The sequence below is a fragment of the Schistocerca cancellata genome, chromosome 3 (assembly GCF_023864275.1).
Source record: "Schistocerca cancellata isolate TAMUIC-IGC-003103 chromosome 3, iqSchCanc2.1, whole genome shotgun sequence".
Classification (NCBI taxonomy): domain Eukaryota; kingdom Metazoa; phylum Arthropoda; class Insecta; order Orthoptera; family Acrididae; genus Schistocerca; species Schistocerca cancellata.
The window spans coordinates 914020212-914264004 of NC_064628.1; the positions used below are offsets into that span (position 1 = coordinate 914020212).

The window sequence follows — 243793 nt, forward strand, 5'->3', positions numbered from 1 at the left end:
TCGATATTCTAACTCACCCAAAGGTATTCCATTGGCTGCAGGTTGGGACTCTGAGCAGGTTCATTTCAGGACTATTGTCGTCTCCAACTACGTCTCACAGACACTGCTTTCACACAGGGTGCATTGTCATGCTGATACACCAGCAATGTCTGCATGCAGTTCCTCCACTGCATGCAGACAGTGCTGTAAAACGTGTTCACGTACTTCCGCATTTAGCGTTTTCTTGAGCACAATAAAGAGACCATACCCTAATCACAAAAAATATCTCCGCATCGTAACACCATCTCTTCCGTATTTCACTGTTGCCACTACACATGATGACAGGTAACGTCCTCCAGGCAGTTGGCAAACTCAAACCCTTGCATCGGATTGCCACAGTGTACAGCGCGACTCATAACTCCAAATCAGTCGATTCCAGTGATGCCCTGTCTAGTGGTCCTCTCTTTCCACTTCTTCAAGGCTCACTAAGCACTGATTTGGCTCATGAGGAGTTGCCCCACCAGTGTTCCCCCATTCACTTTAACTCCCTACGCACAGTCGTTCTGTAGCTTGACTGTTGCTAGCACTTTGGATCTCAAGAATGACTCCTTCCGCTGATGTCATGTGGTTTTTTTTTACAGTCAACTTCCACATTGCTGAATGGGTCCTCTCTGTCAGTATATGACGTGTGCCTGCTTTTGTTTCAGCTGTGGTTGTTCCTTCGCGTTTCCATTTCACAGTCAAAGAAATGGTTCAAATGGCTCCAAGCACCATGGGACTTAACATCTGAGGTCATCAGTCCCCTAGATTTAGAACTTCTTAAACCTAACTAACCTAAAGACATCACATACATCCATGCCCGAGGCAGGATTCTAACCTGCAACCGTAGCAGCAGTGCGGTTCCGCACTGAATATTTCGCAATCACATCACCGACATTCGACTTAGGAAACTTTAAAACAGTTAAAATGACGCTGATGGGTTTGTTGCTCAGGTGACATCCAATGACTATACCGTGTTCTTGATACGAATAAACCTGATGCAAGCATTACACCGTGTATTCTTCCGCGTTTGCTTGCATCGCGTTGGATTTCGTTTCGCATGCAGCGGAAACCAAGCTGTATCCAGTACAGTCAAGTACGATCATAAGGATACGTATCATGCTCTCTTACACGCACATAGACCGAGCGATAATGCGGGACAACAGCTTTACAGGTGCATTTAACTTGGACAGCACCGGCCAGGCAGCCGGTCCAACTAAGCTGTAATAATGTCAGCAGTTCAGGGGTAAGACAAGACGAGCAGAGAAACTATGTAACTTCGAATGTTATTTAATTTTTAAAGAGAATGAGATAATAATCGACGAAACTCCAGCACTACCGCACGCTCCTTAGGTGACCAGAAACAAAGCATAAAATACTTGTTTCGCAATTACAAACAAGAGTAATGAAAATTCCTAACTTAAACACAGAGTAATTTTTCCGAACGAGCTATATGTGACGTAAAAGCAACTGCAGGGATTTCACCATATTGTTGAATACTGAAGCCATTGAAGGTATTAATTACAGTCAGTCGTCTAGTAATCCCTTAACTCCTTCCTTATCCGAATGCGAGAAACACATTTCAGTTCTGGAACTGTCATCTGCTACATTATAATGACTCGATCAACAACAATGTCCACGAACTCACCAAGGAGCCGCATTTTCTCCTCTTCTTCTGTGGCGTGTCCACCAGCGTTCGGTAGTGACACGTGGAAAAGCTGCGTGAGTTGGTTCCAGTACGGTTGGCAGCTTAGCACTCTTGTTATTTCTCGCTACAAATCCCTTAACTTGGCTCCAGATCAGTTCTGTTGGGTTGATGTTGTATTGGTACAGAGAAAAATGTAAAAATGCAGCATTTGCATGGTGTTCTCGATACTGTGAAAATGATCGTTTCTCATGTTTTTACGGCACTTATCAATCTGGTTCGTGTAAGCCTATATCTGTGGTATAAAATAATGTACAATAGTCCAAATAAAGAGTATTTGGTTTTTCATTTTTGTCCTCAAATCATACTTACGTTTTCTTAATTTAAGCAACCTTTATTAACATTCTTTCATAAAATATCTATAATTAAGAATTTATATTTTAAATGACAACAGGAATTTCGAGTGCAATATGTTATTAGAAACAAAAAGGCGTGCATTATTCATAAAAATGATGATGACTTCTACAATTACGAGATGTAGGTATTTCTAACAGAACGAAAAAAGGACGAACAAGGTGAACCTTGAACCAGCAATCCATGAACTACACCCAGTTATCAGTCTACCGCGCTACTGATTCTGTTATACATTCAATGTCTATTTGTATCGGAACTCTATCAAATATGGTCCCTCGGAAAACTTCTAAGCCGATGTTTTTCTGTAAACTTATAAAAAACATCAAGATCAATCTATTTTTCGGCACTTTTTAACCGTGTTCCATACACATGTTTCACTACGGAACGGGAAGCAGCCTCAGCCATTTTCATACTGCGTATTAACAGCGCGACAGTCACAGCACAACAGTACAGAGACCGTGGCTGTAGACGATTTTTGAAATAAAAACTACAAAGTTAAAGCACGATTAAGAGAACTTTGATGGTTGTTAATGCAATAGAATATCTTAAAGTCTCATTTAACACAAATTTGTAGTAAGATATCTAATAAATAAGTAGGACCTACGTCCAAGAGCGTAACGATACCAGTGTACGTGTCCTATGGCTTCTGACCAATCATCGAGTTTGTTGACAACACAATACTCCGCGCCCCCTTTCATGTTGGTGGGTCCACCTCTCGTGACATCTAGAGGTCAGTTCTGCATTACGACGGGGAATCCCGATACTTTTGTTCGGATAGTGTGTGTTCTTGACAATAGGACAGTGCTGCAATCCGTCGCTAGTGACAGTTCTCTAAAATTTGCCACTATTATTTCGCGAAAGAAGCGTCATATCCCCTCAACCGATTCTCATTTGAGTTCTCAGAGTATTTCCGTAATGCTCACGTTTTGATTGAACCTTCCGGTAACAAGTCTTAGTTACACGCATTTGAATTACTTCGATATCTCCCTTTAACCCGAACTGATGGAGAGCCGAATCACTTAAACAGTACTCAGGAATGGGTGACAAGTGTTCTGCACACGGTCTCCTTTACTGATCAGCTGCACAGTCCCAAAATTCTCCTTCCCTAAAACCGACGTTACGTGGTCGTTCCATATTATGTCGCTAGGCAACGTTAGGACTAGATATTTCCTCGATATTACTGTGTCAAGCAGTACACCTCTAATACTGTATTCGAACATCACAGGAATTATTTTCCTTCCCATCTGCTCACCGGCATAAACAACAAAAGCAATTATAAATATAAGACTAGGGAGAAAATAATTTGATGAAGAAGTATTCAGCAATGAAAATGTATAAGATGGTGAGTGTTCTCTTGCTTCCTATGATTACAGAATTAGACTAATTGAAGCTCAGAACGATACACGAGATTTCATTGTTAAACAAGTATTCAACGATCTTTTAGATGAACAATCAAATTTAACAGTTGTTTACATAGTGTTCTATACGATTTCGTACGCGCCATGTACATAACTCTGTTTTCCTTGTGTTGTAGCAAAGTGGCCGATCAGCGCGACCTGCTTTCGTAATTTGTAAATCCACGCGGTCTCCTGTAGGAGGCCGACCTCGATTAATGTGCTGAATCAGAGGCTTTAATACACAGAAGCAGAGTACGATTCTTTTATTACTTTCAATCATTAAAGTTTTTGTTGTGTTTGTTAAGCTTGCAAATGGTAAAGTAACCCTAACTTTTAGTTAAACATTTTTTTAAAAACCTTGACTGCTTTCGTAACTGTGAATAGTTTAGTTGAAAACTGCATATTTCAACTATTGTAAATTTTCTCTGAAGCGTGTTTTAACCGTTATAAGTGTAATTGATTCTTGGTTGCAATTTTTTAACCCGTATTAAGGCTTATTTCATGGTTGTCTTTTTAAATTGTGACAGATTTACTTTGTGGACACCTCCGGTAAATAAAACTAAATTTGATCTGTAAGAAGTTTACTTTCTGAAACCCAGTACCTTACCACTCCCTGCTCCACGCATAGCTACATCTTCTCATTAGGATTCTGTTCGCTGTGTTTATGACATTTATAAGGCTGGTGTCGTGCTCGGTACAGAACTACCGACGAGACAGCAAACTTGAAGTTCAATCTAAATGATGTTAGAACAGTTACGTTCAATAGAGACTCACAAGAAAAATGCATTCAATGTTTCATGGAGCTGTAGCGCTAACAAATGTGGCTTGGTGTGCCTGTGTCAGACTACTGATCCAGACGTCTGGAGTTCGCTCTTCCACTCAGCACCAAGAATTTTTATTTTGCCACCTACCACCTTCTTTCACCTCAGGCAGGGATTGTAGGTGTGAAAAATCCCGAGCTGCACCGTGGTTCGCAGTCCGCATTAAACTGTGGGTCCTCCTGTATCTGGCTGGGTGAGTCAGGTCAAAGGTCAGCAGAAGGCAACAGCATATCGCCTCCAAAAGGACCATGCCTAGTAAAGCACTGTGATGTTCAAACCAGCCGTTGGGTTGATGACAGCTTTTTTTAGCATTAACAACTACCTCGAAAGCTACAGCGGGAGCAGTGACTCGTGCAGCGGAATCAACAGCAGCTGATGTCACTGCTGCCAAATCAATGGGAACAGCTTCAGCTATTAATACCATAAGTCATTAATGAAGCGTCTTTTCTGTCGCTATTAACGTGGTGCACGTTTCAAAATTGGTTCAAATGGCTCTGAGCACTATGGGACTTAACATCTATGGTCATCAGTCCCCTAGAACTTAGAACTACTTGAACCTAACTAACCTAGGGACAGCACACAACACCCAGCCATCACGAGGCAGAGAAAATCCCTGACCCCGCCGGGAAGCGAACCCGGGAACCCGGGCGTGGGAAGCGAGAACGCTACCGCACGACCACGAGATGCGGGCGTGGTGCACGTTTCCTCTACTCAGTGTGCAGTCATGATAGTAACGCGTTTACCAGCGCCTGCTTCGCATAAAATGCCAAGTACATCGTATTTCTGACGCTAAAGGTCAAAGTGATTTCGAGTTGGTATTAAGTCGCCATATTGTCAGACATATCTATAAAACGAGGCTAGGCGAAATACAGCCAAATGTAATGCACATTCCTAAAAATGCCCCATAAAGAAAGTTGACCACTGATGGGGAGAATGGAGAACCCATGAACATTTTGTCGGTCATTTCATGCAGTTTACCGCTGTACAAAAAATAGTTGGTCTACCAAAAGGACCAACATGCCCTCTACAGGAATTTTTTAAACAGAAAGACCACATCCAGGCTAACAAATTATCGTTTGGGCCAACTCAGATTTGCCTGATTATTAGTAGCCTGACTTGCTGTAGAAATTAGAATTTGAGAGAAAAGCAACTGGGACAGCAGATATAATCTTAGTGGTGCACAGAAGTATGCTGTCGACATTGAGGACACACACAAATACCCTGAATTTTTTACGTTTGTACGAGAGCGGTGGTGCCAGCACTACTGAGGTGGGCAGAGTTTAGCATTATGACGCAATGATGACTCACGCTGACCAATCACAAATCGTCATATCAAAAGCAGGCACGGCAGTCAGTTGTTCGTGACGGAGTCGATGGTGTGTTTCGCCAATCTCTCGGGATTTCACCCAGATTTCATGCAGCAAGCAAACTGAGAATGTTTCATACAATATATCTATTATTGGGGACTGTTGGCAACAAATTCCATAAGTGAATAAATGTACTGCAACTCTGTCTTTAACATTCGCAATTGTTTGAACAGATGCCAGCGTGTGATGACACAGTCCACTTTACTCCACTTTCTACGGGCTCAATCATTCAAAATGTAGTCACTGCAGAAGGGTATAAAATCTCACAAGATACTCAAAAGTTAAAGAGGCAATACATCGCTGTAAAGAAAAGTACACGGGGTGTAACTAGTCTAAGTACAGATATTTCTAATAGCAATAACGGCAGTGTACTGAACAACATTTCATCAGTATTTACGTCTTTTGCAGACTAATAGTTATAGCTATTAAAGTCGTGTTTTTTTAGGTTGGTAGTACCTCCAAGTACATGTGACAAGAGCAAGCCGTTGATGTTTATATTCCCGTGCACGGCATGTGATCTGTTGAAGTGTAGACACATGGACGCAAAATGGGTAGTCTATAGTGACAAGTGTAGTCCTCTTAGTGGCGCAGTTACAATCATGCAGAAAACATAAGGTCGTAAAGTGTGTGACATGTTCGTAGGAAGACAGTCAGACAAAGAGAAAAAACAACCAATACATTGACGTGTGTATATATTAAGGAACCACACATAAAAGTACCTTCACTCATACCCATTACATCCTGTATAATAAATAGACATCACCCCAAGTCACCACCTCCACAAATTGATAGAAACTGAGTACAGTAGCAGAACATCTGCATCGTCCCTTCAGTTTGTCCAGCTCCGTAGCTGAGTGGTCAGTGCAGCTGCCTGCCATACAGAGCACTTGGGCTCGATTCCAGGTACTGCCAGGAATTTTTCCTTGGTGGGAGGACTGGTACGAGATGCATTCAACCTCATGAGGCGAACTGAGTAGCTCCTCGACCATTAGCAGGGGCTCCAAGGCCAAGAAACACCAGAACGAATTAGAGTGCAAAGAGCTGACAAAACGCACCTCTACATCTCATCCGACGACGCCACTGCCAGACGATGACATGGCGGTCAGTCGGGCCCTACTGGACCGCCTAGAGCTAGCACTTACCTCACTTTTATTCTCAGTTTCGCTGCATACTATTGCTACTTTTCATCACCATCAGTGTAGTCGAATTTTGGCAAGTGTAAACACATAGGCAGGATAGTCCAATAAGTTCAGCGTGTCCAGGCTATTTTAGTGAACATTAACATCAGTCTTCTAGAGGTGGGTCGTTTGTGAGTGAGCAGTTACAAAGGAATGGCCTACTAAACTAAAGGGAAGGCTCGAGGAACGACTTCTAATGAACATACACTCAGTGCTTCCCCCTTTGGCTCGATTGTTTAGACTGTTCTTTTTTGGGTAGTCACTCATTCCTCATTGCTGTTCAATCATTCCTCATTTAGTACTGTTCACTGTACTCAGGCATTCTCGTTCAGTTTCAAAATGTTCTCCAACTCCTGTTTTCTTAGTGTTCGCTATTCAATGTTTACCACCAGTAATTTGTAAGTTTGTTATAATTATGTGAGTTATATAAAACTACTTTCTTTGTAATATTTACATTTCTCCTGTAACGAGCGAGTGACTAGGTTGCAAAGAAAAATATGTTTACCTTCTCGTCACTATATTTACCGCACGACAAATTTGTTTTATTTTTACTAGTAGATATTGTTCGGTTTTATCTTCTTCATATCTTTATTAGTTTTTAAGACAACTATTAACAGTTTTTTATTTCTCGTTTTTTTAAGTGTGGCGCTTCTTAACACAATTGCCCCACTAAAAAAAAATTGCGGCTTTCATACCAGTGTTAAATGCTCTTGTTTGGAACTTAAAAGTTCAGCTGTATTATTAACGGTAGTATGCCTCTATTTGGCTTCAGTTATGATAGAATAAGAATAATTATGTTTACCAAACTTCCAGGCCAAAACTAACTGAAACAATTCATCATATTGGGTTGAATGATTAATATCAATAGTTTTGTAATGAAATCCAAACGTTATAGTTAACTACAGCCCTTTATTCTGCTCATTGAAGAGCTCCTTGATTTCATAAATGTTAAAATCCTCCTAAAAAACTAAGATAAATATACTGTTGATATTGTTCAATATGGTGTATGATGTTTTTATAATAGCTACAATTGGTAAAATTAACGCAATTTCTGCACTAAAAATTAGGAAAACTACAGCAATTTAGAATAATCAATGGGAGAACAGTGTTCGAGCTGAGATTTTCGAATTAGATCCAAATTTGAATTGTGATCTTTTTCCTGATCATTCATTATTTTTCATAGTATAGTTGGAAGTACTATAACAATTATTTATACAAAATATCCAATGAAAATTCTTGTGGATAAACTGAAATTTTTCCTTGAATAGTAGTCAGGCTTTTTATTGTAAGTCGGATGTACTATTTACACAAGAAAGACATATATGTACCTCACCAGTAAATTGAAATGAAGTGCCAGTGTCATACAGCAGCTTCAAATCACAAGTAGTGTCTTATAAGAATTAATTTATTGAATGTCAAAGTAAACATATTGATTAGAAGATTGTTTCAATAGTGAGAGGTAGTCCACAGAATACTATGACAATGAAATATGTTGATCTGTATACTGTAGCAGTTATAGTGAAAGATGCTTAACAGTATTCATATGCTTGTAGTGTAATGAAACCTAATCCAAGTAATACAGGGAAAAATAGGCCTTGTAATGCTGTGTTTGGTTAGATTCTATAGTGCTCAGAAGTATTCATATTCAGTTAATCCTAATGCAAGAATGATGGCTATATTAAATAATGGAATGTGTAAAGAGCTGAAAGTGTGTATTCCTATTGGTGGTTATAATATTCCTAATTCAATAGTTGATGCTAGTTTTCTTCTGGACACAACTGAAAGAGTTCATTTTTCTAGCACACTGTTAGAGAGTGGAAGGGTAGAGAAATCGTCTGAAGCTGGATTGATGAACCTTTTAACAAGTACTTACATATGGATTGCAGAATAGTCTTGTAGATATACATGTATATGAAAAGAACGATACAAAGAAAAGAGCTTCAGCTGTAATAAGTGAGATTATTTCTCATTGTAATCCAACTGAAACAAAACCTGTGTCTAATCCTTGATATGTACCTTCTCATACTACACCTTGACATTATTAGATTATCGTAAATTATGCAATTATGAATCCAACTATAAGTAGGCTACTACTAAATACCAGTAAACAAAGTCATTTAACAAGTGCAGATACTAAAACTATTTGTCAAATTCCTCCTCTTAATTGTCAATATCTCTAATCTACTAGGTGAAATGGTGATTTAAGTGAGTTGTTTTCATGAATAGAAAATGAATAAGCTTCAATTATTACAGTTGCTGATCCCATAAGCAGTAACAACAACTGTCCAATAATTAATAATGAGGTGAAGGTTCATTGCTATTGATGGCCCTCTATTTCCCAGTAGTGTTAATAACAAATTCCTTGCAATTATATTTATCACTGCGATATGATCACATATTTGTGTTCTCGCCTTCCACACACTGTTCACCATGCTTGTCACTCTTTTCTGTGGTGTACTATTGATCTTTTGTCACTCGATACAATATTTCGTCGTACACTGTTTTTCACAAGGTAAATATTGCGACTCCATTACCTGTTTCATCTTCTTTGGTGTGTTTACCTATTTGTTGCCAACCTAACGAAGTATATGTTTGAGACTAGCTTCTGTTTATGATGTTTATACCATGTGTGTGTATGAGTGAGAGAGAGGAGGATAAAGGCGACGAATATTTTTTTTTTTGGGGGGGGGGGTGTACTAGCTGTTAGCGAGTGGTTGAAAACTTTGGTGACAGCAGACTTAACTTTTCGTTTCAGTATTCTGTGGAGGGGTTCATGGATGATTGAGTGTAAAGATGTTGGGTTCTATTATTATTATACTGGATAGTATTATTATATTAATACTTTTTGCAAATGTTATTCTATTATTTTATCTATTATTGTAATTAATGGATTGCTTGGCATGTGTACTTCGTCATTAACAGGAGTTTCCCCTCTGCTTTGGTTTTCTGTATGTGGTAATTTTTTTGCACGGTTAGGAAGTTTTTTTATTGTTGATTCTAATTATTTTCATGTCATCTTCTGTAGTGGTTGGTTTGTGGTCATTTTCTCTTAGTTATTCTGCAAATGTGGAGTGGTCTGTCCCATATATCCAGGCTCTCATGTGTTCTTTGTATCCTGACATCAAATGTTCTACCTGTTTGTCCTATGTATGTGCCTTCATAAGTGTTACACTGTAGCTGATATACACCTGCTTTCTGGTATATGTCTCTGTTTTTTGTCAGTTTTGGGGTGTATTTTTGTATAGAACTGTCTGTTGTGCATACTATGTTTATTCCCTGTCTTTTGAAAATGTTGGTGATTTTATGGGTGAGTTTGTGCTTTATGTCATTGTGAACCATCTTGTGTTTACTTTCTTTTTCTGACTATCCTGTGTAGTTGTTATGAGACTGTGTGTTTGTGTTTGGGTTGTTGTGTTGTTGTCTGTGGTTTGGAGCTTTTTGCTTTCATTTTAATTTTAATTTTCTTGTTTAGCTTGGTGACTGTATTATTATTTTAACCATTATTTTGTCCTATCTGCATTATTATGTCCAGTACTTTTCAGTAGCTTTCTTTGGTGAGTGGTATTGTGTTGAGTCTATGGAGCATGTGTCGAAGTGCTGCTTGCTTTTGTGTGTGTGTGGGTGGTTTGAAGATTGATTCGGGAATGATAATGTCCATTGCTGTGGGCTTACGGTAAATTTCAGATATATGCTTATTGTTTTGTTCTTTTTATTTTTGTATCCAGTATGTTAATTTGGTTGTTCTCTTTCAATTGTGAATTTCATATTTTTATGTATCTTGTTGTCAGTATGTAGGTTTTCAATTTTTGTTTGTGGTTCATCTATTAAGCAAAGGATGTCATCCATATACCGGAATCAATATAATATGTTGTATTCTTTTGCTACTATTTTTGTGAAAATGATCTGTTCAATGTGGTTAACAAAAATATTTGCTAAGGCTCCTGAAACTGGGGACCCCATTAGCAATCCATCTTCTTGTAAATAAAATTCATTATTGAATTGGAAGTAATTTTGTTCCATTATGAGCTTTATCAGTGTGCATATTTCCTTAATCTGTTCATCAGGGAGTTGACTATAGGTTTTCAGGTTCTTATCTATAATTTCTATAGTTTCTGGTACTGGTATGTTGGAATACATGTTTTCTATATCAATGGTTTTTCTACAAAAAAATTGTGAAGTGAACTGTTTAATAATCTAAAACTAACAAAACTGTATCGATATAGATTCCACTGATGATGTCTTAGAACAGGAGAAGGTGAAATGCATATGGGATAAATAAAGTAACTAGCAGCAAGAAACAACTAGCAAACAAAACAACTATTAATATTTATTTCATACAATATAATTTATGAAATTGTTAATCAAAGAAAGGATTAAAAATAACCTTAAGAACAGAACCCAGTGTATTTTCCTCGATGGTAAGAGTTCATCAGAGACTAGAATACCGCTAAAGATGCCTCCTAGAAGCGTGATAGGACTGTTGTTATTTTCTGTATGCATAAATAATCTGGCAGCCAGGGTGGGTTGCAGTTTGCGATTGTTTCCTGATGATGTGGTATACAGGAAGTTGTCGAAGTTAAGTGACTATAGAAGAATACCAAATTACTTAGACAAAATTTCTACTTGGTGTAATGAATGGCAGCTATCTCTAAATGTAGAAAAATGTAAGATAATGTGGGTGAGTAGGAAAAACATATCTGAAATGTTCGGTTACAGCATTACTAGTGTCCTGACAGACACAGCTACGTCGTTTTAATGCTGCAAAGCGATATAAAATGGAATGAGAAGGTAAGGAGTGTACCGGGTAATGTGAATGGTCTACTTCCGTGAGAGTTCTAGGTAGTATGGTTCATCTGCAAAGTAGATTGCATTAGAACATTAGTGCGACCTTTCTTGAGTATACTCAAGTGCTTGGGATCTGCATGACATTGGATTAAAGGAAGACACTGAAGCAATTCAGGGGCAGCCATTCAAACAACACATAAATGTTATGGAGATGTTTTGGAAACACAAATGGGAATTGCTAGAGGAAAGGCAGCGTTCTTTTCAAGTAACACCATTGGGAACGTTAGAGAACCAGCATTTGAAGCTGACTGGAGAACGATTTTACTGCTGCCAAGATACGTTTCGCATGAGGACTATGAAGACAAGACATGAGAAATTAGGCCTCATGTGTAGGCATACAGACATCGTTTTTCCCTCACTCTGTTTGGGTGTGGAACAGGAAAGGAAATGACTAGTACTGGTACAAGGTGCCCTTCGCCATAAGCCATACAGTGGCGTGCAGAGTATACATGCAGAAGTAGATGCAGAATGTTTTAATTCAATTTAGTGATGAACTGAAGATATTAGCTGATAGATCAAATGCTAAAAACAGATTTATTATCATTTTCAGATTCAATTCTTTTTTTCAATTACTCCTTTTTCTGCTCTTTCAATAAGATTTGGTTTGGATGAGGATAATGTATATCTAACAGAAGAAAATTAAGACTATGTAAAATATAATAAATGAATAATACTATTTGAGTGGTGATATTTGAGGGATTTTTAGTTTATAGCTCTCTATCAGGAGCAGGTGGTAATTTACTATTTTTTGGTTAAGAGACCCTCATTTACTTAATCTTCACTAAATCTTTAAAAATATCTTAAATAATCACTTAATGAATAAAAGTAGTGAAGGTTGAATTACAATTTGTATGTATACAGGGTGTTACAAAAAGGTACAGCCAAACTTTCAGGAAACACTCCTCACACACAAATAAAGAAAAGATGTTATGTGGACATGTGTCCGGAAACGCTTAATTTCCATGTCAGAGTTCATTTTAGTTTCGTCAGTATGTACTGTACTTCCTCGATTCACCGCCAGTTGGCCCTATTGAAGGAAGGTAATGTTGACTTCAGGGCTTGTGTTGACATACGACTCATTGCTCTACAGTACTAGCATCAAGTACATCAGTAGTACATAGCATCAACAGGTTAGTGTTCATCACGAACGTGGTTTTGCAGTCAGTGCAATGTTTACAAATGCGCAGTTGGCAGATGCCCATTTGATGTATGGATTAGCACGGGACAATAGCCGTGGCGTGGTACGTTTGTATCGAGACAGATTTCCAGAACGAAGGTGTCCCGACAGGAAGATATTCGAAGCAATTGATCGGTGTCTTAGGGAGCACGGAACATTCCAGCCTATGACTCGCGACTGGGGAAGACCTAGAACGACGAGGACACCTGCAATGGACGAGGCAATTCTTCGTGCAGTTGACGATAACCCTAATATCAGCGTCAGAGAAGTTGCTGCTGTACAAGGTAACGTTGACCTCGTCACTGTATTGAGAGTGCTGCGGGAGAACCAGTTGTTTCCATACCATGTACAGCGTGTGCAGGCACTATCAGCAGCTGATTGGCCTCCACGGGTACACTTCTTCGAATGGTTCATCCAACAATGTGTCAATCCTCATTTTAGTGCAAATGATCTCTTTACGGATGAGGTTTCATTCCAACGTTATCAAATTGTAAATTTTCACAATCAACATGTGTGGGCTGACGAGAATCCGCACGCAATTGTGCAATCACGTCATCAACACAGATTTTCTGTGTACGTTTAGGCAGGCATTGTTGGCGATGTCTTGACTGGGCCCCATGTTCTTCCACCTACACTCAATGGAGCACGTTATCATGATTTCATACGGGATACTCTACCTGTGCTGCTAGAACATGTGCCTTTACAAGTACGACGCAACATGGAGGCGGACCAATTCCATGGCCTCCACGCTCTCCTGACCTCAACCCTCTTGGCTTTCATTTATGGGGGCATTTGAAAGCTCTTGTCTACGCAACCCCGGTACCAAATGTATTGTGGACGGCTGTGATACAATACGCCATTCTCCAGGGCTGCATCAGCGCATCAGGGATTCCATGTGATGGAGGGTGGATGCATGTATCCTCGCTAACGGAGGACATTTTGAACGTTTCCTGTAACAAAGTGTTTGAAGTCACGGTGGTACGTTCTGTTGCTGTGTGTTTCCATTCCATGATTAATGTGATTTGAAGAGAAGTAATAAAATGAGCTCTAACATGAAAAGTAAGCGTTTCCGGACACATGTCCACATAACATATTTCCTTTCTTTGTGTATGAGGAATGTTTCCTGAAAGTTTGGCCGTACCTTTTTGTAACACCCTGTATGTGAGTTGGTCCAAAAATTTTCTTAGCATTCACCACAGATCAATCTGTGGCAGTTTACTATAAATGTTCCTTGATATAATTATCCAGGTGTAGCCTCTAATTTAACTCCTAGTGCATGTACCCATCATGAATGTAAAACATCTGATGCTCTTCTTAAGATTCAAACTTCTGTATTTATAGGTAGAATTGTTTAATTATGTACAAACAATAATCAGAGTCCGACAACATCTGTAGCTCTAGAAATCAAATTAAGCTTCTACAAAGTCTAAAATTAGTAACATATGTCTCACTGTTGTTCAATGATCTTAACTGAGATTACTTTGAGCACTGAATAGTCATAGTGATACTACTGCATTAAAAATTAAAGTAATAGCAGGGAGGGCTGTTCAAACAGTTTCAGTTAAGAGGCTGTGAAGTATATATCGTTCCATACAAGGAACAAACTAACTTATAGCTAAGGACATAACTTACAATTACAATAATTAATAATACAACTACTACAGGATTGCCTGATTGTCATACAGATTCTGGAGTGTACAGCCCTCGAATTGAGATATTTTGTTGCCTCTTGTAATACAATTACCACACAATTTCTTTGCTGTCATTATTTCCGAAACTTTTTGTGATGTATCATATATTAGAGGCACATCTCAGACTACATAATTTTTTTATCTTATTTGCACTTCTGCCTCTAAAAATAAGCAATCTCAGATAGTTACATTTATTCAGTACAAAATAATTATTTAACAAAAGGATTTGTTGTGTATATCATGCAATAGAATTTCATAAGATGGAACATTGAAGGTTTAGCAGAAAAGGTCACGTCATATTAGGGAAGCAGGAAACAAAATGCTGTGCTATTAAGTCACGAAACACGAAGGAGATTTAAATCTGACTGGGGCCATGTAAGGTGGGTGGGGATTCCATAGGGGTTTGTTCTGTATCCACTGCTTTTGTATCTGCCACCAACATGGTGGATGATTCAAAAGGTATTCTCTTTGCAAATGACACAAGTGTTACTGTGAAAGACGTAGGGTAGTCAAAAACATCAGTGCCTGACCTTCAGAGAACAGATTAACATTTTATTGCAACAAAACGGAATGCACACAGTTTCTGACATGGAACTCTTAAAAAAGCGAGATTTTACTGTTCAAAGGTGGTCAAACAATCAGTAACCATGGCATCTTTAAATTATTATGACAGTGGGTAGGTGAAAAGCTTTCTTGTATCACATTCAAGACCTTGTGCAGAAACTTGTTGCTGCAATCTTAACTATGATAATAACATCCACTGTGGCACTGAAACACGAAGGTTCGCTTACTTTACTTGCTTTCAACCTGTTGAGAAGCTCTTTGCACTCACCAAGAATATTACAGAAAATCACAGACTGATATGTGGTGTCAGTTCACATTCTGGAGGCTGTTGTTCAGGTGTCTTGGAATTCTAACTCTGCCATCGCTATAAATATATTCCATCATAAGATGTTGACAATTTAACTCATTCAGAAGAAAATGCAGTTTTCATTCGGTGACCACTAGACGGGGAATGTCAAACAGTAGGAAAACACTTCCTTAACAAATGTACAAAAAGTTGTGCACTATTCAGCAGTTTTCCTCTTCAATACACTTCCTGCAAAACTGAACAAAATTGAGTGTTAAAGCCCACACTTTCAAGTATAAGTGGTAAGATTTCCTTCAGGCACACTCCATTCTGTACAGAAGTTGCTCACAGTACTTTTCTCTGCAATGTGTTACGTTGCAGTACCTATGCAAAAATGAAGTGGCTTGCACATAGGTAGGCTAGCATAGAGAGCTGCATCCACTCAGTCTTCAGGCTGAAGTTCACAACACAATTTTTTTCATGGCCCATTAACATTTTAGTTTCTTTTTCACATACATTTTATAACTAATGTTCTGCAAACTATGTACTGTTTTGTTCTATGACCCAGTAGCTGTAGCTCATACAGTTCCAAAGAACCTGATAAATAAATCGGAATAAATAAACTACACTCCTGGAAATTGAAATAAGAACACCGTGAATTCATTGTCCCAGGAAGGGGAAACTTTATTGACACATTCCTGGGGTCAGATACATCACATGACCACACTGACAGAACCACAGGCACATAGACACAGGCAACAGAGCATGCACAATGTCGGCACTAGTACAGTGTATATCCACCTTTCGCAGCAATGCAGGCTGCTATTCGCCCATGGAGACGATCGTAGAGATGCTGGATGTAATCCTGTGGAACGGCTTCCCATGCCATTTCCACCTGGCGCCTCAGTTGGACCAGCGTTCGTGCTGGACGTGCAGACCGCGTGAGACGACGCTTCATCCAGTCCCAAACATGCTCAATGGGGGACAGATCCGGAGATCTTGCTGGCCAGGGTAGTTGCCTTACACCCTCTAGAGCACGTTGGGTGGCACGGGATACATGCGGACGTGCATATTCCTGTTGGAACAGCAAGTTCCCTTGCCGGTCTAGGAATGGTAGAACGATGGGTTCGATGACGGTTTGGATGCACCGTGCACTATTCAGTGTCCCCTCGACGATCACCAGTGGTGTACGGCCAGTGTAGGAGATCGCTCCCCACACCATGATGCCGGGTGTTGGCCCTGTGTGCCTCGGTCGTATGCAGTCCTGATTGTGGCGCTCACCTGCACGGCGCCAAACACGCATACGACCATCATTGGCACCAAGGCAGAAGCGACTCTCATCGCTGAAGACGACACGTCTCCATTCGTCCCTCCATTCACGCCTGTCGCGACACCACTGGAGGCGGGCTGCACGATGTTGGGGCGTGAGCGGAAGACGGCCTAACGGTGTGCGGGACCGTAGCCCAGCTGCATGGAGACGGTTGCGAATGGTCCTCGCCGATACCCCAGGAGCAACAGTGTCCCTAATTTGCTGGGAAGTGGCGGTGCGGTCCCCTACGGCACTGCGTAGGATCCTACGGTCTTGGTGTGCATCCGTGCGTCGCTGCGGTCCGGTCCCAGGTCGACGGGCACGTGCACCTTCCGCCGACCACTGGCGACAACATCGATGTACTGTGGAGACCTCACGCCCCACGTGTTGAGCAATTCGGCGGTACGTCCACCCGGCCTCCCGCATGCCCACTATACGCCCTCGCTCAAAGTCCGTCAACTGCACATACGCTTCACGTCCACGCTGTCGCGGCATGCTACCAGTGTTAAAGACTGCGATGGAGCTCCGTATGCCACGGCAAACTGGCTGACACTGACGGCGGCGGTGCACAAATGCTGCGCAGCTAGCGCCATTCGACGGCCAACACCGCGGTTGCTGGTGTGTCCGCTGTGCCGTGCGTGTGATCATTGCTTGTACAGCCCTCTCGCAGTGTCCGGAGCAAGTATGGTGGGTCTGACACACCGGTGTCAATGTGTTCTTTTTTCCATTTCCAGGAGTGTAGGAAAAGAACAGAGAAATAAAATGATCTTAGGGCATTATTGACTGTGGAACCCTTCTGGGGTTGTTCAGCTACCTGTTGTGAGTCTTTCTATTAAACGCCACTTCCGTGACTAGCACGTCTTTGTGATGACATTGAGATGAAATGATAAGGACAGCATAAACGCCCAGTCCCTGAGCGAAGAAAATCTCCAAGCTAGCTTAGAATCGAATCTAGAGGAATCAGCTCTAACCACTATTCCACAAGCTAAGGACTGAAAAAGTGGTAGGTGTATATGGACCAGGGGAAAAGAACGAAAGAGGAAGGCATCCAGTAGAATTTTAAGCAGCATACTATTTAATCAGCATGGATAACTTGTAACCTGTAAACTTTTCAAGGACAGACAAAACACGTGGTAAAGCCATCTGAGCTATGTGTGGCCCATGTTGGTGCCGTTGGTAAGTTGGCATCGTGTAATAGGGATAGTGGCGTCTCGTTTTCTTCTTCTGTTTACTAGTGCCACTTTGTTTGCTAGCATTGTCTGTCCCCGTATGGCAGCAGCAACGTTTATCGATATCTAGTACCCATACTATCTTTGGAAGGACGTAAAGTGTTTTCCAGGTCGGGTGTGTCGGTAGTTCGGTTCGGACGGACCAGGAGATAGATCTGGCAGTGTGAGGACATGCTGGGACGGCTGGAGGCACACAGGCATTGCCAGATCGAGGGGCTGTAGTTGCGAGGGCCACAACCTCGTTTTCCACTGGACCCAGGACGTTAAGTTGAGTGAACATTAATCCAGTAGTGAAACCTCCACTATTTGGTGATCACATTGTTTGTTCGCACATTGCTGCTCGCAGGGTCGCCATGAGACGAACATCAACAAGTGGAGCATGTTGAGTTGGTGGAATCTATTAGCCATCTTCTACTGCCTGTTATTAGTTTTGAATTTTGTGTTAATATTGGTGAAGTGCAACAAGCGGTATTTTACTGCGTAGGGGCTGCTAACGCCCCAGTTACCTGCTCTGGAGGTTAGCGTATTTCTGCAGCTGTGTGCTTTTCGTCATCTTGCCGATGCTGTCCAGCATGACGTGTAGTTCGACAGCCTCCTTGTTGCAGTGTCGATTGTGGTTTCTTTTGTCTACCTTGGTTGTAGTGGTTCCTTCTACCTTTTGATGTTTTGAACGCCGGATTCTGAAGAAGCAGTGCTGTCTGTCACTTCGTCCTTGCTTGACTTATTCTATTGTTGTACTGCATATCGCACGTTAGGTGGATTTGGTAAGAGCATTGATAGGCGTTTAAACTGTCCTTAGTTTGAGTTGCCATCCTGTTAGGTGAACATAACTCTTGGCTGTGTGTCTCACCGCTTACACAGCAGTAGGGGTTTTTCTCTGGTCGATCCTTGGAGCACTGTCTGTGGATCACTCCCTTCTTTATTTGGTCTGATTGTGTCAATTGTTTAAAAATAATATTTTGTTTAAATTATTTCTATTGCTTGTGGCCTTCAGCCGGTAATAACTTGAATTCTTCTTAATAAGGCCTTCAGCCATCATTGTAGCTTGTGTTACAGTCAGTTTTTTAATGATTGTTTAAAAAGTTATTTTGATATTTTTTAATGTGTAATTATCTTCCTCATTTGTAATTCAGGCCTTCAGCCATTAATTATTCTGTAGTATTGCTCGTGGCCTTCAGCCGACAAATAATTAGAATTCTTTCTTAATCAGGCCCTCAGCTGTCGGTGTAGCTTGTGTTACAGCCCCTCGATCCAGCAATGCCTGCTGGCCGCCAACCGTCCCGACATGTCCTCATGCTGACGGACCTCCCTGCTGGTCCGTCCCAACCGAACTACCGACACATCCGACCCAGAAAACACTTTATATCCTTCCAAAGATAGTACGGGTACTAGATACTGATAAACGCTGCTGCTGCTGCTGCCACTCATGAGACAGACAACGCTAGCAAACGTAGTGGCGCCAGTAAAAAGAAGAAGAAAACGAGACGTTACTATCCCTATTACATGATGCGAACCTACCAACGGCACCAACGCGAGCTGCCATGGCTCACCACCTATCTGGCTTTTGCAGTGGCAGAAAACAAAAAGATAGATCATCATCATCATCATCATCATTTAAGACTGATTATGCCTTTCAGCGTTCAGTCTGGAGCATAGCCCCCCTTATACAGTTCCTCCATGATCCCCTATTCAGTGCTAACTTTGGTGCCTCTTCTGATGTTAAACCTATTACTTCAAAATCATTCTTAACCGAATCCAGGTACCTTCTCCTCGGTCTGCCCCGACTCCTCCTACCCTCTACTGCTGAATCCATGAGTCTCTTGGGTAACCTTGCTTCTCCCATGCGTGTAACATGACCCCACCATCTAAGCCTGTTCGCCCTGACTGCTACATCTATAGAGTTCATTCCCAGTTTTTCTTTGATTTCCTCATTGTGGACACCCTCCTGCCATTGTTCCCATCTACTAGTACCTGCAATCATCCTAGCTACTTTCATATCCGTAACCTCAACCTTGTTGATAAGGTAGCCTGAATCCACCCAGCTTTCGCTCCCATACAACAAAGTTGGTCGAAAGATTGAACGGTGCACAGATAACTTTGTCTTGGTACTGACTTCCTTCTTGCAGAAGAGAGCAGATCGTAGCTGAGCGCTCACTGCATTAGCTTTGCTACACCTCGCTTCCAGTTCTTTGGCTATGTTGCCATCCTGTGAGAATATGCATCCTAAGTACTTGAAACCGTCCACCTGTTCTAACTTTGTTCCTCCTATTTGGCACTCAATCCGTTTATATTTCTTTCCCACTGACATTACTTTCGTTTTGGAGATGCTAATCTTCATACCATAGTCCTTACATTTCTGATCTAGCTCTGAAATATTACTTTGCAAACTTTCAGTCGAATCTGCCATCACAACTAAGTCATCCGCATATGCAAGACTGCTTATTTTGTGTTCACATATCTTAATCTCACACAGCCAGTCTATTGTTTTCAACATATGATCCATAAATAATATGAACAACAGTGGAGACAGGTTGCAGCCTTGTCTTACCCCTGAAACTACTCTGAACCATGAACTCAATTTACCGTCAACTCTAACTGCTGCCTGACTATCCATGTAAAGACCTTTAATTGCTTGCAAAAGTTTGCCTCCTATTCCATAATCTTGTAGAACAGACAATAACTTCCACCTAGGAAACCGGTCATATGCCTTTTCTAGATCTATAAAGCATAGATATAATTCCCTGTTCCATTCATAACACTTCTCCATTATTTGCCGTAAGCTAAAGATCTGGTCCTGACAACCTCTAAGAGGCCTAAACCCACACTGATTTTCATCCAATTGGTCCTCAACTAATACTCGCACTTTCCTTTCAACAATACCTGAGAAGATTTTACCCACAACGCTGATTAAAGAGATACCTCTGTAGTTGTTACAATCTTTTCTGAGATAGAGTGAAATAAAATTAATTCAGCAAATCTCATTAGAGCTTCATGATGCTGGAGAGATGACGAATTTATTGGTATCAAGCATGGACTTGTCAACTGCGTTATTACAAGCTCACTAGTACAATCAATCAATGTGAGGATCAATACTAGTTTTCTCCAGCCAGGAAATACCACCGATCTCGCGCCTGCGTGTTGGACTATCGGCTGAAGGGAGCTAAACGTTGTTTCAGTTCACCACTGAGTTAATATTAAAGTCACGATGGTGAATTTTCTTAAAGTTGGAACCGTTACTTTCAGACCGAGCAGATGCATAAAATGTTCATGTCATTCAAAGAATTCGCGCCCATACAGCCCAGGTAACCTAAACATCAAAGGCCGAGCCGCTCCACCGGTCTGGATTCACAGGCACCATTAGCAAATCCCTCCGCAGTTACGCTGGCTTCGGGCACCTCCTCACCTCTCGCAGAAGAGTACTTTGGAGTAGCGCCCGAAATAACAATGGCTCGAGACCCACTCTCCGGACGTCAGTCGTATGTAGTCGCCTGAAGCTGTAAGACGTATCCCTCCTTGAGTAGCCTCGACGTGGAAGTTACCAAGCGTCTTCATATACGATTGAGTCTCTATCGCCTTGGAGGCAGCCATGTGTATACAGCAGATAGCAGTTGGGTAACATGGAAGATAGGCAGTCGGGAGTATGCAGCAGCTACAGTATCTGCTCGTATTCGGCACCATGAGACCGCCAGCCGTAATGCAGTAGACTTCAATGTGCCGCCCCTGTTACTGCTTACCTCTCTCAATTCCTGTGGCTTGCATTTCTCATTTTCCAGTTTCATCTCTCAACAGTTTCTCGTTCCCTCCCCCCCTCCCTCCCTCTCTCACTCTCTCTCTCTTTGTCTCTCTCTCTCTCTCTCTCTCTCGCTGTCTGTCTGTCTACCTTTCTGGATATTGATTTTCCATGTCGTTGCTTAATTGAACTTTTGATGTGTTTTTTATGTGCAGTACCCGGCCTGCAGCAGAAAGTAATCTCGGCAAATCGTTCTTAATTGCTAGTAGTCAGTTATAATTGTGCAACACGGCCACCTCTATTTGTGTTTCCTTAGGTTACAATATACTTCCACGTTTCACTTCGCATACTGCAGCTTTCCCCTGTCCTTATTTTTTAATTATGTTATCGACTAGACAATCATCTCCTGCAAGTAGTTCGTGAGAGAAGCCTACGCGTTCATGGACAGCAGATCAGCATGGCTTTCTTATGTCAGTCGCCAATGATGTGACGACCACAGCAATCACCGCAACATTTCGTCACTACCAAGTAATAAAAGTCCAGTCGTTACGACTTCGTGAGAGAATCGTCTACATCTATACTCTGTGAACCACAGTTAAGTGCACGGCAGAGAGTGTGTCCCACTTTACCTATTATAAACAATGGAAAAATCCAGGGTATATAATAAGACTGCAGTCGTGTGTGTGTGTGTGTGTGTGTGTGAGAGAGAGAGAGAGTTGCGTTTGAGTGCGTGTGTGTGTGAGGGGGGGGTGCAATGTGTGTCTATTGTTGACGAAGGCCTCAATGGCCGAAAGCTATAATTGTGAGAGTCTTTTTGTTGTGCCTATGTGCAACTTTACCTGTTATTAGGACTTTTCCTAGTTCCATTCACGTTCGAAGCGTGGAAAAAACGATTGCTTAAATTCCTTTGTGCGTGTTGTAAGTAATCTTGTCCTCACGATTCCTATGGCAGCTATATGAAGGGAGTTATAGTACATTCCTAAGGTCATCGTTGAAAGCTGGTTCTTGAAACTTTGTTATTAGACTTTCTCAGGGTAGTTTCCGTCTGTTATGAAGAGTCTGCCAGTTCAGATCTTTCAACATCTCAGTGACACCCTCCCTTGGATCAAAAAAACCTGTGATCATTTGTACTATCCTTACGTTCAATATCCCCTCCTAGGCCTATTTGGTACAGGTCGTACATACTAGAGCAATATTCTAGGATGGATAGAACGAGTTATATGTAAGCAATCTCCTTTGTAGATTAATTGCAAATGCAACAAATGAAACAGGAAAAAGGGAATGCAGAGCCCAGAAACAATGAGATTGTGCGAAAGGGCAAAATGGCAATGCAAGAATGGCAGATGAGAAAATTTAAGAAAAATTTGGAGAAAAGAGAAACAAATGGCTTAGATCAAGAGCTAAGATGAAACTCGAATTCTAGGTAAAGATGAAAGATGGGAGGAATACGCAGATAGAAAACACAAGTGAAACAATCTAGAAGTGTTTGTTATAGAAAGGGAAGAGGAAGTAGATGAAGATGAGATGAGAGACGTGATACTGTGAGAAGAATTTGACAGAGCACTGAGAGACCAAGTCCAAAGAAGTCCACGAAAGTATATTCTCGAAGCTATTGAGGGACTTGGAAGAACCAATCACGACACAACCATTCCGCCTCATACACAAGATTTATGAGACAAGCGACATACCCCTCAGACTTCGATGTAATATAATTCCAGATACGCAGAATGCATTTGCAAACAAATGTGAATATTACAGAACCATCAATTCAGTAAGTCATTGTTGCAAAACACTGACACTAATTATTTACAGAAGAACGGAAAGAGGAAGAGAGCACACCTGACATCAGTAATTACTTTAGAAGGTAGACAGAAAACGTAAGCCTAAACGTGTAACATTTGAATATGTAGAGAAAGATATCGATAATATTAATATAATACACTTTTGCAAATTTGATACCGTAGTGGCAATGATAAAATACAGGGAGCGAAAGTTTCTCAACATCATGATTACTCTTCAAAAAACAGCCAGTCTTAATGTCTTTATAGAAAGGTAAAATGAAAGTTATGTAACAAAATTAATAGTCAACGGCATCTCAGACGACTAATCCTGCTTGATGTTTTCAGCAGAAAAGTATGGAGAATTACACCCTCAATCTTCTAACTAAGGGGCAGGGGATTTACTCACAATGGTGACCCATCATCATGTAGAGAAGATAGCTTTGCAGCAACAAAGTCTGAATAATTAGTAAAAGATATAAGAAGGCTCATAAATAAAGCAATTGAAAATGGACACGTAAAGGCCAACCTACTGCGTTTATACATCGTAACATTTAAATTTCAGCAACGTCCCCAATATGTACAGTGTAAGACGTAATACCTAACCATTGTAAGGCTGCAGCAGAGACTAAGTCGGAGTCACTTACTTACGGCAGCCAATAAAACCGGCCACTTGCATTATGAGGCAACACTGTAAGATGAGGCAGTGTGTAGAGGAAGTGTTGTCCTCTTCTCGAGCTTGTGGTCTAGTGATAAATGTCGTAGAATGTAGACGCAAATCTCGAGTTTGAGTACATTCGTTCCTCTACTTTTTAAACTGCATTTCGGCTGTCTGCTAATGTTATTAGTCCGATAGAAGCTCAAAGGTAATTCGCTTACCTTTCTAGCCCACCAGTAACAGGAAAATCGCCCGGAGATACATCCACAAAACAGCTCATGGGTGCATAAACATCAGAATAGTTCGCGCTCGAGAGTTCCCTCGCTCTAGAGCAGCCACCGGCTACCAGCAACTCACGTCCGACAAAGTGTGACCAAGTGATCGCGGTGCGGCGCTATAGGTGTATTTGTCAACGGTCGTCTTCTTGCTAGAAGTTCTAGTTTTTATCTTGCAGTTGTGTGTTTTCATACTTGAAACTTGTGAACGTTGTTTAAACCATGGAGGTAAGAATAGAGGGAGACGCCGTGACGTCACAGCTGTGAAGCCGAGTGTAGCCATCTCAATCCGACCAAAACATTGCTGCATTGTGTGCATAGGCTTGTCGCTCGCTTTTGGAAGGATTTTGCGCTATTATGGTGACTTGTGTGGTGTTCGGATGTACGAATCGTTCTGATTGTGATGCGAAATCGAAGGGAATAACATTTCATGTGTAAGTTGTGATTTTACAACTTCATTGTGAATGAACGTGTGCTACATCGGTACTTGTACTATAGCGTGTTTTTCTCCTGTATGATTTTAGATTTCTTAAAAATGAAAGTCGGAAAGATCTGTGGGAGAATGCCGTGAGGAGGAAGAATTGCCGTGCGTCTAAATGGAGCACTATATGTTCTCAGCATTTCCGAGAAGGGGACATAGACCGAACTTCCCTTTCAACAGTAAGGCTCCGAGAAAATGCTGTACCATCAGTTTTCCCTACACACCCAAAACATTTGCAAAAGGTATGTTAATTCAAAGAATTAAATTCTTAGTTTTCAAGTTCACGTTTCAGTATAATACGTACGTATCGTCGATAACCGAAGTGTTGAGTAACTCACTTTGTCTTCATCGTGTACCAAATTAAAAGGTAACACTACATTAACTGGCGTAAAGTATAGGCCTAAACAGGACACTGTGTAGATTTGCCATTCTATGTACCGTATTTCAGTGTTTCCCAGTAGTGTAACGTAACTGAAATGTCCCAGTACGTATTACAAACAAGATGTATATATGGGGCTTTGGAGGGAGGGTATAGGTAACTTCGTTTTCAGTTTCTATTATTTAGTTTGTGATACAAGTTTATTACTGAATTAACAAAATTGTATCGTTTACATTGAAGGCTAGCTATTCGTAATATTACATTAAAAACTATTTTTAATCAGAAGAAACGCGGAATTTCGCCTTTACGAGATTTTATTTTAAACAAAAACTTTGAAACAACCAATCTGATGACGTTACATGCGTATATGGTGCAATTAGCGACTGTAATACACGCAGCGCTATAGCACACTGGCAATGTTTTGGTCAGAGTGTCATGGCAGCGAGCCACGCCCCCATGGCTTCAAAACGTAGTGCGGCTGGGATTCTTACCTCCATGGTTTAAACACTGCAAAATAGGGTCTCAAGAGGAAAAAGGTGTAACATCTGCGACACGTTGTTCGCTTTGAGTTGGAGAGAGGGGTGAGGAGAGCCGAGGCAGCTCTAAACCTTTGTGTCTGGGGTGAGCGTTTTTGCGCGAAGCAGAAGAGAAAAGAATTTTCTTGTCTGGAGAAAAATTGTTCTGGGAATAAAAGATTTTTCACATTCAGGAAGTCTCGATAACTGACATATGTGATGAACTCTGACCATTTAACCGTCACGCGATATTTGCTTTCATTAGTCAAGATTCAGAAGTAGGGTGCACGAGTACTGCATGTTCTAATTCAAAACAACAAAAATCAGTGGGGTGACCATCACTGCATTTCTGCTTGAACATCATCAGTTCGCTCGTTGCACATTCCTGTGCAGTATTGTTACCGGTAACAAGTTATAATGCTTTATGTTAACTTCTTAAGATGACATTGGTGCCTAACAAAAGACATATCGAAGTATAAGGAACACAACCAACAAAACTGTACTGCGTGTTGCTACAACGGCGCACTTTGCTGATTTCACAAACAAAACTATACAGGAGTTCGTTTCGGAAGTCATCTCTCACGCACTTATTCTTCTACATCTACATCATATCCCGCAAGCCACCTGACAGAGTGTGGGGGAGGGTATTCCTGGTTACACTAACTGATCCCCCCTTACTGTTCCACTTGTGGATGGTGCGTGGGAATAACAAAATTAGCTCTAATTTCTTGAATTTTCTTATTACGATCATTTCGCGAGATGTATGTGGAAGGGAGTAATAGGCCTATGTTGTCCAAGTCTTCCCAGAAACTACTCTCCCGAAATTCCAGTAGTAAACTTCTCCTTGACACACAACGCCTCTCTTGTAGCGTCTGCCTCTGGACATTGTTGAGGATCTCCGCAAGGCTCTCGTACCGACTAAACGGTCCCGTGACGGAAAGCGCCGATCTTCGTTGGATCTTCTCTACCTCTTATATCAGTCCTAACTCGTAAGGCGTCCCAGACTGATGAACAGTACTCAAAAATCGGTCAAACAAGCACCTTGTAAGACACTTCTTTCGTGGATAAGTTACATTTCCTTGAGATTCTTCCAATGAATCTCAGTGTGGCACCTGCTTTTCCTGCTACTTGTTCTATGTGGCCATACCATTTCAGGTCACTCTGAAAAGTTACTCCTAGATATTCTGTGGTAGACACTGTTAACTCTTGATCGTATGCCCTCACATACAACAGCAATAAGAGTTCCAAAAGTGTTTCACTCACCAGAACTCACTTCTATATAATCAGCTACAGAATATACCTTCCAACAGACTCAAATCTCGAAAACCACCCGTGCCAACGCAAGATGTGCCTCTGTAAGTTTGTTACTTTAATTTGCTATGATGAAACCGGTACTGATGGACAATAAAAGCGGGTTAAAAGCTGTGAGCTGTCTGGGGAAGTTAACCTTGCATTACTGCGCAACTGTTTCACCAGGTATCCAGTCTAGCTTACCAAATTACCAACCAGACTAACATTAATTATAATCTTTTAATAGTCATACGACAACCGGTGATATACACTCCTGGAAATGGAAAAAAGAACACATTGACACCGGTGTGTCAGACCCACCATACTTGCTCCGGACACTGCGAGAGGGCTGTACAAGCAATGATCACACGCACGGCATAGCGGACACACCAGGAACCGCGGTGTTGGCCGTCGAATGGCGCTAGCTGCGCAGCATTTGTGCACCGCCGCCGTCAGTGTCAGCCAGTTTGCCGTGGCATACGGAGCTCCATCGCAGTCTTTAACACTGGTAGCATGCCGCGACAGCGTGGACATGAAGCGTATGTGCAGTTGACGGACTTTGAGCGAGGGCGTATAGTGGGCATGCGGGAGGCCGGGTGGACGTACCGCCGAATTGCTCAACACGTGGGGCGTGAGGTCTCCACAGTACATCGATGTTGTCGCCAGTGGTCGGCGGAAGGTGCACGTGCCCGTCGACCTGGGACCGGACCGCAGCGACGCACGGATGCACACCAAGACCGTAGGATCCTACGCAGTGCCGTAGGGGACCGCACCGCCACTTCCCAGCAAATTAGGGACACTGTTGCTCCTGGGGTATCGGCGAGGACCATTCGCAACCGTCTCCATGAAGCTGCGCTACGGTCCCGCACACCGTTAGGCCGTCTTCCGCTCACGCCCCAACATCGTGCAGCCCGCCTCCAGTGGTGTCGTGACAGGCGTGAATGGAGGGACGAATGGAGACGTGTCGTCTTCAGCGATGAGAGTCGCTTCTGCCTTGGTGCCAATGATGGTCGTATGCGTGTTTGGCGCCGTGCAGGTGAGCGCCACAATCAGGACTGCATACGACCGAGGCACACAGGGCCAACACCCGGCATCATTGTGTGGGGAGCGATCTCCTACACTGGTCGTACACCACTGGTGATCGTCGAGGGGACACTGAATAGTGCACGGTACATCCAAACCGTCATCGAACCCATCGTTCTACCATTCATAGACCGGCAAGGGAACTTGCTGTTCCAACAGGACAATGCACGTCCGCATGTATCCCGTGCCACCCAACGTGCTCTAGAAGGTGTAGGTCAACTACCCTGGCCAGCAAGATCTCCGGATCTGTCCCCCATTGAGCATGTTTGGGACTGGATGAAGCGTCGTCTCACGCGGTCTGCACGTCCAGCACGAACGCTGGTCCAACTGAGGCGCCAGGTGGAAATGGCATGGCAAGCCGTTCCACAGGACTACATCCAGCATCTCTACGATCGTCTCCATGGGAGAATAGCAGCCTGCATTGCTGCGAAAGGTGGATATACACTGTACTAGTGCCGACATTGTGCATGCTCTGTTGCCTGTGTCTATGTGCCTGTGATTCTGTCAGTGTGATCATGTGATGTATCTGACCCCAGGAATGTGTCAATAAAGTTTCCCCTTCCTGGGACAATGAATTCACGGTGTTCTTATTTCAATTTCCAGGAGTGTATATATATAAAAGTGAATTTAAATAAAAAGAAATAAATCAGTTTATATATGGAAATTTATTTTAACATTGATCATTGAAATTTCAGCATATTAAACGTGAGTTATAACTGAGCTGGTGCCTTATTTTGGACTGTGAAAATGTGAGTTTGCAATCTTACGGAACACATCAAATGTGGAGACAAGATCGGGAGACTGCATACAACACTGCATTCATAAAACAACACACAAAGAACGTTGAAACGTATGCAAGAGAAAGTTAACCACTACCAACAGATTCAAATTTTCACCCAAAGAAGATACGTTCGTAGCACAATCCTGTCCGTCATGTAATTACCACACACTGGTATACTAAATTCATATTAACTCTTTGAAATCTTCGCGAAAAGAATAGCTGAGGGCTACTTTGATGATTACACCATTTGCTTCACGTGGTCAACTTGGTTTACACAAAGAGTGTAACTCCACAATAATTTTGATAATTAAAATAAATAAGATCGAAAAGCAATTTACAAAAGAAAAATCTCGAACTGGTTACTAACGTCTTACTGTTAACCTGACGGGTCAAACAGTTATATAAGCACGTGGTACTGGTCTCGCAAAGTACACCCCACGTGGGTTGAACATAAAGAGAAGTTGCTATATTGAAAAATATTGTCAAGACGAGACGTTATAATCACACAAACATTCGCATTTAAGATTGATCTTAGTTAGTGATACTGATCAACACGTGGTTCCACTTTACTCACAAAGTAGTGACAAAGCAACTACCGGAAAATAATCTGAACTTCACACGAGAATTACACTGCGCTGCAATTTGAGATAACATTAGATATTTTAGAGCTAAACCTGAAATAAAGGTGATTAAATTTTCAGTTAGGCTGAACTTGAGAAATCCATTGTCCTACGGACTTAGCAGGGACGCGCTTAGGCAGAGATCTTACCACTTCAGACGCTCGCCACGGACCGACTGACCTGCGCTCCTACCGAGCGTGCTTCCCAAATACAAAACGGAAGTGGCCAGAGGAGCAGCTTCCTATACCAACATGACAACGGACGGACAGAACCATACTAAGGATAGAAACCTCTTTGCTTTTAGAAAGCGTAGCTACCTGTTCTGACGTTGGTCCTACTGTTCTCTAGCAGACAGGCTTGTCTGCTACCCTCAAGCATGCAACTACAAATACATTTGCTCATTCATCCTCTCACACAGAAGGGAAGGGGGATGACAGTATCTTATCATACACAGTGTATGAGACTGTGTGACATGAATTACATATAAACTGTGTTTTAAAGTGTAGTAGTGTGACAGATCGTTCTTGTTTATGTGTAAAAGTAACACGTTCCACTACTCAGTCTCCTCCCAGATAGTCAGAAATGCCACAGTAAATTTAGAAGAGGAATTTATGCCGTAAATGACAATAGATTTAAGAAATTAAACATGAAAGGAATCCAACAGAGACCTTTCACCTCTTGTATATATTGTTGGTCGAGAATTGAAACAAGTTTGGTAGAAATTTCCTCCGACTAATTCTCATCTTATAACTGACCCTAAGAAAAGTGTGAATCGATTTGGTCTTCCCAGAAAACTATGAACATTCCTGAATCGGTTCCATACAGGGCATGGAAGATGTGCTGTTTGTGTGAATGGGAGTTCAAAGATGCCCCATTGTGTGACTGTGGTGATACTGTGCAAACTATGCACCACTTGATTAAAGAGTGTATACTACGAAAATTTCCTGGTGGACTCAGCGAGCCGCATTTGGTGACACAAAGAGTTGTAGAGTGGTTGAGAGAGCTAGATATCCAGTTATAATCTTTCCTCTTGATTGTTTGTTTGCTTGTTTATATTACATATATTTTGGTGTATATTTAACCTTTAATATATGAAGTCTTCAAATAAGACTGTAAAATGACCATGTAAGCCATATGAATAAAAAAAATACGTCACTTTACAGCTCCTCACTGAACACTCATCAAGAAAATTGCCCTCCGACCGAAAGCTCACTTCAAATCCAGTTTGACTATGCTTTTAATTCAGAACCAGTGGCTTCTGCAGGTTTGGAATTGGTAAACTAATTTGTCTTTCTTGTTTGCTGATATGCTCAAAAATAGATGGATCAATGCTATTAAAATATTCCCTGTACCAATATAAATGAAATACCACTTACTGGAATAACCTGATGACATAAGTCTATTTTAATGAAACTACAGTATTTATAACATGAGAGTGCCTATACCGGCACAAATTACAAAGATATTACTCACTTTGAGCTTTGAAATAGTCTGTTTATTTGCTGTCTTGTGTCATACTCAAGTAGTTCGGAAATGTGTCAGTTCATAAATAAAACTGCGTATTCACAAAAATCAAACATTATGTTGGCAAAAGTGAAAAGAGGCATTATCAATTTTGCAGTGGCATTCGCTTTTCCATCTTGCCCTATGAGATACTGGAAGTAGTAAAAGGACTTTCGATGGAGATGTTTTATTAAGATCTTCTTATTGATTTTCGATATGGCCGCTTGCAGCTCTGTAAAAGAACGGCTAAAAATCTGGCCTTCGGCGAGACTGGAACGTGAGCCAAAGCAGCTTTTACTTCACAGGCGACCACATATCCTTAGAGTTAGCGAGCAGCTGCTGCATATGTCTCTCGCTTACTGTCCCAGCTGAAATGACACGAAAATCAGGTGAATTTAGCAAGATAATTCTGTACCATCCACGAAGTAACCTGTCACTCACAGAATTGCCAAGCTTATTCTACGTTGTTGCGAAGATTCAGATATACCACTGACAGTAAGGATAACAGCCATTGTGTTCCTTGAGTGGGCTCAGAAGAGACTACAGCTATCGATGGAAATACCAAAAGTGTATGTACTGTGTTTGATTCCCATTTCTGTAACTAGATCTAGGGACTGGAGCGTAGTTATTAATATATACTCAGATGCATTGACTGCAAACTAAATATAATTAATCAATAATTGAAATAATTATCATTGTTTTCTATCCCGTGTACTTTCAACTGTAAAACTCATTCACATTTTGGAGCGATCAGTGGTTTTATTATTTTTATGAGTAGGCAACACATCTTTTGTTCATTATAGATTTTGAAAAAAAAATTGCTTAAGAAAGCTGTTTGTGGCACTATTCACAAAATAGAGGATCACAAATGAAAAGATAACATAGCACTGATTGTAAACCGTGAGCATCTACAGAGAGATTTTGCAAGTTTCGTAAGCTACGTTAAGTTCCAAATCAAGAAACTGTACTGTGCACAGAAACCATATGCCATGACCGAAAAAGTGGCTCAAATAAAAGTGTTAAAAATGAAAGCAACTAATAGGAAAAGATAAGTTGTTGTCACCAGAGCGTGGAACAAGGACCACAACGCTAACAGTAATGCGAAGAATAAATCATCCTTAACCAAAACTGTCATTCAGTCCATAAACGCTGAAAGAACGACGAAAACTATCTACTTGTAATAATTACAATATTGCTATTTCTGATGCTTTGTTAGCAAAAGCGAAAATCTTTTGTGTTGAACTATTCAACTTTTAGTACAGTTAAGACAGAGAGAACCAAGGGGAGCATGGTGCTAATTTTCTGTGCAGCATTTTTCAGACGGCGAAGGGTGTTGTTCATTTCATCCCTGATGGTTTTTTACAAACTACGCATCTATGCTATCACAGTATTCATATGAGAATTATCGAAGGCTGATGCGATGGCTGTTGCAATAGGTGATTCCCTGTCACGATCTCTGTAGAAACAGGATCGTTTCAGTGAGCGGTGGCCCCACACTGTACAGACAATTGTGCTTCCATATCCTGAGGGCAATATGCCCTAACCCTTATCTATCCAAATCTCTGTTAACTCCTGCACAGTCCTCCACCTCTTCTTAACCCATAATGGACCAGTATGAGAAGATACATTCCCTAAACAAAAAATGTCGAACTTTAGAACAAGCAAAACTCTAGCCAGTAGAGCTGGAGGATCGGAATCTCGCACTGAAATGTCAGTCTGCCCCATAGATTCTGGAGATGGAGAACGGGTTGTCAAAAATCGACTAATCGAATTAAACAACAAATCAAACGGAAAGAAAATAATAACAACTCGAACAAAGCTTTCTATGCTGCAGCATATAAAATTCGCAACACTAGACTTGAAGAACATCTCGGCTGTTTGGAACAACAATTGCAGAGCATGATCTGGAACGTACCCTGAATCAATGAGACGACGCTCAGAGGCGACGTGACTCCTATCGTCAAGTCTGGGCACCTCATGTTTAAGAAAGACTATGACGTAAATTCGCCTATTAGCGGCATAACCTTGCTAATTCACAGCAGGGCGGAACACTTAATCAACAAGACCATATTTCAGGCAGAGTGATCTACGTGTTCGTTGAGTTGAATGCTAAGTTAGCCTCAAGATCATCTGTGTCAACGCACCCACACCCACCTCAACCAGTGAAAAATTAGAGCAGTTCTGTGAAGATCTAACAATAGTTAATTTTTCAGGGACCTGGTTTTTCACCTCCATACTTGTGCATTTAGTACGAAGATAGCAGTGAAATTTTGGACTTTCAAAGCGATACCAGACTGCATGAACAAATTTTACAAGAACAGTGCGAAAAGGAAGTGGACCTCCAAAAGCCCTGATGGCATAGTTAAGAATGAAATAGATTACGTCCTCACATCGAACAACCGAATGTGCTCAACATGTGTCAGTCGTAAATCACTTCAACACAGGTGCCGACTGCAGTCTAATTAGACCGTGGATCCACACTGATACTCAAGAGAAAATGTGTGATGGAAAGAAAGATCCCACCTACAACAAATGATCTGAGGGAGAAAAGAAGTCAGTTCAGCGAATGCACAGACAAGAACCTACCAACAGAAAAATTGAGAGGAATGGAACTGAACGAACTCTGGGCAGGAACTACCAACAGTATTCGAACAGCACTAAAGAAATCAACTGTACTACAAAAACAGAAAAACCTGATATTCATCCTCGAAGCAGAGCAACTTATACAAGAAAGGTGAAACACAGAAAAGCGCCCAAATACAGAAACCTCTTGAATAGTGTATAGAACGCGGTCAGATCGGTGAACCCAAAACACATCAAAATCGATGTGAACATGAGAATTCTTTGTTCCAGTCAATCAAACGGGCATTATCATTCACAACATTCGGAATGGTTGGCAGAAGTTTTTACTGAAAGAGACAAAATTATATAAACTGTCGAGGACTGTCATTGGAAGCTCTGCAGCCTATCACTGACAAGCCAAAGCTTGCACGACGAATCACAAATATTTGGTACGAATGTGATATCGGAAAAACTGGAAGCTGTGGCATCACGTATCAACACCACCCCACAGGCGACGCAAAACTGGCAAGGGAGTGGCAAGTTTCGGTCCGACGCCGATTCGGTCGCACGGGATGTGGTGGACCCAATGGTGCGCACCCGCTGATCCACGCCTTCGTACCACGGGTGCTGCCCTCTGCCGCCGTGACGTAGGACGGCCGGGGGCAGCGGCTCAGCCCACTTGCACGTACGGCGTCTTCGCTACGGCACCATCGTTCGTGCTTATTACAGGGAGCCTCATCGTTCTTGACACTGTTACAGCTGGACCCTGTTTCTTGCTGCATTATTTGTAATGACTCATATTTGTAATATGCTTGGAAAAATACAAGTTACGTATATCTTCTGTTTGTTGTGTCAGCTAATCATTTCTGCTCCTGCCCATCTTTCCTACGATGACAGTTGCCGCACCACTCTGTAGCCCAGCCCTCCTTACCGTCGCACACAACAGAACCTATCGATAAAAAGTGAAGGAAGCTTAGAAACAGTTCGAGAACTGCAAGGTGTCAGGAGAAGAACAGATCACGAGCGAGACGTTTAAAATTGGAGAGACGAAGAAGCATTCCTCATTCTACTGAATAAATGTTTCAAGGAAGAGGAAATACGCTGACAGAGGAATATATGTATAATATTCCATGTCACATGGCCTTCATAGATTACCAGAAGGCGTTCTATGTGATCTAAACCTGAGTAATATTTGTGGCGATGAAAAGAGCCTCTATTGACTACAGATATAAAAAAGAAGAAGGGATCAATTGGTAGGACATGTTCTGAGGGCAGCGTGGAAGGTAAAAATCGTAGGGGGAGACCTAGAGATGAATACACAAAGCAGATTCAGAAGGATGTAGGTTGCAGTAAGTAATGGGAGATGAAGAAGCTTGCACAGGATAGAGTAGCATGGAGAGCTGCATCAAACCAGTCTCAGGACTGAAGGCCACAACAACAACAACAACAATACAAAATTAATGTGCTACATTTACGAGAATGCCACTCTACATGTGAAAATAAACGAAGACTGAATCACTGGAAAGGTTCCCGAGCAACAAACGTCAAATAACGAAACACAATCTCACCTAAGTTATTCATCTTTCCTCTGAAGGACTTGTTAAAGTTTATATCCCGTGGCCAGGAAGGTATCAACACGGAAAACGTCTCAGTCATCTTTTCTTTGCAGATGATGTCATCCTGTTTAGCAGTGACACAAATCAACTGTGAACACTGATCTGAGAACTCAAGAATGCTTCAAAAGCTGTAGGTCTGAAAATTAACCTCCAAACAACCAAAATCACGAGCCCTATCAATATTACGATCTCCATCGAAAACAACTCTCTGGAAGTAATGAATGAATACACTTATCTGAAGCATAAAATTCAACTTGGATAAGACAACCAGACAGTAAATATCATCCAGCGAATGGGCCTTGTCTTGGAGCAACTTGGTTATATTCTCCGTAAACCAACTATTCCTACAAATAAAAAAGGAAGGTTTATGAAGGGTGCATCCCGCCAGTGACAACATATGGCCCGGAACTATAACACCCAAAACAAGCAGCGCAAATCGATGCCGGGTCTGTCAAACAGAAATAAGGAGAGTAATGCTGGGAGTGAGTCTGTGAGAAAGGGTCATGAGCAAAGAGATAACGAGAAGTAGGGAGTCTATGACGTTGTCGAGTGGATACAGAGGCTGAAATGGGATTAGGCAAGACATGTGGCCAGGAAAGAATTCAAATGGACATTTATGCAGTCATGTCAGAGGGAGTGAAAGAAAAGTTTGCCAAACTTCAGTAATTGCTACGGCAATATTATTTTATTTAGTAGGTCAAAGGCACTTGTTTTCAGTATTGTTTCAATGGTGGAGCTGGAAGATTGGAAATCTCTTGCGTATGTGACACAGAAGGCTCACATTTACATTTTAGGAGTCCTTCTTCATCTCTCTTCCAATTTTAAGCACCTCGCTTTTGGTCTGTTAGAGTAACAGCAGAGCACCGTTAGAAAACCTGACAATGGGAAGCTGATGAGTAGTAGAAATCTGTATCCAGTATCCTACTTTCAGACATCAACCATGGGTGTTTGGGTGGGAGGTGTGGGTGGGCATTTACGATGGTGCAGTAGACTGTACCATCTGTTTTCATCTACATCTACATCCATACTCCGCAAGCCACCTGACGGTGTGTGGCGGAGGGTACCTTCAGTACCTCTATCGGTTCTCCCTTCTATTCCAGTCTCGTATTGTTCGTGGAAAGAAGGATTGTCGGTATGCCTCTGTGTGGGCTCTAATCTCTCTGATTTTAAACTCATGGTCTCTTCGCGAGATATACGTAGGAGGGAGCAATATACTGCTTGACTCTTCGGTGAAGGTATGTTCTCGAAACTTTGACAAAAGCCCGTACCGAGCTACTGAGCGTCTCTCCTGCAGAGTCTTCCACTGGAGTTTATCTATCATCTCCGTAACGCTTTCGCGATTACTAAATGATCCTGTAACGAAGCGCGCTGCTCTCCGTTGGATCTTCTCTATGTCTTGTATCAACCCTATCTGGTACGGATCCCACACTGCTGAGCAGTATTCAAGCAGTGGGCGAACAAGTGTACTGTAACCTACTTCCTTTGTTTTCGGATTGCATTTCCTTAGGATTCTTCCAATGAATCTCAGTCTGGCATCTGCTTTACCGACAATCAACTTTATATGATCATTCCATTTTAAATCACTCCTAATACGTACTCCCAGATAATTTATGGTATTAACTGCTTCCAGTTGCTGACCTGCTATTTTGTAGCTAAATGATAAAGGATCTATCTTTCTGTGTATTCGCAGCACATTACACTTGTCTACATTGAGATTCAATTGCCATTCCCTGCACCATGCGTCAATTCGCTGCAGATCCTCCTGCATTTCAGTACAATTTTCCATTGTTACAACCTCTCGATACACCACAGCATTATCTGCAAAAAGCCTCAGTGAACTTCCGATGTCATCCACCAGGTCATTTATGTATATTGTGAATAGCAACGGTCCTATGACACTCCCCTGCGGCACACCTTAAATCACTCTTACTTCGGAAGACTTCTCTCCATTGAGAATAACATGCTGCGTCCTGTTATCTAGGAACTCTTCAATCCAATCACACAATTGGTCTGATAGTCCATATGCTCTTACTTTGTTCATTAAACGACTGTGGGGAACTGTATCGAACGCCTTGCGGAAGTCAAGAAACACGGCATCTACCTGTGAACCAGAGTCTATGGCCCTCTGAGTCTCGTGGACGAATAGCGCGAGCTGGGTTTCACATGACCGTCTTTTTCGAAACCCATGCTGATTCCTACAGAGTAGATTTCTCGTCTCCAGAAAAGTCATTATACTCGAACACAATACGTGTTCCAAAATTCTACAACTGATCGACGTTAGAGATATAGGTCTATAGTTCTGCACATCTATTCGACGTCCCTTCTTGAAAACGGGGATGACCTGTGCCCTTTTCCAATCCTTTGGAACGCTACGCTGTTCTAGAGACCTACGGTACACCGCTGCAAGAAGGGGGGCATGTTCCTTCGCGTACTCTGTGTAAAATTGAACTGGTATCCCATCAGGTCCAGAGGCCTTTCCTCTTTTGAGCGATTTTAATTGTTTCTCTATACCTCTGTCGTCTATTTCGATATCTACCATTTTGTCATTTGTGCGACAATCTAGAGAAGGAACTACAGTGCAATCTTCCTCTGTGAAACAACTTTGGAAAAAGACATTTAGCATTTCGGCCTTTAGTCTGTCATCCTCTGTTTCAGTACCATTTTGGTCACAGAGTGTCTGGACATTTTGTTTTGCTCCACCTACCGCTTTGACATAAGACCAAAATTTCTTAGGATGTTTTTAGCCAGTCTGCTCCGAAAGAACTCAAGTCATGCCAGAAAGATGCAAGCATAGGGTATTTTTCTTCGGTTATCCGGTATATAATGATCTGTGATGTGTGTGGGGTCCTGGTGTGTTGATGCTATTCATACACTGCTGAGTGATTCTTTCATAGGCACAAAATACGTCTAGGTTATAATCTGGTTAACAATGACACTGTTAATATAAAGCAGTAGTATTTGACATCATGGATCAGCACCATACGGATAGTCTTTGCAAGTTCTAGAACCGCCTGCCCATTTGCGCCGTTGCATTCTTCTTTTTCATCTTCTTCAGCTACTAGATGGCCACTCCTGACTCCCTGTGATATCATTGCATCAGTGTTGTGGTCCAGGTGCCCTTCCCAACGCCGCTTCGGTCTTGCTATCTGCATGGCGTTATTGATCCCTCTTCTTCTCCTTATCTCTTCGTTCTTGACCCTGACTCTCAGACTCACACCAAGCAGTGCTCTCTCTATTACCCTTTGATAGATCCATCGAATGTTTCACTGTTTACCGTGTCATATTTTAGAGCTCATATGTTGTTACTGGCTGGATGCACGTTTCACGAACCTCATTTTTAAATTTGTAAGGGCAGTTGGTTTACTGATAATGTAACCAAGTTTCCCAATGCCACCGAGATCAGGCCAATTCGCCGGATGACATCTGCTCTCTTGTTATCTAACTTAGATTTTGATGCCCCAGATAAATGTGTTCATTTATTACCTCCAGCATGTGGTTTTCGATGCTGATCGTAATATAGACAGGGCTCATGGCTTTAGTCTTTAGAAGGTTAATTTTCAGACCTATAGCTTGGTAACTGCCTTTGAGTTCTCAGTTCACTCTTCACCGTTCATTTGTGTCACTGCTAAATAGGATGATACCATCTGCAAAGAAACGATGATTGAGACGTTTCGCGTGTTGATACCTTCCCGTCCCCAGGTAAATGCTTTAGCACGTCCTTAAGAGCAAAGATGAATAACTTAAGTGAGATTGTGTCTCATTATTTGACATCTGTTGCCCAGGAACCTCTCCAGTGATCCAATCTTCGTTTATTTTCACATGTAGAATGATATTGACGTAAATGTAGCAGATTGATTTTGTGTGTGTGTAGTCAATGGGGGTTCTTTTCATCGACATCAGTAGTGTTCAGGTTTCGATGGCATCGAACACCCTGTGGCAGTCTATGAAGGTTATGTGACGTGGGACGCTATACTCAATACATTTCTCTATCAGCGTACTTTCTCTTCCTCTAAACGTTTATTCAACAGAGCTGGGAATGCTTCTTCATCTGTCGTCCAATTTTAAACATCTCGCTCTTGATCTGATCTTCTCCTGGCGCCTTGCAGTTGTTTACAGTTGTTGAATTGTTTCAGAGCTGCTTCCATTTCATTTTTACCGATAAGTTCTGATGTGTACGACTCCATGCACAACGGTAGGGAGAGGTGGGCTACAAGTGTTGCGGCAACTGTCATAGTTGGAAAGATGGATAGGAGCAGAAATGACTAGCTAACACAACAAACAGAAGATTTACCTAACTTGTATTTCTCCAAGCATACGAAGACTCATTACAAAGAATGCAGCAAGAAAAAGGCTCCTGCTGTAACAGTGTCTACAAGGATGGGGCTCCCTGTAGTAATCAGGAACGATGGTGCCATAGCAAATAGGCCGTACGTGCAAGTGAGCTGAGCGGCTGCCTCCAGCCGTCCTACATCACGGCGGCGTGGTACAGAGCCGCTGAAGGCGTGGATGCGCGCCATTGGGTCCACCAGATCCCGTGCGACCGAATAAGCGTCAGACGGACATTTGCGACGCATGTGGGGTGGTACTGATACCTGATACAGAACCTACCAGTAGTCCCGATGTCGCTGACTGACCGGACTGACCGGAGAGCTTCCAATGATAGTCCTCGACAGTTTACGTGAATTTGTCGCTTTCAGTGACAACTTCTGTCAGGCATCCCGGCAGTTGTAGATAATAACCTGCCCTTCTGATTGACTATAACAAAGGACGCTCGTGTTCTCACTGATTTTGATGGTTTCCTCAACCAGTCTTGTGTTTTGGATTCACTAATCTCTTTCCAATTGCTTACTATACGTTACTGTTGTGGTCTCAGTCAGTGTTTCACCAAGTTTTCTGTAAGTTGTTCTGCTTCCAGGCTGAAACGCGTTTTTTATGTTTTGGATTGCGCAGAATTTCTTTACTGCCAGTAATTTCTCGAATCGACTGATAATATCGCTCCTGGCTCATATCAATTGAAGACATAAAGCCTGTATATGAGTCCGTGTTCATTTTATTTTTAGCACTTGCATTTTCACAAGTCCGTCTTGATCACATAAATTTATTTACACTTTATGACCGGTTTCGGCTTATCGCCATCTTCAGATCGTTAAAATATTCTGAAATAAATCATCTTCAAGTTAACATGATTGACTTGACGATGATTTATATCAGAATATTTTAACGATCTGAAGATGTCGATAAGCCGAAACCGGTCATAAAGTGTAAAGAAAGCTATGTGATCAAGACGGACCTGTGAAAATAAAAGTGCTAGCCTATGGTCGCCGCCAGCATTGAAGTGATTTATGACTGACACATCTGGCCACATTCGGTTGTTCGACGTAATGATGTAATCTATTTCATTCTTAACCGCGCTGTCAAGGCGTCTCCAGGTCCACTCCCTTTTTTCATGCAGTATAAACGTTCTTTGTTACGAAAACTCGTCAATTTTTGTCCGCTCTGGTTTCGTGTTGAAAGTCCACGTTTTCCAATGAAGCGACGATCTTCTGTGGAATTCCCTCCTATGTGAGTATTAAAATAACCAAATTCGCTTATTGGGGAAAATAAGGTGGCTTATGAACGTTTTGCTGTTGTTAGATCTGCTCTAGTTCTTCATCCGTTTAGGTGTCCGCCCCCGGTAGCTGAGTCGTCAGCGCGAAAGAATGTCAATCCTAAGGGGCCGGGTTCGATTTCCGGCTGGGTCGGGTATTTTCTCCGCTAAGGGACTGGATGTTGTATTGTCCTAATCATCATCATTACATCCCCATCGACGCGCAAGTCGCCGAAGTGGCGTTAAATCGAAAGACTTGCACCCGGCGAACGGTCTACCCGACGGGAGGCCCTAGTCACACGACATTTACATCCGTTTAGGTGGGAGTAGATGCGTGTGGATAAATGATTTGAATGTTAATCTTAACGTCCTGCTCCTGCTCCAATCAGGGTAGTGAAAAGGAACCATAAACTGCCGTAGCTGTCGCATTACCCTTCGATAATTCTCATATGAATACTGCGGTAGCCTTGAAGCGTTGTTCGAATGAAACCATTAATAACACTCTGCGTCGACTGCGCACCATGCTCAGCTTAGGACTCTGTCTCATTCGTACTGCAGGTCGAAAAAGCTCTTCACCATACACACTTTTCGCTTTCATTAGCAAAATACCAGAAGTTTTAATATTGTAATCATTACGAGTAGATGATTTTTGTCGTTCTTTCAATGTTAATGGACTCAGTGACAGTTTTGGCTGACGATGACATATTCTCCACACTACTGTGGGCCTAAGCTTTCTGTTCCATGTTCTGCTGACAACAACTTCTCCTTCGTATTAGCTGGTTTGATTGTCTCAAATCCCTTTTGAGCCCACTTCTTTGGTCATGGTGTATGGTTTTCATGCACAGTAGATTTTCTTGATTCACAACTTCATGTTGCTTACGAAGCTTATGAAGTCTCTCTGTGGCTGTTCACGTTTTGGAATCAGTGTTTGTTGTTACGTTTTCATTTGTGATTCTCTGTTTTGGGGATAGAGTCAATAACAGCTTTCTTAAGGAAAGTATTTGAAAAGTCTACAATGATCAAAAGACATGTTGCCTGCTCATAATGTTTGCAGTATTACTGCTGAAACGCTCCAAATATGTTAATCTAGTGTGGTGAATCATCTTTTCAGTTTTCACTACGCTTAAGACGGATTAACAGTTATTAATTTATTGTATTAATTTTCTTGTTGGTGCATCTGATTGTTATTACTAAATATCCTCCCGTCTCCAAACCTAGTTACTGAAATGGGAATAAACTCTAGTGACATATACTTTTGATATTCCCACACTCGTCTTTCATTTTGTCTGTCCTGCCACAACTGCGGTAATAAGTGAGAGACAAATATTGCTGCTCTTCGATAGCTCTGAGAAAACGTGAAGGCTGCTTTCGGACACGGTTCCAGTCTCGCCGAAAACCAGACTTGTAGCCCTTCTTTTACAGAGCTAGAAGCTACTACATCGAAAATCGATAAGGAAATCTTAACAAATGTCGTTTTGCTGCTTCCAGTATCCCATGCTGTAAGGACGAAAAAATTATGATACTGTCCAATTGGTGACGCCCCTTTCCACTTCGGCTGACATAATGTATGGTTTCTGTGAATACGTGATTTTATTTATGAACTACCACATAACAATACTAGCTGGACATGCCACAGGACAGCAAATAAACACAGACCGTTCCGAAGTCCAAAGTGAGTAATATCTTGGTACTTCTTGGCGATGTAGCCACATTCGTGTTGCAGATAATGTACAAGGTTCACTCCAAAAGAAATGCGCACTATTTTAAATCCATCTTTTATTCTACATGTTTGAAAGTTTTACAGTATGTAGATACATCCTTTAGGAACAATATTTTCATTTCTCCACATAATTTCCATCCCCCTCAACTGCCTTACGTCATGTAGGAACCTGCGCCTGTATACCAGCACGGTAAAATTCTGGACCAACCTGTTGGAGCCACTGTTTGGCAGAGCGTGCACAAGGGAGTCATCATCTTCAAACCTTGTTCCACGAAGAGTCTTTCAGTTTCCCAAAGAGATGATAGTCGCATGGAGCCAGTTCAGGACTGTAAGGCGGGTGTTTCAGTGTTGTCCATCCGAGTTTTGTGATCGCTTCCATGGTTTTTTGACTGACATGTGGCTGTGCATAGTCGTGCAACAGCAAAACATCCTGCTTTTGCCTATGTGGTCGAACACGACTCAGTCGAGCTTGAAGTTTCTTCAGTGTTGTCACATATGCATCAGAATTTATGGTGGTTCCACTAGGCATGATTTCCACAAGCAAGAGTCCTTCAGAATCGAAAAACACCATAGCAATAACTTTTCTAGCAGAAGGTTTGGTTTTGAATTTTTTTTCTTGGGTGAATTTGCATGATGCCACTCCATTGATTGCCCCTTCGCCTCTGGTGAAAAATGATGGAGCCATGTTTCATCATTTCTCTTCATGTGCATTTCTTTTGGTGTGACCTTTGTATGTTTTATTTAATTACACCTACGTCTTGAGGTTGTCTTGCTAAGTTGTATATCATTTGTATTAATACAGTGTGTATTTCATCAGCGTTTATTATTTATTTATTGAACACACCAGTGAACATAAAACGGAAATTAATCATAAACAATATATTCCCTCTGCTTATCTAAAACAGCCTGACAAGGCTCAAGTGGTTTACGAATTCCACAACTATAGAAACTACTGGTTCAGAGTCGTCAAATCAGATTTGAAGTACGCTTTTGTCCAGAAGGCGATTTTCTTGACAGTTGTTCGGTAAGGAGCAGAAGAAAGAAATATTTGAGGGCACAATATCAGAAGAATAAGTGTATGAGGGATGACATTGCAAACAAACTCCTGGACTGTGTTGTTTGTGAAATCAACAGCCGTTTTTCTTACACTGCGGCCGAAAGGTGTTTCAGTTGCTGGCAACAATAACCAGCTGCGATGGACACATCCCTGGGAGGAGTTCATTGTGCAGAACTTCCTTTTTGAGCCACCAGATGGAAAATACTAACATAAGGCATCATAACTCGCCACCAGTAGCAATACTGCATAGGAAAGCCAACGAGGTAATCCATGACGTTCAAGCAAAATTGCAGTAATAGTGACTTCCTTGATTTTTGTTTCTGTGAATTAGAGTAAGCAGTATTCCTACACCCTACTTCTGAATCTTGACTCTTGAATGAAAAATGACGCATGACGGTTAAATGGTCGAAATTCACCACCTATCTCAGTTATCGAGTATTCCTGAAGGTGGAAAATCATTCATTCCAGAACAATCTTTCTTAAACGAGGAAATGCTTTTCCGTTTTGGTTCAAATGGTTCAAATGGCTCTGAGCACTATGCGACTCAACTGCTGAGGTCATCAGTCGCCTAGAACTTAGAACTAATTAAACTTAACTAACCTAAGGACATCACACACATCCATCCCCGAGGCAGGATTCGAACCTGCGACCGTAGCGGTCGCTCGGCTCCAGACTGTAGCGCCCAGAACCGCACGGCCACTCCGGCCGGCTTCCGTTTTGCAAAAAAGCGAATTATCTTTGAGGTCCCGTTAGACTGATAGCATTAGCAGGCAGTTTTCAAAAACAGAGGAATGGGTGGATTCGAAGTCGCGACGTTCACCACTAGACCACAAGCTGATACAGCACTACAACTATTCGAGAAGAGAACAGCACTTCCTCCAGACACTTCCGTATCCTACAGCCTTGCCACTTCTTACGTATTGCAGGACTTAGAACTCTGAGGGGCAGCCAGTTTTATTGTCCGCCGTAAGTGAAGGACTCGGACGTAGTCCCTGTGGCGGCAGGACAGTGGTCACATTTTATGTCTAACACTGTCGATTTGTATGGTATGCGCTGCTCCATACGCCCATTCAGTTCTGCAATATAGTGATTGTCTCACGTATTATCGTTAAGTTAAGAATGACGTAGCAGTGCTAGTTGCGCCAAATATGCAGGAGAACATGAGGCTTCACAGTGCTCTCGCAGCAGAGACCTCAGAGGTTTTCATTCGAAGCGAAACCATGCCGCTACCTGTAGTGGACTGACAAGACAGCCAGTCCACAGTGACGGGTAACCGAAAGGCACGCGATTACACACGCCGGCTGGCGTTAGGTCTGAAACAGGATACATAATGAATGCTATAAAGAAAAGTACGTAGCTGCTGGAATACTTAACTTTAATCCATCATTTGTATACAGCATTCTTGATGATACAAGTGAGACTCTCTCTAGAAATGGTTAATGGCGCCTTGCTAGGTCGTAGCCATGGACTTAGCTGAAGGCTATTCTAACTATCTCTCGGCTAATGAGAGAAAGGCTTCGTCAGTGTAGTCGCTAGCAGAGACGTCCGTACAACTGGGACGAGTCCTAGTACGTCTCTCTAGACCTGCCGTGTGGTGGCGCTCGGTCTGCAATTACTGACAGTGGCGACACGCGGGTCCGACATGTACTAATGGACCGCGGCCGATTTAAAGCTACCACCTAGCAAGTGTGGTGTCTGGCGGTGACACTACACTACCAATCACAGTTGCCCAATTTATCAGCAGCATGTGGCTGCCAACTGCAGCGAAACCTGCAGCAATTCTTATGCCTATAAATCCCAATTACTTCGAACGTCATTTGCAGGGGTTGCTGCCGATGTTCCTGGAACATAACTGCTCTCTACTTGTGACTGGCCTGAAGTATACAAGAAAACAGTCGGTAGGAATACGACAGAAAAACGTCTGTAGCGGGAATCTAAGCATGCAATTATATCGGCTACAGCTCCCGGATTATACTAAAATAAAACATTCAGTCGCAGTCCGAACAAGCACAGTTATTCAGAGTCGTTATATGAATTTCAAGGTCCAAAGAGTTCTAGATAAAACAATTCATATCCGTCCACTTCACTAGCCACACGTCACCCTGACTGAGGAGCTGGTATTAGAAGCTTTAGTGCATTAATTGCGCAGACGTTTCTTTCTTTCAAAAATCAAACAGATATCCATTCAATACAGGTTCTTACACAGAACGGTGTCGAATATTTCTACAAATCTGACAATGGCCTTCAAAGTCGTCCAGTGGAATGGCATGATAAGCAGTCTCAAATAAAGAAAGTTTTTATATGGAGCTTAAAGTAACCACATATCAGTAGCTTGTATCTGCGAAACTTGGTTTAAGCCATTTAATCTAATACAGTTCAAACGAGCGAACGATATGCAACAATTACCAACAATAGAGCTGATGCAAAAGGAGAGGGATCCATTTTGATTAAAGATACAATTCAATTTAAAAAAATATTACATCATTTATCAAATTCTTGTCGGGTTTCCAGCCAGATCAAACTGTCATCTGAGCACAATATTTCAGCGGTCCACCTGGCCGCCACCATCAGGTGAGAAAAGCTAAGCTGCTCTCGCTGATAACTGATTCCACTCTTTTTTTGTTTATTGTGATATCATTCCCCCGCCCCATATGGGCAGGGGAGGGCTGTCAGCGGCACAATCCGCCGTTCTTCAGCCGAGTGACAGGACAACTAATACGAGAGTAAAATGTTACATATAAGGCGATAAAAAAGGGGGACATAAAACAGAGTGAGGGGAGATAATGGAGGTAAAAATACACTGACACGAAGACTTTCATGGGGGGACTATTAAAAAAGTCGACATAAAGTTAAAAAACACAGTTGGTGATTCTTAAAACACAAAGAAGACACTGAAGGCACATGCACAGGTTAAAAGTCGACCACAGTATTAAAAACACCCAGAACAACACACTTTAAACCCACTTGGAGCACACACGATTAAGAATAAAACTGCCAGGAGGAACCTGCAGAGGGAGAGGCCAGAGAGGATGGAAAAGAAGGTGAGCGCCCTCTAGCGCAAAGAGAGTTGCAGCGCCTCCAGTGGTGAGCTGTTGAAAACGATATATCGTTACAAATGATTATTCATAATCGGCCGATTCAGGTGCCGTTGTTTCTTCATGTCTGATAAAACAGGTTTCCACGTTTTACTTAGCGGGTATCCATTATCACGATTAATGATATTATGTGCTAGTCTGATTTCAACAGATCCTTTTAAAACACAATCCAAATACCTAGAAGCATTTGCAACTACTTGTGTCTCATTGTATAGCATCCTGTGTCCCTCTGAAAGGCAAGTCTCAGCCACCACAGATTTATCTGGTTGTAATAATCGCGTATGGCGATGATGTTCAATACGCCTGTCACTGACGGCTCTAATAATTTGGCTAATGTAAATTTTCCCACACTCACACAGTATTTTGTAAACGCCAGACTTCCTCAAACCTAGATCATCTTTGATAGAGCCAAGAAGTGCTCGAATCTTAGCTGGCGGATCCTGAAAATTTACCACAGCAGCTGCAACATCTTAAGGACTTTTTCAATAATAACGGTTACACGGACTGAGACACTTTGAAATATCAGCTACTGAATTAATAAGGCTTGATGTCACCAAGAAATTAATCACTTTGTGTGTGTGTAGATCTCCCAGTGGTAGTTTGGACACTTTTTTCAATACGTTAACAGAAGTTCTACATAAAGTCTCAAGTACAAAGGTCAACATAACTCTGTGTGGGGACATTAACATCAACACTAACATCATAAATGAATCCAGCAGCACCTTCATAAACATCCTTGTCCGCAGCTCGTGGTCGTGCGGTAGCATTCTCGCTTCCCACGCCCGGGTTCCCGGGTTCGATTCCCGGCGGGGTCAGGGATTTTCTCTGCCTCGTGATGACTGGGTGTTGTGTGACTTCCTTAGGTTAGTTAGGTTTAAGTAGTTCTAAGTTCTAGGGGACTGATGACCATAGATGTTAAGTCCCATAGTGCTCAGAGCCATTTGAACCATTTGAACCATAAACATCCTTCAAAGTTTTGGTATGTCCCTATTGGTCAATAATGCAACAAGGGTTACCACAATGACTTCATCAGTAATTAACCATGTGGTCACAAATGTGGACAGGGAAAAATGTGATGTAGCTGTAAAAGATCTTTGCCTATCAGACCACCTCTGAAAAATAACAACAGTAAAGTCAGGCATCGAATCATTCCCTAAACTACAAGCCTACAAACGACATCTATCAGAAATTAAAATAAAAGATTTTTCAAAAGAATTAGAAAAAACAAAGCTGGGAAGAAGTGTATAAGAAAACCAATGTGAATATGAAATTCTCTAAATTCTCCACATTGTTTAAATTGAACTTTGAAAAGGCATATTCAAAAGTATGCATGTCAGTATCAACATCTCACAAAAACAGACAGATAACAGCAGGTATGAAGAAGTCCTCCCACACTCTTAAACACCTCAGTTCCATGCAAAAGATTAGCAATGATCCAGAATTCTTAAATTTCTATCATAGATATAAAAAGATCTATAGGAAGGTGCTAATTGCTGCAAAAAAGTCATTTAATGACAAAATAATATATAATGCAGAGCATAAAAGCTGAGCAGTCTGGGATGTTATAAAAAAGGAAACGTGGAGAGGCAAACAAATGCAGAATAACATACTGCTAAGGGAGGGGGATACAGTAATAATTGATCCACAGCACTTAGCAAACTATGTAAACGAGCATTTTTCAAGTATTGCAGAAAACTTACAGCAAAAATTCCCCCAAACAATGATAACACCTGTAAATAATGTTGTACTAAATACAATGATGTTACTTCCAACCACAGAGAATGAAGTCAATAAAACAATTTAAAAACTAAAAGATAAGAAGTCAGTGGGTTTAGATGAAGTACCGATGTGTGTACTGAAACAATGCATATGGATTATACAAGGCCCCTTAACAAATACAATAAATGAATCCTTCACATCAGGGACATTTCCAGAGCAGTTAAAACAGACAAGAATTGTACCTTTGCTTAAGAAAGGTAAGAAGATATAGAAAATTACTGGCCCATTTCCCTGCTGTTAGCCATCTCAAAAATAATGGAGGCAATTATGAAAGACAGATTAATGAATTACCTGAATAAGTACACTCTTCTAAGCTAATCATAGTTTGGTTTCCGAAGTGGCAAAAATACACTCAGCTATAGTAGAATTCACAAAAGTTGTACTTGATGCTCCTGATAAAGATGAGTGTGTCACAGGCATATTTCTGGGTCTTTAAAAGGTGTTTGATACAGTCGACCACAAGATTCTATTAAATACATTAGAAGTATTAGGAATAAGAGGGGTACCTAATGACAGCTTTCGATCATACCTAACAGATAGGGTACAAAGAGTAGAGATAACACATTCTTCAAATAGATCCAAACATTTAGTAAAACACTTATCAGAACCAAAATACATTAATATAGGGGTTCCACAAGGTAGCATATTAGGACCAATACTGTTCCTGATATACATCAATGACTTTTCCAGTGGTGTTGCTCAGGGTGAAAAAATCATCTTCGCTGATGACAGCAATATTATAGTCACCGAGAAAACAAGAGAACTCCTTGCCAAGAAAGTAAATGAAACTCTCAAGGAAGTTTATGATTGGTCAATAAGTAATAAAGTGACATTGAACATAAAGAAAACTAATGCCATGAATTTCAGTTTGAAGGGAAAAAATGACAACGCTAAATTAAGTGTAGATGGCACCTCTATAGACTGTGTAACAAATGCAAAATTTCTAGGAATGAATATTGATTCTCAGTTGAAGTGGTGTGAACACACAAAGGTATTTGCAAACAGAATGTCATCAGCATGTTATGCCCTTAGAATCCTATCATCAGTGTGTAACATGCAGTGTCTTTTACTTACATGTTATTCATATGTACACTCAGTTCTTGGCTATGGAATTCTTTTTTTGGGGGAACAAATGCACTAAATATGAACACAACTTTCAAACTCCAGAAAAGAGCCATAAGAATAATAATCAAAATTACTAGTCGAGCTCATTGTAAAGATCTGTTCAGAACACTGGGGATTTTAACTGCTGCATGAGAATACCTTTACCAGTCAGTTGTACACATCAAAAATAACATTGGTAATTACTGCACAATCAGCTCTGTCCATGACCATACAACAAGAGATAGACTCAACTTACATTTACCAAGAAAAAATAAACTCAAAACAGCATTTTCTACCAAGAAAAAAAACTGTATAATAAATTAGCAAAAGAGATGAAAGAAACTGCCAAAATATACTTATTTAAAAAGGCAGCTAAAAAGTACCTGTTATGCAATACATTTTATAAATTGAAGGATTACTTAGCTAAAACAGTAGGGACTTAATAAAGAATGTTATACAAATAAATAATAATAATAATGATTATAAAATATCCAACATTCCACATAAAAACTTCACTTTATGTTTTTCCTTCTTTTTTTTCCTTTCTAGAAATACTTACCCCCAAGCACAATACTAACACCTCTTCCTCTTTCCGAACTCAACAACTCACTCACTATGGAGGGATGCTGAATCTGTCTACCTGAACCTTCTGACGACACCTTTAGGTCTGTGGCTTTTTTTCCATATGCTGGGAATGTGTGCGCCAAGATAGATAGTCTTTTGAAGAAATATGAGATCGGATGTCTTTTTTGTCCGCCAGATAAGATTCGAGCACTTCTTGGCTCTGTCAAAGAGGATCTAGGTTTGAGGAAGTCAGGCGTTTACAAAATACTGTGCGAGTGTGGGAAAATTTACATTGCCCAAATTATTAGAGCCGTCAGTGACAGGTGTATTGAACATCATCGCCATACGCGATTCTTACAACCAGATAAATCTGCGTTCGTTGAATCGGATTGCTCGGGCTGAGGCCAAGTGGAGACATGCGACGACGCCACAACACTGTCTTTGCTTGGGTGGGTGGTCGGCGCTAGATTATGTGCGCCACCATTAACCATGAACCATTAACCATGAAGCATGGACCTTGCCGTTGGTGGGGAGGCTTGCGTGCCTCAGGGATACAGATAGCCGTACCGTAGGTACAACCACAACGGAGGGGTATCTGTTGAGAGGCCAGAAAAACGTGTGGTTCCAGAAGAGGGGCAGCAGCCTTTTCAGTAGTTGCAAGGGCAACATTCTGGATGATTGACTGATCTGGCCTTGTAACAATAACCAAAACGGCCTTGCTGTGCTGGTACTGCGAACGGCTGAAAGCAAGGGGAAACTACGGCCGTAATTTTTCCCGAGGGCATGCAGCTTTACTGTATGATTAAATGTTGATGGCGTCCTCTTGGGTAAAATATTCCGGAGGTAAAATAGTCCCCCATTCAGATCTCCGGGCGGGGACTACTCAAGAGGATGTCGTTATCAGGAGAAAGAAAACAGGCGTTCTACGGATCGGAGTGTGGAATGTCAGATCCCTTAATCGGGCAGGTAGGTTAGAAAATTTAAAAAGGGAAATGGATAGGTTAAAGTTAGATATAGTGGGAATTAGTGAAGTTCGGTGGCAGGAGGAACAATACTTCTGGTCAGGTGACTACAGGGTTATAAACACAAAGTCAAATAGGGGTAATGCAGGAATAGGTTTAATAATGAATAGGAAAATAGGAGTGCGGGTAAGCTACTACATACAGCATAGTGAACGCATTATTGTGGCCAAGATAGATACAAAGCCCACACCTACTACAGTAGTACAAGTTTATATGCCAACTAGCTCTGCAGATGACGAAGAAATTGAAGAAATGTATGATGAAATAAAAGAAATTATTCAGATAGTGAAGGGAGACGAAAATTTAATAGTCATGGGTGACTGGAATTCGAGTGTAGGAAAAGGGAGAGAAGGAAACGTAGTCGGTGAATATGGATTGGGGCTAAGAAATGAAAGAGGGAGCCGCCCGGTAGAATTTTGCACAGAGCACAACTTAATCATAGCTAACACTTGGTTTAAGAATCATAAAAGAAGGTTGTATACATGGAAGAACCCTGGAGATACTAAAAGGTATCAGATAGATTACATAATGGTAAGACAGAGATTTAGGAACCAGGTTTTAAATTGTAAGACATTTCCAGGGGCAGATGTGGACTCTGACCACAATCTATTGGTTATGACATGTAGATTAAAACTGAAGAAACTGCAAAAAGGTGGGAATTTAAGGAGATGGGACCTGGTTAAACTGAAAGAACCAGAGGTTGTACAGAGTTTCAGGGAGAGCATAAGGGAACAATTGGTAGGAATGGGGGAAAGAAATACAGTAGAAGAAGAATGGGTAGCTTTGAGGGATGAAGTAGTGAAGGCAGCAGAGTATCAAGTAGGTAAAAAGACGAGGGCTAGTAGAAATCCTTGGGTAACAGAAGAAATATTGAATTTAATTGATGAAAGGAGAAAATATAAAAATGCAGTAAGTGAAGCAGGCAAAAAGGAATACAAACGTCTCAAAAATGAAATTGACAGGAAGTGCAAAATGGCTAAGCAGGGATGGCTAGAGGACAAATGTAAGGATGTAGAGGCTTATCTCACTAGGGGCAAGATAGATACCGCCTACAGGAAAATTAAAGAGACCTTTGGAGATAAGAGAACCACTTGCATGAACATCAAGAGCTCAGATGGAAACCCAGTTCTAAGCAAAGAAGGGAAAGCAGAAAGGTGGAAGGAGTATATAGAGGGTCTATACAAGGGCGATGTACTTGAGGACAATATTATGGAAATGGAAGAGGATGTAGATGAAGACGAAATGGGAGATACGATACTGCGTGAAGAGTTTGACAGAGCACTGAAAGACCTGAGTCGAAACAAGGCCCCCGGAGTAGACAACATTCCACTGGAACTACTGACGGTCTTGGGAGAGCCAGTCGTGACTACCGTCTGGTGAGCAAGATGTATGAAACAGGCGAAATACCCTCAGACTTCAAGAAGAATATAATAATTCCAATCCCAAAGAAAGCAGGTGTTGACAGATGTGAAAATTATCGAACAATCAGTTTAATAAGCCACAGCTGCAAAATACTAACACGAATTCTTTACAGACGAATGGAAAAACTGGTAGAAGCCGACCTCGGTGAAGATCAGTTTGGATTCCGTAGAAATGTTGGAACACGTGAGGCAATACTGACCTTACGACTTATCTTAGAAGAAAAATTAAGGAAAGGCAAACCTACGTTTCTAGCATTTGTAGACTTAGAGAAAGCTTTTGACAATGTTGACTGGAACACTCTCTTTCAAATTCTAAGGGTGGCAGGGGTAAAATACAGGGAGCGAAAGGCTATTTACAATTTGTACAGAAACCAGATGGCAGTTATAAGAGTCGAGGGACATGAAAGGGAAGCAGTAGTTAAGAAGGGAGTAAGACAGGGTTGTAGCCTCTCCCCGATGTTATTCAATCTGTATATTGAGCAAGCAGTAAAGGAAACAAAAGAAAAATTCGGAGTAGGTATTAAAATCCATGGAGAAGAAATAAAAACGTTGAGGTTCGCCGATGACATTGTAATTCTGTCAGAGACAGCAAAGGACTTGGAAGAGCAGTTGAATGGAATGGATGGTGTCTTGAAGGGAGGATATAAGATGAACATCAACAAAAGCAAAACGAGGATAATGGAATGTAGTCGAATTAAGTCGGGTGATGTTGAGGGTATTAGATTAGGAAATGAGACACTTAAAGTAGTAAAGGAGTTTTGCTATTTGGGGAGTAAAATAACTGATGATGGTCGAAGTAGAGAGGATATAAAATGTAGACTGGCAATGGCAAGGAAAGCGTTTCTGAAGAAGAGAAATTTATTAACATCGAGTATAGATTTAAGTGTCAGGAAGTCATTTCTGAAAGTATTTGTATGGAGTGTAGCCATGTATGGAAGTGAAACATGGACGGTAAATAGTTTGGACAAGAAGAGAATAGAAGCTTTCGAAATGTGGTGCTACAGAAGAATGCTGAAGATTAGATGGGTAGATCACATAACTAATGAGGAAGTATTGAATAGGATTGGGGAGAAGAGAAGTTTGTGGCACAACTTGACCAGAAGAAGGGATCGGTTGGTAGGACATGTTCTGAGGCATCGAGGGATCACCAATTTAGTATTGGAGGGCAGCGTGGAGGGTAAAAATCGTAGGGGGAGACCAAGAGATGAATACACTAAGCAGATTCAGAAGGATGTAGGTTGCAGTAGGTACTGGGAGATGAAGAAGCTTGCACAGGATAGAGCAGCATGGAGAGCTGCATCAAACCAGTCTCAGGACTGAAGACCATAACAACAACACAAATCTGCGGTGGCTGACTATTGCCTTTCAGAGGGACACAGGATGCTATACAATGAGACACAAGTAGTTGCAAATGCTTCCCGGTATTGGGATTGTGTTTTAAAAGAATCTGTTGAAATCAGACTAGCAGATAATATCATTAATCGTGATAATGGATACCTGCTAAGTAAAATGTGGAAACCTGTTTTATCAGACATGAAGAAACAACGGCACTTGAATCGGCCGGCTATGAATAATCATTTGCAACGATATATCGTTTTCAACAGCATTCACCACTGAAGGCGCTGCAACTCTTTTTGCGCCAGGGGGCAGCAGGAATGACTGAGCGCGTGCGCACTGTATCTAGCGCATCCGCTGTTGTACTTTCGATGCATATAAAGGTGCAGTCATTTGCGAGTGGAATCCATCTCCGGCGGTACTCTGCAAGGATACCGCCCTTCGATTGTACCATTCCAGCACTAATCGAAGCGCTAGGTTCCAGGTGCCAGCCAGCCAGCCAGCCAGCCAGCCAGCCAGCCAGCCAGCCAGCTGAGAAGCAGCAGCAGCAGCAGCAGCAGCGGTTCCAGCAGCGGTCCCGGCCAGCAGCAGCGGTCCAGCTGGCAGCAGCCAGCCAGCCCTCCAGCAGCAGCAGCGGTCCAGCCAGCCAGCCCTCCAGCAGCAGCAGCAGCAGCAGCGGCCCCGGCCCCGTCCGCGGCAGCAGCGGAAGTAGCAGCTGCGGCATTCCTGCCACCTGTCGTCGAGTCAGCGCCAGCGCCAGCGCCAGCGCCAGCAGCATGCTACTCTGGTCTTCGTCTTCCTCCGTCTTCGTCTTCATCCGTCTTTGTCTTCGTCTGTCCCCAGTTTTTGTCCTTTCTTTTTCGTTCTGTGCGTTTTTGTTTCTCCTCTGTTGTCATGTCAGCCCCCACCACCGCTACCACCACTACCACCACGGCCATAGTTTATACTTCCCCTCCGCCGCCGCCACCACCACCATCACATGGTGTGCCCAGTCACACCCCCCTCTTTCCATCCCACCTATTCTCACTCTCCCTTCGCCATCGCTCTTTGTCGCCCCCTCTCCAGCTTCTTCCTCCCGCTCGGCTCCCTCTGATCCTTTCCCCCCACTCCCCCGGCCTGTCACTGCAGCTCCAGCTAGGGTAGTGGCCCGTCGGGTCACTGCTCATGCCTAACTCTCCCCATCGCCTTCGCCATCACCGCCGCCACCGTCGTCGTCGCCGTCGCCGTCGCCTTCACTGTCACCATCTCCGGCGCCGACTGCTGCGTCCACGCCGGGACCTGTCCCTTCCCACCACCTCCCTATAGCTGCCCTTCTGCCGCTGTTAAACGCCCTAGTGGCACCACCACCTCCTCCGCTCTCAAAAAGGCCCCACCCCGTCCTCCTTCCCCCCCCCCCAGGATGCCTCTCCGCCTGGCCATGCTCCCTCTGCCTCCTCCTCCTCCTCCTCCCCCCCTCTTTATACAAATACCTCCTCTCCCGTCCCGATCCTTCCTTTCTCGAGGCCTGGAATCTCTCCCTCCTCCTCCGCCAACACTTCTCTGGTGGCACCATTGACCGTCTCCTGAACGAGGGTGTCCTCCTCTTCAACCAGCACTATAAGGTCGACCCCTCCCGTTCCCCTCCTCAATCCCTGCACTGCCAGAGGTGTCTGCACTATAACGCACACTCAACAGCCGAGTGCTGCGAGGCCCCCACCTGCCCGCATTGTAGGCAAGCACACTTCTTCCGGCAGTGCCCTAACCTTCAATCCCCTCCCTCCTGCAATAGCTGCAATCTCCCCCATCCCACCTACTCCCAAAAGTTTAAAGCCCGACCCCCTCCAACCACTCCTGAACTCACTGTCCCTGTCCATCCTCTGGACGCCCCCACCCCTCCTGGCAATTCCCTTCGTCCCCCCCCCCCCCCACCGCTGAGGACATCATCAGGTTCCTCACCATTGTCCTACAAAACGTCCACCCTTTCCAGTGCCCTCACACCCTCCAACAGGTCTCCCTCGCCGCCCATTCCATTTTCTACTTAAAAATGTATGCCACATACTCCAACAACCAGGCCCATTTCACCTTCTCCCGCCTTGACACCCTTGTCTAATTCCCTGTCATGGCGCGACAGCACCGTATACTTTTCAACAACATCCACTCCCTTCCTGCCAACAAGAACCTCTTCCTGCACACCCTTGCCACCCACCTTCCTCCAACCCCACCACACCGTCCACACTTCACCCTACCTCCTTCACTGCAATGATAATCCCCTACCGATTGCGCGTGGTGGAGTTGCCATTGGTCACCACCGCCTGATCCCTGTTCGGCTCCAACCTCTCCTTCCCGACCCCACCGAACACCTGATCCTTAGTCTCTTCTTCCCCGGCCTTACCGTCACCTGCGCTACCATCTATGTCTGCCCTAACGCCCCTATTCCCTTCAACTTCCTCTCCCACATCGACCGTACCTTCTCCTCCTACGTGATCGCCGCCGACCTCAACATCCATAGTCGTTCCGCCGCCCAGTTATGGCGGTGGCATCGGTTCCTCTACTCCCTTCAAGGCGACCTCATCCCCATTCCCCAGCACACCCGTCCCGAATCCAACTCCACTCCCAATGTTATCCTTTCCTCCCCCAACCTCCTTAGCCACATAACGGTGGATGTCCTGGAGCCTATTGGTAGCGACCATCTCCCTGTCCTCCTCACCGTTTCAGACGGCCATCGTCCCCGCCCCGACCCTCGTAATGACCCTCCCCCAAAGTACATCCATGACTATTCCCGAGCCAACTGGAATGCCTACCGGAATACCCTCTCCACCCTGGTCGATAGCCACCCCTTCACCTACCACCACCCTGACGATGTAACCCATGCCGCCTCCTTTCTCCAGCAGACCTTGTCTGAGGCCATGGAGGCCCACGTCCCTACTGTCGCCATCCACCCCCACCGTCCTACCTTACCCCCACAGGTCATCCTCCTCCTCCGTGAATCCTGCCGTCTCTACCGTGCCTTCCTCCACACGCGTGACCCGGACACACTACGACGCCACCGGCAACTCCAGCGACAAATTTGTAATTTTCTCACGGCTAAGAAATGCCGGGACTGGCGACAGATATGCCCCCGTTTAAATGCTACCCTACCTATCAACTCGTCCAAGTTCTGGTCATCCTTCCATTGCCTTACTGGAACTAAACCCTCCCTCTACTATCCTCTTCTCCATGATGATCACCCCTTCCCTGACACACTTAGTAAGGCCAATCACTTTGCATCCGACCTCTCCGATGTGTTTTCCATCCCCGATGATCCCCAGTTCGATTACTCCCTCTTCCCGGATGTCCGCGATCGAACTGACACCTCTGTCCCTCCCCTCGCACCTGGTTTCCAGTACTTGGACAACATTGCACACACGGAACTCAATGCCCCTATCACTACACAGGATCTCATTGCTATACTCTGCACAAAACGCAACACCGCTCCTGGTCACGATCGTGTCACCTACCATCACCTTCGTGAAGTTCCTGTCTCTTTCCTCTCCACCCTGGCCAGGCTCTACAATGTAGTCCTGTCCACCGGTTACTACCCCGGCCTGTGGAAAACCTCCTGTATCCTGATGTCCCTTAAACCTGGCAAACCGCCGTCCACCGTCTCCTCCTACCGTCCCATCAGCCTTACCTCGGTCTTCAGCAAGGTCCTGGAATCTATCCTCACCTGCCGCATCCACAAGGCTCCGTCCTCTCCCCCCTTCTGTACCTTTTGTATACGGCGGACATGCCGCCACCGTCACCCCCCGTCGACCTTCTCCAGTTTGCCGATGACACCGCCTTCCTTACCCTTGCCACCCAACACCTTCTCCAGTCCCATCTTGACCGGTTCACCACTTGGTGCAACCAGTGGTTGCTCAAGGTCAATCCCTCCAAAACCCAGGCGATCATTGTAGGCAAAACCACCCCTTCCTTCCGCCTCCTTGATTTCTATCTCACCGTCTATGGCCATCCTATCACCCTCACTCCCACCCTTAAGTACCTTGGCGTCACCCTCGACCGTCGCCTCTCCTGGACTCCCCATCTCCGGACAATCCAAGCCAAGGCACACTCCCGACTCCGTCTCCTCAAGCTCCTTTCCGGCCGTATGTGGGGTCTGGAGCCCTCCACCATCCTCCACACCTATAAATCCCTCATCCGCCCTATCCTTTGTTACACCCATCCAGCCTGGATCTCCGCCCCCCCCCCTACCTTTTATAAATCCCTACAAATCCTTGAACGCCATGCTCTCTGCCTCGCCTATCGCATCCGTCTCCCCTCCCCCACGCGGATCCTGTATGATCTCATCCCCTTCCCCCAACTCCTTTACCTTGAAAGGATACGGATCCTGTACACCTCCTGCAAACTCGATCTTCCTCATCCGCTTGTCTCACCCATCCTCTCCCACCCCCGCCCGCTGCCGCGCCTGTATTCCCACGTCCCACCCGGTCTCCACCCTCCTTACCCTCTCCCAAGGTGGCTTCCGCCAGCTCCCCCTTCCTGATGATGTCCTCCTCCCCTCCATCTACCCCTCCTTCCTGTGTCTGTTCCTTTGGGCACCCTCCCTCCCTCCTCCCTTTCACCCCACTCCTCCCACGGGCTTCCCCTACCTTGTCCCTCTACTCTTCCTCCCATCTCCTCAGTTATTGGCATCTTTGTTCTCCCCTCTCCACCCTATCCACCCCCCCACCTTTCTTCCCCTCTTGGCAGGTCCTCGGACTCGCACACGCTTCGTGGACTTTCGCACGCCGGAGATCATCGCCATCTGTGTCTCGTGTGTGTGATGTCGTTTTGTGTTTTTTAGTGTCCGCCGTCACGCTTCTACGGTCACTAGTGCCGTCGGATTCACCAGTAATCTGTGCGCCGTGTCAACGTGTTTTCAGTGTCGTTATCGTCGAGTGCGAACGGCTCTGTGTTTTTTGTGTATCTGTGACCACTATTTTGCACGTCACTATGTTCATTCTGATTCTCCATTCTGTGTTCTGTTATTGTCAACACTATGGCTGAAGAGCGGCGTAGCATGCCGCTGACAGCCTACCTGATTGCTTAGGTATTAAAATAACAATAAAGGGAAAAAAACGAGTGGAATCAGTCCCCTCCCCTGTTGCACCATGCTCTCTCCCATCATCAGTCGCTCGGTGCCAGTCGTACTGTGCAGTGATCACGTGCGGAGCTGCGGTAGCGCTTACGATACTACACCCAGCCATAGGGATCCGCTTGCAGGTAACGTCTCGAGGGTGCGTAACGCTTTAAAACTTACGCATACCAAGGACGCAGGAGCGACCAACTGCGTTTTTATTAAAATACAGTTTGGCGCTCAGTATTATCTGAGGGCAAAGCAACCTCAGAAAGTATTTAGAGTGGCATTGTCGTGTCTTTTCGCCGCTGCGGAATGTCTTGTGCAGGTGATGCCTTGGGGTCGAAGCGGTCTTCCGCTGTCGACAAAAGGCGCGTCTTGTTGTTGCCGCGGGCCGCGTCTCCGGCCGTTTCGAGCGCTCCAGCTGCCGCAGAGCCAGGCTCTGCCCCCCCCCCCCCCCCCCCAAGGTTAGGGACAATGTGGGCCAGGACCTGGGAACCGGCCGCGGAACCGCAGAGAAGGTTTCCGCCGCCGCCGATCAGACCACCGCGTCCACCAGGAAAATAGGGCCAGCAATGCAGCCGGGCCACCTAACGGTGTCAATGATGGCTGTAACTGGCACCCCCTTGGCAGCAACTCCACTTTCCGCTCACGACATGGCGAGAAACACAGCAAATAATGCAGTAATACACAATACACCGACAACGAAATACATCCAGGGGCAGATGTGGACTCTGACCACAATTTATTGGTTATGACCTGTAGATTAAAACTGAAGAAACTGCAAAAAGGTGGGAATTTAAGGAGATGGGACCTGGATAAACTGAAAGAACCAGAGGTTGTACAGAGTTTCAGGGAGAGCATAAGGGAACAATTGACAGGAATGGGGGAAAGAAACACAGTAGAAGAAGAATGGGTAGCTTTGAGGGATGAAGTAGTGAAGGCAGCAGAGTATCAAGTAGGTAAAAAGATGAGGGCTAGTAGAAATCCTTGGGTAACAGAAGAAATATTGAATTTAATTGATGAAAGGAGAAAATATAAAAATGCAGTAAATGAAGCAGGCAAAAAGGAATACAAACGTCTCAAAAATGAAATCGACAGGAAGTGCAAAATGGCTAAGCAGGGATGGCTAGAGGACAAATGTAAGGATGTGGAGGCTTATCTCACTAGGGGTAAGATAGATACTGCTTACAGGAAAGTTAAAGAGACCTTTGGAGAAAAGAGAACCACTTGCATGAACATCAAGAGCTCAGATGGAAACCCAGTTCTAAGCAAAGAAGGTAAAGCAGAAAGGTGGAAGGAGTATATAGAGGGTCTATACAAGGGAGATGCACTTGAGGACAATATTATGGAAATGGAAGAGGATGTAGACGAAGATGAAATGGGAGATACGATACTGCGTGAAGAGTTTGACAGAGCACTGAAAGACCTGAGTCGAAACAAGGCCCCCGGAGTAGACAACATTCCATTGGAACTACTGACGGCCTTGGGAGAGCCAGTCCTGACAAAACTCTACCATCTGGTGAGCAAGATGTATGAAACAGGCGAAATACCCTCAGACTTCAAGAAGAATATAATAATTCCAATCCCAAAGAAAGCAGGTGTCGACAGATGTGAAAATTACCGAACAATCAGTTTAATAAGTCACAGCTGCAAAATACTAACACGAATTCTTTACAGACGAATGGAAAAACTAGTAGAAGCCGACCTCGGAGAAGATCAGTTTGGGTTCCGTAGAAATGTTGGAACACGTGAGGCAATACTGACCTTACGACTTATCTTAGAAGAAAGATCAAGAAAAGGCAAACCTAGGTTTCTAGCATTTGTAGACTTAGAGAAAGCTTTTAACAATGTTGACTGGAATACTCTCTTTCAAATTCTAAAGGTGGCAGGGGTAAAATACAGGGAGCGAAAGGCTATTTACAATTTGTATAGAAACCAGATGGCAATTATAAGAGTCGAGGGGCATGAAAGAGAAGCAGTGGTTGGGAAGGGAGTGAGACAGGGTTGTAGCCTCTCCCCGATGCTATTCAATCTGTATATTGAGTAAGCAGTAAAGGAAACAAAAGAAAAATTCGGAGTAGGTATTAAAATCCATGGAGAAGAAATAAAAACGTTGAGGTTCGCCGATGACATTGTAATTCTGTCAGAGACAGCAAAGGACTTGGAAGAGCAGTTGAACGGAATGGATAGTGTCTTGAAGGGAGGATATAAGATGAACATCAACAAAAGCAAAACGAGGATAATGGAATGTAGTCGAATTAAGTCGGGTGATGTTGAGGGTATTAGATTAGGAAATGAGACACTTAAAGTAGTAAAGGAGTTTTGCTATTTAGGGAGCAAAATAACTGATGATGGTCGAAGTAGAGAGGATATAAAATGTAGACTGGCAATGGCAAGGAAAGCGTTTCTCAAGAAGAGGAATTTGTTAACATCGAGTATAGATTTAAGTGTCAGGAAGTCATTTCTGAAAGTATTTGTATGGAGTGTAGCCATGTATGGAAGTGAAACATGGACGGTAAATAGTTTGGACAAGAAGAGAATAGAAGCTTTCGAAATGTGGTGCTGCAGAAGAATGCTGAAGATTAGATGGGTAGATCACATAACTAATGAGGAAGTATTGAATAGGATTGGGGAAAAGAGAAGTTTGTGGCACAACTTGACCAGAAGAAGGGATCGGTTGGTAGGACATGTTCTGAGGCATCAAGGGATCACCAATTTAGTATTGGAGGACAGCGTGGAGGGTAAAAATCGTAGGGGGAGACCAAGAGATGAATACACTAAGCAGATTCAGAAGGATGTAGGTTGCAGTAGGTACTGGGAGATGAAGAAGCTTGCACAGGATAGAGCAGCATGGAGAGCTGCATCAAACCAGTCTCAGGACTGAAGACCACAACAACAACATACTTGCGATACCGCCCCTCCTAACCTCGTCCTAAGTCCGCTCCTGCTTGCCAACGCCACGGGTACACTTCCAGGCTACATTGCATCCACGAAGAATGGCAAGCAGATGACCAGTCTGCCGATAAAAATCCTCCCCAAACCCACCCCGTAGTCTCAGTCTTCCACCCTTTCCAAATACCTTAAATCCCCTCCACACAAGTCCACCACATCCAAACAGCGGCGTGCAAGGAAGGACAGGAAGGAGAAGCACTCCAAGAAGAAGAAGCACTCCACAACCCCCACCCCAACCACTTCCACACCCTCTGAGGAGCCTGCGCGCCCGACAGCACCTGTCGTCGCCCTGGGACGAGACCAGGAAACACCGGCACTGGAAGGGAACCGGGTAACCTGGCAGGATTCGGACGGTTTTGTACTGGCGAAGAAAACCTTTCGCCAGCCGAGGCTTCCGCCGGCCTGGGGAGTGGAACCCATCCCGAACAGATTTCAGGCGGTTGCCGATGAGCCAGAGACAACACAAAACGACACAACAGAAACACAAACACAGAACCAAGTCACCCACCGCCTCCCCCCGATTGTCGCAGAGTTTTCACAAAGCTATGAAGAGCTCTTCGAGCTGTTGAAAGCAGAAATCGGGGGAGCCAGTTTCCAGGCAAAACCTGCTGGTGGAGACAAAATAAAAATCACGCTACATACACTTGAAACCTACACTACAGTCAAGACACTTTTAAATAACAAAAACATACCCCACTACACATTTCCCGCAACAAAAACACGAAACAAAAACATAGTGATAAGAGACCTCCCAGGCAATCTAAACAGAGTTGACTGCCCAGGGGTACGTCGTCAAGGCGGTCCAGCAGATGGGCAACATTAACAGTAAGTGCCCACTATACCAGGCCACACTCCCGGACATCCCCCAAAACAAAAGGGAGGTAAATATGGTCTTGGCTGTGCCTGTCATCACTGAACCGCTGCGCCGTAAAAACAACAGACAGTGGTTTACCAAAGTTGTGAGGTCCACAAACGACACACAGCAGGCAAAGGGCGCAAAGGCCGCCCCCCACACACGCAAACAAAACACCATGAACCCATCCAGAGACACAAGAAAACAAAACATGACAACACACACAGACAAGGCCTGGGTAAAACCAAGGCCGGACACACCGAGGGCGACTTATGTGGAAATGGTTTCCCCTCTGAGGAACCATGAAAGCGTGGCCCAATCACCACAACACCAGACACTAGCACAAGAACAACACCGGGAAACACACAGCAACAATGACCAGGTCCACCATGACAGAGAAAGCTCTAGCGAACCGCACACACACTCCCCCCCCCCCCCGTGGATCAGTTGTTAGGCATGATGGTGCAGACCATGAACCTCATCATGGAAATGATGAAGGAATTCAGGGAAGCCCAGAAGCAGAACACACAGATCCTCGTCGCCCTTCAGGCAACAGTCCAGCAGTCGCTCCCCTCTGCGACTTCCTCAGTAGTATCAAAACCCCATCATGAATAGACGACCAAATATCCAAGGCCTGACAATGTGCCTCTTTAATGCAGATGGCATTGTTAATCAAGAGGTCGAGTTCAGAGAACTCATGAAGGAGTTCTCCATCGACATATGCATGATGGGGGAAACCCACCTAAACCCGGGAATAAAAGCAACAGTTCCCAACTACGTTAGCTACCGTAAAGACAGACCAACCCAAGGTGGAGGAGTGGCCATATATGTAAAAAGAGGGATCCCCCACCACCAGGTATTCTTACCAGCTACCATTGGCGAAGCAGTGGCGGTGGAACTAACCACTGCCACCGGACCTCTAACAATTGTTGCAGGCTACCGACCCCCACATGACCAGATAGATGAGGGAGACATAGCTGCTCTAGGGCAAACTGAAGGCAAACTAATAATAGGGGGAGACTTCAATGCCAAACACCCTGATTGGAGTTCTAGAGTAACCTCCAGAGCAGGCGCCAAACTGCAACAACTAGCGTGCACCCACCACTTCGAAACATGGGGTCCAGTCGAGCCCACACATTTTCCAAAAAATGGAGGCAGGCCCAACGTGTTAGACATAGCTCTCACTAGGAGGATCGCCGGGTTTGTGGCCGCAAGGACAATCAACAGAATGTCCTCCGACCACAACCCAGTGATTCTGGAGGTCGATGTGGGAGAATGGGTAGCACTCCCACGGTACCGTCGTACAAACGTACAGACGGGGAGCGATATCAAGAAACTGTCGCCTCTGATATCGCTCGCGCTCCGCCAACTACTGCCGAAACAATAGAACAAGCGCTACAAGAACTAACAGGCACCAACTTGCAGGCAGCGGAAGAAGCCACCCCTCCACAAAGGGATGGCCCACCGTCGCAAATATAGCTCCCGGAACACTTGCTAGCTCAAATTCGACATAAGAACAGAGTGGCAAAAGAGTGGAAGATCACCAGAAATCAGGCCACCAGGAGGCTGATCAATCGTCTACAGAGAGAACTGAAGGTGGCGCTCAATGAGCACAGAAACCAGCAATGGCAAAACCGCCTCACAGCTCACAAAGTAGACGATCATACACTATGGCAAGCAACCAAACAGTTTACAAACGACGCGCTAGATTGCCGCCACTGCACGGCGAGCGGGGACTGGTTTACAGCCATGCTGGGAAGGCCAACGCCCTCGCCGACTCCTTCGAGAAGTAGTTCCAAGCGGCAGAACCCCAGGATGAAGAGCATGAAGAGGTAGTCAGTCATCAACTGACTGTCTTCCTCAATGCCGAGGAGGACCCAGAGGACGAACCCATATTTTTTGCCCCCAGGGACGTGGCAAGAGTAATTAGGTCCCTCCCTACAAAAAAGGAGCCAGGGCACGACAGTGTCACTAATCAGTTAGTCAAAAATCTCTCACCCACAGCAATCACACACCTCGCGAACGTCCTCAACGAGATTACTCGATCCCGTGAGTTCCCAGCTTGCTGGAAACATGCGGGAGTGGTCGCGATTCACAAACCAGGGAAAGACCTTCTATTCCAGCAGCACTACAGGCCGATTAGTCTCTTGCCAACTCTCAGCAAGATCTATGAGCGCCTCCTGCTAAAACCCATACAGGAACGTATTACCAGAGAGCAGCTCCTGCCAGATTTCCAATTTGGGTTCCGGCAGAACCACTCTGCCCCACAACAGGTCATGAGAGTGGTTGAAGCAGCCACAGAAGACTTCAACCACAGAGGCTACTGCGGGATAGTGCTACTAGATGTAGCCAAAGCCTTTGACTCAGTATGGCATAGAGGGCTACTCTACAAGTTGTACACGGAAGGGTTCCCTGGGAGCATAGTTAAGCTCATCAAAAGCTACCTCACGAATGGGACTTTCTCTGTCAAAGTAGAAACTGCCACCTCCACCAAAAGGCGTATTCGTGCCGGGGTGCCACAGGGATCGGTACTGGGGCCCGTTTTGTACAGTCTGTACACGGCGGACACTCCAATGGGCCCCCTGGTGCACACTGCACAGTACGCTGACGACACAGCCTTCTACACGAGAAATGCGAACAGGGACCTGGTCATCTGTAGGCTACAAAGGGTTTTAGATGACACAGAAACTTGGGACCGTCGCTGGCGCATCACCATCAACTCTGAAAAGACACAGGCAATGCTGATTACCCGCAGGCTCGGAAGGCGCGAACCTCCTCAACGTCCCCCCCCCCCCCCCTCCATCTTCACCTAAATGGAACCCTACTCCCCTGGCACAGAACCGCCTAGTACCTTGGCGTAGCCTTGGATTCTCGTCTCACGTGGAAACCCCACATAGACGAGGTCCACAGGAAGGTCTGTGCCAGAATGTCCATCCTATACCCAATCCTGAACTCAACCAGCTCCATTCCGTGCCCAGTAGCAGTAAACGTGTACCTGGCCCTGATCCGGCCAGTCATGGAATATGCATGCCGTGTCTGGGGATACGCGGCGAAGCAGCACCTGGACAAACTCCAGAGGCTGCAGAACAGCGCCCTCAGGAGGGCATTGCATTTACCCCTTGGATTCCCCATAGATGATCTGCACGCTGCAGCTGAAATCCCACTCCTGAGAGAGCGTTTCCAAGATCTGGCAAGGGCTTTCAACGAAGGTTCTTCCAGATCAGGAAACGCCCTCATAGACTCCCTAGGTCGGTATGATAGGGCCCACAATAAGCACAAATGCCCTATGACGATCTTCGACGATTAAGTCGAAGAGAAAATCCCAACACCCAATCCCTAATCCTGTCCCTTCCTATATAACACCAATCAACTCGCCTACCTCAGGCAAGTACCAGACACAGACAGAACAATCATCAAATATCACAGACACCAAAAAACTATAGAAAAATCACACACACACGTTCACAGGGAAGTAAAAGCCGAAAGGCTACAAACTCCCCCCCTCACACTTCCCCAAAGAGGGGAAGTAAAAGATGACAGCAGCAGCGTCGCTTTTCTCACATGATGGCGCCCAGGTGGACCGCTGAATTATTGTGTTCAGATGACAGTTTGATCTGGCTGGAAACCTGTCAAGAATTTGATATACTAATACGCCGGGAAAATCTACATAACCACATATAACATCGTTCTTAGAACAACAGACTGCCAAGCAGTGGCTGCTTTAATTTACTCTCTTAAAGGTGCAGTTACCATCGTCATCACTTCCAAGCCTCCTAGCACTGGATCATACTATTGCCCAGTTCCAAGCGCCATTTCTTATATGTGCTGGCTTCAATGGTCACCACTCAGGACGGGGTTCTGAAACAGATAGCAAAGATGGAAGAGATTTGACGGAAACTACAGAAAATTTCAATTTAATCATTCTAAATTATGACTCTCTTATCTTGTGAAACCTAACGGATATAGAAGACAATTTGCCATATAACTCACTTAGAGCACTGCTTATTTCCACTTTGTGACGGTTTGAACAATCAAATGTGACTCACGTGACTCAGACCATCTCCCTCGGGAGATCACAACAAATTTAGCTATCAATCCAGTTAAAATAATCTATACAAGCAGCCGGGAGAAATCAAGGAAGCTAACAGGCTGAAAAACATAGCTAGTATCCAAGAGAGGTTTAAATCTTTGAATACCTTTGTTGTGGGGTAAAATAATGTACTTGGATGTTGTTGTTCTTGCTGTTGTGGTCTTCAGTCCTGAGACTGGTTTGATGCAGCTCTCCATGCTACTCTATCCTGTGCAAGCTTCTTCATCTCCCAGTATCTACTGCAACCTACATCCTTCTGAATCTGCTTAGTGTATTCATCTCTTGATCTCCCTCTACGATTTTTACCCTCCACGCTGCCCTCCAATGCTAAATTTGTGATCACTCGATGCCTCAGAACATGTCCTACCAACCGATCCCTTCTTCTGGTCAAGTTGTGCCACAAACTTCTCTTCTCCCCAATCCTATTCAATACCTCCTCATTAGTTACGTGATCTACCCACCTTATCTTCAGCATTCTTCTGTAGCACCACATTTCGAAAGCTTCTATTCTCTTCTTGTCCAAACTAGTTATCGTCCATGTCTCACTTCCATACATGGCTACACTCCATACAAATACTTTCAGAAACGACTTCCTGACACCTAAATCTATATTCGATGTTAACAAATTTCTCTTCATGAGAAACGCTTTCCTTGCCATTGCCAGTCTACATTTTATATCCTCTCTACTTCGACCATCATCAGTTATTTTACTCCCTAAATAGCAAAACTCCTTTACTACTTTAAGTGTCTCATTTCCTAATGTAATTCCCTCAGCATCACCCGACTTAATTTGACTACATTCCATTATCCTCGTTTTGCTTTTGTTGATGTTCATCTTATATCCTCCTTTCAAGACACTGTCCATTCCGTTCAACTGCTCTTCCAAGTCCTTTGCTGTCTCTGACAGAATTACAATGTCATCGGCGAACCTCAAAGTTTTTACTTCTTCTCCATGAATTTTAATACCTACTCCGAATTTTTCTTTTGTTTCCTTTACTGCTTGCTCAATATACAGATTGAATAACATCGGGGAGAGGCTACAACCCTGTCTCACTCCTTTCCCAACCACTGCTTCCCTTTCATGCCCCTCGACTCTTATAACTGCCAACTGGTTTCTGTACAAATTGTAAATAGCCTTTCGCTCCCTGTATTTTACCCCTGCCACCTTCAGAATTTGAAAGAGAGTATTCCAGTCAACATTGTCAAAAGCTTTCTCTAAGTCTACAAATGCTAGAAATGTAGGTTTGCCTTTTCTTAATCTTTCTTCCAAGATAAGTCGTAAGGTCAGTATTGCCTCACGTGTTCCAACATTTCTACGGAATCCAAACTGATCTTCCCCGAGGTCGGCTTCTACCAGTTTTTCCATTCGTCTGTAAAGAATTCGCGTTAGTATTTTGCAGCTGTAACTTATTAAACTGATAGTTCGGTAACTTTCACATCTGTCAACACCTGCTTTCTTTGGGATTGGAATTATTATATTCTTCTTAAAGTCTGAGGGTATTTCGCCTGTCTCATACATCTTGCTCACCAGATGGTAGAGTTTTGTCATGACTGGCTCTCCCGAGGCCATCAGTAGTTCTAATGGAATGTTGTCTACTCCCGGGGCCTTGTTTTGACTCAGGTCTTTCAGTGCTCTGTCAAACTCTTCACGCAGTATCTTATCTCCCATTTCATCTTCATCTACATCCTCTTCCATTTCCATAATATTGTCCTCAAGTACATCGCCCTTGTATAAACCCTCTATATACTCCTTCCACCTTTCTGCTTTCCCTTCTTTGCTTAGAACTGGGTTGCCATCTGAGCTCTTGATATTCATACAAGTGGTTCTCTTCTCTCCAAAGGTCTCTTTAATTTTCCTGTAGGCAGTATCTATCTTACCCCTAGTGAGACAAGCCTCTACATCCTTACATTTGTCCTCTAGCCATCCCTGCTTAGCCAATTTGCACTTCCTGTCGATTTCATTTTTGAGACGTTTGTATTCCTTTTTGCCTGCTTCATTTACTGCATTTTTATATTTTCTCCTTTCATCAATTAAATTCAATATTTCTTCTGTTACCCAAGGATTTCTATTAGCCCGCGTCTTTTTACCTACTTGATCGTCTGCTGCCTTCACCACTTCATCCCTCAGAGCTACCCATTCTTCTTCTACTGTATTTCTTTCCCCCATTCCTACCAATTGTTCCCTAATGCTCTCCCTGAAACTCTGTTCAACCTCTGGTTCTTTCAGTTTATTCAGGTCCCATCTCCTTAAATTCCCACCTTTTTGCAGTTTCTTCAGTTTCAATCTGCAGTTCATAACCAATAGATTGTGGTCAGAATCTACATCTGCCCCAGGAAATGTCTTACAATTTAAAACCTGGTTCCTAAATCTCTGTCTGACCATTATATAATCTATCTGAAACCTGTCAGTATCTCCAGGCTTCTTCCATGTATACAGCCTCCTTTCATGATTCTTGAACCAAGTGTTGGCTATGATTAAGTTATGCTCTGTGCAAAATTCTACAAGGCGGCTTCCTCTTTCATTCCTTCCCCCCAATCCATATTCACCTACTATGTTTCCTTCTCTCCCTTTTCCTACTGACGAATTCCAGTCACCCATGACTATTAAATTTTCGTCTCCCTTCACTACCTGAATAATTTCTTTTATCTCGTCATACATTTCATCTATTTCTTCATCATCTGCAGAGCTAGTTGGCATATAAACTTGTACTACTGTAGTAGGCATGGGCTTTGTGTCTATCTTGGCCACAATAATGCGTTCACTATGCTGTTTGTAGTAGCTAACCCGCACTCCTATTTTTTTATTCATTATTAAACCTACTCCTGCATTACCCCTATTTGATTTTGTATTTATAACTCTGTAATCACCTGACCAGAAGTCTTGTTCCTCCTGCCACCGAACTTCACTAATTCCCACTATATCTAACTTTAACCTATCCATCTCCCTTTTTAAATTTTCTAACCTACCTGCCCGATTAAGGGATCTGACATTCCACACTCCGATCCGTAGAACGCCAGTTTTCTTTCTCCTGATAACGACGTCCTCTTGAGTAGTCCCCGCCCGGAGATCCGAATGGGGGACTATTTTACCTCCAGAATATTTTACCCAAGAGGACGCCATCATCATTTAATCATACAGTAGAGCTGCATGTCCTCGGGAAAAATTACGGCTGTAGTTTCCCCTTGCTTTCAGCCGTTCGCAGTACCAGCACAGCAAGGCCGTTTTGGTTAATGTTACAAGGCCAGATCAGTCAATCATCCAGACTGTTGCCCTTGCAACTACTGAAAAGGCTGCTGCCCCTCTTCAGGAACCACATGTTGGTCTGGCCTCTCAACAGATACCCCTCCGTTGTGGTTGCACCTACGGTACGGCCATCTGTATCGCTGAGGCACGCAAGCCTCCCCACCAACGGCAAGGTCCATGGTTCATGGGGGGTACTTGGATAGCCGGATAAAAGTTAAGATGCCTTCTCTAGTAACGCAAGAAGCCATGGAAAAGAAAGGGATTGAGCAATGCCCTAGTATAGGTCACCGATCTGTCTAGCTCCAATGCAGTAAAACGACGTCGCAAGGAGAGATGTGACATCATTGTGGTGACCATGCACTATGAAGTAAGAAGACTTTTTTGGAGGTCAAGAACGTTCATTCAGGGAGCCGACAAAGCGGAAGATACTAACCAGCGCCTCAGAAGAGTGAAGCTAGCCAGTATTACTGATACGCCCGCTAAATCTGCTGGGCAGAACAGGTAATTAGGATTGTGGAAAGGGCCAAACAAAGTTGCGGTCCAAATAAAGTTGCAATTTAATAACATTTACAACCAAAGCGGCACATAGCCGAACCTTTACCAAATGCAACTCTTTCACGGCTGAAGGCCTCCAAACAATAAATCTTAAAAACAAGATAAAAATCCCATTAAAATAGCAATAAAATAATTATAAAACGTCTGTAACAGGTAGTTGGAAATCCTCAAAGCAAGCAGATAGAGCAAACATATGCAAAGTGCAATACAAATGGCTCAAGGCCACAATTAAGTTTCAAAATTTTAAAATGCTGGGTGATCAAAAAGTCAGTATAAATTTGAAAACTTAATAAACCACGGAATAATGTAGATAGAGACGTAAAAATTGACACACATGCTTGTAATGACCAGGGGTTTTATTAGAACAAAAAAAAACACCCCATATTGCTAGACGCGTGAAAGATCTCTTGCGCGCGTCGTTTGGTGATGATCATGTGCTCAGCCTCCACTTTCGTCATGCTTGGCCTCCCAGGTCTCCAGACTTCAGTCCATGCGATTATTGGCTTTGGGGTTACGTGAAGTCGCAAGTGTATCGTGATCGACCGACATCTCTAGGGATGCTGAAAGACAACGTCCGACGCCAATGCCTCACCATAACTCCGGACATGCTTTACAGTGGTGTTCACAACATTATTCCTCGACTACAGCTATTGTTGAGGAATGATGGACATATTGATCATTTCCTGTAAAGATGATCATCTCTGCTTTGCCTTACTTTGTTATGCTAATTATTGCTATTCTGATCAGATGAAGCGCCATCTGTCTGACATTTTTTGAACGTTTGTATTTTGTGGTTCTAATAAAACCCCATGTCATTCCAAGCATGTGTGTTAATTTGTACCTCTCTATCTACATTATTCCGCGATTTATTCAGTTTTCAAATTTATACTGACTTTTTGATCACCCGGTATATTACCATAGACTTTTAAAGGGAGAAGGCCACAATGCTTAAAAACATGAAATCCCAAAAATCAACCAGATAAAAATGCAATTTACAAAAACAAATAAAATAATAAGAAACAAACATATCACAGCTGAGTGGAAAGCCTCAAGGCAAAGCAGACACAACAAACATATGCAAGGTACAATACCAGTGGCTGGAGGCCACAATTAAGTTTCAAAATTTTAAAATATGCTACATAATCTTTTAAAGACAGAAGGTCGCAATTTTAGGAATGAGGTTACAAGACTGAAAGCCCACAATTAATTTTGCAAAATTTTTAAGGAAAAATAAAAAATAACCGTAACCCTTAAATTTTAAGTAGCTGAAAACAGACAATTAAATACCGATGGGAAAGACAATAAGGACAACAGCACTCAGAAGCCTCCAGGGAAAGCGGGCTGCCCTCTTTCACTTAGGTGAGACAGGTGGTGCGCCCACCTACACTCGATCCGTCGGAAGCCAACCAGGGGGACAGCCACGGACCGACCGACACAACAACTTGCTTCCCATCAATCAGTACATGAGAACTCAAAGGAGACAACGTGATAATCCACAACAGAGTACGCATTAGCTGTCAAAATTACACACCATGTTGGACAGCGACAACAGGTGAGGAACGGACGCTGCCTGAAATTACGTTAGTGGCCAGGGCAGGTAACCGGAACACTAACGGCCACTAGGCAGAAAATTCCGCTGGTACACTTGAATTTGAAACACGGTAATATAGTTAACTTCACCCAAAAGAACACTGCCTAAATTTATGTGAGTGCCCAGGATAGGTAACCAGAACACTAACAGCCACAAGGCAGAAAATTCGACTGGTGCACTCGAATTGTAGTCAACCAAAATAGTTATCTGCACCGCATGGCGGCTAAATTTCAGCAGTAGAAACACTCGGTGTTGCTCACAGTAAAACTTGCAGCTGACTGCCGGGGCCCAACTCACGACCCGAACTGCCGCTGTGAACTCTCTCCTCCTCGCACGTTCCGACTGACTCGCGCAGAAAGCCGACAACATCTAAAATAGTCGTAAGTGGAACTAACGCCAACTACACATACAACCTAGCAAACACTTGCACGAAGTCCAGGACGATACCCAACAGTAACTAAACACACACGAAGACAAATCGGGAGTCGATGCACACGCACACGCGCACACACACACACACACACACACACACACACACACACACACACACACACACAAACCCGCACAGTCGACTCATTAACAATCGGCGAGCCAAAACGCGTCGTCTGGTAGGACGACCGACCGACGATCCACCAAGACCGTGGCCCGGCTCAAGTGATGCGTGGCGGCAATGGTCGGGCGACGCAGACCTCACTGCTGCTCCAACCCGACTGGACGAGTGCCGCATTACAACTCCCCGACTGGCATGTCTGGACTGCGCTCCCGACGCGTTCCAACTAACTGGCAGCCCGAACTCGCGACGCGAACTTCCTATGACAGGCGAGCACAGGGAAGTAATAGCAGTCGAGCAAAGATACTACGAGAGGGGATGTATCGATACGCACTGCTAGCGCCGGTCACGGTGTGGCAAAGCAGCAACTCAGTGACAGTAGTAATTTAAATTAACGTAATGAGGTGGAAGTACGTTAAACAAAAAGGTGTGTAAAGTACATGATGGCGGGAACACGAACCACGCACGGCTCAATTACAGCACCAGCTAGGTTCCTTCAGAAGCTAATGAAACAAAACGACCATAATGAGTGAAGTCATTGCCAAGCAGTGCCGACACCCTGCTACTACGACCTGTCGCCTTTTCCAGAGTGGGGGCGCTGCTGTTGGAGAGATACTGTCCAGCAGACTCTGATAAATATCCCCAAAATCAAAGCCTCCTTCTCAGAAGGGCTCAGTCTTCCGACGTCCAGCTGTGATGAGAAGCCTGTTTCTGTATGCCGTACACAGCAGTCTACAAATTTCTATTAAACTGTAAGTCCCAGTGAGGGGGCATGACAGAGTAATGCAGCAGACGTATGGAGGAACGATCTGCCAACTCAGTGGCTTGCACCGCCTCTGGCGTCAACAGCCATGACAACGCTGGTCACGCACTGACGATAGCATTCCCTGCCTCGCCACGTTTTCCGACCTAAAGACAAATTAGTGATGGCTGCCTGGAGCAACGCTCCGACTACTATTGTGCTCTGAATAATAAAGGTTTACGTTTCTTTGGTTCCTGGGTAGAAATCCACCTCACGCCTGCTCACCCTCGCTCTTCAAATGTTCAAATGTGTGTGAAATCTTATGGGACTTAACTGCTAAGGTCATCAGTCCCTAAGCTTACACACTACTTAACCTAAATTATGCTAAGGACAAACACACACACCTATGCCCGAGGTGACTCGAACCTCCGCCTGGACCAGCCGCGCAGTCCACGACTGCAGTGCCTAAGACCGCTCGGCTAATCCCGCGCGGCACACCCTCGCTCTCTGTGGTGGCACATCGATATCCTAACCTCGATCTACCCATCACCGCTACCCTCTTCAGCAGTCGACTGACCTGGTCATTGCATCTCGTGCCGAAATCAGTCACTGACATCTGTAGCTGTATCGTCCGTAGAGTGCAGTCTCATGGTGCGACTTTGATGAATGGCTTTTTGTTCTGACCTGTTTTGTTTTACTTTTGCTTCTGGCCATGGTAAAGAGGCGAGGCACGCTTGTAGTTCTGCGGGAGCCTGTGGATTTGTCACAATTTAGGAGCCATTATAGAGAATGTTGTTCATGATCGGTAAGTTTCCAGTACTGTAATTTGACTTGGCATTACTTACTGAACCGTTAATTTATTTTCAAAGAATTTTCCTGAGAATTTATTTTATTTACTAGCGATTCATCAAGAACATTAACACATTTAATCACACTATGTGAGAGTGGAAGTAGTTACCAGGGAGTAACTCATGAAATCATAAACAAATGGTAATTTATTCACTTTAATGGTGAATAAAGCATTTTTTAAAAGAAACAGATTTAAAATTATAATCAGAGAGCACCCTCTAAATATCAAGTTGCAATTTATTCAGAGGCAGAAAGAACAAATTTTTGAGTGTATGAACTTTCGGGCTGAGAACCTTGCCGCTCCCTTTTGACACGGCCGTAGTCACGACCGCTCACAGCCACCTCTGAAAGACTACCTACACTGGTGCAAATTTGCAACACACCAGATTACTTTAAACTAAAAGTTTTAACAATTCACACAAGCACATAAACTATGCTCCCCGAAGGAGGGATGGAAATGGTACAAAACACTAAAATTAAAATATTAACTTGCCACCGAAGGTGAAACTTGATTTTAACTTCTAAGGAAGTCTTACGGTGAAAGGGTGGTGACTTTATATACTAAAATGATCATTTATTTAAATGAAATGCAAACTTATATAAAATTCCACACGTTTGGCCAAAACAATTTAAAATGCTCTACAGTACACAGGTACCGCCTCTGAAGATGATAGGCAAGATCAAAACATATTTCAGGAATTAAGCCGTTACACTCCAAGCAATAAATTCGTTAGCACACCAAATACGACAAACATGACAGAGGCAGCTCCGAACGACAGACAGACACTAACTGCCCAACAAATGTGGACAAAAGACCGACGAAGAAGCTGGGGACGAGAGATTAACCAAGAAAACAAGGAGAATTTAACAAGAGTAAATCACACAACATATCACCAATCACTTAACTTGTAATAAATTTGCGATTTCTCGAGAAGACCTGGCGCAGCACTCCCAAAACGCTCTCCCGAACCGTCCGCTGCTAGCTGCTTCAACGAACGCAGGAAGGCGTGCCGGTCTCCCGTCTCACGGCGTCGCAGCTCGAACCGGCCAGACCGATGTCGTGGGTTGGTTCCTGTTGCTCTCGTGTCGGCCGTGAAGCCACTAGCCTTCGCTATACGGCGCAGCCCACTGGACTCACGTGGCGACCTCACATGCGCCGACGCTCAAGGTGGACAAGTCATCTTGTGTCTCAGTGCGCGACCGACCAACCGATCGATCCACCCGCCAATAACCGTTGCCTGAGCAACTCGAGCAGACTGGCGGCCTAACGCGCAGACTCAGATGCAGGAACTAAGACCCCGACTGGGCGACCACTCGTTGAGTTCTCTCACTGCACCACAGACTGACTCCAGACTGACCCCAGACTGACCAACTGACCGACTGGCGAGTTTTATTTATTTTTTCTTTTTTCTTTATTGTATTTCAATTCCCCATCGGGGCAGGCTGGCAGCAGCATATGCGCTGCTCTTCAGCCGAAAGACATAGAACAAACAATAGAAGATATTTAAAAAGAATAAAGGAGAGAATATGGTGAACATAGATATAAAAAAGGGGAAACATCATGGAAAGTAATAGACAAAAAACGGGTTGACCGTAAAATGGAGATAAAAAAACTGTTAAAACTGTTTAAAAGTAGCACACACAAAAAGCCACACATTGTGACAATTAAAAGAACACAAGGCACAGTATGACTGGACCATAAAAGGTATCGACGGATGGTGTAGCACATAACAAACACTGACGGCGAACCTCAAGGCAGTACACAATTAAAATCACACCTCTTGACGCACAGGAGAAACAGCACTAAACACAACACTGATGTGGCACACTGACAATGATCAAAACAGAGGATCTGCCAGGCGCTAGGAGATGAGAGAGACTGGAAGAAGGGAGGGAGGGGAAGAGAGGGGGAGATGAGCGGGGGGCGCGCTGAAGAGGGCCAGGTAGGGAGGGATGTGGGAAGGAAAGAGGCAAGTATGGGGTGCAGGGTCTCAGGGGAGGGGGAAAAGGAAAATCCGCTCTGGGAGAAGGAGGGAAGAGGAAAAAAGGGCGCCCTGGGGACGGGGGGGGGGGGGGGGAACAAGGCCAGGTTATAGTTGGAAGGAAGGGTAGATATCACGGCGAAGTTTGTCATCCAGGAGGGGGACCGACTGGCGAGCTCATAGTGCCCCTTAAATGCACTTGAACAGGCAACCTTTCCCACCAGAGGGAGACACCAAAGCTGCGATTGCCACAGCGGCGCCACCGCCAGAAACGGACTGCTTCACACTACGCGCTGCGGCGCGCTCTTCAAAACAACAGTTTTTACCACGGCTCACCATGTATGTAAGCAGTGGCAGCGTATGTAGCACATACCAAAATAAAGGCCATAAAGCCCAACAGCTCTCTGAATCACATTGGGCTATGATCCACCGTAAGGACTAGTGTATTTTGTTCTTGTATCCATGTCTCTGTGTTGTGGTTAATACCCACATTTCTATTGTGTGTCAGGTACCGGTTAGAAAAATGTCAGAAACACCATAAACGAGAGACAGGAATCGGGTGAATTCTTCATGAGGCAGTTTGACGAGATAAAGGAGTAAAATGAAGCATTACAAAGAGAGGCTGCGAATGAGCACAAACAAGCGGAGGTGGTCGAAGCAAAAACTTTGTTTAGTGCACCTATCCCTTCTGTGGACCATATTGCAGCTACTGTAGTGACTCCTTTTTCTGGCAGGTCAATTGAGGATGTCTCAGTGTTTATTGATCATAACTGGTCAGATGAGACATCCTTGGACATGGCGAAGGTACCGTTGGTACCATGTATCGTCAAGGACTGAATAAAACGTATGCATCTGAGACACTTTATAAGGGGCTTTATCAACGTTACCATAGGCAGAACAGCGCAAGGTTCTCTAGAGAATAGCTTAGTGGGGCGTCACAGAAACTAAGCGAGTTGGCAAAGACATTCGTCGACATAATTAGTAAAATCATTGCTCACACCTACGAGCCTATGCAGAACATAGAAGCAGATACAATTATTCTGCAAGAAGCAGAGAACAGGACTGTAGATGTATTTTGGAGGGGATTGCCAGCAGACATGTCAAGAAGAGTATGAATGAAAAACCCAAAAGATTTATCCCCACTATTATGGTTGGTTTACAACTGTAAGAGCTCGACATTGTGACGCATGGACAAGATAAGCACATAATTTTATCCTCAGAAGGGAAATGATGTAGGTACGGATGTGTAGGCCACATTAGGATATGAACCTAAGTGTTATGAATGTGGGGTGTGGAGCATCAGGTGTAAGACTGCAATAATAAGAGGCAAAGTAGGCAGCATCGCAATAAGCCTTCGTTTAACAGCAGTTGGACGGTATTCCTGATGAAACACAGTCCTACAAAATTGTGCAGAGACAGACTACTGCTTGGTGGGCATAGTGAATAGAACAGAACGTAGGTTTTTGGAGGACACTAGAGGTCATGTATCAGCATTTAGTCTGTCCCTAAGGTGGGAAGAGTCTGCATGACACAAGTTACGTGGATTAGGAGACAATGATTTGGTGTCACTGGGCTCAACATTGCTCAGTTTCAGCGATGGAGCAAGGAATTTACGGGAATGCGTGGAAGTACTGCCCGTGCTAGTGAAGGGTACTGCATGATCCTGAGACTAGATTTCCTGAATAAGAATCACACAGAAATTAATCTTTCACAGAATACTCATACGATCGAAATCAGTGGGACATTATTCCAGCTGGGAACGACCAGTGCAAGTATTACATCATAGCATGTTTCACCAATCATGAAGGTGATACCAGATAAACTGCAGACAACGTGCATTAAACCTCAGTCCACATGATAAGGTACTGAGAGGGACAAAAAGAGAGTCTGGATAAGTGTGGGTATCATGCTTCCAAGTGACATGTTGTGTGATGTAGAACCACTGAAACGCAATGACGAGATGGATACATTACATTGTTTCATGCACTAAAGTGTGGAGCATGTGAAGGAAGTAGATGTGGATTGTACAGTTCCAGTAAGTGCAGACAACTTTGGCTATGATGAGATGAGTCTGCCAAAGGGTTTATTTATTGCTAACTTGGACCTTCTGGAGGAGAATTAACTGGATAGATCGACTGTGGACCTTTGCCACTAGCAGACCATCAATGCATCACACAATACAATAAAGAATTTTATGGGAAGAGACAAATCAGCTATGGAAGCTTTGTTAAAATGATTCACTGATACGTTCAATCTTGTTAAATCATTACCTGCAGCACCGATAACTCAGCAAAGGATACCAACGGATAATTACATGTTTGTACATAAGAAGCCACAAAGGATCTCTAGGGACCTACAGTGTATAATGGAAAAATATATAGCTCAACCGTGGCTTAGTGCATTATCGAAGTAAGCGATAGTCCATTGGGACCTGCTGATGTAATTGTCCCAAAGCAAACATCATATGGAACGAAGCAGCATAGATTTTGTTGTGACTACAGTCATCTAACTGCAAGAACTATTGCAGACAGATACTCGTATCCTGTACCAAATGTAATGGAGACAACTTAGGTCACTGTGAATATTTCTACACAGTGAATTTGAAGAGTGGTTATCACCAGTTGAAAATGGTTCGAGAAGACCAGCTGAAGACCGTGTTTATTGCCCGTTGTCAGGTGCCATTTGGTATTAAGAATGCACCATGGCTATTGCATGGAGTACTCAGTGTATTAAAACCGAGACAGTGTATAGTCTATCTTCGTGACATAATCATAATTTCTAAGGACCTGGAAGGGCATGTGCAATCAGTGGTGGAAGTTTTAAGAGGCTACATTCAGCACTGTTAACGCTCAGTAGTGAGAAGTGCCGCTTTGCAGTAACAGAAGTAATTAGTCAGGAAGGTGTGAAAACTGATCCACATTTGACTTCTACAGTGTGTGATTTCTTACCAATACAAATAAAAAAGCATGTTACATCATTTGCAGGATTCTGTAATTATTATACGAAATTCGTTAAGGGTTCGCCAATGTTGCATTTGTTGGAAAAAGGTGTGTCATTGACTCACTATAGACAGTATTTGGAAAGTTAAAGGAAGCATTGACAGTGAGTCCACTATTGATATTCCTAACAACTAGAGGGAATTTATTCTGTCGTATGACACTGCCAGTTAGGTGATTGGATGCATACTCCAGACGGCAAGGAACACCTGTCGGCGTATGCACAGAGACAGTTGAATAAAGCAGAACAGAAACTATTCAGCAACAGAGAAGGAAATGTTAGCTGTTACAAATTTGAGTTGTTACTTGTATGGGATAAAGTTTAAATTTGTGACACACCATTCAGCATTGAAATGCGTGCTGAGAAAGATCCAACAAGTAGTTTAGCGCATTGGTCTACGAAACTGAGGGAATTTGGCTACAAAGTCATAGACAAACCAGAAAATAAACACAATAATGATAGCTTGAGTAGGAAGATTGGGCTCGTGCAAGTGCTGGGAAGGAGCACTGCTAGGTGACAAGAAGCACAGGATGCTGATGTTGACTGCCAAGTATTTAGGGCATAGCTGCAGTTTATGATGTACGAGGGCCTGGTGCGCAGGGAGACACAGTACAGATGATGTACGTGTGACTTATGAAGTGTAAGACAAGTGCATGACCGTATATCAGCGAGTCACAGGAGGTTAAGGACAACTGATCGTGTAGCTGAGAAATTTCAGTGGAATTAAAGTAGATAGGATGTTATGCCCCCCATGAACCATGGACCTTGCCGTTGGTGGGGAGGCTTGCGTGCCTCAGCGATACAGATGGCCGTACCGTAGGTGCAACCACAACGGAGGGGTATCTGTTGAGAGGCCAGACCAACATATTGTTCCTGAAGAGGGGCAGCAGCCTTTTCAGTAGTTGCAGGGGCAACAGTCTGGATGATTGACTGATCTGGCCTTGTAACATTAACCAAAACGGCCTTGCTGTGCTGATACTGCGAACGGCTGAAAGCAAGGGGAAACTACGGCCGTAATTTTTCCCGAGGACTTGCAGCTCTACTGTATGATTAAATGATGATGGCGTCCTCTTGGGTAAATATTCCGGAGGTAAAATAGTCCCCCATTCGAATCTCCGGGCGGGGACTACTCAGGATGAGGTCGTTATCAGGAGAAAGAAAACTGGCGTTCTACGGATCGGAGCGTGGAATGTCAGATCCCTTAATCGGGCAGGTAGGTTAGAAAATTTAAAAAGGGAAATGGATAGGTTAAAGTTAGATATAGTGGGAATTAGTGAAGTTCGGTGGCAGGAGGAACAAGACTTTTGGTCAGGTGATTACAGGGTTATAAATACAAAATCAAATAGGGGTAATGCAGGAGTAGGTTTAATAATGAATAAAAAAATAGGAGTGCGGGTTAGCTACTACAAACAGCATAGTGAACGCATTATTGTGGCCAAGATAGACACAAAGCCCATGCCTACTACAGTAGTACAAGTTTATATGCCAACTACCTCTGCAGATGATGAAGAAATAGATGAAATGTATGACGAGATAAAAGCAATTATTCAGGTAGTGAAGGGAGACGAAAATTTAATAGTCATGGGTGACTGGAATTCGTCAGTAGGAAAAGGGAGAGAAGGAAACATAGTAGGTGAATATGGATTGGGGGGAAGGAATGAAAGAGGAAGCCGCCTTGTAGAATTTTGCACAGAGCATAACTTAATCATAGCCAACACTTGGTTCAAGAATCATAAAAGAAGGTTGTATACCTGGAAGAATCCTGGAGATACTAAAAGGTATCAGATAGATTATATAATGGTAAGACAGAGATTTAGGAACCAGGTTTTAAATTGTAAGACATTTCCTGGGGCAGATGTGGATTCTGACCACAATCTATTGGTTATGAACTGCAGATTGAAACTGAAGAAACTGCAAAAAGGTGGGAATTTAAGGAGATGGGACCTGGATGAACTGAAAGAACCAGAGGTTGTAGAGAGTTTCAGGAAGAGCATAAGGGAACAATTGACAGGAATGGGGGAAAGAAACACAGTAGAAGAAGAATGGGTAGCTCTGAGGGATGAAGTAATGAAGGCAGCAGAGGATCAAGTAGGTAAAAAGACGAGGGCTAATAGAAATCCTTGGGTAACAGAAGAAATATTGAATTTAATCGATGAAAGGAGAAAATATAAAAATGCAGTAAATGAAGCAGGCAAAAAGGAATACAAACGTCTCAAAAATGATATCGACAGGAAGTGCAAAATGGCTAAGCAGGGATGGCTAGAGGACAAATGTAAGGATGTAGAGGCTTGTCTCACTAGGGGTAAGATAGATACTGCCTACAGGAAAATTAAAGAGACCTTTGGAGAGAAGAGAACCACTTGTATGAATATCAAGAGCTCAGATAGCAACCCAGTTCTAAGCAAAGAAGGGAAGGCAGAAAGGTGGAAGGAGTATATAGAGGGTTTATACAAGGGCGATGTACTTGAGGACAATATTATGGAAATGGAAGAGGATGTAGATGAAGACGAATTGGGAGATAAGATACTGCGTGAAGAGTTTGACAGAGCACTGAAAGACCTGAGTCGAAACAAGGCCCCGGGAGTAGACAACATTCCATTAGAACTACTGATGGCCTCGGGAGAGCCAGTCATGACAAAACTCTACCATCTGGTGAGCACGATGTATGAGACAGGAGAAATACCCTCAGACTTCAAGAAGAATATAATAATTCCAATCCCAAAGAAAGCAGGTGTTGACAGATGTGAAAATTACCGAACTATCAGTTTAATAAGTCACAGCTGCAAAATGCTAACGCGAATTATTTACAGACGAATGGAAAAACTGGTAGAAGCCGACCTCGGGGAAGATCAGTTTGGATTCCGTAGAAATGTTGGAACACGTGAGGCAATACTGACCTTACGACTTATCTTAGAAGAAAGATTAAGAAAAGGCAAACCTACGTTTCTAGCATTTGTAGACTTCGAGAAAGCTTTTGACAATGTTAACTGGAATACTCTCTTTCAAATTCTGAAGGTGGCAGGGGTAAAATACAGGGAGCGAAAGGCTATTTACAGTTTGTACAGAAACCAGATGGCAGTTATAAGAGTCGAGGGGCATGAAAGGGAAGCAGTGGTTGGGAAAGGAGTAAGACAGGGTTGTAGCCTCTCCCCGATGTTATTCAATCTGTACATTGAGCAAGCAGTAAAGGAAACAAAAGAAAAATTCGGAGTAGGTATTAAAATTCATGGAGAAGAAGTAAAAACTTTGAGGTTCGCCGATGACATTGTAATTCTGTCAGAGACAGCAAAGGACTTGGAAGAGCAGTTGAACGGAATGGACAGTGTCTTGATAGGAGGATATAAGATGAACATCAACAAAAGCAAAACGAGGATAATGGAATGTAGTCAAATTAAGTCGGGTGATGCTGAGGGAATTAGATTAGGAAATGAGACACTTAAAGTAGTAAAGGAGTTTTGCTATTTAGGGAGTAAAATAACTGATGATGGTCGAAGTAGAGAGGATATAAAATGCAGACTGGCAATGGCAAGGAAAGCGTTTCTCAAGAAGAGGAATTTGTTAACATCGAGTATAGATTTAAGTGTCAGGAAGTCATTTCTGAAAGTATTTGTATGGAGTGTAGCCATGTATGGAAGTGAAACATGGACGATAACTAGTTTGGACAAGAAGAGAATAGAAGCTTTCGAAATGTGGTGCTACAGAAGAATGCTGAAGATAAAGTGGGTAGATCACGTAACTAATGAGGAGGTATTGAATAGGATTGGGGAGAAGAGAAGTTTGTGGCACAACTTGACTAGAAGAAGGGATCGGTTGGTAGGACATGTTTTGAGGCATCAAGGGATCACCAGTTTAGTATTGGAGGGCAGTGTGGATGGTAAAAATCGTAGAGGGAGACCAAGAGATGAATACGCTAAGCAGATTCAGAAGGATGTAGGTTGCAGTAGGTACTGGGAGATGAAGAAGCTTGCACAGGATAGAGTAGCATGGAGAGCTGCATCAAACCAGTCTCAGGACTGAAGACCACAACAACAACAACAACAACAACAACAACAGGATGTTATGCAGTATATCAGAAATTGTATACTACGAGCACAGTGATTTCCCGAAATCGCTCCAGGCAGATGCTGGAATGGTCCCTTTGAAAGGGCGCGGCCGATTTCCTTCCCCATCCTTGAGACAATCCGAGCTTGTGCTCCGTCTCTAATGACCTCGATGTCGATGGGACGTTAAACCCAATCTTCCTTCCCTCCATTGTTATGACCGCATGATTTACAATGCTCAAGAACGTGAATGGATGTGTCGCGTGCCACCGTCCTTCGGATATAAAACCCAATAGCTCGAGTACGAAATGAGATATCCTTTGGCTCTCAGTTTTAAGTAAAATTTCTGTATCTTATCTATACTTCATTCACTGTAATGTATGAGCTAAAATAACCATACGCAATATTCACACAATGTGGTTTTACCTCTGCGAACTCTTTACATTTCGTCCAATGTTTAACTCCATTTGATGCAGCACAGTAAGTATTATGGATAACGAAAGAAAATTCATAACTGGACATGGTTGTCTCACTGGGAATTCCGCGATCGTTCATGAAATAAAATATGGCGTTTCAGTCTTCGATCGCTATTCTTTTATTTTCAATTACCGGTTTCGGGCTAGCTGCCCATCTTCAGATCTGTTAGACAATGTTAAAAATGTAATTAATAAGAGAGATACAGTTAGTGATAAAAATATCTTAGTTTACAAAAAGAAATTTTGGAACGTATTAAATGCCAACATACCATGTGTTGTAGTTACAGAGTAACTTGTCCGTACAGAACACGCAGTTCACTGTCATATGTAAAGTAAATTTCAATCTGTTAAAACATTATATCGCAGTATTTAAGAGTAACCTGATTGGTAACAGTAAAAAGTGCCCTCTACCTAAAACAATTGTGCATCTGTTATTATTTCGCCGTATATATTAACTGCGAATATTCTTTTTAATAAAACAATTTTAAGGTAATAACATATGAATAATCTTTTTGAGTGGACCATGAAACGAAAGATTTTTACATTAATTTAAAATTTCTTTATAAAGAAACATAAAATATAATTAAGATGTAGATATTCTTCCGAAAATGTGCGTTTGCTCTTCTTTGTTTTTGATTGGTGGTGGAGTGGCTTTCCCTACGTCAGAAGGTATACAACGCCACGCCGAGTCGTCTTGTGCCGCGCCCAATTCACCTCGCCGCCAGTACGCTGAGGGCCGTTCCGCTGTAGCTGTTTCCTACTGGGGCGTGCTGTTGCATTCAAGAGTAAGCCTAAAACAGGTCTTTAAAAATCTCATAATAATTCCTGTGCATAAAATCACTTTGTTCATTAAGTAGTAGGCCTGGGGTTTTTCTTTGATGTGCGTATATTTCAATCTCTTCGAGCACGTTGGGATAGAGACTTTTTGGAGCTTTATGTAGCACCTCCATTTGTTCATTTATATTACTCACTTCAAGTCTACTCTCTTTTACATGTGTTCCAAATGCTGTTCGATTGCTATGACTGCAATGTTCTCTGTATCGAATTTCAAAATTCCGCCCTGTTTGTCCTATATAATAACTGTCACATTCAGCACATTTAATCTTATATACTCCGGAATTATTGTATTTCATTTGTTTCGTCGTTGCTGGTTTATGTCTTAATCTATGTGCCATTTGCCCTTCGTTCTGAAATGCCACTGCGAAAATTCATTGCTTTGTCAAGTGAAGATATCAGACTGTACGATGCGCAAAAATCCGTTTTTTTCACGCCAACCATGACGTCATGGCACTTATGAAACGGGGTAGTGTCTGCCAGGTAGACCCACACCCACAATCGCTGTGTATAAGGTCACAGACGGTGCAGTATGGCACAGAGAATACCAGACTCTCTGCGGTGGAGGGCCATAGGAAGAATGGAAGCAGGGCAGTCGTAAACTCTTGTGGCCCGACGGCTTAATGTGAATCTTTCTGTGGCGACAGTTTGTAGAGACCGAAACTGTATTCCGAAGACGAGGGTAGGACCAAGCATGTCTCACAGCATAAACAGAGGACCGTTATTTGGCTGTAAGGGCACGATGGTACCGCCTTAGCACTGCACTGCAACTGGCATCTGACCTCGCAGCATCCACTGGACGTGTAGTATACAGGAAAACGGGGTACGGAAGGAATCAGCAGAGTGGCCTTTATTGTCGGAAACCTGCTGTATGTTTAGCTCTGACGCGTCTTCACAGAAGGGAACGTCTAGAGTGGAGTCGTCAACATGTCACCTGAATGGTCGAACATTGGGCCAATGTTCTTCTCACAGATGAGTACCGATGTGGTCTGGAAAGTGATTCTCGGCGGATTCGCATCTGGGGGGAACGTGGAACACAATTTTCGGACCCAAACATTGCAGAATGAGACCGACATCGAGGAAGATCCCTAACGGTGTGGGCAGGGATTATGTTGACCACTCGACCATCTCTTCATGTAATAGAACAGGTGAATCGGCAACTTTTAAATGATGTCAGGTATCATGATGAGATCTTGAAACCTCAAGTTGTGTTGTTGTGGGATGCAGTGGGCCCAGACAACGTACAGATGGACGATGATCGCCGAACTCATAGAGCATGGGTGATTGATGTTTTTTTTTTTGGAAACGGCAGATATTGCACGCATGGCGTGGCCTGCTCACTCTCCCGATTTGAAGCCCATAGAGGATATCTGGGATGCCCTAGGGAAACGGAAACGGGTTGCATCACGTAAGTATTCACCAACCACTCTCCTAGACTTGCGAGCAGCTCTGCAAGAAGAATGGGCATTATTGCCTCAACACGAGATTTACGACATTATTCAAAGCTTGCCCCATCGTTGTTAGGCCTGTATTGCTGCCAGAGGTGGTCAGTGACCCCATACTGAGCGCATTAATGAGTTGTCGGAACGTGTGTGCAATTCCCTCAAATCGGAAGAAAAGAAAGAACATTTTTGTCTACCTTTATGAATGTTGCAGTTGCTTATATTCCGAGTTCTTTACATTGTTTCTACTTCACTATGATCTTTTCATATTGTTTCGAGCAAAATAAACGCAACTTTGCAAAATTTCCGCTTGTTGCTTTGATTTTGAACACCAGTGTATTTCATATCAGCCGGAATGCCATCTCTCAGCACAAGCATTACCATTTGGCGACCAGTGCAGTCACAACAAAATTCGCTCAGCACAGAATGAAAAGAACTATTTGTAGCAGCGAAAGGGTTAATTTACTTTCGATTGGAGAACTACAGAGTGGCGAACATCAAACCAGGCCCTGCGCTGAAAGGAATATGAATGAAGAAAATCAACGTACATCAACATTTTCTTACATTTATTGTACATTTTCATTACTAACTATGTAATTAACAGTTTAAGTAACAGATTTACTTTTATTAGTTTAATAAGCATATTTTAGAAGTCTGCGTTCAAAATGTTCTCCGCCAACATCCAAGTAAAGTTGTGCACGTCGAAGCATGTTAAGGATAACACTTTTCAGTACTCTTCGAGGAATGTTCGAAATTTCTTCACATATGTTGTTTTTTAATGTGTCAAGTGTTCTGGGATTTTTTGCAGTAGACTCTAGCCTGTAGAAATCCTCAGAGGTAAAAGTCACATGGTGACAAGTCGGAAGAGCGGGGTGACCACAAGCCATTACTAATGGTAAAATCAGCCACTGTGGCCGAGCGGTTCTAGGCGCTTCAGTCCAGAACCGCGCTGGTGCTATGGTCGCAGATTCGAATCCTGCCTCAGGCATGGATGTGTGTGTTGTCCTTAGGTTTAAGTAGTTCTAACTCTAGGGGACTGATGACGTCAGATGTTGTCCCATAGTGCTTAGAGCCATTTGAGCCATACGAGCTAAGGACAAATCCGACGTATGAGAAGTTGCCCCATCTTGCTGGAAATATGCACAACATTTTTCGTTTGGAGTTAACAAAGCCAAAAATTCATTGTAGAGTTGCAAGTAAATATGTGTGTTGACAGTTCCGTTGAAGAACAATGGGCGAATAATTCTGTTACCAGATACAGCACACCATACAACAGTTTTTAAATCGTGTAACGGCTTATGCTGTATACCATGGGGATTCTCTGTAGCCCAGTGCCTTGTGTTTTGTGAATTAACGTAACCCGACAGATGAAACCAAGCTTCATCCGTCGAAAAAAGGAGGAACGGATCAAGATGTCCCCCAGCGACATTTTCCAGCAACCCATTACAGTAATGTGTACCCTTATCCTTGACCGCTTCTTTTATTTGCTGAACACCACTCACACGTTAAGGTTTGATTTTTAAGCCATGAAGGATGCATTGACATGACCTGTGAGAGCCGGCCATTGTAGCCGAGCGGTTCTAGGCGCTTCAGTCTGGAACCGCGCGACCGCTGCGGTCACAGTTCGAATGCTGCCTCAGGCATGGGTGTGTGTGTTGTCCTTAGGTTAGTTAGGTTTAAGTAGTTCTAACTCTAGGGGACTGATGACCCCAGATGTTAATTCCCATAGTGCTCAGAGCCATTTGAACCTGTGAGATATTCCACATTCCTGTGATAATCGTCGTGTTGACTTGTAGGGAGTTCTTCGAGTGTCTGCCGTCACGTTTGCCACAACTTCAGGTGCACGTACAGTCAGTGCAATTCTCTTTGAATTAACAATACTGCCTGTCGAACGCCACTTTCTCACTAGTTCCTGAATCGTTGATTTTGCAGGAATATTACTTTCAGGAAACTTTTCGTGAAGTGTCACAAACAACTTTAATGGATTCAGATCGCACATATTGTAACGTACCCTCTCTGTTATTGTTTTTGTTTTTTTGTTTTTGTTTTTTGTTATTGTAGTTGTAGAGATATGAAATTATTGTAGCGGTTTGCTTAGTCAGCCTTACTTCGGAATTTTTTTGACATTAAATGGAGCCTGAAACTTGCGTAAAAAAAACTCGCGTGAAGTGCGATTTGCGGCATAAACAAAAATTAATTGCGAAGATGCAATCCACGGAGTATTAACAGAAAAACTTTTGGACAATGCGCACGACTGACTAGACACATTCAGAGGGGTACGTACATTCGCGTACGAGTGGTTGCGATCTGATGAGAAAGATCTATCTTAATTTTTTTTGTGTAAAATAATTACGTCGTAACACACTCGGAGATTGCGAACGTACAATCAGGGTAGAGGCATTTACTCTCTATCATTCCCCGTGGCCTGGGTAAAAGAATTGCAATTATTTAAATTTAAGAATATTTCTTTTTCAATCGGACTCCTATTTTTATACGAAAAGGAAGATTGCAGGCAAAAACACATCGAAATTAATCTTAGCGGCCACCAAAGGAAAGTAGTGAGCACAATCACGTACTTCTATTGTTGAGCAGCGCCGTCGTAAAGATCGTCGCCTCCATCTAAAATTCGCCTTCTCGAATTAACAGAATAATTTGTATTCCATTGGTGTGGGATTTATTCTTGATCTTGACAGAAATTATAAAACACATTTTTCATCATTTAACACCTTCATTTAACACACACATGGACATGAAACTATACAGTACGTCTTTACGCCAGCACATCAGAACAAAAAAGGTTAGTTAATACTAGAAGTAATAAAAGAATCTCGAAATTAGTCCTTTGTCTCTCAATGATAAAAAAGTTTTTTAGAGTATTCCTCTGGTATGACAGTGGAACAAATTTTCTTCTTGTATCTTTGAGATTAAATTACAACATTTTTTAGTTCCTTTTCGATATTCCTCAACAATGAACAAACGTTCTTCAATGAAGTAAGGCATGACAATGAAGTACACGGTTTATAACGACTATTTTCCGTACGAACTACTCACACGCTACTGCTGTTGGAAGGCGGCAAAGATGCTACTCACGCGCGTTCGCAGTCCGGTTCGGGCCGGTTTTATGTGCGCCACTCTGCAGATCAAGATACGGAACGTGCGCCCCAAGACCTCGACACCGTGAGCTGCTGCAGAGCTACCTGAGCTGACCCTTTGGGGACTTGTAAACATTTCTTGCTAATATGGACTTAGCCACTGGCGAGGGCTGATGTCTCCGCCACTGATCAGTTCTGCAGACACTTCAACCACCACCTGCAATATTATGGTGAGATAATGCCGAAACCGCGAGACGAGGTGTAAGGAAATTAGCACCTGTTTTTGTTATCCGATTGCTTCAAGCTTCACTCTGAAAAACTGCATTTTTACAGTAATGAACAATTTGCTTTCAACTTTGCCTGCAGATGTGAGACGTTTCTCCTGTAGTGCTATATACTTCCATTGACCTTATGACAATCACTAAGCGTTCCATGATTATAAGTAATTTTCTTGTATGATTATTTTCTCTCTGATTCCTTATGTTTCCACAGGTTGCCACTTGTTTAATGATGGCTTTTATTGTAATTAATTGAGGTCATTATGACATCTGTTTCTTTTGATAGTCTTAAGTTTCCTCGGTCACAATTGTGGTGGGTTCATCCGCATATGTCTATAAACATCTCCCGTAATACGTCTGCATTTTCAACCCTGCACCCAGCACCTCTAGCAGTCTGCAAGCTTCTGTGGATCTCCAAGACTCATCCTGTCAGCAGCCTATTTCTTTGGAACTCGAATTATTATATTTTTCTTGAAGTCATAGGGTATTCCGCCTGCCTCATACATCTTGCACACCAGATGGAAGAGTTTTGTCGTTGCTGTCTTTCCCAAGACAGTCAGCAGTTCCAACAAAATGTCGTCTACACCCTGGTCCTTTTTTCGAGTTAGGTCTTTCAGTGCTCTGTCAAATTCTTCTCGCAATGTCGTATCCCTCACCTCATCTTCATCTACGTCCTCGCTCATTTCTATAATATCACTTTTAGTTCATCTCCCTTGTATAGATGCTCTATATACTCCTTCCATCTTTCAGTTTTCCCTTCTTTACTTAGAACTCTTGATATTCAAGCAACAGCTTCTGTAGTGGACTGACAAGACAGCCAGTCCACAGTGACGGGTAACCGAAAGGCACGCGTTTACACACGCCGGCTGGCGTTAGGTCTGAGACAGGATACGTAATGAATGCTATAAAGAAAAGTACGTAGCTGCTGTAATACTTAACTTTAATCCATCATTGTGGTACATCGCTCTTGACAATACAAGTGAGACTCTTTAGATACATGTAATGTAATGCTAATGGCGCCTTGCTAGGTCGTAGCCATTGACTTAGCTGAAGGCTATTCTAACTATCTGCTCTGCAAATGAGCGAGACTTCGTCAGTGTGCATCGCTAGCTAAGTCGTCCGTACAACTGGGACGAGTCCTAGTCCGTCTCTCTAGACCTGCCGTGTGGTGGCCCTCGGTCTGCAATTACTGACAGTGGCGACACGCGGGTCCGACATGTACTAATGGACCGCGGCCGATTTAAAGCTACCACCTAGCAAATGTGGTGTCTGGCGGTGACACCACAGCTTCTCTTTTCTCTAAAGGCCCCATTAACTTTCCTGTAAGCGATATCTACCTTTCCCAGAGTGATATATGCTTCTAAAACCTCACATTTGCCTTGTTGCTGTTCCTTCTTAGCCATCTTGCCGCTCCTGTCACTCTCATTTTTTAGACATTTTTGTTCCCTTTCGCCTGCTTCATTCACTGCATTTTTATATTTTCTCCTTTCATCAATTAAATTCAATATTTTTTGTGTTATCCAAGGATTTCTACTACGCCTTGTCTTTTTACCTATTTAATCCTCTGCTACCTTCACTACTTCATCTCTCAGAGCTATCCTCAGGAAAAATTGCAGCTGTTGTTTCCCTTTGCTTTCAGCCGTTCGCTGTGCCGTCACAGTAAGGCCAGCAGTCATCCAGACTGTTGCCTCTACAACTATTGAAAAGGCTGTTGCCCCTCTTCGGGTACCACACGTTTGTCTGGCCCTGACAGATAGCCCTCCACTGTGGTTACACCTGCAGTACGGCTATCTGTACTGTATCGCTGAGACACGCAAGTCTCCCCACCAATGGTAAGGTCGACGGTCCATGGAGGGTGGGTGGGAACGTTACACTCAAATACAGATGGATCAGAAATAAATAAGGAAAATCACACTGGATGTCCTTTCTTCTGTCCACAAAAGCTATCAGGCGGTGCTTCCACTATCCTAGCTGAAACATTCACTCTTAAGGAGGCAGTAGCCTTCGCAATCCACAAAGAAGTAATACTTATCAACTCATAAAGCAATCTGAAATCAATCGGTTCCAAAAAGTGGAACCAAAGTGTTAGAGCATATATTCTGGACCTGGAGGATTTCCTATTATCAAGCAGAGAAAACTGATCACTTATAGAATTCAGGTGGATCAAATGTCATTCCGGAATTAAATACAATGAAACAGCAAATCAACTATGAAGTATGAAATTAGGACATGGAGATAAAACATCAAGATCTTGCTGAAAACCCAAGGAAATTCTGGTCTTGCGTAAAATCGGTAAGCGGATCGAAAGCTGCCATCCAGTCACTCACTGATCAGTCTGGCCTGGCAACAGAAGACAGCAAAACGAAAGCTGAAATTTTAAATTTAGCATTTGAGAAATCTTTCACGCAGGAGGATCGTACAAACATACCGCCGTTTGAGTCTCGTACAGATTCCCGTATGGAGGACATAGTGATAGACATCCCTGGGGTTGTGAAGCAGCTGGATGGGTTGAAAATAAATAAATCGCCAGGTCCTGATGGGATTCCAATTCCGTTTTACAGAGAGTACTCTACTGCATTGGCTCGTTACTTAGCTTGCATTTATCGCGAATCTCTTGCCCAACGTAAAGTCCCGAGCGACTGGAAAAAAGCGCAGGTGACACCTATATATTAGAAGGGTAGAAGGACGGACCCTCAAAATTACAGACCAATATCCTTAACACCGGTTTTTTGCAGGATTCTCGAACATATTCTCAGTTCGAATGTAATGAATTTCCTTGAGACAGAGAAGTTGCTCTCCATGCTCCTGCGAAACGCAACTCGCCCTTTTTTCACATGATACTTCGCGAACCATGGATGAAGGGTATCAGACGGATGCCATATTCCTTGACTTCCGGAAAGCGTTTCACTCTGTGCCCCACAGCAGACTCCTAACTAAGGCACGAGCATATAGGATTGGTTCCCAAATATGTGAGTGGATCGAAGACTTCTTAAGTAATAGAACCCAGTACGTTGTCCTCGATGGTGAGTGTTCATCAGAGGTGAGGGTATCATCTGGAGCGCCCCAGGGAAGTGTGGTAGGTCCGCTGTTATTTTCTATCTACATAAATGATCTTTTGGATAGGGTGGATAGCAATGTGCGGCTGTTTGCTGATGATGCTGTGGAGTACGGGAAGGTGTTGTCGTTGAGTGGCTGTAGGAGGCTACAAGATGACTTGGACAGGATTTGTGATTGGTGTAAAGAATGGCAGCTAACTCTAAATATAGGTAAATGTAAATTAATGCAGATGAATAGGAAAAAGAATCCCGTAATGTTTGAATACTCCATTAGTAATGTAGCGCTTGACACAGTCACGTCGATTAAATATTTGGGCGTAACATTGCAGAGCGATATGAAGTGGGACAAGCATGTAATAGCAATTGTGGGGAAGGCGGATAGTCATCTTCGGTTCATTGGTAGAATTTTGGTAAGATGTGGTTCATCTGTAAAGGAGACCTCTTATAAAACACTAATACGACCTATTCTTGAGTACTGCTGGAGCGTTTGGGATCCCTATCAGGTCGGATTGAGGGAGGGCATAGAAGCAATTCAGGGGCGGGCTGCTAGATATGTTACTGGTAGGTTTGATCATCACGCAGTGTGCGATTTGTAGGGGGGGGGGATGGGGGGGGGGATTTCCCCCCCTCTGCATCAGACCATCCCTTCCTCTGGTTTTAGTTTGTGCATCCCAACCTGGGATGTTTATTTCCCACGCACTGGAGTAAAACTTTACATATAATTTAAATTTGTGGAGCCGAACACTGAAAGTTTACTATTAATACTATTAATATGTTCGCTTATTAATTTTGAAAAAGTGTTATGTAGTAGTTAAGCATTTCAAAACATTTAGAACTGACTGACAAGACGACGCACGCCACATTTCCGTAGCATGCCACAATGTTGCAAGACGTCGCCCCAGCGTGAACGAGACTTTAGAGCCAGGTCTGTATTGTATGGTGGATGTGATGTGTTGCGTACGAAACTAAAACCTGCAATCAGATCAAAACGTCGTGGAAAGCTGTGAAGAGGTGTCATCCTGCAGCAAGATAACGCTCGCCCACATGCCAAACGGACAGCCGACGCAATAAAGGAGTTGAGATTCGAGGTGCTGGATCATCCACCATACGGTCCAGACCTGGCTCCAAGCGATTATCATCACAAGTCAGGGAAGCCCTACAGGTAAGAAGATTTGAAAGTGGTGAAGACGTCATTGCTGCGGTGCAAAATTGGTTACGGATGCAACCGATAAACGTATTTTCTGATGAAATAAAAAAAACTCGTAAAACGTCGGGAAAACTGCATTGAAGTCCAGGAAGGTTACGTAGAAAAATAACGCATGTTTCTGTTCAAGCTAGTAACGTATATAATTATACTAACCCCTTAAGACGTCTCCCCCTCCCCCCACTGGTAAAAGCACAAATCGCACACTGTCATCACGCGAGTGTTACGGAAATGCTTCAGGAACTCGGGTGGGAGTCTCTGGAGGAAAGGAGGCGTTCTTTTCGTGAATCGCTACTGAGGAAATTTAGAGAACCAGCATTTGAGGCTGACTGCAGTACAGTTTTACGCCGCCAACTAATATTTCGCGGAAAGACCACAAAGATAAGATAAGAGAGATTAGGGCTCGTACAGAGGCATATAGGCAGTCATTTTGGGAGTGGAACAGGGAGAGAAGATGCTAGTTGTGGTACGAAGTACCCTCCGCCACGCACCGTATGGTGGATTGCGGAGTATGTATGTAGATGTAGATGTAGATGTAGTACACAGGCTACCTGCCTGAAAATAAAGCAACAAATCTCTTTCGTGGAGGTGAAAAATGTAACGAAAGTCAAAAACAAGAGTAAAAGCTTTGCAAGTTTACAATCGTTCATACCAAGACAGCCTTGGTTTGCAAAGTCCCGAAAATGAAGGAAAATAGTAGCGTCCATTCAAGCGCTCTGACGTCTAGTGTCAACGGGAGGGGGAGGGGGAGGTGGAGGGGGAGGAGGGGTGCCTGCGAACCCCTCCTAGCTCTCAGGAAAGTAAAAAATATAGTGTAGCCAGGTTTTTTCCTTTCAAGAAAATGGTTTAAAAGTCAACACCGCGCAGAAGTGGCTCAACACTAAAATACTTTTTATATAAAACTTTGAACATAGCTGCCAAGGTTCAGTGACCGTGTCAGAATTATATTGGAACAAATAAGCCCTCGGTCACAAATATTAAGTCAAAATTGACCAGGTTTCGAAGCTACTCTGAGCGTCGTCTTCAGAATTAAACTTACTGTTCTAAAACATATTAGGTATATAATACATTAATAAAATTAAAGTTTGTACTGACTGGAAAGAGATGCAGTACTTACAAGTCACATTTTAAAAAATCTAAGCCGGAAAGGCGACGTCATGAATAGTTGTAAATAAGATGGCGAGCCCCTTAGGGCTGCTCGTACTTGAGTGAACCAGGGTTGCAACAAGACTTTTTACAAGCCATTTTTTTTCCATGTGTACTTCATTGTTTTGCTTGGGTTCTAGCGCTCTCAACATTCGATGTACAGCGAGAAAGAGCGCGGAAGTGCAACATCCTTCATGAGCCATCTGCCCTCCACATCCCCACCAAAGCCCAGGCGATAAAACAATATAACAATGTATATGTCCACTGTTAACAAGTCAAAAGAGAATTTTTTCAAAACGAGTCTATAGTTTTATAGACCTGGTCTGGACTTAGTTTAGTGCATTCAGTCAGTGTAAATTACATTTAAATGAGTGTAAGTAAATCTGTGAAGAGAGTAAAAATCAAAAGTGTTCCTTAGTTTTCATCTTTTGTCGCTCCAGCTCAGAATATAACAGTTTTTTAGGTGATAATACACCTTTATACATAATGCATGTCACTGTTTCTAATAAAAAGGACACCAAATGCTTAAGCTGGCCTACAATGGCAGATTAAGATCCTCTAAGGGGATTACTTTTTAATTATTCCGAAAATAAGTTTCCTTGTATTTATTTCAGATATGGATATCAGGAATTTCTATGGACAAAAAAATGTTTGCACTACACAACAAAGTAACCTCCTCGATTCATTAAAAGTTCGAGGTCCTGTATCTTCGAAAGCATATCTCACTATAACTTTCTTTATTCTCAACACAAGCTTCTAACTCCGTTTTAGCTGCCCAGCAGAATCGCTACCGCTGCCAGTCATCAGAAGAGCCATTGCCACAACGTTCTTCCACCATTAATACTGAACCTGTGGATATCACTAGTCCTGACACTACTGTGTGGGATTATGTCAACCCATCAACTTCAGTTGCTACTGTCTGCATGCTGGAGAAACTACATTCATTATAAACTAATCACATTTTTTATTTAGGTGAATGCATAACCAATCAGTGTAAGACGAAGTTATCAGTTACTAACAAACATACTCCCTCTAAATTGGTCTCATGATTACGAAAAGGACATTGATGGGAGAAAAACTATAAAAAGGCTTTTTCAAAAGGTTGGCTAGAAGTCACGGCAAGTATATTCATCCAAGTTGAAGGGAGGGCTTTGTAAGTTTTGTTGTCTTTTCAAAGCAGTTTTGAAAACAGGAATATTTTATGTTTATGTGATAAAAGCTCGCCAAGATTACAAATACTTCCATGAAGCTATGAAAAGAGCAGTTGTAACCTCGATTCTAAAAGGAAGGCCAACTTTTTTTGTGACTCCTTAGAAATGGGAAAGAAAAATGTGATCAAGCAGCTAGACAGTGCGATTACAGAGCTTCAAAATCCCAATACAATAAAAACTTAAGGCATTTCTTACTACTTTAATATTTTGTGGCACTCATGACGTCCATTAGACAAAAGGATTTGAGTGAAAGAAATTTTCAAGATTTACTTTTCCTTAGAGCTAAGTGTGGGCGACGAACGGATGTCGTTACAGAACCATAGTGAAAAGGCAAAATGTACATCACACAAAGTTGAAAACAATTTAATAACGACATATGATTTCGTGTCACAACACGAGATTTTTGATGTGGTAAACACATCTCAAGCATTATCATTAGTGGCTGATAAAATGGCTGACTTAGTAAGAAGTAATAGCTGTCAGTTGAAGTATGATTTGTTGACAAGAAATTTAACTTTATAGTAAAAGAAGAATTTTTAGAATTTGTTTTCTTGATTTTTTAAAATTTATCGAAAATTTGGACATTGTTATGAATAAGTTGATTGGACCCTCAGCCCATTGTTGAGCATGCCAGGTTACCAGTCTCTCACAAAGTTGATGATGTGGAAGGATCCTCGGAATATACAGCCGGGTAAGTGATTGTATGTTTTGAAACAACCAAGTTTTCGTCGAATTTGCACACAGTATGAGGGAGGTACAGTCAGGTAGGATCTTTATAGGTCACCTAAATTTCTTCTGCGTCGGCTAATAGAAGTGTATTTCGATACAGTTCCGCACTGTCGCCTGATAAACAAAGTAAGAGCCTACGGAATATCAGACCTGCTGTGTGGATGGATTGAAGAGTTTTTAGCAAACAGAAGACAGCATGTTGTTCTCAATGGAGAGACGTCGACAGACGTTAAGGTAACCTCTAGCGTGCCACAGGGGAGTGTTATGGGACCATTGCTTTTCACAATATATATAAATGACCTAGTAGATAGAGTCGGAAGTTCCATGCGGCTTTTTGCAGATGATGCTGTAGTATACAGAGAAGTTGAAGCATTAGAAAATTGCAGCGAAATGCACGAAGATCTGCAGCGGATAGGCACTTGGTGCAGGGAGTGGCAACTGACCATTAACATAGACAAATGTAATGTATTGCGAATACATAGAAAGAAGGATCCTTTATTGTATGATTATATGATAGTGGAAGAAACACTGGTAGCAGTTACTTCTGTAAAATATTTGGGAGTATACGTGCGGAACGATTTGAAGTGGAATGATCATATAAAATTAATTGTTGGTGAGGCGGGTACCAGGTTGAGATTCATTAGGAGAGTCCTTAGAAAATGTAGTCCATCAACAAAGGAGGTGGCTTACAAAACACTTGTTCGACCTATACTTGAGTATTGCTCATCAGTGTGAGATCCGTACCAGGTCGGGTTGACGGAGGAGATAGAGAAGATTCAAAGAAGAGCGACGCGTTTCGTCACAGGGTTATTTGGTAAGCGTGATAGCGTTACGGAGATGTTTAGCAAACTCAAGTGCCAGACTCTACAAGAAAGGCGCTCTGCATCGCGGTGTAGCTTGCTGTCCAGGCTTCGAGACGGTGCGTTTCTGGATGAGGTATCGGATATATTGCTTACCCCTACTTATACCTCCCGAGGAGAACACGAATGTAAAATTAGAGAGATTCGAGCGCGGGCGGAGGCTTTCCGGCAGGCGTTCTTCCCGCGAACCATACGCGACTGGAACAGAAAAGGGAGGTAATGACAGTGGCACATAAAGTGCCCTCCGCCACACACCGTTGGGTGGCTTGCGGAGTATAAATGTAGATGTAGATGTAGATGTAGATGTATCTAGTCTTCAGTTCTTCATGTTTCTTCTTTTACTATGTTTGTGTTCCTACACTTCTGTTCTTCATGTCGCTTCTTTCTCTTGATATAAATATTGTATTTCGGACAAAGATATCGGTAATTGTGGACAGGTAGGTTATCTGTTTGGTGACACTATACATGGAACTTGAGTCGTTGTGTGTGACTCAGATTCTGCAGAAGTCAGTGCCAGGAGACTGACTGCTACAGATTATGATGTTTATCAGCCTCTGTCTGGCAGAGAACAGCCGAAGGAAAAGCATATAGTTCACAGTTCCATATAGGAACTGCACTGTAGGCTTAACTGACTATATCATGTGTGCAATTGGTTTATCTCATCTCCATCGTGTAGTACAACAGTGGAGACAAGTCATTAGTGGCCGTTTAAACACCCATCTTGCCCTGACCCAGCAGGGCTGCTCCAGCTGCCACCTGTTACCTGCTCCACTGTTGTCCGCCGCTTGAGGACTTCTGGTACCCATATGAATAGACCAGCTGTTTGCCCCTGTGTGACATAGTCGAGGACGTGCCATGCTTCCGGTCTGTTCCATCCGCACATCATGTTGTTGCTTCCAGTGTGTCTCGCAAAGTTTTTTGTGCATCCTGTGCCCACTGTTATCCACATTTACTTTCCGATTTACACAAATACTATACGATACGTAAAACAAAATCATTGACATTTCTCTGTTGTGAAATATAAAATTTTAAGATGCATTTACTAGTGAGGTCATTTATCTTTACATTTATTATTGTTCTATTTGTACAACCACCCAAGACGCTCACTTATTTATTATTATTATTTTGATCAAATTTTCATGTACAAAGTTAATGTTAATTAATTATTAAATATCTGTCAGCACCTGTATACCTATGAAAAATACATGTTCATTAGTTTTCCATACAACAATAGCATTATAATCCTCACCAAATCCCTATGTTAATAGTTACAAATAGTACTTGTTAAACTATTTGTTAAACTACTGGGCAGTAGGATGTTTATACTAGTCTAACTACAACCTTATTCCAAGTACTACTGTCATTGGGTATCACAAGATTGTCTAATCTCATGGCTCTTTGTTTCATCGTGGATGTCATTGTGAATATCTGTGAACAATAAAGTGTACATCTGCACACACAAACATACACAAATGAATGATTAGATTGGCCTCTTCTTCATTCCATGCTTCGGCTTACTTCCTGTGGACAATCATAAACTACATAGCAAGTTTAGTACAAAACTACTGATTCTTTATTTAATAATACTTCACGTACATTTCCTCATGGTTTTACTCAGTAATACCTTCTCTGTCGCCGTCCCCTTTCTCCGCAGCTGCTGCTATTACCTTTATCTGGTGTTCTCTTCTTCTCTTGTGAGTAAAGTTACATTTTATTTTTACTAGTGGTACCTGTAAAAGTAAACATTTTAGTACATTATACAATATCACTGCTCATCAACATGACTGTCATGCCCTATGTCGTGCTTTGAACGTACAGCATTCTTATTTTCCTTTATTAAATTTTAAGTGTCTATATCCCCGTATTATACTTCCATTTCACGTCGCTATAACCCTCAAACAATATTTCGGAGCGCTCATACGGTATTCTGCAGAACTGGCCACCATGTACACAATTATTTTGTCTCTCTAACAAGCATAAATACAACATTTCAATATACAAATAACAGTACGCTCTCGCCTAGCCACCTATTGAACTCTCGTTTCTCTGAATGGAGACCAATCATACTTGGACGACACACATCCATGTCACCGCAAACCACTACTAGCAAGTCACTTATTTGTGATCCCATTGCTAAACATATAAAATAGACATTCATTTCATGAAGTAGTTCAAAAATTTCTTTTTCAAAATGCTGACGGCCTCTGCTAATACGTTCCACCTCAGTTAGGTAACAAACTTACCTATTCACACATCTTTACAACATTTTGCAGTACCACACGTAACTCATTTTTACTTTATTCCTTCATGGACAGGTAGCACATCTTAAACTCTAAACACCTTCTAAAATTGTACGCTCAGCTTGCTGTGCACGTAGTTATAGTCTACACGAAGAAACATACCGTAATTTTCTCACCCTCGACATCCTGCCCTTTTACGTACTGTAGTACCTCTTTTAACATGATAATAGCACAGAAAATATTGATAAATCTACACATCCCTTCAGTATACCAACTTAACTTAATTGCTAAATACACTCCTGGAAATTGAAATAAGAACACCGTGAATTCATTGTCCCAGGAAGGGGAAACTTTATTGACACATTCCTGGGGTCAGATACATCACATGATCACACTGACAGAACCACAGGCACATAGACACAGGCAACAGAGCATGCACAATGTCGGCACTAGTACAGTGTATATCCACCTTTCGCAGCAATGCAGGCTGCTATTCTCCCATGGAGACGATCGTAGAGATGCTGGATGTAGTCCTGTGGAACGGCTTGCCATGCCATTTCCACCTGGCGCCTCAGTTGGACCAGCGTTCGTGCTGGACGTGCAGACCGCGTGAGACGACGCTTCATCCAGTCCCAAACATGCTCAATGGGGGACAGATCCGGAGATCTTGCTGGCCAGGGTAGTTGACTTACACCTTCTAGAGCACGTTGGGTGGCACGGGATAGATGCGGACGTGCATTGTCCTGTTGGAACAGCAAGTTCCCTTGGCGGTCTAGGAATGGTAGAACGATGGGTTCGATGACGGTTTGGATGTACCGTGCACTATTCAGTGTCCCCTCGACGATCACCAGTGGTGTACGGCCAGTGTAGGAGATCGCTCCCCACACCATGATGCCGGGTGTTGGCCCTGTGTGCCTCGGTCGTATGCAGTCCTGATTGTGGCGCTCACCTGCACGGCGCCAAACACGCATACGACCATCATTGGCGCCAAGGCAGAAGCGACTCTCATCGCTGAAGACGACACGTCTCCATTCGTCCCTTCATTCACGCCTGTCGCGACACCACTGGAGGCGGGCTGCACGATGTTGGGGCGTGAGCGGAAGACGGCCTAACGGTGTGCGGGACCGTAGCCCAGCTTCATGGAGACGGTTGCGAATGGTCCTCGCCGATACCCCAGGAGCAACAGTGTCCCTAATTTGCTGGGAAGTGGCGGTGCGGTCCCCTACGGCACTGCGTAGGATCCTACGGTCTTGGCGTGCATCCGTGCGTCGCTGCGGTCCGGTCCCAGGTCGACGGGCACGTGCACCTCCCGCCGACCACTGGCGACAACATCGATGTACTGTGGAGACCTCACGCCCCGCGTGTTGAGCAATTCGGCGGTACGTCCACCCGGCCTCCCGCATGCCCACTATACGCCCTCGCTCAAAGTCCGTCAACTGCACATACGGTTCACGTCCACACTGTCGCGGCATGCTACCAGTGTTAAAGACTGCGATGGAGCTCCGTATGCCACGGCAAACTGGCTGACACTGACGGCGGCGGTGCACAAATGCTGCGCAGCTAGAGCCATTCGACGACCAACACCGCGGTTCCTGGTGTGTCCGCTGTGCCGTGCGTGTGATCATTGCTTGTACAGCCCTCTCGCAGTGTCCGGAGCAAGTATGGTGGGTCTGACACACCGGTGTCAATGTGTTCTTTTTTCCATTTCCAGGAGTGTACATTATACCTTACTTTCGCCATACAAGCTCGCTTTAATTCTTCCGATTTGTTCTATAAATGGCTTGAGATGGCTCACATGATGGAGTCTCAAAGATTTTCCTAATTTCACAGACTCAATTTCAACCACATTTGCGTGTGCTAGTCTTCTTATACGTACAGGGCTGCTGTATCTCTTGAAGAACTTTTCACGTAGCTTCATTTGTTTATTGGACAACCTATAAGACTTAACTAGGACTTTTTGTCCAAGTACAAATTCCCTTACGTGCACCTTTTGGTCTGCACACACCTTGCGCTTCTCTCCAGTGACCTGAATATTCCACAAGGCCTCCCCCACTATAACTTTACGTTGTCGGCGCGTCCTTTGTGGAAAATCGATCAGTCCTCGAATTTATCTGGGAGGTCCCTATTCTTCAGAACCATCATAGGTGGCATCAATGTAGTACTGTGGGGGATCTCGTTTATCACATCCAGAAAATCTTTAAGAAATACACCCCAGCTAGCATGATTCTTTACACAGTATAGTCTACATAAATTATCCAAATCTTTCATCGTTCTCTCCACGGGGTTCGAACTCGGATGAAATCTACTAATAAATAATAATAATTTTATACTTTCTTAGTGTTCTTTTCCATACCTCAGATATTGAGGTCCATTATCTGAGATAATACAATCTACAGTTCCCACTTGGTTTATGAAGTCTCTGCACAAGGCTCTACTCACAGTTGCACCAGTCGCCCTTTATAGTGGTGTCAACGTCACAGATTTGGATGTCAGCTCCAGTACTACCAGTATATATTGATGGCCCCTCGATGTATTGGGTAATGGTCCCATTAAATCCGTCGCTGCCATATGCCTTAGTTTCGCAGGAATAATTGTGTATAAAGGAGCCTGAGCCGCTACAGTTGTGGATTTCACCTTTTGGTAGTTTTTGCAGATTTCTAGTACTTATACATTTCTCCAGGTTGCTAAAATAGTAGACACTCCTCATTTTCATAAAATATTTTCGTGGACCGAAATGTGCATAACTTAGGTGTATATACCACATAAGCTTATTTATCAATTCATTTGGTATGCACACCACCCACAACGAATCATTAACGTTTGCCTTATAAAACAGAACCCCTTCTCTCAGGAGGTAGTGCTGTCTTATGCAGACATGCGCCCAATCCTTCCATTTTTCTTTTATTTTGGCTAAATCCGGGTCCTTGTCCTGCTCATTCTGGATATTCCGCATCGTTACAGTAAAGAAGTTTTCAAATGCCACACCTTTGAAGTAGAACAACGAAAAGTGCTCTTGATCTAATGCTTCAGCCGTCGCTCCTGTTATACCAATAGGTGAGCGGGACAAGGTGTCAGCAATGACGTTTATTGGACCAGCACATAGATCGTTGAAAACTGGTATTCCTGAAGCACAGCTACCTATCTCGCTAGTCTTCCATGCAGAAGTTTGGCAGTTAGGAGAAATTCTAGGGCCCTATGGTTCGTATAGACTTTCGTTTTTCTACCGAAGAGAAAGTATCTGAACTTTTTTAAATCCCCATACTATTGCAAGGGCTTCCAGGTCGGTAACAGAGTAATTCCTTTCACTTTTGGATAGTACCCAGCTACCAAAGGCGATTGTTCTGTGTACTAATTTGCCGTTTTGTTCAAACTCCTGAAACAGCATAACTCCCAGACCAGTCGTTGCACTCTCAGTGGCCATACAAAAATCCTGTGGTAAGTCAGGATGTGATGAAATAGGAGCACTGACGAGTGCCGCCTTCAAATTATTGAATTCTCGGCCTGCACAATCATCCCACACCCATAGTGTTCCTTTTCCTCTCAATTGGCAGAGTCGGTGACTTGCTAATGTTTCCTCATAGATAAACTTTTTATAAAAATTTATGATTCCTAGAAACCGGCTCTGTCGTTTTCTTGTTGCAGGACTGGTAAACTTTGCAACTGCTGCCATCCTCTCTGGGTCAGGACTAATCCCTTCTCCTGTTATCACGTGTCCCAGAAAGCTAACACTACAGCTCCCAATACAAGATTTATCAATGAGATTTTCACTCTGCAGCGGAGTGTGCGCTGATATGAAACTTCCTGGCAGATTAAAACTGTGTGCCCGACCGAGACTCGAACTCGGGACCTTTGCCTTTCGCGGGCAAGCGCTCTACCATCTGAGCTACCGAAGCACGACTCACGACCGGTACTCACAACCCCCAGGCTGTGGCTAAGCCATGTCTCCGCAGTATCCTTTCTTTCAGGAGTGCTAGTTCTGCAAGGTTCGCAGGAGAGCTTCTGTAAAGTTTGGAAGGTAGGATACTGGCAGAAGTAAAGCTGTGAGTACTGGTCGGTAGCTCAGATGGTAGAGCGCTTGCCCGCAAAAGGCAAAGGTCCCGAGTTCGAGTCTCGGTCGGGCACACAGTTTTAATCTGCCAGGAAGTTTCAAGATTTATCAATGTTTGCGGTCACCCCATGCCTTTTCAAACAGCTTAACACTTCCTCTAAGAGTTTATTATCTCTCTCCCACGTATTTTCTGCTATCAATACATCGTCTACATACCAAATGAGCTTCTCTTTTAACTCTTCACTCAATATTTTGCTAAAATCCCTTATAAATGCAGCTGAAGATATATTCAATCCAAAAGGGAGCCTTTTGAATTGAAAACGCCTTCCGAAGGCAATAAAGGTCGTGTATTTTCGGCATTCACGATCGAGCTCAATCTGCCAAAAGCTCTGCCGCAAATCGAGTGAGGAAAACACCGAAACCCCGTGAAATCTTTGAAGGAGCTCCTCAAGCCTTTCAGGGCGATCCGTCTCTGGCACAATAGTGGTATTTATTTGCCGTTAGTCTAACATCAGTCCAATTCCACAGCCCTTTTTGTCTACTATGCGTAGTGGACTATTGTACCCATATCTCGCGGCCTCAATTACATCTTCGTCCTCCATTCTTCGTAGTTCACTTGGAACTTCCTGGTATGACCACGGATCGGCATAAGGGGGTACCCGAAATGGCCTATGTTTCTTTACCTCAAATTCATATTGATACCCCTTAACGCAACCGGTTTTGGATACGAAGATCTCTGCGTTATTTTTGAGTGCAAGCTCCAACCCTTTCCTGTCCTTATTATGTATGTTTTCTACATTCTGGAGTTTCAAATCAATCTTACTGTTAATTTCATTAATCTGCTCACGTTCTGACTTGAACTCTGCTCTATTCTCATTATTTTTGCTACACTCTTCCCTCTAAACTGCATGTTGGTCCATGAATTGTAGTTTTAAACAGCTCGCCGGAATTTGAGCGTGTAAGGTTGTATACATGGAAGAACCCTGGAGATACTAAAAGGTATCAGATAGATTATATAATGGTAAGACAGAGATTTAGGAACCAGGTTTTAAATTGTAAGACATTTCCAGGGGCAGATGTGGACTCTGACCACAATCTATTGGTTATGACCTGTAGATTAAAACTGAAGAAACTGCAAAAAGGTGGGAAGTTAAGGAGATGGGACCTGGATAAACTGACTAAACCAGAGGTTGTACAGAGTTTCAGGGAGAGCATAAGGGAACAATTGACAGGAATGGGGGAAAGAAATACAGTAGAAGAGGAATGGGTAGCTTTGAGGGATGAAGTAGTGAAGGCAGCAGAGGATCAAGTAGGTAAAAAGACGAGGACTAGTAGAAATCCTTGGGTAACAGAAGAAATATTGAATTTAATTGATGAAAGGAGAAAATATAAAAATGCAGTAAATGAAGCAGGCAAAAAGGAATACAAACGTCTCAAAAATGAGATCGACAGGAAGTGCAAAATGGCTAAGCAGGGATGGTTAGAGGACAAATGTAAGGAAGTAGAGGCTTGTCTCACTAGGGGTAAGATAGATACTGCCTACAGGAAAATTAAAGAGACCTTTGGAGATAAGAGAACCACTTGCATGAACATCAAGAGCTCAGATGGAAACCCAGTTCTAAGCAAAGAAGGGAAAGCAGAAAGGTGGAAGGAGTATATAGAGGGTCTATACAAGGGCGATGTACTTGAGGACAGTATTATGGAAATGGAAGAGGATGTAGATGAAGATGAAATGGGAGATACGATACTGCGTGAAGAGTTTGACAGAGCACTGAAAGACCTGAGTCGAAACAAGGCCCCAGGAGTAGACAACATTCCATTGGAACTACTGACGGCCTTGGGAGAGCCAGTCCTGACAAAACTCTACCATCTGGTGAGCAAGATGTATGAAACAGGTGAAATACCCTCAGACTTCAAGAAGAATATAATAATTCCAATCCCAAAGAAAGCAGGTGCTGACAGATGTGAAAATTACCGAACAATCAGTTTAATAAGGCACAGCTGCAAAATACTAACACGAATTCTTTACAGACGAATGGAAAAACTAGTAGAAGCCAACCTCGGGGAAGATCAGTTTGGATTCCGTAGAAAAATGGTAACACGTGAGGCAATACTGACCTTACGACTTATCTTAGAAGAAAGATTAAGGAAAGGCAAACCTACGTTTCTAGCATTTGTAGACTTAGAGAAAGCTTTTGACAATGTTGACTGGAATACTCTCTTTCAAATTCTAAAGGTGGCAGGGGTAAAATACAGGGAGCGAAAGGCTATTTACAATTTGTACAGAAACTAGATGGCAGTTATAAGAGTCGAGGGACATGAAAGGGAAGCAGTGGTTGGGAAGGGAGTGAGACAGGGTTGTAGCCTCTCCCCGATGTTATTCAATCTGTATATTGAGCAAGCAGTAAAGGAAACAAAAGAAAAATTTGGAGTAGGTATTAAAATCCATGGAGAAGAAATAAAAACTTTGAGGTTCGCCGATGACATTGTAATTCTGTCAGAGACAGCAAAGGACTTGGAAGAGCAGTTGAACGGAATGGATGGTATCTTGAAGGGAGGATATAAGATGAACATCAACAAAAGCAAAACGAGGATAATGGAATGTAGTCGAATTAAGTCGGGTGATGCTGAGGGAATTAGATTAGGAAATGAGACACTTAAAGTAGTAAAGGAGTTTTGCTATTTGGGGAGCAAAATAACTGATGATGGTCGAAGTAGAGAGGATATAAAATGTAGACTGGCAATGGCAAGGAAAGCGTTTCTGAAGAAGAGAAATTTGTTAACATCGACTATAGATTTAAGTGTCAGGAAGTCATTTCTGAAAGTATTTGTATGGAGTGTAGCCATGTATGGAAGTGAAACATGCACGGTAAATAGTTTGGACAAGAAGAGAATAGAAGCTTTTGAAATGTGGTGCTACAGAAGAATGCTGAAGATTAGATGGGTAGATCACATAACTAATGAGGAAGTATTGAATCAATTTAGTATTGGAGGGCAGCGTGGAGGGTAAAAATCGTAGGGGGAGACCAAGAGATGAATACACTAAGCAGATTCTGAAGGATGTAGGTTGCAGTAGGTACTGGGAGATGAAGAAGCTTGCACAGGATAGAGTAGCATGGAGAGCTGCATCAAACCAGTCTCAGGACTGAGGACCACAACAACAACAACATTGCCTTCTCATCAAATCTGATTTTTATTTTATTCTGTTTCCCTAACTTTAACTCCACTCTTCCTAGATCAGTGACAACATTCCACGCTGAAAGAAAATCTACACCGATTATTATATTAGCTCTTAGTTTCGGTATTATGAACAGATTTGCAGTCATCTGGTGTCCTTGGCATTCAAAATCTAGACGTGTTTGTTGCAATATTTCCATACCCTTCGCAACCAACGCACCTCGTATCTTTGTTTTTTGCACTGTGAACATCGGTGGATTAGCTTAATCCTTGCATTTAGCGAACGGCCTTACTGAAATAGCTGAGAGTTCGCTTCCACTATCTATTACAGCAGTACCCATACTCCTCCAATTTGTGCTTTTACCACCGGATAGATTTCCTGTTTGGGTAATGTTTTCTTTTCATCAGGTAATGTCTCCCTGATGTCCTCATATTCTGTAATATTTATGTTATTACTTCCGAGACGGTTTACGGGCGCATTTTCTCTAGTGCCCGTCGTCTGGCCAGTCATTGTTCATTTTCCATGTTATTTTGGCGTACTCTCCCAGGGTTAGGTGGTCTAATTTCAAATGATTGTTCCCAATTCCAGTTGTTATTCATTCCACCCCATCCTTGGCTAGACCGTTGACGAGTTTCTCTATTGTCGCCCCACGATGCGCCATTATTTTCTGGCTCCCATCTGCGTTCATTTTGTTGCCTATATTCTCTGTCATAGTTCCTCCACTGTACATTGTTCCCACTACGATATCTATGGTCCACCTTTTGGTGAGACGGCCGATTGACATTGTTTTGCCAATTATGGCCTCTATTATTCCCTCCGTTGTTCTCTCTTCTTTCACTTTGCATGTCTCTCTGATTACGTTTTTCTCACGCCTGCTGCTCGTTGAAAGCGAATTAAAACTCTCTTAGGATACCCTTGTTCCTTCTACATCACTTCCACATCGACCGACGAGCGTTTGCTGGTAGGAAATTGGCAGATTCATGTAACATAATCTTATGATCTCAACCGATGTGCATGGGTCTCCCAAATACTGATTTTTGTTGGTCAAATTTTCGAAATACTACACCGGACTACGGAACCCTGAACTCTCCAAATATCTGCTCATCATTATTTCTTGTTTGATCCTGTCCTGTGTCTCCTTGAACCAGTATCTGTTTAAAAATCTGTCACAAAACTCTTCATAAGACGTGCACGTTTTTGCAATGTTCCGCATGCACTCGCCCGATGTTCTCTCGATATGTGAACAGACGAAGTCCAGTTTGTACATCAGAGGCCAGAGATGAGGTAATGATAAATCAAACTGTGCAATAAAAGTTTTTGGGTGTAAAACATTACCCTCGTCTTTGTAATGCTGGAATTTTCTCACAGAGATAAAATCCTTAAAATCGAAAATTTCATTAGAATTTCTTCCCGCTCGGCCTACCACATTTTCACTTGCTGCTAACGTTTCCTATCTACTGTTACCTTGGGCGTCCTCTCTTCTACTCCCTGCCACGTTTTCATCACTGGAAAACGGTCCCATGGTGCGCATTATCGGGTAACAGTTATGCATATGACATACCTCATTGCTGTTCTCCGTATTCGCAATTTCCGACCCAGTCGTGCCCTGTATAGACGCGGGGCCATATCTCTAGCGATATTTCGTTGCTCTGCAGATACGCTTTCAGTCTGTAGTTGACGAGCAACTCTTACATTCGAGCACATTCTAATATCGTCTGGGCTTGGACATGATCGTGCAGAGTTTGAACTGGCTCTTTCCGTTTCTGTTGTTTCCAAATCGCCTACTAATTCTTTTCTGAGAGGTGATTTTTGCCTTGGTTGCGACCTGACTTCCTGAGGTAACTGCTTAATTTTGCTTTCTATGTTCTGTTTAAATTGGGAGAGCTCCGTGGCCAACGCTTTATTTGATGCAATTTCTGTCTTTTGCAACTGCGTTTATTTCTACTTGTTTCACGCGCATCTGCAACTTCGTTAATGCACCTCTACCTATCTTTGTCGCGTTTTCTGTCTTCTCTAATGTTTCAAGAGCACTCCGCTTTGCGCCCCTCGCTAGTAATGGCGCCGCGTTCGCGGTTCTTCTGACCCTCGCAGTCTCTCGTTCTAATTTCGTTCGGAGAGTCACTACCTCATTTTTCACTTCCCTCGTTTCATGATTTATCGACTTAAATTCGGCACTAACGTTTTGAAGTTTACTTCCCATTTCAGAGCGTACTTCATCATTCCCATTTTTTATTTGATCTCCCAATTCAACGCGTACTTCATCATTCCCCCGTTTTATTTGGCTTCCCAATTCAGAGCTGACCTTTTCAATTTTATTTCCCATTTCTGAGCTGACCTTCTGCATTTCAGCACTAAGGTTTTTGAATTTTCCTTCCGAGTTCACTTCCCATTACTTTTAGGTATGCAAGGATGTCCAACACTCTCCTATTGTGACTCTCTTCCTCTACTCTTAGGTGTTCTTCTCCCCTTTTCCCTTTCCATTTCTTGGTATTCAAGAAAGTCATCACCACGCGTCTCTGATATGCCGCCTCGTGACGATGTCACTGACGGCAATCTAGCACAATTCTTAGTTGTTCTGCGTGCACTTGGACTCCCTACATTATAGCCCCATATCTTTACGATTGCCTCAGTGTGTCTCTGTTCCTCATCTTCGCTAAGCGATTGCCCACCACGGGATTGACTGTGTCCATCATCCTCACAAAATTCCCTCGGATCGGTATTCTCCTCACGAGTTCCTTGTGCTGCTAACATAGCTAACTCTTTCTCATCCCATAGTCTTTCTTGACTACCCCGTGTATTTGCCATTTCTATATTGTTACAACTAGTGCACTGTTGTGCTACTAAGGGCGCTTTCGCCCTAGTTAACATGGACTGATCCCTAATAACAGTTCTTTCTTAAAGGTACACAGTCTACACTACCCACGTTTATTATGTAACGTGCATGAAACTGTGATAAACCTTTTGCATTTCCTTTATGTTTTCGTCTTCTTTAAAGGCAAAGAGAGAAGATGAAGCGGTAGCCCATCATAGAGCCTATGCCTACCGTCATGTATTTCTTGACTTTCAGTTGTTAAGAAACGGAGGATTTTTTCTGGTACCAGTAGGAGGAAGGAAGGATTCGCGCTCAGCTAGTGAACGAGTGAGAAGCACGCCATTTTTAGCGAGTAATTGTAGACCGCCATTTTGGGGTCGCTATGAATAAGTGAGGAGTATGTATTTCATATGTGCACCGTTTAGAAAAATACAGTATTGTTTTATTAACAGAAAGGTCGTATGAGTTGTTATTTCAAATAGTACAATAATTACAAGAACTGAAGCCCACCTGTGTACTTTGGAAAATTACGAAGATCCGATAAGCTTAATGGGAACACGGTCAAGACTTCAAAGGTGAACACGGCGACCAAACGTAGCATTACAAAGAATGGTAAGCACAAATCTACAGCGGAGAAAGAAACTACTTCGCCCTGCAAAATAATATGAACTAATACGAACTTATTTCCAGGCATAGCTCAGCTTATTGTGCTTGTCATTCATGCCGAAAAATTAATCTCATTAATTCAATACATTTTAAAAAGCCACGTATTTTATTATCATCTATTCCATTATTTTATTATATTATAAAACGTAAAATATCTACAACAAACAAACTAAACTAATGGCAACATCGTGAACGAGCAGTGTCGTTACAATACAAACAAAATACAATGACATACGAAATAACCTAAATATCAATGAATTGCAGTCAGCCGGCTGAAGCGCAAAGCCTCTGAAAAGACACATTAAAATACTCAAGTGTTATTTTTAATGTTTTCACGTGGCTTTACCACTGCAAACTATACACACAGGGTGGTGATCACTATCAATAACACCTAAACATTATAAATGGGGAAAAATTTCTTTTTGAAAATTTCCAAGGTTTCAAACCACTTACTGGCTATAATCAGAAAACTCTAAGTAGGATCCTGGCAGGGTAAGCCATATCCAAGATGCTACTCCAGACGGGTGTAAAACTCATGTCCTCAATGGAAAAATATTGAACGCTAAAATGATGATTTGGCCTTGTCCGACTACCCCCTGAAGCAGATCTTAGGATCTCTTGAGACTCTTTAACATATAAATTACAAGCTCAACTTAATGAATCATTAAGGCAACTACTAAATGATAATTGTTGTCTCTTATTTCACATTTATTGTAGATTAAAAAACAACCCTTTCTTACAAAGGTCTATATTTCTTAACTAAAATTTCTGATCAATTGCACAACTCTGCCCCTTTTTATGGCCACGCAATCTAACACAAATAACGCGAGATGATTGACTTCATCTACGTAGCAAACACTAGAAGACGCTATTTTCAAAGATGATCTACGGTGGTGTGAAACCTCAGTGGAAATAAACTAGCGTGATCACTGTTGTTTAATTTTATAGCCCTGATAAGCCGAAGCAATCATCACTGTACGTACTGCATCCGGTTCGTCACAGTGATGGTACTCGTACATGTCTGCGACGATGGAAGAACTCCAGTCACAAAATAAAATTCTTTCAAAGACTAGGACGGCAGAAGGTGGTCCTCTGACTAATATATTCTAATACTGTCTTCTCCTCTCTATGTTCTACAGACAAGAAACGCGAACTCCCAGCCACAAGGACGGAGTTCAAATAACGTCTCAACGGAAGTACAGGCAGAAGAAGTGCTCTCATTTACTGAATGTTGCATACTATAGTCTGGGAGACGAGTCTTTGGTATTGACAGCTCGGTACCGTCTTTCCGTTGCCTAGCGACCGCAGGCAGGCAGCCAATGACGGCCTGACTTTGAGCGGGTAGCAAGGGCCACGTTGCCGCTCTGAAACCCGATCGCGCGCGCTTATGAAATTTACCAGTGTATCGCGTGCAGGCGGTGCGGTCGTTCGTCGTTTGTCTGAAGTTGAATTCGCAGTTTATTTCGTTTTTGTTGTTTTTAGTGTTTCTTTGTTTATGTTTCGTTGTAAACAATGTCTAGTGCGGCGGGTAGTACCAGCCCAACACAAGAAGTGAAACGGAGGAAGAAAAGTGTGCTACACACCCAGGCCCGTGAATTCGTGTGCTCTGTGAGGGATTACTTTGAGAAAGAAAAGGACAAAGGTGGGCCCTTAATTCCTGTTGTTCAAGTTGTGAAGAGAACTGCAGCAGCATTGAAAATAAGTAAGAACACTGTTGTAAAGATAGGGAAAGAACAGTATAGTGTAGATTGTGACGAGAGTGGCACAACATAGCCGCACACACCAGGAAAGAAGCGACCGAGAAATAAGCAGGTGACAGCTTTGGACGATTTTCAGAAAGACGCTATTCGTCGTCATACATACAGCTATTATAAGAGAAGGGAACATCCCACTCTATCTGAATTACTGGTGTCGCTTCAGAAAGACGATCTTTTTAAAGGGAGCAAATTTTCATTGCGTACAGTGTTGAAAGACATAGGCTTCAGCTATTCACTGTTTAACGGACGCAAAATATTAATGGAAAGGACAGATGTAGTTGCATGGCGGTGCAGATTTCTGCGCAGGATCATCGGTGTGGAATTCGAAAGTATAGTGTGGTTAGATGAAACTTGGGTCAATGCCAGCCATTCTTTACGTAGAGGCTGGAATGATGGAACGCCCGAGGGGACAATGGCAGTGCCTGTTGGCAAAGGAGGGCGTATTATTGTTTTGTGCCAAACTGCTTGAAAATGTATCGTTCAAAAAAGACGGGAGATTACCATGAAGAAATGAACAGTGTAGTATTTCAAGAATGGTTCGAGACATCGCTTATGACGAATCTGACAAGTCCATCAGTGATTGTTATGGACAATGCGCCTTATCATTCCGTTGTTCACGATATGGCACCAACCTTGGCAACAAAAAAAGACGATATCATTCAGTGGTTGAAACGGCGAAAAGTAGATTTCAGAGAAGATTTAAGGAAGGCGGAACTGCTCGAAATTGTGGCACAAAAGAAACCCCAATTTCCAACATATGTAATTGACGAGATTGCTAAGAGGCACGGGCATGAAATCGTTCGGCTTCCTCCATACCACTGTCACTTCAATGCAATTGAAAGAGTGTGGGCGCAGATAAAAAATTACATTGCTCTAAACAATAAAAAATTCACGATCTCTGAAGTGGAAACTCTCCTTCCAGTAGCTACCAATAAAGTGACAAGCGAGACGTGGGCTAAAATTGTAAACAGCACTGCAAGTGCCATCAGAGAGGCGGCCAAAACCGAAGGGGTTGTGGAAGAATGCATCGAAAATTTAATTATACATCTGGGAGAGAGCAGTGATAGTTCGAGTAGTGCTGAGGAAGACAATGTCAAATCAGATTCTGATAGTGATGTGAGTGGTGTTTTTCCATTACAGTAACTACAACGTATTCAGGAATGTAAGGAGGGAGTTTGCTATCGATCTACAACCAGATCATCATATTGTGAGTACTTTCTTCAGATTATAACTCTTAATACACTGACCAATTATTCTGTAGCTTGTAGTAGAACAAATTAATAATGCTAATACTTAACAATGGAAACCAAAACTGCTAATGTTCAACAACTTGCGAAAATAGTTTTCATTTCAGTTGTGAAGTTTAACAAATAACTTTATTATGTTTCAGCATCTTAGATACTTGTACTAAATAGCTCTTATCAGTTTTCGAGTTAATATATTTCAAGCATCAACTTTAAATAAATTCACACTTTCCAATACGACTTGTATTTTGTCTCACTTTTATTTCTGCTGCTAGAGAATGCGTGTAGCAGACAGGGCGCCGCGTGCTGTGAGCCACGTTCGGCAACAGCGCCGTCTGCCCGCCGGAACTGTCAGTACCAATCACTCGTCTCACGGACTATAAACGACGAATTCCAACATGGAGGCGAAGTCCAGAATCGTGTATGTTCGCAACAGTACAGTGCCTAACCGACTTACTATAAACTCCCCTGAGAGACAAGACAGCAAGTTCGCCTGTACCAACAAAGCTGATACTGAGCGACCGTCACACTAGAGATGGGCAAAACTGTTCTTTTCAGAGATCGGATCAGAACTGTTCACTCCCTGAAATGAATTAGCTCTTTTTCATGACTCACCACTCATTTACAATAGAAAATAAATGGAAGGCACATTGCCCTTTAAACTTGGTTTATTCCAGTACTATACCTGTATTTTGATCTTATTTGATCCTATTTTGAAGTAACACAGATAATGAGTAAGAATTTTGTATTGTTTATTGAAATTTCCACGATATGACAAAGTTTTTGATTATTGATTTATTTTGCACTATCGTGGTTTTTTGGGTGATCAGAAAATGTTGTAACTTGAGATTTACATTAACAATATATTTGGCTATAATGTATTAAAATTTCATTAACCTCATACAAATACATCAAATGCCATATATTTTTAAAGTGAACGTTTCCTTCCGAAGACGCCAAAAATCGCAAAATCCGTACCAGAATAAGAAAAAAAAATATAAATTTGACTGTAAGACGAAAGTGCTGCATATAGCCTTACGCAGAATAAAACAAGGAAAATATTGGTGTATCACATTATGCGATACGTTTATCGGTTCGCTCGTAATTAAAGCGTAAATTCGAGTGTCCATAATAAAAATCCTGTAGTAAGAGGAGTCATCAGGAACCTAATCTGATCAGTTTAAACAAATAAAAATAAAATAAAAATAAATGATGTATACATAACATAATAATGTAATATACATAGCGGTATTACTACGAAGAACAATATCCAGTAGAGACGAACTCCGATGCAGAAGCACTGAGTTGAGCAGGTCGAGCCGCGAGCTGTATTACTGCGTGAGCTAAGACGGCAGAGACCAGAGTGACACCTGAGTTGCTTTGCTCAACGCTCTGGCTAGAGTCGAGAACGGTGGGGTGAGCGTTGAGCGGGCGAGTTCCGAGGGTGGGGGGAGCGGTGAACGGCCACCAGTCACCCGCTCCGAGACAAATCGTCCATTCTCTTGCGAGCAGGTTGTTGCATGTAGTTCCTATGTTCTCCGCTAGGAGGTTCTCTGTCCTGTTGCTCGCATAAACTGCCTAGAGGGCAGGACGTGCGACTGAAACGATCGCCGACAGAGTGCGATGCTAAGTTAAGCTGCGCCAGAGACTGCACGCGGCAGACGACGCACAGAGATGGCACGGCATATGTGAAACACAAAATCCAATGGGGCACTGCACAATGCAGGCAGCCAAGGTAGAAGCAGGGCAGAGGCCGGCGCTGGCTGTGTTGTGTGTCGTGCACTGTGCTCTGACCAGCAGAGGCGCCGCTGATATGCTCTCTCTCTCTCTCTCTCTCTCTCTCTCTCTCTCTCTCTGTCTGCCGTGGGAAACGTTTGGAGCTACCGTTCTTTTTTTCTGAATCACTGATTGTTCACTCCTTTGAAAGATTCAACTCTATGTATCAGTTCAGGAGCGGATCCCCCATCTCTACGTCACACACGGACGCTCAAAAATGGAAGACCTCTTCTCTACACCGCTGGCCTCCTAGCACAGCTGGGCTCTCCCTCCCATGTAACTCAGAAAACGAATCGTCTTCTCGAAACCACAGAATATTCTCCCTCTCTACAGAATATTCCAAAAGCCGACCAACCGTATCGCAGTCTTTTGTCGTCCAGCGCAGAAAGTTTTCTAGGAAATACCTATACTCATACAAGTGTACGCTTCTGAGTAAAAATACGCGGAAGTAACCCAGCCTGCGTGATTTCCGAAGTGACGCTTCCTTGTTCCTCTCAGCTGCGTCCAAGATTTTCATAGTTTCCGAAGTATAATCCTTCTGGCCTAGCTAGCTACAACACCGGCCAGCCGCCGCTGTATTGTGTTTACGCGCCCAGGCTGCCCGTCTTGGCACTTCCTGTGTCAAGCAGGACCAGCACACCTGTGCGGGCTTTTTTTCCACCCAGAGCTTGAGTTCTGCCTGCCATTTCATCTCCACTGGCGATCCAACTTCTACTAGTATAGGCAATCATTCATTATGCCGTTTTTATAATAAAGACACTCCGTCACCTTTCATGCAAAAGCATTAACAATTATTTACAAGGTGTACGTGACAAGGTCACCCTTCTTCAAATATTCATATATGCGATGTACAACCTATCAAATGATACCTAATTGAGGTTGTAGATCACGACAAAGTATGTAGATGAATGCTTGTAAGGTGCGAAATTATAGCCACCTTACAATGGAATTAACGTTAGGAATCCAACTGAGTCTTGAACTGAACCACATTCCCAAGAATTTGCTGACGATTGAACTTGGAATGAATAGTTCCTTGAGTGAATATCATCATGATGCAAATATCGTCTTGAAAATATAATAACTGAAGACTTCAAAAAAGAAATATCAAGGCAATCCTCCACTCCTGCTATTGCCTCCATCAGCTTACCGATTGCAGAATCCTCTATATAACCAGATGTATGTAAACATATATCGTCACTGTACCAGTATGTGAACATTTCAAGCAATAATTTTTTCAGGATCACTAGAATAATTATGTATAATAAGGGCCTTAGGATGGCTTCTTGAGATTAAGCCTTGGGATAGAACCAGAGGATCTATAAGTTGTTTCTGATATTTGACGTAAATCGTTGTCTTTGTGAGAAAAGTACTAATGCCATACACCCAACTGATCAGAAGACCAATTTGCTTCAACTTTCCTAATAGGATGGAGACCTGGATGTTATCATGAGCTGATGTCACATCTGAAAACAGTGATGTTAAGAACTTCTTTTCTTGGAGAGCTGAGAGAATGTCGTTGCACGAAATTGTTATGTTTTCCAATATTCCTCTATCTCTAATAAACCCAGATTGTGATTGATATAGTAGTTCAATAGTTTCCAGCCACATCTCAAGAAGATTTTTGGTAAGTCTTCCAAGAGTTTTCTTTGTGCAAGAGGATAATGCAACTGGTTCTATATCCATTGTTTCAGTATAGGCATGATAATTTGTGTAGTCCATTCCTCCATAAGTTCCCCTCTTCCCCATATTTCATTGAATATCCAAAAAAAGTAGTTCCACAGCTTCTAGTGGAAGAATTTTTATCATATCACAGTGGGCATAATGAATTCCTGGAGAGGTATACAATCTGTATTCTTTGAAATAGCCATGACGATTTCATAGCACATTTGACACTAATTCCTCTGACTGCACAAGATCCACCATTGAAGAAGAAATGGCATTAGAATGTTTTAGATATAGGATTGTCCCCCAGACCTCTGAAATGATAAGAGACGTTATTCAGTATATTACAGTAGTTGACCCATGCCTTCTTTTTCTTTTCTTCAGGAATCTCCTAATATTCTCACCTATTCTTCTCTATTCTACAAGTCACTGCAATGTCTATTCACTACGGTATTTAGATAAGACTAACTTCGTTCAGTCACAGCTGTGGAACATTCAGAGTCCCATCAGAAAGCACATTGTTTTGCAGAGTAAATCTGTTTACCGCTGAGCTACTGAGATGCTACCTGCTAGATCTATAGCTGACAGAAGTGCGGCATAAGCTTCCCTTTGCCTATGTCGGATTTCGCTTCCTGAGAACTGCTGCCTAGTTTTTTTTATATTTTCTCAGAAAGGGTCCTTTGTTTTTCAAGGGTTGTTTGAATAATATCTCCTTCTTATACTTATTTCTAGGCCCAGTACTATTTTAATGGGGAAATGGTCTGTTCCCATAGAATACCTTAAAATCTTTCACTTCTAAATTGTGTAGGAATCAGGTGACACAAGACTTAGGGGAAGGTAACATTATTGGAGAGCTTTCCTTCAGAATGAACAAATCAAGTTCTTCTATTGCATTAAAGAGACTTCTGGGTCATTAACATCAATCCCAAGGCACTGTGATGAGAGTCAGAATCCCCACAGATAAGGAAGAAAGGGTGGAGTTGAGTAAACGATTGATGCCAGGAACTGCTACTAGCTACAGACGGTGGTGATTTATAAATGGACATAATACAGAAGTTGCCATTCGTTGTTTCTATTTCTGCAGCTTCCACTTGAAATACCAGGTTGCTGCGGTTAAGTGGATTTAGTTTATCTGATGATGTCCTTAATTAATAGTGCCACTCCTCCTTTACCATTTGGTCTTTTGACCTTACTAAATTGAATCCTTTGAAACGAATTTGCGTTTGATGGAGAGCCACAGTGACAATATAGTTATTCAGCTCCTTTTCCAGGGTTTCACTGTTCGAGATATCTGACCTTGCATTCCGTTGTAATATATTAAGGACCGTCTTGAAATTAGAAGATGCTGCTGTCTGGTTCTGGTCCATATTCTATTTCCTGTATAAAAAATTGAGAAAACCATATTGCAGATGCCTGCATGCTCCAGACTGTTGTTATTAGAAGAGGTTAACTGTGTTATCAAATTTAAAGTTATAGACTCTAGCCTTTCCATCAGTGCTATGTTCTTGTCCTCCCCTTCAGGAACTTCGTCACAAGTGTCTGACCATAGGAGATGGTAAAGGCTATGAAGGTTTTGGTCTATTAGGATGAACAATTGTCATGAATCTGTGATGTTTGTGGGCGAGAAAATTTCTTCTCTCTGTCCAGTTTGCTCTTACTGGGATTTCCTGCAACTGTAGCATATGGTCTGTGATTTCCATATTCCTCAGCTTCCTTCAAAGAATTGTTGAGGATAGCTGAAGTCGTTTTAACCTCCTGCTGTTTCAGGTACATTGGGCAAGATTTATATATTGACATGTGATCTCCTTTGCAATGCACACAAATAGTTTAGCCTGTACACAGAGCTGCCTCAGTGTTACCTCCACATGTATTACAATGGACTTCTGATCGGCACCGAATGTTTAAGTGACCAAATCGTAGACAACAGAAACACTGTTTGACGAGTAGAATGAAAGGCTTAACTGCACATCGCATATTGAAAAATGATCGGTTAAGAACTGTGATGCAAACGTGAGAATGCATGTTTGTCGAGGGACACTGCTTAGTGTGCCCAAGTGATTCATATTATTGAAGATCCAACGAATATGTGTAACAGGTATCGCAGATTAAATTGCACCATTTAGCTCCTGCTGTAAGAGAGTAATATCTACATTTCCTATAACGCCCTGGGGATGAGATCTGTGGCTTAGTATATATGCAACAATCTCTTTGTGTCCCAGTCGGTTGTCTTCCATAAATTTATTGTCAGCTTCCCCTGTCGGCAGATCAATTCGAATTCTATTCTTCCTAACGACCTAGAGACGTGAGAGTCCATCTTTATAATCGGAGTGTGAGATGAACAGCAATTCCGCAGAGCCAGGCGATGGTACATAGCGGCACTCCCATTTATTTCTTCGACAAAACATAAAAATAGCGAACTCCATCAGTCTGATACCTTTTGGTCATAGATTGTATTTACAATTGGACGAGTGAGAATGCATGCCTCTGTGCGGACTGTGCTTCTGGTAAACGTAGTTCTCTAGCTGAGTTAATACCCGACGACTGAACTAACGTTTCCGTGCGGAAGGGGACACGGATCTTTCAATAAACGATAAATGCCACTCATATCTGCGTTTGAACGACGTCTAGTTCGTTACCTTTCTAGTTTTTGTGTCATATTGAGCGGTGATCGCTAGTCTATTCTCTTTTAGTTCTTCGTTCCATTCTAACGTGCGCTTTGCTCCAGATCTTGTCGACTGATCTTCTTCCATACTCAAGCACACAAGAGGTTCTGCATCTGCACCCTGTAATTAGTGAACGTGCAACTATACATCGGGGGGACGTACCACCTCGTTCCTCCCTCCCCCCCCCCCCCCCCCCAGCGAAAGACGCGCTGTTCACATCTAGTGTACCACTAGCTAATAAAATTATGTATACGTTGGCTTTTGACACAATAATCACACTTATACCAGTTCTAATTGCCTCAATATTCTGTATTTAATACTAAACAAATTCGGAAATTAACTCCAGCGAAATTATTTACTTGGTTGCTAACCAAAGATGCGTTGCTGTCCAAAGCTGTAAAGTTTGTCAACACTGTTTGACGCGTGTTGAATGATAGGCGCCAGGTTTTAATGGTTTGGGACGTAGGGTTACGTTGATCAAATGGAACAGCATACAATGTAAGTGATGCGCTTCTCTCAAGTAAAGCACCAAACAATACGGATCTTTGTGCATTCATCCGGCTGGAGCTGTGAAATGCGTCGTGAGAAGTAAGAGAAAGAACTTCAAAAAATTATGTTTACAATAAACATTGCTCAGGTGGTCGTCAGAACATTTTGTGGTTCCAGCAAGTAATCACGTTATTGGACATGTCTTCATCAACTCCTGCACAAAAACGGCCTTACGATAGTGGTAAGACGAAATATTTGTGTATACTTTTTGTTATGAAGGGCAGCTGGTGCCAGATGATGTACTGAATTGTCATACAGCAGTTCATTTCATGATGATCTATTGCTATAAAATTGTGTTTGTGCATACGCACCTTGCAAAATGCTAGCACTAGCTCTGCATAGAATTTAAGAACCGTTTAGTTTTCTGACAGTTGTCGTGTAGCTTAATGTTGGTGTTCATTTTTAACAGCCTAATATTTACTGGTAGTAAATTCTGTTAGATATTATGTAAAATTATGTATTTATTTGTTTCTTAAGTGACCACATGTCAAAGAAATAGTTGTATCGTGCAGCAGTCTACAGAACATCTAACCCACTCAATAGCTGCATTCACAAAAGTTATATTAACTGAATACATTGCTTCTTATATAAATGAAGCTGCAAAGGCCTTTCAGTTTGAGTAAGTGTTTTCTCTTGGCTGGTGAATGTAAAACTGCATATCTGTTTTTTGATCTTGGTAATACTTTCAAAATATTTCTCAGGAACTACAGTGTGTCCTGGCAATCTGTAGTCTGTCACCACAGCTTCAGTTAATATGGACTGTAGTAGCAGAGTTAACAGGCACCAATTGTGTGCTTTGAATGACAAATATTAGCATGGGAAAAGGTTACCTAACAGAGGAAGTTGGACGATTGCTCTATAAACCGTCAATTATTTCCATGCCTACAGTCAGGATTAACACTGTCCTGTGTTTTGTGACTATTAATCAAATATTAGCATTTTGTTTTTTCCACTAGTCATACATTCGATGGTAAGCTCCCCCCTTGTTTTCTCAATATCCTCATCTGTAGAGTGGTATTTCATGATTATCAAAATTTAAAGTGTTTATTAAAAAGAGGCTATCCACCATTCAGCTTGTTATCAAGCTTTATCTGTTGGTGTGTCAGTTGAAGACCAAATTCAGAAACAATTAGTCTAGGTGTATTATTACACAGTGACTAATACTAGGCCTACTATAATTATAATAGCTTCACACTATATACAGGTGACATTGGGTTGCAGGTAATCACAACAAAGACAGCTATAAATTTGAGCTCGTGGCCGAAAGGCCTTCTTCTAAACTAGAAATACACACGCAATTACTGTCTGGGTACTTAGGTGTGTGAGAGCTGTGATTTTTGTGTGTGTGTGTGTGTGTGTGTGTGTGTGTGTGTGTGTGTGTGTGTGCGTGTGCGTGTGCGTGCGCGTGCGTGCGTGCGTGCAGTTGTGCCTGTGCGTGGGTGTATGTGTTTTCTACTTTAGAAGGAGGTCTTTTGGCCGAAAGCTAAAAATGTGTAGGTGTCTTTTTGTTGTGCCTGTCAGCATCTCAAAGTGTCCTGTATATGATAAGTTTCAATGTATACTCGTCATAATATTGTCATTATTCGGCCGTGGATTCTCTGTTCTATGATAATAATAGTTAACAATACAAGTAACAGCAGTATTGAGGTATTATTTACTACTACTTTGTGTAGCTAGAGGTCTTTTTTCAATGGTGTAATCTGGGTAGAAAATTTGTCCATGGTTGTGCACTTAATTGTATGTTTTATTGATGTATGGTGTGTAAAGCTTTGAAAGGGTAGCCTATATCCCTAGTTCATATCATAACTGTTAGGCTAAGTCTTTTTACTTTGATGCTACAGAAGTTTTCACCTTAACTAGGAGTTGTTTCCACAAATTTAGACTTGCCTTTAAGTTTTGTGTGGATATGAACACAATTCTCTTGTGTTAATCCTAGTTGCATTTAACCACAGGTAAAATGGGCCAATGATGCAACTAATTTTTAACTGGAATTACATGTTCCTCGGCATAACTAGAGATTGTGAATCCAATGCATGGTATGTACAAATAAGTAACTTCAAAAAAAAACAATGCTCATCAACAGAAACTCAGTAAAAGAATATGAAGAAAAGTACTGGAACTCAAGGGGGGGGGGGGGACAGAATAACAGAAGTAGCTCAACCAACAGAAAAAAGGCTTTGAAAATATAAAAAGACAGTTGTACAGGCTGGAAAAAAATAGCAAGGATCAAAGGAGAAAGAAATGTGTGGTGGAATGATAACTGCTAACAGGCATTGAAGGTTCAGTTAACTGGTTGAGGAAAATGCTATACATACAAGAAAGAAGAAAACTGGGACGCAAAAAGCGAAGCATATATGCAGAAGCAGAAGTACATAAAGAAATTATTGAAAAGAGCATGCAAAGTTAGTGCTGCAAACATTATAGAAATTTTAATCAAGGAATCTTTCAAAGGAAAGATGGAACTCTTGCAGTGTCCTACAAAGAAAACTGTGAAATCCTTGCGAAATACTTGAAGAAAGTTCTTATTTATGAAAAACTAATTAATCCAGTCAGAAAATAAGCTAAGAGATCTAAACGGACTATCTCCTCCCCCAAACTGTAGTGAGGTCAGACGCAATATCCACATACAAGAAGACTGCTTGAGAAGACGATAACAGCAGATCTACAGACTGCATAACAACAGATTCACTACAGTGGTGAATACATGTCACGGCAACTCGTTACTCCCAGTAACATAAATAGATAGTAATTCACATGACACCTCCCTAAAAGACAGTCACCACTGCTTCCAATCTGACTATGTAGGAGTTGACCAGATGTGATTTACATTCAGAGAAATAGTATCAACGGAAGTTGAGAGTATATACCAAAGAAATTAATAATTGATAGTACTGATCCCCCATGGTGCACAGAACAGGTCAGAACACTGTTGTAGAAGCAATGAAAAAAGCATGGTAAATTTAAAAGAATGTTTAATCCCAAAGATTGGCAAAGTTTTACAGACACTCAAAATTTAGAAACCTGGCAGAGAAGCCAAAGTTTCTGGTCGTATGTTAAGTACACTAGCAACAAGATGAATGATAGCAATGGTGATGTCACGGATGACATTGACACTGTAGCAGGGTTACTGAACATGGTTTTCTGAAATTCCTTCAACAAACAAATTCCAGAATTCATATAGAGAACAACTGCCAGCATGAGTAACATAGAAGTACATATCCTCGGTGTAGCAAAGCAGCTTAAATCACTTAATAAAGGCAGACCCCTGGTCCAAATAGGTTCCTTTTAGAGTGTGCTGAAACAGTAGTTCCATACTTAGCAATCATAAACAACCTCTCGTTCAGTGACAGATCTGTATCTAAAGACTGGAACTCACAAAATGGAAGTAATCCATTGAGTTACAGACCTATATGACTAACATCGATTTGCAGTAGGATTCTGGGATGTGTAATGTGTTCAAACATTATGAAGTAGCCTACTTCGAAGAAAACGATTTATTGACAAATTGTCAACATGGGTTAAAATATTGTTATTGCCAAATGCGAAAAGCTCTTTATTCCCACGAAGTAATGAGTGCCATAGACAGGTCATGTCAAATTGATTGCACATTTATAGATTTCCAGAAGGCTTTTGACACCATTACTTACAAGTGACATCTAATCAAATTGTGTGCCACAGAGTATCATCTCAGATGTGCGATTGGATTCGTGATTTCCAGTCAGAAAGGTCACAGTTTGTAGTAAGTGATGGAAACTTTTCGAGTAAAACAGAAGTAATATCTGCCATTCCCCAAGGAAATGCTCTATGCCATTTGCTGTTCCTGAACTATACAGATGATTTAGGAGACAATCTGAGCAGCTACCTTAGATTTTTTGCAGTTGATTCTGTCATTTACTGACTAGTAATTCATTGGATAGTCAAAACCAATTGCAAGCTATTTTAGACAAGATATCTGTCTGGTCCAGAAAGTCTACAAGTAGGCTACTAAGAGGAATCTGCTACAGTTCAGTTACACGATAAATCCCACAAATGTGAAGGCAGTGAATTCAATTAAATACCTAGGGATTTCAGTAACGAAAAACTTAATTAAGAACAATCACATAGATAATGTTATGAGGAAAGCAAACCAGAGACAGTGATTTATTAGCAGAATGCTTAGAAAATGCAACACAGATACTAAAGAGATGACCTACACCATGCTTTTCCATCATCTTCTGAAGTATTGCTGCATGGTGTGAGATCCACATCATATATGATTGATGGAGGACATGGAAAAACTTCAAAGACGGCCAGCTCATTTTGTAATATTGCAAAATAGGGATGAGAGAGCAATGGATATGATCTGTGAATTGGGGTTGCAGACATTAAAACAAAGGCACTTTTTGCTGTGGCAGGACCTTATCATGAATTTTCAATCACCAATATTCTCCTCCAAATGCAAAAATATTTTGTTGGAGTCCAGCCGCATAGGGAGGAATAAACATGGTCATAAAACAGATATACCAGAGCTCACACAGAAAGATTTAAGTGCTCATTTTTCCCATACACTGTTAGAGAGTGGAATAATAGGGAAATAGCTTGAAGGTGGTTCAATAAACCTTCTGCCAGGCATATAAATTTACGGACACAGTTTTTTTATCACCCCGGAGAAAGAGTGAATGATTCCAGATAGATGAAATAAATCTTCAACATCTGTGACACTGAACTGAATACAAGAACACTATGGTACGTGAACATGAAAACACATCTAGAGGAAATTGGCATAAAACAGAAAGCCATACAAAATCGAGAAACCTTCCGAAAAGTTGTAGTAATGTTTGGGACGATCCAAGAGGGGGAATGAACAGGTAGTCAGATGAACATCATGATGGACACAGTGTGTTCATGGAAAGCATGTATCTTAAGTGAAAAAGAAAAACTGAGTGAACTGTCATAATGATAGAAGCATTTCATGCTCTTCACATGGTGAACTAATGATAAATAAAAATAAAGCATCAGAATTGGACTGTTGTATGGTACAGCTCAGTGTAGACTAGGTATCAGGCCGTAACAGTTTAAAATACAAAGTCAGGGGGAATAAAATTATAGAGATAAGTTCACTTTCTATTAAGTAGCCACTTACTGTTTGCAGCGAGCAAGTTAAATTCAGAATTTGTTGCTACGCAAAAGTATATAGCCTCCCTGCTTTAGTGTCAAGCTCACTTTATCCATTAACGATTGCATAAATATTAAATAAATTATGTTGTGACATTAAAAAATGTTTTCATGTGCACAATTTTTGTAGGAAATTTTCTACCATAACTACTGCCAAACAACAAATGATGACAATTTTTATGCAGTTTCTGCTCTGTATCCTTAAAATCAAAAATAAATTTGGGAACCACCATAAATTTTTATTTGGCTTCTCTCGCCTGCTCAGCGACACAGCAACGTTTCAGTTTTTTCTGGGAACGTCCTACACATTTTTCAATTTTGTTCCATTCATAGGAATGGTTATAAATATTCTGGTGTAGCAATATTTAATATGCACACATTGCTGCAGAATAGTCTATAAAAAAACTTGCTTGTGTTTTTTTGGTTTTGAACTTAATAACAGCTCGTACTTTTTGGATAGCTCTATCTTCATGTGTTTCAACTAAAACTTACTTATACTTTATATTGGCTTTGTCCTGTGATGTAATGGTGATGTGATGAGCAACATCACACATGCACAAAGAAGAAGAGGACAGAACGCTGACAATATCTTTTTGCATTTGTATGATTTTATGGAATGTAGGCTGTAGTAACAGACTAATCTGTAGTGTACAGGCTAGCTTGTAGAGTTGGAAGTTGGCAAAGCAAACAAATGTGAATAAAAAACCTTCACTGTGGTGAAATACAGTTCTGTAGCGGAGCCCGAGGCCAAGTTTAGGGCAGAGCCTGAGCCCAAGGGTATTGAAACCTCCAATTAATCCCTATATATATTTTGCAGTGACATTTTGGTGGAAAACACTTTATAAAGAAAGTAGTGAACAAACTTTTACATTCAGATTCATTAGATGATACACATCTTGCTTCTTCCTCATATGTTCATTATTTTCTGACTGTGTATTTGTTGTACCCATGGAAATACAGTCATTGAGTCTGAAAATATTATGCATACTTTTAACTGTCTCATTCCTCTATTACTTGTAATGTTAAACTTCTTACATTTAACTTGGTGTATGAGTACTGATGAGGACATGTCACACAGCTTGGTTCATGAATGTCAGTGAAGCATTAGGTATGGTATTACTGTTGCTTTCCTGGTCACTACCTATGGATTTCTGTGAAGTTAAGAGAGTTTCTGACATGGTATGTTTTCAGTATAACTACTTGAAACATAAATCAGGCATTGCATTCACTGGAAAGCAACAAAATAGACCTTCCTTATGAACCCGTTCTGATATTTTTTTAGATTTAGATAAATCTATTTGTGAATTTCTTCAGATAAAAGGAAAAAGTAACGTAGTTCAGAGCCTGATGCAAGCCTTTACACTTATTGTTGTGATAGCTAACATTAGTTTAAAAGAAACTTCGTTCATGGCATCAGTACCTAAAAATCTCTTTCCTGAAAAATTTCTGTAACTTCAGTCCACTTCCTTCCGATAAAATGCAATTCCTGAGTCACACAATAAATTATTTACTTTACAGAAGTTGTTAGAGATTTCAGTTGTACTAGTGCGATTGTCAGCTGGTTTCTTGTTATTAAAAAGAAATATCATTTAGCAGTTTGGCAACTGACATCAAAAGAACCTAAAACTATTGCATATAATTGTAAAAATTTTGTGAAGCACACAACAGTTTAATCTACTGAAATTTTTGTGTGTTCATAGGGAGTGCCAGTTCAAGCCCAGTGCCACAAAAGAAGTCACGGACATGTACTTTTGGTGAAAGTTGCTACAGAAGAAATCCAAATCATTTCTCAGAGTATGAGCACCCTCACTGTAAGTATCTGTTTACTGTGTTGCTGCATCCTGTAACTGTAATTAATTGTCATTTACTGGAATGCAGTGAGTAATTTCCTGGATTTCGGGAGGTACTGTTGAGTTTTAGAGAAATTTATGAAACTATGGTGGATCAATACTGGTGAGAATACTTGTAACCACATGAAAAATTTTGGTAAGTTTGGTGAAGGTATTTGCAAATATGGAGTTAACTTAATGTAAACGGTAACATGACTTTTGTTGAAATTAATGCAGAAATTAAAGATGCATGCTAAGACTGATTGATCCATATGAGAATTTGATGAGAGACTGCACACAAATCGCAGTTTTCTAATTGGCACTGAAGTTATAAAAGTATCCTGAGTATAATCACATACATTCATTGTCGTATGTTTCTTAGATAATTGTTGAGTGTCTAAAGCTAGTATTGTGTGTTGCTTCATAAAATGGAGAAAACTGAATTTTATCTTCTGATAGTTCTTTTTGTCTGGAAGTAATAGAAAAAATAGAAGAGGAGCTGAGAATATATTGTGGTGACTCTGCTTTGTTACATGACATGCTTCATAAGTGTGAATTTCAATGTGGCCATTCAACAATGAGAGATGCTGAGCATGCAGAATGCCCAGTTGAGATCACAAAAGAAGAAAAGGTGAACAAAGTTCGCAATAATATGATGCAAGTGAAAATCTGCCAGATGGGTGGTGCAGAACCTTACAGCTGATAAAAACTGAATTGTGTGATAGTTTCTCAGGAATATGGGAATGTGATAAAGTACAATCCAGGTGACTGCTGAATTATACTATGGTTGATGAAACATCAATTATATACTTTCTACCTGAGACTAAACATTTCAACCAGTGATTTTTCTCTGATGACATGTTCCAAAGAAAACAGAGACCACTTCATCAGCAGGAAAGTCATGGTAGCTGTCCTGTGTGGTTCCCAAGGTGTGATTTATTTACTTATTTGTTCATTCCTCCAGGGATTTTCTGATAATAATAGTGTTATCTTAAGACAATAAAAATAAAAAGTTCAAATATACCGACATATAGAATTATGAAGAATTTTTTTGACGAGGATAGGACAGATTGTCAGCTGTGGCCTTGCTGAAGGAATCATCCCAGCGTTTGCCTGAAATAATTTAGGAAAACCACAGAAAACCTAAAGGCTGGACAGAGAACAGTATGTCCTCCTTAGTATGAGGTCAGTGTCTTAGCAATTGCAGCACACTGCCTCAGTGGTTGGTCCCTATTGCACAATATTCTGTTGCAATTTTTTTTAAACAATTGAAACAAGTTGGGCAAGTGTATTGCTCTGAAAGGAATATATGTTGGTAACTAAATGTTTTTTTTTTAATTATTTTATTTTATTTAAAAGTCACAGACTTCTTAATCCTTCCTCAAGTGTCCCGTAGATATAGCTTATAAGATATCTATGAAGATGAAGATGTTCTGTAAAGAAGTAAAAGTAATGATATTAAGCACTTTATCTCAGTAGTGGAATGATTTTAGGAAGAAAGGTTATTATGCTGACATCATGTTTGTGACTAACAACTCATAGAAGAAAAGAAGACAGTATGATTATGTGAATCTTCAGGTTTTGGCAGCACAAAGACTGTTCCATTAAGTTTCGGGTGTGCAGCCACAAGAATTCTTCTTCTTCTTCTAATATTTCGACCGTATAACGTTGAGCCGTCTCTGCCACCGATCAACATCTCTGGTGCATTTGCATCTGTGGCTGCATGTGCAGTTGCACGGTACACGAGTATAAAGGGACGCAGTGAGCACTGGAGCGGCAGTCTTGCGGCTCACTCTGAAGATGGCTGAACATTATATGGCCAAAATATTAGAAGAAGAAGGAGAATTCTTGTGGCTGCACACCCAAAACTTAATGGAACAGTATTATTATGGTACCAGTATAACATTTATGGGAAGGGAAGCAGTGGCTGGGAAGGGAGTAAGACAGGGTTGTAGCCTCTCCCCGATGTTATTCAATTTGTATATTGAGCAAGCAGTAAAGGAAACAAAAGAAAAATTCGCAGTAGGTATTAAAATTCATGGAGAAGAAGTAAAAACTTTGAGGTTCGCCGATGACATTGTAATTCTGTCAGAGACAGCAAAGGACTTGGAAGAGCAGCTGAACGGAATGGACAGTGTCTTGAAAGGAGGATATAAGATGAACATCAACAAAAGCAAAACAAGGATAATGGAATGTAGTCGAATTAAGTTAAGATTAGGAAATGAGACACTTAAAGTAGTAAAGGAGTTTTGCTATTTGGGGAGCAAAATAACTGATGATGGTCAAAGTAGAGAGGATATAAAATGTAGACTGGCAATGGCAAGGAAAGTGTTTCTGAAGAAGAGAAATTTGTTAACATCGAGTATAGATTTAAGTGTCAGGAAGTCATTTATGAAAGTATTTGTATGGAGTGTAGCCATGTATGGAAGTGAAACATGGACGGTAAATAGTTTGGACAAGAAGAGAATAGAAGCTTTCAAAATGTGGTGCTACAGAAGAATGCTGAAGATTAGATGGGTAGATCACATAACTAATGAGGAAGTATTGAATAGGATTGGGGAGAAGAGAAGTTTGTGGCACAACTTGACCAGAACAAGGGATCGGTTGGTAGGACATGTTCTGAGGCATCAAGGGATCACCAATTTAGTATTGGAGGGCAGTGTGGAGGGTAAAAATCGTAGGGGGAGACCAAGAGATGAATACACTAAGCAGATTCAGAAGGATGTAGGTTGCAGTAGGTACTGGGAGATGAAGAAGCTTGCACAGGATAGAGTAGCATGGAGAGCTGCATCAAACCAGTCTCAGGACTGAAGACCACAACAACATAACATTTATAAGCTATGTGGAGGTGTTTCCCCAAATAGGCAGACAACTTCTCTGCAGCATAACGTAAGAAAAGGTATAAGCCAGGCATGTCACACTTCTATTGAATAATAAGTGCCACCATGCTGGCCAGGGAGAGACCAATCAGACCCAACAAACTGCCACATCATCCCTCAGCCAATGGTGTCATGTGGAAGCAGTTTGTAGTGTTGGAAGCAGCACACAGCCATCCCATGCTCCTGGCAAGTTAGCAGACCTGGTACGGCTACTACTCAGCCAGGTGCTCCTCAGTTGGCATCTTGAGACTGAATGCACCTTCCAGTTGACCTGCCAAGGAAAAATCCCTGGCAGTACCAGGAATCGAATCCGGGTCCTCCACGCAGCAGTCAGCCAGGAAGGCAGACACTTGTATTGAAAGATGTATATACAAATACAACAATAAATAATAAAACTGGCACAGAAATATCTGTCAAAAACAAAGTAAACCAGAGGGTTAGAAGAGAGTGTAGTTTGTTGCCTGCTCTTCTTTAATATTCATATTGATGATCCTTTGAGAAAATGGGAATTTTTGTTTCACTTTGGGTTGAAATACTATTTAAACACATGCAAACATTTGTTTATTTTCTGATGACCAGTTAATTATGTATGATGATGAAGATGAACTGCAAACTGCTGTCCACAAACTGAGCTTACTGTGCCAATAATATAATATGAAAATCTGACTGATAAGACAAGAGTAATAACATTTAAGGAGTTCAAACATAAAAGATGAAAAATTATTTATGACAAGATAATAGAACAAATAAAAACTTTTATCTACATTGGCAATCAAATAAGTCATGTAGAAGATCAAAATTTAGACTAAAAACTTGTAAGCTTCCTTTATATGTGAGGCACTGTAAACAGGATTTTAAAAAACAAGATGAGTAAAGAAACTAAAATTAAATTTATTCTCTACTGTAGTGAGACATCAAATGATTTATAAATAAGATTTTAACGTCTAGAATGAGATACCTAAGACATACTATAGTGTGTACAAAATTAGATAAAAGAAAAAAAATTAAGATGTTAGAAAAGAGTTAAAAGTTGAACCAATAATAGATCCATACAGAGATAAATGGAAGGACCAAGTGAAAAAAGTGTCACAGTGGTAATTACTGCTGCAAGCCATGAAATGCGCACTGAGTCAAAAAGAAGTCATAGAAGACCCAAAAAGAATAAAGAAATAAATAAAACTGACCTCTGAAGGTGGAACAGACATCAGCCCTAATCCCTGAAAGTGAAAATGAAGAAAATGAAAATTTTTGTATAAAACACTATCATGAACCATTAGTTTTCTGCCATTGTATGTAGTAACAACAGAAACTTACATAACCCATCATATCATTAAAACAGGCTGTACTCGAACCAAGCGAGGTGGCACAGTGGTTAATACAGTGGATTTACATTCAAGAGGACAACTGTTCAACTTCATGCTTGACCATGCTTCTTAAGATTTTCTATAATTTTCCTAAATCGCACCAGGCAAATGCCAGTATGGTTCCTTTGAAAGTACATGGCCAGTTTGCTTCCCCATCCTTGAAACGCTCCAAGATTGTACTCTATCTCTAGTGACCTCGATGTCGATGAGACATTAAATCCTAATCTTCCTTCTTTCCTTGCTTTCTTTCTTATACTCTGCAGATGTTTGTGTGTCTCAGCTACAGTCAGAAACGGGGCAGTTTCCCACTATGGCACATAGATTGGCAATACATCTGTTTCTCAAAGTTATTAGAAGCAAAGTTTCAGTTAGTGACAGAGAGAAAAAGCAACATTTTTGTACCATTTGATATTAATTTCAAAACATTCGTGACCACACTGAACTCGGGTAAGTTGCCTCAAATAGCCTCTACCTCAGTTTTCATATATTTTTTTCTACTGGAGATTGTAGTAACATGCTGACCTGTAACATACAGTATAGGTTTATTGTGAGGTAATAGTTTGGTTGTGAGTTGGAAAAGCCAACAAATGTGATGCCATGAGGAAGAGTTCAACTACAGTTACCAAATAATTCAGGTCATGATTATAGGTGTATGAATTTGCCACAGATTTTTTTCCAGATACGTTTTTAGCTTTTGGATTATAGTCAGTGCTGTTAAGAATGCATTGTGCATTCCACCATTACATTCTTGTCAGGGTTTGGCTGGATGGCTTCAACTCATTGCTACAAAGTACACGATTTGTCTGTTTCTCTTGGATGCTTACCACCAGCAGTTGTCACACACCCTCACATTCTCACAACACCTCCCAGCGAGTGCTGCCAACAGTGCATATAAATAATGGGTTAGTCTCTTCTCTAGACTCTTAGTGCAGTATTCACTTTTTCTATGTTGACAATAGAGCAATACTCTCACTTAGCCAGTTTCCAATTTTTTTTAGTCATCAGTCTTCTGACTGGTTTGATTCAGCCCACCAGGAATTCCTCTGCTGTGCCAGCCTTTTCATCTTAGAATAACACTTGCAACCTATGTCCCCAATTATTTGCTGGATGCCTTATCATCCTTTCCCTTCTCCTTGCCAGTGTTTTCCACATATTCATTTCCTCTCCGATTCTGCACGGAACCACTTCATTCCTTACCTTATCAGTCCACCTAATTTTTAACATTTGTCTGTTGCACCACATCTCAAATGCTTTAGTTCTCTTATGTTCTGGTTTTCTAAGTCCATGTTTCACTACCATGCAAAGCTGTGCACCGGATGTACATTCTCAGAAATTTCGTCCTCAAATTAGGACCTGTGTTTGATACTCTTGGCAAGGAACGCCCTTTTTGCCAGTGCTAGTCTGCTTGTGATGCCCTCCTCACTCTGACCATCATTGGTTATTTTGCTGACGAGGTAGTGGAATTCCTTAACTTCATCTAATTCGTGACCATTAATCCTGATGTTAAGTTTCTCACTGTTCTCATTTCTACTACTTCTCATTACTTTAGTATTTCTTCAATTTACTCCCAGTCACTTTGAATGGTGCTCTTCTGGTTGGGCACAGTTGGACAGACTTTGAAAAGGTATTAAGGACTAAAATTTTTTGGAACACATGCCTTTAGAAACAGACAATGGTCTGAACATGTCTGTAGCCCTGAGCTCCTAGGCTGCTGCTTCTGTATTGACCACATTAGCCGCCGTATTATCACATGTTGCTATTACTCCTTGAACAAATAACAAATGATGACTCAGAATGAGTTTTCACTCTGCAGGAGTGTGCACAGATATGAAACTTCCTGGCTGATTAAAACTGCGTGCCAGACCAAGACTCGGAGCCTTTGCCTTTCATGAGCAAGTGCCCTATTGAATTCGAGTCTCAGTCTGGCACCAAGTTTTACTCCACCAGGAAGTTTCTTATCAGCTCACACTCTGCTGCAGAGTGAAAACTCATTTTGGAAACATACCCCAGGCTGTGGCTAAGCCATGTCTCCCCTTTCTTGCAGGAGTGCTAGTCTTGCTAGGTTCACAGGAAAGCTTCTGTGAAATTTGAAAGATGGGAGGTGAGGTACAGGGGAAGTAAAGCTGTGAGGACAGTCATGATTGTGTAGCTCAGTCAGAAGAGCACTTTCCTGCAAAAGGCAAAGATCCTGAGTTTGACTCTTGGTCCAGCACACAGTTTTAATGTGGCAGGAAGTTTCAGATGGCGACTCAGTTCCTCATTTGTCTCTGGAATTTTCTCAAAGGAAGACTTATGGCACTACATATAGATCAAATCACAGTTAATTGCAAATTCTGTCCGTACATCACCATGAATTTTAAGAGGCTCGCTGTTTCAGATTTGCATCACTGCTAGAGCAATGTTTTATCAGATTTTAATTAACCTCCATTAACCTATGGCAATATGCACTCAATTATGTACTGAGACCTCATTTACCCATTCTGACATATACCATAATTGTGCCCACAATGTTCTGGTGCAGTACACCGCTAAGACAATTTCTCCCTGCCACTATTACACAGCTATGCCCCACAGTCAGGTAACAGGATGGGAGAACAAAGGTTCTTCAACACTCCAACAATTTAGTGACAGTCACACAAATGAGTTAAAAAAGGTTTACTTATCAAATAATGAAGTGTTCAACACTGCATGTAGTATAACACAAAAAAGGCACTCAGTGACTAAATGCAAATAATCATAGGTAAACTTCACAGTACATAGCAAATACAATTTACAACTACTGTCTGTTCACTTCTAAGAGTTCACTAAATGACATCCCCTGTCTAAGTCAGCCCATGACGATGATCGATAACCGAATGGGCAAGAGCTGCTCTTCTGTCTTCTGAGTAGGCTTCTGTCCGTTGTGGTCCGGTCATTGGGGAATGTACTAGGCTGGGAATTGGCCAAGGTGAAGTCGATATCTTCATCCCCAGTACCACTCGTGGCGCTGGTGGAACTCGCACAAGTGGCGAGTCTGTATGGCCCTGGCACCAGCTTACATCTTTGTGCCTGTGGTGCTTTCACCCGGGCTGTGTCTTTTTTGGACAACACAGCAGATATCATCTTGCTTGGTACTACGACTCATGGAAATTCAAGGGAAGGTATCAGCTGATTCAGCTGCAATTGATACATGTTGGAGGCTATACTGTGACACAAAATGTGGTTACACAGCATACCATTAACATCAGTGGAGGAAGAGTTTTTTCCCCCTAAGGTAAGTCTTTCCGCTCCCGGGATTGGAATGACTCCTTACCCTCTCCCTTAAAACCAACATCCTTTCGTCTTTCCCTCTCCTTCCCTCTTTCCTGATGAAGCAACTGTTTGTTGCGAAAGCTTGAATTTTGTGTGTGTTTGTGTTTGTTTGTGTGTCTATCGACCTGCCAGCACTTTTGTTTGGTAAGTCTCATCATCTTTGTTTTTAGATATATTTTAGTAATGATACAGATACCTGCATTTTAGTTTACTCGAACCCTCCAATAATGTTAGATCTGACATGCCATAAGTTACATTAGACTGTGATGCATTTATTCTTTCTGTTCGAACATTGATATTCATTTTTCAGGACAGTCTATCTATAATATACATTATATTTCATGATTTGTGATACGGCATATTATCTCTTGTGTTTGCTGCTTATATATAAACTCAGTCTTGAATCTATAGACTTCCTCCCAAAATGTTTTGTCTTTTGTGACAATATTATACTGAAATAGTTCTAATATGTGATAAGTCAGAAAATTATGACCAGCTCTCCACCATTACTATGAGGTTGCCCAAGTCATGTGGAGAGCACTAAACTTTCTACAAAGTGTTACAACAACTGATAGGAATATGTGTAAATTGTTTAGCCAGCTCCATGTGCAGTGTGTGGAAAGAGCTATTCATTCAAATGGCTATGGCAAATGCCATCTAGGAGGAGATATCACTGAAAAAGTAAGAGTCTTCAGATACTCGTGTGTTCCCATCATTAATACGGTTGTAATTGGCTGAATAGTGCGGAGATCACTAAAAGATGATGAGGTTACTCATTCAAGAATGTTGATATTGGTGGTTTGCTCGTGCCGTAAAAAAAACAAAGAATCGTAATCTGTGGAGTAATGGACAACAGAGTAAAATCAGATTCTGCAGCAAACCATACTCTTGTGAGTATGGAATTATCATTTACAGTTCCAGTGTACAAGAGGAAATTGTAACTGGACCTTGACATGATGCAAACTAGCTATCTGGTAAACTGAATTGTACTTCATATTATTTTATACTGATGCTCGTGCAAACGTACACCGTCTTCCTCAATGTCTGTCTGGCACAAGTATCAGTGGATACCCAGAGAACAATGAAGGCAGAATTATGTTTGTGGAAAGCTTTGGTCTTTGTAGAGGGCATAAGAAGAATTGTGAAGTATGTCAACATTGTTGCCAACCACCCCCATCGTTTTATGGCTTATAGCTTCCTCTTCAAACATAGTGTCTTCTAACAGCAATTGTTCGAGGTACAAGGCCACAAAACTGGTACAGCTTGAGGAGCATGATGACGAATTCCATTTGAAATCCTGCACCTAGATTCATGAGATATTAATTTTATTGGTCACTGCAGTAGGAGAACAACACCTTCTAATCTGCATTAATTGTGTGACCTATGCATTCACATCTCTTATTATCTATGTTTGTATTCTAAAGACTTAGAGAATGCGTGGCCTGATAAACTGCAAGAGGCTTGCATTCTGAAGAAGTACTAATATGCTGTTAGATGGCTGGTCAAAATCTTCTGGCTGTAAATGTATATTGATTGCTTTACTGCTGATACCTTACTATCTCATGGTAATCTCAACAGTGGATAAGCTACTAGAGCAACAAGAAGATGCAGAACCTAAACTGCCTCCCGATTATAAGCCAAAGACTACACCATCCATTGTTTTGGCACAGTTGATGATACTGCAGGACCTTAATGCCAAAAATGGAATAAAAGGTAAGTCTATAGTTTTTCCTCTCTATCCATATGCCATAAAATTCGTAGTAGAAGGAGCTTCTAATTGCACCAGCATTGTGTATTCTTACATATTCTGTTAAACTGCAGTATTCATTAATAAGTCAGTCAGTTTCAGAACCATCCAAAAATTACAGATCTTAAACAATAAATAACTGCAGGAGCTAGGGCTCAAACCAGTGACAACATCACCAGTTGTTAGTTGGTGACATGTGGATTGTCAGTTCGAGTCCTTCCTCGTACAGTTATTTATCATTAAAGATCTGTAAGTTGTGGAAGTTTGCAGTACTTATTTATGGAATTTTTAAAATTTGCTCGTACAGTCGATATATACCTAAAAAAGAACACTCACTACAGAGACAGGCAGTTTAGCTCCACATGCACTGTCTTTATACTCAATGAATGTGCTTCCAGTGTGAAGCATTGGTTCTCACTGACTGCAGTGCTCTTGTAATTAGTATTTTACTATGAATTCTATGTCCCATTGTTTGGTGGAGACACCAGGTATGCAAGTCGAGCATTGTTTTCAGGAGATGCTGAATAAGATTCGACTAAATGGTTAAATGTACTTGACCCTATTGCTAAATACTACAGGTGAGATGTCATGATGTGTCTTTCCAAATCTAAGTTTTCGTAGGTGGGGGTGGATTGCAACAATTGAAAATCTTCTGCGATAACACAGATGCTCCTCTCTCCTTATACTTGGACGACCTCAGTTTGTTCGACTTGTCAGTGCTATCAGCTTTCATTTCATCTATAACGAAGAAACATCAGTCATAATGCAAAAAAGAATAAGCTATGCTCAAATGTGTTCTTCCAGTGAGTTTTCTCCCACACAGCAAATGCACTAGCACTGGCTCCTAGGTGGAGTGATGGGGTGTAACACATGTCATTGGCAGGCATTAAGGCTCAGCTCAGGTGCCCCCAGAAACTCTGAAAGTACTAAGCCAATCTGCTCCCTGGTTCCATTAGTCAGCAAATAAATAGGTTGGCTGTAAATCAACCCCAAGTGCAAATCTGTGCTATTGATGACTAGATTATATCTTTTATGAGCTCAGAAACTTGGATGTACTACAACCCAAACAAAATGTGTTGAGGGGTAAACAACTTGCTCCCTCAGAACTGACGCCTATGCCACCTCTGCACTGAGTTGTTGTTGGTCACGTTCAACATTGTTGTTGTCTGCATTGGAAGCTGAGTGGTAGATCTGATATTGTCACACTAATCCAATTAGTATATGTTTGGGGATCAGATCTGAAGACTATGCTCCTGTAATTTTACAGATTCTGCTTAATTATTTAATGACTCCATAAATAATGGTTTACTCTTCCTTAAGTAAACCTCCACAAAAAGTATCATAATTTTTTCTTCTATCTTTCACCTTATTTGTGTAAGAAAATAATCACTACTGGAAAACTTCTATGTAAATCAGAATTCAAAACTTGTTGTTGTTGTTGTGGTCTTCAGTCCTGAGACTGGTTTTATGCAGCTCTGCATGCTACTCTATCCTGTGCAAGCTGCTTCATCTCCCAGTACGTACTGCAGCCTACATCCTTCTGAATCTGCTTAGTGTATTCATCTCTTGGTCTCCCTCTACGATTTTTACCCACCACGCTGCCCTCCAATACTAAATAGGTGATCCCTTGATGCCTCAGAACATGCCCTACCAACCGATCCCTTCTTCTAGTCAAGTTGTGCCACACTCCTCTTCTCCCCAATTCTATTCAATACCCCCTCATCAGTTATGTGATCTACCCATCTAATCTTCAGCATTCTTCTGTAGCACCACATTTTGAAAGCTTCTATTATCTTCTTGTCTAAACTATTTATTGTCCATGTTTCACTTCCATACATGGCTACACTCCATACAAATACTTTCAGAAATGACTTCCTAACACTTAAATCTATACTCGATGTTAACAAATTTCTCTTCTTCAGAAACGCTTTCCTTGCCATTACCAGTCTACATTTTATATCCTCTCTACTTTGACCATCATCAGTTATTTTACTCTCCAAATAGCAAAACTCCTTTACTACTTTAAGTGTCTCATATCCTAATCTAATTCCCTCAACATCACCCGACTTAATTCGACTACCTTCCATTATCCTCATTTTGCTTTTGTTGATGTTCATCTTATATCCTCCTTTCAAGACACTGTCCATTCCGTTCAACTGCTCTTCCAAATCCTTTGCTGTCTCTGACAGAATTACAATGTCATCGGCGAGTCTTAAAGTTTTTATTTCTTCTCCATGGATTTTGATACCTACTCCGAATTTTTCTTTTGTTTCCTTTACTGCTTGCTCAATGCAGGGTGTTACAAGAAGGTACGGCCAAACTTTCAGGAAACATTCCTCACACACAAAGAAAGAAAATATGTTATGTGGACATGTGTCCGGAAACGCTTACTTTCCATGTTAGAGCTCATTTTATTACTTCTCTTCAAATCACATTAATCATGGAATGGAAACACACAGCAACAGAACATACCACCGTGACTTCAACCACTTCGTTGCAGGAAATGTTCAAAATGTCCTCCGTTAGCGAGGATACATGCATCCACCCTCCGTCGCATGGAATCCCTGATGCGCCGATGCAGCCCTGGAGAATGGCGTATTGTATCACAGCCGTCCACAACACGAGCACGAAGAGTCTCTACATTTGGTACCGGGGTTGCGTAGACAAGAGCTTTCAAATGCCCCCATAAATGAAAGTCAAGAGGGTTGAGGTCAGGAGAGTGTGGAGGCCATGGAATTGGTCCGCCTCTACCAATCCATCGGTCACCGAATCTGTTGTTGAGAAGCATACGAACACTTCAACATTGAGCGTAGGTGGAAGAATCAAGAAATCACCAACAATGCCTGCCCAAACATTCACAGAAAATCTGTGTTGATGACGTGATTGCACAATTGCGTGCGGATTCTTGTCAGCCCACACATGTTGATTGTGGAAAATTTACAATTTGATAACGTTGGAATGAAGCCTCATCCAGAAAGAGAACATTTGCACTGAAATGAGGATTGACACATTGTTGGATGAACCATTCGCAGAAGTGTACCCGTGGAGGCCAATCAGCTGCTGATAGGGCCTGCACACGCTGTACATGGTATGGAAACAACTGGTTCTCCCGTAGCACTCTCCATACAGTGACGTGGTCAACGTTACCTTGTACAGCAGCAGCTTCTCTGACGCTCACATTAGGGTTATCGTCAACTGCACGAAGAATTGCCTCGTCAATTGCAGGTGTCTTCGTCATTCTAGGTCTTCCTCAGTCGCAAGTCATAGGCTGGAGTGTTCCGTGCTCCCTAAGACGCCGTTCAATTGCTTCGAACATCTTCCTGTCGGGACACCTTCGTTCTGGAAATTTGTCTCAATACAAAGTACCACGCCACGGCTATTTCCCCGTGCTAATCCATACATCAAATGGGCATCTGCCAAATCCGCATTTGTAAACATTGCACTGACTGCGAAACCACGTTCGCGATGAATACTAACCTGTTGATGCTACATACTGATGTGCTTGATGCTAGTACTGTAGAGCAATGAGTCGCATGTCAACACAAGCACCGAAGTCAACATTACCTTCCTTCAATTGGGCCAAGTGGCGGTGAATCGAGGAAGTACAGTACATACTGACGAAACTAAAATGAGCTCTAACATGGAAATTAAGCATTTCCGTACACATGTCCACACAACATCTTTTCTTTATTTGTGTGTGAGGAATGTTTCCTGAAAGTTTGGCTGTACCTTTTTGTAACACCCTGTATACAGATTGAATAACATCAGAATTTGAAGGTGGCAGGGGTAAAATACAGGGAGCGAAAGGCTTCAGAATTTGAAGGTGGCAGGGGAAAATACAGGGAGCAAAAGGCTATTTACAATTTGTACAGAAATAAGATGGCAGTTACAAGAGTGGAGGGACATGAAAGGGAAGCAGTGGTAGAGAAGGGAGTGAGACAGGGTTGTAGCCTCTCCCCAGTGGTATTCAAAACTTAACATTGTAATAAATGATAATATCAAAAGTTTACAATCATCATCAGCATCTCTAACCCATTATACAGTTGCTGATAATCAACAATATGAGTCAATAACATATGTAATTCGGTGTCATTGTCATTTATCTCATGGAGTGTCTTTAGTTCTAGTTGCTTAGTATCTGTTCCATGCCCACTACATTTTCACAGTGACTTACAAATTATGCCATTCTATGAATTAGGCTTCTGTATGTGGTACCTTAATTTTAAATGTATTTAGCAAAATTGAAAAATAAGTTTCCTCCCAAGCAATCCTCAGTTATCACTGCAACATGTTAATTTGCAATTCAGAGATTTCATGTTCCATCTTATGCATCAAACATAAAGTTCTGCTGTAATAATTGCCACTTGCTTAGGTGAAAACTTTTAGTGCATTGGCCTCTTATGTTTCATTTTCCATACAGTGTGCTTTCAGGTATGCAGCTGAGTTATTAACTTCATTTTTGTGCACAATATTTCAATGACCGACCGAACAGTGGCAGCTTGTGCAAAATTATACCATTGTGCTGTAATGGTGGGGTACTGTGGCCTTTTGACTTAAAATAGAAGTGATTATATCTAAATTGAATAGTCATGCAACATAAGACAAAAATGTGCAACATTTCTCTCTCACCAAAGAGGCTTAGGAGATACCAGGGCATTTTGTTGAAAATTGGGATTGTCCCAGAAAAAATAGGATTAGTCAGAACCCTGGTATTGCCTCACGTGATCATACATTTCCCCAAACTCAAACTAATCTTCCTCAAAGTTGACTTCTACCAGTTCTTATATTCTTCTGTAAATAATTTGTGTCAGTATTTTGCAAGCATGACTTATTAATTGGATATTTCGGTAATATTCACATCTGCCAGCACCTGTCTTTTTTGAAACCGGAATTATTACAAGTCTGAGGATATTTTGCCTGTCTTGTATATTTTCCACACCAGGTGCAATAGTTTTTTTACTGGCTCTCCCAAGGACCTTAGCAACTGTGAGGAAATATCATCTATTCCAAGGGTCTTGTTTAAACCTTTAGGTATTCAGTGCCCTGTTAAATTCATTTCACAGTATCTCCTGTGCCACGTTATCTTCAACTTACTCCTCCCTTTCTCTACATTCTCTTCAAGTTCATTTCCCTTGTATAGCACCTCTCATATTCCTTTCAAGTTTTCCTTCTGTGCTTTGCGCTGGCTTCCTAAGTGAAGTCTTAATTTCATACAGTTGCTTCTCTCTTCTCCAAAGGTCTCTTTAATTTTCCTACAAGCAGCATCCCTCTTTTCCATAGTTATGAATGCCTCTTGCTTGCTGTATCTGTTGCATTTTTATAGTTCCTCCATTCATAAGTTCCTCCATTCATCAATTGAATTGTCTCGTTTGTTATCCAAGGCTTTCTGCAGACCTTGTCTTTTTGCTCATCTGATTCTCTGCTGCATTCATTACTTCATTCCTTAGAGCTACACATTTGTCTTCTATTGTATTTCTTTCTCATTTTGTTGCCTAATGCTTCCTTTGAAACACTCGACAACCTCTGGCTCTTTAAATTTATCCAAGTCCCATCTCCTCAATTTTTACAGTTTAGTAAGTTTTAATCTGCAGTTTACAACCAATAAATTATATTCAGAGTCCACAGCTGCACCTGGAAGTGTTTTGCTGTTTAAATCTGGTTTCGAAATCTCTGTCTTACCAATACATATTAAATCTGAAACCTTTCAGTGTCTCCAAGGTCTCTTCCATGTGTACAGCCTTCTTCCATAATTATTGAACTAAGTATTTGCAATGAAAAAATTGTGCTCTGTGCAAAATTCTACAAGGTTGCTTCCCCTTTCAGTCTTTTTCTCCCAATCCGTGTATTCATATTGCTTTTATATTCCAATCTCTGTCTTACTCTTCAGTTTTTACCCTCTGCAACTGCCTCTAGTAACATGGAGGTTATTTCCTGATGTCTTAATGTATGCCATTCTTGTTAGTGTTTTCCCTGTGTTCCCCTCATCTCCAATTCTGGGGACAATCTCCTCACTCCTTATCCTAATTGTACCAGTCCACCTATTTTTTGACATCTTTCTATACCACTGCATCTCAAACTCTTCTATTCCCTGCTTTTCTGATTTTCACACAGCACAATGCTGTGTTCCAAACATACATTCTCAGAAATTGAGTATGCTGTCTGAAACCTAGGAATACTCTCTTTGCGTAGCTAGTCTGCTTTTTATGTCCTCCTTGCTTCATCTGTCTTGTGTTACTTTGTATTTAAGGTGGGAGAATTCCTTCACTTTGTCTACTTCATGGCCTCCAATTTTGATGTTAAGTTTATTGCTAGTCTCATTTCCACTACCAATCTTCATTTTTACATTCATACATTCACTCTGTCTGTAATGTGTGCTTATTAGGGTATTTTTCGTTCATTAGGTCCTGCAATGCTGCCTCACTTTCACTGAGGATGGCAGTGTCATCAGGAAATCTTATTACAAATATCCTTTCACTCTGATTTTCAATCCAACTCCTGAATCTTTTCTTCCCACCCCCAACCCCCTTTCTTGGCAGCGTCAATGCGTAGATTGAACAGTATTGCTAAAGGCGGCATGCTTGTCTCACACCCGTTATTATCTGGTCACTTCATTGTTCGTCATTGATTCTTATTTTTCCCACTTAGTTCTTGTACGTTTTGTGTATTAACTCTCTCATCATACATTGTTTCAATCTCTTAATCACCTGCAGAGCTAGTCATCATATAAACATGTATTATTATGGTTGGTGTTTGCTTAATGTTCACCTTGGCTGTGATAACACATTCACTATGTTGTTTGTAGTAACAGCCTTGCCACAGTGGATACACCAGTTCCCCGTCAGATCACCGAAGTTAAGCACTGTTGGGCGTGGCCGTCACTTGGATGGATGACCATCCAGGCTGCCATGCGCTGTTGCCAGTTTTCGGGTGCATTCAGCCTCGTGATGCCAATTGAGGGGCTACTCGACCAAATAGTAGCAGCTCCACTCAAAGAAAACCATCATAACATCTGGGAGAGCAGTGTGCTGACCACACTCCCCCCATATCCGCATTCTTGGCTGAGGATGACATGGCGGTCAGATGGTCCCGAAGGGCCACTTGTGGACTGAAGACGGAGTGCTTTATGTTGTTTGTAATAGCTTACCTGAATTTCACTTTTCTTATTCATTATTTGATCTACTCCAGCATTACACCTATATGATTTTATCCTTTCAACCATGTACTTACCTGACTGGAGGTCCTGTTCTACCTGCTACAAGTTACTAATTCCCATTACGTTTAAGTTCAACCTGCCCATTTCCTTTTTAAATCCTCTAATCTCTAATCAGGAAGTCCTTTCTGAAAGTATTTGTATGGGAGTGAAACATGGGCGATAAATAGTTTAGACAAGAAGAGAAAAGAAGCTTTCAAAATGTGGTGCTAGAGAAGAATGCTGAAGATTAGCTGGATAGATCACGTAACTAACTAGGAGGTACTGAATAGAATTATGGAGCAGAGGAATTAGTGGCTTGACTAGAAGAAGTGTTTGGTTGGTTCTGAGGCATCAAGGGATCACCAATTTAGTACTGGAGTGAAGCATGGTGGGTAAAAATCATAGAGAGAGACCAAGAGTTGAATACACTAAACAAGTTCAGAAGGACATAGGTTGCTGTAGTTATTTGGAGATGATGAAGCTTGCACAGGATAGGGTAGCATGGAGAGCTGCATCAAACCAGTCCCTGGACTGAAGACCACAACAGCAACAACAATCTACTACCAGATTAAGGGAATTAAATTCCACAGTTTCCTTTTTCCTGAGAAGGACATCCTTCTAACAAGTTGCACCTGGAGATCCGAATGGGGGACAGAATGTTTTATCCAAGAGGATGCCATACAGTAGAGCTGCATGCCCTCAGAAAAAAATATGGCTGTAGTTTCTTCATGCTTTCAGCCATTTGCAATACTAGCGTAGCGAACCCTTATTGGCCAGATGTTACAAGGCCTGTTCCGTGAAACATCCAGACTGTTGCCCAGCCAACAACTGAAAAGGCTGCTGCCCCTCTTCGGGAACCAAAAGATTGTCTGGTCTCCACAAATGCCCTCCGTCGTTGTACCAAGGGTACGGCAGATAGTATTGTTTAGGTACCCAAGTGACCCTGCTGCATCAAGGTCTAGGGCCCACGGGAAGATGAGGAGGGGAGGGGGGGGGGGGGGGTTACCCAAGATACCAGACTGCAGATGTCAGTTGCATGCAGTTCCCTTCCCAATGTTTGCCCAAAAACTATTTGAAATGGATCTACATTCATTCACAGCAGCTGATCCTGTCAGATTTGAAACTGACTATCACTGACAAGCATGACACCCATCTCTGGTCTCTTGTCATTTAGGATCTTCTAATGCCGGCCGCGGTGGTCTAGCGGTTCTGGCGCTGCAGTCCGGAACCGCGGGACTGCTACGGTCGCAGGTTCGAATCCTGCCTCGGGCATGGATGTGTGTGATGTCCTTAGGTTAGTTAGGTTTAAGTAGTTCTAAGTTCTAGGGGACTTAGGACCTAAGATGTTGAGTCCGATAGTGCTCAGAGCCAGGATCTTCTAACAATTTCAGTTCTTAAGACACGTCACATTTGTGCAAGTGGTGTGCCATTCCTTATAGACAAGTTGCACAATTAGCTTGTTACACCAACTAGTCAGATAACTTCATTTACAGTGTGGCCATGGGAACATCCAAACACGGTAGCTCTCATCTCCCATTCTGCCACGCCTGCGTGTCAACCCATCTTACTGCACTGATTCCGAAAATGAATGCAATATAAACATCACTTCATTGCCGTGTTTTATGATAGTGGTAGAAGGTCAGAGTATCATTTGGGATCAGTTTGATATCACCTGCACTGCTCCAAAGTGACAAGTGTACACCCTTAAGTGATCAGTATTATATCTGGAGAGCATTCTTGTATTCTATTCATTCCACATCAAAGTGAGGCAGTCACACTATGGATCCATCGAATATGTATAAAATAAAAATAAAGGAGTACATGTGGGGGAAGTTGGTTAAAAAGCTCTGAAAGGTGTGCTCATATTTCTGTACTTTTTCTTATCCGTAATTCTAAAAAGTCACTAATTTTTCCGTCTTCCATTAGTTTTGGTCCATAAATACCAAAATTTAATCTTCCTAATGAAGAATAATAGTTTTAACCTCCCTCGTTTTCATTATATGCAGTATGTGTTGTCAGTTAATTTTTTTGTCTACTAGGCTGCTTCTCCCTTGAGAAAATTCTCCATACATCATATGTGGACAATGAAATAAATAGAAGGGAAACATATTACATACATTCTGTAAAATTTTTGCTTATTGAATCTGATGATTATTTGCTTTTGTTTCATATGTGAATTTTTTATCTTCATATTGATGTTACTTAGATCAGTTTTTCTACTTTTCAGGAAAAGGGAATGTGCCTAAAAATAAACCTGCAGTGCAGGAAGCTGCCAGTTCCAGCACATTTATGAGGGATGTCTACAAGCAGTCTCAAGCTCCTAAGAAACAAGCTCATACAACAGTAAATAGCCCAAGTACATCCATTGGATCTAGAAGTTCCAGTTCAGATTCCAGAGAATCTAAGAGGAATGTCCAACAGAAGACATCCATAGAAAAATTGAAAGAACGTGTTTCGGAAGCATCCTCTTCGAGTAATTATTCAAATAACCAAGCAACACATGATAAAGGTGCTGAGAGACTGAGTAAGGAATCCCGCTTGGAGATGAAAAGAAAGATCAGGGAACAGTGGGACAACATCTCGTCAGTGGTACCTGTCAGTGACAATGTACTGGAGAAGCTAGCAGCTGGTGCACCGTACAATTTTTTCCTTACAACGGTGCTTGATTCTAGGCCAACTCATTCGGAGATGACATCGATTACATTTGCCGATTTACTACATCCTTCGCTTGGTGAATTGAAAGCATCATTGCAAGTGAATTTTATGGTTGAACTGGAATGGCTGTTGGAGCAGTACGACTCCCATGGCTACAAGTTAGTTTCACACGTTTATACGCATTAATCAAATTCTACATATATAGTAGTAAGACCTCATCAAAACATGTATTTGCAAATAAGGATAATTCATAGTTGATGTTAGGTTAGTGGGAGTTCCTGTACGTGAAGTTCTGAGTTACCAATGTTTGGTAAAAGCACCCAAATTACTCAGTGACACAGGCAGAATGTTGATAGTTGTTGTGTTGAAGAGAATGCCTTGTGACAAGTTACTGTGTTTTACCTGTATGTTTAATCCCCACTGGCTGCCTTGTAGACATCATGTCAACATGTGAAGCTTAGCAGCAGTTGCATGCCTGCTAATGTATGATGTGCGTTGCCTTACCGGTGGCTCACCCTTTAAATTCAGTAGGGCTTACCAGTGAAGTGCTTGTCAGTGTGTAAAGACAATTCAGGACCTTTAATGTAGTAGCCACACTGAGTTTCCAGGAGAAAGATGAATTTAATCAAAGTGTGTAAGGGACAATAGTGGGACATGCTTAAGAATATCACTGTTAAGAAAACCAGAAAAAGGTAGATAACTACACTCCTGGAAATTGAAATAAGAACACCGTGAATTCATTGTCCCAGGAAGGGGAAACTTTATTGACACATTCCTGGGGTCAGATACATCACATGATCACACTGACAGAACCACAGGCACATAGACACAGGCAACAGAGCATGCACAATGTCGGCACTAGTACAGTGTATATCCACCTTTCGCAGCAATGCAGGCTGCTATTCTCCCATGGAGACGATCGTAGAGATGCTGGATGTAGTCCTGTGGAACGGCTTGCCATGCCATTTCCACCTGGCGCCTCAGTTGGACCAGTGTTCGTGCTGGACGTGCAGACCGCGTGAGACGACGCTTCATCCAGTCCCAAACATGCTCAATGGGGGACAGATCCGGAGATCTTGCTGGCCAGGGTAGTTGACTTACACCTTCTAGAGCACGTTGGGTGGCACGGGATACATGCGGACGTGCATTGTCCTGTTGGAACAGCAAGTTCCCTTGCCGCTCTAGGAATGGTAGAACGATGGGTTCGATGACGGTTTGGATGTACCGTGCACTATTCAGTGTCCCCTCGACGATCACCAGTGGTGTACGGCCAGTGTAGGAGATCGCTCCCCACACCATGATGCCGGGTGTTGGCCCTGTGTGCCTCGGTCGTATGCAGTCCTGATTGTGGCGCTCACCTGCACGGCGCCAAACACGCATATGACCATCATTGGCACCAAGGCAGAAGCGACTCTCATCGCTGAAGACGACACGTCTCCATTCGTCCCTCCATTCACGCCTGTCGCGACACCACTGGAGGCGGGCTGCACGATGTTGGGGCGTGAGCGGAAGACGGCCTAACGGTGTGCGGGACCGTAGCCCAGCTTCATGGAGACGGTTGCAAATGGTCCTCGCCGATACCCCAGGAGCAACAGTGTCCCTAATTTGCTGGGAAGTGGCGGTGCGGTCCCCTACGGCACTGCGTAGGATCCTACGGTCTTGGCGTGCATCCGTGCGTCGCTGCGGTCCGGTCCCAGGTCGACGGGCACGTGCACCTTCCGCCGACCACTGGCGACAACATCGATGTACTGTGGAGACCTCACGCCCCACGTGTTGAGCAATACGGCGGTACGTCCTCCCGGCCTCCCGCATGCCCACTATACGCCCTCGCTCAAAGTCCGTCAACTGCACATACGGTTCACGTCCACGCTGTCGCGGCATGCTACCAGTGTTAAAGACTGCGATGGAGCTCCGTATGCCACGGCAAACTGGCTGACACTGACGGCGGCGGTGCACAAATGCTGCGCAGCTAGCGCCATTCGACGGCCAACACCGCGGTTCCTGGTGTGTCCGCTGTGCCGTGCGTGTGATCATTGCTTGTACAGCCCTCTCGCAGTGTCCGGAGCAAGTATGGTGGGTCTGACACACCGGTGTCAATGTGTTCTTTTTTCCATTTCCAGGAGTGTAATTTACATCAGGTGGAGCCTGATGATGTGACCTGCAGTTGATTCAGTGAATACGAATGGAAAGAAGGTATCAAAATTCCATGTGAATCCTGCATGCAAATTGACAGATGAAAGATATGAGTTCAGGATGTGAAGAAGGGACAGAAAGAGATTGTTATACTTTCAAATGCAGAAGACATTGGTAGAGAGTAAGATGCATCCAGAAATAGTTATTTTTCAGGTTTAGTTGCATGGAACGGTCTTAAGTCACAAGTAGGTGCAGCAGAAAAAAGTATAGCATTGAATTCCTTAAAGTGCAGAAGCATGCTTGCTACATCAAACTAGGTTTAATATCTTGTGGTGAGCTTATCATGGGTGTGAGGGAAGGGAACGCTGTACAGCTGTCAGTCTGAAGTCCCGTTGGGGCAAGGTTATCTAGAGCGAGCAACTGTGCTAAGCTCTTCACAGACCAACACACAACAGCCTGAAGCCAAATTATAGATCCATCATTTAAATCTGGTTGTTGAAACTTTTTAAGTATTCTCTGCCGGGTTGGTTTGTGTCTATCAAGTGTCTGCCAGTTCAGTTTCTTTAGCTTATCTGTGAGACTCTCCAATTGATCAAACAAATCTGTGACCATTCGTGATGCTCTCCCCCTTTGTATGCATTCAATACCCCCAGTTATTCCTATTTGATGTGGATCCCACACACATCAGCAGTATTGTAAAAGGAGTTGGGCGAGTGGTTTTTAAGCAGTCTCCTTCTCCTTCAAATTTCCCTAGTATTCTACCGATGTACGGAAGTTTGCCACCTGCTTTGCTTAGGACTGAACTTATGTGATTGTTCCATTTCATATTCCTTCAAAGTGTAACACCCAGATATTTGTATGATTTGATTGATTCTGTGGTAAGTCATTGCTACTGTAGTCATAGGATACTACTTTTTTTTTTTTTTTCCATTTTGTGAAGCATACAAATTTGTATTGCTGAACATTTGAAGCAAATTACAATCTTTGCAACACTTTGAAATCTTGTCAAGATTGGCTGAATATTTGTGCAACTTTTTGAGACAGTAAATCATTACAGATAACTGCATCATCTGTTAGAAGTCTGATGTTACTATTAACATTGTCTGCAAGGTCATTAACACACAGCATGGAGAGCAGGGGTCCCACCACACTTCTCTGGGGCACACCCAAAGTTACTTCTACATCTGTCAATGACTCTTTATCCAAGATAACATGCTGCATCCTCCCTACCAAGAAATCATCATTCCAGCCTCAAATTTCACTCAATACTCCATACAATTGAACTTTTGACATTAAGCATAAAGTGTGGTACTGAGTCAAATGTTTTCAGAAATGGAGAAATACTGCGGCTACCTGACTATCTTGATCTGTGGCTCTGAGAATGTCATTTGAGGAAAGTACAACTTGGATTTGACACAGTCGATGTTTTCGGAATCGACACTGCTTGGTGTTGATTAGGTCATTCATTTCACGATACCTCATTACATTTGAGATCAGAATATGTTGTTAGATGGTACAACAATTGCATGTCAAGGATATTTGAGAGTAGTTTTGTGGGCGACTTCTGTTTCCTTTCTTGTAGACTGATTGACCTGTGTGTTCTTCCCACTACGGGGTATATTTTTTGTTTGAGGGATCTGTGGTAGATTAGGGTTTAAAGAGGGCCTAACCCAGCTGTAACTTTGGTGTAGAATCTGAGCTTTATTCAGTTTTAACAATTTCAGCTGTTCCTAAACACCACTGACATTAATATCCATATCACTCATCTTTGCAGAGATGTGAGAATTAAATTAGGACAACATTTGAAAACTGAATTAGGTGTTTCCACTTTGTATTTACTACACTCAATTGCAGTCTCTGCTTTGTCCATAAGTGCCAGGACACTATCTTTTTTACTGCTAACAGCCTTTATATATGACCAGAATTTTAGTTTTGTGAGAGATCCTGTGATAAAATTCCATTACAATAGTCTTTGAAGGACTCGTGCATTTCCTTCTTGACAGCCAAATCCATTTCATTCATGATGTCTGTATGTATATAAACCCTGTGCTTTGTTTTACACCTGTTATTCAATAGAAGTTTCTTTACAGTGACTGTATGCCATAGAGTCTCCTCACTATCAATAACTGTTCTACTAAATACATATCTACCAAATACATTATCAACTATTCCTCTAAACCTGAGCCTCATTTCTTATGCTCCTCTCCAGAGCTAATGTTTGTGTTCCTTATTGAGATACAATACTACTAAACCACCTGTGGCAGTGTTGTGAGGTAGCATGACAGGTACCATCTGAGCACCTTACCCATTACACAGTTTATGCTGGCGTTATCAGAATTACTGCCCAGCAGGAGTTCGAATTATTTCATTTCCACTTTGCTATCTGGAAAGGGTACCAAATTTCTGATACCTTCAGTTAGCACCAAATATGCTGAAAAGTGCACAAAAGCCTCTCCTTACCTATTTTCTACCTTAAGTGTTTGAGGTCCACAGTCAGCTCAGAGAAATGGCATTTATCCAGCTTGCACTAAAAGTCACTGACTGCTTCAGTAACATTTTTAAATTACACAAACTGTGGTTCCGCATGGTGCCCGTTTCAATATAACCAAGGTAGTTGACATATTGGGGGATATCTTGATTTAATTACCCCAGATGCCTTTTAAATATGGTAAAAATGCATGTGACCACAAAATGCAAACAATTGAATATAGAAATAATACTTATTTTGTTTCCTTGTCAAGTGTCAGTTGTAAATATGTGTCCACCAAACTGACCCACCAGCTGGAAGAGATCAGCAGTATAAACTGCATGTTTTGTAGCTTGCCTAACTTCGCCTTAATTTCAGTACACATGATACTGGTTCCACACTGCAAAAATGTGGTCACACTGACAGCTTCAGAGGGTTGCAGGTCACAAAATATTTAGCACCAGTAATGTGCTTATAAGTTACACAATAAAGTCTCTAAACTGTGAAATGGGACGTTATATCACATTACGTTAATGCAGTCCGTATCTGGAAAACAAGCATTAAAGAGGTGGCCTACGCTGTAAACCTTTGTTGGTACTGGCAAAGCTACAACAAGAAATGATAGTGCTCTCCAGCACAGCTGAATTGCCATAGGACATCACTCACTACCGTGTTCTTTGGAGTAGTGGAGGACCAATGATGTATATGACAGCATTAATTAATGATGGAATGGCGTGTCAACTTATAACTCCAAGCCCTGTTCATTAGCGTGGAGGGTGAGTATCAGCCTTTTCATAGTTTTGCCTGTTGACTCAATTACTGGCATTATGCTGTGCTCTGATTGAAATCAGTGCTTATAAAACAAGGTAAACAGTTACCATGTGCTTGGCTTTGTTGCAAGTGAAATACATTCCATCACAGTGTTGGTATCACGTATGGCTTTAAAGGTGATAAGTCTGGCCAAAATTCCTGTAATTCATTGCATACTGTGTATTTCGATGACTGCCTGTTGCCAGCTTAGTCGAGGGGTGGGGCACCACCTTAATTTTTTGCCACACCAGTAGTGTGTGAGCATTAGTGATCTACATGCCTAATGTCATTTCGTCATTGCCGACTACCATGTTAGGGAAGCTATTCTGCTGCCCACTACTTTTCTAAATACTGTCATCTAATGTTACCTGGTATGAGTGATTCCAAATAGACCAGTCATGAGCCCAGCATTTAAAAATTCATTGTCAGCTGAGGCCTTGTAAATCAACTACCCACACCATATGCGATAGACCTCTTTTTGTGCCATTAACTGATCTGGAATTGAGTGGCTGCAACATAAGTTTGGCGTGTAAACCGGATGGTCTGAAAATATCAGTGAATGACAAGGATTTGGCGACTTTAATTTTGCATTAACTTGTACAAAACACTACTAGGAGACAACAACAATGCCCTATGCCTATAGGGTCTTTAATGCCTGTTTCGTGACAATACACAAAAGAACTTTCCAACTCCTCCTCAGCTTGTCGAAACTTGCAAACAGTGGGGGAGATGGATCTTATGCTGCCACCAGTTGCTACTTCCAGGAGTATAATGGACTCTGCTAACAGTTGCTGCAGTTGACACTTTTCCTGCAGTTGTTTCTGTTGTTTTAGTTAAAATTTCTGCTGCACAGTTATTTCCTCTTTATATTAGTTTTGACACAATGTTATTTGCTGCTGCTGATGGTGTTGCTGATTCTGCTGTTTGCGTTCCAGAAATTTAAGTAACACTTCCTCCATAATGAAATAGTTTACAACGCATATGTGATTGAGTATTCATTGCCAGTGTAGTATCCCACAGGATATCTTGGTTATCAGTTCATTATGCAAAGCACTGAAGAGAGCAGTATTGGCTGTATTTAGTCAGAAGTGCTTTGATGAAACGTGCTGCACTGTCATTGTCACTGTCACATTATAGACTGCACGAGAAAAGTCCCTGTTGCAATCTTGTTGTGCTCTGTTGCCTTTGGTACACTATCCCGAGGAACTTTCCTAATTAATTCCTGTGTTCCTTTCCTCTTTTGCCAGATGAATGAACCTCTGCTCTCAAAAGTTTGTGACTTTGGACTAGCTGTGTATACCTGTATGTGCAAATGTTGGTAAGTAGAATTTTTTCTCTCAGCCTTATTGTAGTTTTATTTTGTTGTGCATTTCCCTATATTTATTGATTCAGGAATGTATAACAACAGAAGTATTAGTTGGCCTTTTCAGATTCACTTGCTAGATAGTAGTCACACTAAAGCCAAGAGATTAATCTCACAAGAAAAATCAAGTTTTATTCATTATTCTTTCCTCAGTAGCAAAATCTCACATATACAAAACCATATCAGTAACAAATGGAATAACAAAAAGTCTTACATTCTAGTCAGTTGAACTGGCATTCTACCAACAGCAACAGCATTTGCTGCTGATCATATAGTTGTGACAATCTAGGCAATTGCAAGATCCAGCAAACCTTGTAACCCTTCCATGGGCTGGTGGTGGTAGTCTTTATGCACAGGAATAATGGTAAGGATCCCACACCGTGCAGCAATATTCTAACAGAGGATGAACGAGTGTAGTGTAAGCTGTCTCTTTAGTGGACTTGTTGCATCTTCCAAGTGTCCTGCCAATGAAACGCAACCTTTGGCTCGCCTTCCCCACAATATTATCTATGTGGTCTTTCCAACTGAAGTTGTTCGTAATTTTAACACCCAGGTACTTAGTTGAATTGACAGTCTTGAGAATTGTACTATTTATCGAGTAATCGAATTCCAGTGGATTTCTTTTGGAACTCATGTGGATCACCTCACACTTTTCGTTATTTAGCCTCAACTGCCACCTGCCACACCATACAGCAATCTTTTCTAAATCACTTTGCAACTGATACTGGTCTTCGGATGACCTTACTAGACGGTAAATTACAGCATCATCTGCGAACAACCTAAGAGAACTGCTCAGATTGTCACCCAGGTCATTTATATAGATCAGGAATGGCAGAGGTCCCAGGACGCTTCCCTGGGGAACACCTGATATCACTTCAGTTTTACTCGATGATTTGCCGTCTATTACTACGAACTGCGACCTTCCTGACAGGAAATCACGAATCCAGTCGCACAACTGAGACGATACCCCATAGGCCCGCAGCTTGATTAGAAGTCGCTTGTGAGGAACGGTGTCCAAAGCTTTCCGGAAATCTAGAAATATGGAATCAACTTGAGATCCCCTGTCGATAGCGGCCATTACTTCATGCGAATAAAGAGCTAGCTGCGTTGCACAAGAACGATGTTTTCTGAAACCATGCTGATTACGTATCAATAGATCGTTCCCTTCGAGGTGATTCATAATGTTTGAATACAGTATATGCTCCAAAACCCTACTGCAAACCGACGTCAATGATATACGTCTGTAGTTAGATGGATTACTCGTACTACCCTTCTTAAACACTGGTGCGACCTGCGCTATTTTCCAATCTGTAGGTACAGATCTATCGGTGAGCGAGCGGTTGTATATGAGTGCTAAGTAGGGAGCTATTGTATCAGCGTAATCTGAAAGGAACCTAATCGGTATACAATCTGGACCTGAAGACTTGCCCGTATCAAGCGATTTGAGTTGCTTCGCAACCCCTAAGGTATCTACTTCTAAGAAACTCATGCTAGCAGCTGTTTGTGTTTCAAATTCTGGAATATTCCATTCATCTTCCCTGGTGAAGGAATTTCGGAAAACTGCGTTCAATAATCCGCTTCAGTGGCACAGTCGTCGGTAACAGTACCATCGGCACTGCGCAGCAAAGGTATTGACTGTGTCTTACCGCTTGTGTACTTTACATACGACCAGAATTACTTAGGATTTTCTACCAGATTTCGAGACAATGTTTCGGTGTGGAACCTATTAAAGGCATCTCGCATTGAAGTCGCGCGTCTGTAAATTTTAGCCAATCTTCGGGATTTCGCGTTCTTCTGAACTTCGCATGCTTTTTCCGTTGCCTCTGCAACAGAGTTCGGAGCTGTTTTGTGTACCACGGGGGATCAGTTCCATCTCTTACCAATTTATGAGGTATGAATCTCTCAATTGCTGTTGCTACTATATCTTTGAATTTGAGCCACATCTCATCTACATTTGCATAGTCAGTTCGGAAGGAATGGAGATTGTCGCTTAGGAAGGCTTCTAGTGACACTTTATCCGCTTTTTTAAATAAAATTATTTTGCGTTTGTTTCTGGTGGATTTGGAAGAAACGGTATTGAGCCTAGCTACAACAACCTTGTGATCACTAATCCCTGTATCAGTCATGATGCTCTCTATCAGCTCTGGATTGTTTGTGGCTAAGAGGTCAAGTGTGTTTTTGCAACCATTTACAATTCGCATGGGTTCGTGGACTAACTGCTCGAAATAATTTTCGGAGAAAGCATTTAGGACAATCTCGGAAGATGTTTTCTGCCTACCACCGGTTTTGAACAAGTATTTTTGCCAACATATTGAGGGAAGGTTGAAGTCCCCACCAACTATAACCATATGAGTGGGGTATTTATTTGTTACGAGACTCAAATTTTCTCTGAACTGTTCCGCAACTATATCGTCGGAGTCTGGGGGTCGGTAGAAGGAGCCAATTATTAACTTAGTTCGGCTGTTAAGTATAACCTCCACCCATACCAATTCGCACGGAGTATCTACTTCGATTTCACTACAAGATAAACCACTACTGACAGACACAAACACTCCACCACCAATTCTGCCTAATCTACCTTTCCTGAACACCATCTGAGACTTCGTAAAAATTTCTGCAGAACTTATTTCAGGCTTTAGCCAGCTTTCTGTACCTATAATGATTTCAGCTTCTGTGCTTTATATTAGCACTTGAAGCTCAGGCACTTTCCCAGCACAACTACAACAATTTACAACTACAATTCCGACTGTTCCTTGATCCAAGCACGTCCTGTATGTGCCATGCGCCCTTTGAGATTGCAGCCCACCCCGTACTTTCCCGAGGCCTTCTAACCTAAAAAACCGCCCAGTCCACGCCACACATCCTCCGCTACCCGTGTAGCCGCCAGCTGAGTGTAGTGAACTCCTGACCTATTCAGCGGAATCCGAAACCCCACCACCCTATGGCGCAAGTCAAGGAATCTGCAGCCAACACGGTCGCAAAACCGTCTGAGCCTCTGATTCAGACCCTCCACCCGGCTCTGCACCAAAGGTCGGCAGTCGGTTCTGTCAACGATGCTGCAGATGGTGAGCTCTGCCTTCGTCTCGTAAGCAAGACCGGCAGCCTTCACCAAATCAGATAGCCGCTGGAATCCTGAGAGAATTTCCTCAGATCCAAAGTGACACACGTCATTAGTGCCGACATGTGCCACCACCTGCAGCTGGCTGCACCCTGTGCTCTTCATGGCATCTGGAAGGACCCTTCCCACATCAGGAATAACTCCACCCGGAATGCACACGGAGTGCACACTGGATTTCTTCCCCTCCTTAGCCGCCATATCCCTAAGGGGCCCCATTACGCGCCCAACATTGGAGCTCTCAACTACCAATAAGCCCACCCTCTGTGATTGCCCGGACCTTGAAGACTGAGAATCATCCTCTGAAACAGGGCAGGCAGCTGCATCTGGCTCAGCCAGAGACAGTGCCCGAAACCTGTTTGTCAGGCGCACTGGGGAGGCTTTCTGATCAGCCTCCGGGGACATCTTTCGCTGCCTGCCACGCCTTGGAACGACCTCCCAATCAACCATAGGCGAGGGCTCAGCCCCACTGCGGGCAGCAACCGGGGAAACCACAGCAGCAGACCGATCTGGGGACAGACGGGACGAGGTTGACATCCCCGTGATACCCAAGTCCGGCCTCCCACAGTGGTGCCTATTGGCAACAGCCTCAAGCTGCGCGACCGAAGTCAGCAGCCGCTTGCAGCTGTGAGTGAACGGATGCCAACTCAGCCCTCATCCGAACACAGCAATCACAGTCCCTGTCCATTGTAATCGATGTTGAACAACAGTTACTGAAACATGAGTCAGTGCCTAGATAATGCAAGGGAAACACGCAAAGAATGTATTAACTAACCTGTACAAATGCCTACGACTGCGCTACAATCTGCCTGAATTTATGATTACAGTAACTAAAACTCAAAATTACACCTCCTATACGAAACTCACACGCAGTTTAAGTAAGAATCTACGAAGTAAACACTAAAGCACGATGCTACAACTCTCAAATACTATAATACGCCCGAAATTTATGAATTAAACAATGCAAGTACCCAAAAACACGCAAAGAAATTAAGAATTAAACTATGTAACAAATAAGTAAGCTAGGGGTATACGACTTGCTGCTGCAGCTGCTCATCCAACGGCGGCAGGGAGCACACACTGTACACTAGTACATTGACAAAACCTGCATAAGGTACCATGGTTGTGCAAAACCATTATCAAGGACACCATCACGTGGTGCTTCCTTCACAGAGACGTATGGAATATTATGATGCTGTATGCTTACTTCTCCCCCTCTCCCCCCCTCCCCTTCCTGTGGTGCAAGTAATTTGATAATACATAAGGGGGTAAAATTAGCTAATTGCTAACTCATGAAATAAAATCATTATTTCAGAATGAAACGGCCTACGCAGGAAGATTACTTCTGTCAGGTCACTAAAGGGAGTAATGTTTCACCAGAAAACAGAAGCGTCATCTCCACTTTATGTCTTTACTCATTCCATGCTCTAGACTGGACACTTGAATTAAAACGTGGAGCAAAGTGTTAAATTCAGTGGAGTAGAGTATTTCAGCACATTCATGTTTGCCCTAAAATGTGTATTGCGTACATGCCCAATGTGAAACATCAGTTTTGTCATTAACAAGGCAGTGTACTGCGTTGTACTAAAATATATTACCTCACTGTGCATGAAGAGAGTAGTATCTTTCCCGTATGTCTTTGCATTGCCAACAGATTAGATTTGTTGAAGTAGCAAGTTTCAAGATTTTGTAGTATTGATCACAATGCTTCGTATAGTACACCCACAAAAGAAGGCCTTATATCTGGGTTATCTTTTGGAAATTTGGGAATCAGCAGGAAAAGAAAGGCCTTAGTAAAGATTGAGCAGAAAGGTACACTGTGTGATCAAAGGTATCCGGACACCCACAAAAACATACATTTTTCATATTAGGTGCATTGTGCTACTGTCTACTGCCAGATACTACATGTCAACGACCTCGGTAGTCATTAGATATTGTGAGAGAGGAGAATGGGGCGCTCTGCAGAACTTCACGGACTTCGAATGTGGTCGGGTGATTGGGTGCCACTTGTGTCATACGTCTGTATGCAAGAGTTCCACACCCTTAAACATCTCTAGGTCCACTGTTTCTGATGTGATAGTGAAATGGAAACATGAAGGCACATGTATAGCACAAAAGCCTACAGGCCAACCTGGTCTGTGGACTAACAGAGACCGCCGACAGTTGAAGAGGGTCCTAATGTGTAACAAGCAGACATCTATTCAGACCATCACACATCAATTCCAAACTGCATCGGGATCCACTGCAAGTACTATGACAATTAGGCGGGAGGTGAGAAAACAAGGATATCATGGTCGAGCAGCTGCTCATAAGCCACACATTGCACCGGTAAATGCCAAACGACACCTCGCTTGGTGTAAGGAGCATAAACATTGCACAGTTGAACAGTGGAAAAATATTGTGTGGAGTGATGAATCATGGTACACAATGTGACGATCCCATGGCAGGGTGTGGGTATAGCGAATGCCCAGTGAATGTCATCTGCCAGCGTGGGAATGCCAACAGTAAAATTCGGAGGCAGTGGTGTTCCGGTGTGGTTGTGTTTTTCATGGAGAGGGCTTGCACCCCTTGTTGTTCTGGGTGGCATTATCACAGCACAGGCCTACATTGATGTTTTTGACGTTTTGAGCATCTTCTTGTTTCCCACTGCTGAAGAGCAATTTGGGGATGGCGACTGCATCCTTCAACATGATCGAGCATCTTTTCATAATGCACGGCCTGTCGCGGAGTGGTTACAAGACAAAAACATCCCTGTAATGGACTCACACAGAATCCTGACCTGAACCCTAAGGGCCTCTTTGGGATGTTTTGGAACGCCGACTTCATGCCATGCCTCACTGACCAACATCAATACCTGTCCTCAATGCAGCACTCTGTGAAGAATGGACTGCCATTGCCCAAGAAACCTTCCAGCACCTGATTGAATGTATGCCTGTGAGAGTAGAAGCTGTCATCATTGCTAAGGGTGGGGCAACACCATATTGGATTCTAACATTACCGATGGAGGGCGCCACAAATTTGTAAGTCATTTTCAGCCAGGTGTCCGGATACTTAGGATCACATAGTGTAGTTGCAGGCTGATAAGAAGTAAGCAGTGTAGCTGGCACTCAGTAATGGATGTCTTGCAGTAGTCCCAAACTGGCTGTTCCCATAATAACTCACTGAGGCAGAGTGCTCTTTTGTGCTCATTGCCCCAACTTGGAACCTATGCGATGGACGGGGCTGGGGCTGGGGGGAGAAAGGTGGGGGGGGGGGGGGGGGGGGGGGGACAGGCCAGACTCAAACGCCTCAGGCCGCAAGACTATATAACTGGCATAACATCCAGCAGTTTCACCATTGTATTCCAACATTGACAGCAACAGATACGGCTAGACCTGGGAGCCCCATCCATCCACTATAAGATGGTTGTGATAATGGGGAATCTTTGGTTGAGTATAAATTATAGAAGGAGTAAAGGTAGCAACTTACCCAGTAGGTGAAGCTCAGTGTCACTGAGAATGTTGCTAACTTGCTGATGAATGTTTCTTCAGAACTTACAGTCCACATCCACATACACTTGTGTGGTTACATTGTCCCAGCTCATTGCATTGTACCAGCCCAGTGAAGCTGCAGTCAGTGTAGTTGGCTGGTGTGTGTGTGTGTGTGTGTGTGTGTGTGTGTGTGTGTGTGTGTGTGTGTGAATGCATTGTGTGTCAAAGTGTTCAATTGAGCTAAGAATTGTGACATATGACTCCATTACATATCTTTAGGTGGTTAGTTATGAAAAACACATTCATACTATAGAAGTTCTAGAGCTATGCTACAACAGTTTGCCCACTGTAGCATACTTGACAGGTAACTAACGCTAAAGGGATCAAAAGTGATGTAGCAGTTCAGATAAACTACAAAATTGCTCACAGTGCAGCAGTAAGAAGCAAACTTTTTCCATTAGTGTCTCCTTAAAATCGTGTATGGTATCAGTTCAGAATGATAATATCCAAAGCAGCCAGAGAGGGTTGAAGATTATTGTCTGTGAAAGCAAATAATGTACTTTCACATTCGGGATGTGGTAGTAGATTTGGAGAGACAGCTCTGGGAGAAAGGCCTAAGGCTTTTAGATTTTTCCTCTTATTTGACAAAACAGCACAGTTGTTTCCAACTGTGCACTGATTTTTTCAGTATTTGTGTGTGATTTGGAGCTGCAAGTAATTGAGGAACTACTGGATGTAGTACTGCTCAATTACGCATCACTACAGGTTTTTTGAAGCTGTTTGTGAATGAGTGGAAAGCGTGATTGTCCAAGTGGGAAACACTATTCTGTAGCCATAGACAGTGCACAACATATGGTTTGGCATCAGCAGAACTTTCTCTCATTTAGAAAATAAAGCTCCAACATAAATTCTGGAAGGACATTTTCATTGTTCATTGCTTCATTTCTGAGTGCAGAAACAGTAGAAAATTGTCACGAAATATTTAAATTGTATGCTTTTAGATTCCCTACTGTTAAAGGATTTCTGGAAGTCATAAAGCAGAATATTATTGGGAAATAATGTACCCCAGTGCTGTGCAACAGCTTAGTCAAGAAGAAATTCTTTGTCTTCCTTTAGCACCCATGCAAAACATTGCTCTCTCTTTTCTTGAAATGAATTGGGAATGATGCAGTGTCTGAGTGTGCCAAATCAGGTTTATCATTGCTAGTAGACATAATTGTCTGATCATTTCGAATAAGTTACTGCATGACATTCCTTTTTGATCTGAGAAAGAAATTATTTAGTGTTCCTTTTTCAATTTCAACCATTTATGTACTATGATCAGCCAAGTTGTAAGTGATAGACTTGCGGAACACAACTTTCTTTTAGGACAGATATTTCAACAATCTAAATTTGTCACATTGGCATCATTCATTACATAAAGATACATGTCTCAAGCTACACAAAATTGCAGAATAAATTATTTATTTTTGTGTCTATATACTGTTGGGAGCAGCTTTTCTCAACACTGAAAAGAATAAAAACCTAGGAAAGATTTGTTCTTAAAGACACAACAATGAACAGATTACTCCACATGAATACTGAAAATGCATTGACAACTGAAGTTCAGACATGCAGTATCTATATAATATACTTTTTGACAGACTTATTTGTGTATATTTCCTATACTTCTCATTCCTTCAACATAGAATCACCTTCAAAAAAATTTTGTCTGTAATTGACTGAGAAATATCAGTTGAAGTCGCCAACCTCTGAGGTGCTTCTGTGCTGTGCCAATGCATTTGCTTGATCACTGTGAATGACAGTGCTGTCCTGAGGAGGGAACATGCCACAACTGCCTTAGAAATGTGCAGCTTGGAACAGCCTGGACTCAGGGGGCTCCAGGAGATAGAGAGAGAATTGCTAGTTGTATCCTCTGAATTGCAGCAATAGTTCAGGGGTGCTGAAGAACAGAGCTGGTAACTGAAATAAAACTACCAGAGTAAATCCTAACACTACCCTAGCTTTTTGAACTAATACCTCCTTCCTCAGAAAGGAGAGAGAGGATTGGTTGAAGAAGGTTAACACTGAAGGGCTGGTCACTTAGGATGAGACGAGTAGATCTGTCTGAGTGTCCCATCCTTTCAAACCTTTCTCAACCCGACCCTCTCTCCTCTCTGAGGAAGGAACTATTAGTTTGAAAACTAGGATAGGTCCATACAAAAATGAATATGTGACATTACCAGCGGTAGGGGCCTACTGATACTTTAGTTTGTGAAAGTAAATATTGGCCAGCAATTCTGTTTTTGTAATTTTTTCAAGTGAATTACTTTCGATACAAGGCAGAAAACATTACTCTTAATCAAAACAGCTTTCAGCTAGGTGAATGCTTACCGCATCATCAGCTTCCTCTGTTGGGGAAGTAATGCATGCAGTGAGAAATTCACCACAGCTTGGTAATGTGTTGGTTTACATCGGCAGTGGACAGTTTCTTAAACCCTAATCTTTCTTCCAGCCTTTTCATTACAATGGATGAGAATCAGTATGAGTCCTGAATTGGACACTGATTACATTGCAGTAAGGCTCTGCATCATAACCTGTCAACTGAATAAACAAGAACACAAGCCTTTAATATTATCATTTTATGTCATAGTTTCATTGTTTTCCATGTGTAATGTAAGTTTAACACCTGTAGTGTTACATACAGTTGTTGAACAAAAAAATGTGAACACACTCATATAAATCCTCATTTTCAGAGATTGTGTTCTTACTTATAAAAACTGATCTCATCTACGGTTTTCTCCTTTGTATTACAGTATTTCAGAAATTGTTTTCACTGTTGTTATATTAATTGTCTGACTTGGTAGATTTCCAGCATACTCAAATTGGTTCGTGAGAACAGCTTTATACGGTAGTAACCAAGTAATACATGAAACCAATCCACTAGTTCATGAAACAGATCCAAGTAACACAAATATGACTTCATTCATAAACCTCTGATCAGTAGCAGAGATAAGCTTCTCGTAACTACACAGAATAACTGATGTGAGCTGTGACTGATGTGAGCTGTACAAACTAGAACAGCATAGAGACAGTCAGTCAGTGCTGCTCCATGTGTGTATAGGTGTGAGTTTCTGGTAGACAGCACGGCATAGACCATGCCATTTGCACGCTTCCTATAGGTGGCCTCTAGTGGCCAGCCTGCACTGATACAGTTGGCGGTTCATTTGAGTACACACACATGATGACACTATACTCTGCCTCTCTCTCTCTCTCTCTCTCTCTCTCTCTCTCTCCCTCTCCCTGTAGCGTTCTCGCTTCCCGAGCACAGGGTCCCGGGTTCGATTCCCAGCGGGGTCAGGGATTTTCACCTGCCTCGAGATGACTGGGTGTTTGTGTTGTCCTCATCATTTCATCATCATCCAGGAAACCGAGCGACGTGGCGCAGTGATTAGCACACTGGACTCGCATTCGGGAGGACGACGGTTCAATCCCGTCTCCGGCCATCCTGATTTAGGTTTTCCGTGATTTCCCTAAATCGCTTCAGGCAAATGCCGGGATGGTTCCTTTGAAAGGGCACGGCCGATTTCCTTCCCCATCCATCCCTCACCCGAGCTTGCGCTCCGTCTCTAATGACCTCGTTGTCGACGGGACTTTAAACACTAATCTCCTCCTCCTCATCCAGGAAAGTGGCGAAATTGGACTGAGCAAAGACTGGGTAATTGTACGGGCGCTGATAACCACGCAGTTGAGCGCCCCACAAACCAAACATCATCATCATCATCATCATCATCATCTCTCTCTCTCTCTCTCTCTCTCTCTCTCTCTCTCTCTCTCTCTCTCTCTCTCTCTCTCTCACACACACACACACACACACACACACACACACACACACACACACACACACACACACACACTAGTAGCAGGATACAGCTCCCTCATGCAAAATGGGCACCCACACGATGGAACACAGGCGGTCACAGGCACGCACGAGGTCAGTGGGCCCACGTGGTGCCTGACAACAGCACTGGGATGCCATCGTCATCTCTGCGTCGTCATGAACTGGCAGGTCCCAATGCAGAGGAGACGGGGTTGGACCCACCGGGGATAATGGCTGAGGCGATGATGACGAAGGGGGAGGATGGAGGTGGCCTGACTAGAACAGCAGACTGCGGCAATGGACCTGAGCCCGAAGATGGACTGGTGTCCAGTGTTGGCAATCTGGAACCCCAAGGCGCTGCACATGAGGCTGCAGCCAATGGGACAGGAGCACCTCCACAGCAGGTGGTGATACAGACATCACGAAGATGTCATCCCAGCCAGTGGACAACACTAGACGAATCAGACCACGCAGGTACGGCGCAGGCCACAGAAGGGGGAGCAACCCACGTGGCAGCCAGCTGAGAAGCAACTGGCCTAGGCTCCCTTCCCCATAGGCGTGAAGCAAGAGGTGGTCAGAAAACGGAGAAGGGCACAGTATGGCGAAGGATCCACAACAAACTTTTTCATTGGAGACTTGAATGTAAGCACTAGTCTCACCATTTGATTGAGGGTGAAATGGCAGAGCTGTAATATGACAAATGTCGTCATGGTAATAAAATAATTGAAAGGTGTGAGAAATGAACTGGGGCCCATTATTAGAAACTAATAAAGCAAGTCAACCCCTCAACAGAAAAAAAACCACCAAAAGCGTACAAATTGTGACATCTGGTGACATCAATGCACATCGGAGAATGTAAGGCAACCGGGAAAATGCATCCACAACAAGAGCCAGTATGAATTCAAGAAGGGACCTGCAAAGTGTACATGAATGCATTTCCATGGCTGGCGTGGAGGGTGCCAGGAGGACAAGAGACCCCTGGGAGATACTTGTTGTTGGGCACACTGCTCACAAGCCACAAGAAAACGGATGATTTTGCCATCAATCCCTAGCCAAAATGTCTCCTAATTAACAGTTCAGTGCACGAAACTCCCCAATGGCCCTGGTGGAGAAGGTGTAGAACCTCACACCTAACATGGCAGGACAGACTGTTCTGGGAGAGAGTTCTTTTGTGGACAACAGCAAAACACCATCAAAAATTGGAGATATGATGCTGTAAGTAAAAAAATAGCTATGCAGAGGGCCATAGCTCGACCCTGTGGTTTACCTGGCCAGCCCTGTTGAGCAAACCAAACCACCTGGCAGACAACTGGGTCGGCGGCAATAGTAGTCGCTATGCGTAAGCCCATAATTGGGAAAACCTCAACCTTGGCCTGCATTTCCATACCAAAATGGAAGCAAAGCAATTATTCATAATCAAAATTAAGATCAGGACCCATAGGAAAGCAGGGCAAGGTGTCTGTGTTGCCCTGTTTGGATGTAGTTCAAAAATTGATTTCGTAATTGTAGCGAGACAAGAACAGTGCCCAGCATTGTAGGCAGTGTACTGCATTGTCAGGCAAGGAAGTGTGAGGGTTAAGTAAGGAAACCAAAGGTTTATGGTCGGTAATAATTGAAACTGGGAGCCATACAAAAAAAAGCCATGCCATTTCTGGAAGCATAGACTATGGCAAGAGCCTTCTTTTTTTTTTCACCTGAGAATAATGCTACTGGGCCAGACAGAGATTTAGAGCAAAAGCCGCAGATCGTTCAGAGCCGTCAGCATGTTGATGCGCTAGCATCGCTGAGGCCATACTGTGAGGCATCAGTTGCCAAAACTGTGTGCTAGTCGGGAGAGGACATGGCTAAACAAGGAGCCAAGGGTAGTTTGGATTTCAACATTTGAAAAGCACATTCACAATCTGGGCTCCAGCAGAAAAGGTATATTTTGTGTAATGAGGTGTCCAACGGGTGGGCCGATGTGACCGCCCTTGGCTATCTTCCCTATGAAGGCTTGAAGCTCCTTCGTGGACAAGGGACAAGGTATTGACGTAACAGTGGAGGTGTGGTCTAGCAGTGGGGAGCCCTATCCCGAAAGACCTCAAACACCAAATAAACAATAGAAGGTTGTAACAACTGAGATTTTAAGACTCTTCAGCCACAAGAACCTGCAGATATGCTTCAAATAAATCATTTTTAGAAAAAGGCTGATCACCCAACATTTTCGCCAACAGTTCATGCTGGGGAGTCAGAGATTATATATCCAGGATCGACTGCACATTGCCCGTAGTACTGAAGTCACCACACAGACGAAGTTTCCATGAAGGCTTCCGAACTACAACCAGCGGAGACAACTGTTCACTAACCATAACAGGTTGCAGCACACCTAGAGACTGAAGTCTGTCCAGTTCTGCTCTCACTTGATCATTCAGGGTGACAGGAATGGGATGCACATGACAAAAACGAGGCCGAGCGATGGATTTCAAAGAAATATGAGCAGAAAAATTAGTAGTGCCCCCAATACCTTCTGAAAATTCCTTACACAGTGTTTCCAATTGAGAATATGGTAACTGATTGAACACAAGGTGAACTATGTCAGTGATAGAAAACCCAAATGCCTGAAACGAGTGCATCCCAACGCAAGAGGCAGATGCTGTAAACATAATGTTCTTCTGTTTATTATAATTGACCAGCTTCCGCATGACTGATGTCAATGGCAGCAAGCCTAAACTCACATAGGTTTGAGCATTCAGTACCTGTTTTGACCTGTAGCCAGAGCATTTCACGAATAACACTTAACTTGATAAACAACTTGGGAGAAGTCACAAGCTGTGGAGTTACACAGTTTACATCAATGTCCATATCTTGAGAAACCTTCAGCGAACAACACACGGAGGAGATGTGACCTTTCTTCTGGCAAACATTAGAAGTAGCTCAGTGCTTAGAGTACACCAAATGTTCATGCTGGACAAAACAGGAAGGACAAGACAGAAACAGAGAACGCTGATGCTGGTACTGTGGCTGTTGTAGCTGCTTGGACTTGCTTGGTCTGCTCATCACTGGGCCTTCATGTTTACTGCCGCCCTGCCACTTCCTTGTGCAAGCCATCTGTCATCCTAGTAGTGGACACATCTTGTGACACTACTGCCACATGACCCCACACTTCAGTTTGGTCACCCTCCAGAGAAACTTCAGAAGATCATGCTATTTCTATTTGCAAAGAGGGGGGAGGGGGCCGGAGGTCTCATAGAGTAAAGCCTTCTGATGCACTTCTTTGTCCAGAGCTAAACAGATAATTGTGTTGTGCATCATAGATCCTGCTGCATAGTCACTATGGGAATCAGTAACAAATTGATACATATAGCCCATTCCGTGAAGTTCAGCTGCCGCCCAGGCCCTGTATGATTAGCTTAGTTTCTTGCAGCATCAGTAGAATTAAACTCACACCTGTATGACAAGCGTTTGTTTGCGATGGACAATAAAATGCTCATGTGATCAAAAGTAAGGGCTGCCAGTTCTTGTAAAGGGGTAAGCTGACAGTAATTGAAACACCTTCGGTGCAATCCACGAGAGGAGGAAGGCTTTGCACAAATTCAAGTCTGTCACACTGAAAACCAAAACATGCTGTCTGAGTCTTTTTTCATAATCTCCCTGATCCTCAGCTGAATCATCATTGGAAGAAAAGTGGGTGGATGAATTGGTGGAACAGTACCCTGTCTGTTAATGGAAGCCAACATAGTGTTCATAGCTGAAGTAAGCTGTTTAATCGGAGCTGGTGTCACGGAGTCAGTAATGAATAAACCTGATGAAACCACACTTAAAAGATTACACATGCAGAAACTGTTCCACACTCGTCGCCAGTTGTGTATAACCAAGCAATATACGAAAACGATCTAAGTAACACAACTATGGCTTCATTCATAAACCTCTGAACAATAATGGAAATAAGCATCTCGTAACATGACAGAACAACTGATGTGAGCAGCACAAACTAGAAGAACATAGAGTAAGCCAGTCAGTGCTGCTTCATGCGTATATAGGTGTAAGTCGCCAGTAGATGGCGTAACAGAGACTGTACTACGTACACGCTTCCTACAGGTGGCCTCTAGTGGCCGGCCCACACTGATGATACAGTTGGCAGTTGATTTGAGTGGACATGCAAGGTGGCACTATACTCAGTGCACTCATAATCACACTCACACGCACTAGTAGCAGTATACACATATACCTACTAGAGACAGCAGATGCCTCCACATCTAATATTATGACAATGTACTTAGTCTGATAAACATGGTACTGGGAAAAAAGCTAACCTCTCTAATAGAAATAGGATGATCTTAGGAAGAGATCTTATCTCTAATAAAGAAACCACTGCCACAAAAATGAATATGAGCATCATTTCCATCCAGACAAAGTGTCAGTGAAAACATTGTGATGGGAACTGCATAAAGCAAACATTTGTGGTGGTGAAACTATCCTATAAATCAGGTGACTGTAGAGAACAGACTTAAGCTTTGGAAGGAGTGCAAAATCTGATCTGCTGACCAGTGGAAACATGATGCAGCCCAATAGTCTATCTTTGTTTTCTACTGCTGGATGTGCTTATGTGCAAAGAGTACATGGAAGAAAACAATCCAAAATATATTTTTTCTGCCATAATTTTTGTGCAGTTTCTGTAATGATTTAGGCAGCTGTGTTTTGGATTTCAGTGGGTCCTGTGGTCACTCTGAAAGAAAGTGACTGGTATGGTCAAAGAAACAAGTTTAGGTTACCATTTTCACATAATTTATTCAGGCTGGGAACTGCTCCTTTTCACATGGCTTAGAAATGTCCAAGACTAGTTTGATGAGCATGAAATATAACGTTTAACTTGGCCATCTCAATGGTCAGATTTCAGTGTTATTTTAGTTTGCATATTAAAAACAGGAAAGTGCCTTTTACACTCCACTCTCAAAGAATTGAAACTGTTTTTTGGGATGTAGGGTATGAAATTCCATAGATTCAAAATAGCTATGCTTCAATCCCCTTGATCATTTAGGATATCAGCAGTTGTAAAAGGAAAAAAATTATGAAAAATCCTAGGAACCACCAAAACGTGCAGCATATTATACAGGAGATGTATGGAAATGTAAAATAGTTGTTACCTAAACAAAGGGAGAAATAAGTATGAGGTTTACATTGTATCAGGAAGACACTCAGTGATGTTAAACAATAGGAAATGACAACACCAAGTGGCCAGTTGATGCTATACTTCACAGTATTGACAATGAAGGTGGATGAATAATGTCCCTCATCGGCGTAAATATAAATGTGTATTGACAATAAGTTCCAAAAACAAGGCTAATTATTTTCTACTTTTATGTTTTTGTTTCAGCTGTAGTTAGAAATTAGTCTCCTGTAGCTAAGTATTGGCCAGCCATACTACCTTTTTGTAATTTTCTAAATATGTACATGGGATTTGCTAAAGATTATAAAGAAGTACCTCAAGACCTGTATTAAATGTGGAAAATCATCAGCAGAAGGATAAAGAAACTAAGGAATGTACCATTTGGATGTTCAGTCACCTATGCTGCATCGTCCCATGATAGCAAAAAATGTGAAATATAGAAGCACGTTACATGTAGGTTAACATACATGTTTGTACCTCCATTTCATGAAGAGGTTCCGTGAAGCATTAGGAAAAGGAATTACATAACCCAGTAAATCAGATTAGTCATCTTGGCTTGTAGTCATATGCATAAACAAGTCACAGGGGAGGAACCCATAGAGTGAAATGCAACTCGCTCTCTCAATAGACAATGCGACCTTTGTGTGTCACCACAGTTATCCACAGAAATCCCCAAAATCGTCATCTGATAAAAATTCTGGAGGAGACATACTTTATCATAACAACTAGGGACTTCTATGTTCATCATTCTAAGCGTAACTTCAGTTCATTATTTTTTTTCATACTTAAAACTGCAGGTATTACCCTCTGGATAACAACTTACTGGCTGATGCTATTCATATATATAAATGTACAAATGAACCCAGCATACTCTCAAACTTTGTTTAGGTCCACGAACACCCTTAGTTCCCAGCCCTTGTCTGCTTCATTCGTGCATAACAAACACCATGAAATACAATTGATTTATACATATTTGTACAATGCAGAGGGAATGCTTACAAATAAAAATCCTCTCCACTTGAAAGCTATGTAAATCGAGTTGAAATGCTTGAACTCTGTCACCTTAATCTTCAGGTGTTTAAATTACTGCCTGCTGGGGCTGCAAAGTGTCCTTGTACGTGCAGAGCAACAGAATCCAGAATGCTTATGGTTTAAATATTAGGTACTTGCAGATTTGTAGGTTGAGATGATTGTAATCTAGCAGCTCAGCACAAGAGAACACAAGACTACAGTTAGAAACGTTCTTTCTCATCTGTCATCTCAGGGCATCTGTAGTGTCTGTCGAAGTCCCTTTGCACCCCTGGCCAGAGTCCAAGAAATCTTAGCACCATGTGATACACGAGACAAATCATGTCATATTGCCTCATAAATGCTCTTCCAAAATGTTTTTGGTGGACCTGGATAGTTCCTATCGACCAATAAGCTAAATCAGGATTGCCATCTGATACTGTCTTGCAAAATGGGGTTAAAGCATTCAGTTCCTCTGTACCAATAATCAATCAGTGCCCTGTAGCAACCTGACTACTCTCAAAAGATTCCCAGATCCAACCATGACCAATTTGCTTCTACCATATCCTCTGTACACAATACAGAATCACAGTCTTAAGTTAAAGGGGATAAAGACATACACAAGAACTTAACTGTTCAAATTTCCATTGAAGCAAAACACAGTTTATTCCCTTGTAATTACTGTCGCCGAGTGTACTTATATCATTAAACAACACCCTCATACCCTATCAAGTGACCTGTTCCTAAATAGTTTGTGTACACTATCTAAACAAAAATATGCATCTCAAAAACAGGCAGTTGACCAAGACATTTCTCATGTCTGCACCTGGGACTGCACTTCTAAATGCTCTCTTAACTTTCCACACTGAGAGAACAACTTTGCTGATCCGTGGCGACTGACTTCCAAAATATACACTGCCATGCCACCTCCACCTTTGGGGCTCCAAATTCATCTACTATACCCCACCAGAACAGCTGACTGACTTCTCAATTTTGTGATTTCCTCTGCACTCGATAACACATTATTTTTACACACAGGCGTTTCAGCCAATCAACTTTCACAACAGAAAGTAGGCACAGTGACTGGCCATTTCCTTTTAACACTCACAGTACTTCAGTAATGTGCTGCTGCCTGGCAACTCTCTCAGGAGTTTGTTTCCCAGAGGGCACTAGGAAATGTCAGCCATTCTGTGGGAACACTTGCCTTTAAAAACCACCAGGTTGTGCAATGCCTTCACCTTTTAGCCAGATTTGCAGAATATCAGCGAGATTGTTTTCCCTGTGCTGCAGGTGTTTAACTGAGAAACCCTTACACATCCTCCATACAGTCCTGATCTCTCCCCGCACAATTCCCATATTTTTGTAATCCTGAAGAAAGACATTTGTGGCCATCAATTTATTTTGGTCAAAGAGATAAACACTTGGGTACAATTGTGATCCATAGCCAACCACAAACATTTTTTTCAGGAAACCATTGGTCATCTTGTCTCACAGTGGGTTAAAAGTACTAGTTATGGTGATTACTTTTGAAATAATAAACTATATACTTACTTTGTTTTCCATCTGTGTTGTTTTCACTTGAAAGCCCCCTATAGAATTGAAAACTGTGCAAAAAATTGTTCTACAGGCGAATCGATTTTTATTTTATTCTTGTATTGATCTTATAGCACGGATGTTGTCAGTTGGACTTAAAATTACCATTAATAGTTTAATTTTTCTCACAGGAAAAAACCGTTACTCATTCTTTATGAAGAAGATGGTGATGATTTCAAAAAGTGCAAGAACATCCCAGATAATGTGAAGGGTTATCGAGTAAAGCCAGGACATGCATTTGGACATCATCACACGTATGTATTTGCCACTGCATTTGTTTGTGCTAATAATTTGGAACTTTGTTTTTTTCTGGTTTAACTGCATGAAATCATTTTAGAAAACAATTCTTTTTTAAAAATTTAGCCACATATCTCAGTGAAATATAAAAGTACTAAATACATTCTAGGTTGAGGTTTTAGTGCAGTAATAAACATTTAGTCATTATATACCAACTAAGTTGGTTTGTCAGCCAATACTTTGAACACCTCGCACTCAAGTGCTTCATGGTCCTAATTCCTGTTTGGCCATCCACATTTACTATTCTTTGCAGTTTCCCTCCACATTTAGTATTCTTTGGCATTTCCCTAAATTACTGCAGGTGATTGTTGAGATGGTTCCGTAATCTTTTCCCAACTAAGTTAGTGTTCTGATTTTCTATCATCTGTAGAGATCAGGTCCACAGCTGTATCAGTTATATAAATGATGTAATGCAGCTACCATTTTTTTCTTCATTTGTTGCACGATTTCACAGTTTCGGTCTTAAGCAATTATCAGTTATCCTATTAAATAAAAGCTTCATACCCTCTGAGGGGCTCGCTTCTCTTTGATGGGTTCGTGCTTGGCTACCATGGGGCCCCAGCCTTTGCAACATCTTTTCCCTTCCGTGCTGCATGACTATTCACTTGCTATTCTTTTCCCACCCTTAGGAACATGTCTGGGATGTTTTTGGAAATGTGTTATGCATTTTCAATAGGCAATATCAAAACAGTCTCTCCACTGCTTTTTGTTGCTTTTTCCTTTCTTCATTCCCCTTCTTCTATGCTTCCTCCATCTCAACATTTGGGTTCCTCTGTTTCTTATTCCTCTTTGTTGGCTCCTGAAGGCCAGCCCATGCGTCTGATGTGTAACAGGTGACTGGGTAATGCATAATTTCCAGCCCTGGGTCAACAGGTAGGATTCACACATCCCCTCTTGTACAGGCCAGGCCCGAGGAGGGGTGATTGCTTGAGCTGCTGCCTTTCCAAATTGCCGATTGGTCCCTCTGTCAGATATTCAGGAAGTGTGACATTTGGTGTGAATAATCACCTAAGGGGGGTGCACCTCTCTCTGAGAGGGCCTCCAGTTGGAAGGAGCGGGTCATCAGAGACGCTGGCAATCATGGGGGATTTTCTCGCAGTGAGCCAATCGTGTTTTTCTCAGTTAATGTCTGCTAAATGTAAACGAAATGAGGCTAACGATTCAAGGACCCTCCCAGCTGCACCAAGGTTCCTCTTGCTGTCACATACTAAAGGCGATCAGTCCTTTTCTACGGTAAATCCGTATATTATTTGGAAAGGTGTTCATGCAAGTGTTGGCCCTGTGAAATCCTGCTCTCATTTACACAATGGGACTTTGCTTTTGGAGACTACTTCTGATTCTCAGGCACAACTACTTCCATCTTCGCTCCTCCATGGCTGTCCTGTTCGTGTTGAGGCCCACTGAATGCTGAATTCTTCCCATGGTGTTATTTACACTAGGCTGCTCGATGGTCTGACCGAGGCAAAAATCCAAACGTACCTCTCTGATCAGTGTGTCACTGGCATCCATCACTCACACTCTTTTTCTCACTTTTGATAGTGAGCAGGCTATGAAGTTATCACAGTGCAACTGTACATTCTGAGTCTGATGCGCTGCTACCAGTGTCATCATCACAACCACACTTGAATGTCCTGTTGACACTCAGCCAAATATGTAACACATGGTAGGGATGCTCAGGAGGGAAACTGTCCACCTCCTCAACTGCAATGGTGACCATACCACCTCCTCCTGAGATTTTCCCATGTATCTCAATGAGTGGGCAGCCCAGGAGATCCGGGTAAAAGAAAAAGTGCCTTATCCGGTCGCTCGCTAGTTGGAAACCCTGTGTTCTGCCATCCAGCACTTACAGTACTGTTTTAGTTGCATCTCGCTCCACAAATGACATGGTCACGCAGACATGCGACCTCAAATTCAGCATCGCAGTTGTAAAACCACCCAGTGTCACGGTAGCATCCCCGTCTCCTCCTCCATCTGTGCAACAAGTCACCAAACTTTCACCTCATGGGGCAAAGTCACCTGTTAGACAACCAGCAGGCTGGATTGGACAAAAGGAATACTCCCATGAAGACTTCTTACATCCCTCCAGCCACCAAACATCTGAGTCTTCCTCTTGCAACCAGAAAGGCTCCAGTAAATCAAACAAAGGCAAACGGTCTTCTCCTTCGCTGACTCAGAGACTCTCTTTGACAGTTTCGCCATGTGATACCCTCGCCCAGCTGACCCCGTGTCACGAATGCGCACTGCCAATCATTTTTCTGCCTTGGACTCTGGAGACCAACAGAAGGAGAATGCCAATGCCTCTAGACCTCATGGAACAGGATCCTCCTGCCTCCATGCCCTGTAGCAACAAGTCTTCAAAGGCTGGCACTCGGCAGCTGCTGAGGTTACACCCTTTCATTTTTTTCCCTCTCCCCTTTCCTCATCATGAATCAATGGAATGTTCACGGGCACCTAACAAAGAGGACTTACAGCTGCTCTTGGAATCACAGTGTCTGCTTGTGTTACCTGCCTCCAGGAAACAAAATTGCGTCCTCGTCCTCACAACCGCTTTGACCCCCCCCCCAGGATGGCATTCCATCTGGTGGGAGAGTCATGCTGCTGATCAGGGATGACATTCATTCTCGACCCATCTCCCTGACTTCTTGGCTTCAAGCTGTTGCAATCCACATTTTCCCTTTATATCATTTACATCTCTCTGTCATTCGGTAGCATCAGGACAGACTTTCTCCAGTTTATTGGGCAACTCCCTCACCCGTTTCTGCTGCTCGGTGACTTTAATGCCCACTGTCCTCTTTGACGTTCTCCAAGAACCTGTTAAAAGATGTACCCTCTTGGCAGACCACCTCAATCAACTTAACCTTAACACAGGAGCACTCACATTCCTTTCAGACTCCATGCATTCCTGTTCCTCTTTGGATCTCTCCTTCTGCACTGCCCATCTTGCCCATCGTCTCGAGTGTTCTGTTCTCTCTGACACATACTCGAGCTACTGTGTCCTGTGTGCTATCCGTTTGCTGGCTCCTACACCATCTACATGCACACACAAATGACAGCTTTCTGAGGCCGACTGGAGGCTTTACTCCTCCCTGGCAGCCTTCGACGGATATCATTTCCCCGGTTGTGATGACCATGTTGGATAACTTACAAACATTATCCTTACCACCGCAGAATGTTCCATTCCTTGCACTTCTTGTTTGCCACGCCTTGTCCTGGTCCCTTGGCGAACTGAGGTGTGCCATAACACAATTTATGTGGGGTGATGTGCTCTCCGTGTTTTTAACCATCATCCTATGATGGTAAATTGCGTTTGTTATAAACAGTTGCGTGCACAGTGTTGTCGCATTTTTCAGGATAGAAAAAAAGCTAGCTATTTTTCCTTTATTGGTTCTTTTAATAGCTTCACTCTCTCTTCTGTCATGTGGGCCAACCTCTGACGGCTCTCTGGGACCAAGGTCCATTCCCTAATTTCCATCCTGACAATAGCAGATAATGTCGTAGTGGATCCTGTTACTATCTCCAACACCTTGGGCCGCTATTTTGCAGAGATTTCGAGCTCTTCCCACTATCACCTTGCCTTCCTCCACCGAAAACGAGCGGAGGCGGGTCGGGCAATACCCTTCTCTTCTCAGAATCATGAGTGCTACAATGCTGCCTTTACTATGAGGGAGCTAGATCATGCTTTCAGTTCATCCCAATCCTCTGCCCCAGGGCCAGATGCTGTCCACATTCAGATGTTGCAGCCCATTTCTCTTGCAGACAGGCGCTTTCTGCTTAACACGTACAGCCGCATCTGGGCAGAGGGCACGTTTCCCAGACGCTGGCATGAAGCCACCGTCATACTCATACCTACGTCCGGTAAGGACAAATACCTTTCTTGTAGCTATCACCCCAACTCTCTCACCAGCTGTGTTTGCAAAGTGATGGAACATGTGATTCATGCCCGGCTGGTATGGTGACCCGAGTCTCGCAATTTACTAACCACTGTACAGTGTGGATTTCGAGCGTGCCATTCTGCATTTCACCATCTCGTCACTTTGTCGATCCATGTCACGGATGGCTTTCTGCGGAAATAGCATATTGTGGCTGTGTTTTTGGATTTGTAGAAACCCTACAGCACCTGCTGGAGGACTAGTATGCTCCGTACTCTCTATATGTTGGGCTTCCATGGCCACATGTTCCGTTTCCTTAGGAATTTTTAAAAGACTGAGTTTTCAAGGTAAGTGTAGGTTCTGCTTGTCAGACACCTTTATCCATGAAAACGGTGTGCCTCAGGATTCCATCTTGAGCGTCATCCTCATTGCTATCACCATTAACCCTATAATGGCCTGTCTCCTGCCGGGCATCTCAGGCTCCCATTTAATTGACAATTTTGTGATCTATTGCAGTTTTCCATGAGTTTGTCTACTTGAGTGGTGTCTTCAGTGATGTCTCGATCATTGTTACTCATGGAGCATCGACAATGACTTTTGCTTTTCTACTGACCAACCAGTTTGTATGGATTACTAGCAGCGCATTTGGTTTCTTCACAATCACATCTTGGGCCTGTTGCTCTTCTGTTCATTGAAACTGCAAAATTCCTGGGGCTCATGCTCAATTGGAAACTTTCTTGGTCCTCCCACATTTTGCCTAGCAGCCTGCCATATGCAGTCTGTCAATGTCTTGTGTGTCCTCAGTGGTACTTCCTGGGGAGCAGATCAAACCACTCTCCCCCATTTGTACCAGTCCCTTGTCTGTTCAAAACTAGACTAAAGGTGTTTCATGTATGCATCTGCACGTCCATCCCTCTTACGCCGTTTGGGCACTGGCGCCTTTTACACTAGCCCAGTTGAGAGTCTGTATGCAGAAGCTGCTGAACTACTGCTGTCCTACCGCAGTAACTTTCTTCTCAGCACACATGCATGCCGTTTGTCTGTCATGCCTGGTCACCCATCCTACGCCTCCTTCTCTGGTGACTTCTTTGACTGCCAGTATGGGGTGCGTCCCTCTTCTGTTATTTCCTGAAGTTCGCTCTTGGCTCTTGCTCTGACAGCTTAACTTCACACTATCTGCCATTTTTCCGATGGGCTCCTTGGCTTCACGCAGTAGCCCGTGTTCACCTTGGCCTTCATTTGCTTCCTAAGGACACTAATCCAGCCTTGCTCTGTCACTGTAAGTTTCATGACATTCGCATGGAACTTCACAATAGTAGCTTTGTGTACACTGATGGTTCTTGGACTGACCGTGGTTTTGAGTGTGATTTCTTCATTGGCACCGACATTTTTTGGTATCGGCTTCTGGAACACTGCTCAGTATTTATAGCAGAGCTCCTTGCCTCCTATCAAGCCTGTGCTGTTTATGTGGGTCACTGGTCACATCGGTCTGACGGGAAACAAGGCCGCTGACGCTACTGCCTAGCCTGTGGTCCTTGTACTGGGGCTCGCTAGTTCTTCCATTCCCTCTGATGATCTCTGTGTTGTGGTCTGTCAGCAGGTCGTGTCACTTTGGCATCACCACTGGTCTCCCCTTCTTGGGAACAAGCTCCTGGAATTAAACCTCTCCCAGTGGCTCGGACGACCTCCTCTCTGCTCTCTCGCCAAGAGGAGATCATTTTAGCTAGGTTGCGTATTGGGCAGTGTCTTTCTAGCCATCGCCATGTGTTAAGTGGTGCTCCCCCACCACTTTGTGCTCTTTGCTCTCAACCTTTGATGGCTCGCTGTTTCTTGATGGAATGTCCTTTCTTTAATCACTTTCTCATTTATGTTCGCCATCTGAGTTATCAGCCATTTTAGTGAACAAAACACAGGCTGTCGACGGCTTTTTACTTTTTATCCAATATGGTGAAGGACATTTAATTTTTAGTTCAGGACCCCCGTCTCTCTACAGCTTATTTTATGGACCTTTCCCCAAGTTCCTGTTTTTAGCTGTCACTCCTGCCGTCGATTGGGCTTAAGGTGCAGTTATTTTTAACTCCTTTTTTGTCTTCATGTTCTATGGTTCTAACATGGGTGTGTATGACCCCAGTTGTTTTTGCATCCTAAAACAACAACAGAACAAGAAGCACCAGAAATTCAGTGAATTAGTTACAAGTTATACATAATAACAAGTCAGATCTTAATATTGTATTAAACCTAGCACACCTTAAATTTAACTTATTAATATATTTAACTTTTAACTAAATAATGGAAAATCCAGCATGGAATAATGACAATATTATGTAAAGGATAACTTGCTACTCACCGTATAATGGAGATGTTAAGTTGCAGAAAGGCACAGCAAAAAGACTGCTAACCAAGTGAGCTTTCGGCCAAAAGACCTTCTTTTAAGGTAGACAACACATACCCATTCACATAAACACAACTCGCTTACACATGACGTGTGTGTGTGTGTGTGTGTGTGTGTGTGTGTGTGCGTGTGTGTGTGTGTGTGTGTGTGCGCGCCTGTCTGTGACTCAAGATCTCCACTATATGGTGAGTAGCAATCTGTCCTTTTTGTAAAATTGTCATAATTTTTAACTGATTGCAGGTACACCAATGTATAGTGCTTCCTTTTAATAGGATAAATGATAATGAATGAATGAAAACACTGACACCTGTAGGCAGCATTAAATCAGATTTCATATCATTAATCCAGATGTGCTCATGACTACTTTGTGATACATATTGATAACCATGTAAAAGTCTGATAGGTGCAGTTGCTTCATCCACTTAAAAATTCTATTTTTTTGATCACTATAAATATCATAGGTCAAATTCACATATTTTAAGATATCCTAAGAATTTTATCTTGGGCCATAATGCACAGACTAGGGGAATAACTCAAAAGTTATAACTAAATTAAACAATGGAAAATCTGGGCTGGAAGAACAACATGAATTAAGATAGTGCTACTCACTTTTCCCCGCAGGGGCTCACCACTTTTTGGTGAGTACGTGCTTGGGTACCACAGGGTCCCACTCTCTGCAGCACTACTTCATGTTTCTGTGCTGCAAACCTACACTTCAACTATCTATTACCTCTGACTTTCCATTGGATTGTGATTTTGGCACAGACCCTGCCAGGACGTGGTTCACAATTTTGGTCTTGATTTCCAGTCACACTTTCGGCACTATCTTTGCCTTCCATTAGCGAGTATATGGTCCCCATTGTTGCGTTTGACCTGCCATCTTTTCCAGATTTTACAGAAGTGCATGTCGTGCAGGGAGATCACCCCACCCATGTGGTGTATGCTGTCCCTGTGTGCCCTTCCATCCTAGCACCCTTCTTTCCTGTTGCCTTAATATGACCAAAATCCAGCACGGTAGCCATTCCATCATGCGGGGATCATCAAGTACCTGCATAGTCGTAGCCTCCTGACCATGCAGTGATTGCACTGTTGGTGCCTGTGATGCACACTTTCCATGTGTGCCATGGAGTATGTGTCTGTCATGGCTGGGGCACAGGGGCTCCCAGCCACGGATTCCTGGCAAGGCAGCTGTTACTGTGGCTGGGTGGCACCCATGGGGAGAGACCCCATTTGGAGTGGATGGTACCATGGTGGATAGTTCGCCCACAAACAACTCAAACTTACTCCCACTGGTGGTCACACAGCCCCAGCAATCTCTCCAAATGGAACGGCCTCGTATGATACAACAAAAAGATCCACCCCTGTTGCTCCCCAACACCATAGATGGCACCCTTTCTAGTACCTCCCGCCGCGGAAGTCGAACACGCGCCAGAACAAATGGACGTGGCCAGCCCATAAAGGGCTCCGCGTCCGCGGCGGCTCTTCAGCGCAGCGCCGCTACACCACGTGCAGACCGCGGCCAATAACCTCTCCCTCTGGTTTCGTATATAGGGACCCGCTCTGCCCTAGTCCAGTCAGTCTGGTATTCGCTCTGGATTGCGTCTCTATCTTGGCGTTACTGTGTTCTGGTCGTTGCTCGTTGTTGACATTTGCCTGGTTCTGGTTCCGAGTGAATTTACTGTTGGTGTTGTGGTTTCTACAAGCCTCCGTTGTTTATCTCTTCCTAGTGTGTCAGTCTTAGTCGGTCGTTGTCGGTTGTCGTTGGTCTGTCATCCGACTCGTCCTTGTGTTTACCCGGTGGTGCGTGCTCCACTGCCGGCGGCTTCCCCGCCTGGTGGCTCCGATCCGCAGCCCAAGGCGTTCCTGTGGTTGGTTCTGGTTACTACACCCTTCATTGGAGTAATTCATTGCCTGCAAATGGCTCCATGCCCGTATCCACTACCTCAAAATGATGGAAGCAAAAATCCTGGGAATGATGCTTCTCAGGGTAGTTTTTGCAAAGGCCGCACCACTGCTGATAATCTGGTTCACCTAGAGTCCACCACCCAGACAGCCCTTGCACGTCGTCATTAGCTATATTTTTTTAACCTACTGAAGGTGCATGACATGACATTGCATCACCACATCCTTACTACATTACATGAGTGGTGTCTCTATTTTTGTCAAGAACTTCTTATTGCACTGTACGTTGTGGGTTCAAGTGAGTGCTTCTCAGTATCCTCCATACGCAAGAGAATTGTGTCCCGCAGGGCTCCGTACTGAGTGTCCCCCTCTTTCTGGTGACCATCAAAGGTCTAAGGCAGCTGTGATGTCTTTGATATTGCCCTCCTTATATGCCAATGATTTTTGCTTGTATTATTGCTCTTCAAGTACAGCTGTTGCTGATTGTCATCTACAGGGTGGCATACAAAAGGCACAGTCATGGACTCTCACACATGGCTTTTGGTTAACAGCCACCAAGGCTTATGTCATGCACTTCTGTTGCCATTGTACTGCCCACCTGCACCTAGAGCTTTACGTAGACAATCAATTACTTCTTGTAGTTTAGACACACCACTTTTTTGGACTGGTCTTAGATTGCCACCTGACATGGCTTCCTCACTTTCACCAACTTAACCGAAAGTGCAGGCAACACCTCAATACTCCTCACTGCCTCGCTAACACTAGCTGGGTGCAGATTGTTCTACCTTTTTGCGGGCTCTGCAAGCCCTGATTCTGTCTCATCTTAATTATGAGAGTCTTGCATATGGTTCAGCATCACCATCGGCATTGCGGATACTACAGCCCATTCATCATTGTGGGGTCTGACTTGCGACAGAATCCTTCCGAACTAGCCCTGCGAACAACTTACTGCTTGAAGCTGAGTGCCTTCATAACCTATCAGGCACCAACAATATCTGCTAAATTACACTACACATGTTCATAGCTCCCCTGAACACTCCAACTATCATGTCCTTGTCCCTGGAAGGGAGTCTGCCTCCCCCAACAGTGACTGGGTTCACAATTGTTCCACTCCTCCAGTGTCTCTGTTCAGAACTGCAACTTCCTCCACTGTCGCCTCTGGTCAGTGAGACATTTCATGTGCCCCCATGGCTTATGCCCCAACATCGGATTTGTCTCAGTCTTCTTTAGTCCATAAGTTTCCATTCACTCCACCATTCTTCGTTGCATTTTCTTGGCTGCCCTTGAGACATGTATAGGTTCAGAAGTGTTATTCACCGATGGCTCAACAGTCAATGATAAACAGGCTTTGCATACAGATATGCATGGTCCACTCGCTGCCAGACAGCTACAGTGTCTTCACTGCTAGCCCTTAGCCATGTTCTTGCACTGGCAAGAGTATCCTAATCTGTAGTGACTTCAGACTATAGACTAGTGCTATGCTCCTCAAACACTGGTTACGGCTATCCAGGATCTTGTCTCTGACCTCCATCAAACTGGACAGCCAGCAGTTTCTGTTTGAACCCTCAGTCATGTTGGGATTTCAGGAAATGAATGAGCTGGTTCTGAAAACGAGGTTCCCAAAACTGGACCTTCAGTTGTTTGTATGCTATCGATTGCTCGAACCTGGAACATGGAATGATCCATCTTGATCTCCCCAAACAAACTGAGGACACTTAAGGAGACCATGACCATGTGGCAGTCTTCCATGCATGCTTTTCACCATCCTCTGTCAACTCCACATTGGCCGTACTTGGATGACCCATAGTCACATTCTCTGACTTGAGGATCCCCCTCACTGCTGATCTGAAGCCTGTCTGATGGTGGCCCACTTACTCATAGGCTGTCCTAATACGGCTGCTTTGAGGCGGCATCTTAATCTTCTTGACACGCTACCTCTGGTGCTAGCAGACAATGCCAAAGTGGCTGACCTGGTGTCACTTTTGCCCACGAAGGTGGTTTGTGTTAATCCTTGTAAGGTAAGGCTTTTTGGCCCTGACCACCTGAGGGGTTGGTGAGGCACCCCACTCCTGCCCCTCAACCACCCCAGGGGTCTTTGGGTGGCCCAGCCTGGCCTCTACCCTTCCCACTATTTTATTCTTTTTGTTCTTTTTTCATTTCTCTATTTTAATGTCTTGTCTTGACTGATATTTTAATGGCTTGTCTGTGCTGTCTTTTTTCTGGGCTTTTGTCTCTGTGTTTGAGGGATTTTTATTTTATTTTTATTTATTTTTATTTTTATAATTGCATTAGGTCACCTTTTGCCTCCTTCCTTTGACAGCCTCTCCTGGTTTGCCACTTAATGAATGAAGAGACTGATGACCTTACAGTTTAGTCCCTTTCACTCCAAACCAACCAGCCTGCTACACACCTCATGGGGAGGTCTTGAGCAGTGAACAGGCTCATTTGAAAGTGTACTGTTAGATAAGCTATCAGGCATCCCATAGGGATGGACTAGGATGTTGTGGAGGTTGGGTGGACAACAGAACACCACTTCAGGAGAAGTGGGAAGTATCTCAGGTAGACTGCCCCTCATTTCAGGGCACAATGATAGGTAATGAAAGCCCTGCCGAAGGATGTGATTCAGTTGTTCCAGTCCGGGTTGGTACTGGGTGATGAAGAGGACACTCCTTTGTGTCTGGCTCTTGGGAGTCATGGGAGGACTGGGGATGTGAGGGGAAATGGCACAGGAGATCTGTTTGCGGACTAGATCTGGGGGATAGTGCCTGTCCATGAAGGCCTTGATGAGACTGTCAGTATACTGAGCAAGATAGTTTTTGTCGCTGCAGATACACCATCCCCAGGTAGCCAGGCTATATGGGAGGGAGTTTTTGGTGTGAAAGGAATGACAGCTGTCAAAATGCAGGTACTGTTGGTGGTTGATGGGTTTAATGTAGGCAGAGGTGCAGAAGGAGCCATCAGAGAGGAGGTGGTCAACATCTAGGAAGGTGGTTGGTTGAGAAGGACCACGGCTGTTACGAATTGCAGTGACTACCTGGCAGAAGGCCTCTGCCAATTATCTGACTCCTCCACCTATAAACTCTGCCAGTGATCCGTCCCAGAAGTCCAACACAAACTCCAATTCCTGCTTAAAGCCCTAGGCCCTTCCCAGAGCATCTCTGCTGAATCCATTTCCCTCCTCAGCCCTATAATACCCCACACACTCACCTTCTACATGCTTCCCAAAATCTGCAAATCCAACGATCCTGGACATCCAATTGTGGCTGGTTATTGTGTCCCCACTGAAAGAATTTTGGCCTTCATTGACCAACACCTCCAACCAGTTGCCTGTAATCTAGCTTCCCACACCAGAGACACCAACCACTTGCTTCACTGACTGGTTTGTTAATTTATTACAAATTCATGTGTAATGTGCATGTGTGTAGTGTGTGTAATACCATTGCTTGGAGACTGTCTACATAATTTCTTCCTGCTTATTGCAGAATCTTTAATTGTCTTAAGAATAAGCACTGAGATTTGGTATGTATTGTTTTGCAGGAAAATGTCCATCTTCTGTTATGATGATGACAGTGTGAGAGTTGTTATCAGTACAGCTAACCTCATTGCATCTGACTTCGAGAACAGAACTCAAGGGTAATGAACACATATATTTTTACTTTACACAGAACTAAAGGGTAATGAACACATGTATTTTTACGTTACTTATTGACTAACATTATCTAGAAGAAAATGCAACAATTCACAAATAATCAATTAAAAGTTGGAAAATGCATGGAAACAAAACAAGAATAGTCATCAACCTTAATCTTGTTTTGAACTTAACAATATGTTTTATTTGCATTCTATTCATATGAAGATCAAAATAGTGCTGAAACATGACATTATATTGCAATATGTTGTAGAGGCACATTGTAGATAACTGATCAGTTCACACAACAGTCGTATATCACAGCATAAGGTGTTTAGCAGTCTGTTCTCTCTTCCCTAATTCATATGGTGTCTGGTGGCATCATCATTGGTAGTGATGTTACTTTGTAGCTATTTTCCAGTGTGGTTAAAAATTCTTAGAAGGTGTGGGATATTTGGTGAAGATTATGGATGATAAGTAAGAAGCATATTTCATGCTTTCAGTTTTGGATGTTTTCTGTAAAAGAATGCAGGAAAGAAAATACAAGGGTTGGAACTTAAATAGTGGCAACTACTTATTCACAACCGATACAAGAGAGTTACATGTTTGCACCTGTTACTGTCCTTCAAAGTAGTCACCAGCATTGTGTAGAACCCGTTGCCAGCGATGTGGAAGGCGTAGTATACCATTAGCAGAGCCTGTTCTGTTGATGGTGCGAATGGAGCCATCTACTGCATGTCGAATCTCTGGAACAGTTCTGAAGCGAATGCCAGGAAGTTGTTCCTTCATCTTCGGAATCAAATCAAAGTCACAGAGAGTATAGTGGATGATGCAGTACTTCCCAGTCCCATCGAACGAAAAGAGTAGCCACAGCTTGTACTGTATTCGCCCATGCATTGTCGTGCAAAATGATAGGTGGGTTGCGCAGAAAGTGTCGCCGCTTCTTTTGCAAAATTGGTCACAGGTGATGATCCAGAAACGAACAGTAATACTATGCATTGACGGTCTGCCATGGTGGACCATAATGTGTTATGATAACACCATCACAGTCGTACACGAGAGTCACCATACTGGAACTCTGATGCACTTTCAACTTTCGCGGCAACCCACAATGACACCATTCGTTGGATTGGCATTTCAGCTTTGGCTCATACGATATGGCCCATGTCTCATCCAGTGTTATGATACGGCGTAAGAAAGCCTCTCCTTCACTTCAAGTGCATCTGAGCAGTGTTGTAACTCATCCATTTCTGCATTTCCGTCAAGTCGTGCAGAACACATCGTGATACAATTTTTTGCATGCCCAGGTGTTCCTTCAGGATGCAAAGCACAATCGTATGCACTAATCTGGTTTCGTGGGCGAGCTCACAACTCGTATGGCGTCGATCACTGTCCACTAACTTGGCAACAGCATGCACTACTACTTCAAAGACGCTAGGATGACCTGCATGATGTATGTGTGCCACAGTTTGCTGACCTTCATTGAAGGCTTTTACCCAACATGCCTCTGTTGTGTACGACAATGCCAATTCCCAGCATGCCTCTTGAAGACCTTGATGACACTGTTGTGCTGTATGACCTCTGGCACATTCAATCTTGATCCAACTCCATTGTTCCTGTTTTGAAAACATAGTGACACCGTTACGTTGGACCGCTTGCTCACAAGTGACTGTGTTTCCCTCGATTGTGCGCATGCCAGTGACGTGTAACGGGCGAATCCATTTGCTCAGAGGTAAGGTAGGTATGTCAACAATGCGTGCTCTAACATTCTGATGACTTAAAGTGTGAGTTTTGGTGTGGGTTATACTGATTTATCTCCCAATACCACCTTCCAATTCTTTATGAAGTGACTTACTTGGAATTTTGCAGCCCCTCTTCTTTACGGGATAGTCGGTTGCTGGAAAATCTCTTGACAACTTCTCCATCGAATAGTGCTAGGCACAGTAACTTTTAAGCTTCTTTCTACTTATAAAATGAGTAGACATACAAACATTCCTTTTTGTCAGTTAACATATTTGACTTTCATGCACAATATAATTCGCACTGTCAACATATGTATGTCACTTTCTGTAAGTACCTCATACGATCAAACATTAGGAACAAAATGTGTTACAGTTAAAAGAAAATTGGCTTGACTACCATGACTTCCTTAAAATGAATCAGAAATACATCTTGCCTCTACGAAGGCTGAGTCAAGAGTCTATAAGAGTACTTTAGGTAGGATTTTACCATCCCACATTCATATCTAGAATATCGTGTGTTTGAGATGGTAGAAGGCTGAGTGGTTCTAGAATTTACACAGAAATTCTCGAATCACTACATATCGCCCCCCACAGATCGACCACGCGATATTTTATACATAATCATTATGCAAATAATGTAACTCGTAATAACATTTCATATCTTAACAGTATACATTTTTCTGGCAGAACAAACAAAATGGAATCCGCGTCCCGCCAACCTGTGGGCAGACGCACTCTGAATCGCAAGGCAGTCAGGCACGTCTTTGCGAAAAGTACTCCATTTTGCTGGTACATGAGACTGGAGGATATCCCTCCTTTCCATAACAATTCTCTGTCCTCTCTGGAACAATCTTTCGCTTAATGTCTCTCTATTCTTTTCTTACTTTACTTTATTATTAAGACATGATCATTTACTCGTAGTTTTAGTCAGCTTTACTAATATTTAGGAATTGTGAGGACTCTCTTTCTTTTTTCTATTTCAATCAAAAACTTCAGGTGTTTGACACATGAGTAATCTATTTTCTATTCTTATCTTTTTGTACTACCTTTTTCCTAGGATGTACTATTTTTGTTAGTTGTAGCTTGGAGGAACTGTGGGTGAAATGAAAGTGTTCTTTTGACACTCATTTACTTCCACAGAACATAATAATTCTGTAGTCATTAATAATTCTGTAGTCATTCATAGAATTTACACTTTCCAGAATAATTCCTATAAAATTTGTGACTTTAGTCACAATACTGTCCCCTTCTCCAAGGATCAGCACCTATTCCCTTGCTTGTGGGTCAACCTTATGAGAGCACTTCCTCTTTCCATTCTGGTAGGTACGCCCCTTACAAAACATCTCTAATTTTTAGGCCACAGATCGTCCTATCTCCATGTAGGTATGTCTGCCCTTTATACTTGGTGAATGCCGGGTACACCCCCCTTATCCTTTCTGAGTAGGCCTCATGGTTCATTACCCTAATATACATTTCGATTTATACCATAATTAAGTATCTTCTGGCAAAGCTATAAATCTATTTTAAACTTTGCATTCATTCTTTAATATATCATTCACTCCCTAGAGTCCTCCTCTACTTATCAACTTCTGTACATTATTTTATACAACACACACACTACTTACGTCCCACTATCCTTCAGTTCATCAGAGCTTTTATTGCACTGACATTGTTCATGCCTTTTTCTTACTTATCCATTACTCATTACTATTTCATAGCTGTTCGTTTACAACACCTAGCGGTTTTCACATCATGACAGGCTTTGTCTTATATAATTTAATGTTTGCGTAGAAGTGTATATTTGTGTATATGTGGATGCGTGTTCGTGTAGTCTGATTCTTCGACCTTCTTATCTAGAGATAAGATGTAGGTTATTAGTAACCATGGAAATAATGAAGGACTTCAGTGACAGAAGTTTATGACTATGGAAAGAGGGAAAAGATAGACAGGTCCTCGAGATGAGAAGTATGTAAGGAAAAAATAGAAGTGGTTTCTAGGATTGAAGAAGAGAAAGAAGGTAGCCCCAAAGACAGGAAACCCTTCCCACCCCCCTTCCCCAGGATCCTTACCTCTCTGGTACTTGAGTGAGACACCGGAGGAGGTTTGGTGTTTAATCGTATCCTACGGAATGGACTTGTCCCACCTTCACCCTTTGAGCTACCCGAAGGAAATCCTAGCAACCATATGGAAATGGCAAATGAAGAAGAATCAGGCACATTTGTTTGTGAGGATTGTTTGAAAGGTGTGATGTGTGTTTTGTGTTAGTCATAATTTATCCCTTTCAAAATTGATACAAACCCTCTCATCTATATCACATCTCACAAAAGGTATAAAATACCCAATACAAAATAGAAAATCTATACACTACGGTATAACAGTTGTTCGGCTAGTCACATCTTATTATATTTTCCACAATTGTATTACTCTGTTTAGTTTATTTTGTCTAGATATCACTGTTTTTCTGTGATTCTCTTAAGTCGGTTACTATATTATAGTAATATCCAGTTTAATACAACATTAGGTGAAGATACCCATTTTCTACTTTATCCTGGACACGCTTAATCTCCTTCCACAGGTCGTCTGTACCGTTCCTGGTATCATTAAGTTTGGAAGAAGGAAAAAGTGGTACGTTCCCGGATGTTATTCTCTTGGTAACTTTTCGATCTATAATTTCTCCAAATCGTTCCTCCATACTAATTACATTTACCGTATTTACTCAAATCTAAGCTGCACTCAAATCGAAGCCACACGTGAAAAATGAGACTCGCAATCAAGGAAAAATAATTTTCCCGAATCTAAGCCGGATCTTAAATTTGAGACTCGAAATTCAAGGGGAGAGAAAAGTTTTAGGCCGCACCTCCAAATCAAAACAAAGTTGGGCCATTATAATATGAGACATAATTTAGGTTGAATGAATGATGATACAGCTACAGTAGTTTGGTTCGAGTCGTACACTTAGCAGTTAAGCTTTACCAGGTAGCCATTGCTATGCGTCAGGCGCTCCGTCCGTATTTATACGGGTACCCTTCTTTTTTCACGTGCTTCGTCTGGTTTGAATTGATTGCTTATTTTTCTTTGATCTGATAAGTGCTGTTCTCTTTGTTATAGGTGTTTACGTCACTCTAAGCTGAAAATGCATTACTGTATTGTGCCATGCATTGTTCGTCACTTTCTGATAATGAGTGTTTACGGCCTGTTGCCGCTCACCACATGGCTTGCTTTTGTGCACGGTACCACCGCTTGCAATAAAAAAAAAGAGGGGGGGGAATCGTCTCTTTAACGAAACAATGGCAAGATACTGCTATTTGTTGTTACTTACACTGCTGCTTTCTTTGATAATGATCAACAAGAACCAAATAATAGACTGCGTATGATAGAAGATGTTCTGAACGAGAGTTTAGCGAAAATTTTTCTCTGTTTGAAAATCTTTGCAGACGCCTCTTTAGTACATTACATTCTGCACAGAAATTAGAGTCATCTTAGATTTAAAAATCTAGTCAATTGCCGTGCTTCATTTCTGCCTGTATCACTATTAGGCATAAGAATACCGGTAATACGAATATAAACATGACGTGATATGTGTATTCTTCCGCATTTGCTGTTGTCTCACTCTAGTTTCGTAGTTTATCAGGCAGACAGGATATAAATGAGATAGCTGCAGACACGAAAGAATAGGCCCTACATGACAAAATGTTTATATTCGTATTATTCTTATGGTGAAGAGAATACTGCATGTGATTCACAGTTCATAAAAGTTCCTATTAGCATCCATCTCTTCTCACAGGTAGGAAAAAATTCAGAACGTAGAGTTTCCCATGTTGACAAACATCCCAAATAGTCTTGCCAGTCGGATTTTCGTAGTACATTGAAATGCTGCTACATTCGAAGACAAACAATATGAAATTTGTACTTTGCACTCGATTCTAAGCTGCAGGCAGTTTTTTGGATTACAAAAACCGGAAAAAAAGTGCGGCTTAGATTCGAGTAAATACAGTATATCAGAGTTGGCTATTTTCTATTTGAAATTCCATTCTACATTATCTACTCGTGTACTGACACCTGTAATTTGTGATTGAATGATCAGCATTAACCAATTCTGCTTATCTACACTCTCTTTCAAAGTATACAATCCATGCCTTACATCATTATACTTAATATTTTACACATTTTCGAAAGGTCCTAACTTTTCAATAAGTTCTGATTCTACATTGTTACATTTGTTCGCAGTGTCCAGTTCTAACCTTTTTGATAAATCTTGCAAATTGTCATTCTGTTTCTGAGTAAGGTTAGCAAACATATGATTTATATGAGTGGTTCTTTAAATCTATTTTTAAATTCTCTACTTTAGTACTTATAGTGTCAAATTCAGCTTTCAAAGCACCCACGCCTTTGCATAGATTACTAAATTATTTACTTTGAGAGTCTACTTCGGCACTTAACAAACCTAAATTTGATGTTTGAATATTGAGAGTTTCCCTCTGAGCATTTAAAGCCTCACTCTGGATATTTAATTGCGAATCTAATGAGTTTAACTTAAGACTCTGGGCATTTAATTGAGAATTTACCAAACCTAGTTCTTTACTTAGAGTTGCACTCTGAACTTTGATTAAATTTATCAACTCAGCCCAGTCAGGCCTTTCTTTGTTAATTTTCATGGCCATAGCTGGGTCTTGAGTCTCTCCAACCTGTTGTATATTTTCTATACTCTTGTATGCTTTAGCTTTTGTAAGCATTTAAAACTAACTATAAATATGATAACTATACAAATAAAGTTCACTCAAAAGTATCTTGTACCACTTCATACTAAAGTAATGAAGTTTTGTTTCACTCACCCAGCTTAGAAGTCTTATAGCGTAGGTGAGCAGATATGGAAGCAGGTCAGCACTTGCTGGTGCCAGCGGCGTCGGATGTACGTTGGTTTCTGCGTCTGCGTCCACGCAACGTGTGTGAGAGCTGTATACTTCCTGCACTGGATCTTCATGGTTGAGGTGTTCTATGCATATTTCTTCTTAGACAAATATGTCGAAATCTTCTTTGATGTTTTATTGTTGTGAATTTTTCATGTCTTCGCCATTTTTCATTCAAATTTTGCTCCATTAGATACTTGAACACATTCCAGTGTCTCAGAGTAAATCCCTTGTCGTATTATGTTTGGTTGCTATGGCAACACACAACAGCTTCTTTTCTTGTTTTTGACTGAAAATTCCTGTTTTTTCGTTCCTTTCACACAGGTCACCATGTTCTAACGTTCTGACGACTTAAAGTGTGAAAGTAGACATGCGAACTTTCCTTTTAGTCAGTTAATGATGTATTTGACTTTCATGCACAACATAATTCACACTTTCAACATACATATGCAACTTTCTGTAAGTATCTTGCACCATCAAACATTAGAAACAAAATGAGTTACAGTTAAAAGAAAGTTGGCTTGACTATCATGACTTTCTTAAAATGAATCAGAAAATACGTCTTGCCTCTACCAAGGCTGAGTTGAGAAAGAGTACTTTTCCAACTGTTCTTGTTTCACATAACAATAGTCTATAACACAATAAGCACAGAGTGGCATAAAAACTCCCTGGTTCAGGAATGTCTCATACCAGATAAGTGTAACCCCAAATGTTTGCGTGGTAGAGTAATTATGGTGTACTCATATGTGGAGACACTGTTTGCGCAGCGGTCACTGACATAGTGTAACTGAGGCAGAATAAGGGGAACCAGCCCGCATGCACCGAGGCATATGGAAAACCGCCTTAAAAACCATCCACAAGCTGGCCGGCACACTGGACCTCGACACTAATTCGCCAGGTGGATTCGTGCCGGGGACCGGCATGCCTTCCCATTCGGGAAGCAGCACGTTAGACCATGCGGCTAGCCGGGCGAGCAGAAATATTGTGAGTCTGACCTGTTATTTATGGATGTCACCCCATCCTCGTCAGTCATCACTGACCCGCTGGTATGACCTCCACTTGGCTTTTATATGTTTAACTTGGACTCTTATCACATGATGATCCAGTGGATTTGCAACTGACATTACCATCACGTACTGCAAATACAACTTGTTTCCTCTTATTCTGCGTTCTGTCATGCTCTTCAAGAAACACACTTCCGTGATGACCACTCTCCAATGTTTTCTGGTTATTGGGCATTCTTTCAGAACCATATTGACCACTTAATAGCACCTGGAGGGGCCTGAACTTTGATTTGCACCAGACATCTCCTTCTTACTAGCCTGGAGTGCAAATGACCCCAGCAGTCACCATATGCAAGTCTACCTCCATCCAGGTAGGCCACTTTCTTGTGTTGACCTGCCTACATTAATACGGCAACTCCCTCCCTGTACTTCCTCCTCAGGGACTTCAATGCACACCGCTTTGCCAGGTAGGGGTCTTCTAATTGACCAACTTATTACAGACTTTGATTCACATCTCCTCAGTGACAGTTCCCTTACCCATCTCAGCAACACTCATGGCACCTTTTCTGCTATTGATCTCTCAAGCTCCTACCCTGCTCTCGTGGCTTTCCCACATTGGTTACCTAGGCAAACAGGCCTCCAAGTTGGGCTGCTGAATGGTCTTAATATACATCTACTGTGCACTTAAACACCTCTCGCCCGAACTACATCGATTTTGTCATGCAAGACGTCTCTGCCACTCTTCTTCATGGTACTGGCAGTGCTATCTGCCTATCCACACGTTCACCTCATTGTCGACCAGGACTGCTGGCGGGTGTTGCAGCGATTTAAACGACACCCCTCACAGAAAATCTTATCATTTTTAAGTGTCTCTGTCCTTATTAAGCAGAGTAAAAAAGGAATGATGAGAGTGGTATGTTTCCTCCTTGGGAGCTGTGCCTCTTCATCGAAGGTTTGGTCCTAGCTCCATAGCCTTCTGCACCGGCAGCGAGAATCAGCTATCCTACAGGGTGCTCTGTACTCATCCGTCGGTCCTTGCAGAAGACCTTGCAACACACTTTTCAACAGCTTTCTCTTCCTATTCTGCTACCTTCCTCCAGCAGAAATGACTAGTTGAGGAAACCCCCTATGTTTCAACCCCCACCAAGCTGAATCCTATAATGAACCATTTACTGAATGGGAATTCTAGCAGGCTCTTACCTCTTCACATGACATGGCCCCAGACGTGGATTCCATCCACAACCAAATGATCCAACACTTAGACGTTACTCAGAGGCAACATCTACTCAAGGTCTTCAACACATTTGACTCATATGTGCCTTTGCCTTGCAAGGGCGAGGCAGCAGAGCTATCCCTGTCCTTAAGTCTAGGAAGAATCCGTCATCTTTCGGCAGCTACCACCTGATTAGCCTGACCAATGTACTTTGTAAACTGCTCGAGAGGATAGTTAGCATCCAATTATGTGGGATACTCGAGTCTTGGGCCTTTTGTCCCCATATCAGTATGGCTTCTGGGAAGGACGATCTACAACTGACCATTTACTCAGATGGGAAACAGCAGTCCAGCAGGCTTTTACTAATTGTCAGCACCTTGTCACGGCCTTCTTTAACCTACTTAAGGTATATGATATGGCTTGGCACCATTACATTTGAGTCACCCTCCATGACTAAGGCTTTCGCGGCCTCCTTTCAGTTGTTATCCATTAGTTTTTATCCCACTGGTACTTCCGGGTTCGAGTTGGTACTTCACTCAGCATTGCTCGGATTCAAGAGAACAGTATCCCACAGAGTTCTGTGTTAAATGTCATATTCTTCCTCATCACCATCAATTGGCTTGTAACCTTTGTTTGGCCTTTGGTTACCTAGGCATTGTATGTCAACGAGTTTTGCATCTGGTGCCGCTCTTACTCAGTAGAATTTGCTGAACGCCAGCTCCAAGATGCCATCCAACGGGTCTCTGTATGGGCTCTCTCCCATGGCTTCCAGTTTTCTCCCTTGAAAATGCGGGTTATGCATTTTTGCTGTCAACCCACAGTACACCCCAATCCAAAACTTTATTTAGGCGGCCAGCGCCTAGATGTCGTAGCACAGTCGTGTTTCTTGGGACTTATTTTCGATAAAAAGCTGATGTGGTTGCCCCATATTCGCCATCTGAAAAGTACCTGCATACAGAAGCTTAATGCTCTCCTCCTCCTGGCCCGCACATCTTGGGGTGCAGACCATGCTACTCATCTCCATCTTTACCATGCTTTGGTTTTGTTGAGACTAGATTATGGTTGTTGGGTTTATGGCTCAGCAGCTCCTTCCATTTTGCAACTACTTGACTGTGTTCACCATACTGGGGTGCATCTGGCTATTGGTGCCTTTCACACTAGTGCCTTTGACAGTCTCCTCACTGAAGCAGGGATTCCCCCTCTACAAATACGACAGAGCCAACTCCTGGCTTCTTACACAATCGCCATTTGACGATTCCTGGACCTTCTCATGTACCTCGTCCTCTTTGCAAACAAGGGTTGTCTACCTCCTGATACCAGCTGTAAGGTGGGATTGCTGGCTGGAATGTGTCTCACTTCCCTCTGTTAGGATCTCCATCTCCAGTCACTGGAAAGAGCCCTGTGTATTTCCTCCCACACCCCCCTAGGATGTTGCCTCAGAGCGATGCTACTCTCATCACCCTTTGGTCTCTGCTACCAGTGACCTTCTCTTTGCACTTGGCTATGCCAACTACTCGGTTGTCTTTCTTTGTGTCCCAAGTCATATGGGCATCCCAGTGAATGAACTGGCTGACCATTTGGCAAGAAAGGCAAATGATTACGCCCCCCCTCCCCCATTTCCTTTCATGATTCTGGGTGCAGATATATGGATACACATCAAATCTCTCTTTGCCCAAATGTGGAATGACATCTGGTCAATAATAAACTCTGCACAATCAAGAAGGCCACTGCAGTTTGACGTTCTTCCTTCCACTCCTCTCGAAAGGAATCCTCTGTCTTATGCCGTCTATGCGTTGATCATACCTCGTTTTCTCTTGTGCAGCGCGCCACCACCACAGTGTGGCTATGGAGTCAAACTGATGATATCCCATATGTTGGTAGAATGTCCCCTTCTTTTGGTCCTGCGTACTAAGTATAGCCTTCCAGATAGCCCGTCATTAATATTAGCAGACGATTCATGGGTAGTTGAACTTGCCATCAGTTTCCTACATGAAAATGATTTTTGTATCGAGCCAGGATATGGTGGTTGTGGTTGGGGCCTCTCTTTGTGTTTTCTTGATCTGGGACTCATGACCACTTCCCCTTGCAAAGACCATCTTTTATCCCTCGGTTTTTCCGGTTTTTAGATTTGGCCTACCCTTTCATGCCTTCTACTGTTGTGCTTTAACTTCCTCGCTTTATAGTTTGACTCCTCTGACTGGATCCACCCCTTTTTAGTGAACCCTCTATATTACACAAGCAACTTTGGAATTGCAGGACTGTCAGCATCGCCATATAGTCCCATAATCCCCCCTCAAACATTCAATCAGTTAATCAGTACAGCCATTTTTATATGTTAAAAGCATTTTGCAAAGCTGAACATCTATTTCCAGTGAACAGTCATAGCAAATGTCTTCAAAAAGTTCTACATCTATGTCTACACTCCATATCCTACCTTTCATTGTGTGGTGGATGGTACTTCGTATACTACTGTCACTTCCCCCTTTCCTGTTCCAGTCGCGAATGGTTTGCGGGAAGAATGGTTGCTGGTAAGCCTCCATGTGGGCTTGAATCTCTCTCTAATTTTATCGTCATGGTATTTTCACAAGATATACTTAGGCAGCAGCTATATATTTGTTGACTCTTCTAGTAACTTACACTTTCAAAAACCATACCACGCAGACCATCTCTCTTGTAGTGTATGCCACTAGAGTCGGATGACAGTATCCGTGATACTTTCGCACTTACTAAATGAATGTGTGACAAAACATACTGCTCTTCTTTGGATCTTCTCTATTTCCTCTATCAATCCTGTCTGGTTTGGATCCCGAGCTGGTGAGCAATATTAAATGTTGGTCAAATGATGATTTTGTAGTCTACCTCCTTTGTTGATGGACTATGAGGGCAAGCTGAAAAGTAATTCCTCCAAAGTTTTTATATGGAAACTTTATTAACATTCTACATCTTTATCCATCATGTCTACATATTTATTTCTCAACATAGTCTCCCTGGCAAAAAATAAATTTCCTGCAACGAGATGCCAGTTTGTTGTTACCGTCACTGTACGATCTTCGACTTTGTTGCCAGAGCCACAACCTCACATCTGTGTGCATCACTTCATAGGTATCAAACTGAAGATCTCAAAGGTGTTCTTCAAGTTTAAAAAACAGACAAAAATCAGATGAGGCCAAGTCAGCAATGTATGGAGGACGATCAATGAAAGTGAACCCAAGGCACTGGATTGTCGCAGCATATATGTGTGATCTGGCATTGTCATGCTGAAGGAGAGGGTGCTCCATGTGTGGATGAACTATTCAAATTCATGCTTTCAGTTTTCTGAGGTTCTGTTTCTCAAGCACCAACATAGTTGCGTTAAACACCACCGTGTTAACACGCTACAATTAGGAGTCCTCTAGTGACAGAGGGTTGCAATTCACATCAGAGAAGGTGGGAAATGGTCGAGTGATATGCAAGACATGTAATATGTCAACCAATGTTGAATAAATGAAAAAAATTGCAGGCAAACTTTCCATCACGCCCTCGTACATTTCCTGAAAATTCTTCCAACGAATCTCAGACTTGTATATGCCTTTCCTATAATTAGTTTATGTGGTTTTTCCACTTTAAATTTCTCCATACAAGTACTCCTAGATATATTATAGAAGTAACTACTTCCATTGTTTGATCTGCAGTTATGTAATTGTACAGTAATAGGTCTGCCTATGTATACGCATTGTTTGATTTGCTTACATTTGGAGTAAATTGGCTTTCCCTGCGCGGAGCGTTCACCCTCTGCAGGTCTCCCTGTATTTCTTCTTTACAGTTTTCTAGCATTGCAACTTCTCATCGTCCATGGAAAGCCTCATGGAACTTCTAGTGTTGTTTACTGTGTCGTTTGTATATATTGTGAAAAGTAATGGACCTATACATCCCGTGGGGTATGCCCAAATTCACTTTTATGTCTGAAAACTTATCTGCATTGAGAATAACATACTGTGTTCTGTTTTCTAGAAACTCTTCAAGCCAATCACAAAGTTGGTCTGATATTCCGTATGCTCATATTTTGTTCATCAGGAGGCAGCGCAGAATTATCGAATGCCTTGTGGAAATTGAGGAACGCAGCATCTACCTGGGCACCGGTATCTGCAGCCTTTTGATCTCATGATCAAACCAAATGAGCTGTGTTTCATGTGGTTGTTATTTTTGGAATCCATTTTGATTCATACAGAGGAGATCTTGAGTCTCCAGAAATGTCATAATACGCAAGCATAAAACGTGTTCCAAAATTCTGCAACAGACTGATGTCTGAGATATAGTCCTATAGTTCCATCCATCTGTTTGAAGACCCTTCTTGAAAACGGGAATGACCTGTGCTTCCATCCAGTGGTCAAGAACACTTCAGCCCTTCATACAGGAACATTTTACCCCCCCCCCTCCCCCCCGTAGACCTGTGGTACACTGTTGCTAAAAGAAGAGCAAGTTCTTTCACATATTCTATGTAGAATCATATTAGTATCCCATCAAGTCTAGAGGACTTCCCTCAGTTGACCAATTTCAGTTACTTTTCTATTTCATGGTCACTTATTTTGATATCAGCCATTTTGTTGTTCATTTGAAAATTTAAAAGTGGTACTACTGTGCAACCCTCCTCTTGAAACAGTTTTAAAAGATATTAAGTACTTCAACCGTTTCTGTATTGTCCTCCGTTTTGGTGCTATTATGGTCACAGTTTATCTGGACAGATGGCTCCTACCTATCCTTGTCTAGAGGGAGATGCTTTGGTATAAACTTTTCTCCTCAAGAGAGTTTTTCTATGCAATTTGCGTTTAGTTAATCTGAATCTATTAGCATTCTGAAATAATCCACATATTTGAATCATTTGTTGAGGACTACTGCTGTGACTCATTATGTTGCCATCATAGAACACAAAATAATTCATATTTATTCCTGAAAAGTTATTTCTGACAGCTGATTTAGCAGCTGTATGATTTCATCTGTAAAAGTACAGATACTGGGCAAAATAATATGAACATCTGTATAACATAGCTCAAAAGAAACATGGTGTATACTCCCGCCCTCTAGAGTTGAAGTGTGCCATCCAATGGTCAAGAATGTGTACACTACAGTCTATTACTAGCTTAGATAGCGGTCAGACGTGAAATTTATTGTGGTCTTAAAGCTTTGTTGCTGCTAATCTGTAAAGAGTTCAAAAAATGGATCACTGCTGGTGCCCATCTTGGTGAAGCCATACTAACAAAAACAACCACTCTCGGCGTCAGTAGAAATATTATACTAACTGTACTGAGAGCCTACATCAAATAGTGAAAGACATCATTTACCATACACAACAATGGCTTAACTTCAAAACAGATTAGAGAGACAAGACCTTGAAGCAAATTGTGGCCAGAAGGCTCAAGACGACAGCACCCCACATAACATCCGAGATGTTCACGCATCTACAGAGAGCTATATCATCAAAAATTATCCATTATGAACAGAGTGCAGAAAACATTTATACTATAAATGGCTATTTCAAAATCACTGGCCACACTATGCAATACATTCAAATAACAAAATTTGTGTCGTGAACATACAAATTGGATGTAACAACAGTGGGAGAATGTCAGCTGCTCAAATAAATGATGATCCACATTATTCCTGACCAGTGTTTGGAAATGTTGACTTGCTGCATCCTACTGGGAAACATGGCAGTGGTTCAGTGACGATAGGCCATGGTTTTTGCCCACTTGTTCGGCATGGGGGTAATTATGTTGGGATTCTGGGTACTATCTTCACCCATTGCTGCAAACTGTATCACCTGGTGAATAACCCATGTAACAAGACAGTAGCAATTCCAGTCATACTTTCGGAATTGTTCAAGCTTATTTAATGAACACAATGATAAAGGTACACCACCTCATGTGGCTCCCTCTGTTCCTTGATTGGAATATAATTGAATCTTTCTGGGCTATTTTGGAGCACAAGGTGCACAGCAAGATCCCATTCTCCGAGAACGCTTTCTGAATTAGTGACCCTTTTGTTGCATTGGGTATGTATCCCCCTGACTGTGGTTCCTCTGACAGCATTGCATGGCCTGTATTAAGAATACAAGCTGTTATTCATGGAAAAAGAGAGTCAACAGTCTACTAACAAATACTGTCTCTCTTCACAGATGTTCACATTACTTTGTTCAACATCTCTACTTCCATAATGTTGCTACTCGTCAATGTATTCTGATTCTTCTAACATTCTCAGCAATAAGGAAATCCTCAGTGAGTTAACATTCATCATATTTTATTACATAAAAATATTTACTTGCCCTCTTGAATACAAGGTCACAAATGTTGCTTGATACACAAGTTCTGTTTGTGATAATGCATTCTTGTGGTCAGAACAATACAGGGATGTGACTGTTCAGGTGTGAAGTGATTTCTATCAACAGGAGCAAAATAGTGAAAATGTAGTACCCAGTTCTTAAAATTATTGATTTAATTTTCCCATCTGCTATGTGGGTCAATATCGTACAATCACCACTTTTTTGCTTACAGTGTTGCTGCTTTGTAATCACTCATAAAGATGAATGCTGAATTATGATATCCCGCTGTCATTTTGTCTGAGAGATCTGAGTTCTTTGTTCAAACTAAGTTATACTACCTCGGATGGATTCATCGTATTCTTAAGGAACTATTTGTTGTGGTGTATTAACGTCTGTGTGTGTGTGGTTTTTGTCCACCCCCCCCCCCACCCCCTCCTCTCTCTCTCTCTCTCTCTCTCTCTCTCTCTCTCTCTCTCTCTCTCTCTCTCTTTCTCTTTCTCTCTCTGACTAGAACTATAAAACTGATCAATTCAGGGACAGTTTATTCCACTCAATGACCATAACAAGTTCGACCCTTCATGGAAAAGCTAATATACACTCCTGGAAATGGAAAAAAGAACACATTGACACAGGTGTGTCAGACCCACCATACTTGCTCCGGACACTGCGAGAGGGCTGTACAAGCAATGATCACACGCACGGCACAGCGGACACACCAGGAACCGCGGTGTTGGCCGTCGAATGGGGCTAGCTGCGCAGCATTTGTGCAGCGCCGCCGTCAGTGTCAGCCAGTTTGCCGTGGCATACGGAGCTCCATCGCAGTCTTTAACACTGGTAGCATGCCGCGACAGCGTGGACGTGAACCGTATGTGCAGTTGACGGACTTTGAGCGAGGGCGTATAGTGGGCATGCGGGAGGCCGGGTGGACGTACCACCGAATTGCTCAACACGTGGGGCGTGAGGTCTCCACAGTACATCAATGTTGTCGCCAGTGGTCGGCGGAAGGTGCACGTGCCCGTCGACCTGGGACCGGACCGCAGCGACGCACGGATGCACGCCAAGACCGTAGGCGTGAATGGAGGGACGAATGGAGACGTGTCGTCTTCAGCGATGAGAGTCGCTTCTGCCTTGGTGCCAATGATGGTCGTATGCGTGTTTGGTGCCGTGCAGGTGAGTGCCACAATCAGGACTGCATACGACCGAGGCACACAGGGCCAACACCCGGCATCATGGTGTGGGGAGCGATCTCCTACACTGGCCGTACACAACTGGTGATCGTCGAGGGGACACTGAATAGTGCACGGTACATCCAAACCGTCATCGAACCCATCGTTCTACAATTCCTAGACCGGCAAGGGAACTTGCTGTTCCAACAGGACAATGCACGTCCGCATGTATCCCGTGCCACCCAACGTGCTCTAGAAGGTGTAAGTCAACTACCCTGGCCAGCAAGATCTCCGGATCTGTCCCCCACTGAGCATGTTTGGGACTGGATGAAGCGTCGTCTCGCGCGGTCTGCACGTCCAGCACGAACGCTGGTCCAACTGAGGCGCCAGGTGGAAATGGCATGGCAAGCCGTTCCACAGGACTACATCCAGCATCTCTACGATCGTCTCCATGGGAGAATTGCAGCCTGCATTGCTGCGAAAGGTGGATATACACTGTACTAGTGCCGACATTGTGCATGCTCTGTTGCCTGTGTCTATGTGCCTGTGGTTCTGTCAGTGTGATCATGTGATGTATCTGACCCCAGGAATGTGTCAATAAAGTTTCCCCTTCCTGGGACAATGAATTCACGGTGTTCTTATTTCAATTTCCAGGAGTGTAGAAATGTTTTGAGCAGTGGAAGATATGAAGGCATATGTGCTCAGGCTCAGAGTGGTTTTACTTGGGAAGTGACCACCCCTAACTGAACATAGTTAGTAATTGAACAAATCTGTTGCACCAGTGTATTTTCTTGTGTATCAGTGCAAGTACATATCTGAAGTAGACTGATTAACGTGAGTTGATCACTTTTGATTAGAAGTGTCCACTGTATATGAATGCAATTAAAGAGTGAAAAACTGTTGTGTACTAATACACCATGGTAAATAGCTCCATAGTGGGCAGGAAGTGTCACTTTATATATCACATAACTCGCCCTTTTTATGTGCGAAAATTTCATCTTTGTCACCCATTGCAGTTGTTCATACTGTCTGTATATCAATAGTATTAACATCAAACACTGTAATTCATCTTCTGTTTTCATTAATGACTTTTGTGACAATCTTCTATCACTAACACAGTAACTTACATGGCTAGATAATTGTAGTATAATTGTTGGATACGCAATACAGCAATAATTTGATAATAACTATTCATGAACAGCTTTGTGGTAATTTTTTTTTCAGTCACACTGTTGTTGTTGTTGTTGTTGTTGTTGTTGTTGTTGTCTTCTGTCCAAAGACTGGTTTAATGCAGCTCTCCACGCTAGTCTGTCCTGTGTAAACCTATTCTCTGCATAAATACTGCAACATAAATTATTTGAATGTGGTTACTGTATTCAAGCCTTGGCCTCTCTCTATGGTTTTTACCCCCTACACTTCCCTCCATTACTAAATTGGTGCTTCCTTGGATCCCCCGTTTTTTCCCAGTAGAGTGGTACGGTAAATTTCTTTTTTCCCCAGTTCAATTCAGTACCTCATTATTAGTTATTTGACATACCCATCAAATTTTCAGCAGTCTTCTGTAGACCACATTTGAAAATTTGTTCTTTTATTGCCCGAACTGTTTATTGTGCATGTTTCACTTCGATACAAGGTTACACTCCAGACAGATACATTCAGAAAAGAATTTTATAATATTTAAATTTGTATTTGATGTGAACTAAAGTATATTTTTCAGAAACACTTTTCTTTCTATTGGCAGTCTGCATTTTATATCCTCTCTGTTGTTTCTGCCTCCAACTGTTATTTCTACCATCGTCAGTTATTTTACTCCCCAAATAACAAAACTCATCTACAACTTGTACTGTCTAATTTTCTGATCAAATTCCCTCCAATTCACCTTAAAATTCGACTAAATTCCATTACCGTTGCTTTACTTTTGTTGCTGTTCGTTTTGTTGCTGTTCGTCTTATAATCGCTTTACAAGATACCATCCATTTTGTTTAGCTGCTCTTCCAAGCTGTTTTCCATCGCTGACAGAATTAGTGTGTTATTGGCAAACCTCAAAAGTTTTTATTTCTTATCCCAGAACTTCAATTTAGTTTTCATGGTTTCCTTGACTGCTTACTTGATGTGGGGTTTAAATAACATTGGGGATAGGTTACAATCTTGTCTCATTCCCTTCTCAGCTACTGCTTCTCTGTCATGTCCTTCGACTCTTACAACTGCTGTCTATTTTCTGAAGATGATGTTAACTAATGTTTCACTCCCTGTGTTTATTGCAGCTACCACCAGAATCTCAAAGAGCACATTAAAGAGCACTATTACAAACCGATTATTGTATTGTAAAAGAAGTTACTAGGTAATTACAAAATAATATGTTGGAATTATTATGTTTGTTGTTGCATAAATAACTCTTGCACAGGAGAAAGAAGTCATAAGAATTCAGCAGAACTCAACATATGCAGAAGAATTTTAACTAACACAATTTGATTTTCAGGTTATGGGTAAGCCCAAGATGTCCAAGGATCCCACTGAATGCAGACACTAAAGCGGGTGACTCAATAACAGAATTCCGTGCTGACTTGATGCGATATCTATCCGCCTACCAGATGCCAGTTCTGCAGGAATGGATTACAAGAATACGTTGTGCCGATTTCTCCAAAGTCAGGTAGGTTCATTTCTTTCAGAGCATTACAAATAATTTCACTGACATGCTTTTTTAATTACATCTAATAAGAAAAAGGAAGGCTTTTATACAGAATATGAGCTAGTGATGCTGATGTGTGCTTCGTGTAGTTTTGCAGAGCCTCCTTCAGTGAAGAGTAAAAAAAATTGTTGTGGTAGGTCTTACCTGTAACTTTGCACAGCCTGAGCAAATTTTTTCCATTTGCCATTAGTAAATTGTGGCACTGAGTTTCAAATTTGAAAGGATAAAGAACAAGCAAAAGAAATAGGACTTGGAATCAAATAAAAAGAATTGCACATCTGCACAATCACAGTCACATACAATAAATAATAGCAGTAGGTTGTACTAAATGTAAGTCATCACTTTAACGTGAGAGGAATTTATATTAATGGAATGATAAATTAAATTGAGAGTAAGATTGATGGTAATAAAACAGAAGGACCAAGAGAATTGATAGTGCATAAAAAGAAATTAAACAGAGAAATAAAATACCAAAAATAAGCTAAAATTAAAAACAGTTTAAGTAAGTTTTGTGGAATAAGCATATCCGAGTGGTTCAGTAGTTGCAACTAAAAGAAGATAGAACAGGTCAAGAATGACATTAGAAGAAGGGACTGATCTTGTGGTGTGCAGAATCTAAGGTAGGCTGTTCCGGCTCATGAGCTCCATGCTGATCTGTGGAGTGCTCCCTGCTCTGTAGGGCATTGTCACTCACTGTGAACAATCAAAAGGGCTGGCAGCGTATGACATGGCAAGGCTTTTGATATGCATGCCCCACTTTACATAATCACCAACACACATCCTTGGCAGCCATGACATAGCACCATGCTACCTTGCGAAACAGGAAGTTTAGGAAATAAATAAGAAATAACTGTTGTAAAAGAAATTGCATATGTTCATTGGGCATTGAAACTAGATTTTTTCATAACAAGAGCAGAAATATCAGGTGTCAAAGTATTCGCAGCAAATGCAGGGGGGGGCCTTCATTGTCGTGTCCTGAAGAAAAGTTTATTCCTGGGTTTTTATCCTTTTCATTGCTGAGAAAAGCCACTCACAAGAGTACATAGATCTAAACATGCACATGATCTGTGCGATGTTTTTTTGGATCTTAGGTTTTTTTTTTTTTTTTGTGTGTGTGTGTGTGTGTGTGTGTAATGAATGATACCACCATGACAAATTCTGCACATTGTAGTATCTGTCTTTCAGCAAAGTTGAATTTCGCAGCTCAGTAACTTTCAACTGGAGTGACGGCAAATCGTTCAGTCAGACCAAGAAAAGATTGCTTTAACAATTTCGTTTCCATTTCAAAAATGGCGGGCTCTCAGAATCTTGTTTCAAAAGACGTGATGAGCTGCTTTATCTTGGCTTAATAATAGCCGAAACTGGTACCTTCCGATAGTTTTAAAGAAGCCCGACAATTGAAGAATGTTAAAATGCCATCACTCATCTGCCTCTCAAACAAACATAACTTTTCCATGAATGCTCTGATTTTGTCGTGCATGTCAACTGTTAGCTACTGGTGGCCCTGCAATGACAGATTTACATTATTCAGGCACATAATTATGTCAGCTAAGAATGGTAGGTCTGATGTCCATTTTAAATTTTTGAGACAATGCATTTCTTCCCCTTTCATATCAAGAAAGAGATACTTCTTCAAGAATGGCAAAGAAAATGTCAAGAACTTTTCCCCGACTTAGCCAACAAAAAGTGCTGATCATTCAGGAATCCTTTGAACTGGGTGTGGCTTACACTACAACACCACAGAAGATTCGTGTGCTTGATCACAACTTTCATTACATCACCTGCTTTAACTGTTTCAGCCCATTGTGTCATCTTGACATATGAAACAATTAACAGTCAAAACGTCTTTCCCAAATTCATTCTCGAGTTTATTTTTTAAACAAGAAGCGAAACCGTGATGTTTCTGATCCTGATCATTTGAGCCTACAGAACGGAGCTTATCCCAAGATAAATTCATATTGTCCACTGATTCACAAACAGCTTCAAAAATATAGTCATGTTATGGTGTAATCGAGCAGTACCACATCCAAGAATTCCTCAGTTACTTACAGCTTTGTATCAACACCACATACAGGTATTGAAAGTTGAGCACAGTAAGAAATATCTGTGCTTTCATCAAGCACTAACAAAAAATGCAACAAAGCTCTCGGCTTTTTCCCTGGGCTGTGTGTGTAAATTTGCTATGATGTCCCAGATTCAACATGACACTGTTTGCTTCAAAAGACGAACCCCTTCAGTTGCCTGCAGCTCCCTTGGAAACAAGCATTGTGCAACTGCTACTGTGCATGCTTCTACAAGAGGTCCCACAGAAAATGGATTACCACTTGTCTCTATAATGTGAGCAACTTGGTAGCTTGCTCAAACTGCTGTTTCAGTTCAGTTTCCTTCACTGTCATTCACTTTAACAGTATAAATGCATTACAGTACATGAGCTATGCTGCATATTTCTATATTCATTACCCTAAGAATTCTTTTGGAAACTTATGTTTCCTGTTATGCTGTTCTTAAGCTCAGCTACTAGCTCTCCACACACTTCACCTTCTATCTGATCATAATGCCATGCGGGAAGACATGTGTAACAATGCCGTGTATTGTACTTCTTACAATTAGTGAAATTAAATACTTTTTGACGTACAAGGCACTGCGGATGTCTATCCCTCTCAATAAATAGAAATATATCCTCCAATTGAAGCACAGTAATTCCACGATTGACCACAGCTGCCATTGAACATGGATTGTTTCGTCAGCTGCAGGAAAATGCAGCCAGGACACTATGAGCTTTATTTCCCCAACTACACAGACTCTGAGCCTCTGCAGTGAGCACTCCAGAGCACTCCTCCTCCCTGGAACACTGTTGGAACAGCCTGATCTGTAAGAATGAACTGCACAATTACAGAACTTTGACAGATCATATTCATGATAGAAATCTTGTTTTGCATACAAATTGCTTCAGTTCTTAAGGGGAATTAGTAGTACTTATAACTTATTAGATCCAGAAATTAAAAGAGTATCAGAAGGATTGTTTTAAAGTTATTTGCTTACTGTTCCACAGAACATTGCCTCAGCTACAATGCGACCCTACTGTGAATGCCGTTCTTGAATATGGAATGAATTAGTTGACATTCATAAGCAGCTGGAAATCACCCTGAGAACTGAAAGATTGGCAGCAGGTGTGTTGGTAGAGCTCCCTTGAGTCGTCCTCTTCTGTGGATCCTGTTTTGCATAGGAAGTAAAAGATATGTGTTACTCGTTCTGAGTGTGAATGGTGTGTCGATGGCAGGGCTAGGCGTCCCCTACAGTGCAGATAGAAACGAGGGTATTACATCCATCCTACTAAACAACAAGCTTAAGGTGCTGACTTACACTGAATTTGTTACTGAGCCAGGGTCAGGTGTGTACTGCTATGCAGGTAGCTGACTGTGTGTGGAATGCACACAGGGCCTAGTATAAGATCCAGAGAAATGCCCCATACAGGTGAGAGTATTAAAATCCTAGTGATTAACTCACAAAGCATTTGCAACAAAATGTCAGATTTTGAAGCACTCCTGAAAAGCAAAGAATACTAGATAGCCAGTTAACATAGACAGAAGTGAGATTTTTTGGGGAAAATTTAAGCATATGTCGAAAGGGCTGGCTAACGGTAAATGGAGTTTGTCACAGTAGATAAGATACTGAAAGCCATACTACATTGTAATAACAGAACTGCATATGGAATAAAGTCTTTCCACTGAGAATTGTTCCCCTCCTCCCACCATTAGGACTTGCTATCTTACATTTAGATCAACATCAAAGTATCAACAGAAAAATAATCCTGTTTCTCATCAACATCTTGTTTTACAGAGTTTGTCTTGTGGGTTCCGTGCCAGGGACACATCGTGGAGCAGACGTAGATAGATGGGGTCACCGTCGAATGGCAGCCCACCTTAAGCGCTTTGCTGAGGTTCCAAGTACATCGTGGCCTCTATTCTTCCAGTGTTCCTCTATTGGCAGCTTAGGCGCAACTCCAGATTCTTGGATGTGTGGAGAATTTCGAGCTAGTCTTGCTCAGTCCGTCAACAAGCAGCCCCTCTCACAGCAGCCACCAGTGAAAGTGGTATGTTGTTAAGTTATAGATATTGTTTCATGCTACCTTTCCCATAAAAAGGTGTGCTCCTTTATGTGCTACTTAATTTGCCTGCGTGTTCACTTATTTCCCTAATTCCAGTAATAATATTTATCTATATGCCATTGCTTTTGTGGAAGCTGTTGTTGATTCAAATACCTCATCAGAAGAGCTATTTTAAGAGTGAAATATGAAAATTGTTCCCTTTTTTTTATTAATATAATAGACAACAGATAAATGCAGAATGGCATACTATCTTCCAACATGAAATTATACATGTATCATTGTCACATATACACTGGTAGGATTGCATTATGACTAAATGCAGTAATGTCCATACCACATGGAGAAAGTTGTGTCATATGTTTGCTCGGTACATATTGGGTAGCTGTTTGCTGAAGACATCATGTGTAGTAAAGTGTGGGACAAGTTGTGATGGCGAAATGTCTGCTTCAGATGCAAATGTTCGTTATAATAATTGGGAATTGTTACAGCGTATAAGCGTAGCTTTTCCCTGTACACACCACCAAATCAGTAGTGTTTTCTTTATTCTACTGTGAAGCCCTCCATGCTAATTAAAAGGAATGTCACATTAAGTTCTAACTGAGTATTTCTCTAGCGTGGCCATCCTTCCAGGTTATCACATCAGACACAGGCAGGTCACCCGATTGGCCAGTGCAGGTAGCACTCAAAGAATCTTACAAAGAAATTGCTACTGTAGCTATCAATCAAACACATGCAAAAGTCCCTGTAGACAAACAATTTAGCAGTCAATGTCACCTGCTTGGTAGCCATCATGCTAGTCAAGTAAGCTCACAGCACTGAAATTTCGGTTGAAGGCAATTAGTCATAGGTCTATGCATTATAAAATCTGTATAGTATGGAATAGAATATAGAATATGATATTAGTAACAGTATTGCTTCAGGCTGCTCGTTTTTTATTTTGCTTTAGTGTGGTTATAAACTGCTGATTCAAGACAAAGTAAGACTTCTGTCAGAAGCAGTTTACTGCTGCTGCATCTCACTTTTCTTGTTGAATACAGTGCTGTTAGTATATACTAGTGTGGTAGTATATGTATGATCAGTATATGTAAGTCATTCAGTATTAATACCTGGTCTTAAAACTGGAACGTCCTATAGTAATTTCTTTAAAAAGCTTGGTATTTTGACAACTGTTCCATGAAATATAATGCACAGAATTATTTATAATACTGGGACCAAACAAAATTTCTAGAGAAAGTTAAAGGGTCTAACATAATTACAGAAAGGTATCAATTACATTGGTGAACATCTAGTTCTTCTCTCATCCTCACAACAGTTGGATCCCTCTCAATCTAGAGTCTATGTGACTTACCTTTTTCCTTTTCAACATTCTTCGAGCTCTCCCTCTCTCCTATGTGAGAAAGGAACTATTAGTTCCAAAAGCTACAGTAGTGTATGTACTTTTATACGTTTCTATCAGAATCACTGACAAAAGAGCCTGGTGATCTAAAGGTAAAGCACATGCCTAAAAACTAAAAGTCGCAGGATAAAATGCTGGCCAGAATTTGAAATTTTTCAGTTTGCTTTTACCTTAACCTTCACTTCTCAGTTATGTGAAAATATGCCAAGAATGATGCATGTTTCAGATTCTGTGTTAAACTGTACGTCCCTTTCCCCAGTAGGATTAGTGGGGTAGATTAGGGGCACCCAGGCCACCGAAGTGGCATCTAATTGAAAGTCTTCACCAGGTGGCTGAACATCCCTCATCGGGGATTCGTAGCTGCCATGACATGCAACTGTATACACCAGTACTGACATTTTTCTTGAAGTACTAGCCAGTAAATCTGTGTCATAATTTTATAAGCATGTATTTACTAACTTTCAAGCATATTGAATGTCTTGTAGTGCAGTGGATTTTAAGATACAAATAAATAACTTTATGCTGGCTAAATTGTTTTACCCAGCTCGAGACCATCTGCAGAGAGGATCTTTAAAGTAATAATTTATCATATTAGCAACATAATATTATAATATTTCATAACTTCATCATTCTGTTGTTTTCTAGTTAAATGAAATTGACTTCGTACCACATTTTAGAGACCCCTTGCTGTGGAATACATGGAATATGATAGAAAGTTCATTGGACACTGGAATCACATTCAAAAGGTGGTGACATTTTAATTTCCATCTGGTATCCTTTCTGTAGGGTGGTGGTGTTTTCTTTTCTTTTTCTTTTCCCAAGTCATCACTTCGGATAAACTCCCTTGAACAACTGACTTTGTGACACCTCTCTAGGGACTAAATCAATGAGATATTGGAATTCTAACCCTCTTCTACATTTATGTAATAAGGTTCAGTGTCAGTTGGTTAGGTCTCACCTCAATTGTATGTGACAGTTTCTGTTAAATGTTTTACAGATAATTGTAAGTTACATTTGTATAGATTCTGCATTTATATTGCATTCAGTTACTGGAAAGATTGTTTCTATAACGTCTCTGGTGGAATATGAAAAGCAATATGTTAACTCAAATATCTCATTTAGTTTCCTTTATATCTAGTTTTATTTATTGCCCCCCTGACTAATTTGTAGAATGTTTGTATAGGTGGCTAGCACAGTAAATAGTGCGATTTGTCGTCTTAAATTGTGTGTCATTGCCACTATAATTGCCCTAAAATTTTCTTGCAGATCTATCCCTGTTTTCGTAATGTGGCCCAAAGTATACATGGTCTTTTGGGTGGTGACTGTCTACCATATTCCATAAGAACTCATGGGAAGCAGGCTTGGTTTACAGGATACCTGCAGTAAGTTTACTTTATTCTGATTTAATTTTTCTTGTTCATTTAAAACTTAATTTACTGAATAGGTCTTGTCAGAGGCACAAATGCAAAATATATAAATTTTTATTGTGGTGCAAGAAACTTGAGGAAAAGTAGCTATATTATTTACTGATGTACATTGCCAGTTGCAGGACTGTTACTTATTCAGACTGGAATGATTTTATCAGATCAAATTGTTCTAGCATTAGTAAATTTTAAACTGGAACTGCAATGTGAGGTTGATAAGGACCAGATTAAATGTGTATGAATTATTGTAAATTACTTGACTGTTTGAGTTTTTACATTGTATTGGAAATGTGTGCAGACAGTTACTTGATTCCTTAGTTTTAAATCATTGACAGAAGTCATTGAAATCCTTACACTTAACAAAAGTTGCTGTTTTTTAATATCTTTAACTATATTTACCTGTGTGTGCACAATCCTGTTACAACTTACCAAGCTCACATACGAATAAGAAGGTGTGTAGTGCAATCCAAATACTGCATATGCATTATCTTTGCACTACAGTGTGTATGCAGTTCCTATTGGGACTGCATTTTTGACCGTAGGGAAGGGGTATTTAAGAGTGGTACCAATGGGTTAGGGAACATGGTTAAATTGCCACGAAGCCACTACAATGTGTAGATCATTTGTGAGCTGAAAGTGTGTTTAGTGCTCACATCGAGAGTAGATGAAGTGTACCCTCTAGCAGCATTCTGCCATCAAACTCTGTTATAAACTAACCTGCTTATGTTATGATCTGTGAGATGTAAAAGCAGCCTGAAAAGTCATTGTTTGAAGACAGTTGAGGAAGTACAAGAGGCTTTCAAAGGTTGCTTGAACACGGTTGCTGATTTGTGGAGATCATTTGAAGACTGGAAAAAGTGTTTGTGGTGAATCACATTTTGAATATCATCAATTTATTGAATATATTTCTCCAAGCCATTGTTTTTTTTTTTAATTTTAGTTTGTATAATTGTTTGGGAAACAATTTATGAAAAGACTGTTGCATAACCAAGAGCAGCTATATTATATCTTTCAAAAAAGGGCAACATTGTAAGGCCACTGTTTGGTTATCATTAGATTGTGGTTGTCAGTGCCAGCACCAAACCAATTTTGAGTACAGAACACAAAAATACTGGGCACAAATAATACTAGGATGAAGTGTCATCTGTGTGGGTGCTCATTCTTTATCAAGTCTACATCTGCACCTACATTAACTAGTATAGCATCCTGATAATGGACTAGACAGCTCTGTGGGAACATTCACTGGGCATCCACTGTGTAAAAGTTTGCAACTGCAAAATATCCAGTTTGATAGCTTCACCCATCCCCCTAACATTGGTATAACAACTCATTATCCTCATTATCATCATCTTCTTCATCATCATCATCATCATCATAATCATAATCATCATCCATTACTTCCACCTCAATTCGAGACAAATATTTGTTCCTACCATTGAGAATTCCATGCATTTTGCACATTTATTTACAATAACAATTTGTCCATTATATTTGGACTGTTGAGCTCCGTGGCCGTGGATAATGATATTTCATTGTAAAAATACAGCAACCAGCCACTTTTTAATGCATTTTATTTATGCCAATATGCATTTCGGGTTTGCACCCATCTTCAGCTGGCAAATTACATGGATCTTCAGTTACTACAGTAGTACAATCTCGACAGCAGCATGTAATTTGCCAGCTGAAGATGGGTGCAAACCCGAAATGCATATTGGCATAAATAAAACGCATTAAAAAGTGGCTGGTTGCTGTATTTTTACAATGACATATCATTTATTTACAAACGTCATCTGACTACCGAATGTTCCATTGTTGAGACCGTTTGTGCCAGATAGATCAAATTCAAAATTGGAACATCCTGGCAGATTAAAACTGTGTGCCGGACCGAGACTCGAACTCGGGACCTTTGCCTTTCATGGGCAAGTGCTCTACCAATTGAGCTACCCAAGCACAACTCCCGCCCCGTCCTCACAGCTTTACTTTTGCCAGTACCTCGTCTCCTTCCTTCCATACTTAACAGAAGCTCTCCTGCGAACCTTGCAGAACTAGCACTCCTAAAAGAAAGGATATTGCAGAGACATGGCTTAGCCACAGCCTGGGGGATGTTTCCAGAATAGTTTGAGTTCGAGTCTCAGTCCAGCACACAGTTTTAATCTGCCGGGAAGTTTCATATCAGCGCACACTCCACTGCAGAGTGAAAATGTCATTCTGGAAATTCAAAATTGTAGATTCTGATATGTTACCATTTATGTCATTTTTGTGTAATCTTTCATTGAGTGTGTCAAGACCTTATATGTATCACGATTTATTGTTTCTTGTGGCATATCAGGCCCATAAATGAAAAGAGAATCGGGAAGCATAGTTTAAAATTACTTGTGTACTGTTCTGTAAAATATTGCACAAGCCACAGGTGCAGCTTCAGTGTGTGTTCTGTTCTCGGTCAGTGGATAAGCTATGCCTGGATCAGAATCACAAAGTCATTTACAGCAAAGTATATATCTGAGTGTGGAAGGGAGCGATGTTGGTTCACCGGTGCGTGCACGCGCAGTATGGCTGTAATGGCAACAGCTGTTCAGTACGTTACTGGAATATCCTTGTGGCTTAACAAAGGCACTCCTGTCTGTAAATTGATACAGTGTTCCTGTTATTTGTATATCTCAACAGGAATCATAATTTCTTCTACAATAAGCAGAATTAATCATATTCAATACAAGAGGGGTGCTAAAACGGATCTGAATTGTTCATATAAGTACAATAACTAACAACATTAAAAAATATAAACTGCTTGAATACTTCAAATGGCTCTAAGCACTATGAGACTTTACATCTGAGGTCATCAGTCCCCTAGACTTAGAACTAGTTAAACCTAACTAGCCTAAGGACATCACACATATCCATGCCTGAGGCAGGATTCGAACCTGCGACCGTAGCAGCAGCGTGGTTCCAGACTGAAGTGCCTAGAATCATTCATCCACAGCAGCTGGCACTTTGAATACTTACCAATGACTGTAGTGTGGATGTAGAGTGTAATACTTGTGCAGAGGATTATTTCTTAATAAGCGGTACACAGAACTCAGTCCAAAATACGATACATGACCACAAAAATACAGACGAATTATTGCAAAAGGTAAATGCCACTTAGTTCAGAATCACATTCTTCGTTAACACTTGTCATTATCTGTGCTCTGGTCTGTGGAAGAGTCACTGATATTGCCCAAGGAAATAATTATATTTTCAGTGTTACTTTCTGCATTAAATTCACTTTTCATTATATGTGACACTGCTTCCTCTTTACAGTCTTTGAATTTCTGCCACAGTGAGGCTTTTGTTGTTTGTTGTCACATAGTGTTTAATCTGTGCACAAACCATTTTGATGGCATTGAAGTGTCAATGGTATGGTAGAAACCTAAGAACCCTGCGGCCATATTCTTTAGCTGCCTCATCCACTACATACTATTAAAACTGTGGCCTTTTTTACCATGAGCTCCACCTTACATAAGTTGCCCTGAATTTTCACATTGTGGTATTTCAGCTATTCAACAACTCTTTTTTTGTGGTAGTTGGAGCGCTTCTTTTAATAACTATGGGGTACAGGGCATTATCCATTACAATGACAGACAGCTGATTTAAGTTTTCCAACAGCTGCCAATTGAACCACTTTAGAAAACTGTTGTGGTACATCTCCTCATGGTAGTCACTTATTTTCCTCGATTTGCAAACAAGGAGACAGTTTGGTATGAAACCAGATGCAGTTCCATCTTGCAAGACAATAATTCTTGTGCCCTAGTCCACGGGAACAGCAGAGCTTCCTCATATGCTGTGATGTGTCCTGTCTTTCGTGACAGAATGACCGGCATTTATCCAGGGTGTGTCAAGCCACCTAGTGTCTTCAAACACTGAATAACTGTGTCTTCTGAAGAGTAATGCAGTCGTCTTTTTTTAAACAGTTGGATGTACTTTTCTGTTGTGATATCCATATATGTGACAGTGAACAGCATCTTGTTGAAAAGAGTAAAAGTTTGTTCCTAGTGGTTGTGTCCTCTTTTTACCAGATTTATTTTTTTCTTTTAATTATTTATTTACAACGTGCTGCACTACAATATTTGCAATACTACATGTATGTATTGTGTGTGTGTGTGTGTGTGTGTGTGTGTGTGTGTGTGTGTGTGTGTGTGTGTGTGTGTGGTGTAACATTTGTATTGTATGGTGGCGGTGGTGGGTCACGAATAGCAGCAAGGAGGCCATCAAGGTTAATGTCCCCATCCAACAGATGGATCACCATCAGCAGTTGTCGCAAGCCCTCGCTTCATGAGACACTGTGCAAATGTCCAATTTAAATACCAGATCTCTCTGCAAAGTCTGGTGATAAAGAACCTTACACCACCACCTCTTCTCGACTAGCCGACGAAATACTGGCACTGACTTTCCCCCCACCCCACACCAGCACCACCACCAACAGCCGTACGCCAGGGTTGACCACCATTGCAGAAATGTGCATTAGTGACCTTGGCTGTGGAGGAAGTTTTTTTCTTTTTTACTGGGTGTCCACAGTTTGGATGAACCAGGTTCTTCCCCTCTTGCACAGTCTCTTTACAATCTTTGACAACTATTTTTATGTATCTTCAGAGCACTTGCAGTTCTTTCAGCTAACTTCGTTAGAGGCAGTAGAGTTGCACTATTGTCTCTCTTCTTCTCAAAATATTCGCGGCCCAGAGTGGCCGAGCGGTTCTAGGCGCTACAGTCAGGAACTGCGCAACCGCTATGGTCGCAGGTTCGAATCCTGCCTCAGGCATGGATGTTTGTGATGTCCTTAGGTTAGTTAGGTTTAAGTAGTTCTAAGGGGACTGATGACCTCGGAAGTTAAGTCCCATAGTTCTCAGAGCCATTTGAACCTCTTTTTTTTTTCCAAGATATTCCTTGCTTGTTTGTTGCTATGGTAGCAGCACTGTAAACAGCAAGATTTCAGTCACTTTGTGATTCTTATCTGGGTATACTATCTGCTCTTCTGGACCCTGTTTTCTCTACTTGTTGATGGTAGATCTACGCGCCCACTACAAGGGAGACAGAGAGCAAAGAGGATCCAGGGTGGTACACCAATCCTCCTAACCAACTAGCTCCACCAGAAACTAAAACTGAACCGTTTAGATTCATTTCACCTGTTGGGAAGTGTGCCATGCCCCATGTCAAAGGGAGTCAAACACAAAAGGGTAGGGATCTATTAACCATCAGCAGTTAAAATGTGTGGTGAATAATGGTACCCCTTAGGGAAATGGCAGCAAAAATTGGGAGTGAACACTTTCCGCACTCAGTATATACCGTATTTACTCGAATCGAAGCCGCACTTGAATCTAAGCCGCACCTGAAAAATGTGACTCGAAGTCAAGGGAAAAAAAATTTCCCGAATCTAAGCCGCACCTGAAATTTGAGACTCGAAATTCAAGGGGAGAGAAAAGTTTTAGGCCGTGCCTCCAAATCGAAACAAAGTTGGTCCTTTTTAATATGAGACACAATTTAGGTCGAATGAATGACGATACAGCTACAGTAGTTTGGTGCGAGTCGTAAGCTTAGCACTTAAGCTTTACCAGGTAGCCATTGCTATACGTCAGGTGCTCCGTCCGTATTTGTACGGGTACCCTTCCTTTATCACGTGCTTTGTCTGGTTTGAATCGATTGCTTATTTATCTTTGATCTCATAAGTGCCGTTTTCTTTGTTATAGGTGTTTACGTCACTCTAAGCTGAAAATGCGTTAGTGTACTGTGTCGTGCATTGTTTGTCGCATTCTGATAGTGCGTGTTTACAGCCTGTCGCCACTTGCGGCATGGCTTGCTTTTGTGCGCGCTACCGCCGCTTACAATTTAAAAAAAAAAGAGAGGAATCGTCTTCATTAGCGAAACAATGGCAAGAGACTGCTATTTGTTGTTACTTACACTGCTGCCTTCTTTGATAATGATCAACAAAAACCAAATAATAGACTGCGTATAAGATGATGTTCTGAACGAGAGTTTAGCGAAAATTTTTCTCTGTTTGAAAATCTTTGCAGACGCCTCTTTAGTACATTACACTCTGCACAGAAATTAGTCATCTTAGATTTAAAAATCTAGTCAATTGCCGTGCTTGATTTCTGACTGTATAACTACACTCCTGGAAATTGAAATAAGAACACCGTGAATTCATTGTCCCAGGAAGGGGAAACTTTATTGACACATTCCTGGGGTCAGATACATCACATGATCACACTGACAGAACCACAGGCACATAGACACAGGCAACAGAGCATGCACAATGTCGGCACTAGTACAGTGTATATCCACCTTCCGCAGCAATGCAGGCTGCTATTCTCCCATGGAGACGATCGTAGAGATGCTGGATGTAGTCCTGTGGAACGACTTGCCATGCCATTTCCACCTGGCGCCTCAGTTGGACCAGCGTTCGTGCTGGACGTGCAGACCGCGTGAGACGACGCTTCATCCAGTCCCAAACATGCTCAATGGGGGACAGATCCGGAGATCTTGCTGGCCAGGGTAGTTGACTTACACCTACTAGAGCACATTGGGTGGCACGGGATACATGCGGACGTGCATTGTCCTGTTGGAACAGCAAGTTCCCTTGCCGGTCTAGGAATGGTAGAACGATGGGTTCGATGACGGTTTGGATGTACCGTGCACTATTCAGTGTCCCCTCGACGATCACCAGTGGTGTACGGCCAGTGTAGGAGATCGCTCCCCACACCATGATGCCGGGTGTTAGCCCTGTGTGCCTCGGTCGTATGCAGTCCTGATTGTGGCGCTCACCGGCACGGCACCAAACACGCATACCACCATCATTGGCACCAAGGCAGAAGCGACTCTCATCGCTGAAGACGACACGTCTCCATTCGTCCCTCCATTCACGCCTGTCGCGACACCACTGGAGGCGGGTTGCACGATGTTGGGGCGTGAGGGGAAGACGGCCTAACGGTGTGCGGGACCGTAGCCCAGCTTCATGGAGACGGTTGCGAATGGTCGTCGCCGATACCCCAGGAGCAACAGTGTCCCTAATTTGCTGGGAAGTGGCGGTGCGGTCCCCTACAGCACTGCGTAGGATCCTACGGTCTTGGCGTGCATCCGTGCGTCGCTGTGGTCCGGTCCCAGGTCGACGGGCACGTGCACCTTCCGCCGACCACTGGCGACAACATCGATGTACTGTGGAGACCTCACGCCCCACGTGTTGAGCAATTCGGCGGTACGTCCACCCGGCCTCCCGCATGCCCACTATACGCCCTCGCTCAAAGTCCGTCAACTGCACATACGGTTCACGTCCACGCTGTCGCGGCATGCTACCAGTGCTAAAGACTGCGATGGAGCTCCGTATGCCACGGCAAACTGGCTGACACTGACGGCGGCGGTGCACAAATGCTGCGCAGCTAGCGCCATTCGACGGCCAACACCGCGGTTCCTGGTGTGTCCGCTGTGCCGTGCGTGTGATCATTGCTTGTACAGCCCTCTCGCAGTGTCCGGAGCAAGTATGGTGGGTCTGACACACCGGTGTCAATGTGTTCTTTTTTCCATTTCCAGGAGTGTATTAGGCATAAGAATAATACGAATATAAACATGACACGATATGTGTATTCTTCCGCATTTGCTGTTGTCTCACTCTAGTTTCGTAGTTTATTATGCAGACAGGATTTAAATGAGTTAGCAGCAAACACGAAAAAATACATGGCAAAATGTTTATATTCGTATTATTCTTATGGTGAAGAGAATACTGCATGTGATTCACAATTCATAAAAGTTCCTATTAGCAACCATCTCTTGTCACAGGTAGGAAAAAATTCAGAACGTAGCGTAGGCTATATTGACAAACATCCCAAACAGTCTTGCCAGTCGGATTTTCGTAGTACATTGAAATTCTGCTACATTGGAAGATGAACAGTACGGAATTTTTATTTACTTCGTTGGATAATGTATGAAAATGCAGTGGTCGAAACTCGGGGCTGAGAAAATATGCTCCTCTTCCACCTTTTTTTTTTAATTTATTTACTGACGCAGAGGTTTTGGCGCCAGTATTTATCTTTGTGCCTGCAAAGCATGCCTGTGTAGCGCTACATATATTCGACGGCAGAAGTTAGTTGTGGCGGCACCTACTAACATTTTTCAGAACTTGCACTTACTTTGCACTCGATTCTAAGCCGCAGGCGGTTTTTTGGATTACAAAAACCGGAAAAAAAGTGCGGCTTAGATTCGAGTAAATACGGTATGCTCGTGGGCCTCATTCATAATGTTGAAGGAGCTCTTGTGGCAGCTATTGAGGGTATAGTGTTTGACTAACTGCAGATCATGCAGCCTGTTAGGACAGACAATGCCTGTTGCCTGGGCTCTGACTCATACTTGGATCATTCCAGCAATCGGCAGATAAGGTTAAAAAGACCAGCTTTGCCCACAGTTTCAATGAAGTTCATAATCTGAACATTGTCCTCAAAAAAGGGTAAGTGATGTCCCCCGCGGTTGCGGTCTAATTAGTCTCTTGCAAATCTGACTCCATTTGATGAAAATAAGTCATCTGAGAGACCAGTGCTCTGTCCAATTACATTTCTTAATCTGCTGTGCATTTTGTTGTGAACTAACTGGGAAATGCTATAAACTGAATCAATCAATTAGTCATTTGGTGTTCACTTGAGCTGATTCCCTTTTACACTTTGCATGAGGAGGAGAGCACGTCTGCCATCTGGCCAGCTTGCCAGGGTGGTCCTGTTGGTAGCTCCCCTGCTGTTTCATGGTTGACCTTCACTGTCTCTCCATGAGCCGCCATTTCCCCTTTTACACAGCCAAGCATTGTCCACATCGTCTTTCCCTGTCCCATTCACACAGCCTGCAAGCAAGGCAGACTCTCGAGGATTATTTGACTATTGAAAACCTAATAATCTGCTGTACATGAACAGTATTGTCACCACCACACTTCACCATAAGCTTGTACTCACCTTTGTTGTCCATAAGGCTGGAAAGATCAATTCTCAAACTCAGAGTTTTTGTACCCACAGATGTAAAACTACATGGTCTATTCACATTAATGTGACCACCACCTATGTTCAACATCAACATGCAATAACCAGTCACAGACAGCAGGTGGCAGCACTAACAATGCGAATATGGAGCGATTCGTCAGATTTAAAGGGCCAAGGATGGAAGTATTTCCTAAATGGCTAAGTTTGTAAACTGTTCAGTTGCCGTCGTTGAAGTATACCATCCATGGTAAAATGGTGCTATGCAAAACCAGTGCTGAGGCAACTTTGATGCATCGTGCGACATAGATGACAAGTGTGAATGACGGCTATGGAGACATTTTCAGCAAATATATGTGTAACTGTTGGGCAACATACTGCCCAGATGAACTAAGGGGCTACCATAAGTGTCTCCTCAGTGACTATTCAATGAATATTGCTGCGTATGGACCTCCTCAGGATCCACGTGGTTCCTGCACCCATGTCGACTGCTGTTTATTGGCAACAGAGGCAACTGCTGTTTATTGGCAACAGAGGCTGGAATTTGCATTCCAGTACTGCAACTGGACGTTCCTCGAGTGATGACAGGTGGCCGTTTCAGATGACAGATGGCTGTTGACATGAACAGTGTGCGAAACGTCTGAAACCAAACACCCTGTAACAATTCTCGGAAGAGTCCAGGCCAGAGGAGGGAGTGTTATAGTCTGGGGAATGTTTTTGTTGTGTACATAGTTCCGTATAGTCAGCGCGTACACAACTTTCCCACTAGAGCGCGCCCCGCTAAGCACAACAGCGCAGGCACAGCGCTCGTCCGTCTCCGCACTACGAGATGGCGCTGCCTAAGAGACAAACCAAATTCAGCTTCCACCGATCCACGTATTAATATGTAATCCAGCCAATGAGATTGCTGCTAACGTAGAACCTTTTCTCCTCGCGGATCACACTCGCGCAGTGATACCTGAACGCGCGAGATATTATAACGAGTGTACAGACCTCCGATTAATTAGTCTGCATTAGTCTGTACCAGTCTATAGTCAAGTTTCAGTGTGCACCTAATAAGGTTATCATATTCCTGTACATAGCCATGAAGAGAAATGTATAGACACTTTGTCAAGTATCAGAGATATGTGAGAATAAGATTAACGTACCAAGACCAAAGGAACTTTAGATTGTCAATTGTAAATAGCATCCAGAACCAAGTTAAGTTATTTTTATGCTTGTTATTATTTTAATAAATGTGTTTGAAAATTAATCAAGTTCTGTTTAAAGTTGGTCACCATCAATCTGCTACTATAAGCGTGCAAGTGGCATTTCTATTGTCTGACCTAACGGCAGAAGATAAACACGCCACAATAAAACCACAAGACATATTGCTGACACTCGCGTACTTCGCTAGAGCGACAAGTCAAATAATCTGATGGTGTGTGTACCGAAGGTCTTACAGTACGCACACCACAGTTTTTGTGGCATTCTGTGGATGATCTGTTCATTCTGCAATAGACAGTGGGCCAACAAAAGTATGCATCAGTCCTATATGCAGATTGTTTTTCCTTGGGATGACAGCATCTTCCAAAAAGACAGTGCAATGTGTTACTCAGCTTGGAGTGTGTATGCGTGATTTGAAGAGCACCAGTATAAGCTTACTATAAACGCCGGGCCACATAACCTCCCGGATTTAAACCAGTCGAGAATCTGTGGTTTCACCTTGATCAGGCTGTATGTGCAATGGATTGTCAACCAAGAAACCTAGCACAGCTGGCCACAGCAATGGAGTTGGCATGGTTCCACATCCCTGTTGGTACCTTCCAGAACCTCATTGACACTCTTCCTGCATATCTCGTAGCTGTCCACACCACAAAATATTCAGGCCTTTGACAGGTGGTCATATTAATGTTACTGGACAGTGTATTATACAACACACTAACAACAAAGTACCCCAGCAGTGAATATCTTTCAGAAGTAACAGTACTAATAGCGAATGGCTTTAATTAATGAACTGTCAGTGAATTACTGGTTTGTTAAAGTATCTGTAGTTGTGAATGCTAAATCCTAGTTCTCCTCCAGAAGCTGATTCCCTCAGTAGATCTCACTGGGAACTGAACAGTCATTTAGCAGGTATTCACAGCTTGTAGGTCTTGCAGTCAGTTTCTCAGTGTCGTTAGTGACAGCAGGTGGTGTCACTTGGAATTCCTACCTTTCATTGCCAGTACGTTTTGGACAATGTCCGAGTAGTGTTAGTGGCAAGAAAAATGAAATACAGTTTCAACATCTTGAACCAATTATACTTACATTGTGGTACTGTTTAAGATCAGTGTAGAACCAATCTGTATCAAATGACATTGTGAAACAAGCTGTGCGTTGTTCTCAACACATATGTTCACAGGAATGTCTGCTACTGAACACAATCACAGTACCAGCCATGATTAACGTCAAAATCACTCAAAATCGTTCTTGGTCAGGATATTCACTATTCTCACTTTGCCACACCAATTCAGTGTGCACATTACTGACCTACCATTCATTATTCATACTTCATCGTTCATGATCTCTTTCTCCAGTTTAATAGTTTGTGGCACACATTTTAAAGAGTTACTGCACTTGTATCAGCTCCTGCATCGATATTTGGTAAAATTTACTTAAGTATATGCCCCACTGCTATTTTGTGCCCTCGCAAGACAAAATGTGTGACTGTCACTGCATTCTGTTGTTCACTTTACCATCTGCGACCCCATATGAATCTGGCTGTTGGCTGTTCAGGCCAGCAGCCTTGGTTCCTTGTATACATTTCCTTGAATAGATTCTGTTCTGTACTGTCTAGAATCATACGTAAGTTCCCCAGTTGTACTGCAGTTGCTAGAGGAGAAATTAATCATCCAACAATCTGTTGCAATAATTGCCACTTTGTTAGTGGTGTGCTTCAAAGACATCCTGCAAAACATTACTATATCTCGATCAAAATAAAAGTGATAGACATTTGAGATGGGGGGTATGTTACCAGTTCACGTATCTCTGCTCACATAATATGGCTACAGCAGAAATGGCTGAGCATTTCTGTTCTGCATACTTCCACATGCTGCTTTTAATGTGTAATGTTGGTTTGCTTTGCCTGATGGTTATAGTCTCATCACTTTTCTGTGCACTTTCGCAACCAGTTTAGGACGTTCTGTCGCACAGAATAAACACACCACACTGAGAAACAGTGCAAAATATGGAAAAGAATCACTGTTGTTACATCGCTAGTCAGAAAAGTGTCGTCTGCAACTGACTGTGGCAAATGGCACCTGATGTAGCAAAGTGATGTGACAGTGGTGGACAGAATAGAAGATGCTACCAAACTTCTGCTTTGATTGGTAGTTGCTGTGGTAGCTGTCCTGTATGCAAGTAACTGTCAATAACTTTGTTATTCTGATCCAGATATAGATGCCTTCTGTGAAAACTACCTTGAACAGGCTGGTCAGAAATTCACTCATGGTGAAAACATATAAAATATAATGACAACAAATAGACCTGACCTCTTTGAGGATGTCTTCATTGGGTTTGGTGTCAGTGATCTTGAGGCAGTTGTAGCAAGAATGATAACCAGAGTACAAAAGGCAACAGATAAGTAGAAACAGTTGAGTGTTAAGAAACTAGATGAACGGACAGTGGGGGCCACATCTCAACAATAGACTATAAACATTTGGCTCTGGACATGACGAAAACTATTTGTCAAGTTTAAAAGCATATTTGACCATGCACCGTGTAGGTATGTACCCATTAGAAATGTTTCTGATGGAAGGGACCCTCCATCGTTTGTAGTCTCTGTAAAGGAACTCCTAAAGAAACATAGTGTATGGCGTAATAGGTGGAAAACAAGAAGCATTGGGCTATACATAGATTTAAAAACTAAAAACCCGCCTCAATTACGAAAAAAGCACCTAGTGTTTACTGTTAACCCAGATTTTGGCGTAGATAACTACACCTTCTTCAGAACAACAATAAAACCCACAAGTGCCTAAGAAGACCTTTGTCAATGATTAAAAGAACACCATAGCTATACATTTATAAATGGAAAAGAAAAGGAAAACACAAACAGTACATATGTACAAAGTCAAAACCGCTACTTAACTTAATGGTGTACGCTCCACCTCACACCGGCCTATGTTCAATGGGCCATGACCCGCCATAAATTTATGGGTCATGGCCCATCGAACATAGGCCGGTGTGAGATGGAGCGTACATCATTAAGTTAAGTAGCGGTTTTGACTTTGTACATATGTACTGTTTGTGTTTTCCTTTTCTTTTTCGCTAATAAATGTATAGCTATGGTGTTCTTTTAATCATTGACAAAGGTCTTCTTAGGCACTTTTGGGTTTTATTGTTGTTCTGGAGAAGGTGTAGTTATCTACACCGAAACCTGGGTTAACACTTAACACTAGGTGCTTTTTTTCGCAATCAAGGCGGGTTTTTAGTTTTGTAATATATTAACCAATGATTGCTGACGCACTGCGATGTTGAAGGTTCTTCTGTACATAGATGTTGAAGCAAACAAGCTTAACTGTCAAGAGGGCAATGTCTAAAGCCTTCAACGACCACCATAGCATAATATTATCAAAAGATCTCTCACAAAACATGAAGAAATACTGGTCATATATAGTGTCCACATAATCATGGAAGAGACAGGAACTGAAATTGATGGTAGCAAAGCGAAAGGAGAAGTGCTGAATTCCATTGCCAAATTTTCCTTTGCAAAGAAAAATCCAGGACTATTACTCTTGTTCAAATTCTTGTACACTATTGCAAAGATGAACAAAATAGATACCAGTATCAGTGATCTTGAGAAACAGCAGAAATAATTAAAATTTAACAATGCTCCAGGGCCTGGTGGAATCCCTACCAGATTATATACTGAATTGGCAGCTTAGCACCTCCTGTAACCATAATATATCATAGATCCATCCAACAAAAGATCATTTCCTGTGACTGGAAAACAGCACAGGGCATGCCCATCTTCAGGAAGGACAGCAGAAGTGATCCACGATACTACCATCCACTATTCTTGACACCAATTTGTTGCAGAATTTTAGAACAATTTCTGAGCTCAAATGCAATGAGGTATTTGGAACAGAATGACCTTCTGCATGCCAACCAACATGGATTCCAGAAACATCGATCATGTGGAACCCAACTCTCACTTTTCTCACATGACATGAAAGTCATGGATCTAGGCAGTTATGTAAATGCAGTACTTTTTGACTTCCAAAAAGTGTTTGACTCAGTACCACACAAAGGCTTATTATTGAAAGTAGATTAGTATTGGGTGTCAAGAGAAGTTTGCGAATGGCTTGAGGAGTTCTCGCTAAGGAGGATGCAGCATGTTATCCTGAATGCACAGACTTTTCATGGATGATACAGTTACCTGTAATGAAGAACTGTCTTGAAAAGTATATCAGGCAACAGATGAGGGAAGGATTGGGTTGATTATGTGGATTATTGTTCACAATGAAGCTTCACAGCCAGTTACAAACAACTCACATTAGCATGTTTCTAACTAATTTACATGTTTTCTTCAGCAATTTTACCCAATAAAACTACCACAAAAAGCTCCACGCAAATAGCTAGCACTTATTTCACAACTACTGGTGACGTAGCTGTAGTGTCGGGACTCCACCACATTCAGCAGCACTTCCAACTTGATCGGATGCAAAAGGCAGTGCTCTTGTCTGACTGAAGTTACAAGCTTGGCTGCCTGGTCAACGTCATTTCATCTTGCACTGACCAAAGAGACTCTGCTACCACACATGCCGAGCTGCCTTTGGTTGAGTAGGCCCCCTGTCTTTTGATGGAGCTGCCTGGAAATTCTAATGCTATGCAGGCACCAGTGGAATGGCGCCATATTGATCACATCATTTCCTCTCACATCTTAAACATCTCACTGGTCAGGGATTTCTTTGGGGGATCTAAGAAAAAATCAGTTTTGCCATTCAACGATGTAATTGCAATTATGACAAAAATAATCACAGTCAAGTGAACAGTTCCAGTAATGCACACTATTTAGCAACATTGCTGAAAGCCCCCCCCCCCCATTTTTTTCACAACTATCTCAACTCAAAATAAGAAGGATTAAGGCCTAAGAAGACTAAAATAGAAAATGTAGTATATGAATTAACAGTCAAAAGCCCCTTCTTTAAATATGAAAAGGTCTCCAACTACATCAGAAATTAGGATTCAGTTCGAAAAGGTACATAATTCTGCTAATGTGAGGACAACAAGGCGCAACATACATTTAGTACACATTATAAATAAAATGCCCCCATGAACCATGGACCTTGCTGTTGGTGGGGTGGCTTGCATGCCTCAGCAATACAGATAGCCGTACCGTAGGTACAACCACAACAGAGGGGTATCTGTTGAGAGGCCAGACAAATGTGTGGTTCCTGAAGAGGGGCAGCAGCCTTTTCAGTAGTTGCAGGGGCAACATTCTGGACGATTGACTGATCTGGCCTTTTAACACTAACCAAAACAGCCTTACCGTGCCGGTACTGCAATCGGCTGAAAGTAAGGGGAAACTACAGCCGTAATTTTTCCCAAGGGCATGCAGCTTTACTGTATGGTTAAATGATGATGGCGTCCCATTGGGTAAAATATTCTGGAGGTAAAATAGTCCCCCATTCGGATCTCCGGGTGGGGACTACTCAAGAGGACGTCGTTATCAAGAGAAAGACTGACGTTCTATCGATCGGAGCGTGGAATGCCAGATCAGTTAATCAGGCAGGTAGGTTAAAAAATTTAAAAAGGAAAATGGATTGGTTAAAGTTAGATATAGTGGGAATTAGTGAAGTTCAGTGGCAGGAAGAACAAGACTTTTGGTGAGGTGAATACGGGGTTATAAATAAAAAATCAGATAGGGGTAATACAGGAGTAGGTTTAATAATGAATAAAAAAATAGGAGTGCAGGTAAGCTACTACAAACAGCATAATGAATACATTATTGTGGCCAAGATAGACACGAAGGCGACACCTACTACAGTATTACAAATTTATATGCCAACTAGCTCTGCAGATGACGAAGAAATTCATGAAATGTATGATGAGATAAAAGAAATTATTCAGATAGTGAAGTTAGACGAAAATTTTATAGTCATTGGTTGCTGTAATTTCCCAGTATGGAAAGGGAGAGAAGGAAACATAGTAGGTGAATATGGATTTGGGGGAAGAAATGCAAGAGAGAGCCTCCTGGTAGAATTTTGCACAGAGCATAACTTAATCATAGCTAACACTTGGTTCAAGAATCATGAAAGAAGGTTGTATACGTGGAAGAAGCCTGGAGATACTAGAAGGTATCATATAGATTATATAATGGTAAGACAGAGATTTAGGAACCAGGTTTTAAATTGTAAGACATTTCCAGGGGCAGATGTGGACTCTGACCACACTCTATTGGTTATGAACTGTAGATTAAAACTGAAGAAACTGCAAAAAGGTGGGAATTTAAGGAGATGGGACCTGGATAAACTGACTAAACCAGAGGTTGTACAGAGTTTCAGGGAGAGCATAACGGAACAATTGACAGGAATGCGGGAAAGAAATGCAGTAGAAGAAGATTGGGTAGCTCTGAGAGATGAAGTAGTGAAGACAGCAGAGGATCAAATTGGTAAAAAGACGAGGGCTAGTAGAAATCCTTGGGTAACAGAAGAAATATTGAATTTAATTCATGAAAGGGAAAATATAAAAAATCAGTAAATGAAGCAGGCAAAAAGGAATATAAATGTCTCAAAAATGAGATCGACAGGAAGAGCAAAGTGGCTAAGCAGGGATGGCTAGAGGACAAATGTAAGGATGTAGAGGCTTATTTCACTAGGGGTAAGATAGATACTGCCTACAAGAAAATTAAAGAGACCTTTGAGAAAGGAGAACGATTTGCATGAATATCAAGAGCTCAGATGGAAACCCAGTTCTAAGCAAAGAAGGGAAAGAAGAAAGTGGAAGGAGTATATAGAGGGTCTATACAACGGCGATGTGCTTGACGACAATATTATGGAAATGGAAGAGGATGTAAATGAAGATGAAATGTGAGATATGATACTGCGTGAAGAGTTTGACAGAGCACTAAAAGATCTGAGTCGAAACAAGGCCCCCTGAGTAGAAAACATTCCTTTAGAATTACTGACAACCTTGGGAGAGCCAGTCCTGACAAAACTCTACCATCTGGTGAGCAATATGTATGAGACTGGCGAAATACCCTCAGACTTCAAGAAGAATATAATAATTCCAATCCCAAAGAAAGCAGGTGTTGACAGATGTGAAAATTACCGAACTATCAGTTTAATAAGTCACAGCTGCAAAATACTAACACGAAATCTTTACAGATGAATGGAAAAACTGATAGAAGCCGACCTCAGGGAAGATGAGTTTGGATTCCGTAAAAATGTTGGAACACGTGAGGCAATATTGACCCTACGACTTATCTTAGAAGAAAGATTAACGAAAGGCTAACCTACAATTCTAGCATTTGTAGACTTAGAGAAAGCTTTTGACAATGTTGACTGGAATACTCTCTTTCCAATTCTGAAGGTGGCAGGGGTAAATTACAGGGAGCAAAAGGCTATTTACAATTTGTACAGAAACCGGATGGCAATTATAAGAGTTGAGGGACATGAAAGGGAAGCAGTGGTTGGGAAGGGAGTGAGACAGGGTTGTAGCCTCTCCCCGATGTTATTCAATCTGTATATTGAGCAAGCAGTAAAGAAAACAAAAGAAAAATTCAGAATAGGTATTAAAATCCATGGAGAAGAAATAAAAACTTTGAGGTTCGCCGATGACATTGTAATTCTGTTAGAGTGAGCAAAGGACTTGGAAGAGCAGCTGAACGGAATGGACATTGTCTTGAAAACAGGGTATAAGATGAACATCAAGAAAAGCAAAACTAGGATAATGGAATGTAGTCAAATTAAGTCGGGTGATGCTGAGGGAGTTAGATTATGAAATGAGACACTTAAAGAAGTATAGGAGTTTTGCTATTTGGGGAGCAAAATAACTGATGATGGTCGAAATAGAGAGGATATAAAATGTAGATTGGCAGTGGCAAGGACAGTGTTTCTGAAGAAGAGAAATTTGTTAACGTCGAGTATAGATTTAAGTGTCAGGAAGTCGTTTCTGAAATTATTTGTATGGAGTGTAGCCATGTATGAAAGTGAAACATGGATGATAAATAGTTTGGACAAGAAGAGATTAGAAGCTTTCGAAGTGTGGTGCTACAGAAGAATGCTGAAGATCAGATGGGTAGGTCGCATAACTAATGAGGAGGTATTGAATAGAACTTGGGAGAAGAGGAATTTGTGGTACAACTTGACGAGAAGAAGGGATCGGTTGGTAGGACATGTTCTGAGGCATCGAGGGATCACCAATGTAGTATTGGAGGGCAGTGTGGAGGGTAAAAATCGTAGAGGGAGACCAAGAGATGAATACACTAAGCAGATTCAGAAGGATGTAGGTTGCAGTAGGTACTAGGAGAGGAAGAAGCTTGCACAGGATAGAGTAGCATGGAGAGCTGCATCAAACCAGTCTCAGGACTGAAGACCACAAGAACATAAATAAAATTGTGAAAGAAAAAAAGAGAAAAAATTATAAGCATTAGAAAACCAAATAACAGCATTATTCATACATATATCTGCACCATTTCAACTGGCCTTGTTTTGTTTACCTCTTTAATAAGGTCATTTAGAAGAAGAATTAATGTCTTAATAATAAAGTTACAATTGTACACCAAATTAATTGGAATCCATACCAGCAAAAGTCCTGACTTTTTGATTGAATCAGGACTCCCCCTCCCCTTTTTTTACTCACTGCCTGGAAGCTGTGTATTCAGACCTTGTCATCCAGTTCAAAAATTTTTTAGCCCTGGACTTTTGTATCATTTTGTTACTTGCCCTTGCCAGCTTCCAATTATTGCAAATTTGTGCTGCATTGATTTCTTCGGACAAAGGTTGACTGATCAACTTATATGCAAGCGTAAGGCTGGTAGGCATTAGCTTGTAGTATTCATATAAAGCAGTAACAAAGACAAGGGCAGACCAATGAATGAACTGATCCCACTGGGAATGTCTTGGTGGCAGTAGGCTATGAGGGCAAAGTGAAAATTGCTGTTAATCCATTCCATGAAGAAAGGGGTGGGATAATATGGTGTTGTAGTAGTATGTGCAATACTCTTCAAAACAGAAATCTCAAAGTAATCTAGATGTAAAAGCTGTGGCATTATACTGGCATTGCCAAGGGGTACCAAACAAGTACTGGCAGCTATACAAGTGGTCCCTTGTCCAGTAGGATTGTGTGCCACAAACAACCAACAAGTGTGGGTGAAGGCATCTACACACACAAATATGAATCTATTTCTGTAGAAGGCGTGTATATAATATACATGTAATCTTTCCATGGATGGTGTCACAAGTTTGAGAGCTAATAATCACCACTGGATACTCATTGGTCTGCCAATTCTACAGACCTTATAAGACTGGACCCACTCTTTGTTCTCCTTATCCATCCTTTGCCAGGAAAAATCTCCCAGAATCTTGGTCTGGGTTTTAAATATCTCCAAATGACTGACTCATGGTAATGTTCATGTATAAGGGGTACTGTTCTGTGGACAAAACTATCTTACTCTGGTTGCTCTCTTTAACTGGGCAACAAAGAAAATTTCTGTTTAAATATTGGGTTGGTGCATAAGTTCATAGTGTTTTTCCGTAAGTTTAATCAACAAGACTGATACACAAAACAGAGACTTTAGTCATCAATAGCACATTCTCCTTCACTATTTACAGCAGTCTTGCAATACTGAGGTAACTTTTTGATTTCATGACTGTTGAAATTGTGGTTTTGAGGTGAAGAACTCGTAAAGCCATGTTTGGAGCACATTTTCATCTGGAAAGGAAGTTCCTTGAAGGTCATTCAATAGGGTAGAAAAGGTGAAGATTGGAGGGCACAAGATCAAGTGAATAAAGTGGGCGTGGAATTACTTCCCAACCCAACCCCTGGATAGCATTTTTTGTCAGTCTAGCAGAATGTGGACAGGAGCTATTATGGAGTAGCATCACTTCTTCAGTCTTCCTGGTCTGTGTTCTTGTATTGTGCCTTAGTCGTTGACAGTAAATGTCAGCAGTGGTAGTTACACTTCGGCGAAGCGATTCATAGTACATTGCACCATTGCTGTTCCAGCAGGTGCATAAGATTATCTTTTGTCGATGCATGCAGGTCTTTGTGTGGGGAGGTGGACTCAGTTATTCCTTTCTTTTCCTTGTGTTAGCCTACAGACACCATTTCTCATCACCAGTAACAATACAGGATCAGAATGGTCGCTGTTATTCAAGATCCAGTTGATGACAAAGATGCACCTGTCAATTTTTCTGATTTTGGCTTAGAGCATACGGTACCCACTTACCTGAATGATCACATTTGCCAGTTCTCAAGTACACTGACATGGATCATTATTGTTTAATGTGTTTAAATGATCTTTATCAAACCCCGAAGGGCTTTCTGATTGTGGAGAGTCACTAATGTCAAAACAGTCCTCCTTAAAACGAGAAAACCATTTTCTCACCATGATCTGTCCTATGGCATTATCCCCATGGACGGTGTAAATGTTTCTGGCTGCCTCTGCCTGTGTCACCCCTCTGTTCAAGTCAAACAGAAGAATATATCGGCAATGTTCCAATTTGTCCATTTGTCACTCAATTTTCTGGCATCCACAGCTCTATTCACCATCTCCAAATGACAGTATGTAAACTCAAATAGCCAAAAGGAACTACAAAAAAAAAATCACATTCAGTAAATAAACCTGTAGCAAACAGGAATACCTACATGCAAAACAAAAACATTACAAATTTTTGCACCAACCTAATAATAGCACTTAACACTTTATCCATCCTTTATCTTCTTTTTAATTTCCCTTCAGCTGATGTTAGTATCTTGATGTTTAGCAGTGCCTAAACAACATGGGAAGATGGATGAATACTGCACTAATGTATTCGAGCTGACAATTTCCTTTAGATGTCTGCCCCTCTAGGTTGCTCACTATCATCTTCCACAAACATATGACTACAACTGTCAGCAATAATGTTATCAACCACTTGTATGAAACATACTCTAAATTGGTTCGTGGAGATGCTGATTGCCCATCTCAGTGTGTTCCATCCGCCTCAGTCTTCCTTAACATCCAACAAAGGGCCAGGGCATCCGATTCGAGAGCTGCAGATATATACAAAACTTCTCAAGTGTGGAAATCATGCCCAAGCTTCCAGTTTATGAACTGAGTTTTAGCTTCTAATGTTAATAGTTCACGAGAGACATCACCTATTGGGCATGTCCTTGATACATGTTTCTGTGAAGTAACTGCTGCTGTGCCGAACATACGTGCATCAGTTTGAACTATAAATTTCTTTGATAAGTCGGTAGTCACCATTATGGGTGCTGTTGCTAAAATGGTTCAAGGTCCTCAAAGGTAGCTTACTGGGAAGGACCCCCCCCCTTTTTTTTTTAAGTCATCCAATGGGCTTGCAGTTTGAGTAAAGTTAGATATGAGCTTTTAAAAAAAAAAAAACCTGATTAACCTTCCCACAGCTAGTGGACTGATGCAGATAGCCTGGTGTGCCTCTGATAAACATAAATACCCTGGGGAGAAACTGTGTGTCCCAAAAATGACATTAGTGACTGTATAAATTTTACCTTAGAAGGCCCAACCATGAGTCCTGTCTTCTCAATTGAGGCAAGACATCAACATGAAATTTTCATTGAAGGTAACCAAGTCATTGAACTTAAATTTGATATCTGAAAAAATACTATCGAACCTAGGACAAGACTGCTGCTCCAGTTGAGAAACCAAACAAAACACTGTACCATTCATTTCGATTCCAATCAGTAGCAAATACTGTAACTGGATTGGCATCTTCAAACTGTAGAATTTGACAATAGGCCTATTTGAGATCTCTGGCGGTGAAGAATTTAGACTTACAAAACAGAGAAGCAAGAAGGTAAATTGGGCTATGAAATGGACTGGGAAATTATCTTTTTGTTCAATACACAATAATCTAAGACAGATCAAATTCCCCCATCACATTTAGAAACCAAATATAATGGATGAAGAGTATGGAGAATGGAATGGTCTAATAATACCATCCTGAAGCATTTCATCATTGACTAATTTGAGTTGTTTCATCCTTGGAAGGGAAAGTCTGCCAGTGTTTATCTGACCAGATTATTATCAGTAAGCTCAACATTGTAACCACCGAATTGAGTGACCCCTTATTCATCAGTAAGCACATCTGGACATGCCTGACATACATGGCACAATTGCATGGCCTTCTGGGGAGCTAGGTGGCTAAAATTGTCGTGCTTTTGTTTGTCTGCCCCTCTCATGGCTTTTATGTTGGATAAAGTCAGAATCAGGAATCACTGGAGCTGCAGCTGACCTATGAATTCTCCCAGCAAGCTTAGTTTAACAGACTTGACCACCGTGCAATTCCTGAGTCCAGTCTTCCATGAGGGAAATCGACAGACTGATTTGTACTTGTGTTGCCATTCTTTGCTAATTAATGATAATGAGCTCTGTGTGTCATGTAGAGCACAACCTGTTTTCTCATTTATGCAAAGATATGTAAATGGGAAGGAACAGTAGAAGAAGCAAATGTCTGGTTACATATCACTGGTCTGCCCACTCTAATCTTGCCTCTATTCCTCACACTTAGTGAGTCAGAATTTTCATGGGTTGCTTGGCTGGAAACCAGGATAATCACACTTAAAACTGTCAAGGCTCCCACAGCTAAAACACGTAATTGGTATTATATTGCTCTTATAAAGCCTTCCGTGTCTCTCGTGACATCTTCAGTTCACACATCCCAGTCTCGCTTTTTATCCTCATAATGAATGGCCTCAACCTGCCATAGCATACTTTGTAAGTCTTCAAATGAATGTGGTATCGACACAAGCAACAACCTCAACCTATCCTCTGGACCAATCCCTTCGAGAATATTATTTACAACCTTGATGCATCTGATACTCCACACATGCTATGCTCTGGTTTGGGTTCCGTCACTAATTCCTGCAGTGCATGAGGAGGTACCAATTCCTTATACAAATACTGACAGAATTCATGGATGCCACCCCTTGCAAGCCATAATTCTAAGCTCATATTCTATTTCATCCTTTCTCAAGTCGCTCACTCCAGGTACCCTCTTTTCACCAATCCTGAAATAACCAAATTTCAACAAGTATAAGCATTCCAAAATTTCTAGCTACAATTTGACTACTAATTAATAATAAACCATTGTAGCCATAGGCAAGTGGAAGCACTGGGTTGATATTGTATGTTATCCTTCCCAATATTCATTAGAAAAATAATTCCATCAAAATTATCAGGCACCAAAGCCCAAATAAAACCAAGTTTTATAGCCATTTTTTTACAATTTACAAATGACACACACATTGGCATGCTTTTGAATAACATACAGATCTACCTTCAGCAACTCTATCCTGATAAGAAAACCGCCTCTGAAATCTCCACACGAGTTGCTAGTTGTCATTTCACAACTATTGATGGCATAGCTGTGCTATCAGGGAACTGCCACATTTAGTAGCACTTCCAACTTGATCAGCTGGCAAAGACAGTGCTCTCACCCAGCTGCAATTACGACTGGCTGCCTGGTCAATGTCATTCCATCTAGCCCTGGTCCAAGAGACCCTGCCACTGTACTGTGTGTCCCCTGCTGCCTTCAATCAAGCAAGCCATACATCTGGCTCAGAAGTGTTGCTCAACACAACCACCAGGAAATTCAAATGCCATGCTGGCACTAAGAGAACGGTGTTGTGTCCATCACACCGCAATAAGATAGTAAATAGCTGCAAAGATTGGCAACTTACTACAAACATTCAAAAATTTAAAATTTTGAACTTCACAAAACAGAAAATGGATATCCTAACACTACAGTGTCAATGAGTTGTAGATGAAATCGGTCGACTTTTACAAATACATGATTGTTACAAATTGCAGGGATGTGTAATGGAATGATCATGTGGACTCAGTCATAGGTAAAGCACACAGCAGATTTCGAATAATTGTTAGAATAGTAGTCTGTAAAGGAATAGTAGTCTGTAAAGGAAATGCTGACAAAACACTTGTGCAGCCCATCTCAGAATATAGCTCAATGGTGTGAGGCCTATACCAAATAGCTCTAACAGGCAGTATCGTATGTATAAAAAGAAGGGTGGTATGTATGGATACAGTTTTGTTTGACTCGTGGGAGAATGTCATGGGGAAGCAGAAAAAACTGAAATGGCAAACATTTTAAGAGAGATACAAACTGATCTGTGGAAGCCCACTTGTTTAGTGTGAAAGGTCAATTTTCAGTAATAAATCTAGGAACAGCCCCTACATATCAGTCCTGTAGGGATTATGAGACAAGATCAGATTAGTTACAACATACACAGATGTGTTTAAGCAGACGTACATCATGTGTTCCATGTTGTTGTTGTTGTTGTTGTTGTTGTGGTGGTCTTCAGTCTTGAGACTGGTTTGATGCAGCTCTCCACGCTACTCTATCCTGTGCAAGCTTCTTCATCTCCCAGTATCTACTGCAGCCTACATCCTTCTGAATCTGCTTAGTGTATTCATCTCTTGGCCTCCCTCTACGATTTTTACCCTCCACGCTGCCCTCCAATACTACATTGGTGATCCCTCGATGCCTCAGAACATGTCCTACCAACCGATCCCTTCTTCTCGTCAAGTTGTACCACAAGCTCCTCTTCTCCCCAATTATGTTCAATACCTCCTCATTAGTTATGTGATCTACCCATCTAATCTTCAGAATTCTTCTGTAGCACCACATTCCGAAAGCTTCTATTCTCTTCTTGTCTAAACAATTTATCGTCCACGTTTCACTTACATACATGGCTACACTCCATACAAATACTTTCAGAAACAACTTCCTGAGATTTAAATCTATACTCGATGTTAACAAATTTCTCTTCTTCAGAAATGCTTTCCTTGCCTTTGCCATTCTTCATTTTATATCCTCTCTATTTCGACCATCATCAGTTATTTTGCTCCCCAAATAGCAAAACTCCTATACTTCTTTAAGTGTCTCGTTTCCTAATCTAATTCCCTCAGCATCACCCGACTTAATTAGACTTCATTCCATTATCCAGTTTTGCTTTTGTTGATGTTCATCTTATACCCTCCTTTCAAGACACTGTCAATTTCATTCAGCCGCTCTTCCAAGTCCTTTGCTGTCTCTGACAGAATTACAATGTCAGCGGCGAACCTCAACGTTTTTATTTCTTCTCCATGGATTTTAATACCTACTCCGAATTTTTCTTTTGTTTCCTTTACTGCTTGCTCAATATACAGATTGAATAACATTGGGGAGAGGCTACAACCTTGTCTCACTCCCTTCCCAACCACTGCTTCCCTTTCATGTCCGTCGACTCTTATAACTGCCATCTGCTTTCTGTACAAATTGTAAATAGCCTTTCTCTCCCTGTATTTTACCCCTGCCACCTTCAGAATTTGAAAGAGAGTATTCCCATCAACATTGTCAAAAGCTTTCTCTAAGTCTACTGCTGCTAGAAACGTAGGTTTGCCAAACTGATCTTCCCTGAGGCCGGCTTCTATCAGTTTTTCCATTCATCTGTAAAGAATTCGCATTAGTATTTTGCAGCAGTGACTTATTAAACTGATAGTTCGGTAATTTTCACATCTGCCAACACTCGCTTTCATTGGGATTGGAATTATTATATTCTTCTTGAAGTCTGAGGGTATTTCGCCAGTCTCATACATATTACTCAACAGATGGTAGAATTTTGTCAGGACTGGCTCTCCCAAGGTTGTCAGTAATTCTAATGGAATGTTTTCTACTCAGGGGGCCTTGTTTCGACTCAGATCTTTTAGTGCTCTGTCAAACTCTTCACGCAGTATCATATCTCCCATTTCATCTTCATCTACATCCTCTTCCATTTCCATAATATTGTCGTCAAGCACATCGCCCTTGTATAGACCCTCTGTATACTCCTTCCACCTTTCTGCTTTGCCTTCTTTGCTTAGAACTGGGTTTCCATCTGAGCTCTTGATATTCATGCAAGTGGTTCTCCTTCCTCCAAAGGTCTCTTTAATTTTCCTGTAGGCAGTATCTATCTTACCCCTAGTGAGATAAGCCTCTACATCCTTACATTTGTCCTCTAGCCATCCCTGCTTAGCCATTTTGCACTTGCTGTGAATATCATTTTTGAGACGTTTGTATTCCTTTTTGCCTGCTTCATTTACTGCATTTTTATATTTTCTCCTTTCATCAATTAAATTCAATATTTCTTCTGTTACCCAAGGATTTTTACTAGCCCTCGTCTTTTTACCAATTTGATCCTCTGCTGTCTTCACTACTTCATCTCTCAGAGCTACCCAATCTTCTTCTACTGTATTTCTTTCCCGCATTCCTGTCAATTGTTCCGTTATGCTCTCCCTGAAACTCTGTACAACCTCTGGTTTAGTCAGTTTATCCAGGTCCCATCTCCTTAAATTCCCACCTTTTTGCAGTTTCTTCAGTTTTAATCTACAGTTCATAACCAATAGATTGTGGCCAGAGTCCACATCTGCCCCTGGAAATGTCTTACAATTTAAAACCTGGTTCCTAAATCTGTGTCTTACCATTATATAATCTATCTGATACCTTTTAGTATCTCCAGGCTTCTTTCATGATTCTTGAACCAAGTGTTAGCTATGATTAAGTTATGCTCTGCGCAAAATTCTACCAGGCAGGTTCCTCTTCCATTTCTTAGCCCCAATCCATATTCACCTACTATGTTTCCTTCTCTCCCTTTTCCTACTCTCAAATTCCAGTCACCCATGACTATTAAATTGTCGTCTCCCTTCACTACCTGAATAATTTCTTTTATCTCCTCATACATTTCATCAATTTCTTCACCATATGCAGAGCTAGTTGGCATATAAACTTGTACTACTATAGTAGATGTGGGCTTCGTGTCTATCTTGGCCACTATAATGCGTCCACTATGCTGTTTGTAGTAGCTTACCCGTACTCCTATTTTTTTATTCATTATTAAACCTACTCCTGCATTACTCCTGTTTGATTTTGTGTTCACCTGACCAGAAGTCTTGTTCCTCCTGCCACCGAACTCCACTAATTCCCACTGTATCTAACTTTAACCTATCCATTTCCCTTTTTAAATTTTCTAACCTACCTGGCCGATTAAGGGATCTGACATTCCACGCTCCGATCGATAGAACGTCAGTCTTTCTCTTGATAACGACGTCCTCTTGAGTAGTCCCCACCCGGAGATCCGAATGGGGGACTATTTTACACAAGAGGACGCCATCATCATTTAATCATACAGTAAAGCTGCATGCCCTTGGCAAAAATACATGAATGGAATTGGTGAAAAAAAAAAAAAAAAAAAAAAAACCTATCAACTGGCACAGTGCTATGCATTTCACAGTTGTTTGCAGAGTATGATTGTTGGTGTAGAAAACTTGAAGCTCTGCTTTTTCCTACAACTCTGTTTGGCTGTTTTCTACTTTTCCACTTCACAAAAAGCCACATGCTTTTTACAATTTGAAGTTACTATTTCTGTACAAACTGAATGTATTTCAAAATCCAAGACATGGTGGCTCTTACCAACATTGAAATGGCAATGAAATTTGGTGCAGTTCAATCTGCTTAAAAGCTCACATAAATGTTCCCCAGAATTACTAAAATAATATTGAACTTCATTGAAAAAGTTTAAAGTTTTTTATAAGGTAAGTAGTTTTCTTAAATCTTTAAATCTGATATGTTACAAAAGCTTTTCGAAACAGAATTTCTGTCTTTGTGTATTCACTCTTTCTTTAACACATTGACAGTCATGTGGCCACCAGCAGCCTCATGGCAGTCAGTATGTTGATTAGAATTATTAGTATACTTTGCAAACCTCACTAAATTCCAGTGTGATCTGGTTTGTATTCAGTTTTGTTTATACATTGAAAAGACATAAGATTGTCTGTGGACTGAAATGGATTTTACAATAAATTGAACTTTTTTTCTACTTATCCTGATTGTCCATCAGTAGTCTTTTTTTGCGTAGTTGTCTAGTTGAACATTCATGTAGCCCTTCTTTAGGACATTCAAACAACATGAAGTGTAACTTACAACTTGTATTGTTGGAAGCATTACACCAAAGAAGATACATCAAAGAGGTGTTACTCCCAAGTCATTGTGTCTTTCCAAAAATAAAATGTTCTTCATCAGTTTTGATTTAAATTTACAGCATCAGTAACATAATCTATTTACGTTAAGATTTATATTCTTTCATGTGAGTAAGTTTGTGTTGTCTCTCATTAACGATTGTACCTCTGATTTCATGTAGTCTCAGTGCCAGCATTTTAATGAAAATAAACAAACATTTATGTCATACATTTTCATAATCTTTTACAAATGTTTCAGTAGTCAATGATGTTAGATATATATTTATTATTATAAGAAAATTTCCAAAAGAACTTAATACATACAGAAATAGCAAAGTATACAAAATATTCTTGAATTAACAGCATTTGGGTGCAGGCGCTATTCACAAGAGCATTTCATGATGATACATAAGTTTAGTTAATATAAATGACTTGAGAGTTTTGGTTAAAGTTAGTTGGAAACTTCTGTACTGTACTTGTGTATAAATGAACAAGCATGATGAATTTTGTGTTAGTGGGAATTTTGTTGGAAGTTAGGTGAGATCATATTCTCGAGAACTAAAGTTGTCTTTATTTGGGATCAGTGTTACTTTAGATCACATGCTGTTGTTCTGTTTGTCAGTCTGAGGTATTCCTTTTGAACCACACGCAGCAATAAGAGCAGTGAAGTCGTGCCTTACATCATTACAAGTAATAGCGAAGAGACCTCCACGCTGTACGCTGCTCCAAGGAATTTGTATGACCCAAACATCTGATGGACAATAAAGTCAACTAAATTAATGTTTTCGTAATGGTGTTCATTTTATCACATAAATGTTAAACTTGGTCCAGGACAGAGCTGCTGCATATTAAGAGAAGAATAAATTGTATATTTATGTTCAAATTTTTGGACTGATCCTTTAGTGGAGTTGCAGATTGACTAATAACTAAGTAGTATGCATCAGGAATTTAATGACTTCTGCTAAATACAAAAGTGTTTAACATTTGTGAGCTCTCGAAGACTTACTAATAAATAACGAAAGAACGACCCTATAAGTTGTATGTGTGATATTAATTAATATCATATTGTTTACTAAAGTGATTGTTTACTAAAAATGAAAGTGTGGCATTTTCAGTTCCATTACCATATGAATTACTTATTTTATAGTTTTAGTAACAGCTGCAAATGTGAACCCGTGTAAGCAAAAAGTGTATTTTCATATACTGAATGTAGTTTTGCTATGCAGACACCACAGAACTGCAAATGTGGAGGCTCTGCATGTAGATCTCACCAGTAGCTATCTGGCACCTTCGCACAATATTCTATGTACTATTTTACCTGTGGAATAAACACACTTGGTAACAGTAGTCGTGGTGTTTTGTACAATGTCTTTTTTACTAACATGTCTACCAACAGGAATACTGAAATTTGTTTTCAATCTGTACAGTGAATGGAAGAGTGACAGCCGCTACCGTTCAGAGGCTATGCCACATATCAAGACATATGGCCGAGCATCACCAGACTGGACCAGCCTAGCCTGGTTTCATTTGAGCAGTGCCAACTTGTCAAAAGCAGCTTGGGGCATGGCTAGCAAAGGAAAGACATCTGGTTCTGGGCACTACATTATGTCCTATGAACTGGGTGTACTGTTCCTGCCACAGTTACTGGTTAGTGCTGAATCACCTCTTTCGTTTCTTACAACCCCCCCCCCCCCCCCCCCCCCACACACACACACACACACGATACACAACAGCTCCCCAGTGTTTACCTTAGGAGTACATATTCTAAGGTAAAAAAAAATTATTCCTAGCTTCCAAACTAGTAATTCATTATTTAGCACACTCACAGCATCTTGGTTCCTCTCGTCCAAGGGTCTGAGTAACCTGCCCCTCCTTTCTAACCTTCCACATCTTGTCGCTCTTGCCTGCAAGAGGGAGGAACTAATAAGTTTCAAATGCTAGGAATAGATATTTTTTACTTTTAATATGTCCATTAGCAATGCTGTATTTTTGCCCATGATGGTGAGTACTGGTGATCCACTTGTCTTAGTGTAGCTCCATACAGCTCATATTTTTGAGGAAAGTTTTGAGAACAACTGCAGATTATCTGCTTCTCAAGGAAATATGCTACAAAATAAATATGTGAAAGAGGGCTGGATTCATATCACAAAAGTTTGCCCTCTGCATCCAGTTTCCACCCCCATCTGTATTGTTTTTTTGCTTTGGCATCTGTACATGTGAGTAATACATATTGCTGTTTACTGCAGTCCAAAGAGAGAAGAAATTACACAAGTATGTTAAACTAAGGAAATGAGGGCTCATCATCAGGTAAGTGGTGGATAACAGATGAGAAAATAAAGGCTACAAACGGGTGTTAACTTGTGCCTGCTTTAAGGCCTAACAGATAAGTGACAGCAGGGTGGTAAAATAATTCCGTTATATTCTGCTGTCTCTTTTTATCCCACATTTGTGTGTGTGTGCGCGCATGTGTGTGTGTGTGTGTGTGTGTGTGTGTGCGTGTGTGCGTGCGTGCGTGCGTGCGTGCATGCATGCTTGAGTGTGCCAGTAAACAATTGATCGCGAAATTCAAAGATCTACATCACAATCACAATCCAGCACATTTTTTGCCTGCTAGCTTTTTACATAGTTCCAAAAGCAAGAACTGTTCCAAAATTTGATGACATGAATATTATTTCCTTTGTATACACTAATCATCTACTAACATCTAGATTACTGTGCTGTGTTATTTAAGTAAGTGCAACTACTTTAAATTTAATGTGGGAAGCACTTTCAGTTTTTACTTCCATTTTCTGTTTTTCAACTTGACATATCATATATCTTGTGCATAAAAGAAAAATAATACAAAAGGAGTTTAAAAGATAGTTTCACAAGTGAAAGGCTCAGACCAGTTCTGCATCCCACTAATAAATATGAGTAGTGTATCTTCAGATGTACTGTCACTATACTTTTTTTCTTATTGTATATTTCTAACATTCTGATATTTACTTTACAGATTGGGAAGTCAGAGTTTCGTGTTGGTAATACACTGGGGAATAGTTCAGCACCTTCATTTCCTCTACCATTCGATGTTCCACCTACACCATATGGCGAAAGAGATAAACCATGGGTTACTGAATATATGACTGTTAAATTTTAATATGTAATATTTTGTGTCAAGCACCAATGTATTGTCACATTTTGTATTAGTGCCTTTATATGAAGCACAGTTGCAAAGAACATTAAAACATTAATTTCCTAAAATAAATGTCCAATACATAATTTTCAAGAACACTAATAAAGATCTTGGGTTAATATGTTAGGCATGTTTTACATTAGTATTCTTATTGTAGATTAAGGGGTAACTTTTATAAAATTTAATGTTTTTGCATTATGGTGTTCTGTGATCCTAAAAAACTTCTAACAGCTACAGAATTTAAGAGTGCTACACATGAATGGGAGTAGTCTGATTCCTGTCTTGAGGTCAGATGGCACTTATACAAGATAACTGCATATAGTAATGAGTGAGTGTCATCCTTTTTCTAGCCATAACAATTAGTGTATTTCATAGAATTGCACATAATCTTAACTCGACAACATCAAACTGTTCATTGTCTTTGCAGTCATCTTTGCTCTGGCTTGGAACCACCAGTGCATATCTCACCAACATCGTAGTAAACTAACTGAATAACATGGATTTTATCTCCTGCTTAACCCATAGGTATATTATTGCATTTTATGCACTACTGGTGTTCTGTACAGTTTCAGTATGTTACAGTCCCCCTTAAAGACCACTAAACAGTTGTAATTTGAGGACAGGAAACTGAACAATGTATTGCTGCCTTACTTTGTGCCACTGTGCAAATGCAACTAGGAAATCAGTTCATTTTAGATAGATGTTTGAATTTTTATTTTGTGTTGATTTGGTGCATCCAAATTAAATGGCAGAAGTTATCCACAGTAACATTCCAGAATTTAAATTCATGGAACAGAGATTTGAGAGGCACACTGACTCAAAGAGGCCACAAGACAAGTGATTGAACAGGCTGCTGCTGATGATGAACATAAGTTTATTGTCATATCTGCATGCCAAGAAGAACCTAACCAACCACAGGATAAGGATACTGCGAAAGGTACCCTTATAACTTAAAAAGCAAATGGCAGAGCATTTACGTAGAGCGAAACTTGAGTAACCAGTGTATTTAGTACCCATTAGGTTGCTGAAGAACATCATATGTAACTCATTATTGTATAGCTCTTATGTCCTGTGCAAGAAAATTTAAGGTAATCAGAGATATAACTTTGTTTCATCACTGCTTCATTTTAATAAGACTGAGATGTTTAAATAAGTTTTCATATATTTGTTAATAATTTATTTTCAGTATTTCAAATAAATGACAAAAACATCCTCAGATGAAAATGGTTTAAGTAAAACTGAAATCATATTTAAAGTATACAAGAAGGTATCAAGAAATATTCATTAGTTGACATAATACAGTGCAAGAAAATAAGTGGCGACAGTTCATTTAGTTTAAATTAAAACAAACATGCAAGCAAGATAGGAATATTCAGTTAGATTTGACAGAAAGTATTATATTTAATATTTGTGGAGATCTTTCTCAGCATCACTTAATTTTTGCAATACAGAATCTTTAATAAGACAAGTGTCTCTCCTGTAGCGACAGCATCTGTTTTTCACAGATAGTTTTCCAGTAACAGTAGTGGCTGAATTTGCAAATACGCTGGGCATGGAGATAAGCTCACATTGCATTTAAGGCATTGTGCTAAGCAGTACCACACTGTTCACACATGGTAGTTCCACTTTTGTAATCAGCAGCTCAAATAAGACAGAAATGTTCAGAAAAAGATGTGTTCATCAAATTTTATTTTTGAGTGGTTGAAATATACTGAAGTAACATAGCAAGTACAAAAATGAAAGTACTGAGATACAAATGGATACAGAATTTTAAAGAATAAGAAAGCTTTGTTGAGAAATGTATCTTTCAAATTACTTTTCCTGTATTTTAAGACTCTGTCTAGTTAATCATGTCCTGAAAACAAGCAGCATAAAACTCTTTGGACTGGCATGATAATCAGTCAGGTTTCTCTTTACACAGCTGTGTCACTGGAAAAATAGTTGTCCAAGAAGCAATGATTAAAAAGACCAAATAGATGGCAATCACTTTGTGAAAGGACAATATTGTATTGATGAAGTTTGAACATTTTTCCTATTTAAAAATTTTTAAGCACCTCATTTGTCTAGTTAACAGCAGGACAGCGTGCAATGTGATGAGCGATAGAAACACTCATTTGGTGTCATGTCATTTTCACTTCCAGTGGATGGAGCTATGAAGTTTTTTGAAGATCTTATAGTAGGGGTTACGGTTTTCTTGTTAGAATGTAGTACAAGACCACAAATGTGATGCCATCTGTTGACTAAGAACTTTTTCCCCTTCAAATGTGACTGGTTTGTTTTTCTTTTGGGCTAAATAATAGTGAACCCAAAATTCATCAACAGTGACAGTTTGGATTACAATACAATTTACCCTCATTTTGGCAGTAACTGACATGGTATAATACCACAAACATTCTGCGTATTTTATGTTGTCCCTTCAATATAAAGAGACTGTGATCATGTTATATTTCCGACTTTTAGAAGTGTGTCATTCCATGTAAACAACTAAATGACCTGCTGTAGCGTCTAGCAATAAATCCCGAACTCCCATGTATAAAACAGCTACAAGTGTCTGAGTACTTTACAAACGAGTTAATATGTTAAATATTTGCCTTTAAGCATGTAAGCAAGAAAAGCTTAGCAAAGGATTGAAATTATGTTTCAGGTATGTTGGAAGTCTCTTAAGTACTCTCATAATAAAACATTGAATGACTATGAACTGGGTAATTTGTGCACAATATTAAGCAAAAACTAGTTTTTCACACATCTCCTGAACTATGTGTCAAACAATGATATAATTTTGCAGATACACTAAGCGATATATGTAGATACTGTCTGCAATGTATGTTGGGAATAGAGTTAGTATTAAAGAAGTAATGAATTAAAAGTCAAGCCTGCAGCTGAAGTCTGACTGCACGGACAACAAAAATGTAATAAGCAATGAACTTTTTTCCCTTTCACTATTTTGTGAGGTTGCTTTATAAAGGTCTGAACTTCATTGGAAGTCTTTGTGTTCTCATT

General features: G+C 42.0%; 1 protein-coding gene across 1 annotated transcript; it reads left to right on the forward strand.

Annotated features, from left to right (window-relative positions):
• The first annotated feature begins 120188 nt into the window (after positions 1–120188).
• Positions 120189–241927, forward strand: LOC126175990 (probable tyrosyl-DNA phosphodiesterase). Its single transcript, XM_049923099.1, has 11 exons — positions 120189–120522; positions 127196–127306; positions 136437–136571; positions 146025–146610; positions 171548–171670; positions 183414–183509; positions 202311–202481; positions 206361–206613; positions 209291–209406; positions 239049–239268; positions 240614–241927. The coding sequence occupies exons 1-11, from the start codon at positions 120480–120482 to the stop codon at positions 240755–240757; spliced, it is 1998 nt and encodes a 665-aa protein (XP_049779056.1). The 5' UTR covers positions 120189–120479; the 3' UTR covers positions 240758–241927.
• Positions 241928–243793: the final 1866 nt, after the last annotated feature.

Excerpts from the sequence above, each read along its gene's own strand:
- LOC126175990 (XM_049923099.1), top strand. The coding sequence starts at position 120,480 with ATGTCTTCATCAACTCCTGCACAAAAACGGCCTTACGATAGTG. Across the intron at positions 206,614-209,290 it reads AGCAGCCACCAGTGAAAGTG|ATCTATCCCTGTTTTCGTAA; the intron begins GTATGTTGTTAA and ends ATTTTCTTGCAG. Across the intron at positions 239,269-240,613 it reads TGTTCCTGCCACAGTTACTG|ATTGGGAAGTCAGAGTTTCG; the intron begins GTTAGTGCTGAA and ends TTTACTTTACAG.